Consider the following 207,946-nt stretch of genomic DNA (forward strand, 5'->3'; position numbering starts at 1 on the left):
GCTTGAAGAACATCTACACATGGATGTATTTGTGTCACACTTCATCAGGAAGACCTGAGCTGTGTTTGACCTGGTACAGGGTACTGTAGGGAATTCAGAATGGCTAGAGTCAAGGATTCCAGCCGTGGAGGCATGGACTGGGGTTCTGTGATTGGTAGTGTGGGGCCTTCTGTGTGATCTGGAAGGCAAGTGGCTCATGGGATGTGGGAAGGTCAGTGGTAAGTCAGTGCCTACACCAAAAGCAAGCAGGTTCCCCAGGAAAGACCTGCCATCCAGGACAGGCCTAGTGCCTTCACTATAAAGCAGTGCTTCTGTGGTCTAGCAGAGGGAACAAGGATGGCTGCTTTAGTCAACTGATGAGTGCTGAACTGTCAAGGTATTGCCACCCATTAGTTAACTACACACAGCTTCAACCACACAGAGAAGTTCAGTTGTGCCATAGACCTGCCCTCACTGAAGAATGCTTGGAGTAAGTTGTCCATTGCAGCTTTTCTCCTGTTGTCTTAGAACTGCCTAGGATGGAGTAAGGATAAAGCTAGTTAGGATGACTGAGCAGAGAGCTTGGTAGGATTAGTGGAGAGTTGATGATAATGTACCATAGAGATTCAGAGTGGTGCCGGAAAAATTCCCTGTCCACTCAAAAATATCTTCCTCCTTTCATTAGGGGGCAATCTGATCTCTTCCTTTATCAACCTTCTCCCTAGTTTTACTTAATTTTTTCATGTAGTGTAAGAAAGGACCAACTTCATTCTCTCACAGGCCGATATCCAGATACACCTGACCTCTAATCACCCAAGCACAATTGAAAGGGATTATTTGACTTTTTTTTGTGTTTTACTTGATGTCTGTTTACCTCCTTTACTGATAAGTAGATAAGTAAATCATGAAGTCTTTTGGAAATAGAAGTTAGGCTGGATTCCAATGAGGATATCAACTGGCATCTTACATGAGCAGAGTATACCACATCCATTCAAGACAGAATGGGTTTCTATAAGAAGTGATGGGATGGTGAATAATTTAGGAAATGGACACAAAACATCTAGAAAGAAAAGGTTAAAACACAGAGGAAAATACAAGGAACACATTCTCGAAAAGGAAAACTTCCCCAGAGCTCTGTATGAGGCTGGTTTGGTAATTGCAAGCTCGAAGAGAAGACCTCAAGATGGCAGCAGAGGTCACAGGAGACCAAGCCTGGGACAGTTAGGGCTTTCTAGGCTTGATATCTGAGCCAGCTTCAGGTTAAGTATGAGGAAACCCTATTATATGCTGGCCCTGTTACTTCCAGGCTTGGGAAATCTAAAGTAGACTGCCAGTGTTTCTTTTTTTTTTTTTTTTGGCCAGTCCTGGGGCTTGAACTCAGGGCCTGAGCACTGTCCCTGGCTTCTTTGCTCAAGGTTAGCACTCTGCCACTTGAGCACAGCGCCACTTCTGGGCGTTTTCTGTATATGTGGTGCTGGGGAATCAAACCCAGGGCCTCATGTATACAAGGCAAGCACTCTTGCCACTAGGCCACATCCCCAGCCCCAATAGGGTCTTTTTTTTTTTTTTGGCCAGTCCTGGGCCTTGGACTCAGGGCCTGAGCACTGTCCCTGGCTTCTTTTTTGCTCAAGGCTAGCTAACACTCTGCCACTTGAGCCACAGCACCACTTCTGGACGTTTTCTATATATGTGGTGCTGGGGAATCGAACCCAGGGCTTCATGTATACAGGGCAAGCACTCTTGCCACTAGGCCATATTCCCAGCCCCCCAATGTTTCTTTATCTAGGGAACTTCTGGATGTGTGTCCTGGTCAAATTAGGTGAAAAAGCTAGAAAGAATGGAATTCAGGAAGAAATCAAGACAAGAGACCGTGCAGCCCGGGACCAGGGGCAGTATCTAAGGGAAAGGTTTTCTGATGGTGCTGGAATTGGGGCAAACTAATGAGTCACTGTTCAAGCTGTGTGCACAAAAATGGAAATAAGTAAATTGTTTTCTTCCTTCCAACCTTTACTCCACCTCTGGCTCTTTGCTGCAGTGTTATCCTAGGAACTGAGCAGAAGGGGGGGGGGCAAGGGCAAAAATCTAGAAGGAGAGTGAACAGAAGGAAGGGTGTTGAGCAGGGTTGGCAAGGAAGAGCATAGTAGGAAGAGCACCTGGTGAACCCGGGACAAGGCCAGTCATGGTTTCAGGCTTCAGTGGGAAACACTGAGTAAGTGATGTCAGAGGCCATACTGGAGCAAGGATGATGTCTGACATGTCTGGGTCCTGTGCCCAGGCAGCTGTCCCCTGGTGCCTGTTTCCCACCTGGAACCCACCCTGTGGTGAGACATACAATCCCCTAGGGTGCAGTGTCCAATACCAGATCCCAGGGACAGGAATGCAGTCCCTGTCTTGGCTCCAGCACATAGGCAGTGGCCCTTAGGCCAGCAGTCACTGGTGGGATCCATAGTGGGTAGCCACCTGGCTGGGGTTTCGAGTACTTGTTTGGGTCTGCAAGGGCTGGGGCTCTCAGAACAGGATGGAGGATGAAGTATAGAGGATAGAGTAGAGGGGATGAAGGATGGAGAATAGAGAATGGAGTATAGGGGATAGAGGATAAAGTATAGGGAATGGAGGGGCTGGGAATGTGGCTTAGAGGTAGAGTGCTTGCCTAGCATGCATGAAGCCCGGAGTGTGATTCCTCAGCACCACATAAACAGAAAAGGCCGGACATGGCGCTATGCCTCAAGTGATAGAGTTCTGGCCTTGAGCAAAAAAGAAGCTAGGGACAGTGTTTAGGCCAAGTTGAAGCCCAGGACTGTAGAAAGAGAGAGAATAGAGGATGGAGGATAGGGGATGGGGGTGGAGTATAGAAGATGAGAATAGGTGGTAGAGGAGAGGGGATGGGGGATAGAGAATGTATAGAGGATGGATGATAGATGATAGGGGAGTAGAGGACCGAGGATAAAGTATAGGGGATGGAGGGTGGGGGATAAGGGATAGTGGATGGAGGGCAGGGGGTAGAGGATGGAAGATAAGGGATGGAGGATAGAGACCGTAGAGAATAGAGGACAGAGATTGAAGATAGCCAGTTCAGAAGATGAGGACAGGGGATTGAGGGCAGAGGATAGAGGATGAGGAAGGCCATAGAGTATAGAGGATGGTGATTGAGGATAGAGGGTGTAGAATAAAGGATAGAGTAGAGGGGATGGAGGACAGAAGGTAGAGGAGGGAGGATGGAGGACAGAAGATGAGGATAGAGGTAATGGAGGATAGAGGATAGGGGGTGGAGGATAGGGGATGGAGGGTGAAGGGTGGAGGATGGAGGATAGAGAATGGAGGGCACGGGATAGAGGATGGAAACTGAGGAAAGAAAGAGGATAGCGGGTGGAGAATAGAGTGGAGGGGACTTGGGATGGGATTGTAGCCGCCTCCCCCCGCGCAGCGCGCGCCCACCCTGGCTCACCCTACCCGGGCCCGGGCCGACGGATTCTGGGGCTGGGCTGGGGCTCCAGGCGGACAGACGGGAGGAGGGGACGGGCTCCAGGCCCCCTGGCTCCGCCGTCGGGGCGGGGCTGGGCGGTCGCGTGCCGGGGCGGCGCCGGCCTGGAGGGGCCCCGGCCACCGGTGCCGCCGACGCCAGCGCAGACAGCAGCGCCCGCAGCTCCGGGCCGGCACCTGGGGGAAGGCCGAGCTCCGCGCCCCGGGCCCGGGTAAGAGTGCGTCCGGCTCCGCTGGCACTGGTCCCACGCCGGTCGGTGCGTCCGGCAGACGCTCGGGTAGGGCGAGCCCCGCCTGCCCCCACTGAGCGCTGACCCCGATGCCTGGAGGGAAGCCGGCCCGCCCCCGCTGGTCCTCCCCCGCTGGTCCTCCCCCGCCGCCGGCCGCGCGGGCCTCTCCTGGGAGAGTCTCGCCCAAGTGTCTCGAACACAAGCCGGCAGGGCCCACTGCGCCAGGGTGCCCTGGCCAGAGCGGGGCGAGGGAGGAAGGCAGGGCGCTCCACCGCCACCGCGGAGCACCAGCTAGGGCTCCGATAGGAGGGAATTCCCGTTCCAGGAGCCTTTCTGGTTAGTGGAACCAAACTGTCGTGGTCTTGAGCGGAGGGAGAGGAACGGAGCCGGGATGGTACTAGAACTCTGAGCGCACAGGCCTGGGGGGGGGGGTGAGGGCGGGGAAGGTCCTGCCACGGGGGTCCTTCCAGAGCCAGCCATCCAGGCCTTGTACAATTCTGTACACTCCTCAAAGGCTTCAGTTTCCCAGTTGGTTCTAGTTTTTGAGTTTAATGGACCCACCCCATCATCACCATGAAGTCTATGAATGGCTAGCAGCAGGTGTGTGTGTAAAAACCCATGTGCATGTGTGTGTCCCTGCCTGTCTCCCACCCAGAGTCAGATCTGGGTAGTGTATCTTCTCCTCTTCCAGCCAGGGATTCACAGGAGGAGACCCAGGCGTCAGAGCCTGGTTCACATCTACCAGGAAGGTCTCAGGCTTTGACCTGTGGTGGCTATCCTTACCAGGTAACATGCAGGTGGTTCTCTGAATGTCCAGGACAGTGGTGGTTCAGCTCATATAGCATTCCTAGGGTCAACCATTTGTCACCTCTCTTACAAGAGAGGATGCTGAGGTAAGTGAGGACCATATCTCAGGACTGGTAGTACTGACATATCATTTCCGCTTTTCCTTGGTGGTAACTCAGCATGATACCTGGCTTGCTGAAAAGGCAGGAGCAGAAAGAACACAAAGGGAGGGACATTGAGAGTGAGGAGGGGGACTCTCTGGAAATGGGTTTTAGTTATATTTATGCTTATCTGTATCTTATAAAATGAACAGCTATTACTTTTGCCTCTTATAAAAGTTCAAAGTTTCTGGAGAAATGAGATCAGCCACTGCTCAGTGGGCATGAGGCCCACAGCCACTCAGAGCAGTCTCACTGTGCAGTACAGGGTTTACCTGTGCGGGACACTATCTGTGGCCACAGCTCCACCCGTGACTGCAGGAGGGACCCTGGCCCTACAACCAAGAGCACAGTGGGGAGGGTTCTGAGAGTCAGCCCCACCTGCCTCCAGGCATGGAAGGGCCCCTGTCAGCCAGCCAGTATGACTGTTATACCTTTGAGGGGATGTGGTCCTGGCCCCATCAAGAAGATGGGACAGTCTGTGAAGTGCAGTTGCCTGCTACAGTGATGCCACTACCCTGCTTAGTACACAGGGCAAGAGCCAAAGCCTAGGGGAAAACTCAAAGTGACCATTAGGGGAGAGTTTAGGGGAGACTATGGGCCCTTATCACCTCCCCCACTCCCCTTGCCTATTGTGGCATAGTTGTTAGTGCCCCCTAACCTGTGCTTGGGATACCTGCAAACACGGCTTTGTGGTGGTATTGGCAGACCTTGGAGGTCATTGGCCAGCAAGCCCTGTGGGTGACACTGGGCAGTTATGCCACACCCAAATCTTGCTGTTCCTGCAAGCCAGAGCTGGTGAGGGTTGCAGGAAGCAGGGCTTTTAGCACTCCTCTGGCATTGGACCCTGCTAAGGACGCTTTCTGGTCTCTCCCTAGCACCCTTCCAACTGAGGCTCCAGCTTCTTTGCCGATGAGAGTCCTTCAGGCAGGTGGTGCTAGGGACAGGGCCATGTAGATCAGCGCTGTCCCCTTCACCTTCTTTGTCTTACAGGCTGGTGTGGTGGGTGTGCAGTGTACCTAACCCCACTAGGGTGCTGAATATTCCATTGTATGAATGGACCACATTTTATCTATTGTTTATGGACACTTGGGTTGTTTACCTAATTTGAGTAATGATGAGCAAGTGTCCAAGTTTTGCTCGAATACAGACTTTCCGTTTTTTGGAGCATTTCCTAGGTGTGGAAACTCAGGGTCATGTGGTAATTCTGATTAACTTTTTGAGGAAGCATAAAATTGCTTCCCAGCTATACTATTGTGCATTTCCCCTTCAAGATGCACAAGGTGGGGCTGAGGATGTGATTTAGCAGTAGAGTGCTTGCCTAGCATGCATGAAACCCTGGGTTCGATTCCTCAGCACCACATTAACTGAAAAGGCCAGAAGTGACGCTGTGGCTCAAGTGGCAGAGTGCTAGCCTTGAGCAAAAAGGAAGCCAGGGACAGTGCTCAGGCCCTGAGTTCAAGCCCCATGCCTGACCAAAACAAACAAACAAACAAAAAAGATGCACAAGGTCTCAGTTTCTCCATATTCCCACCAATATTTGTTATTTTGAGTTTTAAGAAAGGATAACCACCCTATTAAGTGAAATGGTTAGTTAAATCTTGTATAGATTTGATTCATATTCATCCTCTCTTTCTCCCTCCCTCCCTTCCTTCCTCCCTCCTCTTGGCACTGCTAGAGTTTGAACTCAGGATCTTGCCCTTGCTAAGCTAATGCTCTGTCATCTGCTTTTTTTTTTCTGGTTATTTCTGAAATATGATGCCATTTCCAACCCAGGCACATGCCTGAGGATTTCCTTGGTTGCTGAGACCACAGGCACATGTTACTATGTCCAGTTTTCCTCTGTGGAGATGAAGTCTCCAGGACTTTTTCTAGATCAGCAATTCTCCAAATTTCAGGTGACAGCTCAGTTTCATGTTTATCTCAGTCTGACAAACTTCTGCCTGGGCTGGCTTCAAACTATGATCCTCCCCTTCTCAGCCTTCCAAGTAGCTAGGATTATAGGGGTGAGCCACTGGTGCAGCTGATTTTCATTTCCTTAATGATTTATGATGCTGAGCATCTTTTTGTATACCATGTTTGGAAAAATACCTATTCAGATCTTTTGCCCATGTTTTAATTGGGTTGTTTGTACTTTTTGTTGCTGAGTTAAAAAGAGCTCTCTGAGTATTCTGGAAGTTAGACCTATACCAGATATATGAATTGCAAATGTTTAATCCCTTTCTGTGTGTTGTCTTTTTACTTTCTTTATTTGTTTTGTTTTCATTGCCAGTCCTGGGGCATGGACTCAGTGCCTGACTACTGTCCCTGGCTTCTTTTTGCTCAAGACTAGCACTCTACCTCTTGAGCCACAGTGCCACTTCTGGCTTTTTCCTACATATGTGGTGCTGAGGAATCGAACCCAGGGCTTCATGTATACGAGGCAAGCACTTATCCCCAGCCTGTCCTTTTACTTTCTTAAGAGTGCTCTTCACCCCCTCCAAGCCCAGTAAACAAATTATTAAATGGGCAGAGGACCTAAAGAGAGACTTCACAGGAGAAGAGATAAAAATGGCAAAGAAACATATGAGGAATGTTCAACATCCTCAGCAGTAAAGGAAATGCAAATAAAAACAACGCTGAGATACCGCCTCACTCCAGTTAGAATGGCCTATACTCTGAACTAAGACAATAACAAATGCTGGAGGGGATGCGGGGAAAGAGGAACCCTTCTCCATTGTTGGTGGGAGTGCAAATTAGTACAACCACTTTGGAGAACAGTATGGAGGTTCCTCAAAAAGCTCAGCATAGACCTTCCCTATGACCCAGCCATACCACTCCTAGGCATCTATCCTGAACAACAAGTCTCAGGATATCAAAAAGACATCTGCAGGGCTGGGGATATAGCCTAGTGGCAAGAGTGCCTGCCTCGGATACACGAGGCCCTAGGTTCGATTCCCCAGCACCACATATACAGAAAACGGCCAGAAGCGGCGCTGTGGCTCAAGTGGCAGAGTGCTAGCCTTGAGCAGGAAGAAGCCAGGGACAGTGCTCAGGCCCTGAGTCCAAGGCCCAGGACTGGCCAAAAAAAAAAAAAAAAAAGACATCTGCATATCCATGTTTATCGCTGCACAATTCACAATAGCCAAAATATGGAAACAACCCAGATGCCCCTCTTACAGATGAATGGATCCAAAAGATGTGGTACCTATACACAATGGAATACTACATAGCGGTTAGAAATTATAAAATATTGGTATTCTCAGGGAAATGGTCAGAACTTGAACAAATAATTTTGAGTGAGACAAGCCTAGAACACAGAGAACAAATGGGGCATGGTCTCCTTGATATATGACTGTTGGGGGAGTGTGGACAGTAGAGACCAGGTCTGCGAAACAAAAAACTTCTTTTTTTTTTTTTCTTTTTTTTTGCCAGTCCTGGGCCTTGGACTCGGGGCCTGAGCCCTGTCCCTGGCTTCTTTTTGCTCAAGGCTAGCACTCTGTCACTTGAGCCACAGCGCCACTTCTGGCCGTTTTCTGTATATGTGGTGCTGGGGAATTGAACCCAGGGCCTCATGTATACGAGACAAGCACTCTTGCCACTAGGCCCTACCCCTAGCCCCACAAAAAAACTTCTTGTCAAATGGTATTTCCACAGGTTTGGGTCAGCAACCTTACATTATGTATCTAAAACCAAACAACTACTAAACATAAAAAGGTCTAGAATAGACCTATGAGTGGATCACAGTAGCTCAACAGCTATGTACATATGATCATATAAGACAATGATAAGCAAAAACAACTCCAAGAGAAGGACACAGGAGGACTCTATTGCTAACGTTACATTTAAAGTTCTAGGTGAATTTCCTTTGGTGTACGCCACATAGTTACTGTATATGATTTTGGTACACTGGGTATTGTATATATGCCTACCTGATCTAGGGAAGGGCAATAAAAACGAGGGTGTAAGATATCACAAGATATGTACTCACTGCCTTATTATGTAACTGCACCCCTTTTGCACAACACCTTGTCAACACAATTTAATTAATAAAAAAAAAGAGTGCTCTTCAGGGACTGGAAATGTGGCTTAGTGGTAGAGTGCTTGCCTAGCATTCATGAAGCCCTTGGTTCGATTCCTCAGTACCACAGAAACAGAAAAAGCCAAAAGTAGTACTGTGGTTTAAGTGGTGCTGAGTTTAAGCCCCAGGACTGGCAGAGAGAGAGAGAGAGAGAGAGAGAGAGAGAGAGAGAGAGCCCTCCAGAAGGGGTGACATTGTCCAAAGAGAAATGTACTCATCACCTGACTTATGAAACTGTAACCCTTCTGTATATCACCTTTATAATGATAGTAAAAAAGAATGCCCTTCAAAACCAAGTTTTTAATTTTAATAAATTCTAAGTTGACTATTTTGTTTTTTGTTACTTGTGCTCTGTGGGGCAAATTTTAGATCATCACCCAAATCACACTAAGACCGTGAAGATTTTTCCTGTTTAAGTCCACAATATTGAGTTATATTTTGTAATGTGGTAGAGGTATGGTCTAACTTTATGAGTTATGTTTTTATGTGGTATGAGATAGGGCCCAACTTCATTCTTTGGGCTGTGAATATTCATTTATCTCATCACCACTTATTGAAGAAACTGCTTTTCCCCCAGTGAGTGGCTTAGAGCCCTGGTTAAAAACCAACTGACCACGGGGCTGGGAAGCCAGGGACAGTGCTCAGGCCCTGAGTTCAAGCCCCAGGACTGGAAAAAAAAATCAACTGACAGTGGTCTGACCATTTATGTCCCACATTTCATCTTTTCTTAATGTTTTAAACATGCACATTTTTAAAGGTTTATACAGTTTATTAATCCCTCTGTGAAAAATTCACCATCAGGGCAAGTCATTGCAGGATGATCTTTATTCCTTTAGCTGTTATCCAGTCTCCTCACTTTTGACCAGCTCCAACACTGGCCTTTGCAGTCCCTCTGACTTTCTTCATTCTGTTTTTGTGTTCTTTTTGTTGTTTCCTCTTTTTCTTTTTCTTTTCACATAGGCCATGTCGTGCAAGTCTGTGTTTGGGCTTCTTTTTCTTTGCATAATCCAAGGAATCATAACCATGCCAAAGCCAGTTGTTTTGCCACCACCCAAATGGGTTCTGAATCCAAATACAAAGATGACATCAGGTATGGTCTTGTACAGTTTGGCAAGTTTTCCCCCCAGTTTCAGTCTTAGGTACTGTTGCCTTTCCAGGGTGAAGGACATCAATAACCAACTGCTTCCTCTGAAGTAGTCAGTTGGTCACGAGCTTCCTGGTCCAGATAGTTACTGTGTCATTCATGATGCCAACAGACATCCAGACAGTCAGGAAGGAAAAGAGCAAATGCACATATTTTTTGAAAGACAGGTTCTCCCTATGTAGCCCCGATTGATCTTGAATTCACCTTGAACTCAGTCATCTGGGCTCAGCTTGCCCAGCAGTGGAGTGACAGTTATGTAGCACCATGCCTAACTACTGCACATTTTATTCAGGAAATCTTAACATGGTTTTTGAGTGAAGAAAATTACATAATGAATCTATTTTCTTCATCAGCCAGCACAGATAATTATCAATAATAGCAGACTCAGCTTCCTTGGACCACTTCCCTCTGTCTGATCCCGGTCATGCGGGCTCTACTACCCTCCCCACTTACCATGACATGCTACCCATATGTATTTTAGTGTTAAACAGGTGAACTTGAATCTGCTTTTTAACTCCACTTTTATTTGAATTGAGAAACTGGTATTAAGAAGCATTTAATTGCAAGAGCAGAGTATCTAAAAAGATGTCAAAGGAACTCAGAAAATACTCTGAACAGATGGAGAGAGAGCCTGAAGTGACCCCCTCCCAAAGCTGGGGTCAGACCTTTAGAGTCAGCCCACTGGATGGCGGGGTCTTCTGGCCTTTGCCTCGCTAAACAGAAACTAAAAGTAAAATCAGTCCGGGACCAGAAGAAATCCCTTCTTCCCACAGGGTCTCCTGGGCCCAGTTTCCTGCAGAACACCATGCTCACTCTGAGATATGCTCAAAGGCCCAACCCTTTCCTGCAGAGCAGATAAGGAAGGGTGTGACTTAAGGGCCTACAGCAAGCAGATGGGTAAATGGAACCAGTTCTCCTGTGCCACTTCCTTAGCAGTGTGTCTTCCCTGCTGGCCTTCAGGGTCCTCACGCCGTAAACTCCATAATACACTGTCTTTGTTGTTTAAGCAGCCTACTGTCTTCTAAAGTATTTAAATAAAAATAAAAATTTCTTGCATACAAGCCAGTGTAGTTACTATTTCCAGTGTCTCGTCCATTTTGTGTGTCCATGCTCCCATCTGGTGCCATTTTCCTTCGGCATGAAGATTTCCTGTAGTATTTCTCCTGGTGTAGATAAGCTGGCAATGCAGCCTTTCAGCTTTAGTGTTCCCCAAAACACTTTATCTTACCTCTGTGTTTGAAAGGTATTTTTATGTCCCTTTTTTGTTGTTGTTGGTCGTGGGGCAGAACTCTGGGCCTGGATGCCGTCCGTGAGCTCTTTAGCTCAAGTCTAGCACTCTACCACTTGAGCCGCAGAACTACTTCCAGTTTTCTGGTGTTTAATTGGAGATAAGAGTGTCATGGACTTTCCTGCCTGGGATGGCTTTGAACTGCGCTCCCCAAATCTTAGCCTCCTGAGTAGCTAGGATTACAGGTGTGAGCCACTGGTGTCCAGCTTGAAAGGTATTTTTACAAGTCTAGGTTTCAGGAATTTTTCTTCTTCTTTCTGTGCCAATATGGGGGCTTGAACTCATGGCCTTGTGCTCTAGCTCTGCTTTTTCTTTAATGGTTGACACTCTACCACTTGACCCACACCTTCCTTAAGTCTAGCCTTTTTTTGAGGTTAATTGGAGATGGGTCTTGTGTGAAATGGGACTTGAACTTGATCCTTATATCTCAGCCTCTTAAGTAGCTTGAGTAGAATTACAGGCACGAGCCACTACCTCCTGGCTCAGGCTTTATTTTTGGTTGGTCATGGGGCTTGAACTCCGGGCCTGGAAACTGTCCCTGAGCTCTTCAGCTCAAGGCTAGAGCTCTACCACTTGAGCCACAGTGCCACTTCCTGTTTTCTGGTGGTTAATTGGAGATAAGAGTCTCCCAGGACTTTCCTACCCCCAGCTGACTTTGAACCTTGATCCTCAGATCTTAGCCTTCTTAGGAGCTAGGATTACAGGCAAGAGTCCTGGTGCTGGACTTGGCTCAGGCATTTTTGTTTCAGAGCTTTAAATATGTTGCTTTCCTGTCCTTTCACTTCTATCATCTCTGATGAGAAATCTGCAGTTGTCTTTTTGTTTCTCCATACCCAATACTGTAGTCTTTGGATGTGAAAATTATTCTTCATGTCAGGTGTTGAAAGCAATTTGGCTAGTCTTTGTATAAGCTCCCTCATAGTTCTTGTGCTTGGAATCCACTGAGCTTCCCATATGTAAGTCTACAGTTTTCATTACATCTGGGGGAAAAAAAGTCTACTAGTATTTCTTAATTTTTCTTCCTGTTCTTTAGAGACCTCTTACATATGTTAGTACACTACAGGCATTAAAGTATTAATTTTTACTCAGGTGCTATGTGGTGTGTGTGTGTGTGTGTGTGTGTGTGTAATGTGTGGTATGTGGAGTGTGTGGTGTGTGTATAGTATGTGTGTAGTGTATGGTATGTATGTATGTAGTATGTGGTGTGGGGGTGTGTGGATTGTGTGGTATGTGGAGTGTGTGGTGTGTGTGTATGTGTGTGTGTAGTGTGTGGTATGTGGTGTGGGGGTGTGAAAGTACTGATGTTTGAACTTGGGTCCTCACACTGTCACTTGGATATTTGATACTCTATCATGTGACTAACAGTTCCACTTCCAACTTTTTGCTAGATACTTGGAGATAAGAGTCTTAAGGATCTGTCTGCTTAGGCTGTCTTTGAACCTTGATCCTTAGATCTCAGCCTTTTGGGTAGTTAGGGTTGTAGGTATCAACTACAAACACCTGGCTCTGGGTGCTATTTTAAATGACCCTTGTTTTAAAAACTGAAATTTTTGCTAGTACAGTTGATTTCTATATATTTTCCTTTTATCCTGTGATCTTGCTCATTATAGGAGTTCTTAAAAGTATTTTTTATTTTCTATATGCACACTGATGTGGTATGTGAACAGATAGAATTTGATTGTTTCCTTTCCATACTTTGTGACTTGTATTTATTTTTCTCACCTTTTTTTGCCCTGGCTACTATGGAAATATGATATGGGATGGGAGTTGAGATCTAAGAAATCTTTGTTTTGTTCCTGACCTCAGAGCAGTTTCAGTCTTTCATCATCTTCTTATAGATGTCCTTTACTAGATTCATTAAATTCTCTTCTACTAGTAGTTTGATAAGAGTTTTTAATTATGGTAAATGGATTTGGATTTCCTCAAATGATGTTTTGTGTGTATTGAGATGATTATATGTATTTTATTAGTTTATTAATATAATGAATGATTCATTATTGGTATTGAAGCACCCATGAGTTTCTTGGATAAAGCATACTTTATGGTTGTGATGTATGAACCTCTTTGTATATTTCTGGATTCTATGTGTTACTATTTCACTGATGGTTTCTGCATCTCGGCTCATGTGGGATGTTGACCTGTAACTTTTCTTATAATACCTTTGCTTTGATATCAGAACAGTGCTGAACTCATGCATAAATTAAATGTTTTGTTTGTTGTCTTCTTCCAGAGATAGTGGAGTTGGTCTTATTTCTTCTTTAAATTGGTAGAATATGCCATTTGGGGACTGGGTTTTCCTTTGGAATACAGGACTATCTAGGTTATCTGTGTTTTTTTCTTGAATGAGTTTTGGTAGATTTGGTAGTTTTGGTAGAGGAATTGTTCCATTTAATTTAGCTTGTTGATTTTGTGAGGATGCCATTTGTCTCATGGACTTAGGCCACCATAGCACTGAAGACTAGATAGCTTGCACAGTGACGTTTGTTTCTCAGTTCTGGAGGTTGGAAGTTGAAGATCAAGGTTCTGGCTAAGCTAGTTTCTAGAGAAGTCTTCTTTGCTAGAGGGCCTTATTCTTGCTAAGTTCTGCACCAGGATTATTCATTCCTCTCCTAAGACACAGTCTGCCGCCTCTTCTCTCTGTCCAGTGACCTTATTTCCCTTGGTTCCCACAGTCACAGGTGCCTATAGCAGCATCCACATGTAAATTTGGGTAAACACAATTCAGTTCACAGGTGTATTCTCTCATGTTCTCATTATCTGTGGAATCTGTGATAAAACCTTCTCTTCCCCAGTTCTATCAGCTTGTGTCTTCTCAGTTTCTTGGACAAAGCTTTACCCATTTTGTTGATTTTTTTTTTTTTTGCCAGTCCTGGGGCTTGAACTCAGGGCCTGAACACTGTCCCTGGCTTCTTTTTGCTCAAGGCCAGCACTCTACCTCTTGAGCCTCAGCTCCACTTCTGACTTTTTCTATATATGTGGTGCTGAGGAATCGAACCCAGGGCTTCAAGTATGCTAGGCAAGCACTTTACCACTAGGCCATATTCCCAGTACTTTTGTTGATGTTTAGAAAGAACCCACTTTGGGGCTCATTCATTTTTCTTTATTTTCATGTTTAAAGCTTCATAACTTTTTTTTGTGCTTTTTCTACACCACCACCACCACCACCACCACCACCACCACCACCACCATCACCCACTACATTTGGCAGTAGCAGGGTTCAAGCTCAGGGCCTTTTGCTGTACTGCTTGGCTTTCTTGTTTGGCTGACACTCTAACCTGTGAAACAAATTTCCAATCCTACTTTTTGCTGGTGGTTTTTTTTTTTTTTTTTTGGCCAGTGCTGGGGCTTGGACTCAGGGCCTGAGCACTGTCCCTGGCTTCTTCCCGCTCAAGGCTAGCACTCTGCCACTTGAGCCACAGCGCGGCTTCTGGCCGTTTTCTGTATATGTGGTGCTGGGGAATCGAACCTAGGGCCTCGTGTATCCGAGGCAGGCACTCTTGCCACTAGGCTATATCCCCAGCCCCTACTTCTGGTTTTTGAATGATTAATTGGAGATAAGAGACTCATGGGGACTATTCTGCCTAGGCTGGCTTCAAACCATGATCCTGGGATCTCAGCCTTCTGAGGAGTTAGGATTACAGGTGTGAGCTGTTGGCACCCAGCTTCCCATGTATTTATATCCAAAGTGGGTCCATCGTACACTTAGGTAAAAATTGAGTGTGTAGCTGCCTAAAAGCAGGTGAAGGATCCCATTGACTTCTCAAGACTGGTGGCTCCAGACTGGTGTTTGCTGTGCAGATCTGTAAGAAGGTTGTGAAGCTCAGATATCCTCACAGCTGGAAATGTCAAGGTTCTGTGATAAGAATGTCCCTGTCCAACATGGGGAGGATAGACTACCAGACTCGGGGCATGGATCCTGGGTTCTCTCAGGGACCTCTGCCAGCTGTGTGCCAGTTCCACAAGGACCCTGTGACTGGGTTCCTATGATGTGAGTTGGTGGCCACCCTAGGAGCACAGTGCCCAGAGCTGGGAGGAAGGTCTTACACAGTGGGGAGACGCTTGTGGTGGCAGCGCAGGCCAATGAGGATGCTGAGGAAGCCTCCACAGCACAGATGGTGCTGGGGTGCCTGATGTGACTCTGATGGCTTTCTGGGCCCCAGGCATGTGTGCTCTGCTCCAGGTGCCAGCAGGATGTTTTGCTCAGTGCTGGTGGTGTGAGTGGTTCTCATGAGTCAGTGTCTTGTTCTGGGTCATGTTCTAGGGGTACCCTCTGACTCCAGGGCTGACCTGCCTGGGTGTGGGGACCCCCAGGGTTGGGAGGGAGCTACTTTCTTGCACTTGGGACACTGTGGCGAGCACTCAGAAAGTTCATGAGGTCCCATCATGTGACCAAGGCCCTCTTTCTTGTTTTAGGGCGGATGAGGATGATCCCCCCGGGAGAGTGTACCTATGCTGGCAGGAAGAGGAGAAAGCCTGTTCAGAAGCGGTAAAGCACCCCGGGGCATCCCGAGGACAGAGGGAGGTGCTGTGCTCTCACAGAAGGGAGCATGTTTTAGGGACAAAGTAGTAGAGGAGAGGCTTCTGGGGAGTCTTCTGGCACTGACCTCTCTGTGGCCTCTGGAGTTGGTGCAGTGGTGACCGCTCACAAGCTTTCTTTAGTGAACACACTTGGCTTAGGCAGCTTGGACACAAAGGACAGGCTGGGGCTGAAGAGGCCTCACTGGCTGGAAGCCAGTTGGGTGGGAGACATACCACTGTGCGTGCTTGTGTGTGTGCGCGCGCGCCCTAAGTAGAGGAAACCCTGTTCAGGGTGACAGGTCTTGGAGACACACCTCACACAGGAGGGGCTGGGGACTCATCCTCCTCACCCAAGGTCTCTGAAGCACGGTGATAGGGAGCCAGGGCTTAGGGTGCTGTCCCATGGTTGTGCGAGTCACCGCCTACGGCCCCTCAGCTTGCCCTGGGATCGACTTTGTAAGTCTCAGGATGATCAGGATAGGGGGCGCCCTTTCTCTCTCCGTTTCCTTCTTCTCACGTTAATGGGATTTTACACAGTCAGAGGACAGCTTCATCAGGAGACCCACAGCTGCCAGTCCCCCTCCTCATATAGAGTCCTCTGCCAGTGTCTGCTAGCTTGGGACTGATGTGTGTGTGTGTGTGTGTGTGTGTGTGTATGTGTGCATGTGTGTATGCATGTGTGCATGTGTGTATGCATGGGCGTGCATGGGGTGAGTATTCTAGATGTGTAATACTGTGTGTATGGTACAGCGATGTGTGACAGCTGTGTGTGATGAAGCTGTGTGCAATACTGTGAAATAGGTATGTGTGATGATCTGTGTGTGAAGCAGCTGTGTGTGATATTGCTTCATGTAAAATAGCTGTGCATGCCGCTCTGTGATATAGCTGTGTGCAACACAGCTGTGTGTGCTATAGCTGTACATGATGCAGCTGTGAGATGCAGCTGTGTGAGATGCAGCTGTGTGATGCAGCTGTGTGATGCAGCTGTGTGATGCAGCTGTGTGTGATGCTAAGTGATAAAACTGTAGCAATACAGCTGTATGTAATACAGCTATATGTGTGAAATAGCTGTTCACAATTCTGTGTGTAATGCTGTGAGAGATAGGTGTGTGTGTGATGCAGCTGGGTAGATGTGTACAGCTGTATAGATTCCAGGGGCACTGAGAGCATGACGCTGAGGTTGCCCGGGACTTTGGGGGTGTTTGACCTTCGGTAGTTGTGTGGAAGGGAGGGTGTCTCAGGCTGGGGGAGGGGATAGGTGAGGGTCAGGGCTGCAGGCAAGGAGCTGGTGGTGGGCTGGATATGGGGCTAGGGATAAAGACTCACAGTGGGCTAACCACAGGGCGCAGTGTCCTGGGGACAGCGCGATGTGCCCCTGGGTGCCAAGTGTGACGATCTGATCCTCTGTGGCAGAGGTCTGTTTAGGTAATGAACCTATCACCTTTAACAAGGAGAGAAAATAACTTTGCCACTTGGCTTATGTCCAGTAGTCTTGGCACTGTAGAAGAATAAGACCTGCATTTTTTCTCTCGCTTAATTGTATTTTTATTCCAGTTCAAAGACCTGAGGCTGTTAAGTTTTTTTAGGCTAAGAAATTTTCTTTTTATTTATGGATGTTTGCCTAGCTAATGTCTCAGAAGGTATAGCTATAACCAGTTTCTCTGCCCTGCAGTGTCTCATTTCTGGTGCCCTGTGAATTGGTTCTGAGAGGACCTGTGAATGACTAGCAAAAGGGGCACATTATGTGTACTTCATCCTTTTCTGTGTGCATGCTGTGTGCTTTTCTGGGTGTGTGCACACAGCCACATGCCTAGGAGGCTGAGGCTCCTCTGCCTGTTCCCTGCTTCTCTGGCTGTAGCTGGGGTGTGTGCTCTCCAGCCTGGGTCAGCACAGGACCTGACTGCCTACCGGGACCCTTGTTAGAGCCACAGCACACTCAGCAGTAGCCTGACCCTTCTGCCTGTCTTGGGGACTTGGGGACATGAGTGACACGGTGGCTAATGCTGTTGTCTTCTGCCAGTTTGCGGAGACAGACATAGGGTAAAAGTTTTCATGGAAGGTTAAGTTCAAACTCAGTCTTAAAGCTTGTTTGTCGGAGGCTGAATGCCTAGGAGCAGAGTTACTCTCAGGGGCACTTGTAATTCTGAACACCACCAAGTTGCCTAGTACTTTACATTTCTTCCTCCATTCCCTGCCTGGCACGTGGTGTTTTCTAGACTTCAAGATTTTAATTTAACTCTGCTACTGTAAGTGAAGGTCCATTTGCATTTCCCTTTCTATGAATTCTCAGACAATTGTTCATTTTTCTGTAGGGCAATTTCTGTTGTGCAGGAGCATTTTCAGTACTAAAGACTCTAGCACTAAAGGAGAACCTCAAATACTTTTCCCCAGTTTGATTTTTATTTGTGATGTTCTTTGCTATGTGGAAAATTTCAACTTTTATTAAGTTAAATTTATGGGTCTTTTCCTTTGTGGCTAATAATAATTTTGCATCATGATTACAAGTAGGAGAATTTGTTATTGCATTTTCTAATACTTTTTTTGTGTGTGAGTCCTGGGGCTTGGGCACTGTGCCTAAGCTTCTTTTGCTCAAGGCTAGCACTGCACCACTTCTGGCTTTTTCTGTGTACGTGACACTTAGGAGTTGAACCCAGTCGAACCCTAGCATGCTTCATACATGCTAGGCAAGCTACCACTAAGCCACATTCCAAGCCTACTTGTTTCTCTGATTTGGTTTGAACTCAATGCCTTGTCTATTACTGGGATTATTTGCTCATAGCTGGCACTCTATCACTGGAGCCACACATCTAGCTCAGCTTCTTGATGGTTATTTCTTTTCTTTTCTTTTTTCTTTTCTTGCCAGTCCTGGGGCTTGGACACAGGGCCTGAACACTGTCCCTGGCTTTTTTTTTTTTTTTTTTTTTGCTCAAGGCTAGCACTGTACCTCTTGAGCCACAGCGCCACTTCCAGCTTTTTCTATTTATGTGATGCTGAGGAATCAAACCCAGGGTTTCATGCATGCTAGGCAAGCACTCTACCTCTAAGCCACATTCCCAGCTCCTTGATGGTTATTTTTGAAATGGAATCTCACAGAATTTTCTTCCTGGGCTAGCCTTAGACAGCTACTTGCCAGATCTCAGCCTCCCAAGTAGCAAGGATTATAGACATGAGGCATAGGTGCCTGGCTTCTAACATATTCTGTTTCTTTCATAGTGTTGGACACAAAACCCATGGATTCAGGCATGCTTGGCAAACACTCCACCACTGAGTTACCCCAGCCCATTAAACACTTTCATTTTTCTTGAGACAGGACCTTGCCAGGTAGCCCAGCTGACCTTGACTTTATAGTTCTCCTAGCCTCCAAGTTCTGGGATTACAAGCATGTATCATATGACTGTTTCTGATTTAAAACTTCTGAGCACTGGGCAGCCTTCCTGATGTAGAGTGTAGGTTAGACTCAATCTCATTCCAGTCCTCTCTCTACCATGTCTGACAGTTGTTTCAACACTTTTATTGAATGCTCAGTTTTTCCTCCCTGGTTTGAAGTTTAAAATGTTAATTTGGGCAATGAAAGACAGTAACATGACTTAAACTGTCACTGTATTTGTCTGTTTTCTTTCTTTCTTTTTGGTCATGGGGCTTGAACGCTGGGCCTGCATGCTGTTCCTGAGCTCTTCAGCTCAAGGCCAGTGCTCTGCTGCTTGAGTCACAGCACCACTTTTGGTGTTCTGGTGGCTAATTGGAGATAAGAGTCTCACGGACTTTCCTACCTACCCAAGCTGGCTTTGAACCGCGATCCTCAGATCTCAGCCTCCTGAGTTGCTAGGATTATAGGTGTGAGTGGCTTCCATTTTCTTTAATATGACAAAACACCAAAGCACAGTACTATTATAAGGAAAGTAGTTTGCTCAGCTTACATTTTGACCCTGGAAGTCTAAACCGCACAGTGCTGGTTCTGGTGAGGGAACTAATCTGCATCATGTCATGGTGAATGGCAGCAATGTGTGAGTCGTGGAGAGGGTCATTCGCACAGGAGGCAGGAAGCCAGGAGGCCAGCCTTGCTCTTTTACAACTCACTGTCTGGGGTACTAACTGGGCCTATATTACTAACTATATTACTACAGTACTAAGGAGACTATGTTACTCCCTTATGAGGACAGCAGACCACACAGATCCCTGCCACCAGACCAGAGCTGGTAACAATGTTACTGTCTCACGACACCATTGTGGACTCCATTCCTCCACCAGCCCTGGAGGACACACTCAAATCACATCCAACCATAGCCATCACTAAAGGTTTCATGCATTGATCCTGGCCTAGCATGTGTGCAGACATCAAAGCAAAGCTGAACCACCTGGTCAGCCTGGGCTGTCTCATCCAAGCCTGGTTGTCCCTAAACTCTGGAAGGGCCTTTTTGCCCACCTGCAGCCCCCAGAGCCAAGTTCCTTCCTGGCTAGCTCTGCCCATTCCCTTCCCTACTATAACCTCATGGGCAGAGGGCTGTGGGCCTCTGTGCCCACACTCTCCTCTTGAGGGTGGTGGATTGGCATCTGTGTGTGCTGCATGGAAGGCAGAAGAGGCTGCACAGGAGTGATGGCCCCTTAGCTCCACCTTGCTTCCAACAGCCCCCAGAACATGGGGCAGAATCTATCCCAGACCCCATGTCTATCAGTGTCCTTGGTGTTCAGAATTCACAACTTCCTCCCAAACACTTTGATGTTCTGCTTTTCAACCTCAGGTTTCATTGAGTCCTTACCAGCAACGTCTTTAGCTCATGACAGAGTCAGAGCAGTGGGATCCCCTGCTCTGGGTTTTTCATTTTTTCCTTAATTGGAGTATAACTGAAATACACAGGCCCATGATTTTTCACCTGTGAAACAATTGCCAGAGTTGATATTTCAGACATTTCTGACACTTGAAAAGTTTCCTCCTCTGTCCTCAGGCAAACACTATTTCCTGTGACTGAGGAATTTGGCTCCTTTGTGAGATATACTGTTTGTTCTCAGTTTGGATATCTGGGAGCAAGTCTTTGTATGGACAGGTGCTCCTATTCCTCTTGAGTAAATACCTACTTAGGTGATTTCTGAGTCAAAGAACTGTGCTCCTAAGAAACCATCTTCATCTGACATTACTAGGAAAGCTGGGAAGCAGGATCACATGCCTCCAGGACTCAGATGGCCAATCTTTCTAGTTTCAGCCACAAAGAATTTACCACCTTATTATGACATTCTGCCAATCTCATCAGGGTTTGACCGTATTAGGCTAATGAATAAGTTTAGTTTAACATTGTGTGCTGCAAGGTGTATGTAGTTTTATCATTGTGTATTGCTAGTTCTGCAACCTAGTTTATCAACATTGTGTACTATCAGTTCTGAGGTGCACTTTACTGATGCATTGTCTGTTCCAAGGCATGCCTTATCAGTGCGTTCACTGTCAGTTCTGATGCATACTTTAGTGATGAGTTGTCAGTTCTGAGGTGTACTTTATTGATGCTTTGTCTGTTCTGAGGTGTACTTTATCAATGCGTTGTCTCCTGAGGTGTATTTTATTGATGCATTGTCAGTTCTGAGGTGTACTTTATTGATGCTTTGTCTGTTCTGGGGTGTACTTTATAGATGCGTTGTCAGTTCTGAGGCATAATTTATCAATGTGTTGTCAGTTCTGAAGCGTGCTTTATTGGTGCACTTGTTGTTAGTTTCGAGGAGTACTTTATCAATGCATTGTCAGTTCTGAGGTATACTTTATTGATGTGTTGTCAGTTCTGAGGTGTACTTTATTGTGTGCATCACTGTTTCCTAAGTGTAGTTAATCACTGTGCTTTTCTGGTTCTAAAGTGTACAACTTTGGGAATAGGGAAGTTTTAATTCTTATTAATACTTTCTGTCTTATAGCCACTTGAATGCTCCTGTAAGGTAACCTCCGGGGACAAGGTCCCAGCCCATGGGGCCAGTGTGTCCTGATGGAGAAATCCATATGACTTAGATCTTTTCTCTACAGGAGGCCTGCCATGGGTGCTGAGAAGTCCAACCCTTCCAAAAGGCACCGAGATCGTCTCAATGCAGAGCTGGACCACCTGGCCAGCCTGCTGCCCTTTCCACCTGACATCATCTCAAAGCTGGACAAGCTTTCTGTCCTGCGCCTCAGTGTCAGTTACCTCAGGGTGAAGAGCTTCTTCCAAGGTAGGACTTATGCTCATGTTTGTCCCTGGAGTGCAAGTGGGTCTTACCTGTGTATGTCCAGAGATAATCACCTGGGTTCAGCTGTGGTCAAGAAATGCATAGAGGCTCTCACTTGGGTTTGGGTGTGGTCAGGAAGCATGCAAAGACTCTCACCTGGGTTCACCATTGTAGGAAGTGTGTAGAGAGCTCTCATCTGGTTCAGCTTTGGTCAGAGGGTGAGGTGTGTATGATATACTGTACTAAGTACATATCCTCCCTTGCTAACTGGGTCAGTCAGGCTTCATCTACATGACTTGACCCCTGACAGGAAGTTGGTTTCATTTGGCCCTACACTAAGGTGAGGGCTTGGATGCTAGAATGGGTCTGGGTTTGCTGAGAACCTGGATCCAGGGTAGCTGTGGCTAAGGGGCTATGGCTGGCTCTGCCAGTTCACTTTCTCAAAAGGCTCCCCATAACCTGGGTCTCCAGGGAAAAAGGGTTTCTATATCATGGAGGATCGCATGAGCCATGGCCAGGCTGAGTGCCTGTGACTATCTGCCTGTGCCCCTTGCTTTGCTGTGCGGGGCTGCTGTGGTCAGGGCCAGCCCTGTGTGCTCTGGCAGCTGGGGTGTGGACGTGAGTGCCTCCCCAGGGGCTGCCCTCACCCTGGGCAGCAGTTGTTGCTTGTCTCTCCATCTATTGAGAATCCAGGAGCTTCCACCCTGAGTGAAGGGGTCTTCTGCACTACACTGGCCATTCTTGGCTCTGGCTGGAGCTCTTAAGGACAGCAGAGTTTGTGCCGGTCCCCTCTTGCTGGCGCTGTTGTTATGGGGAAAGGGATTGAAAGGCCAATGCCTTTCCAGTGTGAAGGATTGGGATGAAGGTGCCTCTGAAGGACCAAGGGGAGGAGATAGTTGTAAAAGAATAGCGGAGGCATGTGCCTGTGAAGTGTTAGGGACATAGGTACCTTCACCATGGGACCCTCTCCCCACCTTCTCTGTGTTGCTCCCAACTTTCCTGGAGAGGTAGACCCCTGTTTCTGTGTGCACACATATCACACTGACTTGCATTTAGCATTATACCTGTATTCTTCTTACCCATGCCCATAGTTTGTGGCCTGTGTGGTCTTGTCCTCATGTTCCTTAGATTGTTACAGTTTGGCTGGACCTTGACTCTCTGATGGCCTCTGGAAATTTTGGAGACAGAGTAGTAGAATCTTCTTTGTTGAAGCAAGAGTGAGGTCCATTCCTTCACTGTGTGCCAGCTAAGTGAAACAAGCATTAAGAGTTTGTCCATAGGGGCTGGGGATATGGCCTAGTGGCAAGAGCGCTTGCCTCGTATACATGAAGCCCTGGGTTCGATTCCCCAGCACTACATATATAGAAAACGGCCAGAAGTGGCGCTGTGGCTCAAGTGGCAGAGTGCTAACCTTGAGCAAAAGGAAGCCAGGGACAGTACTCAGGCCCTGAGTTCAAGGCCCAGGACTGGACACACACAAAAAAAGAGTTTGTCTATAGACAAAGATGGTGCTAGACTGGAAAAATACCAGGGACAAGGATGCTTGTTGGGTGGAAGACACTCTGGTGAAAGACGTCGGTGGGTAGAGAAGATGCTATGGTGAAGGTACAGTGTGTGGGGGGTGATGACGCTGTGTTGTGTGTGTGTGTAGGATGCCCTGGTGAAGGTGCTGTGTGTGTGTGTGTGTGTGGAGGATGCCCTGGTGAAGGTGCTGTGTGTGTGTGTGTGTGTGTGTGTGGAGGATGCCCTGGTGAAGGTGCTGTGTGTGTGTGTGTGTGGAGGATGCCCTGGTGAAGGTGCTGTGTGTCTGTGTGTGTGTGTGTGTGTGTGGAGGATGCCCTGGTGAAGGTGCTGTGTGTGTGTGTGTGCGTGTGTGTAGGATGCCCTGGTGAAGGTGCTGTGTGTGTGTGTGGAGGATGCCCTGGTGAAGGTGCTGTGTGTGTGTGTGTGTGTGTGTGTGTGGAGGATGCCCTGGTGAAGGTGCTGTGTGTGTGTGTGCGTGTGTGGAGGATGCCCTGGTGAAGGTGCTGTGTGTGTGTGTGGAGGATGCCCTGGTGAAGGTGCTGTGTGTCTGTGTGTGTGTGTGTGCGTGTGTGGAGGATGCCCTGGTGAAGGTGCTGTGTGTGTGTGTGTGTGTGTGTGTGTAGGATGCCCTGGTGAAGGTGCTGTGTGTGTGTGTGTGTGTGTGTAGGATGCCCTGGTGAAGGTGCTGTGTGTGTGTGTGTGTGTGTGTGTGTGTAGGATGCCCTGGTGAAGGTGCTGTGTGTGTGTGTGTGTGTGTGTGTGTGTAGGATGCCCTGGTGAAGGTGCTGTGTGTGTGTGTGTGTGTGTGTGTGTGTGTGTAGGATGCCCTGGTGAAGGTGCTGTGTGTGTGTGTGGAGGATGCCCTGGTGAAGGTGCTGTGTGTGTGTGTGTGTGTGTGTGTGTGTGGAGGATGCCCTGGTGAAGGTGCTGTGTGTGTGTGTGCGTGTGTGTAGGATGCCCTGGTGAAGGTGCTGTGTGTGTGTGTGGAGGATGCCCTGGTGAAGGTGCTGTGTGTCTGTGTGTGTGTGTGTGTGTGTGTAGGATGCCCTAGTGAAGGTGCTGTGTGTGTGCGTGTGTGTAGGATGCCCTGGTGAAGGTGCTGTGTGTGTGTGTGTGTGTGTGTAGGATGCCCTGGTGAAGGTGCTGTGTGTGTGTGTGTGTGTGTGTAGGATGCCCTGGTGAAGGTGCTGTGTGTGTGTGTGTGTGTGTGTGTGTAGGATGCCCTGGTGAAGGTGCTGTGTGTGTGTGTGTGTGTGTGGAGGATGCCCTGGTGAAGGTGCTGTGTGTGTGTGTGTGTGTGTGTGTGTGTAGGATGCCCTGGTGAAGGTGCTGTGTGTGTGTGTGTGTGTGTGTGTAGGATGCCCTGGTGAAGGTGCTGTGTGTGTGTGTGTGCGTGTGTGGAGGATGCCCTGGTGAAGGTGCTGTGTGTGTGTGTGTGTGTGTGTGTGTGTAGGATGCCCTGGTGAAGGTGCTGTGTGTGTGTGTGTGTGTGTGTGTAGGATGCCCTGGTGAAGGTGCTGTGTGTGTGTGTGTGTGTGTGTAGGATGCCCTGGTGAAGGTGCTGTGTGTGTGTGTGTGTGTGTGTGTGTGTAGGATGCCCTGGTGAAGGTGCTGTGTGTGTGTGTGTGTGTATGTGTGTGTGGAGGATGCCCTGGTGAAGGTGCTGTGTGTGTGTGTGTGTGTGTGGAGGATGGCCTGGTGAAGGTGCTGTGTGTCTGTGTGTGTGTGTAGGATGCCCTGGTGAAGGTGCTGTGTGTGTGTGTGTGTGTGTGTGGAGGATGCCCTGGTGAAGGTGCTGTGTGTGTGTGTGTGTGTGTGTGTGTGTGTGTAGGATGCCCTGGTGAAGGTGCTGTGTGTGTGTGTGTAGGATGCCCTGGTGAAGGTGCTGTGTGTGTGTGTGTGTGTGTGTGTGTGGAGGATGCCCTGGTGAAGGTGCTGTGTGTCTGTGTGTGTGTGTGTGTGTGTGTAGGATGCCCTGGTGAAGGTGCTGTGTGTGTGTGTGTGTGTGTGTAGGATGCCCTGGTGAAGGTGCTGTGTGTGTGTGTGTGTGTGTGTGTAGGATGCCCTGGTGAAGGTGCTGTGTGTGTGTGTGTGTGTGTGGAGGATGCCCTGGTGAAGGTGCTGTGTGTGTGTGTGTGTGTGTGTGTAGGATGCCCTGGTGAAGGTGCTGTGTGTGTGTGTGTGTGTGTGTGTAGGATGCCCTGGTGAAGGTGCTGTGTGTGTGTGTGTGTAGGATGCCCTGGTGAAGGTGCTGTGTGTGTGTGTGTGTGTGTGTGTGTGTGTGTGGAGGATGCCCTGGTGAAGGTGCTGTGTGTCTGTGTGTGTGTGTGTGTGTGTGGAGGATGCCCTGGTGAAGGTGCTGTGTGTGTGTGTGTGTGTGTGTAGGATGCCCTGGTGAAGGTGCTGTGTGTGTGTGTGTGTGTGTGTGTAGGATGCCCTGGTGAAGGTGCTGTGTGTGTGTGTGTGTGTGTGTAGGATGCCTTGGTGAAGGTGCTGTGTGTGTGTGTGTGTGTGGAGGATGCCCTGGTGAAGGTGCTGTGTGTGTGTGTGTGTGTGTAGGATGCCCTGGTGAAGGTGCTGTGTGTGTGTGTGTGTGTGTGTGTGTGTGTAGGATGCCCTGGTGAAGGTGCTGTGTGTGTGTGTGGAGGATGCCCTGGTGAAGGTGCTGTGTGTGTGTGTGTGTGTGTGTGTGTGTGGAGGATGCCCTGGTGAAGGTGCTGTGTGTCTGTGTGTGTGTGTGTGTGTAGGATGCCCTGGTGAAGGTGCTGTGTCTGTGTGTGTGTGTGTGTGTGTTTGTGTGTAGGATGCCCTGGTGAAGGTGCTGTGTGTGTATGTGTGTGTGTAGGATGCCCTGGTGAAGGTGCTGTGTGTGTGTGTGTGTGTGTATGTGTGTGTGGAGGATGCCCTGGTGAAGGTGCTGTGTGTGTGTGGAGGATATCATGGTAAAGGTGATGTGGGGAGGGGGAGAGGACACCATGGTGAAGGTGATGTGGAGGTGAGGGAAGATGCCATGGTGAAGTGAAGATGATGTGGTGTGTGTGTGTGTGTGTGTGTGTGTGTGTGTGTGTGTGTGATGCTATGATGAAGCTGATGTATATGTGTGTATGACACCATGGTGAAGACACTGTGTGTAGGGGAGGACACCATGTTGAAGGTTCTGTGTATGTGTCTGTGTGTGTGTGTGTGTGTGTGACACTGGGGACTATGCCATGGCACAGGGTGCTGCCCAGTGGTAAGAAGCTGCAATCTGAGGATGGTGGTTTGGAGCCAGCCCAGGCAAGAAAATTCATGATGTTCTTATCTCTAAAATCCACCAACAATCTGAAAGAAGAGCTATGGCTTAAGTGGTAGAGTGTTAGCCTTGAATAAAAGGAGCTCAGGGGCAGTGGCCAGACACTCAATAAAGATTCACTAGGTAGTCATGCCACCCCTCTGCCTATGTCTTTCTGATTCTCCCAGTTCCAGCATCAAGTGCTCCTACTACACTGAACTTAATACCATGTCACAATGCTCGCCCTGAATGCTCATTTTCACTTTCAAATATTCACTGACACACAAAACTATCTGGCTTTCATTCACTGTGCTTCACCTCAAGCTAGGACTCCTCCTCAGACACCTCTCATCCTGGTGTTTACAGCCCAGGGCTGCTGGCTGGTCACTGGTGACTCAACAGTGCTGGGTCAGTTTGCCTCTGAGACGTACTTTTCCAGGGACTGGGTCAGAAGAGGAAGAGGCACTGTTCCAAGCGTGTCAATCTCGCTGATGTTGCCCACACCTGCAGGGCCAGGGCAGAATTGAGCTTCTGGATTTGCTCTCTACAGAGCACTATTTTACAATGGGCACTGTTGTCATGTTGACAGCCATCTGCCATGGGGACCCTTGGGAAATCTTGAGGACATGTTGGTGCTTGAACAACAGCTCAGGCTAAGTTGAAGCTGTACGGGTGGGAAGGCTCTGTTCACAGCTAAAGACAACTCACTTCTTTGTCCTTGTGCTGGTATGCCACGGGCACCTGACCTCAGTATGGCAATGAGGAGGGAGGCTTGGGGCCACTTTTCTAGATGGGTACAGCTTTGCCCAATCAGGCCAGGGCTTACTGACTCAAGAAAACTTCTTTGTGCTGTTTCTGACTAGTTCTAATGATTCACCAAGTTATCCACCTGAATGTTCAGTTGTTAATCTCTAGGCAAAATTTCTCATCTTAGCACTGACTCCAAAGCTTGATGGGGTGAATGACTGACCACCTGCTGGTGGAAGCTGTGCCCCACATGTGGCTGGCCCCATCACTGAGCGCCCAGGTTCCCACTCCTACTGCAGCCTTTGTGGCAGACTTCATGAGAATACTATAGGAATTTGCAGGCTGGTAAAAGAGCAGAAACCTTGATTTCTCTATCACATATTTTCTCTCCTCTCTCTCTTTTTATCAGTCTGAGACCATGACTCAAACTCAGTTAGATTTGCCCGGGAAGAGGGCCGCTTTTCTCGGTGCTAGTCTGCACAGAGAGTCCTCCTTTGTTTTCCATGCAGGACCCCATGTACCCTACGCTAGAAGTCTCGCCCAGCACCTGCATTACCCAGATGACACACCTAGGTGCACACCTGGGGGCAGTTACCTGCCCTTTCTCTGGGGTCACATCCTGGACCGCACCAGTCATGCCTCCTTGGGACCAAGGGAGGTTCCCAGCTCCTGAGGTCCCATCCTCATTTATTATTTACTATGTTTATTGTTATTATAAAGGTGATGTACAGAGGGGTTCCAGTTACATAAGTCAGGTAAAGAGTACATTTCTTTTTGGACAATGTCACCCCTTCCTTCATTCTCTCCCAGTTTTTCCCTTCTCTCCCCACCCACAAGTTGAATAGTTCATTATAAACATAGCATCTTGTGAGTACCATTGCTGCATTTGCTCATCCTTTGTTTATTAAATGAAATTATTAACTGTTGTATTTTATGCAGAAAAGGAACTTCAAGTAGAGATGTTAACTGAATAGGTAAAATTAACATAGGTTTTATAAAACAGTAGTAAGAATTGGGGGGGGGGGAGGGAACTAAACTGGGCACTGGTGTCTCACACCTGTAATCTTAGCTACTCAGGAGCCTGAGATCTGAGGATCATGGTTTGAAGCCAGCCAGGGCAAGAAATCTCACAGGACTCTTGTCTCCAATAAATCAATAAAATACTGGAAGAACTATGGCGCAAGTGGTAGAGTGCTAGCCTTGAGCAAAAGGAGCTCAGGGACAGTGCCTAGGCCCTGAGTTCAGGCCCCAGGACCAGCATGGAGTGGGAGAGGAGAGAAGAAATAAGTGCATAATCATAATATTATAGATTTGAAGAGGGTGATTTGCCCTAGAGAGCTATAATGTTCACTTTATCTTTGGAGGTTGATTATCTCACTTCAAGACAGAAATAGGGTTCAATTTTCAAACTAATGGAAAGGAAAAAAAGAAATGGGCAAATATAACCAGTCCAAAGGAAAAGACTAGAAAATAAGAAAGCAACACTGAAGGGTAGAGTAATTAGCACAAAGGTTCAAATCTATCAATGATTATAATAAGTGTGGATGGACTAATTGTGCTACAAGTTCACTGGAGTGGATTAGTATCTACTGTTTACAAAGAGGACATCTAAACCCCAGGGATACAGAAAAGGTTAAATGAAAGATGGAAGGACATACTGGAAAATTCCAACAGAAAGAAATCTAATAAATATTAATGTAAAAAGTTTTATTTGAAGCCAGGCACCTGTGGCTCATGGCTATAATCCTAGCTACTCAGAAAGCAGAGATCTGAGGATCACAGTTCAAAGCCAGCCAGGGCAGAAATGCCCATGAGACTCTTATCTCCAATTAACCACCAGAAAACCAGAAGTGATGCTATGGCTCAGAATGGTAGAGTGCTAGCTTTGAGCAAACAAGCTAAGGGACAGCACCTAGGCCCTGAGTTCAAGCCCTATGACTGACACAAAAAGAAAAAAAAATTGAATTGAGGCAAAAAAGCATTATTGGAGGAAGGGAGAAAGAAAGGGAAGAAAAAGAGATTACTGTTAAATTATTATTTAATAATTTTATTACTTTTAATAAGTGGATACAATTATTTCAAATCGTACTAAGTGAAGTGACCCTGACCCAAAGAAATGTAGACTCTATGGTTTCCCTCATTGGTAATAATTAGTACATGTTTAGAATAGTTCTAGCTGAAGATCACAACAGCTCAATAGCTATGTACATATGAACATATACGATGATGCTAAGTGAAATGAACTCCAAGTTATGGAAACAAGTGATTTATCATTGTTGTTGTTATTTTCAATGTATCATGTGAAATTATGACTTTTCCTTTTGTCTTTCTTCCCCATGGTTTTACCCCTGATGTCATTGTAACTGATGTGGGGGATTGTATATAAGTTTGTACATTTTTAATAACCTCAAAATCTAAAAAGAAAATATAACAGTATTGTAAGAAAGAATGCATAAATTCATCATTAGAGTTTAAATAGCTCAGTATTTAACAGAGGAAATAAATAAGCCGAGCACTGGTGGCTCAAGCCTGTAATTCTAGCTACTCAGGAGGCTGAGATCTGAGGATCATGGTTCCAGTCAGCTGGGGCAGAAAAGTCCATAAAACTTTTTTTTTAATTTTTAAAATTTTTTTCCTTTATTGTCAAAGTAAAGTATAGAGGGGTTACAGTTTCATATGTAAGGCAATGAGTACATTTCTTGTTCAACTTGTTACCTCCTCTCTCATTTTCCCCTTGCCTCCCCCTCCTTCCTTCCCTCCCCCCTATGAGTTGTACAGTTGGTTTACACCAAATGGTTTTGTAAGTATTGCTTTTGGAATTGTTTGTCTTTTTAACTAGATCTTCACATGTCACCCTGCATCAAAATCAGTTCCAAATGGATCAAAGACCTCAAAGTAAAGTCATATTACCTGAAAAACACTACAAGAAGGAATAGGAGAACACTTGGGGTCCTCGGCACAGGACGAAACTTCCTTATTAAAGGCCCAGAAATGCAACAAGTCAAAGAAAGGTTGGACAAATGGGACTGCATCAAACTGCAGAGCTTCTGCAGAGCAAAGGACATAGCTTGCAAGATAAACAGAAAGCCCACAGATTGGGAGAAGATCTTCACAGGCCATACAACAGACAAAGGCCTCATATCTAAAATATACGTAGAACTCAAAAAATTAAATTCCTCCAAAACATATCCTCAAAGAACCAAGGATCCCCTCAACAAGTAGGCTAAAGACCTAACAAGAGACTTCTCTGAAGAGGAAATGAGAATGGCCAAGAGACACACGAAGAAGTGCTCTATATCACTGGCCATAAAAGAAATGCAAATCAAAACAACATTGAGATCCCACCTCACCCCAGTAAGAATGGGGCCATTATCAGGAAAACTAATAATAACAAATGCTGGAGGGGATGTGGTCAAAAGGGAATCCTACTACATTGTTGGTGGGAATGTAAACTTGTTCAACCACTCTGGAAAGCAGTGTGGAGGTTCCTCAGAAGGCTAAACATAGAGCTTCCCTACAACCCAGCCAGCCCCACTTTTGGGCATCTACCCAAAAGACTAAAAGTAAGACCACACTAAAACGGGCAGCACAACAATGTTCATTGCAGCACAATTTGTCATTGCTAAAATTTGGAACCAACCTAGTTGCCCCTCAGTAGATGAGTGGATCAGGAAAATGTGGTACATATACACAATGGGATTCTATGCCTCTATCAGGAAGAATGACATTTCCCCATTCATAAGGAAATGGAAAGACTTGGACCCAAAGAAACATGGACTCTATGGGTTCCCTCAGAAGATCACAATAGCCCAATGTCCATGCCCTTATGAACACATAAGATGATGATAAGTGAAATGAACTCTACATTATGGAAACAAGTGTTATGTCATTGTTGTAATTATTTTCAACTTACCATGTGAAACCGTACCTTTTTTTTCTCTTGTATTCCATTCCTGTGGTTTTACCCCTGCTGTCACTGTATCTGATCTTAGTACCCTGGATACTGTATATACGTGTATTAGAACTAGGAAAGGGAAAGGGAATACCCAAATCATGAGACAAAGGATAAAAAGACAAACGATTCCAAAACCAATACTTACAAAACCATTTGGTGTAAACCAACTGTATATAAAACTATTATCTCCAATAAACTACTCAGAAAAAGCTGGAAGTGGTGCTGTGGCTCAAATGGTAGAGTGCTAGCTTTGAACACTGAGGGACAGGGCTCAAGCCCTGAGTTCAAGCCCCAGGACCAGCCCACAAGAAAGAAATTTAAAAAAGGAAGGACAGAAGGAAGGAAGGGAAGAAGGAAGGAAAGAAGGAAGGAAGGAAGGAAGGAAGGAAGGAAGGAAGGGAGGGAGGGAGGGAGGGAGGGAGGGAGGGAGGGAGGGAGGGAGGGAGGGAGGGGGAGGGAGGGAGGGAGGGAGGGAGGGAGGGAGGGAGGGAGGAAGGAAGGAAGGAAGGAAGGAAGGAAGGAAGGAAAAGAGAAAGAGGAAGAGAGAAGAAAGAAAGGGAGGACACTGAAAATTGTAGAAGATGTAAATAATGCCAAAAAATATACTTTTTCAGTAGCTCATTGCCACAATAATAGATTCAGGCAAAAATATCAATGCAATCTAAATTTAGTGGTGAAGGTGAGGTAAATTGGAAAAGGGAGGAACAGGAAGTACAGACACGCAGCGCTCAGGGGCCTCTGGCTACATTTAAGTCTGCCACAAAGGCTGCAGTCACCACACCACAGGGCATCTTAGTGGGGCATGGTCACTGCCTGGCCTTTCAGATACAGATGGATGTCCTTGGTCTGAACCCAAGGAAGCAAGGACACCCAGGAAGGGAAATGTGCACCTAGCTTATGTGTGATCTTCAGAGAGACTCAATGTCCTAATGGCAGGGGAGGCTGGACAGAGGGCTGGGGAGAGGGGTGGAGCCAGAACCCACAGGTCCATCCAGAAATCTGGCTTAGAGATGCTGCAACTGTTGGTGAAACTGTATCATCTCTGGGAAAGGCATCTAGAAGTACATTGTAGGGGCTGGGTTATGGCCTAGTGGCAAGAGCGCTTGCCTCGTATACATGAGGCCCTGGGTTCGATTTCCCAGCACCACATATACAGAAAATGGCCAGAAGTGGCGCTGTGGCTCAAGTGGCAGAGTGCTAGCCTTGAGCAAAAAGAAGCCAGGGACAGGGCTCAGGCCCTGAGTCCAAGGCCCAGGACTGGCCAAAAAATAAAAATAAAAAAATAAAAAAATTGAAGTACATTGTACTTTCTTCATGTTTGCAACTGTGTCGGAATAAACTATCAGAAGATTAAAAAACAAACAAAATACCTAAGTCAAGGAGTTGTGAAGAAGCGGTGTGAGGTGGCCTTCCAAGGCAGGCAGGACAGGAAGGGAGGCTGCGGTGCAGGCCTGCAGCTCCTATGCACTGTGTCTGTGAGGCGGTGTGTACTAGGGGCGCCTAGGCCTTTAGTGAAGAGATCTAGAACTATAGCCAGCACTTGACTTGATTCCCTGCCACCATTACTGTAAGTTTTAGTTGATAGGTAGCAGTCTTCAGGCAGAAAAAGAAACATTTGCTCCGAACTGCCGGCCCCAACCCGTTGGAGGTAGAGGTGCTCATGGAAGGGTGGACTTCTGGTGGGATTGGGTAGGGGGAGGATGGGAAGAAGCTGTGGCCAGGAAGGCAAGGTTTGGCAGAGCAGGGAGGGGGCAAGATCACAGTGGATGCCCATGGGACCTCAGAGAAAGGGAGGTAACTGCCCCCCGGCATGCAGGTCACCTGGGCAATGCCGGTGCTGGGTGGAGACTTCTAGAGTGTGGTACATGGGGTCTTGCAAGGAAAACAAAGGGGAAGTCTGTGTGCAGACTGGCTTGGAGAAAAGTGGCCCTTTCCCCTGGGCAAATCTAACAATTACAACACCAGCAGTTGAGCTTTGTCACAATGCTGGCCTGGTCAGTGGTAGGTGGCACAGTTAGAGGGATGGGCAGTGGTGGCCATGGACACCAGGACAAGCCAGCACTGAGCGGGGCTGGCATGCAGCATGGGTGGGAGGAGAGCTCCGAGGAGTGGGAGGAGGGGGTACTCTGGCCGATGGGTGCAGCCCAGATAACTCACCTAGCTCTCCCATTGTAGCTCTCCCATTCTTTAGAAAGTTGAGCTTTCAGCTGGCCTAGTTATGCTTAATTCTCTTTTGTTAGTATTTACAAAGGGATTTTATTCGGTTATGTCCATATGTACATACATACAATAAACTTTGATAAAATTCACCCTATTACTTATTTGGCAGGATAGAGCATTATAATCAGATTCACATATATAACACACAACAAGAAAGACAAAATGAGCATTTCCAACTTGTGGAATGTCAGCCCTTGTCTACATGGAGACCTTTAAAGTCTTCTCCTTTAGTTATTTTGAGATGTAGTCCTCAGCTGTGCCACACATTGGAACTACCTCCTTGTCTTGAACTCTGTTTATGTATACATTATCCTTCTTCCCACTACCCTTCCTGTCCTCTAGTGACCTCCTATTCTATTTTCCTCTTCTATGTGAGCAACATTTTCAGCTTCTACAAATCAATGAGAACATGTGCTATTTCACTTAATATTCTCTAGTTCCATCCATGTTGCTGCAAATGACACAACTTCAACCTTCTTACAGCTGAATAGTTTTCCACTGTGTTCATATACACATTTTCTTTTCCATTTATCCATCAAATAACACTTGGGTAGATTGCATATCTTGGCTGTTGTGAACATGAAAGTGCAGGTGTTTCTTTGATATGATTTTTCTTTGTTAGTATGCCCAAGAGTTAGTCTTGTAATAGGATCATGTAATAGTTCTAATTTTAGATTTTTTTTGTGCTATCCTGCAGTTTGAACTCAGGGCCTGGGTGCTGTCCCTGAGCTTTCTTGCTGAAGGTTAGTGCTCTATCACTTGTGCCACAGATCCACTTATGGCTTTTTGCTAGTTAATTGGAGATAAGGGTCTTAGACTTTCCTTGCCTGGGCTGGCTTTGAATCACACTTGCCAGGTCTCAGTCTTTTGAGCAGCTAGGATCTGGCTTAATTTTAGTTTTCCTAGGAGCTTTCATATTGTTTCTATAATGATTATTGTGGAACACTGGTTATATTCTACTAGGTTATGGGTTATATTCTCTAACTAGGGTGAGTTCATATTTCTTCGCATTTTGTTTTCTTTCTTTTCTTGCTAGTGCTGGGGCATGAACTGAGGCCTTGTACTCTTGCTTAGCTTCTTTTGCCCAAGGATAGCACTCTTGGGCTACACATCCACTTCTGGCTTTTCTCTTGAAAAGAGTCTGAGACAATAGGGCATGTGGTTACCCATCCCTACCACCAGACACTACCTGGCACCTGTTTAGTCTGTCTCTCCTTTGCTTCTCTTTCCTACAGTCTTCTCTAGCTCTATATAAGGGCCTGCTTCTTTCTGTTAAAAATCCAAAATACCCTTTCTTTAACCTTGTAAACATGTAGGACAACACCTCTGCTGCAGCTGGCTTGGCTCTGTGGAGGGAAAGGATGGCTGAAGACTGGGAGCTGCCCAACTCCCCACAAGGAACTGGCTTCACTGGAGCCAGGGCAGAGTGGCCCCACACGCAGCAGGGCTGGCTCAATTCCCCTTCTCTGTCCCAGGAACCCTTGGCAGGACTGAGGCATGTGGTGCTCAGGATGGATGGGTCCCACAGCATGGGGCTACTCAGGATGACACCCTGCAGTCTCTGCAGCTGGTGAAGAGGAGAAGGGCTCCGGTGGGGATGTGGGAAGCTGGGAGCCAGCCAGCAGAGCTGTCTTCTTACCTCCCCTGCTGTGAGTGTGGCAATTTCAATCACCATGGTGATTCTCTACATTTCTGCTCTTGCAAACAAACCTCTCCATGTCTGGCTGCAGGAAACCCCGGTGAAGTGCTCCTACCACAAGTTGGGGGATGACTGAGGTGGCCCTGAGAATGTCAAAGGTAGCTGGATCAGGGGATTGGTGGACTCTAGCTGTGCCCCCCCTCCCTGCATTTCAGAGTAGGAGGGTGAGGGCTGGCCAGACACAGCAGACATGAGGTAGGGGAGGTCTTGGGCACCTGTCCTCTGGCTGCACCTTCACCAACTCGCACAAAGAGCACCTTGCTCTGGTCATGGCCCTCTGGGGCTATAGGTGCTGGGAGAGGGTGGGGCGGGGCAGGGAGGCTGGCTGGGAACATTTGCTGTTGGCTATCACTTCCCCACACCCCTGTCCCCTAATACATTGTCTCTGGTGTGGTCTGGGAACATTTGCTGTTGGCTATCCCCACCCCGTCTTCCCCAATGTGTCCTCATCAGCCAGTCGGGTCTGTTTGCACGCAATCTGACATCATGTGAGCTGTGGTGTCTACAAGAGGAAGTGGGCAGCGGGTAGCACGCAATGAGTGCACAAGGTGGGGGTGGTGAGCCCAGGGGGTGGGGGTGAGTGCAGGGGGTGGGGGTGGTGAGTGCATGGGGTGGGGGTGGTGAGTGCATGGGGTGGGGGTGGGCGTGGTGAGTGCATGGGGGGAAATGAGGAGCTTGGGGTGGTGGGGGATATCACAGCTCTCCCCTCTCACCCCTGCTCCTCTCCCACTCCTGACTGGGTTCTGAAAGCAACACAGGGTCCCAGGCCCCTCCCCTCAGCACAGCCACTGGGGGCTGGGGGGATGGAGCTGGCCAGAGCAGGCAGGGAGAGGGCTTTGCTGGCAGAAGTGTAGATCGGGTTCACATCTATCCTGGGCTCTTCAGGTAGGACCCATGGCCTGGCCCGTCTGCCTCTTGCTGGAGGCCACGTGGGGGTGATCCCTCCATCAGGCCAGCCCAGACCCTCTGTCCTGTTCTCCTCCTATTCCTCCCAGAGCTCCCAGACTCTACCTGGGGAACAAGAGCGCCCATGCTTAACTCTGCAACCTTCCAGCTACTGCCCAGATCGGTCACTGCCTCTGCCCAGAGTCTCTTAGTGGTCTGTGCTCATGAAGAGAGGGACTGTGATTTCTCTGCTCCCAGGGGGAGAGGGCCTCAATTTCGACCTCCCGCCCCCAGGGTGAGATCACAGTCCTGCAGTCCCCCTCCCTACCCCAGGAGAGATAAAAATTAAAACCAACCCCCTTGGGGTCTCTTCAGGAGCCATGATAAAGCTCAATGTGTTGCAGAGGAGTGTAGACAAGGAGAGCCTTGGGCAGAACTCAGGGGGCTTGCTCTGCCCCTTTGTCCCTCAGAATGCTCATGTTTCCCAAGGAAGGACCTACTTTCTGGCAAAGGAAATGGGGCTCTTCTACACTTGTGCAGTGAACAGAGCTATTAGCTATGTGAGTCCAGGGTGATGGTGTGATGACTTCTAAGAGAGAGAGGGACAGAGACATTCTGGGGCAAAGGCCACAGCACAGCTCTGGTTCATCCAGTCATTTGTCCCTGCACATGCCATCAGAGGGTCTGGATATGCAGCCCGGTGTAGCCTGGGTCAGCGGAGCCCAGCACAGACAGACTTTGGGTGAGAGTTGTTGGGTTCACTCTGGAGGACAGGCTCAAGTATGATGGGACCCCAGAGTAGCAGGGAGGGCAGGAGCCTGGGGCCTGCAATCCTAACAAACTCCAGGAGTGACCATGCATGGCGGGATGCTGAAATCCCCGGGAAGGTGGAAGTAACCTCTGGGGCATTGCCTGGGAGGCGTGGGAGCACAATGAGTCTCAAACTGTAGAAAGCAGAATATCCATGTGTCACATGGACTACAGAGGTGCCCTTTAAGCCCTGTTTTTTTATCTCTTCACAATGTGCCCACTTCAGCAACTTCATCCTTTCTAAATGAAGTGGGCTACAAATAGGGTGCTGTGGCCCTTGATAAAGATTTATTGTGTAGACCCAGCTTTCTTGGGGAGGGAATGGAGTCACCAGGTTCAGTAGAAGATGCAGAGTTTGGGGTGGTTGTTTTAGGAGCAGAGACTTATGATGACCCCTCCAAGTATGGGCAGGCAGTCTGATAAAGTCAATACAGCAGACAGCTTCCAATGAGTGGGAAGTCCACAACTTGTTCCTTTTGGAAAAAATGCTGATGATTCAAATATCACATGTAATAACACTAGTTTATGTTCTATCTCAGAGTTAGAACAAGAATCAAGGATTTCATCTGCTTGGGTAAACAGGGTCACTGAAGGCACCAGTAGCTTTTGCAAGACAGAAACAAGAGGACCTGCTCTCCCAACTCAGTCTTCCTCTCAGACAAAGATGAGAGTAGTTATTGGTGAGCCACCTTCTGAGGATGCCCCTTGCTAGGACCCTCTGCTGGGACCCTCTTACCCTGTCTCAGGAGCCAAGGAGTAAGAGTCCCCACATACCAACGAGGAAGTAGACATGGACTGAGACATGCAGGCAGAGTCCTGAGATCAGCACCCAGCTGGATGGATAAGATTTACATTTGTTGGGGCCAGGAATGTGGTTTAGTGGTAGAGTGCTTGCCTAGCATGCACGAAGCCCTGGATTCAATTTCTCAGTACCACATAAACAGAAAAAGCTGGAATTGGTGCTGTGGTTCAAGTAGTAGAGTGCTAGCCTTGAGTAAAAAGAAGCTCAGGGACAGTGCACAGGCCCTGAGTTCAAGCCCCAGGACTACACCCCCCCCAAAAAAAAAAGAAGAAAAAAAAGAAAGACAGAAAAAGAAAAATATTTACTTTTTTTTTTTTTTTTTTTTTTGGCCAGTCCTGGGGCCTTGGACTCAGGGCCTGAGCACTGTCCCTGGCTTCTTCCCGCTCAAGGCTAGCACTCTGCCACTTGAGCCACAGCGCCGCTTCTGGCCGTTTTCTGTATATGTGGTGCTGGGGAATCGAACCTAGGGCCTCGTGTATCTGAGGCAGGCACTCTTGCCACTAGGCTATATCCCCAGCCCCAAATATTTACATTTTTAAGTGAGTGTCAGGAAATGGAAATTAGATTTTAATGTTTTTAATAATTTTTAATTTGTCTTCTCTTTTTGCCTTGTTTGCCTGTCTTTGGGATGGTGGGGTTGAGTACAGAAATGGAGGGATAAAGGGTGAACAAACAAACTCACTAGACACTATGTGGAAAATGAACTATACAACTTGTGGGTGGGCATGGGAGGGAAAAAAGCTGGGAGAGAGTGAGAAAAGGGGTAACATGTCCAAAAAGAACCGTATTCTACCTATCTTAAGTAACTGTAAGCCTTCTGTATATCACCTTATAATAACAATTAAAAAATTTTTTTTGCCAGTCCTGGGGCTTGAACTCAGGGCCTGAGCACTGTCCCTGGCTTCTTGTTGCTCAAGGCTAGCAGTCTACCACTTGAGCCACAACGCCACTTCTGGCCTTTTCTGTATATGTGGTGCTAAGGAATTGAACCCAGGGCTTCATGCATGCTAGGCAAGCACTCTACCACTAGGCCACATTCCCAGCCCCCAATTTAAAAAAACATTTTTTTTTTAAAGAATTACGTCTGTCTAACTCTCTGGGCTGCAGCTGCTACTCCAGATTGGAGATAGGGCTGAGGGAAGCACCAGGAAACTGCTTGAGGGGACATTCTTGGGGGTCCTTTTCCTGTCACACAGGACGGGTCCTGTGTTTGACTTGCTCCATGCCAGAGAAGGTGAGGTGATAAGGGTGAGTCAGCCTTGACCTAGCCTGGGAGAGACTGACAAGTGGGCTGATTCTCTAAGGACAATCCACAGTGCCAGGCTGGGATCCACTGGTACTTAGGAAGAGGCTGTGAGAACTCTGGAGGCCTTGGCCATAGGACTTTGTCAAGCTGAGTGGGATTGGGTACTACAAGCGTTTCCTGGGAACGGATTTGAGCAAGATGGTACTCAGGTTAGACTTATCTACACATCTTTGCCATTTCCCCCATCCCAACTGGCCTGGCTCATCGCTCCTGCTCCTCCCTACCCCCACCCAGAGCTGACCTGAAATACTAGAGACCTTGTAGAACCTGCATCTTGCAGGTTGCAGTGCAGCCCAGGCTGGCCATCCAGCACGAACCCTGGTGTGAACCCCAAGGAAACCAGAAAAGCATGACTTAGGGACTTCAGGCTCTAGAAGGGGCTCATCTGTCTGTTCTTTTCTGGCAGCCTTGCAGGAGACGCAGTGGCCAGCAGTGACCCTCTCATCTGGAGAAAGCCCTTCTGGAGGGCGTCCTGTGCAGGAAGGGCAACTGATGCTAGAGGTGAGTGTCCACCCAGTGGTGACCCCACACTGTGGCCCATGCGTGTGGCTCTCCTATGGGAACCCCTTCAGTTAACATAAAGCTATAAGGCTCCAGTATGTGTTCAAAAATGGTTCTACGACTGTGCCCAAATGGCTTAGGCTTGGGTCAGCAGATAGTGGTCAAATTCTCAGAGGTGAGGCCCATAGTTTGGAACAGAGAAATGCCTTTAACTGCAGGACCTACATGCTAAGTCTGAGAACCGTTCTTTATTCTGCATTTCCTGGTTTTACTCATCAATGAGAGAATCTAATAAAATAATAAGCCATTTATTTTCCAAACTAAAGAGTCGGAAAAATCAGCATTGAGCTTCTCTGTGTGGGTTTAGCCTGGATTGGCTGCTGAGATGGCAGTTCTGGCATCACACACTGGGTGTTGGGCTGGGTGAGAGCTCTATTGTCAGAGCTTTTTTCCACTTGAGAGGAACACCAAGATTTTATTCATTTACTTTTGGTAGTCCTAAGGCTTGAATTCTGGGCTTAGGCTCCTTTTATTCAAGGTTAGCATTCTACTACTTGAGCAACAGTGCCACTTCAGGCCTCTTCTGTGATTTCATTGGAGATAAGCCAGACTTCCTGGGCTGGCTTCCAAACATGATCCTTCGATCTCAGCCTCCTGAGTAGCTAGGATTACACTCTGGGCCGGTGACACTTCAGGGGGATGATCAGGACAGTCAGTGGAAGCTAGCCTGGGGTCTGATGTGGTCAGAGTGATGTGCAGACCATGAAAAAGACAGGAGTGGGTTTTCCTTTCCTGACTCTGTGGCTGTGGGAGAGGACTGGCCTCCAAGAAACATACCTGTTCTGGAATTACTCTGAAGAAAGAGAAGAGAAGATCCCTGTGGTCACAGAGGGGCTGCCCCTGGGCGTGAGCCATACCTCCTCACCTCCTTCACGTCAACTTCTTCTTGGAACATTTTATACAGACTGTAGAGAGGAGATGATAATGGATGCCAGGCTCTAGCTGCTCTGCCTCAGCAATGGTCAACTTGGTCTAGCTTGCTCCCATTTGGTGAATTACCCTAGTGTGACTGCTGGTTACATAGTAGTAGATTGTTAACTTTATGAGAAGCTACCAAGCTGTGTTCCAAGGGGCCAAGCCATGTGGCACCCACCAGGATGAGTGAGTCCCCACAACTAAAGTCCTGTAGTTATCTTTTTTCAGAATCATTTTAGTACCTATGGAATGGAATCTCATAATTCCCATTTGCATTTCCCAGACCTCTCTTCTTAAAGATAGCTTATTTGCTCAGCTCTTCAATTTTTTTCTCATATAAAAACAGATTGTTTTTCTGCTGCTGGGTTTAGAGAGTTCTTTATATATCCTGGACATGTGTCCTTGCCATTTTATAAAGCATGTAAAATGATTGTCTTGTCTTTTCATTATCTTGACATGGCAGTATGCAGAGTGAAGTGATAATTCTGATGAAGATCAGTTTGTTAAGGCCAAGACTTTCTATCACATCTGGAAACTCTTAATTACTTCCATCATTGTTTTGTAATTTTCAGTGTGTATGTTAGGTTTATGCCTAAGTATTTTATAGTTTATATGGTGTTTTTATTTCATTATATAATTATCATATCATCTGTAACTATAGGTAGGTTTTGTTGTTATTTTCATGTTTCATTCTGTGGTTCTGTGGATTGAACTCAGGGCCCCACACAAAACAGAAAAATGGAAACTGAGCCTCCTGAGTAGCTAGGACTAAAAGTGTGAGCCACCAGCACCTGGCTGAAATTGATTTTTTTTTTGTTATTTAAATCCTTCTGTCTACTTCTCCTTTGTTGTCCAGGTCATTTACAGAAGCTCGGCCCTACCTCCTCTCCCCTGCAGACTCTCTTCAGGATCACCCCACTTGCTCCCTCTGGTTTTCTGTCTCAACTGGGAAGACAACATTTATCTAGGGTTGTTTCCTCCAACGCTCCCATGCAGTTCTGTACAACAGGCTTATGGTCAGCCTAGTGTTGGCTGAAAGGGAGAAGCAGTGGCTGTGTGTTCCCAGCAGCGATCATTTTCCCTAGATCCCTCCAGCTGTCACAACACAGTTGGTCTTTGCATGCCCTTGCTCTGGCACTAAATGCTCGGCTGGTAGATGAAGACGTGCCCCCTGTGCACAGTGAGGGGCAACACAGGGAAAAGACGCGAGTAGGGGGTGGCAGCAGAAGTTCAGCCTCCACAGTCCTTCAGGGAGTACCCTGCCATCCACTCCTGCTTACAGGTGAGGAAGCTGAAGCATAGCTGTTTCCTCTTTACACCTTACTGAGACAGGGCTAGAGTCAGCCTTGCTACTGCCTCACCTGGGGGCCATGGAAGGTAGGGGTGGGCCTGGCCCATCAGGGCCTTCAAACCAGTTCTCCATACGAGGCCCTGAGCCAAAGGTACTCTGCCCCACACAGTCCCCACCTAATTGAAGGGCTGCTGTCAGACCAGTGCCACCCTCTGAGCCCCTGAATATTGGGAGCTCTGGTTTCAAGTCTCACAGCCTCTGGAGACTGGGGGGTGGTGACTTGTGTCAGCTTTAGAAGCCAAGTCACCAAGGCCAGAATGAAACGGGAAGTTGAGGGGAGGATTCCATGACAAGCTGGATATCAAGGGCACTAATTCTCACATGGAGACCACTGGATGCAGATGCTTTCCTCCAGGCCTTTCACACAGAACACACAATGGCGCCTGATCTGCTGTTGTGCCTGGGGTGTCTTCCTGAGGGCCTGGCCTCTGAAAGAGATAAGCATTAAATCAAAGTCACTACCAGAAGCCCTAGGTCAGAGAGATTCAGAAATTCACAGAGACACATGGAACCCCATTCAAATACTCCTAAGAAAACCTGAACTAGGAATCGGCAAGTGGCCAAGGTGCTGGTATTCTGCCAACAAGGGTGAGGTGTCTGGGTGGCTGGCCAGGACCTTGACCAGCAGGACAATGGGTGCAGCACCCTGGGTATAGGGCCTTAGCTCTCCCCTGCTTCAGAGTGCTGACTCTTCACTGCCTTGTGACTCTGAAGACTTTCACTGCTCAGAGATGCAGGCATGGGATCTTCCCACCAGAGCAGACTACACAGGCACATCCAGAGCTCAGCACCCTGAAATAAATGGACATCACTGTAGTCATAAAGAAAGAAGCCACTAAACTAACAAACTCAGGAGATAGTAGCTTGGAGGAAACAGAAATACATATAATGAGAAAACTAAAAGATTAAAAAAAAATTGCTATCTTCAGGGTCTGCAGAGATAAGTAGAACCCAGCACCAAATTCACTGTAATTCTAGCTACTCAGGAGGCTGAGATCTAAGGATGGAGGTTAGAAGCCAACCCAGGCAGAAAATTGCTCAGGACTCTTATCTCAGTCAACCAGCATAAAGCCAGAGGTGTTGCTTTGGTTCAAGATGTAGAGCACCAGCCTTGAGGGAAAATGCTAAGCAAGTATGGGAGTCCTTGAGTTCATGCCCCAGTACCAGAACAAAAGAGAGGTGGGGTCAGGGAATGAGGGAGAGACAGAGGGAGAGGGAGAGGGAGGTGGAAATTTGGCATAATGAAATGCTGTGGGGAGGATTCAGACAAAGATAGCGCAGTATTTAAACATCAGAACAAGATCTAAGGGTGTGGTAGAAGGGTTGACTGTTTCAGATGGGATGGTCTTTCTGGGAGAAAAAGGAGAGGGGAGATAAACAAATGAAGGAAGTCAGGAAAATTTCCATGTCTTCATATACCCCCAACTCAGTCATCAGAGGTCCCGGAAGACCCAGAGCCCCCTGGAGCTGGGGGTAAGTTTCTTATGGAAAGGCTTCACAGGGAGGTGTGTGTGTGTCTCTCTCTGGAATGACACACTTTCTGGAGCTAGAGGATCCTAATGCTTCCAGCGGGATGAGGATCAAGAATCAGATCACTACACTCAAGGCTAGCAGTCCTGCATGGAAGGAAGAAAGCTCCCCCCAGGGGCTCCTCCTCCACAGTACAAGATGTTTCCAGATGTTCTGCGTACTGAGGCTCACACTCTCTAGAGGATTTCTCCAGCAGAGCCAGGATGCAGGAGAGCAGACACAGGACCTCAAGGGCTTGCCAGAAGAGGCGTGTGCACAGTGCCAGCCGGGCAATGTGTCCAGCAGACACGGGCCCTGAAGAAGATGGTGCAGTTGGGCTGAGTGCAAGCTATGTCAGAAGCACAAGGCACTGTGTCTTTCCATAACTGTCAGAATTTATTGAATAACAAGTTCATAAGCTATATCAGTTTCATTGGCTTTAATTTGTCAAGAAATACTGAGTTCATTTGATAGCGAGGGACATTAGCTTTTTAACTTTTTTTTTTTTTTTGCCAGTCCTGAGGCTTGAACCCAGGGCCTGAGCACTGTCCCTGGCTTCTTTTTGCTCAAGGCTAGCACTCTGCCTCTTGAGCCACAGCACCACTCTGGCCTTTTCTATTTATGTGGTGCTGAGGAACCAAACCCAAGGCTTCATGCGCTAGGCAACATTCCCAGCCCGGCTTTTGTTCCAATTGTTGTGACTAATCTTAGCTCTCACACATCACAATATATATTTATAGAATGGCTGAGAAATGGTTAAAGAGGCTGCAGGGAGGTATCAGCAGAGCTGATGCAAATGCTGGGAAAACTCTAAGGGGTCACAAAATGAAGGAACTGAAGAGTGTATGACCTTCATCAGTAGTCACATACAGTAGCTTGTTCTCTGCACCGGTTTACAGCAAGGTTTATTCAGCTCAGGAGACAAAGTCCATTCACTGTTGCTATAAAGAATACCATGGAGTGGGTGATTTATAAAGAATAAAGATTGATTTAGTTCACCCTTCTGGTGTCTGGCGGGCCTCAGCTGGAGGGCCGTCTCTGGGCAAAGGTCTTCTTGCTGGCGGGGACTCCTCTGAGACCTGAGGTAGCACAGGGCATCAGGCCATGTAGGAGTATCCTGAGGTGGCGCAGGGGACCAGTGCTCCCCTCTGGCACCTGCACAGGGGACAAGTGCTCCCCTCTGGCACCTGCACAAGGGACAAGTGCTTGGCAGATGGTAGAAGCTTGAATACTTTCCAAACTCCATGTCATCTGAGCCCACCAGGAAGAGATTATGCTAAGACACTTGGAGAGGGCAGGATCCTCTCTTTGCAACAATTTCCTATGTCCATTCTGTAAGTGCTGCCATCGAAGGGCAGGCCCAGGTCAGTCCACAGTCTTCTCCACACTCCAGACTCAGGAACCACACAGCCTCAGAGTCTTGGTTTCTCCATGTGGCTCAAAGGCTGTGTGTCAGGACTCTGTGCATAATGGAACAGGCACAGTTGGCTGGTTCAGACACAAGCAGCCCTGGGAGGGAGGCTCACTGGCTACTCTGCGCTAAGACCCTTAATGGAAGTGGTGCATGCATGTCCTCTGGGAGTAGGTGCAGTGCAAACAAGGTTTTGCTGAGTCTCCCAACCGATGAGGGCATTTCTCAGGTTTCAGCTCCAGCAGGACAGGATGACCCTTGCAGAACACAGGCTGCTTAGTGCCTCCACACACTAGGTTCTGACAGCTCTGCCCAGTGCTGAGTTCTGACTGTTCTGTTCAGCACCGGGCTCTGACTGCTTTGCCCAGCACTGGGCTCCAACTGCTCTGCCCAGCACAACCATGCATGGAAAACAGCCATGGCCTTGCATGTCAGGGAGGCCCAGCCAGGTAGCCACACATGAGCTGATCTCGAGCCAAACTGTTGTGGCTGTGCTGGGATTTCTGGAAAAACCACCACTGACACCTCTAAGCATCCTAAGATATTCCCAGGAGCAAACCGCCTCTAGCACTTGATTCTTTTTTTCTTCTGCATTTAGGCTGTTGTTCTTCCAAAGAAAGATTCAGACATTCGCCTCCCGGCTGGGATTTTCAGAACTATCTGGCCATATTCCCTGTGGGGAACAGTTCGCCATTTGGCAAGGACTATGTGTTCAGGGATGATGGGGGTCCCTTGGGGCTTATTTCACTTCAGTAGTACCTGTGTTTCTTGATGCATGGTGAGAACCCCAGGGTCCCCCAGAAACCCTGCAGAGATAGTAGGCATGCTGGAAAATGCACAACATTGAAGACATCTAGAGTGAAGGAAAGGGGTCACAGTAGGGATTGACCCGGGAGGGCAGGGCAGAGCCCTGAGGTGTGCAGGAACTGACCTGGGAGGGCAGGGCGGAGCCATCAGGGTCTGGAAGGGCTGTGCAGCTGGGGACACGGGGCTTTTGAGTCCCTGGGATGAAGCTGAGGCCAGAACAAAGGATCCCTGAGATTAGGGCCTTCCTGTCCTGGGCATGAGCAAGAACAGTGTGTGCTTTCCTGGGGCCTGGGCCTTGGGCTCAGAGAGAGGCATAGGGGCTGGTAGGGTGGCAGTGTGAAAGCCACTGGGCTAAGAGGGCACAGGCTATAGCTTCCTCTGTTGTTGGCTCTTGGGGTGGAAGGGAGCAGTGTCCCATAGACTGGAAACCAGATGACTCTTGAGGCTTCTTGAGCCTGTCCTTGCTCTGCTGTTCTGGGGCCCTTCAATGAGCAGGTGCTGAATATGCTTGCTTCATCTTCCGGCTCAGGGCTTCCTGCTTTCTCCTGATTCTTTTGACTCAGAGAAACCCCATTCCATATGTCACTGCCTCTTGTGACTGACTGTTGGGCATACTGTTCCCACAGACTTCTGAAAAGACATTTTTTTCCCCTTCAGGGATTTGACAGTTGTATCTATGTAAGCAGAGATTGCATCAAAGAGTGATGGCCTGACTTAGCTGTTGGCCTGTGAATGGACACAGCTGGGAGGCTTACCAAGGGGAAGTGCCCATCAGCTGGAGCCTGGCCTCTTTTCAACCCCCGGGTCAATAAGGGGGTGTGTGCTGCCATCCCTGCCGGTCAAAGGGCACTGCTCTTGGCCCCACTCAAATGGGTTTAGGTGTCTGGGGAAGGGCTAGCCCTCTCTGGCTTCTTACTGCCAGGGCTCAACACCATCATCCCTGACTATCCACCACTAGCTTCTGACTTTCTACTGTTATGAGCTCTGACCAGTGAACTTGGCATGCTGGGCTCCAGTGGTGTCATGATCAGGACCCACATGTCCCAGCCCTGTCCCCGTGTTAGCTGGGCTCAGACATGTATATCCAGGCCTTGCCCTTAACTGGGCTCAGTGATTCCAGTAGAGACCCTACTGAGTACTGATGCTGAGGTAACTGTGTTAAGAATGTTGAGGTAGTAGCACTTTCTGTGAAGGAGGAGGGCTTCGGTGGTGCAGCCTTCACTGTGTCAGTTCTGGATCATGACAGTCTTTCAGGGCCCCAACTCAGCATTAGCACCTCTGTCAGAATTACAACTCAAACTTCTCAACTGAAAGAACAAGCAGGCAGACCTGGGCACTCCTCCAGCCAGAGCTGAGCAGGTAGACTCAGGTACTCCCCCAGCCAGAACTGAGCAGGTGGACCTGGGCACTGCCTAGCCAGAGCTGAGCTGGTGGGCCTGGGCACTCCCCCGGCCAGAGCTGAGCAGCAGTAGCTAGGTCTCATTGCAGCCCCCAGGCCAGTCCACACCTGCTCTCTGTGGCCAGGGTCTATACTTGTTTCAGAGGCATTTCCAAGTGCTGTAGCTGCCCTGTAGAAGCAACTCAAGGCTGAATTTGCTGTTTGTGGGATGCATAAACATCCAGTCATTCTACTCCCCCGGCAAGACTGCTGCTTGCACGCACACAGGACCCATGCAGCGGCTCCTGGCGAGTGATCTGGCTCCAGGAGGCCCAGCCAGCTGCCCCTACGCCTGCCCGGTGCCGCTGCTCGCGTGACTAGTCGGCCTGTTGCTGAATGGTTGCTGTGACAACAGCTCCCTGGGGAACAACTTTTGCCAACTTGTCTCTGTGCCAAGGAGGAGACATGAGAGGGGCTGTTGAGAATTGTTCCTTTTTCCTCTTTTTTTTTTCCCTTTTCTGTGACCTTGACAAAAATAATCTTTGAAGTACTTGCTAGCTATTTTTCTGCCATGGGACTGGAAGGAATCAGGGTGTTCAAACAGCTTGCCAGAGGAAGCCCAGCCTCTCAAAGTGCTGGCCTCACTCCTTTGGGTGGGCAGGAGTGCCTAGGGCAGAGCAGAGAAGTCAGCAGACCACTGACCACTGCCTTGGCCACTAACCCTGGCCGCACTGACCACTGACCTGGGCCCGTATAGGCCACCGACCCTCACCTGGGCTGGCCGCTGGTCCCAGGCTGTTCTAACCATCGACCTTCACCTGCCTTGCCAATGGTTATCACCAATGTGACTACTGACTTTCCCCTGTACTGACCACTACCTGTGCTGACCTCTGACCACCACCTGTGCTGACCACCGACCCTCACTGTGCTAATCACTGATCATTACGTGTGGACCACTGACCCTCACATGTGCTGACCTCTGACCCTTACCTGTGTTAATTACTCACTGATCTTCCTGTGTGCTGACCCCAGACCTTCACCTGTGCTGTTGTTGATGAACATATGTTCTAACCATTGACCCCCAAGTGTATTGACCACTGACCTTCATGTGTGCTGACCTCTGACCCTTGCTTTCTGTGACCAACACCCTCAGTGATAGGTGCAGTATCGTGACATGCAGTAATTAAACATAAATATGATTTCCTCCCTTTTAAAAAAGGAACAGCCTTAATCTCAGGGCCAAATCTTTTTCCTTTTAGAAAAGTGATCTCATTTTCCATGTATCATGTGGGGGGGAGAGAGGAGAGAGAGGGAGAGAGGAAAAAGAAAAAGAAACCTTGTAGGATTAAAAAGAGAGAGGAAGAGAAAACAAATAAGCATTCACGAAGCATATTTGAAAGATGGTCTCACATCTGTAAAAGAACTTGGCATGACAGTTTTGGACCAAAAAGTCAATCTGATATATTAAATCCATATGATCTCACAAACAGCATTTTATGGTCTTAAAAAAATTTGCCTTGTGAGTTAAAATTAAGACTGTTTATGCTTGTGACTAATCTCATAAAATCTTTTTTAAGAAGAGATTTTATAGGCTCATGTCTTGAAATTTCTTTGAACTATTAATAGTAGGACATCTTCAGTATGTGGCAACCACTGAGTCCGGAAGCTGTGGCAGGAGCTGGCAGGCACAGCCTAGGGCCATTGGCTTGGCTCTGAGAGGGAGGTGGTGGTTTGGGGCTCAGTGTGGGGGACAACACCCGCGCAGGCTGGGCCAGTGGCACACCTGCATCTCATCTTCAGAAAGAAGTCCCCCCCCACCCCAATCATCACCACTATCTCCTGTGGAATGCCACTGGCCTCGGAAGGCGCTCCCTTGTGTCTTTTACCAGAGCCTGGTTCTGTGAGTTCTCATGTGACAGCACAGTGGAACACAGAGTAAGTGAGGTCTTTTCTGACCATCCCATCACCACTCCCATCTCTGCCTGGGTACCTGGGCCTTAGGGTCCTGAGGGTGGGCATGGACAGCAGCCAGTGTCAGCTCATAGAGGAGCTTTGGTGGTCTGCATCACCCTCATTCTGGGACAGAGGCACTAGCTCCTGACCATGCTGTGTGGTGGGCCCATCGCTGACCCCTGTGGGTGCTAGACAGTCTTTCCTGACCATACACCTATTATTCACAGGAGCGGGTGGCATCTATGTGTCTTCTGTAGCATGGACTAGCCCAGGACTCATCCATCTGGTAATGCTGTCTTTCTGCTGGGCACAGGGTTGAAAGGTGCCGGCCACTGTCATGCTTGTGACTATTCCTCACTGAATCAAATGCTGGCAAGACAGGAATTCCAGGATTTCCCAGGTGAAGTCCTGAAGGCCGATGCAAGGAGGGCAACTGTTCAGTGCAGGTTTACAGTGCTGGCTGTCAGCTTCTTTTCACAAAAGCTTTGAGGGCCAAGTGACAGCCGAACCTCACAGCAGGATTCAGAATCTTGGGAAGAGCTAAGTATTAAAATGGATTTTCACCTTCCCTTAAGAATGCTTCCTTCTGGGTGCTTCCCACTCTATTCAAACCCACACACACATTCCTCAAGCCAGAAGGATACCACACCTGTAGTCTTAGCTACTCAGGAGACTGAGATCTTAAGCTCATAGTTCAAAGCCAGCCTAGGCAGGATAAGAGTCCATGGAACCCGATTAACCACTGAAAAGCTGAAAGTGGAGCTGTGCCTCAAGTTTTAGAGGGATAGCCTTGAATACAAAAGCTCAGAGACAGTACCTAGGCCCTGAGTTCAAGCCCTAGTAATGGGTGAGGGAGAAGCAAAATAGCATACAGGATATTATCAAACTAAAACCCTTCTGCACAGTGTAATCAATCAGTCAGAAGTGAAGAGACAGTCTACAGAATAGAAGGAAACATTTACAAACCATGCATCTGAGGAGGAGTTAACATCTAAAATATACAAGAGACTCAATAGCAAGAAAACAAAAAACTGGGTCAAAAATGAGGAAGGACCTGGAAAGATGATGTCAGAAAACAGGAAATGGCCATCGAGTATATGAAATGTGCTCAAATCACAGTTCATCAGAGAACTATAAATCCAAACCACAGCATTGCACCCCAGTAAGAATGGCTACTATCACAAAGATAGAAGGGTGGATGGAGACTTGTGAGGTAGAGAAAAGGGAGCCTCTACACTCTGTAGGTGGGAATGTGAATTGATACAGCAGTTGTGAAAAAAGAAAACTTGAGAGAGAACTCAACACGATCTGTCAACCTCACTACTATAGTTCTGCCATTCGAAGGAGATGAAGTCGGTGCTCTGCACCTATAGTTGCTGCAGCACTATTCATAACAGGCGACCAGGGAACCACCTTCCTGTTCCTTAACTGATGAAGGGGTTTAAAAATGTTGCCCTTGTAAACAATGGAATACTATTCAGCCATAAAAAGAAGGAAATCCTGTCTTTTTAACAGCACAGTTGGGACTATAACGCATGCTTAGTGAAACAAACCAGACCAAAATAAAATCACTATGTGATCTCATCTCTATGTAGAATCTGAAAAATGGGACTCATGAAAGTGGAAAATAAGATGGTGGCAACCAGGAGCTAGAGATGGAGGGGACACAAGGAAGGAAAACCTAACGTGCTGCAAGATTCCGGACCCTTGAGGACACTAGGCCAAGTGGCATAAGCCCTTTTATGCTGTGTGGCTCCACGAACAGGTTCAGGGAGGAGTCAGACTAATAGAGGCAGAGGATGAATGGACGTTCCTCTGGGAAGGGTGTCGAGCCGTCTTGGTGTCGAATGGAAAAGGAGCCCAAGTTGAGGAGGTGAAGGGTTCTGAAGACCATGGTGAGGGTTGCACAGCGCTCTGAGGGTGCTTAATGCCACTGACCTGGGCACTCAAAATGAGAAAGGCTGTATCTTTGGTATTTTATCACAACTTTAAAAATTTATTAAAAATTAAGAAGTCAGCTGTTACTCTGTCTTGGTGCAATGAGTGGCACAGGGCAGCCTCGATCACAAGCGCTTAACTAAGGTACACTAGAAAAAACCCTCCAGGAACAAGTTCTCCAATCTGGAGAAGGTTGGATGGGAAAGCCTTACATTTTTAGGTAAAATGTCTCCAAAGTAGTGTTGGAAATAGTGAGAATTATTTTCAGAGTGAGTCATGGCTTTGGATGCCTGGCAGGGGAAGGTGGGGAGGGCAGGCTCCCCACACTATTCCGCCTTGTCAGGAAGAGAGCCGTTTCCTTTCTGTGGGTCAGCACAGGTGAGGCTTGGCCTTTTGTTTAACGGTATCAACAAACGAACGGTGAATGTCCCACAGTCCCCTCGGGCAGAGCCTCTTGGAGGTATGGAGCGTGAGTACAGACTTGCAGATGGCCTCGGGGAGGTGCTAGGTCCTCACTGGACTCTCATTCCTTGCCCACCAGCTGGACCATGCAGGAATTAATGTGCTTGAGCACCCATCTGGTGGGTTCCTCTAAAGTTCTCTGGTGGATACAAAGGTTCAACAGGACACAATTCACCTTTAAAAACCTGGAGGGGAGTTGAGGAGGAGGGAAGGTGGAAGAAAAATGAGGGAGGAGGTAACAAGTTTGACAAGAAATATACTCACTACCTTACGTAAGTAACTGTAACCCCTCTGTACATCACCTTGACAATATTTTTTTTAAGCAATGGGGGGAGGGGGAAAGCTGGACAATGGTGGCAGGCTGTGTCAGGAGGAGTCCATGTCCTGATCCCAGACTGGGTGAAGAGCCAGCTGTTATTGTTCTGCACACCACACAGTGCTCCCCTCTTTGTGTTCTGGGGCAGCTACCAGAGGTTCTTCACCAGAGATGCAGGTGCTACAAGATAGTTTGATTTCTCAGACTCCACAAAGTTCAGATTCCACTGTGGGTCATCACCTTGGAGTATTCATCTCCATGACATCTGTGGAAGTTACTTCAGGAGCAGATAGGAAACGGGTGGCAGGTCTTTCCAAGGTCAGGCAGAACAAGATCACTGGACAACTTTTGGAATTTCTAGTTTGCATCTGAATCAGCAGTGCATCCTACCCTCCTGAAACACCTGGTTCCTAAATACTTATTTTTTCCGCAGTAACAATATTATTTCTGTTTTTATTTTTATTTTGTGCTAGTCCTGGGGCTTGAACTCAGTGCTGAGTGCTGTCTTAGAGTGTTTTTTTTTTTTTTTTTTGCTCAAGGAATTTTTTTTGGCCAGTCCTGGGCCTTGGACTCAGGGCCTAAGCACTGTCCCTGGCTTCTTCCCGCTCAAGGCTAGCACTTGGCCACTTGAGCCACAGCGCCGCTTCTGGCCGTTTTCTTTATATGTGGTGCTGGGGAATCGAACCTAGGGCCTCGCGTATCCGAGGCAGGCACTCTTGCCACTAGGCTATATCCCCAGCCCCAAGGATATCACTCTTAACACTTGAGCCACAGCGCCACTTTTACCTTTTTTGGTGATTACTTGGATTAGAGTTCACAGACTTTCCTACCCCAGCTAGCTTTGAACCATAATCTATCTCCTGAGTAGCTAGGATTACAGGCCTGAGCCACCAGCACCCCAGCCTATTTTTAGTTCTTAAACATTTTATTAGCATTTATTGCCTGTATAAGATGAGTTTCCCTTCCGTATGAAACTGTAACCCCTCTGTACATCACTTCAACAATAAAGAAATGAAAAAAAAGATGAGTTTCATTATGGTATTGTATACACGCATCCAGTTTACACTGACCAAATTCACCCTTTACATCATTCTCCCTCACACTCCCCTCCACTGGCATGCATGCCCTATTTCTTCTTCTTACTGGAGCCATCTCAAGGGTCTCCCCATTAAGTAAGTGGCTGCATTAATAGTAACATGCTTACACCATTAGCATCATAATAACTTCAATAATTTCTATTTTCTTGGGCATTTATATTAGGAATGAGTTTCATTTTATTTTATTTTTTTGTCTTTTTTTTTTTTTGGCCAGTCCTGGGCCTTGGACTCAGGGCCTAAGCACTGTCCCTGGCTTCTTCCTGCTCAAGGCTAGCACTCTGCCACTTGAGCCACAGCGCCGCTTCTGGCCGTTTTCTGTATATGTGGTGCTGGGGAATCGAACCTAGGGCCTCGGGTATACCGAGGCAGGCACTCTTGCCACTAGGCTATATCCCCAGCCCCGAGTTTCATTTTATTGATCCAATACTGAAACAACCTTGCATTTCTGGAATAAAGATGTAAAGAGGAATCTTTGTTAATATTTTGTTTAGCACCTTTACATGGATATTTTAAGCTGACTTCAAAGTTCCTTTTTATTATATCTTCCATATTAAAGTTAAGTGCCAATGCTGTGCTTTAAAAAAAAGATTGAAAATCTTTTCACATTGTTTTACGATATGGGCCAATTCATAAGCATTAATATTATCTGACCATTGAAAAATTGAACTCTGTTTTAAAACCATTGGGCCTAATACATATTAGGATTTGTGGTTTCTGGAAAACCTCTATTCCTTCTACAGAAATTGATCTGTTGCTTTTTCTTTGTGTCAGTCCTGGGGCTTGAACTCAGAGCCTAGGCACTATCCCAGAGCTTTTCTGCTTAAGGTTAGTACTCTACCACTTTGAACCACAGCTCCACTTCTAGCTTTTTGGAAATTAATTGAAGATAAGAATCTCATAAACATTCCTGCCTGGGCTGGTTTGGAGGCTCCATCCTCAGATCTCAACCCCTGAGTACCTAGAATTAAAGGTGTGAGCCACTGATGCCCAGCTCAAAAACTGATCATTTGAGCTAGGAATAGTAGTACATTCTTGTAATCCTAACACTTGAGAAGCTGAAGCAGGAGGATGATAAGTTCTAGACCAGCCTGGGCTACATGGTGAGTTTAAGGCTAGCTTAGAATATTTAACAAGACCTTGTTTGAAAAAATTAAAGGTAAATAAATTGATCTTTAGGATTTCTATTTCTAATAGGGTCATTTTGATAAACTGTATTTCTCTAAGAAGCTGTATACTTTATTTCAAATTATCAAACTTGTGTGTATAGAAGTCTTTTTTTTTTCTTTTTGCCAGTCCTGGGGCTTGAACTCAGGGTCTGAGCACTGTCCCTAGCTTCTTTCTGCTCAAGGCTTGCACTCTATCACTTGAACCACAGCACCGCTCCTGGCCTTTTCTACATATGTGGTGCTGAGGAATTGGACCCAGGGCTTCATGAATGTGAGGCAAGAACTCTACCACTAAACCATATTCCCAGCCCCTATAGAAGTCTTTCTACTTGTATGCATTGCTTTCCCTCTGAGACCCACAGGGAACTACTTTCTGATGTTTATCACTGTAGATGTTCTTGTACTTCATATTCTTCCTCTCTGGTTGCCTTAACATGTTTTGGAGAGTCATTAATATTTTCATTTGATCAATAGTTTTAATTTACATATTTTCATTGTGTAATTGTTCTGCAATTTATTTCCCCACTGTCCCCTTGATGGACATTTTCTAAATTTTGATTACTATGAACACAGCTATGACTGTCTTGCTTATATTGTGCATATACCTGTCTCACCAGGGTATTAAAAGTGAGGTTTTATTAACATAACATTTGTACATGTTTGTGAACATGTGATATTATACACATACACACAATGGGTCATGATCAAGGAAAATAATCAACATTTTCATCTCTGAAACAATTATCACTTCTCTGTTCAGTTTTAAAAGGAACTGAAGACAGATTCATAGTGGTTGAGTATTTCCTTCCCACATTTACATTTCTAAGCTATCTGGCCTTTGATTGAAACTGTGTTGGCATGTGTGAAATACCATTTTCCTGTGGTTTTAGTTTGCATTTCCTGGTGATTATTAGTGGTCACTTAAGACAAATTTTCATGTGTGTACTGGACACAACTCTTACTCTGAAAAATACAGTTTAACATTTTATTTAAAAAAATTCAATTAAAAAACTAGGTTTGGGCGTGTGTGTGTGTGTGTGTGTGTGTGTGTGTGTGTGTGTGTGTGTGCTGGTCTTGGGCCTTAAACTCTGAACCTGGGCACTGTTCCTGAGCTTTTTTTGCTTGAGGCTAAAGCTCTACCACTTGAGCAACAGCCCCACTTCTGGCTTTTTGGTGGTTAATTGGATTTTCTCACCCCAGCTGACTTCAAACCATAGTCCTCAGAGCTCAGCTTCCTGAATAGCTAGTATAACAGGGATGAGCCACCAATGCTTAGGAAAAAAACATGCATTTTATAATAATCACAGAAAGAAAAACATTTTTTAACCTTAAAGCCATAACCGCCTTGCCCTGTGGCTTGCTGGTATGGAATGGACCCTTTATGAAAAAGTAATGCAAGTTAGAAGTGGGTGCTTGTGGAGACTGCAAATATGGATGACACAGGAGGAATAATGGAAGTTTACACAAAGCATCACTTACCTTTTTTTTCATTTTAGGTAAGCCACCTTAATTTTCTTGTGTTTTTTTTTCTAGTCTCTCCATGGCTTTGCACTAGTGGTAAGTGCAGAAGGGATGATCTTCTATGCTTCAGCAACGATCGTGGACTATCTGGGCTTCCACCAGGTAAATGGAGCAAGAAAGCCTTTCCGCACATTGAGCGCTGGGTTCTGTCACCTTTATAAGCATATACCGTCGTCAAGGTTTAAGACTAACCTTGGGCTTTCCAAATCACAGAGCTTTCAATATATATTACAGGTTTTCACAGTTCAGCTGAGTCCACAGCAGGGACTGTCCAGTTTCTGTGCACACTCAGTGAACCTGAAGGCTTCTGGGTGGGTTGTGACTCTGCCTTTGACTTCGCCCACTCAGGATTCTATGAACAGTACCATCCTATGTGGCATCCTGTGTCTTAGACTGCAGATACTTAGTACCTTGAGAGATAGCTAGTCTTGCACCTAAAATAGGCCACCTTGGCACAGTCTCCTTTGGTCGTGGATGCAGGGTCAGAATCTAGAAAAGATCACTTTCCTTCCTCCATATACTCAGCACTAGGCACGTTGTGACCCAATAGTTCTGCAGATGTTGGGGTCTTCTCCTTTTAGCCCAAAGTGACACGGGCTTGATGCTAGAGGTGAGTGTGGTGCAGAGAGCTTTGACTCTCACTCAGAACTTGCTTTTATTTCCTTAGAACTCCATTATTTCCCTCCAAATGTTGTAAATATAAAAGTTTTGCCCCTATTATAAAGAAATATTTCCAAATACCATTAAACCAGGCATTGTCTCTAGCTTATGCAAACTGTTCACGGACATGTTGAAACCTTCTGTCTTATGAGCATCTTGTGCCAAGTGCCTCATGAAAAGTCCAGAGCTAGCTCCTTGCTGCCCCAGCCCAAGCAGTCCACACAGCACTCACGTCAGTGCTCCTGTGAGACTGGGGGCTTTATATGCATGTTTTATGCCTCTGATGTTTGTTTATGGAGGAAAGTACCTGTTCTCTCACAGTCACTGGACAGTGTTCCCTGAGGGTGCCAGCACATCACAGCTTGGTCTGAGCAAGTACGACTCTGAAGACATGATCAGTAGACACATACACATTTTTGCACACAAAGAGTAAACAAGCCATATGCAATGGCTAATGCCCATAAGCCTTGTTACTTGGGATGCTAAGATCAGAGGATCATAGTTCTAGGCCAGCCTGAAAGACTCCATCTCAACAGAAAAGGCTGGTTGGTGTTGTACACCTGACAACCCATCTATGACAAGGAGGGTCAGTAGGAAGCATACCAGAGCCATCTCCAGAGAAAAAGAGAGCAAGGCTCTTTTCCTGTCCCCTTCATGGTGTAGGATCAAGGTGAAAAGGAGAACCCCACGAGGAGCTCCAAATCCGCAAGCTCTACCTCAACATCTATGTTGGGGAGAGTGGAGAGAGACTGACCCGGGCAGCTAAGGTGTTGACGCAGCTCACAGGGCAGACCCCAGTGTTTTCCAAAGCTAGATACACAGTCAGATCCTTTGGTATCAAGAGAAATGAAAATATTGCTGTCCACTGCGCAGTCCATGGGGCTAAGGCAGAAGAAATCCTGGAGAAAGGTCTGAAGGTATGGAAATATGAATTAAGAAAAAAATAACTTCTCAGATACTGGAAATGTTGGTTTGGGGATCCAGGAACACATCAATCTGGGCATTAAATATGACCGAAGCATTGGTATCCACGGCCTGGACTTCTGTGTGGTGCTGGGTAGACCAGGTTTCAGCATCATAGACAAGAAGCACGGGACAGGCTGCATGGGGGACAAACACAATCAGCAAAGAGGAGGCCATGCACTGGTTCCAGCAGAAGTGTAATGGTATCATCCCACCTAGCCAGCCTGGCAGTGCCACATAGTGAGACACCACAAAGATGAGAAATCTCTGTCACTCTCAGGCTGGTCTCACAGATGCCAAGAGGGAAGACAGGTCCCCCAAATCTCGATACCCCTTTGGAGTACAGTTCAACCAGAGGAGAAGGGCATGGATCACAATTCTGAGGGTTCTGATGTCTGGCTTAGAGAGCTCAGCCTCTGGCTAACACAGCAGCCAAGACTGGCCTCGTCTCTGCCTCTTCTCTAGGCTCTACCACTTTTTCCTCTAGCCCGAGTGTGCCAGCTGTGGATTTGCCCACAGTCCTGTGCCACCTCCCTAGAAATGCATCGGTTTGAGACCTGTGGTCCAATGGAGTTTAGCCACAAAATCACAGGCAATTGTGAGGATTCAGAGCAATAGCAGTAGATCTCACTCACTCTAGATGAGTTCATGAGTTCCATTCTCAGCGGGCAACCTTTTCTAAGGTTTTGATTCCTAAAGGACTCCCTCCACCTTTAGAAGAATCATCTTGTTATTATAATGATCACTTTGGAAGTGGTTTTCCCTAGAGATAAGCCCATTCTTAGAGTCTAGCCACAGTGAAGCCTGGCTGAGTGTTGGCTACCCAACATAATTCAAGTGCAGACCACAAACCACATTTCATTATGAGAAAGTGAAGGGCAGTGGACCCCTGAGCTGGGCCTTTCTGGTTTATCAGTGTACTCTTAGAATGTTTTTACCAGACACAACACAGTTGAAGGCCTCTGAGTCAGTCTACATAACCCAAAGTTTCAGCTGCCCCAAGATGGCAGCCTCCCAAACCAGGACCTCAGTGCCCACAAAGATAGCTTCCAGCTCTTCCGAGGAAGTGGACAGTCAGAGGACCAGAGAGGTCCATGAATTGGTGGGTCCTCAAAGCATCTGGGACTGGCCAGGTCAAGGTGTGTGGCACCACTGAGTCTTGAGATACACAGTGGTAGGAAGCCAAGAATTCAAGAGCCCTAGTGGACTTAGGAAGTGTTTCACGACTCAGACATCCTCCCCTCTGAGCCCTGCTCAGCTCTAGGGTAGGGGTGAGGGCACTGCAAGTGTGCACCTGGCCTTGAGATGGAAACTACAGGGAGCCACATAGCCCATGCAATCATGAAGGCTTTAAGGCCAACAAAGAGCCTACCTTTCCTGTGGGGCTATCTCTTCATAATGTGACTTCCAGACTCAGAGGTTCCATAGTTCTTATCAGAACAAGCATACAATTTGGGGCTAAGGCTAAAAGAACTGTGTTTCGATATTTTAGACAGATGTGATGCATCAAAACATTTATGACTATATCCATGTGGAAGACCGCCAGGACTTCTGCCGGCAACTTCACTGGGCCATGGATCCTCCGCAGGCCCCGTGTGCGCAGCCCCAGTGCTCTGAGACAGGTGGACTAGCCCTGGCTTTGCTGCACGCTTCTCTGCATCTCAGGCATTCCTGTCTGGATTTCACTTTTCCTGCATGTTTCCTCCCCCAGCCTCCTGCCCCCCCGCCCCCCAACCCCCGGGTTGGCCCATCATGGCTCTGCCTTGTGGCTCTGGAGGGCCTTCATTCTCTGGTTGATTCATGGCACTTTGCCTTCCCTCACTATGACAGATACTCTAGATACTCAGTGTGTAAAGTTTAGAAAAGGTTTATCGTGGTGCCCAGGTTTGGAGGTTTTGGTCCAGGATGTCAGGGTTGACCCCCTGCTTCCAATGGGAAACAGAACATCATGGCCAAGTGCCTGGTGGAGAAAACTTCTTGCCTCACAGCCAGGATGCAAAAGAGAGGAAGGGAAGTGTGTTGGGGTCATACTATCCCCTTAAGGGTACACCTCCAATGAGCTAAGACCTCCCACGGGGACCCACTTCTCAAAATCTCCTCTGCCTCCCAGTACCCCTGGGATGGGGCTGGAGCCAGCAGTGCATGGCCTGTGGGTGAGATTGAAGACCCAGCCTACATGGGGGCCCTGCCATGCACGAGGCCTCCAGTTCTCACCACCTCGCAAGAGCATGTGTCTGTCATTTCAGAAGCTCCCCCAAGGCTCACATCTGCCAGGAAGTTTCTTTGGCCCAATTTAAATTAATCTAAAAATCCTTCCTAAGTGTTGTCTCTTTGGGTTCATTGTCCTTTGTGCATAAGGAACCATGTAAATAGCTCCCTCTTAAACTCATTGTCTTTGACCACAAGTATGAGCTGGAGAACGATCATCAGGTACCTCATCAGGTAGCAGGGGGCATGGAGGAGATCGGTGCATCCAGGTTCAGAGATGGCATTGACCCAGACTGTGCAGACAGCGCTTCTTCCTATGGCGTGTACCAAGGCTGTGCAGAGAGCCCTTCCCATCATGTTTACCTGGGCCGTTTGGAGAGCACTTCCCTAGTTATTTCACACAGATCCACAGAAACTTTCATTCAGAGAAAAGTCCTACCCAACCCCATGCAACAAGTGCCTACATGCCATGCCAACAAGCTAAACAATGGATCCATATTTGTACATTCATCAGTACTAAAAACAATGCTTTTAAGGGGCAGAGAGAATGGTGAGCCATCAGGTAAGCGAGGAGCTCAGAGATGCATGCTGTGACAGCTGCGGTGCTGGTTCCACACGTCCTAGCTAGTCACCATGTACGCCTCCTATGCTTACGCCTCCCCCGTGGTCACCATCCCCCAGCCTCACTGCCAGGACCCATGCTGTCTTGGCAGATAACATCATGCTGGAAAAGCTGCTCAGGACCCAGGAAGGCACCTCAGGCTTGCTGCCGGAGTACTCTGCCTTCCTGACCCGTTGCTTTGTCTGTCGTGTGCGCTGCTTGCTGGACAGCACCTCTGGCTTTCTGGTGAGTTGTCAACCCCCTAGGCCGCTCACCAGGCCTCAGCAGCTGCTCCAGGACACCTGAAGCACCTCCCCTGTGTGAAAGGGGAGAATGGCCCACGCTGGGTGGTGGAGGCTGAGCCCTGGGGAGAGGGGAGGCTGAGCCCTGGGGAGAGGGGAGGCTGAGCCCTGGGGAGAGGGGAGGCTGAGCCCTGGGGAGAGGGGAGGCTGAGCCCTGGGGAGAGGAGGCTGAGCCCTGGGGAGAGGGGAGGCTGAGCCCTGGGTGGTGGAGGCTGAGCGCTGGGGAGAGGGAAGGCTGAGCCCTGGGTGGAGAGGGCTGAGCCCTGGGGAGAAGGTAAACAGCTCTGGGTGGGGGACGCTGAGGTCTGTGTCAAGGCTCAGGCACACAAGCTAGCAGCACTGGGACTTGAAAACTTGGGAAAACTTTCACAGATCAGAGAAATGAGAAGAGAAAAAAATTGAACTCAACAAGTGTTTAATTCAAGTTTAGTTGTAACTTAATTTACAAATGTGTCCCGCCGCATTCAGAACATCCCAGGCCAGAAGAGGGGCAGAGGAACCCCTCCCACCGAGGCTGACCCTGGTAGAGCCCGCATTCCTGTGTGGGCTCTTAAATTCAGCCTCCTTGCTCACAATCAGCCCTTGGGTTTCCACTTTTCCTACTGGAGCATTTCCTTTTCCCATTCTGCACTGAAAGGGAAGGAACATTGCAGAGCCACAACCCGCAGACCCAGCCCACCTTGCCGATCCTAAGACCCCTGCCTCTCCAGGGGCTAAGCCTCAGAGTCCCAGACTCTCAGGGTTACCTTACCAACCTGCTGTGAACTTACGGCCATGAGCTGCCATGCCCACTTTATGTTGTCCCTGCCACCCCTACCTGATCTGAGGACCCCGTTCCTATCCTCCTCCTGGACTGAGTGTCCTGGGGGCTCCCATCTCCTCCACTGTATCAGGAGCTCTGGGATCACCTCTCCCCCCCTAGGGATTGCTAGCCCCTTGTGTTAATCATAGGCCCTAAAGGTCCTGTCTTCCACATGTGGACCATGGGCTCTGGGACCCCCAGAGATTAAGCCCTGGTGTCTGCAGCGCTCCCAGGAAGCATTTCCAAAGCCAGGCTGATGACTGCCAGGGGCCCCAGTGAGACCTGGTGGAAGAGTCCTGGAGAAGCTGGAAGTCTGAGGTCTGCAGAAGGCCCAGCCTTGCCTCCTTGTCTGCTCACAGTTTATGGAGATTCCCCGAGTTATCTGGGCCTCATCCAGCTTGAGCTGCTTTCCACACTAGCCTGGGGGGCGGACAGGGGGTAGTGGAAGTGGGAAGTCATTCAACACCCTGAGCTGTCACCCTGAGCTTCCAGGGTAGAGGTCGCCTCTCATGTTCCTAACTCAGGACCGTCTCTTCTGAGCATCTCTTTAGATAACTCAGGGGGAGAGGCATCCTTACCAGCCCATGGGCCTTGAGGTCACATTTTCATTAGCTTTCCTTTGCTCATTGGTTTTGTTTTTGCAGTAACAGATGCCTTAAGGATAAAAGCATTATGTTTATATAATACAAGGCAGCCCTTCAGGAAAGCAGACAGAATGTCCCTCCCCTCACCACCTAAGGCCTCCTCTGGGCATCTTTGCCTTTGTCATAAGCCCTTCCTGAAACAGTTCCTGGGCCCCTCTGATGCCACACCTGAAGCTGTCCTTGCCTGGCCCCTGACTAGCCCCTCCAAACTGGATGCCCACATCACCCGCCTCAAGGGGCAGCCACTGAGTGTGGAGAGGACAGTTTGTGGTGGTACTTTGTTAGGCCATCTAGCAGAAGGGTGGTGGCTGATTCATACTCTGAATTTTATTCTGTCAATCATTTCCCTCATTAAAAATCCACATCTGGATGGGATATGTGACTCAAAAGATACAGTGCTAGGTCTGAGCCAAAAACCAGAGTGACAGGAAGAGGCCTCAAGTTCAAGCACAAAAAAAGGCCCAAGAACAGCTCCCACAAAATCAAAGAAAGTCCACATCTCTATCTTTCATCACAAAAACAGGGCCATCAACCCCTAACAAGTGTAGTTTAGCTGAAATAATTATTTGCATCTTGAGGCAGGAGGGAACAGAAAGAGGCTATTGGAGAGAAAATGGTCCCTGCCAGCCAGCTCTGGGAGGCCAGGAACCCAGCCGCCCTGTCAGGGGGGCTCTGCATGGTCCTGCAGCTCACCTCACCTTCAGGATCACATGCAAGAGACCACTTTGCCCACTTTGCCCACCCCCCTCCATCTTCTGTCTCTATGGACAGTGTTGTTCATGTTTTATTTAGGGCCTAGATTCTAGGCAACCAGCTAGAAATAAAGGCTCTTATTTTTTATAACATTTTATTCCAAATTTTATGGACATTGAAATTTACTACTTATTGGTTGGTAAGGAATGTTCATAATTGGAGGGATTTTACTGTGTAATGGAGAAGAGATTGAAATATAATTTAGAATGGAACTGTGAAACAAATACTCAAGAGAGGGTGCAGCTTGAAGCTAAGGTTCTGGAAAGGCCTGTTAGGAACGATCAAGTATCTGGTCAGTGTTACCCCACACCAAATGACAAGGATTGGCAGGCCAACAAGTCACAGTGATCTGAGTGACTCCATAGGGTTGTCTTGCCATTAACTCACAGTCTGGACACATACTACCCCAGGCCAGTTAAGTACAGTGTAGCAATTCTGAGATCTGGTTGAAGTTATGTCTATAACTTGAGATGAGCCATGGCAGAAATAGTCACATCAAAGAAACTGGCAAACACTACAGATCTGGAGTTGCTTTCTCCAGGGAGATGGATATTAACTATTTCCTAGTACACCATTGCTTTGAAGCTCTGCACCAAGCGTGTGCCTGGAACTCAGTAGGTGTTTACAAATGTTTGTTTGTTCAGTAAACCCATGGGTGGAGGGAGGGAAAAAAGGCTCTTGGAAGGGTAGAGGAAGTATGGGTTCTCATGGTGAGCCCCTCTTCCACTTGGAGACTTGGAACTAACTCAGTTACTCATCAACTTTCTCTTTCTAAAGATGTCTTTTATTACAAATTTGTAAGATATCTGCTGGCTTTTTAACTCCCACTATACACGCTAGGTGAATAAAATCAAGTTGTCTCTAAGTCTTATTATTATGAAAGTGACAATTTGGGAATTGTGCATTTAAAAGAACTCTGAAACTGCCCTGAGAGATCATCTCTAGCCAGATGATGGCTGATGGCTCAGGCATGGGTCAGTAAAGGTTCATGTCCACCTGAGTTGGTGCGTGCATGGGCGTGGGCGTGCGCACACGCACGCGCACACACACACACACACACACACACACACACACACACAGATATATCGGCCATGAAAGCTAGCAATGTCTACAAAGGAACCTGGCAAAACAAGTCCCCCGATGTTGGCGCAGGCTTGGGGTGAGCACTGTGCATTGGCCACCTGCACACATGTGATGCTGCTCAGAGCACTATCTGCCTTTCTGCCTTCAAAACACCAGACCATGCAGTTCCAAGGGAAGCTGAAGCTCTTGTTTGGACAGAAGAAGAAGGGGCCATCGGGTGCGGTGCTGCCCCCTCCACTCTCGCTCTTCTGCACAGTGGTGCCGGTCATCTCACCCTCCGCAGCAGAGATGAAAATGAGCAGCACATTCTTGAGGGCAAGGCACGGGTCAGACATGGACCCAAGGTAAGAAGGTCGCTGCTACATGGTGACTGCCTGTGCACGTCACCCTGCGCCTGTGCACTTTGTGTTTGCTGTTTCTTTTTTGCTTGCTTCTAGCACATAATAAATACCAAGACTGGCATGTAGTCGGTGACAACTGATAGGAAAAAGTGCTTTCAAACATCTGTCTGAAGACTGTGTTTTTTTTGGCCAGTCCTGGGCCTTGGACTCAGGGCCTGAGCACTGTCCCTGGCTTCTTCCCGCTCAAGGCTAGCACTCTGCCACTTGAGCCACAGCGCCACTTCTGGCCGTTTTCTGTATATGTGGTGCTGGGGAATCGAACCTAGGGCCTCGTGTATCCGAGGCAGGCACTCTTGCCACTAGGCTATATCCCCAGCCCAGACTGTGTGGTTTTAATGGGTCTGAGCTGCCCTGTTACAGAGCTAGGCTCCCAGGGAGCAAACCTCTGGCAGATTAGGGGTAAAGCCTCTGTCTCTGCCTGGGGCAGTACCTCATCCACCCCAGCGCTCATTCCCGCTGGGCTCCATGTGCATACCTCCACGGGGAGGCCCCTCCTCCAGAGGCCCACCCCAGGTCAGGTCACGGCTGTGTTGGCCCTTCTTCCCACATGACCTTCTTGCCAGACTTTCCCAGCATTGCAGAAATACAAAACACTTGGTGTTACTTGGGGGAAGAATGGGTCTTGTCTATGATGCATGAATGGGTTTCCTGGGAACATATAGACAATTTTCCCAGTAGGTAGAGAGACTGCTGTGATATGGCAGGGTGGAAGGGTGGGGATGGCAGTCATAAGGGGGCTCTGACTTCCAGCTTTCCTCATGGGTTGTGGATGGCCCCCTTTCCCCATTTGCTACTCAAACAGTGTCATCAAAGAACCCCACGTCCTCGGAGACCATCCATGGGGCAGAACTATACTGCAGGCACCAACGACCCAACTCAGCCCACAGGCATGGCTTCATGAGCCAGAGCAGTGTGGCTTGGAACAAATAGAGTGGGAATTGGCTCCATTGCCCATTGACTTAAAATCCAACTAGCAGCATTTCCTGGCCATGACCCTGACCTGCAAGCCATGGCCCTAACAACGCCATGCAGGTTTCTTCCAGCAGCAGCTCAAGCAACAACTCCTGTCCAGCCTTTGGTCACAGGCAGAGTGTCCCAAAATCTCCCAATGCAAACCCTTTGAAGTGTCGACCTCTCCCACCCCCTGTGCCTCCTGAGAGACAGCTATACAGTACGTGAGAGTTCAGGAGATACCTTAGGAGCATTTCTGCCTACTGAACTTTCCACCTCTACAAAGGATGATATGCGAAGATACCTCCTGGGTGGGTGCCACCGAGTGTTCCTGTGGCATGAATTCTGCCCACCCTGTGCCTGCCTCCACATACCGGTGCTTGGCTTCCACACACATGCTGTGCGTGCCTCCACATACCTTCCTGTGCCTGCCTCCAGCCTCCACATACCTGCGCATGCCTTTACATACCGGGCTGTAGCTTTTTCTATGGATCCTCTCACCTCCCAAGCTCAAGGCCAGTGCCCTGGAGCTACTGCTGTCCTCTGTGGGTGTGATTCAACCTGCCAAAGACACTGAAAATCACCTGTGACCTTTCTAGTAGTGGGCACTCACAAGGGTCTGTCTGGCACTTTGATTTCCTGTGTTCACTATCCTCCCCTCTATGTTAGGGTTCTCCAACCTTATTCCTACAACTGAAACTGTGCCTTCACAGACACAGAGCAGACAGAGGCAGCTCCCAGGGGTCATGAGTGGGCCTGAGGCAGTGTAGTAGGTCCCCACATAAACTGCAGGCTGATGATAATAGATTTCTGGAAGGTTCCAAATTAAATATGATACACCTTCTTGTGTTTTTAAGATATGGTATATAAATACGAGTGAGGGAAAAAAAACTCCTCAGGGAAAAGGCACAAAGATAAGCTGTGGTCTGTGCCAGAGCTAGCAACAGGGGTGGACTCCACCATGCAGGGCTCAGGGTCTGGGTTTGAGACCCTCACAGGTCAAAAGTTTTCTATGTTTTTAAGCAGATTTAACTTTTTTCCTTGTTGTGGTACTGGGATTTGAACTCAGGGCTGGCACTCTACCATTTATGCCATGTTTCGTACACCTTTCTGCCCAAGCTGGCTCTGAACTATGATATACGGGTCTCAGCCTCCTGAGTAGTTAAGAATACAGGTGTGATCCACTGTTTCCCGGTGCGATTTAGCTTTTTTTTTTCTTTTTTTTTTCTTTTTTAGTCAGGGACTTGTAGGAGCTTTATCTTTCCCCAAAGTTTACCGAGTTCTGAAGTGAAGCTAAGGGGTCCTGAGGCTGGAGAACACCCTCCCATGCCCCCTGGTGCTCAAGGTGAGAAGTGCAGAGAGATTTTGGTGCAGTCCCACCCATCCCTCTGCCAAGATGGAGGCCAACTGGGGGCTAAGCAGTTGCTGTCTCTCCCACTGGAGGTGGAGGCCTACACAGGCTTGCAAGGACAGCAGTCAAATATGCATCCATCGTACTACACAGATCAGCAAGATTGAAGAGCGGCTGGAGGTGCGGCTCAGTTGGTGGAGCACTAGCCAACAAGTGAAAGTGTCAGGGACTGAGCTAATGTCCCAGCTGCAGACAGAAGGGAGAAGATGCCCATGTGGAGGACAGGTTCCCACCGTCTAGGTATCTAGGAACCCATGTGGCTCTGAGCTGAACCCAGAGTCAGCTACCCACATGCATTTTATGGCCCGTTCACTCCACGTGTGGAGGGCCAGGTCCAATGGGGACCAGCTCGGAGCAGCTAAGGTCATTGTTGATTTCCTGGTGAAGACTGCATGCGAGGCCTTGATGCTTCAGGATCTGCCTGATGAAAGCCCATGGATGCTTTTGCCTACTTGCTAAAACTTATTTACAACCTCAGAAGCATCAGTCATTGGCAATTCTGTCAAGATATACTTGCATTATATTTATATTTTCTGTTCTTCATAGGTCAAAGGCCACCACAAGTCTGTATGAGTTAGAACTTCACAGAAAATCTGGCTACTTTGCAGGTACCACTATAATTTCTCTGTCTCATCTTTCTAAATGGGCAAAAGATCTTTGTCTCCAGAGAACCCTGCCCAAGAAGCACTGAATAGTCCCTGGCACTGCCACTGGTTAGTGGCCAGCCTCTGTGGTCTGGTACTGATCTCAGGAACTGGACAGCCTTCCTGCAAAAACAAAGTTGCCTCTCAGCCCCGTTGTGGTAACTCTCCACTATCTAAACCCTCACAGGGAGGAGCAATGAAGAAAACAGCATTCCTGAATTTAGAGCACAAATGGACAGTAGCTGCCTGGCTCGGTCTCTAGCCAGGGCCCCATGCCTGTGCTTCAGAGGCAACTCTGACTTCATCCTGAACCCCAAGTGGGGAGCAGGGTAAGTAGTGCTGGGCTTCCAGACCTCCATCCCTTGTTAAGTCACCACAGATGCTAAAGCAAAGGCTGGGGTGTGTGGAAAAGAAAGCCTTGGACATAGTCTTGACTCCTTGAGGGAACAGCTGAGCTACTTTACTGTCTACTCTGTGTCCAGACATAATCCCTGCTTGGACAAGATTGAATGTGGTACTCTTAGGATAGATGGCTGGCTTGGAATCCCTCATGATCCTGGACACTCCCAAAGGCCACTTGCCTTTCCCTCCCCCATTGCATACTCCTCTAGTCCAGTCCAGGGGTCTTGATTGCCAGACTGGGTGCAGAGGGTCTCACTGTCTCCTAGCACATAGATGCCCATCCCAAGGTCATGCGGGATCCTGTTGGCCAGCCATAGGGCCTGGTCCTCCAGTTTATCCCCCACCCCCATGTCCATGTTAGCCCTGTTTCCCATGACATCACATCTCCTGGAGACACTTTTCTGCTGTAGGAAAGACAGTGTGTACTGCTTGCTCCCCCAAGCACCAGGAGGGGCCTGGGGAGGTAAGGAGGAACACCACCAAGTGGCTGAAATGGACAGCATGGCCTGGGCCTGCCTCGGTGCTCCCCTCGGAGTTCAGCTAACAACATGCCAAGCCACCCTCCAGTAACAGCTGAGGTCCCCTGGGGAGAGGCCTATGCCCCTGTCACTGTCTCATGGCCACCTTCTCGGCAGGGACCAGGAGGAAGAGGGTCAGGAGAGGATGCCAAGTGCATATGCAAAAGCGAAGAGGCAGAAGGAGATGCACAGAAACAATTGTCACTCAGAGACATCTGTGCCCATGAGGCCTCTGAACTGGGTGACAGAGCCGCGCAGTCCAGAGGACGGCAGCAAGCTAAGGCTTGAGCCTGGTAAGAAGAACCCATGCCCCATGTGTGCTGCACCCCACAGCTCCTGCGTGTCCTATCCAGGCACCCAGAGCATGTCCAGTGCAAGTGGCTTGGCTACCACCTTCAGCGATTCACTGGGCAGCCCCCTCAGTGCCTACTGCAGCCAGATAAACAGACCCCTGAGGGATGTCCACCAGGCCCAGGTGTACCCGTCCACCTATCATGTCCCCCACAGCACCCTGGGGACCCGGCTCCCCCCATCTGGGGTGCAGTGCTTCATGGCTGGAGGCTTCTCCATAGAGGGCACCAACTTGCCTGGCCTGCCGGTGTCCACAGGCCCTCCCTGCAGCCCCCTGTCGCTGGAAGTGCCAATCAAGATGGAAAATGATGCTGAGGCACAGGACATGGCCGGTGGCTGCCCTCCCAGCAGGGTGTGTCTGGGATCCCGGGCTGTGGCCAAGAGACACGTGGTCACTTTCTCTGCCAAGGTGCACCTGAAAACAGAGCCAGGCTACCAGCCCCAGGCCTGTACCCAGCCCCCTGAGTGCAGTGTGTTGGGGGCTCATCTCCACAAGAGGGCCACAGCTGGGCCCTGCAGGGAGCTGGCCCCACTCTACCCTGCACCCTGTTCCTGCCGGGAGCAGTGGGCTCCCCACCACCTCTGCACGCCAGGCCACAGAGAGAGCCAACATAACCCTCTGGGCTGTGATGGCAGAGCTCCTGGGGCTGGCCCTGTGGTCAAGTGTGAGCCCCTAGACTCACTGTCCTGGGCATCCCCTGGCCAGGGGGCTGTATCTGAGATGTTCCCCAAAGTGCCCCTGTGACACCTGAGCCCCTCCAGGCACTCCTCCTCCCTCAGCTGCCTCTCTCCTGGAAACCATGCTGTCCATGTGCAGGTCTACTAAGGCAGAGCCGCCTTGGTTCCTCAGGCTGGGGACACAAAGTGTCCTTTGCTGCAGCCCAGGCTCCATACACATAGCAGGGTGTAGGATTCATGGAGGTTCTTACATACAAACCCACGTCTGTCTGAATAGGACAACATTTCTCTTTGAGGAATTAAAACATCGGAGGAAGTAGCCAACAGTGTTCCAGGAGGGCCAGCCCACCGGCCAAATCATAACAGTGTCAATACCATGTCTTCTTTGCCTCCCAAAGCTGGCTGCTCTTCCGTACCTGAGTGTTGCTGTTGCTGGAGCAACTGCAGAGGGCGGCATCTAGTGGAGGAAAGGCAGAGCTCTCGGAGGAAAGGGGTGGTGAGTCCATTCACAGGCAGAATCTAGGCCAGTCAGTGGAAACTGCAGGCACCTGCTCTTGCGTCACCCAGACTTGCAGCAGGTGTCCATACCCAAGTCAGAGCTGGGCGCTGCACCTGACATGGAGGGGGCAGGGCAACAGCTTGTTTTGTCCAGCATTTTCTGCGGACCTCTGAGGATGGCTTGTGGACCTGTCTTGAACATACCACTCTGGAGAGGTTAAGCATTAAGGGAAGGAACGCAGGGAAATACAGCACATAGACAAGAGAAGAAAGAGGCAGTACAGCTTGGGAGTTGGGTGCTGGCCACAGGGCTTTCAGGAAAGGCTTCCTGCTACCAGCTCAGACAGAGTCTGAGATAGGCAGGCATACAGTGTGGTTTAGAGAATTGTAAAGACCATGTACTGTGGTTGTAGGAAAGTTAGATACCGTTGGGAAAGGGAGAGGCACAATATACCCACAAGATAACATAGCTGATGGCATGAGTGGATGTGTCCAAGGGTGCAGCTCAAACCAGCCTCTATGTCACCACAGTGCCCCCAAGTAGCAGGATCATCAGTGACATGCTCAGGGCTTGGATCTGTCCAGTCACCTGTGTGGGCAGCCATCTTCCTCAAAAGTGGATATCTGTATGACCTCTTGGGGATCCTGGAAGCGGCAGGAGCCTGTTGGACAGGACCCTTGGCTCCTTCAGCCATACTTTATCAGCAGCACATCTCTCTTCATTATTTGTGGCTTCAAGGTGCTGATGTTTAGAGCCTGGCTTAGTGTAGAAGCTGTTGGAAGATACACAGTGCCTCACCAATCTCAGGTTTGGTGGGTTTCAGGGTTTGGCTTCTGCCTGCCCTGCTGCTGCTTGTCAGGAGGACTGGCCTTCGGCTAGATGGGGCTGAGAAAGATAATCCACCAAGCCCAGGGTTCAAAGAGACCACACACAATCCCTGCGGCCTTCCCATCCCTCCCAAAGCGACCACTCACAATCCCCGTGGCCTCCCCATCCCTCCCAAAGCGACCACTCACAATCCCCGTGGCCTCTCCCTCACTCCCAAAGTGACCACTCACAATCCCTGCGGCCTCCCCATCCCTCCCAAAGCGACCACTCACAATCCCCGTGGCCTCTCCCTCACTCCCAAAGCGACCACTCACAATCCCCGTGGCCTCCCCATCCCTCCCAAAGTGACCACTCACAATCCCTGTGGCCTCTCCCTCACTCCCAAAGTGACCACACACAATCCCCATGGCCTCCCCATCCCTCCCAAAGCGACCACTCACAATCCCCGTGGCCTCCCCATCCCTCCCAAAGCGACCACTCACAATCCCCGTGGCCTCCCCATCCCTCCCAAAGCGACCACTCACAATCCCTGTGGCCTCCCCATCCCTCCCAAAGCGACCACTCACAATCCCCGTGGCCTCTCCCTCACTCCCAAAGCGACCACTCACAATCCCTGTGGCCTCCCCATCCCTCCCAAAGCGACCACTCACAATCCCCGTGGCCTCTCCCTCACTCCCAAAGCGACCATTCACAATCCCCGTGGCCTCCCCATCCCTCCCAAAGCGACCACTCACAATCCCCGTGGCCTCTCCCTCACTCCCAAAGCGACCACTCACAATCCCTGTGGCCTCCCCATCCCTCCCAAAGTGACCACTCACAATCCCCGTGGCCTCTCCCTCACTCCCAAAGTGACCACTCACAATCCCTGTGGCCTCCCCATCACTCCCAAAGCGACCACTCACAATCCCCGTGGCCTCCCCATCCCTCCCAAAGTGACCACTCACAATCCCCGTGGCCTCTCCCTCACTCCCAAAGTGACCACTCACAATCCCTGTGGCCTCCCCATCACTCCCAAAGTGACCACTCACAATCCCTGTGGCCTCTCCCTCACTCCCAAAGTGACCACACACAATCCCTGTGGCCTCCCCGTCCATTTTACCCCACAATGGCCCCCAAAGGGTGGTGCTGTTGCCACAGGCATGAGACCTACTCAGATTTCCACATCCACTGGCATCTCCCTTACCTGATGCCTGAAATCAGGATGGCAACCCAGGCCCTACAGCAACCCTTCTGCTTCTCCCCAGCATCCCCTCCTTTGCCCAATTCTGCTGAGCACAGATCCCCAGCTCTTGATATTGATACATTTAGTCTCGAGACCAGGGGTGGAGACTTTCTCCTTCCTTTCTGTTCTAAGTGACCAGCTTCTGAGCAAGAAAGCCCTGCTGGAGTTCAAACATGAAACGGAAGAACATCCTAGCCATCCTTGCACTCCCTCCCAGCAAGAGATTACTGTTCACCCTCAGTCAACCTCAGCATCTTCCTGCATTGGCAAGCAGGGGCAGAAGGCATAGACGGCAGGCAGTAGTGCACCTCTGTGGCACAGCCCCGCTGGTTGGAGCCAGGGACAAAGCCTGGAACTGAGATGATGGAAATCAGAGATGTTGCATGTCTGTTAACTGTTGCCGGAATCCTTCTGGGATGATGTAAATTCAGAGCATGTTCCCCTGTAGGGTCTTTCTACCCATCAGACCATGCTTTGTGAACCCTTAATTCCACACCTGGACATCAACTCTGCAGGCATGCTCTGGGGACACAGCACCATGTGCAGATATTCACACTGGCAGTGGTGTGCATCAAAGGCAGCAAAAATCTTCCCCAAATTTTCAGTTTTGTTGCTCAGTCACATACACCCTCTGAGAATGTGGGTATGAAGTCCCCACATACACTCCCTGAGAATATGTGTACAAAAGCAGCAGTGGAACTTGAAATGTGCACAGTGGTCACTTCTGCTTCAGGGTTTCATTATCAGTACTAACTGGATTTGCTTGTGACATATACCTCTTGAAAAATGGCAAGGTCCTATCATGTGGGATGGGCTAAAAGAGAAGGGATGGACACAAACAATACTTTATATTTTTCAGTTTCTACTGGAAGAAAGAAGTTTCCAGCAGCTAGACTCTCCTGGTGAACTTTTAAGCGAATGCACCACAGATGCAGCTCTGTGCATTTCTGAGCTTTCAAATGTGTTTCTTGTACTTGATTTTCCAAATGCAGTCACTATATATCCTCAGAGATACATGCTAAGAATGTTCACCACTGAGTAGGGGACAGCAATCCAAATTGAAATGCTACCACCTTGGGTTGGGGTGCTGCCTCCCTGCTGGGCTCTTCCTTGCTGTCCAAGGGCTGGGGGCTCCAGTGCCATCAGAGCACTCCAGACTTATGCAAAGAAGAGAGCTGAGATTTCTGCACAGTCACAGGCTGTGGAGAGGGCGGGTCATTTCCAGGCCCAGAAAAAAGGCCAGAAAGCGGGGTCTCCTTTCATTTGGCTGACAGGTACCCCCAAATAGAATGAGTTTCAGACTCTTTATAGATTTGATGCTCTCAGTATATGCCTAAGTCACCAATAACTGTAAGTGAGGGGTCCCTCCAGCCCTGTATACTCCCCAGGAAACCAGGCTAGGCTTCCTCTGTTGACCATGGCTCCAACCCCTGCCTGCCTGAAGCTGGGCACACATGAAGTTTAGATGCATCCACCTTAGTACTTACCCAGGTTCTAGGGACATAATTTCTTCCATTGGCCCAGTATCTGTCCCATGTACAAAGGACTTCCGATCCCACTGCCACCCTCCTTCCTAGGGAGCTGCACCCTCCCTACCATTCTTGCCCCTCATGCCTGGTTTAGGACTTCTGTGGGGACAACATGATATTTGTATTAGTGCGTTCACAGATTTATCCATTTCTTCATTGTTATTTGCCAAGTACTACAACAGAGCAGGGACAGGTGAAGGTATCCCAGAGCTGAGTGTGGGAAACAGGAATCACAGTGGCTACAGGAAACAAGTAAATTCTGTGACACACAGGAAGGTGCAGGTGCTCAACAAATAAAGAGCTGCAGTGGGGCAGCCACAGCCACGTGTGGTAGTTTTTTGAGAGCAGGGGAGTAGAAAGGGCTAGAGACAAGGGGAAAGAAGGAGTGGGCACATGTCACGCAGGGCAGGCAGGACATGCTGGGCTGGAGCTGGCAGGAGCAGTACTGAGGTGGGCTTGGGGGTGGGGTGGGCAAGGCTTTGGTTCTTCACCCAGAGTTAGTTCCTTATAGTACTTGTTTTCCTTTAGGGATTGGCTTGCAGATGGTGTGATATTCTGAATAGCAGTCTTTGATTATTTAAAGATATTCCAAGGTTTTATCTCCACTTATGATTTTTTACTGAAGGATATTTTTCTTTTGATCATACATGATTTTAAAATCGTAGCTTAGCAATTTAAACTCTTTATGGCTTATGTAGTTTGCTCTTGCTTGTTTCCAGTCACAGCTTTTGATGAATCCAGGCTATCTGGTGCTGTAAAGCTTTCTCAGGCCTCATGGGCCACATCTCAACTCCAGATCTGCGTGTGAGGGAACACACACTGCTCCTAACCCTTCTGTTTCCTAATGTTTTAGATGTCTTCTTATAAATAACAATTTCATTATTTTTAGTTCATCTACTGGTTCTGAGTATTGATAAGGAGCATATTTCCACTTATTTGGTTCTCCGTTATATATGGTTGCACTCTCCTACCTCTCTGGAGTCCTTGCCCTTGATTGATTCACTTGTCTGGAAACTGTTACAATTCTGTTTCCTTACAGAACATCTGTAATGTGCCCATTTAACAATGTCTAAGCTGGAGCTAAGCACCAGGGCTTGAACTCAGGGCCCGGATGCTGTCCTTAGCTTTTTTTGCTCAAGGCTGACACTCTCCCAATTGAGCCACTGTCCAATGATCTTGAAGGTCTCACAGCTCTTTCCTAGAGGTACCTTATTAACCCCTACACAGTGTAATCCAGGTATTGTCCTCCCTTGGGCCCCCTCCTGTCTAGGAGCTCTGCTTTTCTTCAATAAATCTTTATCATTTTACTTCTCCTTCTGTGTCCATGGACTCATTCTTTGTGACCATAGTTTTAAGGAAAAAGAATGTACAGTCATACATCTGGCTGAGGATGCTGCTTTGACAATGGAGACTGATAATATTAAATGTTGTTATATTTTGAAGAACATTCCTAAAGTTTTGGTCATTTTTCTTAATCAATTTCAAGACATCATTTTTGTTGTTGCGCTTTTCTGGGGCTGACCTCAACACCTCTCTCTCACTCAGCTTTTGTGTTCACAGGCCAGGCGAACACTGGAAGTGGGGACTGACGAGGAGGCGGGGCCCAAGGAGGGACGGGGGCGGAGCCTAGAGAGGGCAGGAGCCCAGGAGGCCACGGGGGCGGAGCCTAGGGAGAGGCGGAGGCGGGGCCTAGGGAAGGGAAGAAGACGAGGGAGGGGACTACGGAGAGGGAGGGTCCCAGGAGGTCGCGGGGCTACGCCCAGAGCCCCAATCCAGGACCCGTCAGCCTCCAGTCCCCCCAAGGCCCGGCCCTAACGCAGGTCTCCGTTCTGACGACCCCCGGCCTCGGGCAGCCGTTCCATCTCTCCGACGTCTCTCTGCGCGGCGTCGGGAAGCCGCCGAACCGTTCCGAGTCGGGCGAACACCCACCGGGGCCGCCGGCCCCGCCCTTCCGGCCCCGCTGCCGGAAGCGGAAGTGCCCGACTGCGTCTGGTTCCGGCCTCTGCAGGTGGAGGCTGCGGCGGCCGACCCAGAGGTGAATTGGGGCCTGCGAGCCCGGGCGGAGGCCGCTCGCCCCGCCCTCCTCGGCGTCCTCGGGCTGGGGTCCGACGGGCCCGGGTGCCGGCGCCTGCGGTGGGGCGTGGCCCGGTGGTCGGGTCCCGTCGGCCGGGTGATCTAGGGGAGGACTTGCCGCTGGGGCGAGGGGCGCCTGCGTCCGCCTCCTCGGAGGGGCGGCCTGCCTCCGATTGCCCCCTTGGATGGAGACGACTCTTGGGGCTCGGGAGGAAACCCTGGACTGTGACCCCAACCTGGCAGTCCTCGGGCAGCGGGAAATGTGTTTTTGGTGGGCTCCCTGTGCCATTTCTCACCTTCCATTTGTTTTCCTGTGCGTGGATGCCCTCGTGCTTGGCAGCCCCTCTTCCCTCCAGAGAAGACCTAGAGGGGACCAACTTGAGGCCAGTTGTGAAGCAGGAGTGGTGGGATATCCGCTGAGTTTGTACCCAGTTCCCCAATGAAGCAGGTTTAATGTCGGTGGAAATGCTGGGAATAATATGCGGAATAGCAGAGCAAGGAGACAAAGTCATGTATGCAGTGGGGGTGGGGGCAGCGCCGAGGGGACAGGCACTGCCCCAGTGGTTGCCCCTGAGATCTTGTCCTTTTCTGTTGGTGTATATAATTTCATGTAAAAACAGGGGGAAAAACAGGTTGCAGTATTGCTCCATTCAAAAGAATTGGAAAGACGAATGTTATGCACAAATTGAGAGGAATTACCTACTGAGAATCCATCATGGATTTCAGTGTTTCTGGAGTATGTTGAAATAGTGAACAATTCCAGAAGGTGGATCTATCTCATGTGTAGGGAATGAAAGTTGAGGATCTAAAGTCAAAGGGGAAAAAATGTTTATTGAGTCCTCTCATTTGCCAGATTCTCAGCAAATAGCTCTTTTAGCTCCATGACTAGGGTAGTGATGGAGTGAAGACTAAAGGCAGGTTTGCCTGGAGTCTCAATATCTGTGCACTATATATAGTGTAGCTGATCAAGGAAGTATATATCTTATATTTTCACCTTAGTTTTTAGGGCTGTTAAATAGGAAATGGAAAAAGATAAATAAATGGAATCTTGTATACCCAAGAAAGTGATCATTTTTTTAGGGGAATCATAGTGACTTCTGTTGGCTGGTGGGAGTTGTGGTGTGTGAGTGTGGTTTTGCATCTCTGTCCCCACTGAGTTCAGCTGTTGTGACCCAGTGGTGCGGCCAAAGGCTAGGATAGTGTAAGGGAAGTTGGGACTTAGGCAGGGGAAATGATTGCCATAGAGATGCCTTGTGACATGGCCATGTGTAGACATTCTCCATAGGTTCCTATCTCATTGCTGGTGGATGCCCTGTTTCTCTCTGTACTTGAGTTCCAAAAGTGGTGTTTTGTGAAGGAGTTCATAATTAAGGTTCAGCTTTCTTTCAGATTTACTGGATTAAATGTTGTAGACATTGTCCTTTGGCTTCATTGTTAGCTGTTAGAGGATAAGTTTGGTGCCAACACATCTTCCCCTCACACACATAGGATGCCTGTGGTATGACACGTGCAGAGATTCTGCCTACTTGTTTGATCATGAAGGAGACCGACCGGGAGGCTGTTGCAACAGCAGTCCAGAGGGTTGCGGGGATGCTCCAGCGCCCAGACCAGTTGGACAAAGTGGAGCAGTATCGCAGAAGGGAGGCTCGGAAGAAGGCCTCTGTGGAAGCCAGGCTGAAGGTAAGGAGCCCAAGAGAGCTTGTTACCTTGACCTACTCTTAGAAGAGAGCTTGTTACCATGCCTTACTCTTAGGCAGGACAAAGCCATTTGTCTTAAGTTTCTGATTCCTCCTTGATATTGTGATAATTTCCCAAATTAGATTTTGTGATGATGTGGGAGGAGACAGGGATGGATTTTACTTTGCAGTTCCTCCCATCAGTATATACCAATATATCTGTCTACTGAGCAGTAGATTTACACAAAGGACTGTGCAAATATGAGAAACACAGCCACTTTAATCACGTGTAGAATCCACATAATTTTTTAGACTACACACGGAGAATGACAATTGCTTGCATATTTAAATCTTTTCTGCGCAACACTGCCTGAGTATTTTCTCTAAAGTCATTTCAAAATATGCAGTAGCAGTGGACCATGCGGGAGGCATTCTGGTAGAAGAGATTTGGACATGTTTAGGAAGAGTGTGGATGAGCTGAGCATGGTAGGGGTATCCCAACACTCAGGAGACTAGAGCAAGAGGAATTCGAAGCCAGCCTAGACACCATAGTAAGATTCCACGTAAAAAGTGAGAGAGAGGAATTTCTTTTTTAAAATACTTTATGATTTGGTGGGCTCCCAAATGGTCTGGAGAGTTGAAATTTTATTAAGATACATTCAGAATAATGTGCAAACGTTGACCTGCAGTGACATAGAAAGGCAGGTTTTTAGGGATTTGGGAGATGACCTTTGAGAAGAGTTTATGCTTACATTGATAATGCTGTGAGTTCTTAGCACTTGGGAACTGTGTAAGTGCTGGGGCGGGCGGGGGGGGGAGGGTGGGAGTCTGATAAAGATTATGTGGTGGGTACCCCAGGGAGGGACCGATGAGGACCATATAGGTGGGTACCCAGAGAGGTATGAAAAGGACAGGATAGGTGCCCTGGGCGTACCATGTAGGTGCCCAGAGAGATTTGATGAGGCAGGATAACAGTCATTCAGCTCACTCTACAAAGCAGTCAGATGCTCTCCTGCCCTAATTTGAATAACAGTTTTATCCTAATTTTGAAAATGTCTTGACTCTGGTACATTCTTGGCCTGACATTTATCTGCTTTAGAGACTTGTAATATTAGCTAGTGGTTATCAGTTGGGACTTAGAAATTTTGAGTGGTCCATTATGGTCAAAGCTAAACATTTCTAATGCAACTCAGACATCTGGTAACAAGTGCTCCCTGTGAGAATGATGCTGCCTGAGTTTTCCTGGCTTCCCATCTACCTGGTGCCCTTCTTATATGCCCTCTCCCCACTGCTATCTAACCGTCTGCCTGGTATTTCTGTTGGTCTGTGGAATGGGTCTGAATATCACATGTGGTAGTCAGTACAGCACAACCATTGTTCTCTAGTCAAGTCTGATATGGTTGTGTAACAATAGTCCCACTCCTGAGCTGATGGAATTTCTAATGGGGTTCTTTACCCATTAAGGTCTGTTAGGAACCTAAGACCTGGCAATAATGTGGGTAATGTCCTACTGAAGATAGCATTTAGGGTGGCCGCAGACCTTCTCCCATGCCCACAGTGGCGTTCTCTATCATCAAGCCATAAAGCTGGATGACAAGTGAAGTTTTCTCATCAAAGCTTTAAAATGCCTGATTGTTCTGTTCCCAGGCAGCAGTGAAAAAGAAAAAGTCACCATGTAAGTTAATTTTACTCCTTTTTTCTTGTTATTCCTTTCTTGTTCCTCAAGTAGTTCTTTCTGAACTTGTCTGTCCTAGGAAAGATTTGTTCCTCAGTCAGCACTTGGGTTGTCTCTGGCTCTACTCACCTGTGTGGTATCTTCCTTAGGCTGCGATCCAGTCACAGCTGGACGGGGTACGCACAGGCCTGAGCCAGCTCCACAATGCTCTGAGTGATGTCAAGGATATCCAGCAGTCACTGGGTGATGTCAGCAAGGATTGGAGGCAGAGTATCAACACCATCGAGAGTCTTAAGGATGTGAAGGATGCCGTGGTACAGCACAGCCAGCTAGCTGCAGCTGTGGAGAACCTCAAGAACATCTTCTCAGGTAAGGGGCAGACAACGAAGTCAGGCAACTCTGTGGCTTGCTGGAATACTCAAAAGGTACCTTCCCATGTACATGCCTGTTCTCCAAACACAAGGAGCTAGCTGTGTGGTCAGGTAGAAGCAGGCCTGTAAGTGCAGTATACTTCTTAGGCCTGACTTCAGTGGATGGGTAGTTGATTCCTGCCTGCTCTGTTATTTCCCTGTTTGAATGAATGTGGGTGGATGTGATCAGTCAAGCAAGTGAGGGCCAGTGGAGAAAATATACTTCTGTGCCAGGACAGCAAAGAGTGGGTGGCAAAGCCAGTGCTGTTAGAGGGGTGCTGCACAAGGTTGGCTGGAGGTCTTCTCTGCACAGGAGCCAGAGTGGCAGCAGCGCACAGCAGAAGGGCTGCAGCTTAGAAGAGCAGCAGTTCTCAGGCTGCGGAAAGCAGTACAACCAGAGCCCAGATGGGACCGCTGGGTAGGGCAGCTCAGGGGTCTTGGTCTCAGGTGACTGGAACAGAGCTGGGAGGGGTGGTTGGGGGATGGGTCCTCTTAGAGTCATGTCCTAATATAAGTGAGTTGGTGGGATGCAGAAAGCTTCTCAGCCCTGAGTAGCAGGCAGTTCTCTGGTATGCTGGCCTTCTAGGATGAGTCAGAAAGTGCCCTGTCCTCTTCAGTTCTTAGAGAAGTGTGAGGAAGTTTGGTGCTAGTTCTCTAAATTCACCAGTGACATCACTTGGTGTACAGAGTTTTTCTTTGTAGGGAGATTTTTGGCTACTGATAGTTTTCTTTCTAGCCATAGGTCTTTCAGATTTTCTACTACTTTGTGGCTCAGTCTGATAGGTCTTGTGTTTCTAAGTATTAGTTCTTCATCTTCCATCATGCTCTCTTACAGCCCTTTCTATTTCTGAAGAGTCAATAGTTACATCCCACATTCTAAGTTTTATTCATTAGAATCTTTTTTTTGTTTTTTTGTTTTTTTGTTTTGTTTTTTTTTTGGCCAGTCCTGGGCCTTGGACTCAGGGCCTGAGCACTGTCCCTGGCTTCTTCCCGCTCAAGGCTAGCACTCCGCCACTTGAGCCACAGCGCCGCTTCTGGCCGTTTTCTGTATATGTGGTGCTGGGGAATCGAACCTAGGGCCTCGTGTATCCGAGGCAGGCACTCTTGCCACTAGGCTATATCCCCAGCCCTAGAATCTTATTTTCTTAGTCCACCTAAGCTAAAGGTTTGCCAATTTTATTTATCTTTGCAAAGAACCAACTTTCATTGATCTTTATTATAACAGGTGTTATTTATTCTTTGTTTTGTTTCTCTCTGCTCTAATCCCTTTTATTATGTCTTTCTACCTATTACCTTTGGGTTTAGTTTCTTCTTTTAGCTCCTTAAGTTGTAAAGTTAAGTTGCTGATTGGAGATGTTTGTTTTTTGTTTCATTTTAGTGCAAGTATTTCTAGATGCATGCTTTTCCTTTTAACATTGCTCTTGCTGCTCCCATAAGTTTTGATAGGTTTAGTTTTCATTTCCATTCTTCCCTAAGTATTTTTAGATTTCCCTTATGATATCTTCTTTATTTTTTATTTTTTATTTTTTTTGCCAGTCCTGGGCCTTGGACTCAGGGCCTGAGCACTGTCCCTGGCTTCCTTTTTGCTCAAGGCTAGCACTCTGCCACTTGAGCCACAGCGCCACTTCTGGCCGTTTTCTATATATGTGGTGCTGGGGAATCGAACCCAGGGCCTCATGTATACAAGGCAAGCTCTCTCACCACTAGGCCATATCCCCAGCCCCCCTTATGATATCTTCTTTGCCTTATTAAGAATGTTGCTTAATTTGTACAAACCTGTGAAATTTTCAGCTTCCCTTTGTTAATGATTTTTGGTTTATTTGCCTGTCCTGGGGCTTGAACTTAGGGCCTGGGTGCTGCCCCTTACCCTCTTTGTGCTCAAGGCTAGCACTCTACCACTTGAGCAACTGTACCACTTCGACTTTTTTGAGTCGTTTTGTTAGAGATGAGAGTCTCATGGACTTTTCTGCCCAGGTTGGCTTAGAATCATTTTGTGCTTGGAAAGAATGTGTATCATTCCTTTGTTGCTCATTCAGCTTTCTTGCTCACAGCTATTGCTGTATCACTTGACCATACCGCCAGCTCTGCTTTTTTGCTGGCTAATTAGAGATGGAGTCTTGTGTCATTTTCTGACCAAGCTGGCTTTGAACTGTGATCTTCCAGATTTCAGAAATGTCTGTGCAGACCTACTTGTTCATTGTGTTGCATAGATTCCATTTTGTTACGTATTTTGTACTTGTTTTATCCATTATTGAGAGAAGATGCTGACATCTTCAGCTGTTGTCATAGAACTGTCTTCCTCCCCCTTCAGTTCCATCAGTATCTCCTTCATATACGCGCGTGCGCGCGCGCACGCGTGCGTGTGTGTGTATTAATTTTTTGGGGGGTGGGGGGCCTGGGGCTTGAACTCTGGCCTGGGGACTGTCCCTGAGCTCCTTTTGCTCAAGGCTAGCGCTCTACTACTTGAGTCATAGCATCACTTCCAGCTTTTTCTGTAAATTGTCTAGTACTTTCTACTCCTTATACCTAAAAATTCCTTTTGGCTGGTTCTGTTTACTTTTAGTCTGAATCTATCTTGTGAATTTTTCATTTCAGTCTAGAGTTTCTTTTTATGTTTTCTATTGATTTTTTTCCCCATTTTTTCATTATTGTTTGCTTTCTCCATATCTCACTTCAGTTAGTTTAAACTGTTTTCTCAAAGTATTTTTGTAGTAAACCTACTGTCAGATCTTTCTAGGGGCAGTTTCTATTGATTGACAAGTACAGAATGACATTCTCTTTATAGCATTTTAAAACATCTTAAGAATATACAAAATGCTGTTTCTAGTTAAATAATTGCTTACTTCCCCCTTACTAGTCCCCAAATGACAAATATAGGGCTTTTCTAAAGCATAAACCTGTAAAGACAAACACTGTGTGTTTTTACAGTGCCATTTTGTGCCTTCTCCTAGTGCCTGAAATTGTGAGAGAGACTCAGGACCTGATTGAGCAAGGGGCCCTCCTGCAAGCTCACCGCAAGCTGATGGACCTGGAGTGCTCTCGGGACGGCCTGATGTGTGAGCAGTGCCGCATGGACAGCGGGAACACGAGGGACATGGCCCTCATCCACAGCTACTTTGGCAGTACCCAGGGGCTCTCAGATGAGCTGGCCAAGCAGCTGTGGATGGTGCTGCAGCGGTCGCTGGTCACTGTCCGTCGGGACCCCACCCTGCTGGTCTCAGTGGTCAGGATCATTGAAAGGGAGGAAAAAATCGATAGGAGAATTCTTGACCGAAAAAAGCAAACTGGATTTGTTCCTCCTGGGAGGCCCAAAAACTGGAAGGAGAAAATGTTTGCCATCTTGGAGAGAACTGTGACAACTAGAATTGAGGGCACACAGGCAGACACCAGGGAGTCTGACAAGATGTGGCTTGTGCGCCACCTGGAGATCATCCGGAAGTATGTCCTTGATGACCTTGTTGTTGCCAAGAACATGATGGTGCAGTGCTTTCCTCCCCATTATGAGATCTTTAAGAACCTCCTGAACATGTATCACCAGGCCCTGAGCACTCGTATGCAGGACCTTGCATCGGAAGACCTTGAGGCCAATGAGATCGTGAGCCTCTTGACATGGGTTTTGAACACATACACCAGGTAGAGCCTCCTTCACACCTGTGTGCTACCTATGAGCCTCTGCAGAGCATGCTGGCAGAGAGCTCCCAAACAGTTTCCTAAATTGTTTTGCATGTTATGCATGGCTTTGTTTTCTGGGTTGTGAAGGTCTTTCTGGCTGTCCAGCCAGAGATTGATCCATGTTCTCTGTCATGGATGTAGCCATGTTTGGGTGGGGTCCCTGCACTCTGCATGGAGCATCGTGGTGCACCGATGCATTGGGCTATTTTCTGTGCTCCTTGTATGTGTTCCTCCTTCACTTCAGTACAGAAAGGTGTGAAGAGAAAGGAAATGTCAGGCACAGATGATGATCATTGTTTCTCAGCTTTGCTATATGCAGCCCTTTGCCATATGAGCCTTGCTCCTCCCCACGGTAGCATCCTGCCTGCAGCCTTTACTACGTGAGGCCTTGACCTCACTGCATCTTACGTGAACATCCCCACACAGCAGGAGATAGTTAGGTCATTTCCATTTGATAGATGAGGAAAGTAGTACTGAGGGTCAAGCTCCAGCTCACATGAACAGCAAATGGGGAGCAGGACTCAGAGCCAGACCCTGGGCTTTTGCCTTCTGTGCCCACCAGATGGTGGGCTTGTATTTATTGGCCTGTACTACGCTGTAAGCCTCTCCTGACTTTGGGGTCCTCTTCATTTGGTTACATGTGTTCTATCAGACTTCACTCTGGAGAAATGGAGCTGCTCTTATTCTGAGATTGTTTACCCAGGACATTATAGTTCTTGGTGACAAAATAATCTGAGCTAAATAGCAAGTAGTCTTTCCATGCTCAAGAGATTAAGCCCCAGACTTTTAAGAACTACATATATCATTATGTGTTTCTCATGAGAACATTTTCCCCTGGTACTTAGAACTAATTTCCTTGCCTTCTGTGTAGGAAATGAATATCACTTTGCTTTCCTTGAAGATGAGTTTTTCATCAGTAATACTATATATTTGTGCCCTAATCTACCCTTCCACAAAGACTAGTGATGTAGCAGCAGTGGCTCCTTTTTCTACATTACTGGCTCATTATCTTCTTACTGAGTGAAACATGACCTCTTGTTTGCTAAGGCTCTGGTCTCATTTGTGAAAATGTGTGTATATATATATATATATTTTTTTAATTTTAATTTTTATTTTTTTGCCAGTCCTGGGGCTTGAGCACTAACCCTGGCTTCTTTTTACTCAAGGCTAGCACTCTGCCACCTGAGCCACAGCGCTACTTCTGGCCATTTTCTGTATATGCGGTGCTGGGGAATTGAACCCAGGGCTTTGTGTATACGAGGCAAGCACTCTTGCCACTAGGCCATATCCCCAGCCCCTTGAAGAACTAGGTCTCACCTCTGTAGTTTCTATCGTGCATTGGAGCCCTGGCTTGGGTAGCTGGTACAATGGTATGAGGTCAGGTTGAGGTGACTTAAATGGCCATAGCCATTTAAGGAAAGGTGATATCACAGAGACCCATGGCAGCATTAAGCCTCTGGTGCAGCATGTTTGCATGTCAGATTGAACTCATAGACTAGCCTGAGGATGTCCTCAGGCTAGTCCTCTCTGGTTTGTCACTCACACCCTGTTTTTATGGTAGTGCAGAGATGATGGGGAATGTGGAATTGGCCCCAGAAGTGGATGTCAGTGCACTGGAGCCTCTGCTCTCTCCAAAGGTGGTCTCTGAACTGCTCGACACATACATGTCAACGCTTACGGTGAGTAGAGCTGTACTTTAGACCCAGGAGCTGCTTGGTGGTTGTAAGGTGGTGGAAGAGCTGCGGACAGGCTCCGTCTTTAAGTCCCGGCACTCAGTTTTAATTAGAGGAAGGTACCCAACTCTGGCCTAGATCTGGGGTATCCATTTTACAGACCCGAGAGTCTCCTCTGCTGGGAGGAGTCAGCTGGTGCTGCCCATCTAGCTGATGAGAACTCAATGGCCAGGCTGCACATGGTATTACTTGCGAGTTTCTTCATCCCAGTGGTGTAGGGTGGCAATCTGATGCAGTATGACCAGGCAGTCTCATTAAGATCAGGGGTCAGGTTATCCCTGAGTGTTATGGGAGCATTTGAACCCAGAGCTCAGGGCACTAGGAGCTAGAGAGCTGTCTCCCATTGGTGCCTGAGCTGACCTGGCTGCCATGTCTCAGATGAGCCAGTCCTGGACAGATGGCCTCGTCCTTCATGACAGTGTTTGCCCACTGGATCTTCTGTTTCATTCTCCTCTTTATCTGCAGGGGGGGTCTTGGCCACAAACAGGGAGAGTGGAGTAGACACTGTCTAACACCAAGCTTCTCCCAAGGTATCCACCTCAGTGGGCTCTTTGCATGGGAACAGTGATTACCAAGAGTCAGGCACCAGGTCTGATGTATTTGGCTCCTCCCTCTGAGGTGTTAGATACTATTCAGAGCCTGTTCTTCCCTTCCTCTTCATGATGCCAAACCTCCAGTCCAACATCATTGCCTGGCTGCGGAAAGCACTAGAAACAGACAGAAAAGACTGGAGCAAAGAGACGGAGCCAGAAGCTGACCAGGATGGCTACTACCAGACAACACTCCCTGCCATTGTTTTCCAGGTATAAGTCTTTGGAGTCCCCAGATCCCATTTCCTGGGTGGTTAGTAGGATCCAGTTTTTTTTGGTGTTTTTTTTTTTTTGCCAGTCCTGGGCCTTGGACTCAGGGCCTGAGCACTGTGTCCCTGGCTTCTTTTTGCTCAAGGCTAGCACTCTGCCACTTGAGCCACAGCACCACTTCTGGTCATTTTCTGTATATGTGGTGCGGGGGCTTCATGTATACGAGGCAAGTGCTCTTGCCACTAGGCCATATCCCCAGCCCCCCAAGAATCTAATTTTATAGAAACAAAATACCTTGATTTTTCAGTTCAATAATGTAGTAAGATGTCGAGTTTCCCCTCCCCGTCCCCCTCTGTCGCGTCCGCCTCGACCAGCAAGGAAGACACAACGCCGGATTCTTCTCTAAGCAGTTTATTCCAGACCCTTGTAATCATCTTCTCTCCCTCTTCCTCTTCCTTCCCCGGGGGCCTCCCGCTTGGCCTTAAGTGCCAACTGGGTAGCCAATCCCGGTAAGCTACGTGGGGATTACCGATAGGTCCAGGTACGCGGAAGCAAGCCAGAGTCCAAGCTTTAACCATATTAGGAGTTGTTTATCACAGAGAGCACTCGCCGTCGGGAGGGCGGAGGGCGGAAGCCGGCGCCATTTCAGGGCGCAGCTGCTCGCAGCTCTCTACAGTTCCCCCCTTTTTATTTTCTGAGCGGCAGGCAAGAGTAGAGGTCAGATCTCTGTGAATGTTATTTGAGGGACATTGTACTGGCCTTCACTTAGGTGGCGCCTTCCCAAGGACTGCCAGACCCGTCCGATGCCTTTTTTACAGAGGTGGGGCCTAGGGCATCAACCCACATGCAATCTAACATGCTCTTCTTGGGGCTCACGCCGGGATGCGTCTCCCAAGTGCAGTGCGCTAGCCTCACATCCTGCGCTATTTCTTAAGTGTGGCAAGCCACACATGGGGGGACTGTCCGGCCTCCATGGCAGTGAAAGCTTGGACAAGCATGGCTGTATTGCGACACTGGAAGCCTAATTCGGCAAATGCACCACAGGCACACCAGGATGACCATGGCCAGAAGGCCTATAAGGGCCCCCAACCCCGCCCACTCCTTCAGATGGTTCATGGCGTTTAAAATCCAGGAGGACAGCCCGTCTGCCAACCCGGCGTCCACACGAGTTGAATTTACGGTAGCGATGGCGACCCTCAGTTGCTCCATCAGCACATCAAATTCTCCTGTCCAGTTCCCTAAAAGATAACTAGACAATTGTTTAGACAAATTTGCAGCATAGGTGTAATTATCATACTGAATACTTGTCACGCATAGACCAGCGTATTTCCACTGACAGCCAAGCTACAAGTCTCTCACAGGGACCTTTCTTTGCCCGGGCTGGCTTCGAACCGCAGATTCAGATCAGTGAGTCTTATAAGGGGCCACTTTACTCCAATTGTAAGCAACAAGGTGGTCCAAGCAGAAGTAGTTTTTAAGCATGCTCTCTTACCTGGAACTTATTAAGGATCAGTATTAGATTTCGACAAACTTGTAGGAATCACCTGTGCTTCTCTGTGGGCCTGCTGGAAACTGTTACAACAAAAAAAAACCTACAAAGAAGCTGGAATGGCAATTAAACATTTTGGTAGCCATAATTCTCCTTTTCTCACTTTGCAATAATTATTTAGGACAATTTTACTTCCAAATTTCTTATCTAGAAATGTATTCTTGATTTCCAAAGCCTTTTTAACACTAACACAACACTTTAGCTTTTATCTGCATTGGAAAAACTGAAGCTCACAGGCATTCTGAAACCAGGTGCCGCCCTTTGCCTACAGACTGCTTGTTTCAAAAGAGCCTCTTTTTTTTTTCTTTCTTTTTTTTTTTTTCAGTCCCAGTTACTGCATGGCATGAAGACCTTTGAATTTAAACTTAGTTTTGCATCATACTGCAGTCTTGAACATGTTCACACTCACACATGCACACACACATACAATTTCAAAAGATCTTAAAGCGCGCAGAATAAGCATCGGCCGTACATTTTAAGACAAAAACCTTTAACAAATGATTTCAAGAAAGAAACACACAAAAATAATCACAGGCACAAAGACCAGACAACACTTCTTACAGACAGACTTACTCTTCTCTATCTTTAACTCCTTCGAGTGCAACAGCTCGTTAAGAGCCAAAAAAATTCGGTGCGAAGAGGAAGTGCCCATAATTACACACTTTTACTTTCGCTTCAGTTTATTTCTTTTAATACCTTTGTCCCTCCGCCCGAGGGTTCCTGCTCCTCCTTTATCTACAGTGAGGAGCCTATTTTCTTTTCCCGCTCTTGTCGCGGATCCCCTTCTTTTCCGGGGACTTACCGGTGCACCACCCTGGCTGCAGAGAGTTCTGAATCCTCATAGAAAGGTGTCCCCGTACGGGCCACCACTTGTCGCGTCCGCCTCGACCAGCAAGGAAGACACAACGCCGGATTCTTCTCTAAGCAGTTTATTCCAGACCCTTGTAATCATCTTCTCTCCCTCTTCCTCTTCCTTCCCCGGGGGCCTCCCGCTTGGCCTTAAGTGCCAACTGGGTAGCCAATCCCGGTAAGCTACGTGGGGATTACCGATAGGTCCAGGTACGCGGAAGCAAGCCAGAGTCCAAGCTTTAACCATATTAGGAGTTGTTTATCACAGAGAGCACTCGCCGTCGGGAGGGCGGAGGGCGGAAGCCGGCGCCATTTCAGGGCGCAGCTGCTCGCAGCTCTCTACACCCCTCTATCGATATTTTTCTTTCTGGAGCAGTGAGACTCAGGATCCTATTTATCAGCTATTACCCAGTGTTACTTTAGATTTCTTAGACATTCCTTCTGGGTCTGAATTGGGAGCTGTTTAAATGCTGGTCGTGTGTGGTGCCTCATTCCAATTCTCCTCTGGCAGTAAATGTCCAAGGTTTGTCAGTGGAATGCTCTGTAGCTCAGTTTTATTTGGTGATCTTGAGGGAGTCTTGTATCATTTTAAAAGTGCTTTGTTGTTCACTAGTCATTATACTAGTATTAGACCCATGTGCATTCTTACTGTTTGCTGCCCTGCCCTTCCTGTGACCTTGCATCTGTTTTCCTTTCTTGCTCTGTGTGTCATCACCAAGGGGAGGAGCAGTTATGGGTATCTGGTCTCCATGAGGCAGGAGTTGAGTGCTGAGGAGTATGCCTTAGTGATGGGGGGCATTCTCACCTTCTCACTTCAGAAACACCAGGCATGGCCAGAGCATGCAGAACACTTTGATGCCTGTCAGAGCCCAGCTCCATCATATTACCTCTTGGTTATTAGAAGTCCACATCCTGGCTCCCTTTAAAGTGGGGGAGCCAGAGCTGCTTTGTAAAGTGGACTTGGGGCTAAGGCCTCTGCCCTAGCCCCGCCCCCTGCACCCACGTCATCAGACGTCACTTCTCAGGAGTTCCCCCTTTTTTCCCCCCTTTGAATTTGCACTGTCACAACTTCCAGGTGGGATTCTGCTGCTGGGGAATGTGTACTCGGCTCCTGTAAGATTATGTCAGAATTCTTACATTCTCCAATTTTTAGATGTTTGAACAGAATCTTCAAGTTGCTGCTCAGATAAGTGAAGATTTGAAGACAAAGGTACTGGTTTTGTGTCTTCAGCAAATGAATTCTTTTCTAAGTAGGTATGTATTTTTGCCAGCACTCTAATTTTGAAATTATGTTTTAAAAATTAAAAGCAAAAAAATTGTTGGCCCTACATGAGCATGGTGGGATAAGCCTGTAATCCAGCAGCACTCAAGGAGGCTGAGGCAAGCGTGTATGAGGCCAGCCTATACTGAATAAAGAAACCATGTCTCAAAAAAGGGAAAACAAGTTGATCCCAATGTGTTAGTAAAGGTAACTTAAGCCTCTCATAAGTCACCTTCTGTTACTGTTGTTACTGTATGTGTGTGCTGTCCCTGAGCTTTTTTGCTCACAAGTAGTGTTCTGCTACTTGAGCTATAGCTCCGTGTGTGTGTGTGTGTGTGTGTGTGTGTGTGTGTGTGTGTGTGTGTGTTGGGGAGGGTGTTAACTGGTGATAGGAGTTTCATGGACTTTCCTAACCAGACTGGCTTTGGACCATGATCCTTGGATCTCAGCCTCCTGAAGATTATAGGCATGAACCTCTGGCACCTGGCCACCTTATTTTATTATTTACACATACAAACAGGGAGGGTGGGTTTTATAGTGTTGTTTTTGAAGCGAGTATTGCAATCCCTCAGAGTTTCTTACATGCTGTGAGACCCTTGGTGGTATAGTCAATGGGTGGTACAATGTTGGTGTTAGAACAGGAACTCTAGACAGTTGTTTTTACTGGGACTCCCTAGGGTAGGGGACAGCACTCTGAGTAAATAGGTGGTAAGGAGGCCCTGGGCAAATGGGGCTCATGATTGGCTACATGCTAGCGAGTCCTTCCTTCTGCAGTGCTCATAAGGGCATAAGAAAGAATAGTCTGAAAATCTGTGTTCTTCCACATCCTTTCTAAGCCTACCTCACCATCTCTTTTCCCCAGCCTTGTCCCTTTCTATCTCTTTGTTCCTCCTTTACTCTCCCTTTATTACCCAGGCCTGTGGCCAGGCATGTCCTGGCTATGTGACTGTGATGCCATCAACCAGGCACAAACAGGCCTCTCTCAGTTTGTCTCTGGTTAAAGCAGGTCTGTGTCCCTGTTGCCTTAGGATTCTTAGGTCTCTCCAGGCCCACTGGCCTGTGTACAGATGGGCAGATCACCATCCTGTGGTTTCCAGTGTCTCATTGTTTTCACACTGCCATCTGCCCTCAGACCAGGAGCCCTTCAGAGGCTTGCATGTGTCCCATCTTTACTTGCTGACATGTGTTTTCCGAGTTGCAGCTAGACATGTGCCTACCTTGCAGTCAGTGGTGGGTCAAGTGCCAGCCATGCCCTTCCCTTTCCTTAGAACCGTATCTGTCATCTCTCTTGAGAGTCACAGCCTTGATTCCCTTCCATCCAAACTCAAGGTCATGACCTAGGTTCCATTAATCCACCCATGGGTCATCCATTCCTGAGGTTATGGCTAAGTCCCTTCATCTGTGAGGCAGGTTCTTGTGTGAAGCATTAACTTTCTCTGACCAGCTTCACTTGTTAACCTGGAAGTCCACTTGAAAGAAATGCTGAATACGTGCATAATTCATAACCTTCAATTGCTCAAACTCTCTTGGAGCTGCTCATCTGTCCCAATTTGTATTTGAGAACTCCACAATACATTTGAAAGTAAAGTATGGGACATCTAGTTGTTTATTTTATTGATGTTTCAAGAGTCAGTATAATTTTTTTTACTTAATTTCTTCATAATAATCTTGTAAAGGGATATTTTACTTAACTTTGGATAATATTTCTAAAACTGCTGTGTGTGTTTAGAGGCAAATTGTACATGAGATAATACTTTTAGCCAGTGACAGTTAGCTCATGCCTTTGATCTTAGCTACTCGGGAGGCTAAGATCTGAGGATTGTGGTTTGAAGCCAGCCGCTAGAATTCAAACTACAGGACAAGCAAAAAAAAAGAAAGTACTTTTCCTGGATCTTGAAGTCACATTTCAACATCTTTTTTTTTATTTTAAGTTTTTATTATCAAACTGAATTACAGAGAGGTTGCAGTTTCATACATTAGGCTTTGGATACATTTCTTGTACTGTTTGTTACCTTGTTCCTCATTCCCCCTCGCCCCTCCCCTTTAACATTTCAACATCTTTATGGCCCATTACTGAACCATATTTCAAAGCCTGATATGAAATCATTTTGTAATATCCACTCAAGACAGTCAGCTTCCTGTTCTCCACTTGTATGGACCATGTCAAGGGTTTTACGACTGAAGGGTCCTAGTCCCGTGGTGATGAGATGAGCTTCCTGTCAGGCCTGCTACCAGCCTGGCGCTGGAGGCAGCTTTGTGGTTCCCTTAGCTAATACTGTTGGTGTGGTTGCAGATACAAAGATGAGGCCCAGCTGTACAAAGAAGAGCACCTCAGGAACCGGCAGCATCCCCACTGCTACGTGCAGTACATGATCGCCATTATTAACAACTGCCAGACCTTCAAGTGAGTGCCTGTGGGGCTCTCTGAGGGCAGACAGCAGGCAGCTGCCTCCCTGACCCTGAGTCATTCTCTTGCAGAGAATCTATCATCAGTCTGAAAAGAAAGTACTTAAAAAATGAAGCAGAGGAGGCTGTATGTCTGAGCCAGCCAAGCATGGATGGGATTTTGGATGCCATCGCTAAGGAGGGCTGCAGCAGCCTGCTGGAGGAGGTCTTTCTGGACTTGGAGGTGGGCCTGGCTCCCTGACTTGTGGCCCCATCACTGAGCCCTGAGGTTCTCTTCCTGCCCTTCAGGGTGCACTGTCACCTGCCCCATGTGGGTGCTATACCTAAGTTCAACTATGTTCTGAAGTCTGGATTAAACCAGGGTCAAAGGGCCTCTGCCGACTTTGCATGACACAGAGCCCTTCCTAAATATAGCTTAGTAGGGGCTCTCAGTAAATATTAGGCATCCATCTGTGTGGTGGGTAACATGAATACCATCGCGTTGCTCAGCTGAGAGCACATGCCTCACTTTAGGATAAAATCAGTCATGTACACAAGCAAACTCATACCAAAGGCATAACATCCTCCAGAGCAGAATCTACTTCAGAATTTGGAGATGGCTTGACACTATCTAGATGCATTGTCAGAAGCCAACATATATTAAAAAAAATAAAACCATGGCCAGCTCAAGGCTGATACTCTACCACTTGAGCCACAGCTCCACCTCTGGCTTTTTGGTAGTTAATTGGAGATAAGAATCTGATGGACTTTTCTTCCTGGGCTAGCTTCATACTTCAGTTCTCAGATCTTAATCAACCCCTTCAGTATTAGGAATTACAGGCATGGGCCACCAGTTCTCATGCGTTGGTCTTACCTTTTACTTAGCAGAATCGCAGGGCTTGATCTGTTTTTGAGTTTTGTTTTGTTGTGCTGGAGATTGAACCTAGAACTTTGTATATGAGGGTAAGCCCTCTTCTGTGGAACCACAAACCCAGCCTGATGGGGTGTACAGATACCACTCAGTGCTGCCTCCCCGAGCGTCGGACATTTCTTGCAGAGAATCTGTCCTCTCATTGCTTATATTCTATTTAGAGCTGACTCTTAGTTTTTTGGGGGTAGGTAGTTAACAGAGTTTTCGTACTTGGTGAGTGAGAATTCTACTTCAAGAAATTCTACATTAAGAAATCTCATATGAAAAAGATATAAATTTTCTACAGTGCTATTTATAATTGCAAAATGTGAAAAATACTGAAATGCCCCAATGCTCATAAGAATTGGGTAAATAAATTGAGCATTCATATAACAAATACATGTAGCTATTAAAGGTAAAGATTTACATTTCTAACTCATCATTTTGTGACATTCCTCACAAAGGTTATATAAGGCAGTACACTTCTCCTGTAGTAGAATTTTTACCTGAGTATGTAACTGTTAACAATCAGAAATCTCTTTGACAGCAGAGTCAAATTGAAACACTGGCGCCCCTCCCAGGTGGTTGATTTGGGCACACTAACGTGACTGTCTCTGTGATCTCTCTGCTTTTCAGCAACATCTGAATGAACTAATGACAAAGAAGTGGCTGTTGGGGTCAAATGCTGTGGACATCATCTGTGTCACTGTGGAGGACTATTTCAATGATTTCGCTAAAATCAAAAAGCCATATAAAAAGGTAAGCATAAAAAGGCTGGGCTACCTCCTATCTGTTTTATTTAGTTTATTTATGTATTTTTTTTTTTTTGTCAGTTGTAGGGCTTGAACTCAGGACCTGGCGCTATCCCTGAGCCTCTTTGTGCTCAAGGCGCACTCTACCACTTGAGCCACAGCGCCACTTCTGATTTTTTTTTTTTTTTTTTTCTGTTTTTTTTTTTGGCCAGTCCTGAGGCTTGGACTCAGGGCCTGAGCACTGTCCCTGGCTTCTTCTTGCTCAAGGCTAGCACTCTGCCACTTGAGCCACAGCGCCACTTCTGGCCATTTTCTGTATATGTGGTGCTGGGGAATCGAACCTAGGGCCTCAGGTATACGAGGCAAGCACTTTTGCCACTAGGCCATATCCCCAGCCCACCACTTCTGATTTTTGAGTGGCTAATTGGAGATGAGTCTCATGGGGACTTTTCTGTCCCGCCGGCTTTGACCCTCAATCCTCAGATCTCGGCCTCCTGAGTAGCTAGGATTACAGGCATGAGCCACTGGCTTCTAGCACCTGTCTGGAGAGAATTCAGTGTCAAGTCAGCTCACTGCCTGTGATTGGTGCAGGGGAGGCAGGTGGCGGTGACGTTCACATGGTCAAAAGAAGGTCAGGTGGTAGGCTTGAGTGAAGGTGAGTATTCACCTGAGCCCCTCCCAGAGCTCCATGCAGCCCATATTGTGAGGGCGTGAGGTGTGTCCTCTGCCCCAGCATTGGCCCCTAAAAGGGGAGTGTGGGGGGGAGAACAAGGATAATGAAGCAGCAGTCCCTCTTAGGACCCTGTTGGCTGCTACCTTGCTTTTCCCAGGGGAGGCCAGGGATGGCCTGATTGGGTATTGGACGCTGGCTGGGAACCTGGGAGCCCAGTGAAAACAGACTGGAAGGTGAGCCAGGTCCCCTGCTGCCTGCTGTGTGCAGGACCTGCCCTGCCTCCCATTCGAGGTCTGATGGATGGTGCTTGTTGACTGGCTGTGTGGTTCTCCATTTGCAAGTCTCTGCCAGTTCCTTGTCCAGATTTCCCTCATCTCCATTGCTGCTGACATCGTAGGGATTTTTGCCTGCTTTTTTTTTGTTTATAGAAAGTAGTTTGATAGACAGATTGATCCCACATCTAGAACTCTGTGCTGTGTTCTGGCAGTTCTGGTGAGCTGCCCAAGCCCTTTGGAGAACTTGTGAATTGTGAAGTGTGTGCTTTCTCTATTTCTGGTCCATACACCTATGCCTTCTCATTCAGTTCCTTATTTTAAAGGAAAATGTCTCTGCCATTAAAGGTGATGCTTCTTGGGAAACTAGGTTAAACTGCCTGCCATCATGGCCTTTCACAGCTGTCTACAGGCCTCTGTTGGAGGTCAGTAGGGGCCTTAAACCCTGTTGCTGGCCAGTTTTCAGGGTCAGTGGAAGTAAAGCTTTGGCCACAGTATTCCAGGATGGCCAGTATATATTTACAGCTAGCACAAAGACAGCCCTGGCTGTTTGAGCTCTGACCCTCACCAGAGCAGGCACTTGAGACGGCCCCCTCATGATACCAGCCCTGGGTACCTGAGACCTGCCATGTTGCAGTGTGGTTGTCACCTCTGGACTGAGGGCTTCTGGAGAGGGTTCCAGCACTCTTTCTGTACTGTGGGTAAGAGTCACTCCTGTGCCCATGGCCACAGCACACAATTGAGTACCTTCAGAAAGACACATAAAGGAGACTTGGCTATTGTCATTGAGTGTGAAGGGCTGTGTGCCCTTCCTCCCAAATACCTGTAGGACCTTGAGTTCAGGAACCAGGGATGAGGAAGAAAGAGGCTGTATGTGTGACTATGAGTGGTATATGTGTGTGTGTGTGTGTGTGTGTGTTGTCTGTGGTACGTGTCTGTAAATGCTTGTCTGTGATATATGTCTATTATACATATCTGCACGTGTTCATATAATGTGCACATGCGTTATGCAGATGTAGAAGTTTATGGCATATACTTGTATATGTACTGCACATATGTATATACTTGTGCTTTGTGCACATGAGGGTGTGTGTGTCGTGTGACAGCTTGTATTGCAGTCACGGTGGCATGCTGCCAGGAATGTCATGTGCTCCTATGGGGCACCTGGCTGAGCTGGCCTTTCCTTTCTCACTTTTGGAACTCAATGTGTTTATTTCCTATTATATTACAGAATATAATTGAGAATGTCTCCAACTATGTCAAACAGCAAATGGTTACCCTTAGTACTCAGGGTTACCTTACCTGCTTCTCTCTTTACTTGCTGACATTTGACATAAAGCAAAAAGAACTTTCTTTAAAGAACTGATCATTGCTGTAAGGTTTTTGGTAAACACTTTTTCTCTAGTTTAGGAAGAACTTGTTCTTATTTTCTAAGATAAAGGTATGTGTGTGTATATATACATATCTCTCTCTCTCTCTATCTATCTATACATACATACATATGTTTTGAGTTTGTTTCCAGCTGTGATATAGTGTTAGGTTTATTCAGTACTTTTCCTATATCTACTGAGATAGAGAGTTTCTCTTTTACCTGGGGAAGTATTTTGAAGATGTTTCTATCATTAGTATTCCTTTGCATCTTCCGGGGTAATCCCTCTTAATCACTGTGTTAGTTTTTCATTACTATGACAAAAATACCTGAGAAAACAGCTTATAGGAAGAGGATTTATTTTGGGTCACAGCTCTCTTAGGTTTTGGTCAATGGTGGAGACGGTGAGCTCACCTTGTGATGGCTAGGAAAACAAATAATATGTGTGTGCCCCTACCCCAGTGTATGAGTTGGTGCCGCTCACATTCAGAATGGTCTCCCCCAGAGAGTTAATTCTCTGAAAAGTCCCTGACAAGTAGACCAGGAGATAATCTACTAATAGGTGTCTGTTGATCCAATCAAATTGACAATAAAGATTAACTGTCACAGTCATGATATCTTTGTACTTGTGCTTCGCTAGATTGTTTTCTCATGTTTTGTTCAGGATTTTCTTCATCTTCGCATACAAGGATTACAAGCATGAGCCACTGGTGCTCAGTTTTCCTCCCTGCTTTTTAATGGTTGGTGATCAGGATTCAGATGTCCTGATGGGCTTATATAGGAAAGCTCACCTCTTTGACATTATCCGGGAGAGATTTTGTCCTTAGAATTGTATGTCCCCTTGCAATTCTGGCAGAATTCCCTGTATTTGTGGGGCACTATTTTGTGTGGAAATATTTTGAATGTAAATTTAGCTTGTAAGTGCCCAGGGACAGGCATGTATGTGTGTTTTGGAGGAGGGCAGTACTAAGGGCCTCTCACTTGCTAGGAAAATTCTCTTCCACTTGAATCCTTTCTCTTTCTTCTTAAATCAGTTTTGTTCATTTTCATTTTCTAGGACCTTGTGATTTTTCTCTTCACGTTAGCTTTATTTCCAGTGTTGCTGATACCTAGTCTCTCTTCACCACTTTAACATCCAAGTGCATTAACAGTGTAAAGATGCAGTACACTGAGTAACGATCAGCTGACTGCCCAGGTAACTAGCACCCAGGTCAAGATACATATCTATCATCGCTGTTGCCTGTCTCCTTGCTAGGTCCTGGCTTCCATGACAACCTAGTCCTTGCTTTTTCTCTGTGATTTGTGATCTGTGATCTGTGTTTACCTATGTGAGTATCCTTGAAAATAGAGCGGTTTTGCCTGCTTTTAATTGTTTCATAGGTCAGGTTACTCCATTTGCTGTCTTGGTCTGATTTTAGCTGAAACCAGTTAAGGGTACTGTGGTAGATTCTCTTTGTATTGATAGCAGTGTGTTCTCCCTCCCCCTTCTCACCACTGAGGGCATCTGGATTATCCCCAGATAATTTTTATCCCAGATAATTTTATATTAAGGCCTTGCTGTGTGGGGGGCTTATGGGTGCTGTACAGCTTTGCAGGAAGCTGCTTCCTGTCTCTGTGTCATTGAGCCCAGCACCAGTACCTTGTTTGCTGGTTAGGTCTGTGTTATTTTAATTGGTAGTTCTCTCTGTACTAATGGGCAACCCTTGAGTTGCCCTGGGCCCTGAGTAGGGCTCACCTCAAGTTGGTGCTAGGCTGCAGCGCCTTACCTCTTCCTTCCAGAAGCTCATTCCCAGATGACTTCCATCCTTTGAATGACCGACACCAGACCATGTAGGAAGCAAGTTTTCTTTGGGCTCTTAATTCTGTCTGCCTTTTAGAATGGAGCATGAACGTGGGCCACGCAGGTGGTACGTGACCACCCCCCCCACCTGCTCCTGAGCAGTGAGTCCTATTTACAGTAGTTCATAGTGAAATTCAAATGTGCACTTCAAAATCCTGTCGCCTGTGCTGATAGAACTAGGGAAGACTCTGCTCCAGCCCTTAACCTAGGCTTGATGAGCACTTCCATGCCTGCTGGAATGGTGGTGTCTGCGATTGAGCAGCTGCCTGTCTCTCTCCACAGAGGATGATGGCGGAGGCCCACCGGCGTATGGTGGTGGAGTACCTGCGGGCCATCATGCAGAAGCGCATCTCATTCCGGAGTGCCGAGGAGCGCAAGGAAGGCGCAGAGAAGATGGTCAGGGAGGCCGAGCAGCTTCGCTTTCTATTCCGAAAGCTGGCGTCTGTGAGTACCAGTGTGGTGGAGAACCCAGGGTTATTGCTGTTCCATGGCCTTGATTTGGTTGCTGTACTGGTCCTTAGGTCAGTGAGTAGAAACCAGTCACATCAGGACCCAACATGGGGGTAAATCTGTCTGGAGGAAGGTGTGGGTCCACACATTGCTTTTGAATTTCCACAAGGCTATCGTGTGGGATGCAGCTCCCAGACTTTTCTGGAGGCATCATATGACTTCGTGGTATGAGGTTTTCCTGCCATTCTTCTGCCCTTGTCCATTCTGTAAGATACTGGTTACCACCCAACAGCCCGATTCCAAGTTCTGGATATGACTAGGTGCTTCTTGCCAATGGCTTCTTTCCCTGGCCAGTGGCCAAATCCTGGCAAAAGATCAGTCCCCCTTCCCTTCTTTAGAATGAATCTTAACTTACTCACAGAGTGCCTGGCCGGATAAGGGATTTGAATGTGTTAGGATCAAGCTGGGAGTGATACTCTGGAGTGATACAGCCAAGAGCTGTCCCTTGCCCTGCCACTGTTTTCCAGGGATTCGGTGAAGATGTGGATGGGCACTGTGACACAATTGTTGCCGTAGCAGAGGTTATTAAGCTTACAGATCCATCTCTGCTTTATCTAGAAGTCTCAACTCTGGTCAGCAAATACCCGGACATCAGGTAATGACTGGACATCTACAAACTCGAGCTGGTAGAGCAATAGGTTCTTCCTGCCCCCATTTGGAAGACTAGCTGCAAGCAGCAGGTTAGCATTGGGCTTAACCCTGCCAAGGTCTGGACAGAGGGGCCCAGCCAAGGCTGTGTACTGGCCTACTACTGGCCAAGCATGTGTCTGAGTGAGTATAGGTTGTGGGCCTGTCCTAGGTACACAGTGAGGCTGGTATTACGCACGATGGGCTACGTGGGGTGCCACATTTTGATGGATGGGAATAGTCTGGTACAGATCACCTTAGCGAGCTCCATCCAAAGGAACTCATGCCATGTGTGATCCTGACATCATGCACAAGGAAGGGAACTCACAGCCATGTGTGTCCAGGACATCCATGTACACGAGGAAGGGAACTCACAGGCCACGTGTGGTCATGACATCCATATGGCTAAGGCAAGGAACTCACAGGCCATGTGTGTCAGGACATCTACATACACAAGGAACAGAACTCACAGGCCACGTGTGGTCATGATATCTACATACACAAGGAACAAAACTCACAGGCCACGTGTGGTCATGACATCTACATACACAAGGAACAGAACTCACAGGCCACGTGTGGTCATGATATCTACATACACAAGGAACAAAACTCACAGGCCACGTGTGGTCATGACATCTACATACACAAGGAACAAAACTCACAGGCCACGTGTGGTCATGACATCTACATACACAAGGAACGGAACTCACAGGCCACGTGTGGTCATGATATCTACATGCACAAGGAAGGGAACTCACAGGCCACGTGTGGTCATGACATCCATATGGCTAAGGCAAGGAACTCACAGGCCATGTGTGTCAGGACATCTACATACACAAGGAACAAAACTCACAGGCCACATGTGGTCATGATATCTACATACACAAGAAAGGGAACTCACAGGCCACGTGTGGTCATGATATCTACATACACAAGAAAGGGAACTCACAGGCCACGTGTAGTCATGATATCTACATACACAAGGAACAAAACTCACAGGCCACGTGTGGTCATGACATCTACATACACAAGGAAGGGAACTCACAGGCCACGTGTGGTCATCACACGTGCATGAGGAAGGGAAGTGTGACTGAGCAGTCTTGTTTCTGCCCTGATGCTGTGAGTAGAGCTGTGATTCTGTACCCTCCAGGGTTTCCCCCTCAGTTAGATAGATGGTCCTTGAATCCAAGAGCTGTTTAATCCTCGATTTTTTTTTTTTTTTTGGTAGTCTTGGGAGTTGGAGTCAGGGAAGGCTCTCCGCTGCTTGAGACACTCCCTGTCCCTAAGCATGTGACCTTTTTCATCATTGTAAAGAGTTTTAAGAGCATTGTTCAGAATTTTTTGTGCTTAAGGGTAGATAGAAAGCCCTAGGAAGATGAAACCTTGGGCTTCTCCCCTGTTAAGAAGAAGTGCCTTTTACCTATAGTTCTCAGCACCTTGCCCCATGGGCATGGCCTGTGGGACCAGGAACGGGCTGACACGTGTTCTCCTGCAGAGACGATCACATTGGCGCACTGCTGGCTGTGCGAGGCGACGCCAGCCGGGATATGAAACAAACCATCATGGAGACACTGGAGCAAGGCCCCACACAGGCAAGCCCCAGCTACGTGCCCATCTTCAAAGAGATTGTCGTGCCCAGTCTGAATGTGGCAAAGCTCCTGAAGTAGCTTTGTCATCTGCACGTGTGTGCCACTGCAGCCTCATGTCTCCATCTCAGAAATGCATTAAAGAAAGTCAGTCTCCAGGAGTAATACTGTCTGGTGTTAGTCATGAATGCAAACTGGCACAGGGTACTGCGGGGGTGGGTGGGGGAGGGGAATGGGGGGAATGGTTCTGTAGCTTTTCTCACCCTGTTATGAAAGTGCTTGGTGAAGACTTTTGTTGTTGTTGTCTGTTGTGAGACTTGAACTTAGGGCCTGCGTGCTGTCCCTGAGCTCTTTGCTCAAGGCTAGTGCTCTACCACTTTGAGGCACAGCTCTACTTCTAGTTTTTGAGTGATTAATTGGAGATTAGAGTCTCACAGGGACTTTTCTGCCTGGGCTGGTTTTGAACCATGATCCATAGATCTCAGCCTTCTGAGTAGCTAGGATTAAAGCTGTGAGCCAACTGGGAGCTCAGCTTGTGACGACTATTAAGCTATGAAACCTCTCTCAGTTGCTTGTTACATTTTTACAGTTACTTTGACAACTTTTGATCTCCCCTATTTAGGTTTTTGTCTGCCTCTCTGCCAGGTTTGAGTTGTACATTTTAGAACTCTGCCGCCTAATTAAAGGGAAACAAAGCCAGGTAATTTCTTGTTGCCAGCAGTAGAGTTTTCTGAAGGTGCCCAGAAGCTGTAGGAGGTTGTCGGCTCCAAAGCTGCTCCGAGGAGGGGGCAGCAGTGTGGGCGGGATTCTGTCTCTGCCTTTCTGACTGTCCCTAGACCAACTCCTCACTTCTCTCGACGAAGGAGAGACTCATCTGGACCCAGTGAGCCCCCACTCAGAGGAGAGGCACACACAGAGTGGGGGCCAGCCATACCAGACATACCTGGAGAACAAGAAGTATCATGAGTGTACATTATGGCAAAAGTGTATGGGAAGTGACTATTGGAATACATTTCCCTATTCTGTGTATCATGCTTATCTGTAATACAGAGTCCCCTAAATTCTCTTAGCCATCCTTCAATAGGATCTGCCTTCAACACTGCCATCATTTTGTACATTAATCATTTATTGTAAGCTAATTAAGAGCATTACACCAGGAGCTGATGCCACCAGAGGCTGGTGTCTGCTTCTTGCACAGGAGCTTGTGGCTGCCACACTTGACAGGGGAAAGGAGCAGAAGGCTGTACACACCACATTCATCTCAGCTTAATCCTCCATGAAATGAGTGAGCTGCTGCTCCATAGCCAAGCTTCTTAACCTTGACTTCTCTCTGTGGGTTTCAGAGAATGAGATAATGCTCCTGGGTCACTGGTGAGTTACACAAGTGGCTGCCAGATGGTGCTGTTCCACCTTTCTTCCTGGTCTCCTCTGTTGAGGAGAAAGGGTGGCATCCTGGGCAGGTGGCTGCTCCCAGCAACTTTGACCCAGAGCTCAGGGGAGGCTGGAAAAGCAGAGCTACCTCACGTTGTGCTAAATGGTGCTGCCTAAAAATGGACAGCCATGAATGTGATGTGGGAGGGTGAGGTGAAGTCACATGGGAATATGGTGGGCCCATGTAGGAGATGCTGGGAGAAGGTGGCCAGGTAGAGACAGAGTTGGGGATCTAGCCGGATGCCGTCAGCCAGTAGAAAGGACTTCCTGCCAGCACCTGTGTCACATACTGCCTCCCAAGTCAGTCATCCAGTCTGTATTTGCTATTTTCTAGCTCATTTGTTATAGATATAAATGCCATGAATTTTCCAGTTAGACTTTTATATAGTGGGGGTTCTAATTAGATGTAAACATTTTTAAAATTATTAAAATAAAAAAGTGTCTCTAGGATGCCTACCTCTACCACACAAACACAGGTGCACCTCTGCCACCCACCGTCCTCCTTGTGTCGCCAGAGACTGTTCCTGACTGCCAGGCCCTGTGTCCCTGCTCATCTCTCCCGACACGTCCACTTCAGTGTCTCAGGCACCTTGTTTTCTCCTCAGACCTACTGGGTAATGTTGCTGTCATCCAACACTGCGTGGCCAGTGTTCTCTGAGTGATGGTATGAAGGTTGTGTGGACTGCGGATATGAACAGGGCCTCGTGCTTCACCCGGTCACCAATGCCAGCACCTGGACGGGTGGTGGGGAGGGAGGAAGTGACACCCCCAGACCAGCCAGGGCTGCTTTCCTTACAGAGCAGCACAGGACCGTGTCTCCCTAAGGAGACAGCTTCTTAAATTCTCCTGGATAAGATCTTTCACTTACAACAAAATAAACTTGAAATGCCTCGAAATGTTTTTAATAGATCCGGTCAAGATGTGGTTGCAGAGTTTTGGTGGAGGGGCTCCCTGTGCAGATACTACACAGTGCATCTGCTGGGGCGTTTAAGGCACCTCATTCTGTGATTGGAATTACATGATCTGGCTACAGTTACATTGACAAATATTAATACAGTTTGCACACTTACAAAATACATTGCAGTTCTAATTTAGATGCAATTTTAAATTTTCCTTTGCCAAAGATTAGTAATATACAGTATATTGAACTCCAATGAAATTTTCAAGAAAATGCAGAAGTGAGAAATAGTAATTTCCTAAATTTGTGTACTATTACAGTACCACAGAGGTCAATGTTGAGTATTAAATAAATAATATTCTCTTAAAAAATTGTACAACTGGGCTGGGGATATAGCCTAGTGGCAAGAGTGCCTGCCTCGGATACACGAGGCCCTAGGTTCGATTCCCCAGCACCACATATACAGAAAACGGCCAGAAGCGGCGCTGTGGCTCAAGTGGCAGAGTGCTAGCTTTGAGCGGGAAGAAGCCAGGGACAGTGCTCAGGCCCTGAGTCCAAGGCCCAGGACTGGCCAAAAAAAAAAAAATTGTACAACTGCTTCCTAAGGAAATACATTCATGGAACTGTGTTTACATCTGTTTACAGTAGTGACAGAACAGCAGGGTTCTTAGCCATGAAATGGAGCCAGTGCCTGATCTGAGAACAGGAGGTAGTTCTCTGCAAATGAGGCTTGCTCATTTGAATTCAGGTTCGTGGCGGTGCCCAGCAGCGTGATTCACAAGCACTGGGAATGTGCTTTGTTCCCCTCCCCACCCCCTTAGAACTACTAGCAGGGAAGGTGTATCCCACAGATTTGTCCCCTGGTGGCTGTTCAGTGCTGGGTATCTGTGTGTGGTGGAACCACCATTCCAGATTCAGCATCTGGTTGCAGTGGGAACTCAGCCCCATGTCGTCCAGCAAACAAGGTGGGGGTGTTAAGGCAGCTCACTGGCACAAGCAGGCCTACGGAAGTGGGCCGCAGGGCAGAGGACCAGCTTGTCCTGGATAAGCTACAGTTGGCAGCCTCAGATGTCCAGAGGAGTCACTGGCAGTGGCTGGACTCAGTTGCAGAATGAATTCAGCAAGCCAAGTGAAGGGCTATGGAAACGATACCCACCTCCACCTAGTGGCTGAAGCTGAGCTCAGTGAGGAGTTGTGGGTTCCAGTCTGGAAGTGCCACTCCAGGATGGAAGTGTGAAGGGTCTGTGTTGGACACGCTGCTTTGCTTTCTTGTTTCAACAGTAAAGCCATTAGGGATAGCATTGATAGTCTGCTACCAGCCCTCTTGTGACTTCTCTGGGCCCATGACATGGAAAATTTAGTTTCTGGAACAGAGCTGAGCGATTTGTTTCAGGAGATCTAGGCTAGCCGTGGGTCCACCTTTCGGCCACTTCTTCACCTCCCGATGTGGTAGGGGCTGTTGTGGTCGGCTGAAAGCAAAGCTCAGGTAACCCTTCAGAACTGGAGATCAGGGAGTGGCCATTGGGAGCACTCACAGCCCACCCTCGGACCCTTTAAGGGGACAGTGTGGTGTCCAAGGCCATGACCCCCAGGTATAGGAACCCCCTCCATGTCCCTGGGCCTCTTCCCTGCTGTTGTCAAGTGGGCCAGAGCCTGTCTGTGGCTCCGAATGAGGTCTGTCTCCCAGCTCTGCCTAACCCTCTCAGCCGCCTCAGCACCGCAGGGATGGCGCCGCCTGGGCTCGCTGACCCCCGACGGGGCGGGCCCGGGTGTCATTCCCGACAGGCCACCTGGTGGCAGTGCAGCCCGGGGAGGGGAGGCCTCCGGGCCGGGAGCCCGCGGGTGGTGCTGCTGTAGCCCATCTCCCGGGGCCCCCGGAGCTCTGTCCGTCCGCGAGTCCGCGAGTCGGGGTGGCAGGCAGGACAGCGCCGTCGGAAGTGGGCGGGCGGGCGCCAGAGCCCGCCGCGCAACCAGGGCCGGATCTCCAAGGCCGGAGGCCCAGCCGCGGGCGGGCGGCATCACCGGGGAAAGGGGGGCCGGGCCGGCGGGGGCGGAGGGCGGCGTGGGGGCGTCCTCGGGGAGACCCCCGGGCGGAGGGAGCGGCGGCTCTCCGGAGACCGAGGTCCTCTCCCGGGCCGGGCCGGGCCGGGGCGCGGCGGGCGCGGCTCACAGCGGCGTCTCCTCCTGCTCCAGCGCGGGCGGGCCCAGCTCCGAGGGCCCGGGCAGCGAGGCCAGCTTGAGCAGCGCGGGCCGCCGGCGGACGCGGGGCCGCTGGAAGGAGCGGCGGCTGCGCACGCGCCGGGCGGCCGCCGACCGGGCGTGCGCGCTGGGCGTGGCCCGGCGCTCGGGACCCGGCTCGCCGGCGGAGGCGGGGCCGGGCGCGGCGCTCTCGGGAGCGGGCCGGGGCTGGAAGGGCGCCGGGCTCGGGGCTCGCGGGCGCGGGAGCCCCACGAGGAGCGAGGGCTGCGGCGCCGCCGGTGGCCCCCCGTGCGGAGACGGGCGTCCGGTCAGCGGCGCGTCGGAGCCGGGGTCACCTGCGGGAGAACGGGGCGTGAGCGGGCCGGCCGTGCGGGGGGGGGGGGCAGGCACAGCCGGGGTCCCCTGCCCCCAGGTCCCCCCGCGCGGGCCGGAAGCAGGGGCCTCCAGGCCCCCCAGCCTTTCCATCTGCCCCGTCGACGGCCAGCCGGTCACACCCACCACGAACGGCCCCGGGCGGCTGTCCTGGCCGCCGGCGGGCGACCTCCCCTCCCCGGGAGCCGCCAGGCCGCGCCCGCCCCTCCGGGCCACAGCACCGCGGGGCCGGGGAGCGCACTGTAAATCCGTCTTCTATTCGGGAAAAAGTGCAAGCGAGGCGCCGTAGCCAGCGAGCTACCCAGGTCTCCACTACTGCTACATTAGTTGTAGAGTCAGGAGAAAGCCATTTCTTAGGTGAAGTCTCACCAGGCCATGCGGGCAGCGCCCCAGGAGCCCCAGCTAGGGGCTGACAGAGGCCTAGAGTCCACCGGAGAGAAAACATGCTTCTGTCCTCACGCCATGGGTCTTCAGACCTCATCCTGCCCCCCCCCCCCCATCCACACCCAAAGGGAATGTGGAATGCGCAAGATCTGTCTTCACCACAGATGAGCCTCCGACAGTGAGATGGATTCTGAGTGCCTGCTGGGTGGTAGGCACCTGCTTTGGAGCTTGGGCACCCCCCCCCCCCCACACACACACAGACCGTCCACACACAGTCACAAGCAAGGTTGCTAGTGAGCCAGCTGGCTGCAAGGCTGGATGCTGGGCAGCACTGAGAGGGGGGCCCTGCCTGCCCCCTTGCCCAGCTGCAGGAGCCTGGGAGTGACCCACTGCTCTCCCTTGAACAAGAGACTTTGAAACAAAAACCATGTCTTCTAGGAACCAAAAAATTGTGGTTCCTAGCCTTGCCCCTTCTCAATTCCCTCTGAACACGTGCGTGAGATTCAGAGTTTACCATTCAACAGCTTATGATCTAACTAGCAATCTAAAAGTAAATCCTGCAGGATGGGAATGTCGCTTAGTGGTAGAGCGCTTGCCTAGCATGCATGAAGCCCTGGGTTCAATTCCTCAGCACCACATAAACAGAAAAGGCCACAAGTGGCAGAGTGCCAGCCTTGAGCAAAAGAAGCCAGGGACAGTGCTCAGGCCCTGAGTTCAAGCCCCAGGACTGGCAAAAGAAAAAAAAAAAGTAAATTCTCACACATATTAACACAAGTCAACCCAATACCTGTTACCTTTTTTGAGACAAAGTCTCCCTACATACATAGCCCAGGCTGGTCTAGAACTCACTGTGTAGCTCAGGGTGTCCTCAAATTCTACAAACTCCTGCTATGCCTTCCAGGTGCTGGGATTATAGGCATGGGCCACCATGCCAGACCCTCAAACCTCTCTGGATCATACATCTCAGCTAGAAGCAGAGACTCAAATGGGTCTCTCTCCATCAGTCTGCCAAGCAATGTTCAGCCAAGCAGATGACCTGGGGACAGGTTCTAGAGGGAAGAGAAAGCTGTTGGAGAGTCTGGAAAGTGCAGGTCCAGGAAAGAGACCTGAAGAAAACAGCTGAGGAAAGAGTAGGTGTTAGGAAACATGGAGTCAGTTACATGTGTGTGGACTCCGGGACAGCAGGGTGGGGCCACTCCTCGGAGCCATCGGCCAGAAGAAAGGAGTCCACCGATTTGTTGCTGATGCGGAATGGCGTCAGACGGCGGAAGTTGCTGGGAGAGTGGGGGATCTGAACTCGGGCCCTCTGGGAGGGTACCACCGTCTCCCCAGGGGACAGCCAGGGTGGCACCCTGGACATGATGCTCGGGTCCAGGTCCTCATCCGGGGAAAACACGGGGTTGTCAATGCCTAGGAAAAAGGGCAGCAGCTGGTCAGCCTCTCAGAAGCACCCATAGCAGTGGAAGGAGGGAAAGACGCTCTGGGTGTGGACGACAGCGTGTCCTGTGGCCACCACCTGCAAAAGCACCTGGAAGGTCAGTCCTGCCCTCTTCTTTCTGTTGTGCCTGCTTCTAGGGTCTTGGACTCAGGGCCTCCCTTTTCCTTAGTGCTTGCCATGCTAGCCCCCTAACCACTGGAGCCATGCCTCTAGCCTAGCTTTTTTTATTTTGTAGATAGGGTCTAAAACACGTTCCTGCTGGGGCTGGCCTGGAATTGGAGCCCTCAGATCTTCCCTAGGATTATAGGCATGAGCCACTAGCATGGCGTCGTATTATGCCTTTTAGTTTGTGGTCCCCCTCTTTCCCAGCCTTCCCTCCACGTCTGGGACCCCACAAACTGTAGGCAGGTTGGGAAATAGGTTCCTTCTCTCCAGACAGAGACCCTGGCTGACCCGCTAGAAGCACTGGCCATCTGAGCAAAGGAGGTGACAGTGGGTACCTGGCACAGCCTCTGGCCCTCACCTGCTGGAGAATCTGAGGCCACACCCTTTGTGACATTCGCTAGGAACTCGATTCCCCCGCTGGTCTCCTCTGCTTGGTAGTCAGGGGCCTCCTCGGGCTCCGAAAGTTCCAGATCTGTGGGGGTAGGAGGCGGGGGTGAGGGTGGTGCAGGTCCCAGGAGGCTTGCTGTCTGCGCCATGGGTTTGTTCTCTACCACTCCGACCCTGCAGTGCTGGTCAGCCAGCTGGCCTGAGCAGACTAAGCAATGGGGAAAGCACCCCTGATTGACCCCTAAACATAGCTGGATTTTTTTGGGGGGGGGGGTGAAAAAGAAGGAAAAGGGGCTGGGAATGTGTCTTAGTGGTAAAGTGCTTGCCTAGCATACATGAAGCCACCCTGGGTTCAATTCCTCAGTAACCACATAAACAGAAACAGCCAGAAGTGACACTGTGGCTCAAGTGGTAGAGTAATAGCCTTGAGCAAAAGAAGCTCAGGGACCGTGCCCAGGCCCCCAGTTCAAGCCCCGCAACTGGCAAGAAAGAAAGAAGAAAAGAAGGAAGGAAGGAGAGAAAGAGAGAGAAGAAAGAGAGAGAAGGAAGAAAGAAGAGAAAGAAAGAGAAGAGAGAGAAAGAGAGAAAGGAGGCAGGGTGACACTGGGGCTGCAAGGCAGGGTGGGTGGGAGGGGGCTCCTATGTGAGGAGCTCCAGGCTAAGGATGCCCTCTGGTGAGGGGCCCGCAGTACCTTTTTCCTGGATGATGAACGTGTGCACTGGATTCTCCACTGGCAGCTTTCCGTTGGGGATGCTGCTGTTCCTCTGTGGACAAGATGGGACCTTGCTGATGCACCCATCTCCAGACTGGGGGCTGGGACCTGGTCCCAAATGGAGGCCCTAAGCAGTGCGAGGGTCCCAGCCCAGGTGAGAGGGCCTGGGCTGTGTAGCCTGCCCAAGAGGCTGAGAGGGAGTCTTGGCACACCCTGACAGCCCCGCTCCACACCCTGACCACACCAACAGACGGCCCTCATTCAGTTTCCCTGACCAGTGACCCCTGAACCCATGGGACCCTTACCCGCTTCTGCGCACGCTCCCTCTTGTACAGCTTTGCCGCCTTCTTATTCTGGTTGATGCCCAGCTTGGCTGACTTGAAGGACTCCAGGCGCTTCCTCATGGTCCTGTGGAAAATCTCCTTGTCCTGCTTCTCGTCCTCGCTCGGTGTCAGCTCGTGCCGACTGTAGAGATGCTTGTACTGTAGAAGCAGCCATAATGGTCAGGCTGGGTGGGCCCAGGTAGAGGGTCTCCTGAGCCTCCCAGCCAGCCCAGCGGGCGTCCATCATCCCGAGGGGTGTGGACTCTGCCAGCAGTGGGGAAAGAGAGGGGGTGGGACTCATCCAGCCCCATGTGTGGAATAGGCTCTGAATGGACCCCAACATGGCATCTCCAACCAACATGGCATCCAGGAAGGTGTGGCCCACCAATCCCCCGGCCCACCTCCTGCCGGGGCTTGTACAGGTACTGCTGCAGCGTGTGGTGGGTGACCATGTCCTCTGTGTCTCGAATGCTCTTCCGCCTCTGTTCCAGGGACTGCATGTCCAGGCACACGGCACTCACATTCTCTCTCCTGCAGAGGACCAGTGCTCAGCCCAGGGAGCTCAGTGGAAGAGCAGCTGTGCAGGGGTCTCCTGCCCAGGCCTGGGCTTCTGGACACCTGGCCAGCTGTCTGCTCCTCAGGGCTTTGGTTGGATCGACTCCCATAAGACCTCCTGGCCTTCTGTTTAAGAATGAATGGCCCACTCACACCAGGCCTCCTTCGAAGCGTAGCTATGAGCTCTGGGGTGGTGCCTGTCCACTGCCTCACCCATCACTAGGATGTCCGTACCAGCCACTTTCCATAAGAACTGGCCATAATTTATATCGTCCAGCACCAGCAAGTGTTAAATCCTCTCCCAGAAAAGGCTGCTATGGGCCCCTCTCCCTCTCTCCTTCCCTTTTTCCTGACTTGCCTTCCTCCCTCTAGCAGAGGGAGGCTTCTAACAGAAGCAAGCCTAAGGTGAACTTCTGCAGGAGAAAATGTAGACTTCTCTCCATATCCCTCTCCCACCCTGAGCCACCCCTCATTTATGCCCCCTGCTCAGAGGGACCCCTGCCCATCAGCAGGCTCCAAGGCCTCTTACAAAGCCCCCCAGTTGGAGACACATACAAGAGGTAGGAAACAGAGGCCTCCACGGTAGATGGACGTGGTGTGCTGAAGTCCACGTTGACCATGTTGTCTGTGCTTGGGGAGCGAATGAAGGCTAGAGACCCTCGGCGCTCTCCCTGCAAGGAGACACGGCCTCATCAGTGTACAGAGAAACTGGCAGGCAACACCTGCACATGTGGAAGGCAGGGGGCATGGATGCTGGGGCCTATGGTCCTGGAAGAGACAGAGCCTAGGGATGGCTAGCCCTCCTCGAGCCCTTGAGTGATTTTGAGGGGCACTTCAGACCTCTGTGCAGGCCAAAACAAACCAGGAGTTGCAGAGCTACATTCAAGCCCCTGCTGAGGGGAGCAGAGCTAAGGGTTAGGTGAAGACAAAACAATGGGCAAGGATGACAGGACTTCTTGGCTGGAGGGGACATTGGGAGGTCTGAGAAAGACCCCCATACTTGTGGATGGGGAGTACCGCCTCCCCCCTTCCCTGGGGCCTCCCGCCCTCAGGCTTTGGCCAAAACAATGCAGAGCCTGACAGGGAGTTCAAGCAAGGAGGACAGAGGACCCACCATCTGTCCGGCCCTAGGTCAGGAAAGTATGGACCCATCTGGGAGGGAACACAGTTCATGGTGGTCTATAGCTTGAAGTAGGGCCCCAGGGAAAAGACAGAGTGACTTCTAGCCAATGTCCCCCCCCCCCCCCCGTCATTATGTCACCATGGCATTGTCCTTTACGTTTCTGAGATGCTCCCTTTGGATCCCTGTAAGGACGGGCCTATGCCATCCTGCAGAGGAGAGACCTGAGTGAGCCTCAGGGAGTTGGGTTCCTCACTGGCATGAGAGAGGGATGTTTGACTTTTGCTCCCAAACCCATGTTCTTCATGCCAGCAGTCATCCTCAAAGTCACCCTCAGGGTCAAGGATCAGGGTGGTTGTCCCTGAGGTTCCAAGAGTGCCAGGCACTCATGCTGCAGGTGAGCATCAGGAGGAAAGCAGATGGCTCTCAGGGCAGAGGCTCCAATCTGAGAAGGGTTTCTGGGGCTCCCAGAAAATGGGAATAGGCACCAGGGTGGGACCAGAGCTGTGGGCTTGCCACCCCAGGGACCTGAAGCCATTTCTCCAGCAGTGATAGAGAAGCAAAAACAGTCATGGGAAAGCATACTCTGGCTGGTAGGGGACAGAGAGAAAGCTTGTCCCTGCTGGGTACCCATACTACATGGAGATAAGAGCTGAGGAGCAGCTCAGAGCAAGGAAGCAGCCAGCGAGGCCGCCAGAGCCCTTCAGCCCATCCACCTTCCTGTCTTCCATCTAGTCACAGAGGCATCCATGGCCACAAAAAGCTAGGATTTTTGCCTTCGGCATGATCTCTGCCTCAGAGTCTTGAGGCAGCTGAGGTTGAGGACACTCTACCCCGCCCGAATGGCAGTGACCTCGGGGACCTGTGGGGCCTGGGCAGTGTTAAAAACCCCAAAGCCCAGGGACATGGAAATATCCACATGGGACACACATGGGACCTAGGTGATGCGTCATGAATACACTGGTCACCAGTCGTCCCACCTGTGGCTCTGTCTTCCAGGCTGGGGTTTGTTTAGATCAGGGCCTGCCCATCACTCCCATGACCCATCCACACATCCTGTTCTCTGACCAAAGCCGAGATAGGTGATGTACTGCACCTAGAATCGATCAAGCCCTGAGAGCCACAGCAGGGGAGCGCCTTGCCCTCCCCACACGTCCAAGCTGGCTCACTGATGGACACCTGGACATGTCAGGACACACACATGAATACGGGAACTTGACTCTGTCCCTAACAGACTTGGGAGTGGACCTGTTTGCCTGGGGAAGGCAGGAGATAAGGAAACTGTTCTTGTAATTCCGTTGTGTGTCTGCACGTCTATGTGTGCCATGTGCATGTATGAATAGTCACACGTGTGTGTGCACTGACAAGTGCAGATGCATGCTTATGTGTGCATACTGGTCACATATGTGCACACATACATTCATGTTTACAAATAGATACACATATTTCTCCACACTGGCATGTAGCGTGTACCTGCACACACATGTGCATGCCTACATAAATTATGCGCATGTGCATATGGGTGCACACGTAGGAATGCACACATGTATATGTGTCTGCACGATGCCTGCGTGTATATATGCATATGTGTGGCTGCTGCACATAAGATTATGCACAACCCTGTGTTCGTGTGCATGCATGTACATGCGCATGCACACATGATTTGCACAACTGTGTGTGCATGTATGTGCTATGTATGTGTGTACTTGTGCATACATGTGTACATTAGGGGCCTTGGTCCACTACTGCCTTCCTGCTTTCCTGACCTCTCCTGTCTCTGAAGGGAAAGCACAGGAGCTCAGGGGCCTGACCTCAGCACTCAGACACACCAGAGAGACTCTGCAATGGGCAGTCCCGTGCCTGTGCCTGTTTCTAATGAGGGATGGAGGCTCTGACACACCCTACTTCTGGAGCATTGGGAAACCCCATGCCTCCCATGAGCCTTCAGTGTGGGCCACGCATGCAGAGGGGACAGGGCCCTCCCCCAACCAGTGCACATCTAACGTTCGTGTGCTTTAGTCTTCAGGTCAAGCTCAAGTCATGTGGAATGTTCTGGTACCTCGGCCACATAGCTAATAGCATCCTTCAGGTTCAGCTCGTGGAAAACATTCAGAATCCGATCTCGAGACTTTTGGGCTGATCTTCTCATGAGGACCTTGCTGAGGAACCGCCTGTCAAAGTTGGACCACCTGGGGGAGCAAGGACACTGTGTCAGCTGGTGCCACCTGCCCTGAACAGACAGGAGCATGGACACAGGGTGAGGACAGACAGAAGTCTCCCACAGCCCGGGGTGGCCCAGCAAGGCCCCTCCCCTTTTCTGCTGGGTTTTATGAACATCCTTGGAAGTGCCCAGTGCACAGTGACCCTCCCTTGTTCACCATTTGCTTCTCCTATCTGACAGTGCTAATCATGGTAACATACAGTTCTCTCATCTGTGAAACATTGTGAACAAGTTCCAGGTCAGCCTCTGACCTGGAAAGGCGGTATAGGGACATGCCTAGAGTCAAGATGCCAGTGGCCAGTTACAACCCCCAGAGCCACAATGCCTGGCGCAAGTTAACTCTGAAGCCTCATGTGGAACATAGGTGATTCTTCCATAAAATTGTCCAACACATAGGAATTTTTGCATGTGTGTGCTGGTCCTGGGCCTGAACTCAGAGCCCGGGTGCTGTCCCTGAGCTTTTGTGCTCTACCATTGGAGCCAAAGCCCAACTTCTGGCTTTTTAGTGGTTAATTGGAGATAGGTCTCACAGACTTTCCTGCCTGGGCTGGCTTCAAACTTCAATCCTCAGATCTTAGCCTCCTGAGTAGCTAGGATGACAGGCGTGAGCCACTGGTGCCTAGGCACACACGAACTTTTAAGTACTTCAGTTGTCAGTGCTGGGCTTTTAACTCAGGGCCTCCCACTTGCTAGCCTATCACTTAAGCCGCTACTCCAGCCTGTTATTTTTCAGGTAAGCTCTTGCATTTTTGCCCCAGACCAGCCTGAACTATAATTTTCCCCATTTCAATCTCCCAAGTAGCAGGGATTATAGGTATGTACCATCATAAACAGCCCTTCACTGGTTTTAAGTGCCAAATTATGTTATAATAAAATATAGATGATTTTAGTTTTATTAACCAAATAATTTAAAATATTTACAGACTAACACACCCTTCCTCTGTTGGTAAATGAGAAAAGTAATTTATTTCCTGATTTTTAATTCTTACATAATTTAGAATTAATTGGTCTATAAGATGGAAGAGCAGCAGAAATAAGATTTGCATTCTGGCTTGTGATTCTACCTCCTCTGGTGGTATTAATTTCCTTTTCCACTTGCAGACCTGAAACATATCTGGTCTCCCAGACTTGTGGGACACACAGGTCCTGATTAGTTGTTAAGATGTTTATAAACACACAGACACAGACACAGACACAGACACAGACACAGACACAGACACACACACACACACACACACACACACACACACTTTAGGACCAGCCTTGAAACCAGACAATTCAGCCACTGGCCCCGTGCTCTCCTTGATGAAAGGGTCCTACAGAAACTGGGCTTTGTGGGGCTTGAATCATGGCAACACCACCGCTGTGGCTTAGCTGTTGGTGGCCCTGTCTGCCCCTGTGGGTCTTGAAGCCCTATGATCAAGGAGCCGCTTATTAAAGGAAGAACAAGCAGGAATCCAGTAGCTGAAGCAGATGTGCCTCACCAGTTGTACCCACGTTAGCCCCTGCCCAGTAGCTCGGGCTACTTACTTATCTCTGAGATAATTGTGTCCAATTTGCCCAGAAATGTCCTCGATGGCTGAGAGGATGTGATCAAAAGCCTTTCATGGGGAAAACAAAACTTGATGGCTCTTCCCCCTGGCCCCTCCTCATCCCTGCCCCTTTCCACTCCCAACCCACCCCACCATCCTCCTACAAGCCTTCCCACCCCCTACCCCCCCCCCCCCGCACCACCCTCAGCACTCGTGTCCCCACTGCCCCCCTCCCTACCCGGCCATGCAGCTTTTCATTGAGCTTTGGCTCTCGCTCCTCACTCCTCTTCACCTTCAACCACTGCACCAGGGGCTTGATGGTCAGGCCCTGGAAGACAGACTTGCTGAGCTGAGCACAAGCCCCTCCCATCCCCAGACCCCGACCTATGTGTGAACCCCACAGCCAGGCACAGCACTAGACCCCTCCACCCACACCAGGGACTCAGGGGTCACAGCACCCACCAAACCACAGGGGGTCCTGACTCCAGCCACCCACCCCCATGGGGGTTTGTGGAGCAGCGGCCAGCTGTGCCATCTGGGGCTTCACACATGGGCCACAGCCTGGGAGCAGCACTTAGGGCAGAGTGTGTTGTGTTCCCTGTGGGGCCCTGTGGAAACCTACAAAATACTCCTAGTTACTAAAATTACAAAATCCAATTAGAGTCTGGAGCCTGGAAATGTTAGTCCCCTAGTGCCAAGATGGACTGTCCACCACACAGGCAGGGCTCATGAACTGGGGCCCTCAGGGGCCGTCTAAGGCAACCCCAGCACACCTGGAAGATGACTGTGAAGAAGACCACAATGAGTGTGGTGCTGACAAACAGGTCCTTCTCCTTGACCTTCTTCTTGTCCAGAAGCACAACCAAGGCATAGGCCACAGCCCCACGTAGCCCACCGTAGGACATGACCACCTGGTCAATGGTCTCCAACTGCACCATACGATAGCGGTTCAAGATCCAGGTCTGCAGGACCACACCTGTGGTGGAGAGGTGCCCTCAGCTCCATGGCTGCTTCCCCACGACCCCCCCTTCTCCCACAGCCCCTTGTCCCTCTGTCCCTCAGCTGCATGGACAGCTCGATGGTGGGTCCATCTCAAATGCACCTTCCAGTTGTGTTCTCTGAAGGATGGAGTGACAGGGCTCTCACCCTAGGCTCCGTCGCCCATCCTCCTGACCTTATCCCTGAGTGAGTGAGTTAGGAGAAGGAAATGGGTTCTGGTACCTTCCACCTCTATCCCCAGGCTGCACCCTGAGAAGCCTAACCCTTTATGGGGCCAGGCCCTGATCCTTGGGGTGGTGTCCCCCCAGCCCGTGGCTTGCGGGGGGCTGGAGGTTGCTCTGGGTGCCCTGGACCCTCACCAATAGCCCGGTACACAGAGATGAAGACTAGTGTGAGCAGCACAAAGGCTGTGTTCCACGTCCAGATGAGCGGGTCCACGGCCGAGATGCCCAGGAACATGAAGATGATGGTCTCGGCCCCACTGGCCAGCATCTTCATAGTGTAGCGCACGGTGGTGGCTGACTGCTCTGAGATGTTGGCCTTCACATACTTCTGGCAGCAGATGCCACAGAAGGTAATGCTGGGGAGTGGAGGCGGCCATGAGGCCATGATGCTGCCACTGTTCTGGGGTAGCGCCCTCAGGCCAAGGGTTGCCAAAGCCCCTGCATTGCCCTGTCCCTCGAGTAGCACTGCAGGGCCTGGGCATCCCGAGGGCCAGTCTCCCCTGCAGACTGAGGCCCTGAGCTTTGGCTACCCAGTTGTCCAGCTGTTCCACGCAGCTGGGCACGCTGAACTGCAGGGATGTGTTCATGAGCCCCATGGGCAGCTTGCACCGCTCTCCACAGCCCTGGGGGCCCCTTAGCAGTCATCCCAGCCCAGCTTTGGGCCTGGGGAGATGCTCAGGATAGACGTGGCATGCCAGTGGGCTCTTCCTGGGGGTGGGGGTGGGGCATGCTGGCAGGGATTTCTGGAAAGGTCACTCTTGAATCTTGTGGTCATGGCTTCCCCTACACCCACAAGAGAGCTACAGCCAGCTAGGGTAATTCTGTAGAGACACGAACTCTTTATTTAAAAAATGAAATCACATTCTCCAGCCACCTACCACCCAGAGGAGGAATGAGGCAGCTGGGAGATGTGGGCTGAGTGAGGGCGGGCGCCCCAAATGCCTCTCACCAGGGCAGGGCTGGGCCTACGCTCTGGGGACTGCGGGGGCCGCACGGCTCACCACCCCCACTCATGCCTTCTGGCAGCCTGGCAGCCTGCATCTGCCTCCCTGGGCCTCAGTGCCAGGGCTCTGGCCTGCCTCGGGCCGGGAGCCCCCCGCCCAGCCTGGCTCTGGGGCTCCGTGCCCATCCCCAGCGGGAGACTTACGCCAGGATGGCCGACAAGGACAGCATCTCCGACGTCAGGTAGGACAGGTAGGAGATGACAAAGACAAAGCCGGGCTCGATGATGCGCACATGCTTGGTGAAGCGGGTCACCAGGGACAGTAGAAAGGCAAAGATGACCCCCACCAGCGTGCCCCCCAGGCTCACCACGAAGAAGGACACTGTGAGGAAGAAGGGGGCAGAACCCAAGCTGCCTGAATGGCCCTTTGTGGCAGGGGATGTAGGCAAGGCTGGCCGGGTTGGCCTTCCAGGCCACTCTGCATGGAGGGTGCTTGGGAACTGCCTGCAGCAGTGCCAAGAGCTCAGGAAACAGGAGACCAACTCTCTGCTCTCTTGTAGAGAGGGTCTGGCCTGGCCGCCAGACTCAGTGCAGAAAGGGGGCAGAGGAAGGAGCCACAGCCCTCCATTGTTCTGACCAGAGCTGCCAGCAAGCACCAGCCCCACCCCCCACCCGTGTCCATCTGTTCTCCCCAGGAGACGGGGAGTGCTGTCCCCATCTTGTCCAGAGATGCTTGGGACCCAAGCCCTCCACTGGTTATTGGTGAGGTGCTGGGAGACTGGCCTTCTCCAGGGCATTTGTGAGGGGGCAGAAAGGTCTTTTCCTGTGTGGGCTCAGGCCCAGAGCAGCAGAGGACATGGAGCCAGCTCTGGAGGAGAGGAGCTACCACGCCTCTGACTGCAGAACGGAGGTTGGGTGGAGCCTGGGTGGGGGCCGTCCATCCCAGCGGAGGAGGGCTGGGCTTGAGGGTAGGTCTGGCCACCTGCCTGCTACATACCTATGCCTTTCACACAGTCCACACCAGTCACATTGTCACCACCCAGAGAGACGAAAGACTCAAATACATTGTACAGGACCTGAAGAAACAGAGATAAGCAACACGTCCAGTCAGTACTGACCCTCTGGGCTCGGCCCCAGTGTGGATCCGTAAGCAGCTGATGACCATGAGTAGCTCGTGGTAACAAGGGTCAGCAGGAAGGGTTAAGAGGAGCCAGCAGATGGGAAGGGCAGGCAAGACATGTTTGGGCAGATGTTTTGTACTTGTGCTAAGACATGTATCCATAAAACTAACCCTCTTTATACTGATTTTCAATTTCATCTGTCAGACAAGCCCAGCGTTTTTTTTCTAGTGGCTTCTCTGATGTCTCTTATTCAAAAATGCCAGCAGTGAGGCCACAGCTAGAGGAGCAGGTCCATCTCTGCACCCTACTCGGTCCTCTGCAGGCACGTGTAGGAGACCCAAGGGGAAGGGGGTATGGCTAAGGCAGATGTGAAATCCCTGGAGGCTCTTAGTGGTGCTATTTTTTCTCTGTGAGAATGAAGGAGAAGAAGGCACAGACAGCTAGTCCTTGGCTCATATGAGGCTATAGGAATGGGAAAAACCACTGAGCCGCTGTGGCCTGAGCTAATTGCTGGCTTTCTGACTAGATCTCAGATGGGTCCTCTGATTTCCCTGAGAATCCTCTGTGCTGTACTCTCTGGAAATCTGGCAGGATTCTGCCTCCACCCCCACCCCAAGACTCTCCTAAGCTCGGCTAAGCTCCCAGGGGCCACAGGTACCCTCAGAGGACACAGGAGGACATGCATTTCTCAGGTGTCCATGCCCAGCTGTGTGAATTCTTGCAGTAGATGCCTCTGACACATCTGGTAATTTCTATATCCCGCCCTCAGAGTTCAGGGACCCCTGCACTCACCACGGTCACGGCATCGTTCAGCAGGGACTCCCCAAAAACAATAATGAACAGGACTTCATTCACATGGACTTCTTCAAACACAGCCAGCACGGCCACAGGGTCCACAGCAGCAATCAGGCTGCCAAACAGCAGGAAGTCCAGGAGCCCAATTCTCAGATCACCTGCAGGGCAAGTAGGCCATGAGTGAGGGACACAGCTGCTGACACAGCCCAGCGGGCAGCCCCAGTCCTCACAGTGTGGGGGCTCCCTGTGCCTCCCCAGTCCTCACAGTGTATGGGCTCCTTGGGTCCCCCTCGTCCATCTCAGCATCTCTCAGGCCTAGGGGAGGCTAGGGGCAGCTGGAGGTACCAGGGCTGCCCCAGGCTGTGGCCTAATGACTGGCACTAGAGACCCCAAGGAAGGAACAAGAAGGTGGAGCTGGCTCAGTTCCCTATGCAGGGCTTTACTCTCCCATCTGGGCTTGGGAGAACCCACCCTGCTTCTGGGGGCAGGGCCTGGGGCTCTGGGAGGTTAGTGAGCTCTCAGAAAGGTGCAGAGATCAGGGACAGGGTCAGCCCCCGGTCAGCACCACAGCACCTGAAGTTTGGCTATTTTTTTTATGTGTGTGTGGACTGAGGATTGACCCAGGACCATGCACACGCTAGGCAAATACTCCTCTACAGGACCCAGTTTCTGCTTGGGACCTCACACTTCAAGGCCCCACAGGCCCCAAGGCCTGGATATGCAGGCATGAACCTTCAAGGACAATCTTGAAACACCTCTGGCATAACTAGCCTCTTGCTCTAGCTGACCAGCAGGGCCTGAGCAGGAAGCACAGGTGGCTGACGGGAGCAGGCCTTCCTCTCAACATCCACTTGACACTCATCTTTTCCCAAGTGTCTAGAATGGAATGGTTAACACCTCCAGGCTGTGTGTCCCTGGTCCCTTTCTCCTCTGGCAAGTCTTCAGTGATGGGCACTTGTGGCTCACACCTGCAATCCTAGCTATTGAGGTGGTTAAGACCTGGAGGATTGTGATTGAAAGCCAGCCTGGGTAGAAAAGTATGTGAGATTCTTGTCACCAATTAACTAGAAAAAAGCCAGAAATGGAGGTGTGGCTGAAGTGGTAGAGTGGCAGCCTTGAGTGAAAAAGCTAAGAGCACAAGGTCCTGAGGTCCCAGTACCAGCACACACACACACACACACACACACACACACACACACACGCTCATGTGCACACATACACATTGTATAGGCATATACACATGTGCATACACATACACAAATGTACACATGTACACATATACACGTGTTCATGTATACACATACACATGTACACACACACACACACACACACACACATACACATGAAGACCTGCAGGTGCCTTGTCAGTCAGCCCAGGTTGACCCTTCTGAAGTGTGTGAGCTCTGTCTAATCTTGAGTAGGGGGTCTGCAGAAACCTGTCACTACCTATGCAATGTAATCAACCCCTAGAGCAGAACAGACTTAGTTTGTAGGCACTGCCTGCTACATGATCTCAGCCTTGACCAACTGAGTCCCAAGAGCTAAGCATGGCTGCTATTGCCTGTGGTGGTTATGGAAGAATGACTCTGTTTGTTGTGGACAGGGCAGCACTTGTTCCCAGATGGCCCTACACAATGACAGCAGGCAAATGAACCTGGACATCTGCCGTGATAGGAATGTTCTAGAATTGGATGGCCATGTCGTTTACAGGCCAAAAGTCAGTCATTTGTCCCTGAAGACCCATGTTTATTTTTTCTCATAAGCTCCATCTGGTAGAGGCTTTTCCCTGTGACTGGAGACACAGGGTGGTAATCGTTATTGAGTGGGGATGAGTGGACCTGTGGGAAGCCGTGGGCATTAGATCCAGAAGTCCCTGCTCCATTCCTCAAGACACCCCAGGGTCCAGTGACCAGAGAAGCTACTCATCTATCATTATGGAGCCACCACCTTTGGCAGCACCGTGTGGCTGGTGGCTCTCACCCAGAGCAGGAGGCTGGCCAGAGCTCACCCTTGGAGGTTCCCTGCCCAGTAATGCCAGATGTCGTGGGGCCCAAGGGAGATGCCCCTAGTGAGAACAAGGTCCCTGGGATAGCCGATGGGCCCCAGAGTTGCTACTCTCTTCTTTCCTGACATGTCTCTCTTGTCTCTGGGATTTCAAGCTACCCATGTTGTCCCTCAAGCTAGAGCAAAAATCCCCAATGATTTTGGACCTGTCCCCGGATGTCTGCTTGACGTTTGCTGGGACCTCGCTTCTCCCTGGTGGACAGAAATCCAGCCACGGGACGAGGGTACACCCAGCACTGACCAGGGCTGGGCTAAGTAACCACCACGGTATGGCCACCACAGCATGATAGGCTGGTATTGTGGTGTACACAGAAATAAACAACACCAAGGTTTCACGCAGCTTAAATGCCTTCCAGTCCTTTCGCCCTGGGTGGTTAGCGGTTGGTCCCCGCCTCCCTGATGAACATGGCCAAAGGAAGAGCAGTCACTTCCCCACCTGTCCCACCCACTGGCCAGCCCAGGGGATGGAGACATATAAGAAGCAGAACAGGAGTTTTGGCCTGTGGATACCACAGACATGCCAGTTATGCACTGAGCCTTCCTAAATGTGGTAAGGAAGCCCACCGGAGACATTTCTCATCAGCCCAGATGTACTGTCCTGTGTGATCTATACCTTGATTTTTGTTATGTGAAGTGCCTGGAACCCACCCAGCAGGAATAGCCTGGACTCACCCATCAGGCCGCTGAGAAAGACACCATAGAGTGACAGGCCTGTAGTGGCCGCATTCCACACAGTACCAATGACAGCATACAGCAGGATGGTGCCCAGATTGCCAAAGAAGAGCCGGTTGGGCATGAAGTAGCCGGCATCCAGCACAATGGGCGGCAGCAGGTAGAAGAAGAAGACGGTGGGCGTGAGTGTGAAGGAGGCGATGTGGTCAGCTGCCCAGACGATGCCGCCCAGCACCACGCCCAAGACGATGAGCAGTGCGCTTTCAGGGATGACCCTCGTGACCTTGTGGGACAGGTGGAACACTGCAGGGAGAACAGTAGGTCAGAAGGCCTGGTCCAGGGACGAGCAGGAGAGGCTAGGGCCTGGGACTTCCTTGAGCAAGATGGGAGCCAGGATGGATCCTCCTCCCAGGCCCCCAGTAGCTCCCTTCCTAACCACTCATTGCCCACAGCGGATGGTGGGTGAAAGCTGCATGGATATAGTAGGCAGGCCACTTCTGGACACTGAATCACCTTCACCCAAAGCTGACATACATTGGTAGAGCCAAGGCCAAGAACTGGACTGGGCTGTCCCACCAGCCAGTGCTTCTAGCTCTTGAGGTCTCCATGTTCACATAGCGGGAACAGCGTGAGCACTTGGCTGGTAGAGCTCCCAGGATAACAGAGCCCCTACCACCACTGACATCTAATCAGGCAGAGGCCGCACCATGGCTAAGGGAGGAAAAAAGACCCAGACCGGGGGATGGTCCATCTCACATCCCTAGGGCTGAATCCCGAGCTTGGCTCGCCATTGGACTGATTCCTCCCCTGAAGAGACACATTTACTCTGTACCTTAAGCCCAACCTGACCCACTGTTCCTGAGGCCCAGATCTGCTCTGCTGTGGTCATCTTTGTAGGCCCCAAGCTGCCCTCTCCGCAGCCTCTTCTCCCCTGAGGTCATGGGCCTCCATGAGCCAGTGGCTTTTAAGGTGAGGGTCTCATAGTTGTCAGTAGAAGAATCTCTAACTGGCCCAGGGGCCAGTGGCTGCCTACACCTGTGCCCTCAGCCTTCAGATCTTGGATGACTCTTGGTTTTTCCTTGGGGTGGGGGTAGGGGGCACACCATGTGACCATGTCTTCAATGCTCCATTTGAACTTGAAAAAAAGTGATTAGGATTCCTCTGTTAGGGTTGATTTCAAAACACTTCAGCTGAAGCAAGATTTGGAACCATCAACTACACCCAGTTGAAATGACCTCTCTGAAATTCAAAGGTATGTAGCTTACCTCGACCCAGCGTGGCCGGGGGGTGGGGGGGCAGAAAGGACCCCGCAACAAGGTCCTGTCGTCAGAGAGGCCCAAAGTGGGAGGGACCCACAGGCTGGGTGGATCTGCCCTTCCTGACTGGGTGGCCCTGATTGGGTTCCCTGGCTTGTTTCTCCATGTATAATGATGGGCGTTGCAGGGGTTAGGTGCCAGCTCCTGAAAAGGGAGTGGAGGCCATGGCTGCTCCTACTGTGGTGCCCACCCCTGACAGGCCGAGTGAGATGCAGGTGACAGGCATGGCTTGGCACCTCCAGCCTGCCTGTTGGTTCTGTCACCCAGACAGAAGTTCTGACTGCCGCTTCCTTGGACACAGAGCTGTGGTCCCTGTCCAGATTCAGATCCTGTCCAGTGGGTGCCAGTTCCTACCAGCAGAGGTGGGAAGGTTTGACTCAGGATCAGAGGACTCCATTTACAGGTGTCACGGGGGCTCCCCATTGAGCCGTACATTTTATATTTGGTCAAGGTTACATTTCCCCTCTCACACATATCAAGTGGGGTCAGACATCAGGGTGGACCCAACAGAGCTGTGACGCTTGAGGCCAGGAAGGCTGGTATCACATGACGGACAACTGTCAAACTAAGCCAGGCACGTTGACTGACAAATGTGTTGTAGAAGGTGGCCACCCAGCATGAGGGCAGTTGCTGCTGAGGAGTGTGAAGGGGAGACAGGAAATCCTGCTTATGGCTGGCCAGCTCTCCGAGGGGCCAAGGCCACTAGCAGGAAGGCTCGGCTTTTCTAGGGGTTACAGTCTCTAATTACACTGTATGGGCTTCCCCATGTTGAGAAGAGGCCATTGTAATATGGAGGTCAGATCTGGCCAGCGCCATCACTGGCTGTGGAGGGGTGTCAGATTGACTCCATCTCAGATTAAAGAGAGCAGAAGCCGACTCCATCTTCACTAAGCTCTCCCCTGCCCTATCCAGGGAAGTTCCCCTTCACTACGAAGAGATTGTGTAAGCTGCTTGACCACCTGAGGTGTGGAAGGTTCAAGGAACCTTCAAGGTTAAACCTGTGCCCTCCCATGAGTAGGCGTATCCGCCTGCATCCTGTGAGCCCCACCAAATCCATGCACGCCAATTCTAACTAGAATGATAGGTTGCTTCAAACAGATACTGTGAGACAGACTGTAACTCCATTGCCACCTGCGTGTGACCTGGCATGCTCTGTAAGTGTTGTAACCCCATTGGCCACCTGCGTGTGGCAGGTTTGACTATGTGATGTTTGCCTTTATAACCAGGCCTGAAAGGTCGCAGTTTCAGACCCTGGCCGGTCGGTTCGCTTTTTACTTCCCCAATAAATCCATCCTTTTATCATCTTTTTTTTGCTAGAGACAGAGTGGTGGATTCTTGGAGGAACCAGGAATCCTCTCCCTTTGGGGGAGCCATGATGTGGATGGGAAGGTCCCACTTCAGAGCTGTGTCACAGAAGCCCCAGCCCCCCACGGTGTGCTGGTTCCCAGGAGCCCAGACCCCCTACTACACCCTGGCCCCCAGGAGCCCCAGCCTTCCACAGTGCTCTGGCTCCTGGCCTGGGGTCCTCTTTCAGATGGACTGCCCTCATGTGCTGTGACCACTGGAGGAAGACAGAGGTACCCTCCATCTATCTCCACATAGGAGGAGGCCTGGGTCTTTGCTCTGAGCCCTGCAGCCCTGGACACAGGCCCCCTGAGAGTCACAACAGGTCATAGGGCCCCACTTCAGGCCCAGCCCCAGCAGACCTGGGGTGAGCCTAGAACTCTGTATTCTGAGTTCTGAGAAGTCCACTCTGGTGGCCTCTGAGCCAGGACTACCTTGCACAAGGAAGGCCGACAGCCTGTACTCCCTGCATTGCCTTCCGGATCCTTCATTCACACCCAGAGACAAGCTGATGGCCCACTTGATGGCTGTAAAACACAGGCTTGGTGTCCAGAGGCAGTGTTCTGAAAGCCTATGTCTTTGCTCAGAGCCATCCCCCTGCAGGGTGACAACATCCATGGCTCTCTTGTTCCGTTTGCCATGTGTCTCCTTTCTCTAGGATAGAAGTGATGGGTTCCCCCTTTGCTCTATCCTTGTAACTCCTCATGTCCCTGTGCAAGGCCTGCTGGAGGCCTCGGCACCTCTGTGCTCTCCCCATACACATGCCTTTCTTCATACCCAGAACTAGCTTCACCAGGATCATGCTTACCACGGCCTCACCCGCCCTCCCACTTGCTCAGTGCTGTGTTCTTTGGCGGCCTGAGCTGTGGGCCACTTTGAGAAGAGCTACAGGGTTCCTGAGTCAGACTGTGAGAGGAGCCAGAAGTGCTGAGCCCTGACAATGCCCAGGCCCCCGCAGCCTACTGACCAGGACTTTGGTCTTTTCCTGCAATCTCTTCTCATGGTGGAGGTCCAGAAACGATGGTTCCATGCAGCTCCTTCGCACCTGAGGCCAGGGAGGGCCTCTGAGCGGCACTTATCTCCAGAATAACAATGACAAAGCCTGCACTTTAGACCTGTCAGCTAGTCCCCCAGGATGCTTGTCTGGCAGATGGGCCTGCAAGTCTTAGCAAATGGAGCCCAGGTAGATAGGCACTCAGCAATAGCTGGCTTTGGACCAAGTACTTTTGCTTTGAAAACCCATAGGGAAAAAGAATTTGACCTTCTTACTCCCTGCAAAGAATACAGAGGAGTAGGTAGGAGTGTAGACTGCTTGCTCCCAGTGCTGCCTTCTCAGCTGAAAACACCTATGCACACATGCAGGGGAGGCACAGGAGAACACATTCTTTCTCTTCTCTCTTATTGATGCGGGGGGGGGGGGGCAACACCGAGGTCTGCATTTAGGGTCTGGGTGTCCCTGAGCTTTAATTGTTCAAGGCTAGCACTTTACCACTTAAGCCATGATTCCACCTCCAGCATTTTGCTCGTTAATTGGAGATAAGAGTCTCACGGCGCTGTGGGCCCCTTTGAGAAGAGCTACAGTCAGACTGTGAGAGGATCCAGAAGTGCTGAGCCCTGACAATGCCCAGGCCCCCGCAGCCTTCTGACCAGGACTTTGGTCTTTTCCTGCAATCTCTTCTCATGGTGGAGGTCCAGAAAGGATAGCTTCAAACTGAGATCCTCGAATCTCACCTTCCTGAGTAGCTTTTAGGCACCAGCCACTAGCACCCAGCTCCAGCATACATTTTCACGCTGAGATCGACCTGTACTCCCTTCTGGACACACACTGCCCATGTCCGCCTCACTGCCCAGCATCTCTCAGGGTGGACTTCCTGTGTATGAGGTCTGGCCATCTTTCTGTGTCAGAGACATTTCTGTCTTTTCTGTGAGCTGTTTACTCAGTGTGCGGACTCCCTCCCTAGGGGCTAGCCCTCTTCTAATGGTTCCTCCTAGGCAGAAGAACCCTGTCCTGCTCAACCCGAGTCTTGCCAGTAACACCTGTGTCCTTGCCTGTCCTTGCTGGTGGATCTGGGCCAGCTCTAGTGACCCCCTGAGCCTCAGCCTCAGCCACAGCCATCAGCCCTCATTTTGATGAGACGCCACCTAATCATCGGTTCTCTATTGTGCACGAATCGGATGCTCTCCACTGCCCTGCGACTGGGCTTCTCTGTTCTGGAGGCACACAATCCATCCTCTTCCCCACTAGCCAGGCCAGGGTTTGGCTGCCTGAGTGGGATCCCCCAGGGGACATTACCTGTGGCTTCTGAGTGTAGGTGCCATGGAAGGCCCCAGGCAGTCTCCTCTGATGATTGCACCCCAGCCTCACTTGTTTTACTGATTCTAGAAGACACTTCTCCTCCCGAGGACACCCTGGTCAAGAGGATTTGATTTGTATCCCACTGATCTACTTTCTTTTCTTTTTCTTTTTTTTTTTTTTTTTGGCCAGTCCTGGGCCTTGGACTCAGGGCCTGAGCACTGTCCCTGGCTTCTTCCCGCTCAAGGCTAGCACTCTGCCACTTGAGCCACAGCGCCGCTTCTGGCCGTTTTCTGTATATGTGGTGCTGGGGAATCGAACCTAGGGCCTCGTGTATCCGAGGCAGGCACTCTTGCCACTAGGCTATATCCCCAGCCCCCTCACTGATCTACTTTCTGTCTGTGGCTTTTCTTCCTTTTCCATTTCCAGGGAGCTTCCTGAACCCTGCACGGCTGGCTCTACACATTTCCCTCCGGTTCCTATGCAGGCCTGACAGCTGAAGGCCTGGCAGCTTCCTGGTGTCCCCTCCTCCCCCCCCCCGCTGTGCCTCAGCATGGGGTCCCCATTCAGTCATCTAGGGCCTTCCTCCCCTTCCCTCCCCTTCCAACCACCCTGCCCCCCATCCCCCCCCCTACTTTCTTTTCTCTCATTGCCTTCATGGTGAACCTCCCAAGCCTCTTGCCTGCTCTCTGGTATTTCCCTGTGGTTTCTAGTTACTTCTCAAGTCCAGTGTTGCAGGAGCCTTCCTTCTCTCATATTTTTAGCTTTGAAAATTCCCTTTGTACTTTATGTAAGCTTACAGAATGTCCCCCGGCCCATAAGCTCTGCCCTTGGCCATGCAACTCCGCCCCTGGCTACCTGAGGGGCAGGCGGAGCACCTCCCACCTTAGTTGCATGAGGGTATAAAGACTCCCCTAAAAGAGAGTTCAGGTGCCATTTTCCTCTCCTCTGTGGAAACTTGGCCTTGCCGGTCCTGCTGACAATAAACTCTTTTGCTCTACGTGACTTTGTCTATGGTCTGTGGTTCTTCTGGGACAATTTTCCTTTCACTTTACAGGTTTCTGAGTTTGGGACTGGACTGTGGCCATTTGGACTGAAGCTCTGACCATGATCCTATCTCAGCTCTGTTCCTCTTCCTCCCAGACTGGGCCTGTCCCCTGGTCTCATGGTGTTTCTGCTATGAGTTCCTGCCTAGCACAGACACCTGTGTCCAGGCTTTGTCTCCCACTGACCTCAGCTGTCTTCTCTGGAGCCTGTGAACCCTCCTAGGTTGGATGTCACTCTCTACCCATTTTCCAGGGATCAGGAGAACTGCTGTGGCCATGGGGAGAGCCCCCCCGCCGAGAAACCTGGACTTGTGCCTCAGGCCCTTGCATTGAGTTTGCCCCTGGGCTCAGCTCATCCTCAGCTAGTGGTCAGATGTCTGGTGACCAGGGTTCCACCAGGCATGCCTGGTCCTCCCCAGCTCCACACCCATGACCACTGCTCAAGCAGTCACCTGCATTGTAATGACTACTTAAATTGGAGACTCAATTGACTTTAAGTGGCAATTTGCTAGTGGCCCAGCAATTACAGCCATAATGGACATGTTAGGAGGCAGTGAACCTACTACAGCATGCCTTTGGTGCCGAGCACCTGCTGCTGGACAGCATGGGCTCCTGTAGCTGGCTGCAGGAGCGTGACTTGGGCTAGGGTACCTTCCTGCATGTAGCCAATCCAGACACAGGCTGTAGGTGTGGCTGCCATGAGTCAGGACCGGACCATCCTTCCCAAGGGGTTGGGTCCTAGAACTGCCTCCCATGGTCAGTCACTTCAGTATGGCGATTCAGGTTTCAGGTCACCTTGATGAAACACCCAGGCCGTTCCTTCCTTCCTGTGCTCAGACCATGAAGTGAGTAGCTTTGTACCACTGCGTTCTCTGTGATGTGCTGTGTTGCCACAGGCCCAGAATGCAACTGGGCCAACCAACCATGGGCTGGCATTTCCACAACTGTGAGAAAAAAAACAAATCTTTCCTCCTTACAGTTGACAATCTCAGGTGTTTGCTGTGGTGACAGAAAGCTGACTGATACTGCAACGGCTGTCTGAGGACTAAGCACAATAAGCAGAGATAGTACCTTTTGAATTCCCCATCCCAAACAAGGGAGGGTCCATAATCCCACAAGACCTGCTGTGCGGGCTTGAACCTGGGCTCAGTCTTACAATACCAAATCTAAACCTAAGATGACTTTTGTGTGGGTCTCCAGAAGACAAGGTGAAATGCAGTAGCCAGTGAGGGCAGAGCTGGCCACTGACCTCTGTGGTGGCCATGTGCTTTCCAAGGAGTGGGCTCAGTGCAAGACTATCTGAGCCCACAAGTAACTGATTGTCAAAGCCCAGAGAGTCACAGCTAATTAAGCACACAATGACACAGTCATCTGATGTGACAACAGGCAGCAAACACTTTAGTTCTAATTACAAACCCTCTGACTGAAGCAAAAGTTCGAGAGCACTGTAGCCAGCCCCTGTGGGAACTAGCTTCCCAGGCCCTCAAGACAGTGCTGGCTGACCCCTGTGGCCCCCAGAAATATAGACCAGGACAGGCCCTAGTTGAGCAGCAGCTCAGTGCCAAGGATCTTTCAAGGTGACAGGCACACTTAGCTATTTCTTGCAAACACAGCAGCACAGTAAATCCTTTGGTTTTACTTTAACAGGAACAAAGCCTCAGAGAATTAAGATCTGCCTAACAGAACAACTGGACCGAGCAGTGAAAATCTGCCCAGAGGGAAGGAAGGGACACACTCATTGGGATGTGGCCAGGCTCAGATGTAGGCCATTTTACACATGTGTAAGAACAACTCCACACAGAGAACACAGACACAGGGACACTCGCAACACACATGTGGGGACCCCAGAAGAAGGCCTAGATTTTGAGCCCCTTTGCCCATGAGTCCACCCTGGATCGCCAGCCTACATGGAGCAGACCCCATTCCTCTGACCTCATTAGCACTCTGCCGCTACTGCTCCAACTCAGCACAGCCAGAGAGCTACAGTAAGTGTGTCGGGCATGGATCCAGGACATGAGGCAAAGGTATTTATAGTCTGCATTGCTGACATTACCTAACTGGCCCAGCTCTTGCCGGCACCCTGGCAAGTGAGTGCTGGAGGCTCATACTTCCTCAGGATGAAGCTGGCTTCTCAGTGTCTGCCAGGCACCCTTGTCTGAGTTAAGCCTCTTCTCTGAAATAGGCTGAGGAGGATTGGAGAATAGCAACCTCCTGGTAAAATAATTTCAACACTGTCTACTTACAAAACACGGGAAATCTTTATGTTTAAATTGAACAATGAAAACCCTGGTATTTTCTCCAGAGAAATATCAGCTCCCTCCACTCTAAGGCAGAGTGTGCTCTGAGAGGAAGGTGGAGGGGATGGGAGGCCTGTGGTCAGGGCAGCCTAGCCTCTTAGGGATGCCACAGCTTTTGCTCCAGACAGTCAGACAGATAGACAGACAGAGAACCCTTGCAGCCTTTGTCACTAGCAGTGGTCTGCCTGGAGTCCTTGGGTCTGCACTGAGAGATGGCACCAGCCCAGAGACACTCTGCCATTATAGGCTGTGTGGTGCCCAAAATGGCCATTGAAACCACAGACATTACTGTTTTAATTTTTTTCAAGTCCTCCTTACTGAGAGGCTCATCTGCCCCCCTACTCCTCTCATTGCAACTTTTTGTGGAAACTTGCTCAGGTGCTTGAATGCTGCTCCCAAGGCCCTAGTTCCCTGCGATGGATGCCCAAAGTGTCCTGCAGGGAGGAGATCTCGAGTGGCAGCCCAGGGTACCTGTGCCGCCATACCAATGGCTCCCAAGGTCTCGACTTGACATGGTGCAAGGAAAAGCAGGACCGTGGAGCCTGTGTTCAGAGTCAGCTGCAAGCCCTGGGAGACACCAGGCACACACTTATGTGACACTCACAGCACCTCCCAGGCAGGCACGCAGCAGGCCCCCATGACTTTATACATGACTTGTATAACCACATGTGAACAGTGGCACATGACAGCTATTTATTAAGAGCACTGAAGCAGGGATGGCGAGGCCCTGCCACGAGCTCACAGGAGTCAAGGCAGCATCACAGCCGTGACTTTCCTTACCCCAGACCTTTCCCAGGCTTCTGTCTCTCAGCCTCCTTCCAGGCCATTTAATGCCTGAAGAATGGTAGGTTTGCTTTCTTATGATCTCACAGTTGGTTTCAATTTAAATAAAACATGTGAGAAGGATTTGTATAGTCATACCTCCACGGTATGATTTGTAGTGTCCCAGTTGACCAAGTGACAGCTATGAATTCTGAAAAAATATGTCAATCACTCCCATGAGAGTGAAGCAAAGCCAATGGCATGCAGAAACCAGAGGGGCATCTAACTTAAAGAAGGGCAGTTCTTCCTGAATGCAGGTCCAGCTGGCTCTGTGCAGAGAAGCTAAACTTGGAAACCTCAGGCTCAACCAGAGGATGGAGACTCAAGTGAGTCTCAGGTAGCTGCTGAAAATGACAGGTGAATCTCAGAAAGGATAGGGCCAGAAAGAGAAGTCTCTGTGGCCAACTTCCTGGTGTAAACTCCAAGTCTCCACTGGTCCCTGTGATTCTCTGTGAGTCACATAGGTCTCATGCTACCAAATGAGTTAAGAAAATGGGATGAGGATTACAGCCAGCACCACCTGGGGAAGACAGATAGCTCTGGGGCCTCAGTCCATATTGTTCAGTTGCAGGGGAAAACGGTAACCACTGCCACAGCACTGCACCAGTCCTTTGCAGAGGAGCAGAACAGAGTCTTCACAATACACAAGTCACCATGTCCTGGATACAATCCAGTATTGCCAGATGCGCAAAGAAGCAGAGACTTCGGGATGATTCAAACATTGAAACTAGCAGATAAGGACTTAACAACAGCTATTTTAATTATGTTCATAGAAAAATGAAAAATAGACTTCTCATTTATTTCAAAAACAGCCCACCTTAGTACTGGCATAGGATAGCAGTAGTCATATCTCCTCAATAAACAGTTAGTAGTGGGTTGGGAATATGGCCTACTGGTAAAGTGCTCACCTCGTATCCATGAAGCCCTGGGTTCTATTCCTCAGCACCACATATATAGAAAAAGCCAGAAGTGGCGCTGTGGCTCAAGAGGAAGAGTGCTAGCCTTGAGCAAAAGGAAGCCAGGGACAGTGCTCAGGCCCTGAGTTCAAGTGCCAGGACTGGCAAACACACACACACACACACACACACACACACACACACACACACACACATACATATACCAAATAAACAGGTAGTAGTAACACCATAGATCTTTGAGCTATATAGCCCATCCGTAACTACCCAGAACACAGCCTATTATACGTGAACAAAAGTGCAGAACTACAGGGGTGTATTACAGAAATTTTACATAAACAGGTGGCTATTGATTGTAATTTGCTGTTCCCTAAAATAGAACTTATCAGAAAAAGCCTAATTTGAATTCTAGAGTTGAAGAATGCCATATCTAAAATAAAATTCAATGGATAGGCTTAACATCATAGAAGTGGCTGAAGAATTTGTGAACTGGGCCCTATCTGAAGAACAAAAAGGAAAATAGATTTTTAAAACAAAGTCTTTTGCCTGTGGAACAATATCAAAAGGTCTAATGTATGTGTGATAGGAGCTAGAGAGAGGAACAGGAGCAAGGGATAGGAATATTTTAAAGAAATAAGGGCTTAAAATATCCCCAAGTTGGACTGGGAATCTGGCTTAGTGGTTGAGTGCTTTCCTTGCATGCATGAAGCCCTGGGTTTGTTTCCTCAGTACCACACACACAGAAAAAGCAGGAAGTAGTGCTGTGGTTCAAGTGGTAGAGTGCTAGCCTTGAGCAAAAAGAAGCTCAGGGACAGTGCCCAGGCTCTGAGTTCAAGCCTCAGGACTGACTATATATATCACCAAGTTGGCAAAACACACAAATTCATAGATTCGAGAAATTCCTCCAGCTCCAAGTGGGGTAAATACAAAGAAACCATACCTTGTAGGTTTATTACAGTTAACTGCTGAAAGTAAAAATAAGAAATCCTGAAAGGTGCATAAGTTTCAAAGACCTGCCTTTCTGTTCTATTAAAGGAAAGGAATGCAGGTGTGTTGGAACCCTTGACTGTTGTGTCTTTTTATAATCTGGGGATCCTTAGCGGGGGTCCTCAGCTGGAGATCCTGTACTGGGGATCCTTCATTGGTCATCTTGAGCTGTAATCCTGAACTGGAAATCCTATTACAGAGGATTCTGAGATGGAATCCTGCACTGGGGATCTTGCACTGGGATCCTTCATTGGGGATCTTGAGCTGGAGATCCTGACCTGGGGGTCCTGATCTGGGGGTCCTGAGCTAGACTGGGTGCCCTGCACTGGGGGTTCTGCACCGGGGGCCCTGCACTGGGGATAGTGATCTGGGGGTCCTGAGCTAGGGACCCTGCACTGGGGGCCCTGCACCGGGGGTCCTGCACTGGGGGCCCTGCACTGGGGATAGTGATCTGGGGGTCCTGAGCTAGGGGCCCTGCACTGGGGGCCCTGCACCGGGGGTCCTGCACTGGGGGCCCTGCACTGGGGATAGTGATCTGGGGGTCCTGAGCTAGGGGCCCTGCACTGGGGGCCCTGCACCGGGGGTCCTGCACTGGGGATCTTGCACTGGGAATAGTGATCTGGGGGTCCTCACCTGGGGATTCGGAGCTGGGGATCTTGAGCTGGGGGTCCTCATCTGGGGATCCCAAGTTGGGGGTCCTGAGCTAGGGTTCCTGAGCTGGAGATCCTCATCTGGGGATTCTGAGCTGGGGACCTTGAGCTAGAAGTTGCTGGCATGTGGGTGCTGGAGGTTCTGACAGAAGCCCACCAATTGTTTTTGCAGGCCCCTCCGCCTTTCACTATCTCATTCCACCCTTAACCTGATAAAATTATGATGCTTTTGAAGCTAATATTTTAGCTAATATGTTTTAATGAATCACAAACTCTTAGTTTTTCTTACTTTTCCTTTGGTTTATCAACAACTATGTGAGTGTGCTGCCGAAGCTGCATTTGAGCAGGACAAAGTCCCACGGACTGGAACAGGCCACAGCGGTGAGCCTCTATCATGGGTACCCACCCCACTGGAGTGCATCCAGGTGGCCACAGTGCTGTGGAAAGATTCCCAATACTGTCCCAAAGCAGCTGGCACCCTGGGGGGACTTGGGGCTGGGAGGGACATTGACAGGCTGAGCTCTCACAACTCAGCTCCACCTGGCACGCAGGTTCTGTCCAAAGGCACAGACAGCACCAAGGAAATAGATCGCCCTTCCCCTGCTTTCTCCTCCTCCTAAACATGAGACAAGAGCCACCTAGAAAGGCTGAGTGAAGACTCAAGAAGGTGGATGTGTGGGGTCTGGAATGGACTAAGCTTTGGCCCACTAAGGGCATCACTGCAGGGGAGGGTGCCCCACCTTTGTGAGGACTGCCATTGGGCTTGGCATCAGCAGGGGAGTAGGCTGGTCTCCCTTGAGTTTAATCTCTTCCAGCCAGGGGCTCTCTGTAACACCTACAACTCAACCTCACTTCCTGGAGCTCACCGGGTCTTCCAGTGCTCTTCTGATGGGCCCAGAGGACACTGAAGGTAGCTGGTGGCTTGGGCTAGGGTTAACACTGTGCCCAAGTTCTACATGCCTGAAGCTATGCCTCTCTTGGGGCATCGCCCCCTCCTCCGTATACCTTAGTAAGGACCAGGCTCTTTGCTTAAAATGTAGGGGCTGAAAGGCCAGGGAGAGTCACACCCTAGCTCCTGGCCAGTAGTGTGGCTGTGGTCACTTTGCTCAGTGTCCTTCTATATTCACAGCAGGATCCTCAGAGAGGTTCCTGGAATCCATCTTATGTAAGTCCCCAACTCTGACCCCTCTGTACCTCCCCAAGAGTAGGGCTTGTTTGTGGGGTGCTTATTGGGAGCCTTTGATGGAGAACAGTCTCAGATGCTTTCTCTGTGAATGAGTTGAGGAGCTGAGCCTAGGGCAGGCAGGGAGGCAGGGAGACGATGTAAGAGACTCCCCGCTGCACTGTTTGGTGCCTCAGGGATGAGCATGGAAGGCACCATGGAGATGGTCCACTGAAGCTAGTAATAGCTGGGGAACATCCGGACGAGAGGCAGGGAGGGCACAACTGGCTCCAACCCAACATGACATAAAAAGAGCCAGAGCAGCTACGCTATCCATGAGCAGTCTCTTCTAAGATCACTCATTGTATCACATGAGTGGAGGAAGCCACCCGAGACCATCACAGGCCTACAGGTCAAGAGAGCCACCCCTGGGTAGTTCAGGGACACTGGTTAATACCCTAAGAGCCGCAGAAAGTTTGCGAGCATATTCCCCTCAGGGGAGAAGAGTGAATCTCACTGGCCTTCTTCCCTTCTTGTGAAAAATTCTAGCAAGGCCATCCTCTCGGAGGACTTTTTGTGTGTGTGCAGATAAACTCTGTGGAAGTATCCCAAGGCCACTGCTCACTGGGTCTGGGCCTGCCCTCAGGGTCACAGGGAACTCCTGGCCCATCCCAAAAGCCAGGACTTTGTCACCAGCCACTTGCTGGGCACAGAATGAAAAGCAATCAGGACTTTGGTATTCATGCAGCAGGGAAGAACAAGGAGCACTGCAGGTAGATTCATAAAGGGACTTGGGCACCCAGAGGCCCCTCCTCAGGGGGCCAAGGCCTAGAGACATGGGACCAAGGTAGGTGAAAGCATGGCTGGGTCAAGGGTAGCCTCACACCCACAGTCTACCCTTTGGTCAGAGTCAGAAGGATCAGAGCCCAGGGGCCTCCCAAAGGCCCCCTGCTGCCTAGCTCCCTGTGGGGCAGGCCACCTGGGCAGGGCACAGACAGCCCCATCTCTGGAGCCAGAAGTCCATGGTCCCTGAACACCTAAGAGCTCTCTGTTCTCGGGACTTGTCTGTCCACTTCCCAGAAGGTAGCTTTATCTGTTGGACTTGGTTTCTTTGTGGTAAGAGGATAATCTAGGCTTTTCTGGGCTTTTGTGGAACTGAAAATCGGATTGCTGCCATGCAGGTGCAATGGCTTTGTTCTCAAACTCCAAGAAAACAAAAGTGCAGAGGGTTTGTGTATTGTCTTTATTTCAGGATTTTGGTCTGGGCCTAAAGGAAGGAGGGAGCCATCCTTGCTTCTTGTGGACACTACGGCTGACATGTGCCTGTTCCTAGCTTCCCACGTGCCTTTGTGCACCCAATGCACTGGCATGCTGACTGCACTTGAGATGCCAGTGATCTCCCTCTTGGAAAAGAAGGCATGAGTCCTTGGGGAAAAGTGGGCGTAGAGACCAGGGTCTCGTGGGCCGGGGACGACATCATACACCTGTACTCCCAGACTCAGGAGGTGGAAGCAGGAAGATAGAAAGTTTTACATCAGCCTGGGCTCATAAAAAGATTGTCTCAAGAAGGAAAAGGTGAAAGGAAAGTTAACAACACCAGAGTAAGAATTAAAAAGCGAACAGAAATGTTGCAAGACGAGGTTAAAACTTGTTTTAGCTAAAGATACAGAAAGATAGTGTATGAAAAAACCCTCAGGAGAAGAGGAGCAGGGATGAGCGGGCAGTCATGAGCCGTACAGACAAGGGGCCGGAAGGTTCCCTGAAGGCCTCCTTGGAACTTCTAGTCTAAATCGCTCCAGGGGCCTCAAAGTGAGACCTAACCCCAAGCCTGAGAGAAGGGAGGAGATGATGTGTAAGAATCCCAGGGAAGCAGTCTATCCTTGCCTGTCTGTGGTGTAGTCTCTGTTTAGGAGTTGACTCTTATTCAGCTACCCACCTCAGGCCCTGAGGTGAACTTTTGCTTTCCTAATAAATCATTCTTTGCTAAGTAAAAAAAAACATCAATGAGGAAGGCTTCCCTGAAAGAGGCTGGAGCTCGGCTCAGATACGCGGAAGGGAACTCTCCCTTCCAGGCCACACAGCTATGCCACCCAGGCGTGACGAGTTCACCTGCCACAGCTGCGGGTCCTGCCAGCCAGCAGGGGCTGTGCTGATCCCGGGATCGTCCCCTCAGCACTCCCCCCAAACCTCAGAAGAAGAGGGTCCTCAGAAGGAAGCTGCCTGAAGAGAGGAGCCCCAAGACAGAAGCGTGTGCTTAATGGAGTCAGGGGTCAAGTCTGTCAAGGAGACCAGGAGAGGACCTCAGAGCTCACGCACACTGCAGAGCCCAGACGCGGCAGAGTTGGGCAGAATTGCCGGACACAAACAGAAAATGATGTTAATCGCAACATGCAAAAGCTGTATGGGAGACGGAAAAGCCATGGCATGCTGTCCCAGGGCTATGAAGAGAGTTTGTTTAAGCTTAATAAATATAGTCCTAGAATGTTGTAGGAACCAGGTAGCCTATGCAACTTATGTAGAGGTTGGAGCTGGACAGCAGAGGGTTCCACTTAGATCCACCTGAGCTAATTTACCTGATCACCTTGGGCAGTGGGGACCAGGGAGGGGTGGCAGGAGCAACCTAAAAGTAAAACACAAAATTACAAACTATCTGGAAAAGAACACAGAAGAAATACAGATGATCTGTGTTTAGAGATGAATTGTTATAATACCAAAAATATGAGTAATAAAAAACTGGGTGAGCGTGTGCTCCCTGTGTGCCTGGGTGAGTGTGTGCTCCCTGTGTGCCTGGGTGGGGGTGTGCTCCCTGTGTGCCTGGGTGAGCGTGTGCTCCCTGTGTGCCTGGGTGAGTGTGTGCTCCCTGTGTGCCTGGGTGAGGGTGTGCTCCCTGTGTGCCTGGGTGAGTGTGTGCTCCCTGTGTGCCTGGGTGAGCGTGTGCTCCCTGTGTGCCTGGGTGGGGGTGTGCTCCCTGTGTGCCTGGGTGAGCGTGTGCTCCCTGTGTGCCTGGGTGGGGGTGTGCTCCCTGTGTGCCTGGGTGAGCGTGTGCTCCCTGTGTGCCTGGGTGAGGGTGTGCTCCCTGTGTGCCTGGGTGAGTGTGTGCTCCCTGTGTGCCTGGGTGAGCGTGTGCTCCCTGTGTGCCTGGGTGGGGGTGTGCTCCCTGTGTGCCTGGGTGAGCGTGTGCTCCCTGTGTGCCTGGGTGGGGTGTGCTCCCTGTGTGCCTGGGTGGGGGTGTGCTCCCTGTGTGCCTGGGTGAGTGTGTGCTCCCTGTGTGCCTGGGTGAGTGTGTGCTCCCTGTGTGCCTGGGTGAGGGTGTGCTCCCTGTGTGCCTGGGTGAGCGTGTGCTCCCTGTGTGCCTGGGTGAGCGTGTGCTCCCTGTGTGCCTGGGTGAGCGTGTGCTCCCTGTGTGCCTGGGTGGGGGTGTGCTCCCTGTGTGCCTGGGTGAGTGTGTGCTCCCTGTGTGCCTGGGTGAGCGTGTGCTCCCTGTGTGCCTGGGTGAGCGTGTGCTCCCTGTGTGCCTGGGTGAGCGTGTGCTCCCTGTGTGCCTGGGTGAGGGTGTGCTCCCTGTGTGCCTGGGTGGGGTGTGCTCCCTGTGTGCCTGGGTGGGGGTGTGCTCCCTGTGTGCCTGGGTGAGGGTGTGCTCCCTGTGTGCCTGGGTGAGCGTGTGCTCCCTGTGTGCCTGGGTGAGGGTGTGCTCCCTGTGTGCCTGGGTGAGTGTGTGCTCCCTGTGTGCCTGGGTGAGTGTGTGCTCCCTGTGTGCCTGGGTGAGCGTGTGCTCCCTGTGTGCCTGGGCGGGGGTGTGCTCCCTGTGTGCCTGGGTGAGTGTGTGCTCCCTGTGTGCCTGGGTGAGTGTGTGCTCCCTGTGTGCCTGGGTGAGCGTGTGCTCCCTGTGTGCCTGGGCGGGGGTGTGCTCCCTGTGTGCCTGGGTGAGCGTGTGCTCCCTGTGTGCCTGGGTGGGGGTGTGCTCCCTGTGTGCCTGGGTGGGGGTGTGCTCCCTGTGTGCCTGGGTGAGCGTGTGCTCCCTGTGTGCCTGGGTGGGGGTGTGCTCCCTGTGTGCCTGGGTGAGCGTGTGCTCCCTGTGTGCCTGGGTGGGGGTGTGCTCCCTGTGTGCCTGGGTGGGGGTGTGCTCCCTGTGTGCCTGGGTGAGCGTGTGCTCCCTGTGTGCCTGGGTGAGCGTGTGCTCCCTGTGTGCCTGGGTGGGGGTGTGCTCCCTGTGTGCCTGGGTGGGGGTGTGCTCCCTGTGTGCCTGGGTGAGCGTGTGCTCCCTGTGTGCCTGGGTGGGGGTGTGCTCCCTGTGTGCCTGGGTGAGCGTGTGCTCCCTGTGTGCCTGGGTGAGCGTGTGCTCCCTGTGTGCCTGGGTGAGCGTGTGCTCCCTGTGTGCCTGGGTGGGGGTGTGCTCCCTGTGTGCCTGGGTGAGCGTGTGCTCCCTGTGTGCCTGGGTGAGCGTGTGCTCCCTGTGTGCCTGGGTGAGCGTGTGCTCCCTGTGTGCCTGGGTGAGCGTGTGCTCCCTGTGTGCCTGGGTGAGTGTGTGCTCCCTGTGTGCCTGGGTGAGTGTGTGCTCCCTGTGTGCCTGGGTGAGCGTGTGCTCCCTGTGTGCCTGGGTGGGGGTGTGCTCCCTGTGTGCCTGGGTGAGTGTGTGCTCCCTGTGTGCCTGGGTGAGTGTGTGCTCCGTGTGTGCCTGGGTGAGTGTGTGCTCCCTGTGTGCCTGGGTGGGGGTGTGCTCCCTGTGTGCCTGGGTGGGGGTGTGCTCCCTGTGTGCCTGGGTGAGTGTGTGCTCCCTGTGTGCCTGGGTGAGCGTGTGCTCCCTGTGTGCCTGGGTGAGTGTGTGCTCCCTGTGTGCCTGGGTGGGGGTGTGCTCCCTGTGTGCCTGGGTGAGTGTGTGCTCCCTGTGTGCCTGGGTGAGGGTGTGCTCCCTGTGTGCCTGGGTGAGTGTGTGCTCCCTGTGTGCCTGGGTGAGGGTGTGCTCCCTGTGTGCCTGGGTGAGGGTGTGCTCCCTGTGTGCCTGGGTGAGCGTGTGCTCCCTGTGTGCCTGGGTGAGCGTGTGCTCCCTGTGTGCCTGGGTGAGGTGTGCTCCCTGTGTGCCTGGGTGGGGGTGTGCTCCCTGTGTGCCTGGGTGGGGGTGTGCTCCCTGTGTGCCTGGGTGAGTGTGTGCTCCCTGTGTGCCTGGGTGAGTGTGTGCTCCCTGTGTGCCTGGGTGAGTGTGTGCTCCCTGTGTGCCTGGGTGAGTGTGTGCTCCCTGTGTGCCTGGGTGAGTGTGTGCTCCCTGTGTGCCTGGGTGGGGGTGTGCTCCCTGTGTGCCTGGGTGAGTGTGTGCTCCCTGTGTGCCTGGGTGGGGGTGTGCTCCCTGTGTGCCTGGGTGGGGGTGTGCTCCCTGTGTGCCTGGGTGAGTGTGTGCTCCCTGTGTGCCTGGGTGAGCGTGTGCTCCCTGTGTGCCTGGGTGAGCGTGTGCTCCCTGTGTGCCTGGGTGAGTGTGTGCTCCCTGTGTGCCTGGGTGAGCGTGTGCTCCCTGTGTGCCTGGGTGAGCGTGTGCTCCCTGTGTGCCTGGGTGGGGTGTGCTCCCTGTGTGCCTGGGTGAGCGTGTGCTCCCTGTGTGCCTGGGTGAGTGTGTGCTCCCTGTGTGCCTGGGTGGGGGTGTGCTCCCTGTGTGCCTGGGTGAGTGTGTGCTCCCTGTGTGCCTGGGTGAGCGTGTGCTCCCTGTGTGCCTGGGTGGGTGTGTGCTCCCTGTGTGCCTGGGTGGGTGTGTGCTCCCTGTGTGCCTGGGTGGGGGTGTGCTCCCTGTGTGCCTGGGTGGGGGTGTGCTCCCTGTGTGCCTGATATTCCACAGCACCCACACACTAGGACACCCTCAGAGCCCCCCTGTTCCATGAGGTATGTGCTATGCTGGAAACACAAGATGTGCACAGGTGTAGAAACTCAAAAAAGGAGCGAGGCTCAGGAGTTGGCCCTCGGGTACACAGGGAAGGCCTGCTCCCCAAGTCCACAGCTGCCCTGGGTCCCTCGGTGCCCCAGACCCTCTCAGAGCCGGGATGGAGGCTGGCACAGCAGACCTCTACTGCCCACGCGGTAGTCCACTCCAGCACGCACCGTGCTTCTCCACACATCCATCCCCCTGCATGCGGAGCACACAGCCACCTTAGCAGCAATGGTGGGCAGGACCCTGGCCACAGGACTCTCAAGACGGAGCCCCGGGCCGCAGCACGGCAGTGTGCACCAGTCATTCTCAGTCCAGTCTCTTTCTCACCCATACTAAAATTAATCGTTAGCTCTTGGAAAGTACCTGGAAGTGCTATTTCCAGAAGTGGGTCCCTCCCTGCATCCAGAAACTCCTGGCAGCCCAGCCAGCCATAGAAGGGCGTTTTCTAATTGGGGACGGGGGTCCCACCAAAGCCAGGAGCAAATTCATCACCACAGGGGATAAGGTATGCTCCTAGGAGAGTGAGACCAAGCAAGGTAAAAGAATGAAGAGGAGGGGAGGCCACAGGAGGCCACCGGTGATAAGGGCTGAGCCGGCCAAGCCCCACCATCACAGCCCCTCCCCAGGGAGGTGAGGTGCTTGCTTCTTCCTATGAGAACCCAAGGCCTGGAGGTGGACAGGACACAGTCCTAACCAAGTGACCATGAGCCCATGGACACTGTGACAGACCAGGCAGGAGCCGCACAGGTGAGTCTAGGTGTGAGAGACTCAGGCGTTAGTCCCCAGAGAGGTCTCCAGTAGCCTGGCTACCCCGTGCTTGCGTGGGGACGATGCCCTCCGATTCCCTCAGCCTGGGGGTCCTGGAGTTCCAGTCCTGGCCTCACATTTATCTCAAGGAATTCAGAGCCACTGTTGGGGACAGGCCTGGGTGGAAAACTGCTGATTTTCAATACAGATGAGAAGATGGGTCTCAGAGGCAGGCCTGCTCGAGCTCCCACCCACATTGGACTCTCAGTTAACAGTTGCCTTGGGGACCTGAAGGGGTGGCCGACTCCAAACAGGGGGCACCAGTGTGCCCTCTCCCATGCCGCCTGGCTCTGGGGAAAGCAATTCTGGTGGGTGGGTGGTGCTGCAGCCCTCAAGCCCCCACTTGGGACCTGGGCCTGTTCCCGCCAGGGCTCCAGGGCTCCTGGTGGCCACGGGAGCTTGGCAGGGCCTCGGGAGGTCCTACACACAAGGCTGTGGAGATCAGGCCTTTGACGGGCACAATGAAGGACGGCTATAGAGCGTAGGTGAGAAAGTTGTGTGAGCTCCTTGTTCCCAAGCTGTGTGCACTCCTGGGAGGAGCAAAGAGCCTTGACGTATACTGGGTCAGCCCTACAAAGCTCCTTCAAGTGTGAATATGCATGCATGTGTGTACACACGTGTGTTCACGTGTATGCAGTGACAGTAGCATGACCTCACTAATGTGCTGGATCAGCCCTATAAAGCTCCTTCAAGTGTGCATGTGTGTGAAGTGATAGTAATGACCTCACTAGTATACAGTATTAGCTCTACAGAACTCCCTCAAGTGTGCATGTGTATATGTGCAAGTGTGTGTGCACATATGCGCAGTGACAGTAACATGACCTCACTAGTGTACTGGCTTAGCCCCACAAAGCTCCCTCAACTGTGTGTACACATGTGCGTGCACATATATGTACACACATGTGTGCAGTCACCGTAATATGACCTCACTAGTGTGTGTACATGTGCATGCGTGTGAACATGTGTCCATTGACAATGACATGACCATCAACGGTGTCCTTGCACTTACCCTGCCCCATCCCTCCGCCCATGGGGCATGACCACTGAAGGGCAGTGAGCACCCAGTTACAGCCACACACACAAACACCCCCCATACACATTCTACCTACATACACTCACACATGCCGCACACACCTGCTCTGCTTGCACACATAGGCACACTCCTTTGGTCCCACCAGTGGGCCCCTACCCTTGAATCACTGAACCCTGTGAGTGTACAGCCCTGACTCTTACATGAGCAGATGTGTGCACTGCAGCAGCTACTCACCTCCGTCAGGCTTAGTGAAGGGGCAGGTGAAGAGTCTAGTGAGCTAGTCCAGCTCCTGGGATCCAGATCTTAGGGTCAGGGGAGGGGCAGGTGGAGGGTCTAGTGAGCTAGTTCAGCCGCTGGGGTCCAGATCTAAGGGACCATCGCAGCCAGGGAGGCCAGGCAGCCATAGATGAGTCCAGCGACATACATCAGGCAAAATCTAAGAGCACAGCCCTCAGGGCTGGTGCTTTCCACATTTTCTATCTATCCAGAAGTTCCTTAAAAAAATGGGCATTTTCAGATTTCCCATTCTGCCTTTCAAGAAACTTTCCCCACTGAGAACTTAAAACCAGTTGGACTTTGACAGCTCTGCAGGTGGTGGGTGAGTACAGCAGGCTTCCTGATTTTCCAGGAGATGAAAAGACAGAGCAAATGCCCCACTCCCTCCCCCCTGACCCCTGTAGGGAGAGTCCTGAGGCCTGAAACCAGGCTCTGTCCCACAGAGCTGGGCTGGTGACCCCGGACCAGGATAGCCCCACACAGCCCCATGAGGGGCAGAGGGCAGGTCCTCCTGACCACGTCCCTCCCAGAGGCAGAGTGTTCTCTGCAGGAACGGCGGCGAGCTGACTTGGCTCACTAGCCAGGGCAAAGTCCCACCGTCAGCCTGCACTGAACCGCTTTCACCCAAGACCACCTGGCTATAGCCTGTAGTTCTCCAGGTTTACTCCTCCCTGCTCCAACTTTCTGTACCCCTGGAGCTGAGATTGGAGACACCTCCTGCCTCCTCCATGGGGCCCTCATGCCCCATCTTCCCCCTCCTCTAAGGGCTACTCTCTGTGGCCCTGATGTACAGTCCCCTCCTATGCCCCTGGAGCTCCACCTGCCCTGTGACCAGCAGTCACGGACGCTGCCAGTTTTAGGGAGTAATGTGGGGAGGGTATGAACCCAACACACAGCTGGCTCAGGCAAAGGCCAGTATGGCTGAGCTCCGCCCAGGGCCTTGCAGGACAGGGCACCACACAAAACTCTGTGCTTGGTCACAGCCTCACCACAGAGTTGGGGGGCATGTCCCTCCTTCCCAGTGTCCTGCTCAACCCCCACCCTTGCCTCTCTCCCCTCCCTCACAGAACCCTCCTTTCCCTCCCTCTCTCCTGTGCCTTTAAAAACACTGCCACACCAAATGACAAACACAGCAGACTGGTGTTACCCTTGGTTGATTTGGGGCCTTTTCTTGCACCCCAAAGTGGACCCCAGAAAAGATACACTGATTTCCTGACTTGTTCAGAACATGATTATGAAAATATCTACATAATCAGAGAGCCTGTGCCAATTCAATCCCTGGGCTAGACCAGCTCCTTAGTGACAAGACCAGTGCCCTCTCCCGGGGGCTCAGTGCTTTTCTGGTGGTCAGCATTTCTTGGTTGAGAAGCCCCTGGGGCCCCTCTCCCCTGGGACATACATCATCTCCAGTGAAAACATACTTCATCACCTTTCTGGCCGATCAGACCTCCCCTACCCCACCTGCTCCGTCCACTGCTCCTTAAACGCATCAGCAATGCCCCTTCAGAGCCTCCGAACTGGATATTTTTGACTGGAAAGTCCATTCCCTTAGCCCACAGGGCTACCAAGATTTGCCTTCCCTCACTCATTTCATGTGTTGTCTCACGCCCTTTACCCCAGGAGTCAACATCCATCCATCTCCTACAGGGAAGCTGCTCCTACAGAGAGTTGCTTCTGCTCTGTGTGAAACTGTCTCAGTAGAACTAGTGCATGACGAGCACTGAATGCTTGTTGAATGAATAATAGATGGATGAGAGTAGTCCTAGAGTCTGGGTCCCAAAAGATGGCAAAAGATGGGCTGGGCTGTACTGATAAATAGACTTGACAATTCAAGCCTCTAAACATCACCACTGTGTGGAGGACAGGCTTCCAGTTCATTCTATGCTCCTGGAGGCGCCAAGGTAGACCCTGAGCCGGTTCCCTAGAGAGGCAGGGTCTCTGGAGGTCAGGAGGCACTGGGGCAGACATGAGGTGTCCTGTTGGGTTCCAGAGGAAGATCACAGTGGAATGGAATCTGGACAGCAGATTTCCGCTCCTTGGAGACTGACCTGCTCAGTGCGAGCTCTCTCCTGGCCTGGCCCCATCATGCTCTGAGTGGTGTCGTGCCTCCACCCCTGCCTCTGTGGGTGCCCACTGGAGGCTGGAGGAAGTTGGGAAGAATTTGGCTAAGGATTTGGGGCTCTTCCTGGGCCCAGTATCTGGGGAGGCCAAGGGAGGCTTTCAGGTAGGGAGCGCACATACTCGTTCAGTCACGCACTCCCTGCTCTTGCCCCTGATCACGTGTGTGCTCATGTACTCACCGGGGACAGTGGGAGAACTGGAGGAGGTGGCCTGAAAGCTGGGATGGCGCTGGGCCGGGCAAGGCTGGAGTGGGAAGCTGCAGCTGGGTGAGTGGCCCTTTAATGTCATCGCTGGCATCTGCTACCAGGAAGGTGGAGTCTGAGCTCCAGCTGGAGCTGAGGGAGGGCTTAGCTGCTGAGGGACTGCCTGGACCCTCTCCTTTCACTCCTGCTTGCCCTCGTGCACGGTACTCGGAGGAGTCAGTCCTGGTCACGGTCTTGTGGGGCCACCCTGGTGCGTGCCCTTCCCCCTCAACTGGGTCCATGACAGAGGAAATGAAAGAGTAAGGAAGAGGAGAAGGATGAGGGGCCTGGAAGGGGCACACATGAGATGGACCAGAGGGCATGGGGGGGACACTCAGCCTGACACCAGGCTCTTTCAGGTAGGGACCCCCCTCAGCTGCCCAAACGGCCAGAGAAAGCAAATCTGTGGCTGGGAGAAGCTAGTGCTGCCTGGCCCTCGCCCTGAGCCACAGCACCCTGGCATCAAGTCCCCTGAGACCTTGGAGCCTTAGACGGGACACAATGATTGCTGGCCTTGAGGCCATGGCACCAACATCTTGGGACAAGGCCCACACAGTACCCCATCACCAAGCCTCCATCTGGGGGAGCTCTGAGCCCTGCAGCGGAGGGCAGGCATTGAGAGCCAACACTGGCAGGAAGTGGACAGGCCACACATGGCACTGTGGTCACCTGTGAAAGGGTGAGGTTGGTCTGGCTCATCCAGGACCTTTGTCCTTTCCTCAGGGCACCTGGGCTCCCAATGCCATGTGGTTTTATAGCCTGGGCTCTCTTCCCAAGGCAATTCTGGAGCAAGGGACGATCCCTTCAGTGCTCAGTCCTTGGTTCCAGGCTCCTCAATCTTGTCACGTCTACCTCTTTTGCTAGGACTGGGGTCCACTTGCGCCTTCACACTGGGAGGATTGGGTCTACTGGGAACTCCTGCTGTTTACAATGCTCCTCCCAAGTCACACTCTCTCCTGTCCTTTAAGAAGAACCTCAAGAATCTCAGGAGATAGAGGACACATTGTGAGGGTCCAGGAACCCCCAGACAAGACAGCAGGACAGGGCTGGTGCATGGCAGGGGTCATGTCGAAGCACGCAGCATGAAGACCTTGGTTCTCTCTTAGGTCAGCCCTTGCCAATGAGTGTGAGCCTCATAGCCACTCATAACAGCAGAACATGCAGGGCCCTAGGACACTGTTCAAGAGCAATATGTATGCTAGGTAGACCCCACATGTATCAAGACCCTCAGCCCCCCGTCAGGCAACATGGGTGAGGCTCAGCTAGGAGTGTCAGCTGTTCATGGCGCCTTAGAGGCCATCTACATGCTGTCCCTGACAGTAACGATGGGCCAACAGTGCCTCCGAAGCAGCTGGGAGCAGAGCGTGGATGTCACTGGAAAGAGACTGAGAGGCACCAGGGCCAAGCTCCTGCGACATGGGTGCCGGCCATGGGCAGAGTCCTTAGTGCCTTGTGACAATGGCCATTAGAACCATCTTTCCCCTGCAACCACAGCCTTGTCTTCCCCCACCATGAGCCCAGGGCTAAGACTGCAGTGCTAAGACAGCCTGCCAGACCTCAGAGAGGGTGAGACAAGCCCAGGAGAGCAGGCGGTCAGACACCCAGGAGAGATGTGGCCCAGCCTAGGCCACACCACAGGCTCCTCCGTGGCCTCTACTGTATTGTAAGGTGGCCCTGTGCTCCTGGGCAGAGCCACTTATAACTGAGAGGAGGCTTAGAAGGCATCTGAATGACACTGTAGTTACCGCCCCCCCCCCCCAAGGGATCACTAAGCGAGTACATCTCCATTTTCTGTGCTCAGACTAACATCTTGGGTTGGCCTGGGTTGCTTCATTATTATTATTTTTTTTTGCCAGTCCTGGGGCTGGAACTCAGGGCCTGAGCACTGTCCCTGGCTTCTTTCTGTTCAAGGCTAGCACTCTGCCACTTGAGCCACAGTGCTACTTCTGGCTTTTTCTATATATGTGGTACTGAGGAATCGAACCCACGGCTTTCTGTATACGAGGCGAGCACTCTACCACCAGGCCACATTCCCAGTCCCGTGGGTTCCTTCATGCCAGCCGTTCAGCCACGGGCGCTCTGCTTTAGGACCTCCCAGCCTGAGACAGACGCTCACTTCACAACACCCTCCATCATGCACCTGGCCCCTGAAGCCTCAGACCACCATGTGCCCAGCTACGTGTCCCCTCACTGGTGAGGGCCATCTCTTCCATGTCACTGAGCGCCTCTGGAGGGACCTGAGGATGTTCCGTCTGTTCCCTGTGGTCACCCCTCCCCTGCTGCCCTCTCTCTCACTCTGTCAGTGACCCCTTAATTTCATCTCTGCCTTTAGCTAACAGATATAGGCTGTCCACATCTCACGGCTCACCAGCTGTGAGGACAACCGCTTGCAGGGCAGGGCCAGAACGCACCTGCAGCCTGAGTGCCACCTCTGCAGGCTGAAGCCCATGGGAAGCTCCAGTTGTTCTCCCGTGCCATCCTGTCCAGTCGTCTAGGCAAGGCTGACCAAGCCCCACCTTTCTACCTTTCTCTTGGTCCTGCAGTTGAGTTGGCTCAGCTTATTTCAGCATTCCCAGCTTCTCTCTCAGCCTCACCCTGGCCTCAGCCCCCACCTTCCAGCCTTCTCCTACCCCCAGATGGTCAGAGGAGCCTGGTTCCTGCTCAGCCTTTAGCCCCAGGGGCTCAGGAGAGGAGAATCCCTCACTTACCTAGAGCAGGCCATACGCGCTGTGGCCTCCATCCTACCAGTCTGTCAGCCCTGAGCTGTGGACAGCCGCCCTGGCCTCAGGTCCCTTTCCTCCACCTTCCCCTGCCCTAGCTGTTGGAACTGTTCTGTCCTGCCTCCTGGGGCCCATGTCTTCTCCATCCACAGCACAATTGGCTGGAAAAGTCTGATTTGCTAACCACCAGGCTGTGTGCAAGAATCTCAACAAATCTTTGGGAAAATCAACATAAATCCACCTGTCTTTTGTTAAAGACAGTTTCTGTCTTTATCAATAGCCTAACCATGGCCTGATATGTGGGCTGTAGGGCCATGGACGCGTACCCTGAAGCCCCAATGTTGTGTGAGTCTTCCTCACTAGGTGTAAGCCTGGGGCCTCCAGCAATGGTGTAGACAACCGGGCTGGCACAGGTTCTAGGAGAGGCTCTGGAGTTGGCTAAATGGGGTGGGAGGGGCTGGGACTCTCCTGAGGGGCAGGTCAAAGGCAGCAGGGGTCTGAGTAAGGGCAGAGTTCACAGAGGAGAAGAGACAAGCTTCAAGGCTGGGCATGGGGATCTGTGCTCTCTAAAATGAAGCTCCCAGTGTCCACAGGGCATGGCTGCACCTGCATCTCTTTCCTCTCAGATCTTATTCCTCAGGGTCATCAGGGCTAGAGAGTGGACAGTGGAGGAAAGGTCCAGAGCAGAGCAGGGAGGGTCTGGTCCAGAGTGAGTCTGCTGTAGGTCCATGGTGATAATCCAAGGTCCCCCCCCACCCCTGGTAGGGGCTGTTCCCCTGGATGAGCTTTGGCGCTGAGGGGTTGGAGGGACCTCTGGGCATGTGGAATCTGATGTGTAAGGAGATGCCTATTGGGGAAGCCTAGTGGCCAGGCACATTTGGAGAACCCCCTGGGCTGGGCACCTGGAGGTACTGGTGCGACCTGAAGGATTAGACTGGGGGTGGAGTGGGGTGTCACAGGGTGGAGCAAGTCCAGAGGGAGGGAGCTGGGGATGGGGCAGGAGCAACTGGGTGTTGTGCTCAGGACAGAGGGCAAGGAAGTAGGGTCATATTGAGTCACCACGAGAGGCCTTAGAGACCTGGACCGGCTCAGCCTAGCAAGCTCTGGGAGTAGGGTGGGGGTAAGTATCATGGAGAAGCCAGGCTCCAGGGAGAGCCTTAAGATGGAGGAGAATTCCATCTTCTACAGGGCCTCCTGCTCATGGTGGCCCCCTCCAGGGGAGCAACCATCCCAAGGTCAAAACAACACTGGCAGCTGACACAATGAGCAGCAGCACAGATCTTATTACATGGCAAGCATCTGTCAGGGCCTCCATGCCCTGAGAGTTGCTGCTGGCTCTGGAGGCCACCATGCTTGTGGGACTCATCTCAGGACCAGGCCAAGTACTCAGGATTCGACAGAACATGGGTTAGTGTCCATCTAGCCACACCATGCACCAAGCATAGTAGATGAAGGCTTCCAGATGGCAGGCCAAGTCCATACTCCAAGGCTGGATTGGAAGTGACCCCTGGTGGGTGGGTGGGGGGAGGAGGCATTTGTTAACTTGCACACCAGATGCCAGGCTCATAGGAGAGCAGTGAGAACCTAAGGAAAGTCCTCCAGAGCCAGGAGATAAGACTTGCCCTTCCGGAATCAGTCAGTGCTATCCAAGCACCCAGCCCTCCCCCCCCCCCCCCAGCAGACTCCACAGGCCCTGACTGGAAATCCCAGGGAGATTAATTGAGCAAAGAGACCTACCACCACAGTGAAAGGAGGGAGGAGAAGGCAGAAAGATGGGAAGAGCTCAGAAGCCACATAGAGCTAAATGAAAGGGATTGAAGGGCAGGGAGCCTGGCACAAGCAAGGCCAGCAGCAGGCAGTACTGAAGGGAAAGAAGGATTCACCAGAGGCATGTGGGAGCTGTATCCCCACATCTAAGTCCCCTTCCTGCTGGTCCACAGCCTGTTCCTTCCCAGTCAGACAAGAACACAGGACCCCAGCTGCAGGGGCCCCTTCCTACCTTCCAATTCCACAGCCACAGTGGAGACCTCTCAAGAATGAGGAACCTGTCTGTGTTCTTACTTCTCTTGCCCCTCCAACCCAGGGTCGACCTAATGGGTTATATGTGGGACCACCTTCCTACCACCTCCAGTAAGACTCTCCCCTGAAGGAAGACATTAGAGCTTGCTTCTGCTGTACTCCTGCGAAAACTGACCTCAGCGCTCCCTGAGATTCCCACTTCCCTGACACACTGGGCCAGTTTAGACAGCAGAGTCATGGGAAAACTGCTTACAGCTAATGAGATTTTTTTTTTGCTAGGTTTAATAAGTAGTATCATTTTTTTTTCTTACTGTTCTGGAAATAAAACCATCCCAGTGAGGACTACAAGTTTGTTTCTCTCAGTGTATCCAAAAAGAAAAAAAGAAGAAAGACAGAAATCAAGCGACAGGCGGTCTGCAGCCTAACCTGCAACCCCAGGTTCTGACTGCAAGGCAGGCAGACCAGGGCTTTACCTGGGAAGCTGCGACTTTCGGGGGGGGGGGGGGCTGGATCACCAACCCTTGGATGCATTCAGGACTCCTTTGGGTCCCCAGGGCCTGTCACTGCAATTCTCAGATCCACAGAAGCTGCGTCCCACCCTCGAAGCCCCCTTCCATCTGAGGGAGGAAAGGCCCAGCCGAGGCCAAAGCCGGTCCCACCGACCCCAGGGCAGGGTCCGGGGAGCTCGGTTCCCCGCTCCTCCACCTACTGAGCCCTGGCCACTTACCGATTTTGGCCAAGCTGGCCACGAGGATCCAGAGCGCGATGATGTACGGATCCTGGACGTGGTGCCATTCGAAGGTGACCACCTGGAAGCCCTGGCCGCTGTCGAGCTCCTCCTCGACGCCCCTGGCCCGCGGCAGCCCCCCCAGCGCCAGCGCCAGCGCCAGCAGCCGCGGGGGGCCCCCGGCCGGCCGGACCCCGAGCCCCGACATCGCCGCACCTCGGGTGCCCGGTCCCCAGACGCGAATCCGCGGCTTCCCGCCGGCCCCGCCGCCGCTGCCCGGGATGCGTCGGCCCGTCCCGGCTCCCTCGGAGCCCCGAGCTCGGAGCGCTCGGAGCCGGCTGCGCCCGAGTCCGAACCCCGCCCGCCGGGGCGGCCTTTAATCCCGGGCCCCAGGGCGGGGCCTCGCCGCCCCCTCGAGCACACGTGAGGGCGGACTCGGTCCTCGCTCGCTCGCGGCCCGCCCGGCCCGCACACGCCCGCCCCGCACACGCCCCCCGCGCGCTCGCCGGCCCCGGCCCCGCCGGCGCTCCGGCTCCCGGCTCCCGGGCCCGGTGGCTGGGGAACGGGGCGCCCGCCGGGGGGCTCGGGCCATGACGGCCCCCTTCCTGGGCAGCGGGCGAGCCGGGCCCTGCGGCGCGCACCCTCGGGCGGGACCCGCCGCTCCCGAGGCCGGGCTGTGGGCCGCGCTCCCCGCCAGCGGCCCCCGCAGACCGGGAGAACCTGGCCGAGCGGCCGGTCCTGCCTCCTCCCTGGAATCCGGCATCCCGGGTCGCCTGGCCTGCGGAGGTAGGGCTTCCATTTCTGAGCCCCGTCCGGTGCTCCCTGTTTCTCTGCCCCCCTCCCCTCCCCTCCCCTCCCTTGGGTCCAGAGGGCCAGGAGCCCTCTGATTTCCAGCGGCAGGACTAGAACGCCCTGTATATTCCCGTGGTGTTGGGTGGACACCCCTCCCTGCCCCTCCGCTCCCAGAGCGCCCATCTAGGAGCTCATGTGGGTCACTCGGGCTCCCTAAGGCCCAAACACCCTCTTATCCCCTAGCTCATCCCAAGCCCACCTGTTGCCCACAGCTCTGGACGGCCCGGGAGGCTTGAAGGACTTGACCCAACTCACCTGCCCTTTCAGCTTCCTATTCAGATGTGAACCCAGAGAGAAAGGTGCAGCCTCCGTAAGCCCCTGGCCGCTGCTGCTTCCTTCCCTCCCACTCAGTTTCACCCCCTCCCCAAGCCAGTCAGTCATTACCCTTCCAGACCAACTGCTGGAAAATCTTTCCCCTGCCCCTGCCACCTGGAGTCCTTCCTGGCTGCACTGTCCACCCTCCATCCCCAGCTCCCAGCAGCGAGCTCCTCAGCTCAGCTCAGTCACCACCCGCTGAATCGTCTGTCCACAGGCAACCTCTCCATGGGGTAGTCTGAGAGTGAGGATCTGAGGCTCACAGCTGCACCTCCAGGGCTTGGGGCAGTGCCTAGCGCCTGGTGGTAGCATTTGTGAAATAAAGGGTGGATGGGAAGGTAGGTGAATGGATGAGGGGTGGCTGGGCCAAGGGCAATGGGATGCCTTTTGGTATCTGAACACAGGCCCAGGGAGGGAAGAGCTGAGCTGAATGACCTTCTCCCCTTACTTCCCATTTCATACTGATGGAAGTGGCCTGTGGAGCGGAGAAGACACAGATTCAATTCCTCCTCAGCTGGGGGGTTCAGCTGAGTGTTTCCCAGGGTGGACTCAGCGGACAGGCACATAGCACTTGGTCCCCACGACATGACTGGCTGTTAGGGTGGCCTTGTGTGTTGAGCCACTGCAATTGCTCCCAGCTCACGTGTCCAAGCTGTTCCCGCTTTTTCCTGGCTTGGCTCCCAGCCTCTATCCCAGAAAGTGCAGCTGAATGGAGCAGGGTTACGGTCAGTCCCGACAAGGAGGCTTATCTCCTCCCTGCTGTTTCCTTGCAGTTCTTAGGTGAGGCCTCCAGAGAGAATGTCTACGTCCGAGACACTGTCCTTGTCTTCCACAGGAAGAGCAGATCCCATAAGAATGGCATAGGATGCCCCAGGATGCCCCATGGCTCTTCAGTTGCCCTAGGAGCTCACCCAAACCTGCCTGAGCCAAGAACCTTCTGCTTAGAGTCCCTCCCTCCATTTTCAAAGGCAGCAGAATCACTCACTGTGTAGAAGTGAGAATTCCAGATGAACACCAGTGCTATCTCTGGATGTCAATGGTGTGCTGCCCACACCGCAGGCCATCTGAGAGAAGTAGAAAGGTGGCTGACAGAGGAGAGAAGGGCAACGTCCCTGTCCATGTCATCAGAGAGCTCACCACTCATGCTCAGGTGCAAGCCTGAGGGTGTGACAGGGCTATGGAAAGCTCTAGGCCGATGCATGTTGCTGATCCTGGGTGCCTGAGAAGGGAGAGGCAGTGAGAAGTGCAGAATGAGGGATTGGGTCTATCTCTCATTCCTGAAAGAGGACTGTGTGCAGGGAACCCCAGGGCCTCTTTTTCTCCAGCCAGCCCGTGGTTTTAGGAGGCAGTTCAGAGCCACCGTGAACAACACTGAGAGTTATGGGTGTACCTGTGATGATCTGATGGCTGCCTGCCTCCTCCTCCCTACAGCAAAATGAACGGCCCTCCTCTGCCCTGGACTCTCCACAGCTCCAGTAGGTTTGTCTGCTCATACCTGGAGCCACGATGTCCACATAAGGAGCTCAAAAAGGTTGAAACAGTGCCAAAAAAAATCAGACTCCAAAAATAATGGAGTCACCAAATCTGTCATAAGCATTCGAGCTTCAAGATTAAGAAAATGAAAAACATCTTGTCTATATCACATGAACTTTAAAGACAGAAATGATTTACAATCTAGTTGGGTATTTACTGACCATATCTCAGAGGTGAATGTAAAACTTTAATATAAAGACCACACACACACACACACACACACACCCACGGGGGCACGCGCACGCGTGTGCACGTGCACACTTTCTTACAAGGTTGTCAACCTCCAGAAACCACATGCCAGCTCTGCATAAGGAGGGAAATGGAGCTTTGATGTGTCTTTCCTGCTTTAGGAGTCTCACTGAGGACTCACAGGAGCCAGGAACTTAGAGCCAACATCACTGTTCAAGGTATACTTTCTGTTTCATATTTGATGGCTGGAACGCCCTTGCATTTTGCAGAAGCAAATCATTAGTGTTAGTATGTCTTTGTTAGCTCCTTTGAGATTCCAGGTTACAGAGGGGCCTTCTCAGGTGTGATGCTCCCCTGGCCTATAGCCTCGAGCCACAGGGTCTGGGGTCCCGGATGCTTGGTCATGCAGCAGAGGGTCTGGGGTCCTTGCAGCGGAGGGTCTGGGGTTCTAGATGCTTGGTACTGCGACGGAGGGTCTGGAGTTTTAGATGCTCAGCATTGCGGTGGAGGGTCTGGGGTCCTTGCAGAGGAGGGTGTGGGGTCCTTGCAGAGGAGGGTCTGGGGTTCTAGATGCTCGGCACTGTGGCAGAGGGTCTGGGGCTCTGGACACTTGGCCCTACAGCTGCCACCTCCCTCCATACCACAGCTCTGGCCCCATTGAGATGACACTTGCTCTTCCCTCTCTTGGGGGCACCAGAGCCCCCCTGATGTGACAGAGTGCTGCGCAATCCCCCTGGTCCCCACACACAGCTCGTCTGACTGAGTCCGTCTCCCCATATCTCATCCCTGAAGAGTCTCCCAGTCCTGTCTGCAGGAGCTCTTAGCACCCTGCCTTCCTGACAGTCTGTTCATTCCATGGACCACACCCCAACACCAGGGCAGCTACCCTGGGTGTCCTCTACATCCATGGGGCCCCTCAGCTGGGCCCCACCGACCTTGTCTCCTCTGGGAAGAGAGCCCTGCAGGACCCTGTGTGGGCCCCAGGCCTGCCTTCCATCCCTCATCATTTCCATGTCTGGCGTGGAGGGCTCATCTGCAGCCCCTTGCTCTCTGCCCTGGCATGTCTTGGTGCCAGTGTGGCCCTCAGAGTGAAAAGGGACCAGACTGCACCCCTGACCTTGGGTAGCTAACAACTGCAAGAAAGGACATGGCCTGTCTCATTAGTACACAGAACTGGAGTTACAGGATCTGAACCTAGCAAGGGGTGAAAGGAATAGACACTGGTCAAGCCGGCTTGTCTAAGAAGAGTGAATTGATTGATGTGGTTGATGTGAGACAAGCTGTTGGAGCCATTGATTAATCTCTGACAGAAGGGAGACAGTGATGGCAAACGTAATGAAAATTCAAGTTTTATTTCCCTGCTAAATGCCTGTGGCAGCCTGTAAAACTAACCAAGGAGGAACAGTCGATGGTGAGTACCACAAAGGTTTCTCACTGAGAGCAGGGACACATGGTGCCCGCTGCCCACTGAGGTGTGCCCTGGTGCCCGAGGCCCTAGCCAGCACCTTGAGCAAAGAAAGTAGGAGATGTAACCATCCAAGGCAGAGAAACAGAACAGTTATTGTTAGCATAGAAGTCAGAGCCCCAAAGGACATACAGACAAATCACTTACCTGGAAGCTCTGTAAAGTTATGTGGCCTAGAGATCTCTTAGCCAACTTGGCAGATACAGGGACACAGCCATGTTCATGGAAAGCAGGCTTTTAAAGATCTAAGGACTCATTTCTCAGAGTGGATCCCTGGCATTAAGCAATGTGCCATTCTCTTAGAATTACTAAGAATTTGCCAAAGTTTCTAGCTTCAAAATCCTCATTTCAAAATGAGTTATGCCTCTACTCACTATCAATAAGCTTTTAGAAAATGAAAGTCAATTAAGATGCTCTTTACATAGCATCAAAAATATGAACTACTTAAGGAGAAATCTAACAGAATATAAGCAAGATATTGTTGGGTAATAGATCCATGAACCCATTGGCCCTAGAGTTCACTCTGTGGAAAGATTTAATTTCTCTAATAAACATCAAACTTTATGCTTGTGTCCATTTTGACAAATGCAATGTTCAAGGAAATTTTCTTATCACACCCAAGTTGTCAAGCTTATTCATATAGTGTGTAATGTTTAGTACTTAAAAAATGTCTGTGAGACTTCTAGTGTCTTTCTTCTGTGCTCCATACCATAGCAGTTGTCTTTCTTCTAAGTGATTTCTAGAAGTTTACTAAAAGCTATGTTGATCTTTCCATTGAATCAAATTTGAGTTTTACTGGTATAATCTGTCACCTACATGAATTTGTCTGTCATGTTGTTTCTAGTTAGAAACCTAATTATTTCCTTGCACTTTCTTTGCATTTACTTTGATGTCCTTTTTCTAATTTTCTGAACAGAAAGTCACTTTTTTAAAAAGTGACTTTTCCAATAAGCTGTAAACATAAACTTCTGTAGCTTTGTGCATTCCAGTTTTTATGTATTCAGCTTAGACGTTTTCTTATTTCAATTGTAATTTCTTCTTTGACATGTAGGTTATTCAGAACTATGTTGTTTAATATTTGGAGAATCTTTATCTTTCTGTTACGGACTGACATTTAACTGTAACATGCACTATGTTATTTCATTCCTGTTTTATTTTTATAAACTTGCTTTGTCATTAGGAATCTGACCTATACTAGCGAATCTGTCATAGTCTGGTTTAAAAAAAAAAGTTCTTTCTGTAGTTGTGAGAGCAGGATTCCCTATCTACCCATATGGTCACCGTGGTTGGTTATGTTGTTGAACCCTACATTCCTATGACTTTCAGTAACTGGCACAGATTAAAGGTCTCATCCACATGGCTTGGTGTGTCACATGGGTCCTCTCAGCTTTTGGGTTCTGTGCTCTTACCATGTTAGTAGACACACATACAAGATTGCACTATCTTACACTTAGACAGCCTTGGTCCCCACCACTGTGAAATATCCCTTTTCATTACTTGCCTAAATCTTACAATAACAGTAGTATTCCTACACCCGTTTTGCATTTTGTTAGTGAGTGTAATTATATCATTTTCCTTCCCCAAGACAAAGTCTTGCTGTGTTGCCCAGATTGGCCAGGAACTACTACAGTCCTCTGCTTGAGTCTCTTCAGACTGCAGGACTACATAGCACTGTACCAGTAATCCTATACTTTTATTTCCAACATAGTTATATTTTTTAAAATATGCTTTTTGTTACCTTACTGAGTGTTCAAATGTATCTTTTATGTATCTATTAACTAATGACAAAAGACCACATGCAGTGTTCAAGATCTGGACATTTAATTGGCCTCTTCCCTTTTCACACTAACAGCGGGCATTTATCTTCCAGGTCACGCACTGTGTCTCTGTCCATCCTCTTCTACACTCTTTTGCCCCAGGATCAACCCCTTGGGACTGGTCACTCAGACGCTAAGAAGACACAATCTTGCTCTGCTCTGTGTCTCTCTGTATGTTCTCCTCCTTTCAGACTTGGCTCTTCTCCCTAAGCATTTGCTCCATAACTCACTTCTCTGGAGCAGGTATTTGCCCTGTGGACAGCACAGACATGCAGCCCAATGCTTGAGGCTGGTGTTTGGGAAGTGGGCCTTGGATGTAAGGATGTCAGGGAGATGGAGGAAGAAGGAGCCACTGCAGATCTGAGGGCCTTCCACATTCCTGGGGTCCTGTTGGCCGTCTCTCAGTGTGGCAGTGCCCCGTCGCTCACACAGAACTCAGCCAGCAATGGTGTCTCTCACACAAGGGCCATCAGCCGGTCTCCTCTGGCTTCCTGCCTCCCAAGGTTCTCCCTGTGCGTTCCTGCCAGATAAAGGCCTGGCTCACAAGCCGGGCTTTGCATCTGCTTGGCCCCCAAGATTGTGGTCTCCGCCCATCTTGTGCTTCTTGGCCCCGTTCTAGGAGAGGTTTGTTCACTAGCCTGAAGACAAGGCGACTGTTTTGGCTAGACTGAAGGCTATGTGCTGGCTGAGGTCTTGGAGCCACCCTGGGTTGTCAGAAACACCTAGAAACACCTAGAAGTCAAGTGGAGCTGCTGGGATAACTGAAGAGCTGGTGGCTCACGGTGTGGGCAGGGTTCTCACAGGAGTGTCTGCCCTCTTTGCACCCCGGTTCTTTTGTGGAACAAGGAGTCCTGGGTCACGGGACTGAGCCACCTGGTGGTTCACACTCTGCACGCGGGCCTGGGGCAGCGTAGCTAGGCCCACCCCTGTTTCCTCCTGTGAGCCTGCCCGTCCGCCTGCCGCTGCCCATCATGGTGGGAGACAGAGCCTCACATTAGGGTCACCACCAAACCCCTCACTCTGAGTATCTTCAGCCTTCAGTTTTGACCAGCAGGTTCATGCATCTCGGGGGAGAGCTGAGCCTCCCTTCCTAGCTTTCCAGGGCTCCCGCTTCAGAGCAGAAGCTCCAGGCACACAGGAAGCCTGGCATGAAGAGAAGGGAGCGCTCCCGCCGGTGGGGCCCGGATCCCTGGGGACCTGCCCGGGGTGAGATCTGTTGGTATCCGTAGCCTCCGCTTTCCGGTGTGGCCACAGGGCACATATTCAGTGACCCCCAGAACGAATGACCGTCACAGGCGGTGTCTGTCTGCAGGAGCAGCACGTAACTCCTGGGAAGGCCCACGGTCCCTGAATAGCCAGGGCTCTGGACCAGGGCCAGGACCTCTTGGGCCTGAAAAGTAGTCTCAGCCAGCCGAGGCCCCTACCTCCTCAGGAGATCAGTGGTCTCAGGCCTTGAAAGGCTAGGAGATAACAGGCCCCACCAAGAGGGCCTGTTGGACTTTGTCTACAGGCTGATACCATGTGTGCCGGAGGATTTGAGGAGGCGACGTGGGGGCACAGTGCATGTGGAGGGACCTGTAGCCTAAGTCGAGCAAGGAACCTTGGCCATTGAGAGGGGTGGATATCGCTTTGTTCACATAATCACCCTTGATAGCACTTCTTTCCACAGGAATCCAAGGAGATTTCCCCCAAAGCATACAGTGTTGTCCGTGGGAATAAGTTCAGAGCTCTGCTAATGTTCTCTGAACCGCTTTCATGTTACAAGGTCACCCCTGTGCTGCTCTCCGCTCGGAGCTGCTGGGGATGAGTGGAAACCATATTAACCAAGTCAGCAGTTGGTCACCACAAAGACCAGCATAGCTGGGGTGAGGAGGATGCTAGATACCTGTCTAGCTTCAGGTACTCTTTGGGGACCTGAGCAGGGTCTGAGGCCTTTCATAGGCAAAATCTCTAATTGAGACTGATCCCCAAAGCTCCCAACACAGCAGACAACAGACAGAAGACAAAATGCCCCGATGGTGGCCCTGGGCCTTGTGGTCGAGGCAACTCCCATCCTCATCCTCCTTGGGGTCACCAGAGTCAACTCCCATCAGGGGCTCTGACCTCCTGAAAAGAAAAAGGTGTTGACCTGAAACAAAGGCCACAGTGGACACTTGGAACAGGCTGGGCCTCAGTGGTCACCTGATGTGGAAAATTTTCACTGTGAAGAATGCCTACGAGTGGTGCACAGGAAAGGGAATTCCTAGGCAGAGGGCAGAACACAACAACACTCATTTGCACAAATTAGCCTTTTAAATCAGAATGTCACTCATGCCAGACCCCAGTGGCACAGAACAGCTTCTGGGGCAGGACTCCACGTCCTAGCACACAAGGCCCCTTGGCTCCCTCCAGCCCACAGCCTGTCTTCTCAAAGCTACTCGGCTCCATGCTGACCCTACTGCCACACTTGACGACATGGGAGAAAGGGATAAAAGGGTCCCAGGTGATTTGCTCTCTCTGGACACTGCTGTGGTCTATGAGTGATGATGCTGGGGTCTGTGCTATGCTTGTCCAACTCTTTTGTGCAAATGGAAGGGCTCTTGGAGTGGGACTGGCTCCGCTCAAGCAGGGAAGGGAAGGACCCTGAACCCATGACTGTGAAGGAGCCTCTTGCCAGCCTTGGCTGGATTCTGGGGCCCTGTGGGATGCAAGTGGCTAAGGCTAGAACAGGCTTCCTCAAAGCCAGCTTTGCCCTGGCCTCTCTTCTTACTCTGCCTTAAGGGGACCTGCTCCATCTGAGCAGGGCTCTGGAGCCCCACCCAACACTACCCCACCTGCGACCTTGCAGGAGGTGTCTTGTGCTCAGCCAGGTGGGTACAAGCTGTCCCAGGCCAGCCCTGGACAGGCTGAGGTCAATTGGGCTGTAAAGGAGACACAGTGGTGCTGAGCATAAACCCTGACTTCTTCTAAGAAACAGCAGCCACGGGTTTATGGACTGTAATATGGAGGGAGGATTAGGGTGCCAGAACCATCTGAGTCACCATTTAGTGGCCCTGGAGAGGGTGTGGGAGCCTCTCCTCACCTGGGGAGCCCACCTGGGCCCAGAGAGCCAGGCTTCCGAGGACAGGGAGTCTTTGGGGAGGGGTGGAATCTGTAGTGGATGATGCATCAACCCAAAAGCACCTCCTCAGAGCTTCCGCAGGCCCGAGGACGCAGGTGACCCAAGCTGAAGCCTGGCTGCCAGGAACCAAACCAGCTGAAAGTTTACATTTCAAGAATAACATTTTCAGGGCTGGGGATATGGCCTAGTGGCAAGAGTGCCTGCTTCATATACATGAGGCCCTGGGTTTGATTCCCCAGCACCACATATACAGAAAATGGCCAGAAGTGGCGCTGTGGCTCAAGTGGCAGAGTGCTAGCCTTGAGCAGAAAGAAACCAGCGACAGTGCTCAGGCCCTGAGTGCAAGGCCCAGGACTGGCCAAAAAAAAAAAAAGAATAACATTTTCAAAAATCAACCTCAGGCTTCCACTATTTCAACCTGTGAACACAACAGTGTTATTTTCCTTGGCTGTGGGCATGGGTGCATTCCCCGCTCCTAGGTGAAATGGCCTCCGGGAGCCCCGGACACAGGCTGGCACAGCACTCCTGATCCCTGGTGTTAGCCTGTCTGAGTGTGTGCTGTGGTGGTTCTGAAACCTTCGTGCCAGCTCCAGGCAAGGCAGGGCCCCTGGGTCAGCCAGGGTAAGGGCAGCCCACAGGAGTCTGGGATCATCAGCTGTCCTTGTGGGCAGGGGCAGGGACCAACAGAACACAGCCCTTCTTGCCCACAAGGAACCTCCAGGAAGAATTTGCCCCCCCTCAAGCCAGACACCCACCACATCTCCCTGTTCCCATCAGACCAGTGTAGCCTCACCACTGTGACACAGGCCGTGGGCCACTCTTTGTGCCTGTGCGCACATGAATGTGTCTTTGTTCTCCTCTGAATTTCCCTGTTTAGAGACTGGATATTATACGCACAGAAAAACAACAACAGCCCCCAAGTGCTTACCCCCTCATGTGTCCCAGCCAGGGCTTCATTTGATACCCTTGGGAAAGGTGAGAGGCAGGGCTGGCTGCTGCTCATGCTGTAGGCCTAATCCCATTTTAAAGCCAGGAAGCTGGAGGCTTGGGTGTCTGGCCCAGGGCCCCAGGGCCCTGTGCCTGCCTGATCCTATTGCCCCAGCTCTGCTGCCTGAGTCTTGGGCTTTCTGGGAGGTGAGGAGTGGCCCGAGGAGCGCTGTGCCCATCACGGGTGGCCTTTGAACTCTTTCTTCCCAACATGCACATCCGTGAGAGGGAGGGTGAGGGCTGAGACCACAGCCTTCCCAGCCAGCTGTGCCTTAATGGTGCAGGAATTGGGCTTTGGAGCTCAGGTGTGGGTGACCAGGGGCTCTGCACAGGAGGCAGCGGATCTCTCCGTGTGCATGGAAGGCCTTGTTGGGCCACTGCCCAGGCACACAACATCGGGGTATAGCCAGAGTGGCACACTCACCCACTGGGTGCATGTTGGCTGGTGGGCTGGAAGTGCAGGCTACAAAAGAAGATTATTGGCTTATTTGTCTAGTCAGTGCTGGTGACAGCGTTTAGTTAGGGATTGGTCGGCCATCTACCACAGTCCTCATCTCTAGCCTCTGCCTGCCATGCCTATGGGCCTAGCCTCTGAATTTCCAGCATTCCTGCATCCATTGTATTTCTTTCCCCAAAGCCTGGGTAAGCATGGAGAGGTGCGCCTGGGTGCTCTGGTGCGTGTGTGTGTGTGGGGGGGGTGCGTGCATGCGTGTGGGGGTTGGGGAGTCCCTACAACCTGACTGACATTAGACAGCATCCGGAGCCGTCCTCTGGTCACGGAGGAGAGCAGGGAAAGCTCATTTTTTCTGCATGCACCTGCACCCCCATGATGCAGACACCCTGGGGACCAGAGCTCCTTTGCAGACAGGGCTCAATTCACCAGGTACAGGAGGCTGGGGAAGGCGGGGAGGTCTCTTTATTTCATTCCACCTCTGGTGGTCGAGTGACCATTTAAATATTTATTTTAGCGCCACAGTGGTCAGAGCTACTCTCTGCTGTGTTAGCAGCGTCTGGCAGTGGGGTTGGGTTGCCTGGAGAGAGCAGGGAACTTGCAGATTTCCTTCTGTCCTTGGTTTCAGTATGTTCTTGATACCTAGTATGTGCGGCTACTCCAGCTGCAGCCAGTTGCAGCAGATGTCCAAGCAGCTTGGGAGCCCAGGGTGGCCACACCTCCAGCAGGAGATGAGCAGGGTATGGTGTGGAGCTGGCTGCTGACCTTCATGACAATGTCCTCAGCAGAGCCACAGGTCTGAAGCAATTGGAGCATATATATGCTGGTGCATGTGTGATCCAGGGCAGAGGACTGTGTCTGAGCAGGTATCTTAGATGGTACCAGGCACAGATGCCTACACATAACTTTCTTCCTTCCTCTCCTGTGTCATGTCATCCCTGGAGCACTGTCTCGGAGAAAATGACCCACAGACTCTGCCTCCTTTTCCAAAGAAGGGGGCTACAGCTCCCTGCACCCCTGGCTCACGGAGTCATATTTTACATGGAAAGACTGAGTGGGTGGAGAGACCAGCGCAGGGTTGGGAAGCCCCATCACGCTCACCCACTCCTTTTCCTGAGATGCTGTCCCCTCAGAGCCCCAGCCTCCCTCTGGAAGCCAGGCCAATACACATGGACCTGGCTATCGATGAGCATCTCCTAGACTCTCAGGCTGGGAGGGGAGGGGCCGTTTTTATGGCAGGCTATATACCTGCCACTGCCAGCCCCAAGATCTGCCTGGCTGCCAGTTGCTGGCTCACTGACCTTTTCTCTCTGTGCTCCTGTCTATGAGTCAAGAGGACAACACTGCCACAGGCAGTAGAGCCTTGGCTCCCGTGTGGCTGTTTGGACAAGCCTTTCATGCAGCTGGAGTAGAACTCCTTACAAGACATGACAGGAGCACCCCGGAGGAACTCTCAGTGAGGACGTGGAATGAGGCATCTCAAAGCCTCCTCCAATGAGACAGGCTGAATACAAGGGGCACAAGGCTGAGACCTCACAGTCACTCTCCGGGTGTAGCCCGGGGCAGAAGAAACTTTTCCTATGACCTTGGCACCTCACAGTGACAGAGGCTTCTTATCAAGTTTTCCCTCCACCTTCTCATGAAATCCTTATCGAACAATAGCTCTGGTGCTGGTAAGATACCATGGGGTGTGCGATTATATATTACCTTGAGATAATTAATGTTTATGGCACAGGGCACTACGTGCCACCAGCCACAACCACGACAGTGGTTTCCATCAAGTGGTGCAGGGACACCTCCTTGGCATCTCAGACCACAGAGTTGCACCCATTGCTGAAAGTCCAACCTCCCAGGCTGGATGTGGCTCCTGCCCAAGCCTCCTGAGGAGTCGGTCCCAGTCTGTTCCTCTGCCAACAGCAAGGCATGTTGAAAGACGCCCCTGGCTCAGATTCATGTCACTGTCTCCACCCCAAATCTCCAGAAGGGCCTGGCTGCATTAGGGAGAGCATCCCACTCACTACCTGTTGCTGGTTCCTGCCCCTACGTGGTTCACCCACTGGCTGCCGACAGTTCACTCCTCTCTCTACCCGTGTCCAGCCTTCTCCTTCACCCACTACCTTTCTTTTACCAGCTGTCCTGAAGCAGCTTGGTCAGTGTCACCAGTGGCTGAAGCTAGAGGGCCTCAAGCTCTGCCTCCTCCCCAGCCCTTTCTCTGGAGAGAGAGGCATCTGCTCCCAGAAACGCCTGTCTGGATGATTTCACCTTTGGGTACTCTAAGCCCCTCCCTGAAGTACACCGTCTTCCCTCCTGGGCCTGTGTCCACCTCCATCCATCACATTGCTCTGAATCCATGCACATACAACATGATGGGTGATCACAGAAACCACAGGAATGCCTATGGCAGGGAGCCATGGGAATAGTGAGCTGTGAGGATAGTGAGCCATGAGAGCAATCGACCACAAGGAGCGTAAGCCACGAGGATAGTGATCCTGGCCCAAGAGCAAGGTGGGTGGGAGACCCAGAGCCCCCTGGAGGGAACTCTGAAAGGAGCTGACCATGGCCCGCAGCAGCCAGGCAGGGGCGTCACCAGAAGCCCAGGCCCCCACAGACTTTCCTCCAGGTGGCTGGGGTGGGGAAGCTGCCTTCTGGGTAGCCCACCAGTGTGGATGGCCCTGGAAACAATCCAGCAGCCGAGTCCTGCCATGAAAGCCAGGAAACCTCAGGGCAAAGACTCCAGGCCCCCTGTCAGAGAGGAGCGGAGAGATCCAGCCCCTCTCTGTTGTAGGACCACACTCTTCCTGGCTTTGAGAAGGTTCAGGGAGACAAGAATAGAAAGGCCTTACCACACCAGTCAGTGGCCCATACCAAGCTGCTCAGAGATGGGGCCACAGTGAAGAGATCTCCATCGCGAGGCACACTTTCTCAACATAGTGAGTTTTAGAACTCCAGCTAGTTCCATCGGAGGAGGGCCCTGGGTCTTCCACCCCACCTTGCTAAACTGTGTTTAGGTTTTATTTGCTTTTAAATTATGCAGGTAGAGTGAGGAGGGTGGTACACCCTGCCGCTGTGGACCTGAGACCAGGTACTGGACACCCAGCAGGCGAGCCAATGGTGGCCATATGCAAAGCCCCCTGGGGCCTTGGCCAGCTCCCAGTAGCTGCACCACCCTGGCCGCTGCTGAGCAGCACTTTGGGGCACCCTTGGCCAGATCCCTAGCAGCCCACAGACACCCCAAGGGCACCTACTTGCTCTGTGTGGCCCCAGCTGCAGGGATAGCCTCCTCCAGAGCCCCGTTCGGCCCTGTGTGAGTCCCAGCTGCCACCAAGCCCAGTGGGGCACTGATGACTGACCACACAAAACACCAGAGTTGGCACGCAGACCAGAAGAGGCAGTCGCTGGCCCTGGACTAGTTGGATCTGCTACCTTCTGGCCAGACAAAGTATGCTGTGCTTCCTCAAGCCCTGAAGCCCATCAGAGAGGTGTAAACAGGCCTTGACTCATTTCCTTCTCATTTATTTATATTTAATTTTGAGACAGGATTTCTCCATGTAGGTCTGGCTGGCCTCAAGCCCTTCCTTTCCAGCCTTGGTATTCCTGACTGCTAGATGATGCCTGTCTTCGGGCTAGGTGTTTCTGAAGATGTCTAGGGGAGCCCTGAATACCCCCAGCTACTTTTAAGTCCTGAGGGAGGAGCCCTGGTCAGTGTTGAGCCTCTCACTACCTCAGGGACCCTGGCCAGCAGCCTCAGCCAGGGTGGTGCCAGCCAGGTGCATGCTGGGTTAGACTGTGCTGAAAGATCCGCCTGATGCTAAGTTGCCGACAGAGACCAAGGCTGCTGGGAACTTGCCAAGAATCTCCCACCCTTTTCTACTGGATTTTTGGGTCCAAAGCCCCCATGATATGTGGTCAGCACTGGGCAGCCAGAGTGGACTGAGCCCAGGGGTCAGATATCCTGATGGCCTGTGCTCCGTGTGTGACCTCAGGACCACTGAACAGCAGGCCTGAGACAGCTCCCCTTTGCCTCCCTTGGGATCATCCAGACCCCCTCAGTGACATTAAATGGCTTAGGACATGAGAACACAGCTCCCCTGACCAGTACTGGACTCTCAAGCCTGGGTTGGCACAAAGCAGCCAAAGGCATGGTGTTGAGGTGAATGCTAGATTGCTAACAGAGCAATGTGTTGAGATTTTATTTCCTCCTTGGCAAGGTGAGGGGCTGCAACCTAGTGTATGTATCAGTCTTCAGACTTCCTTCCTGCAGGTCAGCCCTGGAACCTGTGAAGCCAGGCCTTGTGACTGGCAGTGGCCTTGAGCACCGGCTATCCGACAAACCTGAGGACGTATCTACAGACCAAAGTCTGTTCTCCTCTTGTCCTGGCCTTCCCAGTTCCTAGGCAGCTCCTGCAGCTGTAAGAGGGTACCGGGAAAGAGGAGGTCAAGGAAAGTGACTTTGTCAGTCTCTGCCAAGTCCCCAAGCAGCTGCCAGGGGCTTATCAGGAGAAAAGACTGAACTAAGGCCACACCTATCCCAGAGTAACCCCATCTCGACATTGGAGGCAGCCTGTGACTGCGTGGGAGACTCTGCAGCAGGACTGAGGCTGGCATAGAGGCCATGGTCCCTGCTCTGAGGGGCTTCCTGGTGGCCTTCCCTACCCTATGCCCTTTTCCCTACTACAAGCCATGGCTCAGATGCCTCATGCCCTCAACAGCCTTGCTTTGGGCTGGGACATCAATTGCTCAGTGCCAAAACTGAGTTTAGGATGGGGTGAGCGGGCCGGGAGGTGGCCACTCCTACCAATAAAGTCCATAGAATGACAGAGCTTGGACTTTGTGACATCTGATTACGCCTGCCGCTCAGATTGCCACGGTGACTTCCTGCTACTCAGTAACAGACAGGAGAGGTCCATGCACAGCCGAGCCTGGGCAGAGGGAGAGCCAGGACTGGGTCAGGAGCACAGGGGCCATAGGACCCAAGGGTGGCAAGGAGTCGCCTTTCATCAGAACTCTAGGCGTTTCACATTCCTAATGTTTGACCAGCCAGGAGCAAAGCCTCCTGTTTCTTAACTCCCGAGGCATCCTCTGCAGCCCCAGATTCAGCCAAAGAGTTTGCCTGGATGTCAGCTCGGCAGCTCTGGGATGGAGGCTCTGGGAGCCCCGGGGACTCCAGGGCAAAGCCAAGGGTGAGCAGTAGCCAGGCTTCTGGTCCAAAAGGGCTGAAGATAAGAGATGAGTAGGTGAGACCTCTTTCTAAAAGTGCTCTTCATCTGGTCCCCCAAACCCAAGAACATGTGAGTCTGGTGCAGGGCCTGAAGCTGAATCCAGGGGACGGGGAGGCTCTGATGACTGCAAATGGTCACTCATCTTCATAACCTTTGCATTAACAGAAGGAATGCTATGCGGTCTCAGTTTCTCATATGCCCAGGCAGTGGTCCTGTGTCCTCGGGAGAGAAGTCTACTCCCCACAGGTCCGCCTCCACGATGCACCGCTCTCTGTGTAAATTTGCCTCTCTTTCTGGGATTGCGAGGCTCTCCTGACTTACATTCACATTGGTCTGGTGCTGACCAACCACCCGGAGCTCTGCTGGCCAATATGGTCAGAGTTATGTGAACCCAAAAAGTGAAAATGTTCAGATACACAGTGCTGCAGTTCTGAATCTTAATGACATGGGAGAACGCTCCTTATGTGATGCTAGGGGAAAGAAATCACACACACACACACACACACACACACACATTCATAATATAGACATTAAAGAAATATTGTATATAGCTATAAACCAGTCTGGGCAGAAATCTAAGCAAGTCTTACCAGTATCCTAGAAGGCACATTTGGGATAGATTGTAGTGCGTGTGTGTGTGTGTGTGTGTGTGTGTGTGTGTGTGTGTGTGTGTGTGTGTAGGTCCTGGGGCTTGGACTTGGACTCAGGGTCTGGGTGCTACCCCTAAGTTTTTTTGCTCAAAGTTATCACACTGTACTCCTTGAGCATTTTGATGGTTAATTGGAGATAAGAGTCGCATGGACTCTCCTGCTTGGGCTGACTTTGAACCTTGATTCTCAGGTCTGTCCCTGAGTAGCTGGGATTACAGGCATGAGCTACCAGTGCCCAGATTATATTTTTATTATAAATGTTTACCTTTCCAAAACTTCATTTAAAAATTAATTCACAAGGCATAAAAACAAACGTAAAGACATATAAAAACTATTTTAAAAGGTTATTTTTAAAAGTTACTTTACCAGGATCCCCCTGCCAATGTGGAGCAATTCCAGTCTGGGTTACCAGTGGCCCAAACCAAATAGAAGCTTAGAAATAGCACATGAAATGAAGGCTTTCAAGATGCTGGACATATAACATGATCCCAAGACTTGGGAAACAAATTGGCATTGTAGGATGAAATTTTAATATGTGAATAAAACCATGTACCACAGCAATGGCACAAGGCCTGGAAAGAAGAGATGGGAAAGCGGTCCTAAATTTCTTTGTTATAATTCTATCACTTGAAGACAGGCTATGGTTTATCATCTAGTGCTATGTTACCATTTAACACAACAAATAAAGAGTTAAAACCAAAGGAGCAAAAGAGCTAAAATGGAATAGTAGAAAAACACTCAATCCAAAAGAAAACAGAAGGGATAAAAGGGAGCAAAAACAGATGGGAAAAACAGAAAAATGGCATGTTTAAAGCTCAGACTTACCACAATCTCATTAAATACAAATATTCTAAATACTCCAGTTATAAAGAAAAGGTCATCAGACTGGAAAAAATACAAAGACCCAACTCTGTGCCCACTTACAAGAAATGCCTTAAATATAAAGACATAAATAAGCTAAAACTTAAAGCTTAGAAAAAAAAATCACATGACATTTCAATCAAAGAAAACAGGAAGAAGTAAAGTGATATCAAAGTTGAGAACCCCTGAAGTGAGCGCTGGCAGGAATTAACATGTTGTGACACATCTGTACCGGGAACACAGGGAATATAACTGAGCTCTAAACAGGAACGAAATGTAACAGCTCTAAACAGGACCAAAAGACTAGATTGTAAACACAGATCTGGACCTCCTCAAAACATTCCTTCTGAGGGAAGCAGACAGAAAAAGAAAAGGGAAACTCATGGGCCGTCAGACTTCTGTCAGCATGGTGGCACACATGGTCCGTGGGAAGAGCACTACGTGTGTGAGGACAAGTCAGGGAATGGTAGAGATGTGGGGAGCTCCAGGGGCAAGACACAGGGGGTGGGGAGCACCAGGGGCAAGAGGATCTGTAGGTGATGGAAATGTCTCTTATCATGTTTATTGTGGTATTTTCTTCAGTGACACATGTCATCTAATTGACACTTTATGGAGTTGATTGTATGTTGATTGCACCTCAGTAAAGCTGTTAAATAAAGAGTAGATGAGTGAGAAACATTTTATTAGTTCTTGTTAAAAAAAAAATCACCTCTTCAGTCAAGTGCTGTGCATCTAAGTGTCACCTGCTGCCAGAAAAAAAAATACCCCTTCCTTCCTGTCCTAGCATCATATCTGAACCTTTCTGACAAGTTGTAGAGTTCAGAGTCCCCGCGGAGGAGGAGGGCGCTTTGGGCAGGTGAGGGGTCTGGGCCTTCTGGCCAAGTTAGGCCCACACCGGGTCTAACTCCTGCACAATGTCAACTCCAGCTCCTGCAGGAGGCCCTGTGGCTGTTGGCAAGCCTGGTGCCAAGGTGGCCCCCGGCCCTCCCCTGAGCCTCAGAAGGTGGCCACACTTCCCGAAAGAAGTACTGAAATCAGGACCGGGGAGATGGGCCCTCCTGCTCCCGTCCATCCTTTCCTTCCCCTCAGAGCCCTGTGTGCACATCAGCCCGCGTGGCTTCCAGTGGCTGCCTGCCTTTGTGAGCAGAGCCCAGGGAGGCACAGACTGGCTTCTCTTCCACTGAGGCTGTTGCAGCATTTTTATGGCAAGGGGAATAAAAGCGTCCTTACCTTTCACCAAATCCCACGTCATTTTATTTATTTAGGGTATACACCCTACCTACTTCCCAGAGGAATTTCGGGCAGGTTGTAAAATCATCCTCAACATAGAACAAGACAACTATAAATAGAAAAGAAACACGGCAGTGAGCCTGTGGCTGGGGCAGCCCGCGAAAGTGGGCTCTAGATGATGGGCGGCTGCTCAGGCTGTGACCTTGTACTCTATGCAGCTCAGCTTCCGCCTCCGGGCCCAGGACAAGGCAGGCCCCACACCTTGCTGTGAACAGCCAGCAGAGACTCGGATACAGGAGCGTCCTGGGTGCAGATCCACCCAAGTCCTTGACCTCAGGGGCTGTAGCCCTGCTTGGTGGGTGGGTCAGCTAGTGCCTCCTCCCGTGAAGGCAGGAGCCTTGGGACTCGCCACCCCCTCTGGGGAGGGATGTCTGCCCATGCTCTGGGGGCAGCTTGTACCCACTCTCTCCTACAAGAGGCCCCAGACACTGTCAAGACAGCTAGGCCAGGGCCTCCCAGCTCCAGGGCTTCCAACTCTGTCCAGATGTGATTCTCCTGAGCATCCCCCATGAATCTCTGTCTCCCAGCACTGACAGGAGCCCCATAGCCACAGAGCACAGACCAACACCCCCCACCCCCGCCTTTGCCTCAGCACATTTGGAAGAGAAGCCAGTCCAATGTGAGGTCATGACAAGAGGAAAAGACTGACCCCCCCCAAGAGCTCCACATCCAACTTTGCCAATGCCAGGTCCCATCAGTAGGGCCATAGCTGGCTGCCTCCTCATTGTGGTGTACCTGCCCACGTCAGGTACACGCATGAAGAGGAGAACAACCTTGAGATGCAGAGAGGGAGGCAACCCTGCTGCTCACAGCAAAGCCATCATGGGTGCCCAGCCCACCAGAGGTCAGGTGGCTGAAACTGGGGCCTGAGGCAGGGAAAGCCTTAGCCCTGTGGCCACAGCAATGAGTGGGAAGGACCATATAGCACTGAGTTCAAATGGCCCCAACGCCAGCCCTGTTGTGTAGCCATGTGCTGCAGTGGAACTAGAGTGTACCAACCTACCTTAGGAAAGGCTTGTCTCACAGGGTGATGGTGCTGGGTGGGGTGGGGACCAGCCAGGAGCTACACGGGTGCCATGGATTTGCTGGCTCTTCTGGATGGAGGACAAAGCCAGGAGCTCTTTCTTGCTCTACTTATGACTGACACATGTCCTAGAAGTCTGCCTGCCCCAAGAGCATTGCTCAACCTAAGAATGTAAGAAATGTTGAAAAATGGCAGCAGACCTTTGGCAGTCACTGGGGAGTGACCAGATAAACCTCTATTTCAGCACAGAACTTAGAAGTAAGCCTCCTCGGGCCCAAGGAAGAGGGGACAGGCAGGCATTTAGATTCTGGTGATAGGGCAGCCCAGGACATAGCAATAGGGTCTGGTGATGAGGGACACAAAGACTCACTGCGAGGAACACCTTGCATTCAGGCACACAAGGGCACAGGCATTCGGTGTAGAAGACACACTGCATTCCGGCACACAGGGGCACAGGGGCTCGGTGTAGAAGACACACTGCATTCAGGCACACAGGGGCACAGGGGCTCGGTGTGGAAGACACCCTGCATTCAGGCACACAGGGGCACAGGCACTCGGTGTGGAAGACACACTGCATTCAGGCACACAAGGGCACAGGGGCTCAGTGTGGAAGACACACTGCATTCCGGCACACAAGGGCACAGGGGCTCGGTGAGGAAGACACACTGCATTCCGGCACACAGGGGCACAGGGGCTCAGTGTGGAAGACACACTGCATTCCGGCACACAAGGGCACAGGGGCTCGGTGAGGAAGACACACAGTATTCAGGCACACAGGGGCACAGGGGCTCAGTGTGGAAGACACACTGCATTCCGGCACACAAGGGCACAGGGGCTCGGTGAGGAAGACACACAGTATTCAGGCACACAGGGGCACAGGCACTCGGTGTGAGCAGCACACAGTATTCTAGCACACAGGGGCACAGGCACTTGGTGTGAAAAGCACACTGCATTCCAGCTCAAGGAGCACAGGGGCTTGGTGTGAATAGCACACTGCATTCTGGCACATAGGGGCACAGGTGCTCAGTGTGAGCAACATACTGCATTCCGGCACACAGGGGCACAGGGACTTGGTGTGAATAGCACACTGCATTCCGGCACACAGGGGCACAGGGACTTGGTGTGAATAGCACACTGCATTCCGGCACACAGGGGCACAGGGGCTCGGTGTGAGTGGCACACTGCATTCCAGCTCACAGGAGCACAGGCATTCGGTGTGGAAGACACACTGCATTCCGGCTCACAGGGGCACAGGGACTCGGTGTGAATAGCACACTGCATTCCGGCACACACCGGCACAGGTCAGTGTGAGTGGCACACTGTATTCCAACACACACGGCACAGGGTCAGTGTGAGCGGCACACTGTGTTCCAACACACACGGCACAGGGTCAGTGTGAGCGGCACACTGCTTTCTGGTACCTCCTTTGACCACTCCTTTTGCTCAACCCATGCTTCCCCAGAATATTTTGTTTTTACGGTGGATTCTGACTTCCTATCCTTATTTCTGATAAAAAGAGAACAAACAAAATGAATATAGAAGACCCAAGACTGCAGAGTCCTCTCTGTTGCTGGGGTGGAGAGGACAAACTGCAGCCCTGGGAGGTGTCAGCCTGCCCTCTGCTGGCCAGCTGCGGGTCTTCCAGCTGTGGTGTGGTCTAGGCTCCTGGGAGGGGCAGCCAGGCCAGCTCAACGTCCAGTGATTATGCATGGATGTGCACAGAGGCACATTGACACAAGCCAAGATTTGCAGCACCCCAGAGAAAATAGAGAGACTTGGTGTCAGTCCCAGAGCCCAGCCCTGCATAAATCTCATGGCCCTGCAGGTGCAAAGGAACCAACTCCACCCCACAGTGGCGGGTGGCTTAAAGTCTGGGTGAGGTGTCCTGCTAGGTAGCTGGACTCGGAAGACCTTTCTATGCAGGCATCTATCTTTCCTGAGCCCACAAGCCCAGGAAGGCTGGGGTAAGGTAGAGCTCTCGGGGCTACTAGGTCCAGGCCCCAGGTGGAGCAGGAAAGAAGCAATGCTGCTCATACCCCGCTGTGGTGGGCTCACTGGTTCCTGACCATAGGTAAGTGGACACAAGAGCCCACAGGGTGGAGGTCAGTAGGGCTCTGGCTGCCGTGCTCAGCGAGTTGCTCACTGTGCTCTTCTCTTCGGTCTTCTGTCCTCCTGCTTTTTGGTGGTCAGTGGGAGTGGACGCAGCGTTGCCAGCACGGTGTGGCCCACGGCCACTGGCCGCATCTCTCTGGTGCCTCAGCAGGAAAGGCTGCCTTTGTTGGGGAGGCAGGGTGAACCTACCAGTGCACAGTCTGAAGGCTGGTGTGCGTGCAAGGCCGTGGTGCTGTTTGCTCATAAATCCTCAACTTGGGAAGTATATTTTTCTTCTTCACAAGCCTTTCTTGGAGGAATATTATTCATCTTTATTTTTCCAGGCTCTGTCAAAAGGCTAACAACAATTCTTTAAATGCATATGACTATCTTTTTTATAGCAGTAAATGTAATTGGGGTAAGGTAGTATTTTACTGCTAAATAACTACTATTCATTTTTTTTTCTTTCTCGTATTCGTGATTCTTCTTTTGAGAAGTGGCCATTCTGATCATTTACCCATCTCTTAACTATATGACTTGAGTTTTTGTTAAGTTTCTGAGGGGTTGTTGCTGTTGTGTTACTGTTTCACAGTGCTGGGGTTTCTGGCACTTGGCAAGGCCTGGTGCTTGGCTAGCACTCTACCATGGAAGCCATGCCCCCATCTTTTTACTTTATTTTTCAGATAGGCTAGCACATTTTTCCCAGGGAGGCCTTACCACAATATTCCTACCCATGTTTCTTGGATAGTTGGGATTATAGATGTGAAACACCACAAATAGGTTTGGTTAAGATAGGGTCTCACTAACTTTTTCCCCAGGGTGGCTTCCAAACCAATATCCTCCTGATCTCTGCCTCCTACATAGCTGAGATTACAGGTGTAAAACACCTTACCCAGCTCTTCTGCAATCTTTCTATATTTCAGGCATTAGTCCCTTCTTAGATAAAAATGTTTGGTAATATTTTCTGCACTTGAGGTTTCCTTCTCACTCTGTTCTTCCTTTGCTGTGAAGATGTTTCTTGTGGTTGTGATGAATGTAATCCCACTCTTCCATCCTTGCTTTTTTTTTTTTTTTTTTTTTTTTTTTTTTTTTTTTTTTTGGCCAGTCCTGGGCCTTGGACTCAGGGCCTGAGCACTGTCCCTGGCTTCTTCCCGCTCAAGGCTAGCACTCTGCCACTTGAGCCACAGCGCCGCTTCTGGCCGTTTTCTGTATATGTGGTGCTGGGGAATCGAACCTAGGGCCTCGTGTATCTGAGGCAGGCACTCTTGCCACTAGGCTATATCCCCAGCCCCCATCCTTGCTTTTGTCTCCTGTGCTTCTTGGGTCATTGCCTGTACTAATATCTTGAAGTATTTCTCCTGGGTTTTTCTTGGTTCATAATATTTTTGCATGCCAGGGATAGAACATAGTACTTGGCACATAGTAGGCAAGGACTGTGCTAACAAGTGACACCCCTGCCCCAAGGTTCAGTTCTTACATTTAGGACTTTGAGTCATGTTTAACTCTAAGAGGTAGTGGTAAAGTTTGTCTTCTACATGTGGGTTTCCCACCATTTGTTAAAGAGGATCTTTCCCCAGTATGTTTTTCATTCCTTTGCAGAAAAGCATCTAGAGATTGCTATGCCTTGATAGGAAAGGTCCCCCTAGGCTCAGGTCCCAACTAGGGGTGCTGCTTTAGAGGGTGCTAGGTACTCTAGGAGGCAGGGCCAAGCTATGGGAAGTGGGTTCCAGAGAAAGGTCCAGAAAGGGGTATTTTTCCCCCCGTTCCTCTCTTTCTCTATAACTCTGTGTGTGTGTGCCTGTCTGTCTGTCTGTCTCTGTCTCTGTCTCTGTCTCTGTCTGTCTCTCTCTCTCTCTCTCTCTCTCTCTCTCTCTCTCTCTCTCTCTCTCTCTCTGTTTCCTGTCCACCAAGAAGTGAATGACTCTCTTCAGCCACAAACTTCTGCTGTCGCCATGATGTTCTGCTGCACCAGGGCACCAGGAACAACATAGCTGGCCATGATGGACTGAACCCTGCAACTGTGAGCCAGAACAAATCTCTCCTCACTTAAGTTGTTCAGTCAGGAAATTTCGTTACAGCAGTAATAAAAATAATTAAAATGGGGGCACAGAAAGAGAGGGAGGAGGAGCAACTGCAGCCATGACATCTAGTGCATATTGGGTAACAATTGAACTAACTTGAGGGTAGGAAAATGGGGGAGAAAGAAGGGAGTAATGACACTGACCAAGAAACGTTGTACTCACACTATGACCTATGGAACTGTAACCCCTTTGTATAGCACTTAATAATAACAATAATTTTAAAGTAATTAATATACACAGATACAGGTAGATTAGATAGATAGATGATATAGAGAGGTATGGGTTTTTTTCCTAGGTTATCTCATTTATTCCACAGGTCTATGTGTCTATTTTCATACTAATAACCACTCCATTTTTTTCTTTACTATGGTTCTCTAGTATGTCTTGAAATCTGATATTATGAAACCTCCAGTTTTTCTCTTTTTTCTCAGAATTTCTTTAGCTGTTCTGTCTCTTTTGGGTTTCCATATAACTTTTAGGATAATTTTTTCTAGTTCTGGAATGTCATTGGTATTTTGATTAAGATTGTATTGAGTATGTAAATAGTTTTGAGTAATATGAATGTTTTAACAATAGTAATTCTTCCAATCCATGAACATGGGAGATCTTCCCACTCTTTTGTTTGTTTTATTTCATCAGAGTTTTAAATTTTAGAGGTCTTTCACCTCCTTGATTAGATTTACTCTCAGATATTTTATTTTTGTAGTTATTATGAAATTACTGTCATGATTTTTGGTGTATAAAATATTAATAATTAGGAAATTAAGAAAAAGAAACCCATACGCTATTTGTGGAAGTCTAAATTCATGTCACTGATACCACGAACAGTATGGAAATTCCTCAGCAAACTAAAAATAATCCTATGACATGACCCCGTTTCTGGGAATATATCCAAAAGAAGTGAAGTCAGCACACAGAGACATGCCTGCATGTCAACGCATGCAGCGGCACTATTCCTAATGGCAGAGATACCTAATCAGTCTAGACAGCCACCTACAGATGGATGGATAACCAACTATTACTCAGCCACAAAGAAGGATAAGATCCTGTCATTTTCAGTAAAGTGAACAGTACTAGAGGACATTCTGTTATACAAAGCAAGCCAGATCCAAAATAGTATTGCATGTTCTTTTCTACGTAGAATCCTAGCCGTTAACCTGGATGGAGAACAGGTTGGAAAGGAAAGGGAGAGAAATGGAAGCTTGGACTTCGTCTGTGCATGCTGAATGCATATATGGAAACACCACCCTTCTTAGTATGCCCACTTAATACATGTTAATAAAGATAAAAATGGAAACATCCTTTGGATATCAAAGCCTCTGAAGACTACAAGACTACAAGCAAGGCAGATGTGTGAGCCCTCCTGGGTCCCTAACATAGGGTCAGAAGTGTGTTGTGGATGGTTCTTCAATGTGAGCAGGCCAGAAAAATGTCAGGTACAGTAGGACGGAAGAGTCATGTATTTATTCACTTGCTTTCCTGTTCATAGACTCGGCAGTGGCAGGTCTCACGCTTTGCCTACCAGCAGTCTCTCTCTGTTTCCCCAGCAGCAGCACAAAATATACAATGCCATAATTCCTGATGTGCATACCAGCAGTAGTGCCTGTTTATGTATTCCCTCTAGAAAAAGTGGCATTTGGTCAAGGGTGCCCACCCAGGCTTCGCACCACCCCCCCAGGTTCAAGGCCGCCCGGAGGGTCACGTGAGGTCCTGCATGCACACATGGCTCACAGCTGCACGGGTTTGTGGAGTCTTAGCTACATGGGTGTGCTGAGCCAGCTGAGCCTCAGTTCAGTGCAAGCCCAGAAACTTCGAGGTGCTAATTTACCTCCCTCACCGCCAGAAGCTGTATCCTTGAACCCCAGCTCTGCCTCTCTGGGGTTTAAAGGAGCTAGCCTCAGCTTCCCACATGGTTGAGACGATGGTCACTAGAGCCTCTTGGTGCCACCAAATGTCCCCAAGATGCAGGCATGTGTTTAGCTTAGAGGCTGTGGGACAGAGCAGAGCGTGAAAGCAGCCTGACTCCCTCCCTGCAGGCTCTGAAGGCACTGCGGGGCAAAAATCTCTCCAGGAGTGGGATCTTGGGGATGTGGGCTTCTGAGTGGCAAGGTACTGGAATGTGGAGCGGGATGGAGGGCTCGGGAGGGTGCTCTGCCTGGCAGGTGCCTGCTCCATGCAGCGGGTGCCGCTCTACCCAGAAGGTGCCCATGTTCTCTGCCCATACCTAGTACAGGTGTGGCCAGCAGCTCTGTGCTTGGGCTTCTGTGCCTCATGATGAGAGCTTCCTGGAGGGTGGGGAGCTGTGTGCCAGGCATGTGTCACATGTGAGTCATACTTGTGTCACACAGAATGAAGCAGGTCTGCTGGGAGGTCCCTTGGCCTCTGGTTAGAGGAAGACAAGGCTCCTAGAGAGCATCATTTCTGGTACTTTAATATTACCCACTCATGACCATATATGATCATTGAAACCACAGACAAACACGAACCAAGTGACCATACACGGCCACTGAAACCACAGACACAAACCACGTGACCATACACGACCACTGAAACCACAACCTTGAACCACCTGACTATACACGACCACTGAAACCACAGAAAAATACAAACCGTGAACATACACGACCAGTGAGACCACATACAAAGATGAACCATGTGACCATTCAGGACCACTGAAACCACAGACAAATATAAACCATGTGACCATACAGGACCACTGAAACCACAGACGCTAACCACGTGACCATACATGACTGTTGAAACCACAAACACCCTTGGCTGTTCAGGGAGCCACAAATGGGGGTTGGGGGGCGTTGTAGTCCAGGTCAGTTAAAGCAAAAAGAAAGACCCTATCTCAATCAAAAATACCTGGGCAAACCAGGCTCCAGTGGCACATGCCTGTAATCCTTGATTCTCAGGAGGCTGAGATCTAAGGATTGCAGTTCAAAGCCAGCCTAGGCAGGAAAGTCTGTGAGACTCTTATCTCCAATTAACTATAAAAAGCCTGAAGTAGTACTGTGGCTCAAGAGGTAGAGCACTAGTTTTGAGTAAAACCCCTCAAGATCAGTGCCCAGACCCTGAATTCAAGCCCCAGAACTAGCATAATAATAATAATAACAACAACAACAACAACAAGAACCAGAGGGAAAAGAGCTAGAAGGGCAGAGGGCCTGCCTAACAAGTTTAAGGCCTTGAGTTAAAACCCCAGTAATGCAGGTGGGAAAATTTCACAAGCTAGATAAAATAAAAAATAGGTCTTTGTAACTCTAACTTGTAGAGCAATATTTGCTGGTCAAATAGTATCTTTGTTGTTTGTTTGTTTGCTTTGAGACAAGGTCTTAAAACTGGCCTCGAAGTCTCTGTGTAGCCTGGACTAGCCTCCAACTCTTGCCTCCACCCCCACAATGCTGGGATTACAGGTATGCACCATCACACCACCCTGAAATTCAGGCAACCGTAAGATCAGGAAATGCGCCATACTCTCCATAAGCTGAGTACAGTATTCAGGTTGCAGTGTAATTCTTTCTGCTTTTGTGCATCTTTACACAATCTCATAATAAAATGTCAGGATCACTTAATGACTCATCACATTGGGAAAGTTTTACATCCTCAAAGACTGAACAATGGCAGGATTAGGAGAGTGGCTGGCTCTTTCACGGTGCTGATGGGAGTAGAAACCGGCCTCGCTGGTTAGAAGAAGGCGACATGGAAGCTGGCATCCTGAGGTTCTGCGCCTAGACAGATGTTGTGCAAGTTCACTAGGTACCCGAACGGTACCTCCAAGGTCCTGAAGGTTAAGACTTCAACATACAAGTTTGGGGGAAACACAATCCAGCCTGTTGTCATAGCCGAGAGAAAACTTACCCATATGTACAATGAGAAATAGAAAAGGTGTGAGCAACATTGTTTCACAATAACCAAACATCACAAATGTCAACCAACAGGAGCAGAGTGAGCGACAGAGCTGGTGGGGAGTACTGCCGACTGAGACCACAGTAATGTGCCCAACAGTGCTAGCCTAGGATGATCAAAGAGGATGCACTTGACACATCTCTCAGAAAAGTGTTTTAAAGCATGCCACCTCTTGCCTGGCAATGCATGCACAGGCAGGATGTGTGCAGAGAGACATCAAGAAGGACTGGCAGCCAGCCCTGCCTGCTTTGTGGGCTCCTTGGAGGAGATGGTTATGGATGCCTTCCTGATAGGTAGCTCTCCACTTCCCCTGACCACTCACCTCTGGGGAGCCAGGAGCCTCCACACAGGGCTCCGAGCAGGATGGGCAGGCCAGCGGGCAGCCCAGAGCCTTGTCATGGCAAGGACCTCATTTGGAAAGAGTGTTTCTAGACTGGAAGATTCAGTACGGCACAAGTATGACACCCAATGCTACACCAATCATAATCCCAGTGGGGTTTGGTAGAATGGCACAAACTCATCCCAAACCTTACACAGACCTGTTCCCAAACAAGCAGGTTGGGAAAATTACAAGAAAAACAGCCCTATGTGGGCACCAGGGCAATACACATGTGGAAGAAAGGACCTTCTGCTGGGGCCACACTGGCAATTGGCTTCCTTTGTTCCTAGCTGCATCAGAACCAAGAAGCCCCAGACCTATGGTGTGCATGAGGTGACGACGTGGGAGAGCCCCAATCGTGGCCTCACAGCCAGAAACTCCACTGCCCCCGGCCATGCCCCGCTGTGCCCCTGGAGACCCCAGGTCAAAGGACACCACCCCGTCCTCCCGTCTCCCCCCACTCCGTCCTCTGGAGCTCGAGTTTCTAGCTCAGTGTGACTTGGGACTCTGGAAATACACACAGGTGCTCTGCCTGAGCTGTGGTCCCAGACCCCTGGACCACCAGGGGCTTTGCCTGGCCGGAGCCTACGTCCACACGGGACGGCTCTCCTGCCCCACTAATTTCCCCCTCAGGCTTCTCCTCATTGGGTGTTGATCTTTGCATAGACAACATAAATATGGCACCAAAGGCAGGGCTTCAAGGGGGCAGCTGACCATGTGCGAAGGACACAACCATCTCTGTGTGAAGTGTTTCACAGACCAGCGGAGGCCAGGCAGGGGCCTCCCCTGCTGAGGCTGGGAAGGAACACCCAGTGCACTCCGAGGACTTGACACCATGTTCTCTCAAACCCCCAACGGCTCTGAAGCATGGCCTTCCTCTTCACCCCAGGGATGCCGGTTGGCCCTGTGGACCCGTAGCCAAGAGCACCTAGGTCTCAGCATCCTGGGGGTGGCCAGGGTCATGGGCTGGGCACCGGGATCTTGCATAAGAAAACCATGGCTTACTAGGCGACTGTGATCTCCACAGAGCATGCAATAAGATGGAAAAGCGTCACTGATTTAGTAGGTCACAGCTCTGCCTTGTTTGACAGATAAAAACAGAAACCTCAAACAGATGTAGGTTGCTTACCCAGGACAGAAGACAGGGCCACTAGCGTCCACGCAGCAGTGAGAAAAGGAGCCCGCACGGACAGCCACTGAAGACTGACCATGAGGAACCCACTGCTATTCCGGGGTGCCAGCAGCTCAGGTGCCAGGCTTGGGCCAGCAAGTACCTGGGGCCAAGCGGCCCCCATCAGCCAAGTCCGCAGCAGGAAGATGCACAGGCCTGCCCTCCGTGTCCACATGCTCGCGTGGTGCTCCGATGAGACACACCACCTGCACTGATCAACAGGCCAGCCTCACCTGGTCACAGCTGGTGACACAACTGGTCTCTTCAATCAGCAGCTCAGCCGGCTCCCCAAATCCCCTTCCTCTGATTAGACCCTCCCCTTGGCTGACCACAAGCTTTGTTCTGGACAGTTCTGGACCCCAGCCTTCTCCAGAAGCTGCCTACTGCCATCAAGCTTCCTTGGGGAACTCCCTCCAGCAGGAGTTCAAAGCTTCTGGCCATTTCCCTGTCCTGGGGAGATAAGCAGAGATTAGGTTCTGCTGTCACAGAAAATAAAAGCAGATGAAGAGGCAGGATTTAATTGGTTCTTTGTCCAGTGTTTCGGTCTCTGTTGAGAACACTCTGTAGGATGAGTGAAACCGTAGATTACACCCAGGTCAAGTCCAGCATGGCAGCGCTGGGGCCGAGGCAAGGTTCTTCACAGAGCCACGGCACCTCCTGGGTGTCTCAGGGGCAGGGCCTTTGCTCTTGCCGAAAGTCATATGTAATGTCAGTGGGAGATGAAAGAGCACTTAGTGACATTCAAAGTAATGCAGGATAAAACTTCTCAACTATCAAAATTTATAGCCAGGGGCTGGGAATATGGCCTAGTGGTAAAGTGCTCGCCTCATATACATGAAGCCCTGGGTTCGATTCCTCAGCACCACATATATAGAAAAAAGCCGGAAGTGGCGCTGTGGCTCAAGTGGCAGAGTGCTAGCCTTGAGCAGAAAGAAGCCAGGGACACAGTGCTCAGGCCCTGAGTCCACGCCCCAGGACTGGCACCAAAAACAAAACAAATAAATCAAAATTTACAGCCAAGCTAAGGCGCTGGTGACTCATGCCTGTAATTAAATTCTATCTACTCAAGAGGATGAAACCTGAGGATCAAACCCAGCCTGCGTAGGAAAGCCCATGAGACTCTTATCTCCAACTAACCATTGAAAAGCTAGAAGTGGAGCTGTGGTTCAAGTGGTAGAGTGCTAGCCTTGAAAGATAGAGACAGAGACAGAGAGACAGAGACAGAGACAGAGAGATGCTCAGGACAGAGCCCAGGCCATGAGTTCAAATCCCAGGACTGGCACAAACAAACAAACTACTTACAGCTAACATCACACTTAGAGCTTTCCCCTAAGGTAAGGTGTAGGTCAGAATGTCTCTGCTAGTCATCACTGGCCTACTCTTCACTAGGGATCTTAGTGCAAAAAAGGAACACAGAGAAAGAATAAATATTAGTCCGAAAAAAATAAAACTATCACGAATCACTAATAGAGCCATCATTTATGTGGGGAACATCAGGTGCTCTTCAGAATGAGTACCCGAAGCAATGTGAGCTTGGCCGTGTCTGTGGACACACGGTGCTGAGTCTACACATGAGGAACAAAATTTCAAACCTCTCATTGCAACACCATTCAATACTTAGGACCAAACATAAGAGACTTTGTTAAGTGGAGAAGGGACTTTCACAGATTGTAATATTTGCCAATCTTGCGAGTGTTACCTAAATTCCACTTTGGACTTAGCACAACTGCAAACTGTCCCCCGGTCCAGGTCTCATGCAGGGGCAGAGCCTTGAGAGGGCTGAGCGGAGTGACCTTTTGTAAAGGGCAGTTCTTCAATGAACAGCTGACAGCGATGGGCAATGTTCTCCCGCCTCGAGGCTCAGCCAGAGAGCTCACTCACCATTGCCATCACCTTCACAGGAAACCAAGGCACAGGCAAGCTGTGTGACCAGCCTGCTTACACTGCCTGATAGAGGCTGGTCTGTGCTCCAACTTGTCTGTGCCCTTGCTTCCTACACGGAGTGTCATTCACACTTTATGGGTTTTGTTTTCCCTTATCACCTTCTTGTTCCTTAGAGGTGTAAAGAAGTTTGAAGTATTACCAGTAGACAACTATATTGGAGGTTTCTCTCTGAATTCTGAGTTAAGAAAGACTAGCGGATCCTGGCCTATCCTCCTTCTCCTCAGAACTGGAGCTTAAGGGTATCAGGGGTAACTCCAATATTGCCAGTGAAGGCCAAGCCCACCTCGTAGCCAACACCGTGGCTCAGCTCAGAGCTTGGATCTGTCCAGGATTCTGTTGGGATCCTTCCTGACTGGAGGGTTAGACTCATGCTTCCCAGGTTCTGCCACAAGCTCCCGTGAGGAAAATCACTGAGCCGAGGTATGGAAACTTGACCCACGCCCTTCTCACCCTGGTCCTCCCATTGTTGAAGCGGCGGGAAACCCTACACAAGGGAGCTGGGTGGACTGTCAATGTCCAGCCCAGGAAGGTCCTTATTTAGTGTGGGGTCATTTGGTTCCTTGGCCAGATGCTGGGCAACACACTCTTGCTACTCACAGTAGGAATTTCATCGACTGGTTGCTCCAGCTTCTCCTTGCAGCGTGAGAATCTGGCAAAGCACAAGCAGCAAGGAGGGCAGTAGGGACTTCAAGGGAGGCCTGTGAACAAACATGAGACTGAGCTGAGCTCTTGAGTCAACACTGCATCCTTTTAACTAATCCTTAAATTGGTGGCAGAATTTCCTCCTTCAATGAGCTCCACCTTACTTTGAATTTCACCATCTTCTCCGTGTTTGAACAATGGCTTTACATTTGTTTTGCCTAGTTAGAACACCCTGCACACACTCAGCACACACCTGGACAGCCTCCTGTCTGCTCCTCAGTCTTAGGTCTCGACTGGTGCACACTTTTTTCCGTCACTGGTCCTTCTCATGAGGATCTCACTAGCTTAGATCATATGCATTCATTTTCCTGTTTTCCACAGAATGAAGGACAGGAAGAAGATGGCTGAATAACATACTCTGTGGTAGACTCAGACTTTTGCTGTGAGGGTAGGGTCCATCTGCCCTGAGCGGGTATGCTCCTAAGTTAACATGAAACTGTGGAGCCCACCACTCGGTGGAGCCCACAGTTAAGAAACAGGCTGACGAGGAGCTACCCACACAGCACCATGCTGATTGTCATCCTCCTTTTGTCTGGCAGTACGGGATTTTTAATTCAGGATCTCACCCTTGCAAGCAGGCACTCTACAGCTGAGCCATACTTCCAGCCCTTTTTGTGCTGTTATTTATTTTTTTGCTAGTCCTGAGGTTTTAACTCAGGGCCTGGGCACTGTCCCTGGTTTCTTTTTACTCAAGGCTGGCACTCTACCACTTGAGCCTCAGCACTACTTCTGCTTTTTCTGTTTATGTGGTACTGAGGCATCGAACCCAGGGCTTCATGCATGCAAGGCAAGCACTCTACCACTAGGCTACATTCTATCTTAAAGATAGAATCTCACTTCTTGCCCAGGCTTATGTCTGGCCTGTCTTTCATGCCCCAAAGCCCTTGTGGGTGGGTGGGTTATTCCAGAATTCTTTGAAAATGTAAGCAAATGTGAGTAGAAGTTGTTCCTTGCCCTGCTTCCATCTTTGTATAGGTTGCATATGAAACTGTCCTTTACCTTTTCATGTACTAACACAGTTCATGAGAGGTTTTCACAGTGAGGCCCACATTGTCTTTATCATCTATTATCTGCCATCCATCCATCCATCCATCCATCCATCCATCAATTCTCCATCCACCCACTACCACCCATCAATTCTGTGCTATCCACCTATCCATTCACTTACCAAACCATCACCCATCCATTCAACTACCATCCATTTATCAATTTTTTGCTATCCACCTATCCATTCATCTACCTTACATCCAACTACCTACCATCCATCCATTCGTCTACCATCAATCCATCTGTCATCCACCTATCCATTCACCCATCAACCCATCTTCCCACCCTTCCACTATCCATCCACCATCCATCAACCCATCATCTATCTAGTCATTTACCCACCCATCCACCCAGCCATCTACCCATCTATCAATCTATCTGTCATCTATCTATGCATTCATCCACCAATCCACCCACCCATCCATTCATTCACTATCCATCCATCTATTCATTTACCATCCATCTATCCATGTACCCACCAACCCACCTGCCATCCATCCATCATGCATCTACCATTCATCCACCATCCATCTATCCATCCACCATCCATCCACTTATCCACTCATCTGCCATCACTTATCCACCCATCCACCTATCCGTCCACCATCCAGTCATCCATCCACCATCTATGTATCCATTTATCTGTCACCTGTCACCCATATACACACTCACCTATTTACTCATTCTTCCACCTACCCATTCATTCACAGTGCAATAGCTGCTCAGTGTGGTCACACACCTCTGCTACCCAAGTGACTATGACACACAAATTTGTTCACACTGTGTTTGGAGCTCCTCATCCAGCCCCACTGTGTGGCAGGAGGTCTTAGCTGAGAGGTTCCTGAGCTGGGCAGTGATGAGCAGCATGCCCAGACTCCTGCTCCATGGGCTTCTTCAGAAACCTGGTGAATGACTTCGGGAAGCCCTCACCCCTACCCGCTCTTGCCTGCTTGTCATTCATGAACAGATGGAAAATAATCTCTGCTCTCTGACTTGTTTCCTTTAGAAACAGTATGAAAAGTTGGTGAATGTTAGATTTTAAATAGTTGTGGTGGGGTTTTTTTTGGTCTGTAACCCTGAAACAATGATTTGAGATTCCATACCTGTCTCCCAAATACCATGAGCAACTTGTGAGGTTCCTTGGAGTTGTGTGTCTCACGAGACTTTGGTCCAGGCAGGAGCACAAGGAGAGCCCCTCTCTCAATGCTCAACTCTCCCACAGTGGCCAACATCGGTCCAGTGGCTCAGGTCTCTACCTCTGGGCAAGAGAGTGTGATTCTGTATCATTTGGAAACAAAGCTTCAGAAACACCATTCTCAGTCAGGGGTTGTAGTCTAGCAGTGTTTCCTCTGTCTGCTTGCTGCTCCTGAGGATATCAGTCCCATCCTGGCTTTGCAATCACACCTCGCTGGGCCAAGCTACAAGTAATACAGTCAGAAACACACTGTAGGCTCTGCACAAAGACTGCTTCCGAGACATCTCACACCCAGGAGAGAAAGGAAAACACTGATCAACAGAGTTTAAACTGCCACCAGGGCCTAGTGGACCCAGACTCTTGAAAAGTATCTATTGCTGTGAAACAAATCACCCTACACTTGGCTGCTGGAAGCAAGCAAGCATTTCTGAACAGCTTCGTGAGCCAGGAATGTGGGTGTTGTGTGGCGGGCCTCCTGTGGCAGCACCACCCTGGGCGGGTCTGTGGCCCACTGAGGGCTGTATTTGGGCTAGGATGCCTCCTTCCAGGTACCATTCGAAAGCTATATAGGGATTTATATAGGGCTTATCCACACCAGGACAGCATTCGGGATAGAGCCAGCGTCTGCCCCAGTGGAACCTCAGATCACGACTGCCACATCAGGGGCCTTCACTGTTCACTCGAGTGGTGAGTGGGATGGTGGGCATGCGTGTGCACAGGTACAGAACCACGTGGCACCAAAGACAGTGTTCCCTGGGTTTCTTTCATTCTAATAGACTTTGCATGGCTGCCTGATGTATTTCAAAGGTGCTAAATGCTCTCACGAAAGTGATAAGCCAATGCAATCACAGTCATCACCATCCAGAACCAGTCCAGTTATCCAAGATCAACTCTTGTCTGAAGATAGTGAATGGAAAATTCTGGAAACAAACTAGATGTAAGTTTTAAATGGTGCACCACTCTGTGGGCCTCTTTAACACAATCACTATGATACTGAGAAGGACATCTGCCAACACACCATGCGACACACCATGCACTGAAGGCCGGCGGCGTCCAGAGCAAGTGCATGCTACACAAAGGCCTAACATTAATGTGTATGGATTTCTTTTTGAGTTAATTGTGTCTTTTTTTTTTTTTTTTGCCAGTCCTGGGCCTTGGACTCAGGGCCTGAGCACTGTCCCTGGCTTCTCTTTGCTCAAGGCTAGCACTCTGCCACTTGAGTCACAGCGCCACTTCTGGCCATTTTCTGTATATGAGGTGCTGAGGAATCGAACCCAGGGCTTCAAGTATACAAGGCAAGCACTTTTGCCACTAGGCCATATCCCCAGCCCAAAGTGTGTCTTAACTAAACGAACTCTTGAATGTGTAGGTTGGTGTTGTTTGGTGAGCGCCTCGTTTTGATCTCTTTCCATGTCAGTGTTGCTAGTTTTCTGTCTTCCATAGCTGCAGTTACTGCTGCTTCCACCTCATCTCTGTCTCTGGTCTCTCCTGGATAACTTATTACTTATCTTTAAGGCCATTACATTTCTCTTTCATTGCTGCCAATCTTCTGGTAAACATATTTTGTGTGTGAGAGACGGAAGCTCCTGGAGCACAAGGACAAGGTCCTGATACACGGGTATGTTCGGGTTACCAGGCCTAAGATAAGGAGAAAAACTTTGCTCTCTGCCTGTCTCAGTGCCAAACCAGACCCTGACCTCGTGATACTGTCAAAAGGACTGGTATACTTATGGAGAGAGACATACCCCAAATCATAGGTCACCAACACTTCTATTTCTCCCAAGCATCTGCCTGCAACCTTGCTGGCTTCCAATGCCTTCAAGCAAAACTGTGTGTGCCTTTTCCAACGTCTCCCTGGCCGCCAGCATCTGTGTTGGTTTAAACTAAAAGGGGTCCTATTCCTAGTTACTGCTTTCCAGTTAGATATTTAGAAACAAGGTATACTTCCCGACTTTTCTGAAGGCCTGGCATTGCTGGTGCAGCTCTCCGCCGCCCCCCACCCCCCATGACTGTTCTTTCTGTCAAGGGTCCCACAGGGCGGGCTGGGGATATAGCCTAGTGGCAAGAGTGCCTGCCTCGGATACACGAGGCCCTAGGTTCGATTCCCCAGCACCACATATACAGAAAACGGCCAGAAGCGGCGCTGTGGCTCAAGTGGCAGAGTGCTAGCCTTGAGCGGGAAGAAGCCAGGGACAGTGCTCAGGCCCTGAGTCCAAGGCCCAGGACTGGCCAAAAAAAAAAAAAAAAAAAAAAAAGGGTCCCACAGGGCGCCCAGCCTCCTTTGACTACTGGTGCCACCTCATGGCCTTGGGCTTTGCTGATAGACCCTGAACAGAACACTTGCTCCTGAGATGGTCTCTGCACCAGGCCAAGTCCCAGCTAGTGGCACAAAGCAAGAGAGAAGCACAAGGCCAGAAGCTGGAAATAAGGAAACAAAGCCATCCCTGTAAGCAGACATCACTGCTTATGTCTGCAATCCCAGTGAATTCACAACAAGGTCTCGGGGCACAGGTTGATACACAAACCAATCTCTTCTTCACCCACTGACAGTGCACACACAGTGACCACAACACAGAGTGCAGAGCCACTCATCAGGCCAGAGAATGTGACATGTGGTTGTTTTTAACAAAACGTAAGTGAATAATGAGCGAAAGGGTGAACAATTCACCCACCAGAGAGCATAAAATGATGCCCAGTGTTATTAACCATGAGGAAAATAAAAACTAAAACCCCAATGGAATACCATTCTACACTGAGGAGAGAGTGCAGAGAAGAAAGGAAGAGCGGCGTGTGAGACAGATGTGCAGGGAAGTCCTCGGCTAGAGATCTCCACTGGCTGCTGGAGCTGGAGGGACAGTGACGGATCGGAACAGGGCGAGCACTGAGGTTAGTCAGACATGCCCTCACCATGGGTCCTGAAGCTCCACCCTAGAATGTACCCTGGAGAAACACAATTCATCTCAGGGAGCAATCTATAATTGACGGTGCTCCACTTCAAGAATTAGGAAGTGATCCACTTACATGAATCTAGTTTTCAGGGGACAAAAAAGAAAGAAAACAAAAGGGAAAAACTGACTTATGAAAAAACTTGTACACTTGTTGTTATGTCTAGCTTGTCCCTTCAGATTTCTGTGCAGAATCATTTGTTTTCTTTCAGTACCAATGGCTGTTTCTAATGTTCCAAAGGCATTAAACTAACTGTTTGACATATTAAGTAACCGATATATTTGTGTGTTTCTTAAATACCTGAAAGACCAGGTGCCAGTGGATAATGTTTGCAATCCTAGCTACTTAGAAGGCTGAGATCTGAGGATCATGGTTCAAGCCAGCCAAGGAAGAAAAGTCCCTGTGAGACTCTTATCTCCAATTAACCACTTAGAAACCAGAAGTTGGGCTGGGAATATGGCCTGGTGGTAGAGTGCTTGCCTCGCATACATGAAGCCCTGGGTCCGATGCCTCAGCACCACATATATAGAGAAAGCCAGAAGTGGCGCTGTGGCTCAAGTGGCAGAGTGCTAGCCTTGAGCCAAAAGAAGCCAGGGACAGTGCTCAGGCCCTGAGTTCAAGCCCCACCACTAACAAAAAACAAAACCTAAAAGGACAGAGTAGATTATGTGCCATGGATGCCACATGGTTTGCCACCATGCAGGTCCATGTGGCAGTGGGAAGGAACAAATTCGGTAAAAGTCTTAGTGAGGAAATGATCTAGAGAAGGCCAGCAGCAAAATAACTGGAAGCAACGAGTCCATGGTGGAGAGGGTGTAGGCTGAGTTCACACTCTGCATTTGGTTAGCATAGGGTGCCCACCAAGGAGCAGCAACTGTGCCCTAAAGACATCAAGAGCCTGGGAACCTTTCCCTGTGGGAACACCACACTCCCTCCAGTCCCACTCACTTCAGCCAATCACAGTGTGCAAAGCCTGGACTCCTGTCATCGGACCCTCTTCAAGGTCTTTGGCTGTTTGTGCCCCAGAACCTAGAGCCTGGGGTGCAAAGCGAATGTTCTCAGGTGGTGAGGAGGCCCCTCCTGCAGTAGTGAGCAGGGGAGGCTCCAAGCCCTGGCCCAACTGCACCTGCCTTCCATGAGCACAGAAAGCCCAGAGGGCCATCAGGGAACAAGGTCAGGGATGCAACTAAGACTGAGGCTGTGCTGAGGGTCAGGACAGTGAGCCATCTTCTGAGAGGGTGTCTCCCTGTGTGCTTGCTATGCTGTCATTGGTGCGGGGTAAGGGACTCTTCTACTTCCTGCTCGTTTCATCTTTCCTTTTAAGAATATTTTACCGTTACTATGAAGGTGATGTACAGAGGAATTAGAGTTACACAAGTTGGGTAATGAGTACATTTCTTTTTGGACAGTGTCACCCCTTCCCTCAGTCTCTCCCATTTTTTCTCTCCCACCCCCACCCACAAGTTGTATAGTTCAACACAGTGTCCAGTCTGCACCATTGCTGCATTTGTTCACCCTTGGTCCCTCCATTTCTGCCGCCCCCTTACCGTTCTGTGTTTTTCTCATAGCTGGATGCCACATCCCGGGCATCCTATCTTAGGATTCAAAAAAAGATGAATATGCAGCAGACTAAGTGGCAATTTCTAAACGTCCCATGAAGTGGTGGGAACACAGGTGTGTGCCAGCCAGCCCCACCACCTGTGGGCCGGGTGTGGTTACCACATAACTTCAAAGGTTCTAGGCAGGAAAGAGGCAATGAGCTCAAACAGGTGAGTCAGACCCATTGTGTGCATATCTGAAAACTCGATTGGGTACAAAGTGAAAACATTTATTTAATGAGCAAAAGTGTGTGGCTAATTGGTTTTTTAAAGGATATGACTTCCGTTTCCTGATACTGAAAAGGGGCTCAGATTTAAAAAAAAAATCCTGGCAGCACTCAGAAGCAGTCTGTCCCTTCCCACCACATCTCCGGGCTCTGATAGAGAGGGTCCTGGGCATGGGGCTCTGCAGGGTGGCTGTCCAGCAGCCTGTGGAGGGAGGGCGGGAGGGAGGGGTGGTGTACAGCATCCATGGAGAGCTTTCTGTTTAAGGCTTGGTCAAGCTGACTTCCAGGGTCTTCTAGTGTCTTAACACATACTGAATTTTTACTTTATTTAATCTGTCAGTATCAAAATGGAGTTGCTTGTGCCCTGGCCTCAGCTTCCTGGAGGGCCTCTGTGGTGTGTACCTTGCCTGGGATATTCATTCACAAATACATTGAGTTGTCTTTGAAGACTTGCCCTCCTTTCATTATTTAAGTTGACAAACATGTTTATTTCCTGTGGCTGCTGTAACAAATTGCTACAGACCCGGTCCCTTAAAGCAAGACAGATTTATTGTCTCATAGTGCTGATGTTAGATGTCCACCATCAAGAACAGTGCCAATGGCAAATGGCTACTCTGGAGACTGAGAGCCAGAGGATTATGGTTCAAAACCAGCCAAGGAGGAAAGGTCTGAGAGATTCCACCTAAAAAAATATAGCCAGCACAAAGCAGGGCTGGAAGCATGGATCAAGCGGAAGCAACTGAGGAGTGCAAGGCCCTAAATTCAAACCTCAGTACTGCCAAAAAAAAGCAGAAGCAAACAAAAATGCAAAAAGGAAAACAAAAATCCAATGTCACAGAGCAAGAAAAGAAGCTGTACCTGCAGCTCCAGGGAAAGGGCTTCTTCCAACTTCTGCCACCCTCGGTGCTCCAGTCTCTGTCTGTCCTGTATGTCTCTTCTGTCTCTCACAGGACTGCGCCCAAGCCTCCCAGAAAATCCAGAACAAACACCTCTCGAGATCCTCAAGTTGATGGCCTCATCTCTTATGGATAACAATATTGAGATGGTGTGTGTGTGTGTGTGTGTGTGTTGGTGGAAAAAGCATCTTTCTCAGTTTGGACGGCTGTAAGAACATATGACATTGCTTTTCTCACACTTTGGCAGCTGCAAGTCCAGGGTCCAGCCCAGCAGCTCAGTTCTGGATGTCTCCCTGTCTCTTTGCAGGCACACAGCCAGGGGGGGAGCTCTTTCCTCCTGTGACTGTGTCATTTCCCATACCCCAATCCTAACACCATCTCCTTGAGGATGCAAACGCAGTCTGTAAGGGGTGCAGGTATTCGTTACACAAAATAGCTGTCCCACACATTCTACTCAGTGAATGTGAACTTCATTTTACCTTTCTTTGTTTTCTTATCTGTAAAAGGATTTTTATATCTAAAAGAACTTCGTATATATAAAAGCTATATAAAGGAGTTTCAGTTTAACATCAACTTATCTGTACAATGTGTCTTGGTTTGCATCAACCCTCCCACAATTTCCCCCTACCCCATCTATCCTGACCCCAGCCAACTCCTGACCTTCCCTAGTTGAGTTTTCACGCACCTACACTGAGTAGATGTCTGTGGCTGCCCATCATTTTTTTCATTCTTCGGCCCCTCTTCCTTCAGTCAAGGCATGATTCAGTTTTCCAATATTCATGTTGTTGAACTTCCTGGTAATTGTTCAGGGCTACACCATGGATCTCATTTCTACATATAACATTCTTTAGTGAATGGCCCTGTATATGTAGAAATTTCAGGAAAAGATAAAGTTGTGCCTAATTCTGTTCTTCTAGGACTCATTTTGGAGACTCATCTTGGCTGAAGCAAGAGTCAGTGCTTAAAAAGTGTTTTGAGTTGGTCTCCAGTAGGACTGTTGCCACGGCCATCAGACCTTTAAATCTCTATCAAGTCAGACACAAAATGGCGCACAAAAACAATTATATTAACCCAGAGTGTGTGATACCTCATCCCTCCTCCAATACTGACCGGAAGACTTGTCAGCTACAATTCTCCAAAGGGGACAGACAGACAGTGCATTGCATTCTTAAGCGAATCATAGAGGTCTCCAACACAAGCACCTGGGTTCTGTTTCATTCCACCAACTGCCAGCACAAAGTACAAACTTCCTTGTCACAAACTGCAAAAGCCCAAATTAGTTCAAAGAAACTCAAATGATCAGATGAGCCTCCAAACCAATCATCTATATTTCCTTGTCAAATAAATGGTGAAAGTTCAACCTGTGTAGGTGAAATTCAAATGGCTCAGAAGAACCAGATAAGAAAAAGGAAGGGGAAGGCCGGAGGGGTACTACCTGGAGAGAATTTACTTACTGAGGCCAGATATATGGGCCCCTTGAGTCCAAATGTTTCTCTGATCACCAAATGATGGTAAAAAGCAGCAAGGCTGCTGCTGGAGGAAAGGCTGGGGAAAAATAAAGGGGGGAATAAAAGTGAATCTGGCAGCTGTATGGAACCAGTTCCATCTTTCTTCATCCTAGACAAGCTAGCTGTAAGTGGTTAGTTCTTTTTTTTTTTTTTTGGCCAGTCCTGGGCCTTGGACTCAGGGCCTGAGCACTGTCCCTGGCTTCTTCCCGCTCAAGGCTAGCACTCTGCCACGTGAGCCACAGCGCTGCTTCTGGCCGTTTTTTCTGTATATGTGGTGCTGGGGAATCAAACCTAGGGCCTCGTGTATCCGAGGCAGGCGCTCTTGCCACTAGGCTATATCCCCAGCCCCAAGTGGTTAGTTCTTAAAGGACATATTTCCTCTTGGCTTGGCTCACTAACGCCGAAACTGGAGTTCTAGGCTCCAGGCCCAAATTCCTGAGAGGTAACATTAGTTGCAGCCACTCACTCCTATTCACCAAAAAGAGACAATAATGGTGAAGGGGAGAAAGGAAACTTATTAGAAGGCCAGGGTTTTCCACAAGAAGAGGAAAAGTAAGTACTTCAGCCATTCTCAGGGTACAGATATGAGCTTCAGGTTTTAATAAAGAATTAGGAGAGGGGGTTGAAAGATAGGCAATTAAAAGTGCCATCTGGTTGACCATCATCTCAGCTCTTGATTTTTTTTAATTTTTTTTTTATGCTGTTGTCACTTGAGGGGCCAGTTTGGTTGTAAGGTCATTCCTCCTCCTGCAGGGTGCAGCCTCTTCATTGTAGCCATTGGCCTCACTTGGCAATACGGGGCAGGGGAGGGGGCCTTTGCTGAAAGCCGTTTCTGTTATTAATCAGTTCTGCCCTTCCTCAATTCAGAGGTGACTGCAGAGTGAGGGGCTTATAACCACTCTACATACAAACATGGAGGCAGGGAGGCCAAACTTGCCCTCTGCTTTTTGTGAACTCATGGGTCCAAGTAAGCAGTCCACGCTTTTCAGCAAAGGCGGTGTGGTCTCCACCTGCGGGTCACGCATGCCGGTCTCCATCAGTGCCATCTCCACTTGGGAGACTTGCTTTTGCTGGAACGATGTAGAACTACAGGTACTTGGAGGAAAAGGACAACACGCCGTGTGAGATGATGCCGTTTTCTTTTGTTTTTCTTCCCCAGGGTTTTACCCCTGATGTCAGTGTTACTGATTTCGGTACCCTGGGTACTGTATACATGTGTATTGGAATTAAGGAAGGGAGGGGAACATCAAAATGGAGAGACAAAGGGCAAAAGACGAACCAATGCAGCGGCAAGACTTCCAAAACTAGATGCTGCAAACCCACCGTACAACCCGTGGGGAGAGGGAAACGGGCAGGGGGAGGTGGAGAAAAATGAGGGAGGACGTAACAAGCGGGGTAAGAAGTGCGCCCGTGCCTCGCTGGAAGCCGTAGCCCGCTGTGCGTCACCTCGACAAAGCACCAACCGAGTCTGTAAACCGGCAAAGCCAGAACAAGAGCGGGAGCTCAGCTTTCTCTGCAAGCCTCGCCTTCGAACCCTGGCGGCCCGGCCTCCCCACCTCCGCGGCTCGCTCCACGGGGGCCCTGCTCGGGGAACGATGGCCTGACCGCCGCGGGGGCGCTCGGGTGCGGGGCAGAGCCCCAGGCCCCTGCCGGGCGGGGCCGCGTGGGGGCGGCGGCACGGGGCGCGGCGCTGGGGGCGCCGGGGGCGGGGCTCAGCGGCGGGGCCTAGGCCCCGCCCCCCAGGGCGGCCACGCCCACCCGGGTCCCGCCTCGGCGCAGGCGCGGCGCTCCGGCTGCCGCGTTTGAAAGCATGGCGCCGGGTCCGCGGTTGGTTTTGTGTGAGGAGACGGTGCGGGAGCGCAGTGGCTTCGGTCCCCACCGCGACCTGGGTGCGCGGCCGGCCGGCTGGCGGGCGAACGAACGTGCGGGCGGGTGGGCTTACCCGAGGCGGCCTGAGTCCCGAAGCGCGGCCACTTCCCGCCCCAAACGGTCCCAGGCCGCAGGCCGCAGACCAGGCCAGGCCGGGGGCGGGGGTGGGGGTGGGGGTGGGGGGTTAGCAGGAGGGGGGATGCGGGGAGGGACTGGAGGGGGGTGGGGAGAGCAGCTCCGGGAAGGTACGGGGGGGAGGGGGAGGGGGCCTAGAGACCACCACCATGCAGACCTTCTTCTAGAACAAGGATGAAGTCATGGATAGATAGCCTCCTGGCTTTTGCAATGGCTAGCCAGCCAGCAATACATGAAAACCACCATATAAATGGATGGGTGTGTGCGGCTTTCGCGAAGCTGCAGTTTCGTTCTTAGAAGAGGTATTAAATTACCTCTGTAAGTGATAGTAGGACCTCTCACCGTTTGCAGAGTTAGCGGATCTAGCTACTTTGTACAAACTTGGTATCTTTTCACTTGGTAGTTCTTAATGACTTAATGAGCCTAGAGTCAGCCTTCTTGCTGAGATGGCAGCTGCACTGTTGCTATGGAGGGTGGACAGAAGTTAGGGTCAACTCCTAGGCCCGTTTCCTTAGCATTTGGCTGAAGCAGGGTTGTCACAATGGGGCCTCTCTGCCTGGCTCTGCTGGCCTCTTGACCACAGGAAGTGACTTGGCTGTGTCTTTGGTATTTATGGGGTGCAGCTCTTTGGGCACTTAGTTTGGGATGCATGGGAAATGTATCTATGCTTCCCAAAATACACCCAGGAAGAGTCATTTTGAGTCCTGAGGTCCACTTTCAGAGTCATCCCATGCTCCACTAGTACATATTTGTCCAGGCTGTCTGGGTGTATTAGGAAGAATGTATCTGTATGTCTTTTCAGGAGTTAAAAGTCCTCAGACTACACTTTTCTTCTCTTTTATTAAGTTTGATTTTTGTTTCATACAGGGTTTTGCTATGTAGTCCAGGCTGGCCTTGAACTCATCCCTCATTCCTCAGCTTCCCAGGTGCCTAGATTACAAGCACGTGTTACCATAACTAGTCTCAAATCACATTTTAAACTCAATCAAAACTTATTTTTCAATGTTAGTTTTTCTGGGAAAGTGGTTGGCACATTCAGGCCCACTCTATCTTTTATTATAGAAACTTATTTCTGTGGTAGCATTTGGAACAACTGAGTGTGGAGCCTTCCTTGAGGACGCTGACATACACAATGAGCATTTCATGTCCCAGAAATAAGTGGCTTCTGGTTCCAGGTTGTGACCTCCTCCCAAAGACAGTGAGGCTGCACCTGACTGCAAGAAGAGAAACAGGTCACTGGGGTGTTCCTTGGAAGTAGAGGTGATTGGAGGAAAAAGCAGCCATTGGGAAAAATTAGAGCTATTTTGGAGAAAACATAAACTAAAACTTTAAGTGAGTTGTTATTTTTCTAAGTGCCTGTTTTTTTTTAGATTATGCGGTAGGTACATCTCATTATAAAAGTATTCAATGACACTTAAAGAATGGAAAGACCAGATTTTGCATGGTGGCATTCACCCATAAACTCAGCACTTGGGATGGCTTAAGCAGAAGGAAAGGTCAAGCATTCAAAGTCTGGACTGTGTAGTGAGACCCTGCCTCAAATAACAAGCAATAAGAAGAGCTGTTCAGGACCACTGGGATATGTACGGAGACCACTGCAGTGATACTTTTGCAGTGGGGGGCCAGGCATGGGGCGAGAGATGTCAGTGGATGGGAAACTACTATGCAGAAATAGGATGGGTCAAAGATTCTAGTGGAAAAAAAATAGGTCTCAGACTCAGGGATGATGACCAGACATCACCTGGAGAGGGTATAGGGAAAAGGGCCTGGATACTGTGGTGGTAAGACATTGAAGGCAACAATTCTTGCTGAACTGAGTTGACAGGGCTCTTTGTTAGCACTGGGAATTGCATAAATGGGTCTTAGTATCTACTGTATTTCTGGAGACTTCTTGTAATTTTTTTAAATTAAAAGGTTGAAATCTTACAATTTTCTATTCTTAGCTGAGCTTCAGTCGTTATCTGTTCCTGGAACCTACCAAGAGAAGATAACTCACTTAGGGAATTCTCTGATGCATTTGACAGGTCTGAAATCCTTAGACCTCTCAAGAAACTCATTGGTTAGTCTTGAGGTGAGTTTGTCAATGTGAGTAGAAAATAAGTTAATGGTAAAACAAAACAAAACAAAACCTGGTTCCAGGGGTCACAACCTATAAACTGTATACTTACAAGGATTCTAAGTGTTGTTACAGTATTTATTGTCAACTAGATTTTAGACATCACAGTATGTCTCTGAACAACCAGAATAAAAAGTCATAGCTTTCTGGGGTTTTTTTTTGTTGGTAGTGGAGCTTGAACTCTGGGCATGGGTGCTGTCCCTGAGCTCTTCAGATGGTTTCTGAAGAAGATAGATTATTTTTAAAGGGAATGAAACAATATCCCAAGCCCTTGAGTGTACATGCCACCCTTCCCATTCCCTTTTCAGCTTTCTTTCCTTCTTTATATCCACTTATGGCCTGATTTTTTCCTCCTGCCCTAAGTAGCAATGGATGAGTTCAGGGCTTGTTGCAGCCTGGCCAGTGAGCTGGCGCCTAGACATGAAGAGGGAACAAGGCACTGAGATGGGCTCGGGGCATGGCTCAAGTGGTAGAGCACCTGCCTAGCAACCGCAAGGCCCTGAGTTTAAGTTGAAGTACCACCAGAAAATGAATACAAAAGAAAATTCACCAAGTAACCAGTAGAGGTTTCCTGGGTAAGCCCTGCTTGTGGGAGTGTTTCACAGAGGTTTCAGTGAGAGATTCTAGCCTGGGTAGAAATAAAAGATGCCACTACCTCATGTCTTCAGAACTAGCTCAGCCATGTTCTGAGCTAGCTCCCAAGCATCGATCTCTTAAGGAGTAAGATGGAGCAGTATTTTGACCCTGTCAGATTGTGTGCAGTGAAATTGTTTAAAACACATATCTTGGTGCATACTGGGCACTTAGGAGAAAGTAGTCATGTTTAAAGTACCATTGAGACCAGCACTCTATATTCAGAATATGTTCTTATCTATGACTTTCATATGAGAAACAAAGTCACAGATGAGAACATGTTCCATTTATACACTTCTGATGCTAGCATGTTACAAGTGTATGTAGGTGGTTGGTCAGCCACTACTGATGGTTTATTTGGCGGTGTGAACTGATCCACATCTTTTCTGATTAACAGGGCATTCAGTACCTGATCTCTCTAGAGAGCCTCAATCTCTATTACAACTGTATTTCCTCGCTAGCAGAGGTATTCCGGCTCCACTCCTTAACTGAACTCCAGGAGGTGGACTTCCGGCTGAATCCTGTCGTGAAAAATGAGTCTGACTACCGCCTGTTTGTTGTGCATATGCTCCCCAAGCTCCGGCAGCTGGGTAGGCTCTGCTGTAGGGTGGGTCATGCTGTTGTTTCCTTTTGGAGAGAGCCTGGATTTTTTTTTTTTTTAATTGATGGCTCAAGTCCCTTCAGAGACACAGCTCAGGGTCTTCATCCTCAAAGTCGGTCTTGTGGAAGAGCCACCCGAAGGGCATCAGGGGCCTGCCAAGAAGAATTAGGAGTTTACAAGGGTGTCCCTTAGTTAATATCTGTAAACTTCCAGGATAGTGCCAGTCAGGATAAGAGATTCATAAATATTCCTTGATGTTTCTGTTATTGAAACCAGACTTCCTCCTCATATTGTTTATTCTGAATCCAGAACATTATCAGAAGTAAAAGAATCAAGCTGGGTACCAGTGATCACACCTGTAATCCTATCTACTCCAGAAGCTCATATCTAAAGACCACAATTGGAAGCAAGCCCATGCAGAAAACCCATAAGACTCTTAACTCCAATTAGCTACCAAATAAGCCAGAAGTGGAGCTGTGGCTCAAGTGGTAGAGTGCTAGTCTTGAGCACAAAAAGCTTAGGGACCGCATCTAGGCCCTGAGTTCAAGCCCCAGATCAAGCACAGAAAATAAATAAATAATCTACAGAAGGCAGAACACTTTTTACTCACAGCAAATGTCCTAAGTGTGATGTCTACAGACATGGGTGTCATTCATTTTCCTTTGGAAAATGTCAGTTTGAAATCTAGAACAGCAATAAGGGCTGGTGTGGCTTGAGTATATTAAAATGTGGCTCCTGTCAGTATACAGTCATAGTCTGGGCAGACAGCCTTGGCTTCAAATCTGATGTCACCATAGCAGACATCACCTGTCAGCCTTCCTACTAGCAATCTGGCCTGCCCTGCCCCAGGAGGTAGGCATGGTCAACCAGTCGTATCCTCTATTGAGAAAGTGGGCCACAGGATTTTTGTTGCAGTGAGAGACTGCTGGTACCAGTCCAGATCATCTGGGCTATCAAGTCATCAAAGGCTAGCCATTCTCTCAGCAGCAGCTATGTGATGGGCTTCTGGGGGCATGGTGTATTGTTAGACCACATGTGCTAGGGGCAAGTAGGCTGGGTACAGAGAACACTAGTTCAAACTCGGCTTGGAATTTCCATGTTCAATTTGAAGATGCTTAGAATAAGTGCTTTCTTTCTGGTTTTTAATTTAAATGTTATACCAAGTAACATAAACAAATGAGTTTGGATCTTTTAAATAGTGTGTTTGAGCATCTTTCCCATTGCCATAAAAGTTTTAGGTTTCCGAATCTTAGGATGTTTATATAGAGAAAAAAATGGACTTACCACATGTCCAAAGAATTTCCAGACACAATAAAGGAACAATATGAAAATTAGTTCTGAGGATGGGATGGTCTTAGGAGCTATGGGAGGAAATAGTGGTGCCAACGAGGATGCTGTCATCAAGAGAAGGTGTGGAGTAAGGGACTGGAGCCAGCCCTAGTCCCTACCCCAGGGGAGTATATCAGCTGTGTCCCCAGTGCAGAGAAGGTGCCTGCCACTCCATGTATGTGACTTTAGCAAGAAGGTCAGAGGTAGAGATGGAGCTCCAAGGGTGGAGAAAGCGGGATTAGGAAAGCAGGAGAGATGAGTGCTGTTTCTCCTGGGACTGATATCAGTGCAGAAGGAAGAGAACTCTGACCTGACACATCACATGAGTCAAAATGCTTGGTTTTCTGCTTTGACAATTGCAATATTACTTATTTTTATCATTTCTTACTATTGCTACATTTATCAATGCGTGTCATAGGAGGAGTGTTCTTTAGGAGGTAGGACCTTTAGCACAACTTTAATTCTCTAAGAAATCATGTGACAAGTTTCAAGGTTATACCTCATCCTTGTTATGTGTATAAAGAGGCCTTGAGAGCTCTTGATAGAGTCTTTTCTGGGCACCAGTGGGACTTACATGTCTTGTGATCCAGCCTTGAGGACTTCAGGATGCACACCCTAAGGGCACACGCAAAATCCAGCCCATCTTGTTGTCCACACAATTTTAATTTTTTCCGGTCCTGGATCTTGAATTCTGGACCTGGGCACTGTCCCTATGCCTTTTTGCTCAAGGCTAGTTAGTGTTCTACTATTTGAGCCACAGCTCCATTTCCAGCTTTTTGAGGTTAATTGGAGATAACAGTCTCATAGACTTGCCTGCCATGGCTGCCTTCAAACCATAGTCCTCAGATCTCAGCCTCCTAAGTAGCTAGGATCACAGGCATGAGTCACCAGTGCCCAGCCATACAGAGTTGTTAGTGTGCCGTGTTACAGGTCTGACCTAGCATCTCCTGTACACGTTTGAGAAGCGTATGCACATGCATGCATCAGACAAGTGCGCTGCTTTCCCCACAGTCGGCAGCCTTTGCCCACCACACCTTCTGAGTAGTAAGTTTTATCAGAGTAGGCTTGACCTCCTGGCATTGCTAGAAAGTTAGTGTGGCCCCTATAGCCCAGCAGTCCTAGAACAGGTTTGCAGTTAACGAGAGGAAGACATGATTGGGTGAGCCTTGGTGGACTGAAGCCTTTCTGCATTGAGCTTCAAGGGAAGGGCCTATGAGGAGAGTGGCTGTGACTCACCTCTACTGTTCACAGTTCTCTGGGATTATCTCCCTAGATGACCGTCCAGTGAGAGAGAGTGAACGGAAGGCTTCACAGTTGCATTTTGCACCAGAGGACTTACCCCACTCAAAGGAAAGCTTTTCAGCTACTTTGACAATTGGAAGGTATGAAAACATCATTATGACTCAGATTTTTTCATAGTTACCTTTTGACCACTTTCTTTGCTTATCTGTAAAAAGCAAAGTTTTACCATGCGATTTCAGCAATTCAGTTATATCTTCAGGTTCCACTCTAATTCTGGCTCTTAGGCTGTTTCTGCCACTTCTGCAGTGACTTCCCCCACAGAAGTCCTGTACTCCTCATCGTTCTCCATGAGGGAGCTCTTGAGTTTCCCTGATTATGTTCTACACAGAACTATCTGAGTGCCCAGGGCCTTTGGTGGCTGTATTCTTAATGCAGATGAGAATCATCTGTCTCTCATAGCTGCGAGGCTGAGTTGTCACAATTAGAACTAAGGACCAATCTCCAACCATCCAACCATCCAGAAGTGACCATGGACCGTAGTGCCTGCATCATGCTCAGATTTCAGGTATGGCAGCCAGACCCAGACCTAGGCCACAGAACCCTCTCAGTTGTGTGATCAACCCCTTCAGGTACAGCAGGTGCCATACATGTGAACTACCCCTTCTGGCCTTCATAGACTATACATTGGGGATATATTTTGAAGAACAGCCTCTTAAGCCTTGTTGGAAGGGAGGACCTTTTGAATGTATTCATCTTTGTACAGAGGACAGCTGTCACATTGTAGCACCTCATTTCAGTGATGGAAATAGTTTCTCTTAGTATAAAAATAGACACTAGGAACATGGTAGGCTTTGGTTGTTTTTGTTTTTTCAACATGGTATTGGTTTAACTTTTTTCATTTATGAGGCTTAAACTCAGGGCCTGGCTACTGTCCCTGAGCTCCTTTTGCTCAAAGCTAGCACTCTACCACTTTGAACCATAGAGTCCACTTCTAATTGTTGTTGTTTTTTTGGGGGGGAGGGGTTCTTGGTTTTTTTGCCAGTCCTGGGCCTTGAACTCAGGGCTTGAGCACTGTCCCTAGCTTCTTTTTGCTCAAGGCTAGCACCCTGCCACTTCTGGCCCTTTTCTATATATGTGGTGCTGAGGAATTGAACTCAGGGCTTCATGTATATGAGGCAAGCACGCTTACCACTAGGCCTATTTCCAGCCCTCACTTCTAGTTTTTGAGTGGTTAATTGGAGTTATGACTCTCATGGGGACTTTTTTGTCCAGGCTGGCTTTGAACCATGATCCTCAGACCTCAGCCTTATGAGTAGCTAGAACTATAGGTGAGAGCCAGTGGTGCCTGGCTTTAACTTTTTTTTCTTTCTTTCTTTTTTTTTTTTTTTTTTTTTTTTTTTTTTAGTATTGGGACTTAGACTCAGAAGCCTCATATTTGCTTGATTTTCTTGCTCACAGCTGGCACTCTATCATTTGAGCCACATCCTCAGCATGTTTTTTTTTTTTTTCTCAGTAATTGGAGAAAAATATTGTGGACTTTTCTGCCCAGGTTGGCTTTGAGCTGTGATTTCCAGATCTCTACCTCCTAAGTAGCTAGGATTATAGGCATAGGCCCGTCATGTCCTGCTATTTTCACATCCTTCATCACATATACTTAAAGAGCAGGTTGAATTTTAACCTGCAAGAGAATTGTGGAGAGAAGAATGTGTATTTCTAAGCCAGTCTTAATGCTGAGGTCTCAGGACCTCACTGTGGTGGCTAGTTGTCTTGACTGAGACCCTTCCCTAGGTTCCTTCTCCCTTCTCCACAGCTTCACTAAGCTTATCCTGGGAGACATGTGGATGTCCCCTGCAGGCTACTGGCACTGACTCATTTTATTTCCATTGCAGACCACACCACTCCAGAGCCCGGTGCACTGATGCTTTGGCCAAGAAGTGTCTGGTCATGGATGAAGATGATGAAGCCGTCCTGAACCTCATTGCTGAGTGTGAGTGGGACCTGAGCAATCCCCCTGGGAGCACAAGCACCAGCCAGAAGGAACTTGAGGCTGACCTGCAGCGTCCCCAAGGTATGCTGATCAGCATGGGGAGTGAGTCAGGCCAGCCCTAGCTTCTCCTCACACAGTTGTGCTGTTTAAAGTACTAAGTACTAAGGGCAGGGTCTCCATGATGTCACTGTACTGGGAATGCTAAGAGTATAGACTGTGGGTTTGCAAAAGGAGAAGTTAGGGCAACTAAGTTGAGTACAGTAATACTGCATAGCTGTTTAAGTTGTAGACATGAAAGTCAGGTGTCCCTACCTGGTGGAACTGGTGTCTGCATTGGCGCAGAGACTTAGAGTCACTTGGCTCTTACAAGTACTGATCTCAGGCTGCATATTTAGACCTTTAGAACCCTCTAGGGATGTTAGGGACTTTTCATGCTTTACCTAGAGGCCCTTCCTATGTTTTCTTGTTCTGTGGTAAGTCTGACAGCATTTCATAAAAACAAGATGTTGAGGGCTCAGTTTGGGCTGAAATTCCAGATTTGCGTGGTCACTTGAGGAACATTCTCCCAACACTGTCCCCAGTCCCATTTGTCCTAACTCCTCTTGTGAATATATGTGTGTCATAGCATTTATAGTTTCCATTTGTGTTTTTGTGAAGACTAATAGTGTGGAACTGTTGGCCATTTGTGTCTCTTCTTCAGTGACACTCGAGCCTCACTGCTGCCTACTCTGTTGTTAAGTGAGCTCACTTCTCTTTTTGGCAATGAGTTATACATTGCAGTGCTTTATGGGTTTGAAATCCAGATTCTTGCTCAGATAGACACACTTTGAATTTTATCCCATTTCATGATTTGCTTTTCATTTTCCTAATAATGCTTCAGAGAACTGATGTTTTAACTTCAGTGATGTCTAATTTGTCTTTTTTTTTCTAAAATGGTTTGGTGGGGTATGTGTAGTGTGTATTGTTGGGAGGTCTTCATCTATGCTGTTTAAGAGGATTCTCCCCCTTTTTTTTTTTTTTACATCTGCACTGTGGTTTAAGTGCCTATAAGCACATTACACTGGATAAGCAAATGCTTTATACATTGTGAGATCCCTGAGTGAGCCAGCGCTGTGTGTGGTGTGAGATCCCTGAGTGAGCCAGCACTGTGTGTGGTGTGAGATCCCTGAGTGAGCCAGCGCTGTGTGTGGTGTGAGATCCCTGAGTGAGCCAGCGCTGTGTGTGGTGTGAGATCCCTGAGTGAGCCAGCACTGTGTGTGGTGCGAGATCCCTGGGTGAGCCAGTGCTGTGTGTGGTGTGAGATCCCTGAGTGAGCGGTGCTGTGTGTGGTGTGAGATCCCTGGGTGAGCCAGCACTGTGTGTGGTGTGAGATCCCTGGGTGAGCCAGTGCTGTGTGTGGTGTGAGATCCCTGAGTGAGCGGTGCTGTGTGTGGTGTGAGATCCCTGGGTGAGCCAGCACTTTGTGTGGTGTGAGATCCCTGGGTGAGCCAGTGCTGTGTGTGGTGTGAGATCCCTGGGTGAGCCAGTGCTGTGTGTGGTGTGAGATCCCTGGGTGAGCCAGTGCTGTGTGTGGTGTGAGATCCCTGGGTGAGCCAGTGCTGTGTGTGGTGTGAGATCCCTGGTTGAGCCAGTGCTGTGTGTGGTGTGAGATCCCTGAGTGAGCCAGCACTGTGTGTGGTGTGAGATCCCTGAGTGAGCCAGCGCTGTGTGTGGTGTGAGATCCCTGAGTGAGCCAGCGCTGTGTGTGGTGTGAGATCCCTGAGTGAGCCAGCACTGTGTGTGGTGTGAGATCCCTGGGTGAGCCAGCGCTGTGTGTGGTGTGAGATCCCTGGGTGAGCCAGTGCTGTGTGTGGTGTGAGATCCCTGAGTGAGCGGTGCTGTGTGTGGTGTGAGATCCCTGGGTGAGCCAGCACTGTGTGTGGTGTGAGATCCCTGGGTGAGCCAGTGCTGTGTGTGGTGTGAGATCCCTGAGTGAGCCAGCGCTGTGTGTGGTGTGAGATCCCTGGGTGAGCCAGCACTGTGTGTGGTGTGAGATCCCTGAGTGAGCCAGCGTGGTGTGTGGTGTGAGATCCCTGAGTGAGCCAGCGTGGTGTGTGGTGTGAGATCCCTGGGTGAGCCAGCACTGTGTGTGGTGTGAGATCCCTGGGTGAGCCAGTGCTGTGTGTGGTGTGAGATCCCTGAGTGAGCGGTGCTGTGTGTGGTGTGAGATCCCTGGGTGAGCCAGCACTTTGTGTGGTGTGAGATCCCTGGGTGAGCCAGTGCTGTGTGTGGTGTGAGATCCCTGGGTGAGCCAGTGCTGTGTGTGGTGTGAGATCCCTGGGTGAGCCAGTGCTGTGTGTGGTGTGAGATCCCTGGTTGAGCCAGTGCTGTGTGTGGTGTGAGATCCCTGAGTGAGCGGTGCTGTGTGTGGTGTGAGATCCCTGGTTGAGCCAGCGCTGTGTGTGGTGTGAGGTCCCTGGGTGAGCCAGTGCTGTGTGTGGTGTGAGATCCCTGGTTGAGCCAGCGCTGTGTGTGGTGTGAGATCCCTGGTTGAGCCAGTGCTGTGTGTGGTGTGAGATCCCTGGGTGAGCCAGCGCTGTGTGTGGTGTGAGATCCCTGGGTGAGCCAGTGCTGTGTGTGGTGTGAGATCCCTGGGTGAGCCAGTGCTGTGTGTGGTGTGAAACTACTGGCTTAAAGAGCAAAGCTCCCCTCTACCCAGTTATTCTGGTGCCATTTGTCACAACCTAATTGTGTAATTACCTTGACGTTTGTTCAGAGTCAGTTGACCATGTCTGTTTCTCATTTTTCATTGTGCCTTTCTTTATATACTGCCACCCTGTCTTCGTTACTATCTCTTTTGTGTGATGAATTGAGTTGAGTCCTGTGACATCAGCTCTATCCTTTGCCCAGTGTAGAAGCATCTGGAATTCAGTTGAGTGTTGTCTGCTGTACTATTTACTCACTCAGGCTTCTTTTCTTACTTAATTGATTTCAGGAAAGGATGCTTAATAAATGTCATATACTATCACAAAATTAAAGTGTTACTTTTTAATGAAACAAATGTAAAATGTTTTTAATAAAATACAGAGTCCAGACATGTGTTCAGTCCTCCATCCATCCAGCATCAGTGTGGGGACTCGGTGAGGAGGGGCCATGAGAAGAAGAAAGGGAGCTTCAGAGGGTGTTGCCCAGGACAGCCACCACAAGATGAGTACTGTGGGGAGCTCCCCCCACAGCATGGACATGGGCTGCACATCTGCTTCATCCCACGCCCAGGTGACCACTCAGCTCTCCTGGGCCTTGCTGGACCCTTAAACATGTTTCAGCATTTGATATTACTTTGTGATATCTCTCCTGTTTTTCTGTTTTTCTTTGCATTTATTTACAGAATTCTCTAAAATGTTGTAGGAAAAAAATTACATTGAAATTTACCACCTACCATATTTTAAGAAAGTATGCTTAACAGTAGCTGACTACTATCACAAACAAACTTAAATTTCTAGTTTGCAAATACTTACGTACTTTTCCTTTGCAAACCATTCTTCCCCTGTCTCTTTGTCTTCTCTGCTTCCTCTCTCATATGCACACTTTTTCTTCTAAGTTCTTAGGCCCAGGTCCTAACAGTGCTAGTTGTTTGTTTTTTCTTTTTTTTGTGGTTCCTCACATTTTAAGTTTGTGATAGTACTATATGACATGTAGCTTGGGATGACAGGCCCGTGCCACTGTACCCAGCTATAGATTGGAAGGAATCTTGTGAGCTTTTCTGCCTGGGCTGGTCTTGAACTATGGTGCTCCCATTCTTAGCCTCACAAGGAGCTCAGATTACATGCATAAGCACTAGTTTAGCACCAGCACCCAGCTTAGAAGCTGTGTTTTTAATATGAGAAGTCATTACCTTAAATTATAAGTTAATGAGATTATTATGTACATCTGTGAGGTATAAATATGTAAAAATCTCCAGTATAAGGCTGGACATAATGGTTCATGCCTGTAATCCCAGCTACTCGGGAGGTAGAGATGGGATGATTGTGGCTCTAGGTCAGCCCATCTCAACAACAACAACAAAAAAAGTGATTTACCCCTGTAATCAGTCCCAGGTATGTGGGAGACATAAATAGGAGTATTGTACTCCAGGTCACCTCAGGCAAAAAGTGTGAGACCCTACCTTAAAAGCAACTGAAAGAAAAAGGTATAGTTCAAGTGGTAGAGCACCTGCCTAGCTGGTAGAAGGTCTTGAGTTTAAATGCTGCTACCACCAAAAACTAAATTTAAAAATATCCTCTCATTTGAACAAACAGGTTGCTCAGGCCATGTCTGTGGGTCCTTTAGAATCAGGGCAGTCATGTGGTGATCGAGTGAGTTCCTCTCATCAGAAGCAGGGCAGTCATGTGGTAGCTGGCCACATGAGTTCCTTACAGAGCAGGCATGGTGAAACTGTTCTGAGTTTTGGACTGTGGTTAAGGCCAGGGTCATTCCCCTGCTCAGTGCCATATCTGCTCTAACTTTTACCCTGTGTTCTGTACTTCCTATAGTGTGTTACTAGCAGACCCATAGAGAGTACACTTTGATTGGCCATTCCAACTCGGAGGTGCTGATCTTGGGTAGTGTGCTCTGTTGAAGCATTGTCTCAGCAGGAGCCTTATAGAAGTTTTTCTGTCTGTTTCATCCAGGCTCTGAGTTTTACCATATTTGCTCCTTTGTGCTTTGCCTCCTCCATTCTCTGCCTCTATGTGCATATGCATGTGCCTGTCTTCATCGACCCACACTTATGCATTCACTTTTTCAAAATCAGAGTCCTGGCCACTGGGCTCCAAAGCAGAACCGTCACGTGGTGGTATTATAATTTGTGCTCTCTGCATTACAGATTCCATGGATGGAGAGGACTCTGCCTCATCTTCTCAGATGCCAAGTTTGTCATCACAGAAAGTGCTAAGTCCTCTGCCTGTTTGTGAAAAATACAGGAAGCGCAGGATGCCTGGTGGAAGGTTCCAGGTGCTCTCAGATCGAGAGTGTCTGAACAGCCTGGACAGGCCTGATGGGCCCACCAGCTTGGAGGAAAGTCTCAGCAGACAGGACAGCTCAGAAGTCCGGGTGGCCTTTTCCCACTCTGAGGCTATAGCAACTGAAGAGCAGACATCTCATGGTCCTAGTGATGCCAGAGTGGTGAGCTGGGGAGCAGAGGGTCAGCAACTTGTGACCTGCCTCATTCCCATGGAGTGGGCATTTGAGTGTAGTGAGGGTTAGATCTCTTGTAATACCACATCTTGCGTTTTTAGTCCCAAATGTGACCAAACTGAAATTCTTTTGCAAGCTGACTCTTGTGCTTTTGCCTGTGCTCCATGCTGCTCCCTGCAGTCTTTAAGTGTGTTCTATACATTTGTCTTCAAAGTTGGAGTCAATCATTGTGGTCAGCTGTGGTTACCAGTTGTGACCCCATTGTGAGAGAACCCTAGAAGTGAATTAATTTCCCAAAAGACTTAGGACTTGAGAGTCCTACTACCTTCGGGGACCTAGAGGCCCCATGGACAGCCAACTCCATTGCCTTAAGAGTGGTCACCATCCTAACAGAGTGTTTTGAGATGTGATGTGACTCAGAATTGCAGGGCAAGGGTGGACAGTGGAGGGGTAGGGGCACCCCCTGGCTATTGTGGTCCTCTGGTAAGTCACTGTTGGGTTTCCAGACTGTTCTAGAGAAAGTGACTAAAGAGATGTTAGCTCTCAAGGATGCTCTGCAGATCATGGATTGGAGTTCTTTTTTCACATGTGATCTTAATACTGTGTCCTCTGTCTGTCTCCCTTCTGGATTGAGGGAGAGGAGGAACTCGGGAGGTGGGGCACTATGCTGTCCCGTTGTCTTCCTGAAGTCTCAGGGATGCTGAAGCTGGCTTCACAGGTGCTGTTGCTCCCTTTCTGCAGACCCTCTGTGGGAAAGCATGCCTCTGGGGCCCACACTAGCATTTCTGCCATAAGCAGAAAACCAGTCTCATGCTTATATCCCTTCACAGCTGTCTCCCAGACCACGCTCAGCAGCTATGCCTGCACGGAGGGCTGCCCTGGAGACAGCACTCTTAGGGTCACTGCTTGATCTAGTGGACAGATGCTGGAGTGGCAGTGGATCCCTGCAGAGCAACGAGACGTTCCTCGGTAAGTCTGGGCTGCCTCTACTGGCAGGTACTGCCTGCCTGCAGGGTTAAGGGTCATCTGTGTGTGTGACCCTCCCAGGCTCTGGAGAGTTCGTGAATTGTCTCAGCACTGGACACTTGTCCTCATCCAGGCCTCCTCACAGTAGCTGGAGGACTGTGGCTGGTGCTCAGAGTACTGTCTAGCGGTGGGCATTAATTTTTCTGTCTTCATGTGGTGATCTGGAGTCTTCTTGAGTTTCTTAGAGGTCTGTGGTAACAGGACAGTTGTAGAGAGAGCTTGGGTCTCTTTACTTTCATATACTGGGGACCCTTTTAGGAGCACTCTGATCCCAAGCAGTGGTCTTCCTTCCGAGCCTGGACTGTGGGTTAGGGTCCTCTTTTTGAGTGCCAGGCTTGCTAGTCAGCAGACATGGAGGAGGGTTGAGCCACTGTATCATTGAGCTGCCTCATTGGTGTCTGCAGGACAAAATGTCATTCGGGGGGAGGGGGCGGCAGGTGGAGGGGAAGAAGTGAATAAAAGCCATTTTCCATTCTCCACCATGAGAAGACTATGTAGAAAGGCAGAGGTGACCTCAAGATGCTGTCTTTTTGTGTCTGCATGCCCTTAGTGTTCTCAGGGCACCTGGGAGCACATGTTTTATTTACAGTCCGTCCTATTGCGAAGGCTCTTAACAATATTTCATTTTTACTTCTAGCCCAGGCAAAGCACATTCTGTCATCTGTTCCAGAGTTTGCAGCAGCTCAGGACAGTGTATCACTTGGGTCTGAAGGAATAAGCTATCTGGCCCTTGAAAATAAGTCACTGCAAAGCCGCCTTGCCGAGCAGCAGCAGCAGTGCACCACGATGATGAGTGAAGTGACAGCAGAACTCAGCAAGGCACGAAAAGAGATGGTAAGCTATACTCTTGTGCCATTTCCAGTTCTTCATGGGATGTGTGGACAGTGTAACAAGGGTGGTCCTTTGTGCCACACTGCCTCGTAGCCACCTCTATAGCCATGTCTTCCATCTAGCTCCTCCAGGGCCATGAAGCCCTCTCCTGTCAGGACTGACCCAGTGTTCTGCTGGCTGTGTTATATGCCCAGTCTCTATGGAAATGGTGAGCTGGTTATGGCAGTATCTCTAGCCATTGGCCTACTGGCTACTGTCTCTTTTGTGGAGAGATGAGAGAGGAAGAGAGGAACCAGCTTTAGGCAAAGTCTTATGTCTCCACTATCTCTTAGTGCAGGCTCCCCAATCCCAGTGAGTGAGGTTCTAGTTACCTGGGTGGTCTTAGGGTTCCTGCCCCTATCTTGCACCCAGTTTGAATCTGCAAGACTCTTTTGTACCACCAGATGGCACACAAGGGCAGACAGAGCCCACACTTAGACTTGGCAACCAAACTGTCCCTTATGAGGTTGTGTTGTGTTGAAAGTATTGGGATATTCTTCCTTCTGAGTCCACACTAAGGGTTGAATGACAAGTGGACAGACCCACCAGGGCAGTAGTGAACCTGTGGTTAGTTCTGTGGCCATACCTCCCCTTACCCCACAGTGTGCACTGAGTTAGCACACCATCCCAGTCTCTGCAATGAACCCAGCACAACTGGGCTGTTGAGGGACTGTGACCTCATCTAAGGGCCTGGTGGGTTGGGATGGATCCTCTTCCAGCTCCCTCTCAGCAGGCTTAGGCTCATGTGGGCCTCTGCAGAGAAAACAGAGACAAAAGTGTTAGACTTTGTCCCTT

At 50.1% G+C, this 207,946-nt stretch overlaps 4 protein-coding genes, 1 long non-coding RNA gene and 2 pseudogenes across 9 annotated transcripts in view; 5 read left to right on the forward strand and 2 right to left on the reverse strand.

Moving 5' to 3' along the window:
* Window positions 1-9,545: 9,545 nt before the first annotated feature.
* LOC125367521 lies at window positions 9,546-9,938 on the reverse strand (annotated as a pseudogene).
* A 5,611-nt stretch (window positions 9,939-15,549) lies between these two features.
* On the forward strand, window positions 15,550-68,863 carry Ahrr (aryl hydrocarbon receptor repressor). Its single transcript, XM_048368580.1, has 10 exons — window positions 15,550-15,611; window positions 21,642-21,823; window positions 39,446-39,540; window positions 55,437-55,526; window positions 58,540-58,669; window positions 59,969-60,102; window positions 63,597-63,784; window positions 66,750-66,811; window positions 67,035-67,176; window positions 67,885-68,863. The coding sequence occupies exons 1-10, from the start codon at window positions 15,550-15,552 to the stop codon at window positions 68,861-68,863; spliced, it is 2,064 nt and encodes a 687-aa protein (XP_048224537.1).
* LOC125367717 lies at window positions 56,739-57,288 on the forward strand (annotated as a pseudogene).
* Window positions 68,864-74,755: 5,892 nt separating the features above from the next.
* On the forward strand, window positions 74,756-99,657 carry Exoc3 (exocyst complex component 3). Of its 2 annotated transcripts, none has more exons than XM_048368182.1 (13): window positions 74,756-74,909; window positions 76,436-76,627; window positions 78,448-78,667; window positions 81,660-82,341; window positions 83,942-84,059; window positions 84,791-84,916; window positions 88,465-88,565; window positions 90,866-90,976; window positions 91,051-91,201; window positions 92,504-92,626; window positions 97,056-97,217; window positions 97,751-97,878; window positions 99,406-99,657. In XM_048368182.1, exons 2-13 carry the CDS (start codon window positions 76,448-76,450, stop codon window positions 99,575-99,577), a joined length of 2,274 nt encoding a protein of 757 aa, XP_048224139.1. In that variant the 5' UTR covers window positions 74,756-74,909; window positions 76,436-76,447; the 3' UTR covers window positions 99,578-99,657. The 2 variants fall into 2 exon arrangements, with proteins under 2 accessions (XP_048224139.1, XP_048224140.1); XM_048368183.1 differs by lacking the exon at window positions 74,756-74,909 and adding an exon at window positions 75,243-75,260.
* A 4,314-nt stretch (window positions 99,658-103,971) lies between these two features.
* Window positions 103,972-149,020, reverse strand: Slc9a3 (solute carrier family 9 member A3). 3 transcript variants are annotated; one of them, XM_048368098.1, is made up of 17 exons: window positions 148,740-149,020; window positions 120,053-120,355; window positions 117,314-117,474; window positions 116,398-116,476; window positions 115,605-115,782; window positions 114,593-114,813; window positions 114,008-114,210; window positions 113,473-113,562; window positions 113,233-113,303; window positions 111,541-111,670; window positions 108,917-109,032; window positions 108,208-108,337; window positions 107,789-107,965; window positions 107,463-107,535; window positions 106,742-106,855; window positions 105,941-106,190; window positions 103,972-104,359 (listed from the first exon to the last, which is right to left on the reverse strand). In XM_048368098.1, the coding sequence occupies exons 1-17, from the start codon at window positions 148,945-148,947 to the stop codon at window positions 104,356-104,358; spliced, it is 2,508 nt and encodes an 835-aa protein (XP_048224055.1). In that variant the 5' UTR covers window positions 148,948-149,020; the 3' UTR covers window positions 103,972-104,355. The 3 variants fall into 3 exon arrangements, with proteins under 3 accessions (XP_048224055.1, XP_048224056.1, XP_048224054.1); XM_048368099.1 differs by lacking the exon at window positions 103,972-104,359 and adding an exon at window positions 135,457-135,503 and having other exon boundaries at window positions 105,441-106,190; window positions 148,740-148,866; XM_048368097.1 differs by lacking the exon at window positions 103,972-104,359 and having other exon boundaries at window positions 105,441-106,190.
* LOC125367438 lies at window positions 129,248-132,462 on the forward strand. Its single transcript, XR_007214085.1, has 3 exons — window positions 129,248-129,410; window positions 131,133-131,136; window positions 132,452-132,462. It is a non-coding gene; the product is annotated as an uncharacterized LOC125367438 (long non-coding RNA).
* Window positions 149,021-191,999: 42,979 nt separating the features above from the next.
* Window positions 192,000-207,946, forward strand: part of Cep72 (centrosomal protein 72) — a 23,979-nt gene continuing 8,032 nt past the window's right edge. The window contains exons 1-9 of one of the 2 annotated variants that reach the window (XM_048368341.1): window positions 192,000-192,078; window positions 194,137-194,264; window positions 195,340-195,532; window positions 198,146-198,254; window positions 200,004-200,182; window positions 203,168-203,356; window positions 204,945-205,243; window positions 206,086-206,224; window positions 206,919-207,115. In XM_048368341.1, the coding sequence (XP_048224298.1) occupies window positions 192,000-192,078; window positions 194,137-194,264; window positions 195,340-195,532; window positions 198,146-198,254; window positions 200,004-200,182; window positions 203,168-203,356; window positions 204,945-205,243; window positions 206,086-206,224; window positions 206,919-207,115 (1,512 nt within the window). The remainder of the gene's footprint in view (window positions 192,079-194,136; window positions 194,265-195,339; window positions 195,533-198,145; window positions 198,255-200,003; window positions 200,183-203,167; window positions 203,357-204,944; window positions 205,244-206,085; window positions 206,225-206,918; window positions 207,116-207,946) is intronic. The other variant, XM_048368342.1, reaches the window with a different exon arrangement.

Source organism: Perognathus longimembris, chromosome 19 (genome assembly GCF_023159225.1).
Source record: "Perognathus longimembris pacificus isolate PPM17 chromosome 19, ASM2315922v1, whole genome shotgun sequence".
In the NCBI taxonomy this organism is placed as follows: domain Eukaryota; kingdom Metazoa; phylum Chordata; class Mammalia; order Rodentia; family Heteromyidae; genus Perognathus; species Perognathus longimembris.

What these genes read in the sequence shown, in the direction of transcription:
- Exoc3 (XM_048368182.1), top strand. Translation starts at nt 76,448, where the DNA reads ATGACACGTGCAGAGATTCTGCCTACTTGTTTGATCATGAAGGAGACC. An exon ending in TCCCTGCCATTGTTTTCCAG is followed by an intron (nt 84,917 to 88,464) that starts GTATAAGTCTTT and finishes TCCAATTTTTAG; the next exon opens with ATGTTTGAACAGAATCTTCA. An exon ending in AACAACTGCCAGACCTTCAA is followed by an intron (nt 90,977 to 91,050) that starts GTGAGTGCCTGT and finishes ATTCTCTTGCAG; the next exon opens with AGAATCTATCATCAGTCTGA.
- Slc9a3 (XM_048368098.1), bottom strand. Translation starts at nt 148,947, where the DNA reads ATGTCGGGGCTCGGGGTCCGGCCGGCCGGGGGCCCCCCGCGGCTGCTG. An exon ending in CACAATTATCTCAGAGATAA is followed by an intron (nt 111,671 to 113,232) that starts GTAAGTAGCCCG and finishes TTGCTCCCCCAG; the next exon opens with GTGGTCCAACTTTGACAGGC. An exon ending in GCCTCTGTTTCCTACCTCTT is followed by an intron (nt 108,338 to 108,916) that starts GTATGTGTCTCC and finishes GGTCCTCTGCAG; the next exon opens with GAGAGAGAATGTGAGTGCCG.
- Ahrr (XM_048368580.1), top strand. Translation starts at nt 15,550, where the DNA reads ATGATCCCCCCGGGAGAGTGTACCTATGCTGGCAGGAAGAGGAGAAAG. An exon ending in AGAAAGCCTGTTCAGAAGCG is followed by an intron (nt 15,612 to 21,641) that starts GTAAAGCACCCC and finishes TTTTCTCTACAG; the next exon opens with GAGGCCTGCCATGGGTGCTG. An exon ending in GCCCCAGTGCTCTGAGACAG is followed by an intron (nt 58,670 to 59,968) that starts GTGGACTAGCCC and finishes CTGTCTTGGCAG; the next exon opens with ATAACATCATGCTGGAAAAG.